The 262,519-nt window shown below is 34.4% G+C and overlaps 10 protein-coding genes across 19 annotated transcripts; 7 read left to right on the top strand and 3 right to left on the bottom strand.

The window, feature by feature from the left end:
* The first annotated feature begins 1,863 nt into the window (after positions 1–1,863).
* Positions 1,864–19,764, top strand: eRF3 (eukaryotic translation release factor 3). 3 transcript variants are annotated; one of them, XM_085949776.1, is made up of 11 exons: positions 1,864–1,943; positions 5,730–5,914; positions 6,532–6,643; positions 7,671–7,817; positions 9,834–9,979; positions 10,788–10,942; positions 12,821–13,142; positions 14,623–14,781; positions 15,346–15,450; positions 17,063–17,231; positions 19,578–19,764. In XM_085949776.1, exons 1-11 carry the CDS (start codon positions 1,937–1,939, stop codon positions 19,619–19,621), a joined length of 1,551 nt encoding a protein of 516 aa, XP_085805902.1. In that variant the 5' UTR covers positions 1,864–1,936; the 3' UTR covers positions 19,622–19,764. The 3 variants fall into 3 exon arrangements, with proteins under 3 accessions (XP_085805902.1, XP_085805903.1, XP_085805901.1); XM_085949777.1 differs by lacking the exon at positions 1,864–1,943 and adding an exon at positions 2,257–2,312; XM_085949775.1 differs by lacking the exon at positions 1,864–1,943 and adding an exon at positions 2,257–2,609.
* A 6,107-nt stretch (positions 19,765–25,871) lies between these two features.
* On the bottom strand, positions 25,872–32,383 carry SCCRO3 (defective in cullin neddylation 1 domain containing SCCRO3). The gene is made up of 3 exons (XM_085949593.1): positions 32,122–32,383; positions 29,321–29,667; positions 25,872–28,432 (listed from the first exon to the last, which is right to left on the bottom strand). Exons 2-3 carry the CDS (start codon positions 29,406–29,408, stop codon positions 27,489–27,491), a joined length of 1,032 nt encoding a protein of 343 aa, XP_085805719.1. The 5' UTR covers positions 29,409–29,667; positions 32,122–32,383; the 3' UTR covers positions 25,872–27,488.
* Positions 32,384–32,999: 616 nt separating this feature from the next.
* On the top strand, positions 33,000–61,880 carry nudE (Nuclear distribution protein nudE). 2 transcript variants are annotated; one of them, XR_015070983.1, is made up of 9 exons: positions 33,000–33,102; positions 33,685–33,791; positions 35,683–35,836; positions 36,980–37,116; positions 37,479–37,615; positions 38,713–38,892; positions 40,286–40,374; positions 44,405–46,475; positions 52,484–52,613. XR_015070983.1 is itself a non-coding variant. In XM_085949860.1 (9 exons), exons 2-9 carry the CDS (start codon positions 33,718–33,720, stop codon positions 60,905–60,907), a joined length of 927 nt encoding a protein of 308 aa, XP_085805986.1. In that variant the 5' UTR covers positions 33,000–33,102; positions 33,685–33,717; the 3' UTR covers positions 60,908–61,880. The 2 variants fall into 2 exon arrangements, 1 of the variants encoding a protein (XP_085805986.1); XM_085949860.1 differs by lacking the exons at positions 44,405–46,475; positions 52,484–52,613 and adding exons at positions 54,267–54,358; positions 60,844–61,880.
* Positions 61,881–71,445: 9,565 nt separating this feature from the next.
* PIG-Q (phosphatidylinositol glycan anchor biosynthesis class Q) lies at positions 71,446–81,286 on the bottom strand. Of its 2 annotated transcripts, XM_085949859.1 has the most exons (7): positions 80,426–81,286; positions 79,391–79,516; positions 75,677–75,812; positions 75,266–75,410; positions 73,523–73,715; positions 73,064–73,178; positions 71,446–71,754 (listed from the first exon to the last, which is right to left on the bottom strand). In XM_085949859.1, exons 1-7 carry the CDS (start codon positions 81,134–81,136, stop codon positions 71,561–71,563), a joined length of 1,620 nt encoding a protein of 539 aa, XP_085805985.1. In that variant the 5' UTR covers positions 81,137–81,286; the 3' UTR covers positions 71,446–71,560. The 2 variants fall into 2 exon arrangements, with proteins under 2 accessions (XP_085805985.1, XP_085805984.1); XM_085949858.1 differs by lacking the exon at positions 79,391–79,516 and having other exon boundaries at positions 80,426–81,276.
* Positions 81,287–81,503: 217 nt separating this feature from the next.
* Positions 81,504–84,364, top strand: RpL29 (ribosomal protein L29). The gene is made up of 4 exons (XM_085949861.1): positions 81,504–81,530; positions 81,865–81,918; positions 83,377–83,441; positions 84,125–84,364. Exons 2-4 carry the CDS (start codon positions 81,882–81,884, stop codon positions 84,242–84,244), a joined length of 222 nt encoding a protein of 73 aa, XP_085805987.1. The 5' UTR covers positions 81,504–81,530; positions 81,865–81,881; the 3' UTR covers positions 84,245–84,364.
* Positions 84,365–90,984: 6,620 nt separating this feature from the next.
* Positions 90,985–93,899, top strand: LOC147070278 (uncharacterized). The gene is made up of 3 exons (XM_085949611.1): positions 90,985–91,451; positions 92,337–92,431; positions 92,872–93,899. Exons 1-3 carry the CDS (start codon positions 91,115–91,117, stop codon positions 93,217–93,219), a joined length of 780 nt encoding a protein of 259 aa, XP_085805737.1. The 5' UTR covers positions 90,985–91,114; the 3' UTR covers positions 93,220–93,899.
* A 12,134-nt stretch (positions 93,900–106,033) lies between these two features.
* LOC147070277 (acylamino-acid-releasing enzyme-like) lies at positions 106,034–131,991 on the bottom strand. Of its 2 annotated transcripts, none has more exons than XM_085949760.1 (15): positions 131,917–131,991; positions 130,301–130,405; positions 128,048–128,259; positions 126,991–127,157; positions 125,766–125,917; positions 124,076–124,213; positions 123,641–123,770; positions 118,039–118,184; positions 117,183–117,360; positions 115,393–115,508; positions 114,339–114,489; positions 113,194–113,331; positions 109,558–109,855; positions 107,529–107,738; positions 106,034–106,291 (listed from the first exon to the last, which is right to left on the bottom strand). In XM_085949760.1, the coding sequence occupies exons 2-15, from the start codon at positions 130,319–130,321 to the stop codon at positions 106,192–106,194; spliced, it is 2,157 nt and encodes a 718-aa protein (XP_085805886.1). In that variant the 5' UTR covers positions 130,322–130,405; positions 131,917–131,991; the 3' UTR covers positions 106,034–106,191. The 2 variants fall into 2 exon arrangements, with proteins under 2 accessions (XP_085805886.1, XP_085805887.1); XM_085949761.1 differs by lacking the exon at positions 109,558–109,855 and adding an exon at positions 112,344–112,635 and having other exon boundaries at positions 106,038–106,291.
* On the top strand, positions 130,660–181,566 carry LOC147070276 (membrane-bound acylglycerophosphatidylinositol O-acyltransferase frj-like). 3 transcript variants are annotated; one of them, XM_085949770.1, is made up of 7 exons: positions 130,660–130,792; positions 170,929–171,224; positions 172,038–172,186; positions 178,243–178,454; positions 178,905–179,090; positions 179,909–180,044; positions 181,213–181,566. In XM_085949770.1, the coding sequence occupies exons 2-7, from the start codon at positions 170,957–170,959 to the stop codon at positions 181,417–181,419; spliced, it is 1,158 nt and encodes a 385-aa protein (XP_085805896.1). In that variant the 5' UTR covers positions 130,660–130,792; positions 170,929–170,956; the 3' UTR covers positions 181,420–181,566. The 3 variants fall into 3 exon arrangements, with proteins under 3 accessions (XP_085805896.1, XP_085805895.1, XP_085805894.1); XM_085949769.1 differs by lacking the exon at positions 130,660–130,792 and adding an exon at positions 154,488–155,160; XM_085949768.1 differs by lacking the exon at positions 130,660–130,792 and adding an exon at positions 167,220–167,585.
* Positions 181,567–193,993: 12,427 nt separating this feature from the next.
* On the top strand, positions 193,994–213,395 carry LOC147070275 (membrane-bound acylglycerophosphatidylinositol O-acyltransferase frj-like). The gene is made up of 9 exons (XM_085949468.1): positions 193,994–194,068; positions 196,118–196,417; positions 199,813–200,102; positions 201,984–202,132; positions 203,038–203,249; positions 205,264–205,449; positions 206,908–207,046; positions 209,173–209,419; positions 212,503–213,395. The coding sequence occupies exons 2-8, from the start codon at positions 196,167–196,169 to the stop codon at positions 209,383–209,385; spliced, it is 1,440 nt and encodes a 479-aa protein (XP_085805594.1). The 5' UTR covers positions 193,994–194,068; positions 196,118–196,166; the 3' UTR covers positions 209,386–209,419; positions 212,503–213,395.
* A 24,222-nt stretch (positions 213,396–237,617) lies between these two features.
* Positions 237,618–260,398, top strand: LOC147070274 (membrane-bound acylglycerophosphatidylinositol O-acyltransferase frj-like). Of its 3 annotated transcripts, none has more exons than XM_085949588.1 (8): positions 237,618–237,685; positions 245,584–245,883; positions 252,728–253,017; positions 254,493–254,641; positions 255,879–256,090; positions 257,121–257,306; positions 258,659–258,797; positions 259,659–260,398. In XM_085949588.1, the coding sequence occupies exons 2-8, from the start codon at positions 245,633–245,635 to the stop codon at positions 259,869–259,871; spliced, it is 1,440 nt and encodes a 479-aa protein (XP_085805714.1). In that variant the 5' UTR covers positions 237,618–237,685; positions 245,584–245,632; the 3' UTR covers positions 259,872–260,398. The 3 variants fall into 3 exon arrangements, with proteins under 3 accessions (XP_085805714.1, XP_085805713.1, XP_085805715.1); XM_085949587.1 differs by having other exon boundaries at positions 237,618–237,782; XM_085949589.1 differs by lacking the exons at positions 237,618–237,685; positions 245,584–245,883 and adding an exon at positions 248,945–249,062.
* The last annotated feature ends 2,121 nt before the right edge of the window (positions 260,399–262,519 follow it).

The following is a 262,519-nucleotide window of genomic DNA, read 5'->3' as shown; positions in this document are numbered from 1 at the left end:
TGTATTTGTTGTACACCCACGATGGCCGAGTGGCTTAAATGCCGGCCTATAGAGTCGAGGGTCCCAGGTTCGAATCCTGGGTCTGGCTAGTACACATATTGTTTTTCAATTTGTGTATGAGTCAGAGTATGGACCCAATAGGTTGAGCAAGTGGCTGACATCCATTTCTCGTAAAAACAAAAATCTGTCAATACAAACCTCCACTCTGTGGAGGCCCATATGATCCTATTAGGATCGGGCATGGTCGAAAGAAGAAGAAGAAGAAGTATTTGTTGTCAGTGTGTATTTACCTTTTGGTGAGTGCGCATATTGCCTGAAGATGCCGAAAGGTGAAACCCGGGTCGTAAAAAAAGTTAAATCCATTAGAATAATAATAACGTGTAATACCTATCGTGTAAATCCCCGTAATAATGTTCCGGGGGCCCCAATACTAGATCTGTATCCCTTAAAACTTAAATCCGGTGCTGAAATGTTGGATTGAGGAAACATTACATTAAATCTCACTGGGCGACTTTACAGGCAGATTGTAAATTCGCCAAAAAACAGCTCGTAAAGAAACTCAATATAATTGAGGCTTAAGCCGCGTTGACACGGTCCAAGTACACTTGGACCGAGTGCCATCCGTATGAGACATCTTCATAGTAATCATTCCTATCCAAGTTACTTGGACCGCGTCCTACTCATCCAAGTTAGCTTGGATAGGAATAATTAGTATGAAGCTGTCACTTGGATGGCACTCGATCCAAGTAGACTTGGATAGGAATAATTTATTAGTATGAAGATGTCTCATCCAAGTGACAGCTTCATACTATTTATTCCTATCCAAGTGAACTCGTATGTGACATCTTCATACTAATTATTCCTATCCAAGCTACTTGGACCGCGTCCTACTCATCCAAGTTAACTTGGATAGGAATAAATAGTATGGAGCTGTCACTTGGATAGGAATAAATAGTATGAAGCTGTCATTGGATGAAACATCTTCATACTAATTATTCCTATCCAAGTCTACTTGGATCGTACTTGGACCGTGTCAACGCGGCTTAAGTTTACTACTGTGTTCTAACGATCTTTCCGTGTGGAAAGTGGAATCCTGAAGGAAAAAATGCTGCAGAAATTGAATCAGGAAAGAACAAGAAATCGTAGGGCTTCCATGTGCACGATATTAGGTAGGTAGTGGTCAAAATTGATTCGATTTCCTATGACTTCCCTGTCGGAAGAAAATGACCGTTTTTGGAAGTAACAACTGTTCTTTTAACTGTGCAATTTAACTACTACCTATTTACAACCCATTTTGATAAAGGGAAGTCATGTAATTTCCATAGCATTATAAAATTATAGTAGGTTCTGCTTAATATCAGTGTATTGTATCTAATAAACTAATAAATTAACTCAACGCATACCTACTTAATAAAATACTAAATGTATCATTTAATGAAGATAAATCAAATAAATATTGACATAGATGAAGTTATTTAGAAAATATATTTAAATAACTAACCGTTATCATAAAAAAAGACTTACCAGCGTTATCTTTTGATTATATCCACTGATTCGATAACTTACTGTGTGCCAAGCAGGTTAAAATAGGCGAATATAAGCCATTCCCATAAATTTTTCTAATTAATATTATGCTCCATAAATTTGCAGCGAACACTCGCAGAATAGTATATTTTATATTTGACAGTTTTCTTAATTCGTTTGTTTCAGCTAAATTACCGGTTCTATTTGAAAAGTGTTCCAATTTTAAACAGCGGAATACGATTGCCGCCGTTATCGCGGTTGTCGTTGTCGAGTGCAATGCAATGTGGCAATTCAAAAATACCGCGTAACAATAATAAAATAAATTCTCCTTATGTTGGCTTTCTCTTTCTGACACAGTCAGTTTCTGAATCGCCACGGAGCTATCCATAGTCAGCGAGAAATTATATCATTCATGTATAGTACGTAATTATTTTCAGTTTATTTCTTTATTTAATCAAACTTCCTTATTCTTTTTATGTTATTTAATTACTTGTACGGAGTTATCGTCGATAATAATGTGATAAATATAAAAATTCTTCAAACTTTATAGATAAATTCATTCCGGATGTACTAGTCATATGGTGAACTACATAAAATACATGAAGAATTTCGCAGAAGACTCCGTGATTTTAATTATCATAAAAATATTTATCATATTTTAATATTCATTTATGATAACTTTTGAATAATCGATGTGTACTTGAGAATTTATTAATTTTTTGCTCATCTGCCATGAACTTCCGGTCTATGGTGAGGACACACGCGGATTCATTAGGGTGCGATTAAAGGTGAATTAATTGTCAGTGCGGTGTTGTGAAGGAAAACTATTAGCGGATTTATTAAAATGTCAAATAACGGCGCTCCCGATTCGTGGGAAACGCAAGCCGACAGCGCGGTCGGGGAAGCGAGTTCGTCGGACCCCAATGACTTATCTGCAAAATTTTCCACGTTGAATGTAAACGCTGTGGAATTTGTGCCTTCTTTCGGTGTACCCTCCACGGATAATGACAATATGGATTCGCCCACGACGTCGCAAAAATCAGAGTCTCAATCCACAAACTCTGCCGAAAGCCCTGTGATGAACGGTTAGTCTGTTTTGTCACTCTACATTTGACAAGGTGGCTGCGATATAAATTTTGTCGCGACGAAGCAGGCGTCGAACTCTACATATGGATCTGTTTTTAACGTCTCACTATTACATTTAACATCAAATTGAATGTTTATTCATAGTCTAAATGTTGTGGTAGACGCATTTTCTAAAATCTTCATCTGTCACATTTCTAAAGTTTCCCACACGAGTTCGAATGAAGTCATCACATTTGACAGAAGTGTGTATCGCTTTCGATTCATCAATATTGCTTTATCTAAATATCACTTCGGATATTATTAATTTTGCACAGACGTAAATACGCTACAAATCATCGTATGCCATGTCAGCATGCATGTCTGTAATTTACTCAATAGTTTTACAAAATATGTTTTATTAGCTTTGAAGCATGTGCTACGTTATGAGTACTGGCCAATTGTTAATAATTTGAGTGGCATTAACTGTTTTTGGGCTATATTTTGATTATTTTTCTTTGTTTTCGTATTTATACACTTCTAATTTTTAGTAATTTGAACATCTGTAAGACTTACATCAAACCCTGAAAGTTTTCTATTACATCGGGCAAATCCATTCACATAGATATACGTACCGCTATGATAAAATAATATAATCAGAATATACGGAGCTATAATATAATAATAAACGTCAATTAATTAATTGGCATCTTCATTTTTACTTCAATCCAACATATCACCTTATCTATATTACGCATATTTAGAGTTATTGAAACAAATCCACCATTCATTTTTACTTAACTGCCGATGTACACATGTCGAATATCCAGTGGTAATTCATGGATATTTAACATAATTTTGGTATAGATCGCGCAACCAAAGTTGAGGCGGCCGAATACTCACACAGACGCATTCAATAAAGGAACAGCCTGTAAAAGAATACTGTATTCTTCAGAAATTCACCAATACACACAATCTTTCATATCTGTGTCGCACCAACTCTGGCTGAGAGACCTATAACTTCGGAAAGTCTCACCTAGATACCATAGTAAATAGGTATTCTTCAAAATCATAGCAAACTAAAATATCTATGTCATTTCAAACCGAGTTCTATTCTTTTTTCAAATAATTTCAACTCTAATTATGTGCAGCTGTCAACTGATTAATAATCTAAGAGAATGGAAAGTTAAATACTCTTGTGGTTGATTAAATATCTGCAGTCACTAGGTTGTGTAGGTAGAGGTCTATCCACTTGTGTTTTGTTTAATTTCTTGTAGTAATTACATAGTGGTTTTCATTGTATAAAAGTTTTTTTAGTAGAGTATCATACTTATACATTATATTTGACTCGCCTTGCATGAGGCTTTTCTTCTATCGACAAGTTATTGTAATGTACGTCCGCATTCTGAAGCTATCTTAACAGACTAGACAAAAATTGGTGGTTAATGAGTCGCTCTATCATTGGGGTCCGTGCCGAAGTTGTATTGGTTGAAAAAACAATATGAATTTGATGCACGCCACGGTATTCAAACAGATTAGGAAACAAACATGTCCACTTCGGGTCTATGGTGGGCATGTTTCTTCCTTAAAGCATTATTACTTTTAGTTACGGAACTAAAAAATTTTCAGTGGTCACAGTTATAATGTTAAGCATATTAAAATAAATCGAAGATTCTTATTTAGAAGTGCGTTAGGTATATTAATGTGATAAGAAGTATTGTATTTGAAATAACAAATTTAAATTACTCTCATATCAAATCGTTATGAGTTCAATGTGAATGATATTTTAGTTAGGACAGTTTTAAATCTCTAACCTGGAAACTAATTACGCAGTTATACAGTTACCATTATATTATGCAAGATGTTATACCTATACGGCGACCTTCGGTTCGATCTCAGTGAGGTCACAATACGTCCTATCAGATTTTCTCAATCCTGGATGTTTCTGTGACTGTTTTACTACTACTACACTACCATAATTAGGCTTCGTAGCCTTTCGTAGTGTTGTAAAAATGAATAAAAAAAACATGACCTTTTCAATGCTTCGCTTCGCACTTTAAACTATGGGTCTAATACCCAACGTGGCAAATGCCATTAATTTGATAGCTTATTGTAGTCACCGGCCTGGCCTTACTTATTGCTTCACAAAAGTAATACGCGTTCAATATTATCTATTTGCATGTTGTGTGTAGTTTTTATGATATCCATTGTATAGCTATATGAGTATTAAAAATAACAGAAACGGAATTAAATAATGAATATGATGACGTTAATGTTTTGTTTATTTATTTGTCCAATTAAAGTGAATTAATCATAGTTGCAGGCTACGAGCTTCTACGTAAATATTATTGTAGATATGTGCTAAAGTAGAATGTTTATTTTTCTTAATCGTTTTTGTATAGTGTGTTTGTAAAGTATTCCTCTATTAAGAAATATGTAATTGAAATTTTGATTCAAGTTTACTGCTCGTAAGAAAAAGTCATTTGATAGAATTTGTAATTTATTTACAGCTATATTTTTTACATCCATGTAGTGATATTATTTAGATTGTAGGTAATATGCATGATACTAAACAGGTACTTGTTTAATATACAGATACAGAAAAGTTACCTTCTGTAACCTGATTGATACAATTGCATTAATACCTCGCTTTACGGCTGAGACACGTTCCTGAAAAGTTGACCGTAAGTGAAATTCGAAAAGACGTATAGGTACCGAATCATTTTCACATATATTAATTTTAGAAAAAAAACTCCGTTATAAAAACAAAATCATTCATCATCACGGATTAATGATATTCATTCCTTATTCGAAATGAGAACGTGCTTCTGTCATATCTTTCGAGGTTCACCGTCTGCCAAGTAATTCTTGTCAAATTTTGTGAAACAGGTGTATACAAGGTGTACACATTCACATACCTCCCTCTGTAAGTATATATTTTTTTCTCAATGATAAACATATATTGAGAAGATTTTTTTAACTTATGTTGAAAAAAAAGTATTAGTCTGTAAATCGAAATTGTTGCCGGATAATTCTATCTAAATGTATTTTAGTCTTGCGATTGTCTGTATATTAAACGATTGCCTTGATTATTCAATTGTTTTGCCGGAGAGTTTAATTAACGACATGTACTGCGAATATAGGTGCAGGTGCTGAAACAGAAGTCATGGCGTGCCCCCGGGTGGAGGAACCGCCCCCTGTCCCTCCGGCCGCGGGCGGAGGGGGAGAAGGGGGAGGCGGGGTGTCTCCGACTGCCGACAGTTGGGAGGCAGAAGCCGATGATTCCCTCCTCACCCCCGACCAAGACCCTGACGATGAAGCCGGAGAGGTATAGTATTTTCATATTACATTGTTTACACCTCAATTGGAAATGTTTATTCCTCCAGGTTGAGAAATTCAATACTACAGTAACCCATTAAAAAGAGAAGCCATAGAACTGCTCTCACTTCAATACCGAATAAATGATCATAATTTTGTTAACCATTACTTACTATTTATATTAGAGCAACTAACGACATCTATAGCTAGTATAAATGTGATGGCCTCTAGTACATTGACATCTGAATTGACATGAATTTGAAAACATCCTCGTCTATGTGTGATAGGAAATATCCACAAGAAGGACATTTCGTTTAATGGATAGCGCATTCACATGGCAAGCTGAAGATGTTTATTCAAAATATGGAATGGTGCTTGGCTGAAAATATTGATTGAACTAACGGATGACTGCTTGCTATGAATTCTAGTCGGTTCAGTTCTGTTTGGATTGGCCCCCACATGAGCTGCATGAGTCAAGTTAAAGTCTTTCATGATGTTATTCATCAAATATTTAATTGATCAACAATTCATGGAAAAAAGGAGTATTTTTTTTCCTTGGTCACGCTTTAAACTGCTTTTTAATACACATGTAATGGTTTTTGTTAAACTTTTCCTCATCATTTCCAGGAAGAAGACGAGGTAGAGGAAATGAGAAAAGTAATAAAGAAAAAACCTCCAAGGATCGAGGACACACGAAGCAAGAAGGAGCATATCAATGTTGTATTTATTGGACACGTCGGTTAGTTACTTACACTTTAATGACGCTTAATCCAAACACAATGTTTATGGTACATTTAAAAATTTGTGTAATAGATACCTATATAGTTATCGATATTTTCATTCTGGGAGTAATATTCATTGGAATAGTTTTTTGTCGAATTCCAACATATACTTTTTAATTGTATTATTACAATTTCAACTAATCTGCTGGTCTACATTTGATGCCTATTCTCCATTAAGTGTCAGCCATTCTAACTATAGAAATAGCTCCAGAATGCAGTAATCATTGATGTAACATCGATACAATTTCGAAGTGAACCAAGAGACAATATAGCTGTATCAATAGTTAAATATTATTTCGATTAGCATGTACATACACAAAGCCAGGACAATTATCGCTTTTATTTTGATATTTCGACGCAAACGTTTGTGATGAGTTATAAAATAACCTCTAAAGATTGGATAAATAAACAAATTTTTATTGAAAAAATATGTTAGTATTCACATTATCAATCAAAGAAAGATATATATTTTGTTTTGTTCATAAGATGTTTTGTTATGGAAACAAGTGTCTCGGAGCTGCAATTTTTAGTGTTTCACTTGTGTATTCTTTTGTAGCTTGATTATAAAATATTGTCATTGAGCCGTTTTAATTTGTGATGCGAGAAAATTGTAATTTTACAGGAGAGACAAAACTGTTTTGTAAGCACAAAAATAAGATAGATTTTTTTGACTCTGAATAAATTCTAAATAATGGGTAGTGAGGAATTCATTGTCATCAAATGTTCGTAATAGCTCCAATGTGATGACAGCCTACATTGTAGGTATTATGGTTTTATTAAAATACGAGACATGTCACATCGGAGGTTTCTACAAATAATTGTATTTTAATTTTGGCATTAAATTAATAGATAATATAAAAAAAACCATTTTGATAAAGTTGTCACATTGGAGATAATATTCAAAACAGTTCAAAATGATTATTTGCTGTTGAAACATAATTCAAATATGCATTTATCAAACCCAATCTTGACTTTCTTTTTCAGATGCTGGAAAATCGACCATCGGTGGTCAGATAATGTCTCTTACAGGAATGGTTGATAAAAGAACACTAGAAAAATATGAAAGGGAAGCAAGAGAGAAATCACGAGAATCTTGGTACCTCTCGTGGGCGTTAGACACAAATCAAGAAGGTTAGTAATATACATTCACAGCTGAAATAAAATCCAAACACATACTATCATCTATATTAGCTATTGTCATTCAATATGACTACAACGCCCCTTTTGTCAAATTGAAGTACAGTAAAAACCTCATTAATACGAATTATGAAATGCCTGGGAAAAATATTTAAAAAAATTTGATTTTCATTAATATCGTTTACGATCATAGATGTGCCTTCCAAATTTCCGGTTCCGTGTGTGTTAATAGGTCATAAAATGTCAGGATTATTTTTATTACCTTCTTAAAATAAGTAATTTATGATGTTTTAAGAAAAGTCTGTTCACAATTGAAATAGTGTACTTATCTTCTAGCTCATGAAATAGTGTACTTTATTAAGATTTATTGAATATTTTTATATGCCAAGACTCTGAAATAATTACGAAATTCGAATTAAAGGTATGGTTTTGTATGAAAATAATGTTCAAGGGACTTTTTTTTCGCGAAAATTTTGAATTACGGCGAATTTCAAATTGTCCGTGTTCTTATTAACGAAGTTTTACTGTACCAATATCAGTAGATTTGATAAAAAATCATATTTTCTTACCAAAATTGGTAGCACTGAACTGAACTAAACAAGCAATAACAAGTCAAAAGTTAAAGATGGGCGAACCGATTTTTAATTTAAAATATGTGGCAGATGTTAAGAAATACTCCTGCCTGCTGTATAATGACAGGCTACCAGAATATTCCCGTAAAGATATTGCGGAAAAAGTTTGGACTGAAGTAGGAAAGACAATGGGTTTGACAGTTTGAGTTTATGAGATTATTTATTAGGTTTCAGTAGCGCCGTATGCGAAGCATCAGTCACTGGCCAGTTTATGAGTTCCATCACCAACCAGTTCGTTAGATTTTAGTTTCTGCGTGAGCGGATGGCATTAGACTCGCCATGTTACACCTGAGTTTTGGTGTCAGTTTAATATAATGCATTTGTGCTAATACTAAGCTGCCATGATAGTGGAATTATCATTGATTGATCCCATTCTGAATGATAATTTTCTTAAGAGTCCTTCACATTCCAGCTAGTCACACTGTCATTGTATACTAGAGCTCTTGTAAGTTGTTGGTCAATGAGGATACTCTTGTATCATTGAGAAATATTTCTTCGCAGATATCGCAAAATTGAATTAAATTCTTTGTCACTGAGTTAAATAAATGGTATTCTTAGCCGGCTCTCATAGATGAACTCGTCTCGTCTGCCGCACAGCCATAAATCAAACCTTCCAAGAACGTCGATCCGGTGTTGCATATGAAGACCGCACCATGCAGATCTATCTAGCGACAGTCATAAGTAACCTTTGAAACGTATAGATGGATGCGTCGATCGGCGAGCCAGTGTAGGAATGACCAATTCGTAGGTGTTTGATGCGTCCTGGCATCTTTGACTCGCATCCTGAGAAGCATGCGACTTGTCAACTGCAGATAATTTTTTCAAACTAAACAGTTGCATTCGATCAATCTGCGGAGTTCCATTTGGCATCGTGATTTTGTGAATAACGTTGACGTCACATCGACATATTCGACACATCAATATCGAGTCAGCTTAAACACAATTTAATATCACACAAACGTATGGCAATTACTCTCCTTTTTTTTGATAAGAATGATTTTATTTAGCAGACAGAGTTCTTTTGGTCCGTCTCTAAGTTCCGATTACAATAAACCTGGATAATCAAAAAAATAATAAAAACATTGGATGTATTTTACTTCAAGAATAACACTTTTTTTTAATTTTTAAATCTTTACCTTTTTTAGCAATTAAGTGTTTTGAATTGTACTTCAAATAATAATCCGGATAATCGAGGTCCAGATAACCAATGTTCTATTGTAATGATAATTATTGTTTTAAGGTACAGTAATAATTATTTCTTTTTCAATGGCACTACAACCCAAATTGAGTATGGGCTCAATTTGGGTTGTAGCTCCTTAGCACACCTCCTCTCATTATCGCAGTAATCACTGATATCTGTAAATGTTTCTCTTTCCAGAACGAGACAAAGGAAAAACTGTAGAAGTAGGACGAGCGTATTTTGAGACTGATAAAAAGCATTTCACAATTTTGGATGCACCCGGACACAAGAGTTTTGTTCCGAACATGATTGGCGGTGCAGCCCAGGCAGATTTAGCTGTTTTGGTGAGTTGGGAGTACCTATTTTTGTTACCGAAATGGGCCAAAGATAAAATCTTTGTCTACGACACCGACACCTCCTACATATAAATCCGTAACTGCAAAATGGTACACCATAACGTTAATTTTTAATGCTGAATTCGTAATTTCTTAGTCGATTGATATATTATATTGATTGAATTTTTTTTTTTTTTTTATTATCATTGTATTATTTTTAAAATTATTTAATAAAAGGCAATCAACTCAAAACACAATCACTGCTGACCTGTTAACTAATTTTTAATTACCACATTTATGCATGTTAATTATATCTAATGGCCAGGTAACGCAAACGCGCCAGTCGCGGTGTCAGCACTAAATGAGTTTTAATCAAATTTATATATTGTTGTTTATGAAATACATAGTTTCATTTATCCGGTCTGAACAAATGTGTAGTCATCAAATAATCAAATAATCATATCACGATAGGTTGTAACCTTTCCCAATTGAATCAGAGATAGTTTATCTGATACACACTCGCTGAATCCAAAGACTGAGTTTTTTATTGATCTTAACAACACAAAATCTATTACGATCACACATCTGTGAAAGTTTCGAAACAATACAATTTACTAGTACTTCTTAATTAAACCAATAGCCATTATAAAATGTTCATTTTTGAATTGATTTTCCAACATTGTAATTTTGACTTAATATCGGAGATTACCCTCTTTTCGAGTTGTTAAATATTACACTTCTCACTATGGAAAATGTGTCGGAAGTATGCAGGTTTTCAGTGCTTTATCTCTAAATATTGGCTTTTGAAATGTTTCAGGTAATATCAGCACGTAAAGGTGAATTTGAAACCGGCTTCGACCGCGGAGGTCAAACAAGAGAACACGCCATGTTGGCAAAAACCGCCGGAGTCAAACACCTCGTTGTATTAGTTAACAAAATGGATGATGCCACTGTTAACTGGGATGAAGCTAGGTTAGTATTCAATCTAAATACACTGATAACTCCATTGGTTAATCTGGATAGAACGTCAATATTATCCTCATTGCCTGGGACAATTGCTAATATATTGCAACCCACCTCAGACCAATGTTGGTAATTCAGTTATGATGGTGACTTGACTTTTTGGTGGTGGAGATAGTTAAGATTCCATGGTGTACATTTAAGGCTCGGGTACACGAAACGCGATATATTGCGGCGGGCAGCGATATGAGACCATCACAATGGCCGTGACATCTTTGTGAGCGATCCAGTATCGTGGTTGCTTCCTAGCGGGTAAATGTGTATAGGAAAGGAGCAACTACTTTCTCTATCCTACAAAGTAATAAGAACGTGACATCAGTACGAAAAGAGAAAGATTTGGGGAGTACCACCGCCCTGCCCTGCCCTGGATTGAGCTTCACTCTCATGAAGATAGATGTTTTCTATATTTTCGTATATCATGTGTAAGTTTCAAGGAACTATGAAAATATATATGAAAAACCAAAGTTTTTTGACAAATAACTCCTGTTTCTTCCGCCATTGCACAGATCGCGTATTCAATTATGTCTAACCATATCACTGCCCGCTGTGATCACGATTGGCTCACTGCGACAGATCGCCCTGTGTGCCAGAGCCTTTAAGAGTGACAAAGACTCAACCCTTAATTTAATTTGCTAAAGAAAAACCATGCAATTATTGTCACGAATGTTATGATTCCATCTGAAAGTAATGAAATTACTACTGTCTGACAAGAAGATCTAGACAATAACCGAAAGTCGCTGAAGTCAAAGTGCGATTAACTAAATAGGAGGGGCTTGTTAGTTCACAGTTTTAACACATGGACAACTCGTCGATAACTGGAAGTCGTTGCAGTCGAAGTGCGGTTAAAAACAGGAGGGGCTTATTATTAGTTGACAGTTTTAACACGTTGACAAAAAGATCTTGTGCGACAGTATGCGGGAAACTAGTGACTCCTTTAAATATTATGAAAATATTGGTCTGTAATAATTGTAACTAATATATTTTGTGTGAAGATAACTACTTTGGAGAGATAGGAAGGATTCTGTTTACAAATTGGTGCATGTCACTATCTAGTGTAGATATATTATGTATCGTCCCAAATGCCATGTCCCATGCCAAAGTCACTAATGTGCAAAATGACACTTCTGCGCATCTATTCTATACACAAGGCGGCTATCAAGGGTAGTTTATCATATTTATGGATTTAGGTATTATAATTGTTACAATAAGTTAACCGTCTGAACCATTTATCAACAATTTTAATTTATATAATATTATTTAATTCGGGTCTTATTGTCTATTATACCTATATTATCTTTGGCACACCGAAAAATAACTCCTTTTTAAACATTTTTTTTACACGAATGTGCCACATTAGTGCCTTTGTCTAATATGTATTCTGTATTTAGGTGCGCAGTTTAGTGAAAAGTAATGTCATTATTTCGCCCATTTCTTGAGCCACTAGCACTTCTGTTCTTTGGCGTATTAAAATTTGGTATATTTCTAGCATATCCATGCACTGAAGTCAAATTAGCCAAAAAGGCAAGTTCGTGCCTTTGGCTCCATTGGGACGGTATGTATTGAATCAAACCACTTCGAATATTGATATATTCCACTTGCGTTGAGGGTAATCCTAGGTGAATGTTGTTTTACAAGTCTTTAAAATAGGGTTTTAGTTCATTCAGTTTACTTCCATAGACTTTTTGTCCATCTTATTGCCCTGTCTTTTATTAATTTAAATATTGTTAGCATTTATTTCCCTTGTGTTTGACATTATGTTTTGAACACTCTGAATTCGTAATTTGTTTATTTATGTTATAAATTTAACATTCTTTGAAATGTAATTTTCAGGTATAATGAATGCAGGGATAAAATTCTTCCTTACTTAAAGAAATTAGGTTTCAATCCCACGAAGGACCTTTCGTTCCTCCCGTGCTCGGGCCAGACGGGGCAGGGTATCCGGGAGCAGGTGGAGGAGGAGGTGTGCCCGTGGTACCGGGGGCCGCCTTTCATCCAGTTCATCGACAACCTGCCTTCACTCAACCGTAAGATGGACGGGCCCTTCATTATGCCTGTAGTGGACAAGTACAAGGATATGGGAACGGTGCTCATGGGCAAAGTGGAGGCCGGCAGTGCAAGGAAGGGACTCCTGCTTTTATTGATGCCCAATAGGGTAAGGGATACTTCCAAGTCTATCATAATATTATCGTTTAATAGGGAGTCGGAGTAGGGATGCATTATGCAATGGGATGATGATGGAATAAACATATTGGAAAAAACCTCTACATGGATAGAATCTAAATATTAAGAGTGTTGCTAAAAAGACTTATTTTTAAACAATTTAGTATTGTCAAGATGAATCCTGAAATGTGTATTGTTTTTTTATTATTATTATTAACCATCCCATTGCTTTTTTGTACGAGGTGGTTTGTTAGTAATTTCAACAATCACAAATACCCAGGCTTTGAGAAAATCACATAAATATATTGTGTATTCGCTGGGATCGAACCCGGAACTCCCGGATGGAAGGCCAGCGCCTTACGCACTGCACCACGAGAGCTGCCAAAATGTGGATTGTTACGAATAGATGTTATTGTTTTATTAATAGGTTCGAATGTTGGATTATTTATAATAACAAACATGTTTGATTTGTTGAAAGAACAGACTATCAATTATTATTATTGTTTGACCAACTATGCCAAACGAATCATTATTTAGATGAACAAACCCAAAAATATTAATCTACATGATACTAAAAATAGATAACATGTTTTAATGCACTGCCAACCTATTGAATGTTAATTTTGCTATGGCTGCAAATTTATTATTATGCCTTCTATAAAACATGGGTTGTGGTTTTGATCTTATCTTTTATGTGTTTGATCAAGTGCAAGGGTTGTGCGAATTCCTCATTCATCACGCTGACTGCTCGGGGCTGATGCGCGGTGCACACGGTCGGCACCGATGCTGATCAGCGCCGAGCAATCCATTTTATTAGGAAACGCTGCATTGTGATAACACAATATATTCGCCGATCAGCGCCGACGGTCAGCGTGACTGGAAAATCAGCCTTAATATTACCTACATTTTTTTGGATCACATAATATACTGCTCCACTTGGAGTGAAAATGGAGATTTATCTCTATTTTTTAACAATTCAACCATTGGAAGCTTCTGTGAAAAAAAGCATCAAGTGTTGTAATGTTAAAAGTTTTTAAGACTACCATATCGTCACTGTTCTGGCAGAAGACACTAATTCGAAAAAATGACATATTGAGTTAGTTATACCAAAATGTTCCTTATTTCAAACTTTACCGTCTGGAAACCTTCTTAATAAATAAACAGTCTTTATTTTAAAGTCAAGTTTTACGATTACTTAATAAACTCACATGATAGACCATTTCAAACATTTTAACAACTTCAAAGTCAAATTACTCAAAACTAGTAATCTCCAGTTAGTGTGTTCTGCCAGAACAGAGACGATATTATCATTGGAAGTCTGTGAGCTGTTTATTGGATGGAGCTTTAACATGTTCCCAGGCAATTATTTTATTTAGTAATTTATCTCACTTTCAAGTAATCATTGCCAACTATACTTTTATCATACCAGTTTTTTTAATGTTTTAATAACATTTCTTTCTGTTTTTTTCCAGACACAAGTGACAGTTGATCAGTTATGGTCTGACGATGAAGAAGTGACGTCGATTGGTCCAGGTGAAAATGTAAAAATTAAATTAAAAGGTATTGAAGAGGAGGATGTCTCGCCTGGATTTGTTCTGTGCGACGCGGCTAATCCAATCAAAACCGGCAGGGTAAGAATATTTTCTACCAATTGATGATTATATTGTGTGGCAATAGACACCGCTATTGGGGGCATCCGTCAATTAGGAATATTGTTTCAATTGTTAAAAGGTTATTTCTCAACCTCTCGTATAAAAAAATTGTCATTATTTTTCACCATTTTGACATTTTTGTAGTGTGTGATTTGACAGGCCACCGCGGTCAATACCTCTGAAATACAAAAATTGTACACGCACTAAATTGCTATGAAGTCTCTGCGTTTTGACAGAATGTTGGCAGCGTGACTATTTGATCTATAGCCTCAAGTAACATACCTACTAAGCTATGTTGGAAGTGCGAACAGCTATTTTTCCAACTGACTATGTGTCAATTCTGTATGTATCACAGCTACATTAAATTACATGTGATGAATCTGGGCTAAATCAAACACAGAAACGTGTTGTGTGAAACCGCTTGCCCTTTGTCATATGATAAACTAGTTCTTGCTTGTTTTCATGGCATACTTTTTTGGAAGTCATGAAAGAAAATTTATATCACAAAACCTCTTTAATATTCTAATGTGTCTTTATTCACAGATATTTGACGCTCAGCTGGTTATATTAGAACACAAATCAATAATCTGTGCAGGATATTCAGCTGTGATGCATATACATTGTGCGGCAGAGGAAGTTACAGTTAAAGTAAGCATGAGTTTTCCGTTTCCTTTTTTTCATTCGGTATATTCAGTACAGCAATTATGCCGTTTTTATGAATCTGGCTGATGTGTAACAAAAAACAAATTGTGTATATGACCTAGTCGAAAAGGTCAGTCTCGAATCAGGAACTTTTTAGTTGACCACTAAAACTGCATCAACACGATCCGAGTACACTCGGACCGAGCGCATTAGGATACTTACTCGTGTCGTGGCAACTGGAAATTCGAGCGCACATGGACAATGGCGTCCGATCTTAGTGAACTCGGACCACGTTCTACTCTTCCGAGCTAGCTCGTATAGGAATAGTTAGTATGCAGCTGTCTCGTATGAGTGCGCTCGGTCCAAGTGTACCCGGATCGTGTCAATGCGTCCTAAGCGCATTATCGAATGAATCATTGAGGCCGTGGTAACTGAAAATTTTTAAGAACATTTTAGTACACATGGTGACTGCTTCAATCTTGAGTTGGCCGGCCAACCGTGTAAATTGCTCGATTAATGGAAATTTCAACAATACAAAAACAAAAATCTGCAGTTTACACTTAAATTTAGTAGATCATGCATTTAAATAAAACGATGATCTTTGTTGGTATTTGAGACCACTAAATCTTTGGGTTGTCACCAGGCTCACTGTAAGGCGTAAAACCCACTTAACGCAGCGAGTGGAACACTCGCGCAAAATTTTACAAGTGGCGCGTAAATCATCGAAAATACAACGTAATCGAATACGCCAGCGCACACTGGATTTGACAACGCATTGTGCCCGCCCGCCCCATGATTCACCGTTGTGTTGCTTCTCAGCGGCACGAATTAAGGAAAATACAACGTAGTCCATTCATTGAACACGGCAAGCAAAATCACGCTTCTGGAAGCGTCGTTAATAGACAGGCGAGAAGGCATTATTTAATAACAGTGAACTCATTGTTTAGTTATTGCGTGTCCGATATTTCGCTGGTAGAATGATATTGTGAATATTAATTACAAGCCCCGAGAAATTTAATAATATTTTTATTGCTTTGTTATGAGAGACGCTGATAATAATAATTATTTTGTGCTTCGTGTGCCCCTTATTACATAGGTGTAGGGTAATGCGCGGGTGGGAGGGGGTCCACTTCTTAGAGAGTGCACCGAGCGCCGTTTTGGTGGGCTTTATGCCTAAGAGAGACTATGCTCGAGACATAATGTATTGAAAGTGTCATGTTTAGTATTAATGGGAATACTACTATGTAATTGAAATGTGTGTTGAAAGTGTTAGGAGTTCGTTAATCGCGAACGTTGCTGAAGTTTAAACTCAAGACATGTTTTGCCAGACCGGATATTTAATATTGTTGAAGTGTCGAAAGCCATGAAGTTTTATACCTATTTAAGACTGTTATGGTTCCCAAGTGTGAAAAGAACCCTTTGTCCAGTGTCTTGTCTTGTTCTTGAAGTCACAGTCACGAAAGACAGGAAATAAAGAAATCAATATGATAACAGCATTGATTTTTTTTATACTGTTATGGAGAAAGATTTATTTATCATCCATACATATGGCTTTTTCATTTTGTCCATTTATTTGTATATTTTCATATTTGTAATGTGTTTTTGTTTGTTTTTTCAGGCCTTAATATGCCTGGTAGACAAGAAGACTGGTGAGAAATCCAAAACTAGGCCACGTTTTGTAAAGCAAGATCAAGTAGCTATTATGAGGATAGAATGTTCTGGCGTTATTTGCTTGGAGCAATTTAAAGTTTTCCCACAGATGGGTAGATTTACATTAAGAGACGAAAGTAAGTATCATTATCAACATTCTTATATATTGGTAACACTGCTTTTTAGTTCCTGACGCTATCTGTTTTGTAATTATCCAAGATCAACTAACTTGTCATAAAATTCCTAATTTTGCAGTATTGAAACTGTTTTAGTGAATATCCTGTGTTTCATTGAACCTTGTAGTAATTAGGCTCGTGATTTATTTTCTCAAATATACTTCTGTATTCATTATCTGTTGCGTCAATGAATTTTTATTTTAAGAGTTTTCATCTTTATATTGGATAATTGTTGGGTTATTGACAAGAGGGTTTTTGTCCTAGAACCATTTGTACGGATATTACAGTATAAAGATATAATGCAGTTGGTTTTATGTATGATAACTTTACTGATGTGCAATGTTTGTACACTAACTCATGAATATACGTATTCCGTCAATTGACCCGATGGCAAATGCATTGTCCCCATTTCGAAATTCCCTCGTAGTCCAATGTGTGAAGTGCTGGCTTCTCATCTGGGAGCTCTTGGTTCGATCCCAGTAAGGTCACAATACATTTATGTAATTGTTGCCAAAGCCTGGATGTTTCGTGATTGTTTCACCGCTGCATCCTACTAAACGATTGTTTCACTACTTTCATTAGGCCTCATGGCCTGTTGTAGTGTTAAAATGATAATAAATCCATATCGAAATATGATAAATCTGAAGTATGCAAATATATCCATGAGCTTTTCTAAGTACAGCCATGTGAGCAGTGGCGGCCGGTGGTTTCCAAAATTGCTTTCATTGGGGTGCACTCAAAATTTTCTTACCTTATTTAAAAAGCATATCAATTCAGCGTTGTTTCTGTTTAGCGAACACCTCAATGTATTTGTATTATATTACAATGTAAGTATTTCTGAAAGACGATTTAATTCTTTTAATGGTTGAAAAACACTTTTCAATTTCCACAGATGTCATCGGACCATCCTTTTTTTATTCTGACTCTTATTATTATTATTGATAAAGTCTACGTTTACCGCCATCATTTTAAAACACATACACTTCACTGATTGAACTATAATTATAAGTATTAAGTATTATAAATCTTTTATTCAAAATTTATCATTTTAATACACATACACTTCCCTGATTAAACAATAAGTGTATATATTGTTATGAATTTATTTTTATGAACAAAACTATCGAAATAACGTGACAAAACACCTAAAAAAGCCGACTATAACGACGACCGCAGAAATCATACTGAATTGTATGTAAGAAATAATATTTGAAGAAAATATTAAAAAAACAAAACTATCGATTGTTTTGAATAGGTAGGTACGTATTTTTCGACTCTCGACAAATCGTCAGTTTCTTCGTCTACAAAAAGCAATAAAACTCCAGCAAAATGCCTGCATTGTTAAAAATATGACATCATGTTATACATATTCACTCACTATGAGAAAGAACATGGTAACTGAGATTTTAATTTTTTATAAATTATATTCAAATATTTGCAAATATAGAAGGAATAAAGGATCGATCCAAAATATTTATGTTGATAATCAATTTTTATTCAATATCAGCCTATTTTCAATGAATTTATATGAGATTTAAATAAAACAATCTATTTTTTTATCAATCCTGCTAAATCTCAGTTACTACATTTTTCCGCGTAACTTTTGAGCTGCGTCCCTAATGGTCATAAAATTTTATGTATTCATGAGTTATTTATCGTTTTCACGTGTCGGCTTGAACTGTTATTACCCAATGTAATATGAACGGCAAACTAAGATCCATATTTGTGCGTTCCGACGAGCGCACGAATTCGGTGACTGTTTACTGAGTATATGCTTTTGGTATAAATTTACATGGATTAAATTGCGATAAACGAGTGATGACTTATGAATAGCATTGTTGCACATTGAGTGATGTTTAGGAAAAAGCAGTGCAGCGCACATGCATGGTGTTAGAGGAGCCGCCTCTGCATGTGAGACACGTTCTGTCCATGGCAGAATGCACTTTGACATTTACGTATTGAAGGTTGCTCATCTTTATTCATTCTAAAAGATAAAAATACTGGTAAATACAATCGTACCAACTTGTCATTTGTTCAAATGCAATCAGCAATACTAATTTCCATTCAGGATTTAAAGTACGAATACTGTCTTGTGTTGCTACCGAGTTGACCCAATAGGTTTTTTTTATGGTTCACTTACAATTAATTGTTACTAGCAACACAACGCATGTTATGAACCAATCAAACCAAGTATCTACATCGTAGAATTTGTAGATGAATTATGGCGTGTAATTGCTATTTAAGTTTGTATAATTTGGCCTTCACTGTACAGTGTGTGTTTAATGTTGTGTTTTTTTTGTGTTTCAGATAAAACAATCGCGATTGGAAAAGTCCTAAAAGTAATTGAATAAATAAAGTCATATTAAGCGTAGACTAGGTAGCTAGGCTAGGTCTTCTTAATACATTTCTACGAGTAATGACATACACATAATATATTATTCAAATAAATATATATACATATTATTATAAGGGATACGGGGTGCGTTGAAGTAATTGTTTTTACTTTAATTGTCTCGATTGCATGTGGAGTGCTGCCCAACACCAATCGCTATTTTTATACAAGAAGGATTACGTTACGTATATCTTGACAAAATATCACCTGTCCATTTAACATTATTTATGTAGTCGAATTTGTCAAAGAGGAAGGCTGAACACGGTGCAGTGTCGCGCTCGAACCGACGACGGAAGACCTTCGGTGCTGCCTTTTTATGCCCTGAATCAATTATGTATATTGTGACTCCAAAAGTTCGGTTTATCGTTGAACCTATCATTCGTAAATTATTTAAAATGAGACACAAGTTTTGAAAATGTAAAATTTAAGCAAGATAAACTAAGCTTTTTTATGAATTATAGATTTACAATTGTTAAGACACTATTTACAGAGTGGAAACCTGTGACTGACAGTGAGAGTTTGTTGCCCAATAAGTGAGCATGTGTTGCCAAAGTGTCATCGGATTTTGTAAATTTCCCCCCCTGCTCTAGTTTTCTAGTTTTACTTCCCGAATCCACAGTATACCCACTTACCATGTCAGCGATGTCAAATAATATTGTTCCCGCATACATAATTTCATTGTAGATATATTATTCTTTATATATAAGAACATAAATTATGCTATGTTCAATATTTTATAACTCGGTCTGTGACATGGATATCGATTTTTTTTCTATATGCGTCATATCTATTGTACATTTTACAGTGGAAAATGTTGTTCAAAAGCGTTGTTGTAAATTGACGTTATTGAACATTTTCAATCTGACGGAAAATATATTATATGTTTGTTTTATGTCTATATTTTGCAAATGTAAAAGAATTTTTTTTTTACTATTTTAAGTACAGATTTTAAATTTAAAACATCAATTATTTTATCTCGTCCCTGATAACAAATAAAGTGATGCTTAAGATAATAGGCAAATTAATATTGCAATATTTATTTCGGTTAATTACGCCTTAATAAACTAAATATATTTGTGACATCAAATAGGGGCCTCGAAAGAAACAATTTTATGAAATATGTACAGTATTGACATGTTGAAAATAAATGGATTTGAAATAATGCAAAGGTTTAAAGGTTATTTTTCTCGAGCTCAGAATTTGAGAATGATCATTACGATTTTTATGATATCATGTCATAATAAATTGTCTTAAAGATTTATCTGAAAATATGACTTACCTCTTTACCTCACCGCGTTTGCACTTAATTGAAGAGTACAATTATTACCGAAACCTTGTTTTTTTTAAATTTTTATCATGAATGTGTATAAATTCTTAGTAGAATTGCTATTTATTATTTTGGAAACATCCGTTAAATAATGCATTTGAAGATAACTGTGCCTTATCAAAATAAAATAAACAATAGTGTTATTAAAAATGCTTTCAAAAATTTGTACAATGGATAATATTTTTTAATGATTGTGTATTATTTATATTAACTGAATCTTGCTAGATGTTTGAACAGGTTTCTTTTCGAGTTGAAAGTTTTAAAAAAAAAATCTAATGTCACCAAATGGCTGTTGATTTTTTAAACCTTTTTTTTATTAAATCAAAACGGAGGCCTATTATTCTCAGTGATGTTAATACTCAACAAATAAATTTGAATTGTTATAACGTCGTGAAGAGTATATACTAAGAAACGCATTTGGCAGTGCTAAGTATTACAAAATATACCTTTTGTTTGAAATATGCCTGTGCAATAAAGTGCATTTTTTCCAATAATATACAGCTTTATAGATTATCATCCTATAATTCCTGATTAGCCTTCTTAGTGCTTAATGGTTTTTCTCTTATCGATATATTTTACTGCCATAATAAAGTGCAGGACACATACATTTTGTACAGATGATTTCATTAAAAAAAAAAACCCTTATTTTCTTTATATTTCATGAACTTGCTTAGAGGCCTTATAAAAAAAAAAACATGTAAAAAGCAACAATGGCACATTAATAAATAATTTACCTGAACAGCGATACAAAATATAATGTGTGTACATTACTGAAAAGGAAACGAAAATATTTACTCGTAAGGAAATCAGTCAAATAAATTCAATGAAAATATCAACAAAGCGTGAGTTATTCTATTTCTTAGAAGTATGCCTTACCGTTCCTATTGAACCTCCATAGTGGTAGTACGATAAAACTTAATGCTTGCATATCATTTTGCACTAAGACGGTTACATGCATCCTCTATTTTAAAAGCATACCGATAACTAAATGGTTTATACTTTCTACACATGCTGTATTTGTGAATTAAATTTAACACTGATGAATATCTTGTCTTTATTATTTTCAATCTACCGTTAACTCTCCCACACTAGGCCTGGACAAAACTGACATGCGAGTTTGACAGAAGTTTTTGGAAACTCTTAGTGACAAAAATATGAGTAAGATAGGATACATACGTAAGTGTGGAGTTTACTGCTGTGAAGCCAGTAAATCCATTGTCATTTTATATGCTATGCCATCGAATGCAAGTGTGTTATGGTGTAAATGCAAAGCCATGGGTAACGGGTTCGAACCCGCAGCTATTTATGTGTATTTGATCAAGTACTAAAAATGGCTTATATACGAGGGTGGGTCAATAATTCCTTAGAAAAAAGCATTAAAACAGTTTTTATTTTTGTATTTTTTTTTTATTTCTCAACATAATCTCCTTGGAGCTCAATACACTTGGTTAGACGTTTCTCAATTTTTTTTAAACCGTCAGAAAAATAAGTTTTCGGAAGGTCCTCAAAATAAGCATTTGTCCGATCGATGACTTCTTCATTTGAAAAAAAACGTTGTCCACTTAGCCATTTTTTTAAGTTTGGGAAAAGGAAAAAGTCACTGGGGGCTAAATCTGGCGAATACGGTGGGTGGTCGACCAATTCGAACTTCAATTCTTCAATTTTAGCCATTGATCGTAAACATGTGTGAACACGGGCATTGTCCTGATGAAAGAGGATTTTTTTCCTGTTTAAATGAGGCCGTTTTTCTTCAATTTTGTTTTTTAGCTGGTCCAATAAAGATGCATAATAATCCCCTGTTATTGTTTTTCCTTTTTCCAAATAGTCAACGAAAATAATTCCACGTGCATCCCAAAATACAGTAGCCATAACCTTACCAGCTGATTTTACGGTTTTCGCCTTCTTTGGACATGGTTCGCCTTTCGCAATCCACTGCTTTGACTGTTCTTTCGTCTCGGGAGTATAGTGGTGTATCCATGTTTCATCTACAGTCACAAAGCGACGAAAAAATTCATCCGGATTGCGTTGCATGAGCGACAACAGGGCTTTAGAGGCCACCACCCTATTGCGTTTATTGTCGACTGTGAGCAAACGCGGCACCCATCTTGCAGAAATTTTTTTCATGCCCAATTTGTCATGTAAAATAGAAATGACGCTACCTTTTGAGATCCCTGTAACCTCAATTATCTCACTCAACTTTAATCTTCGGTCACTTAACACCATATCGTGGATTTTATTGATCATTTCTGGTGTAGTCACCTCTACAGGACGTCCTGAGCGTGGTTCATCCTATGTTGATGTACGACCACGTTTAAATTCATTTAACCAGTTATAAATAGTTGGAAGTGAAGGAGCAGATATGCCGTGAACTAAATCCAACTCATTTTTTATTTCCTTTGCTGTTAACCCTTTTATATTAAAATGTTAATTAACAGCTCTAAACTCAATTTTCTCCATTTTTGTAAACAAGCAAATTTTTTTTTTAAATGTACGAGAAACACACAACAACCCGACCAATCTGATTGAAACTTCGCAGCATACTGAATCGGTAGTGCCGCTGCATGAAAACAAACCGCTTACAGTACTAGTCGCGCCACCTGTCGGCTTTTCTAAGGACTTATTGACCCACCCTCGTACTATTTCTTATAAAAAAGTCTTCCTATATACGCAGTTTAGGATCAAACAGGGTAATTAACTTTTAGAATACGATTAACTGCACTGTGTCGAGTAACTGAATGCAAAAAAAATGAAAACAGTATTACCTGTGATTTAGAATAGACCATTATTTTTTTCATTCTTCATTCATCTCGTGCTCAATGTTTAGTTTTACCGAATTGGCTCCAGGATGACGTGGATCTCGACAGCCGAACAAAGGTTTTCTGAACCATTCCAGTCGTGTCGAATTAGACTCTACATCAACATTATTCCCACGGATAATAAATGCATTGACTGTAATAGTAAGCTAAATTGGTAAGACGGATGAAGTATAAACAAATAACATAATATGGACTGGAAAATGTAACCAGATTTTGGCCCTCTTACAAGAGACTACTCGAATGATTTTAGAAATGGCATAGATAACCAGCAATCACCAATTTTTTTATTGACAAATGGGTAGTCACTCGCTCAACCTACTAAAGGAGCAAGAAAAAAAGCAACGGGAATTTGTCAGACCTAGGATTTAAGCCTGAGACACATTATACGCAGTCTCACCAATCGTCCATTGTAGGACACTCAAAAGTCTGAGCACGATGCAGAATCATAAGTTCAATATCGGCAACTTCTATTGCGTTATCTACAGAGCGTTGGAGCGGAGCATGGGATTTTACCTCGAGCCGGAGCACCGAAAATTTGTAGTACTCCACTGCTCTGGATGTTTTTTTTATTATTAAATTTTCAAATTTCATCCAATGAAAATAGTATATTTTGACACTTTGCAACACTAGAATTATTTGAAATATGGCAACACTGCTGATAAATAACCTCACTTTTTTGACAGAAGAGGCAAATTTGAAAGACGATTTGCTGTCGGTTGTTTAGTTCGGATTGCGTCATTTGCACCCGCGCATCGCCTAGTCACGATCTTTTTAGACCATGCCTCAGCTGAGGTACAGCCTTAAGAGCTGAACACACTATTCCTAAACCAGTATGAGGGAAGAAAATCACAGAATTACCTATTCTTCCTACATGCATGAGGATGAGACAGTTAGGAGTGAATTGTACTTATTATATTTCACCGTGAGCTGCTATACTGGAAAGAGATGGCCGTATAGCACTGAGATCAAAAATTACCCAACGTTCGTCGAGCGAGGCAGATGGTAATGTTTCAATTTTATTAGATTCATTAAGAACATTAATTTAATATTGATTCTTATCAAATACAGTGGAACCTCGATTTACTGTTCTCGCATAAATCGTTTTCCCGCATGGATCGTTCATTTTTGAGTCCCGCCAAACACCCATAAGAACAGTGTAAATAATCCCGCATTACCCGTTCCCCGATTTATCGTTTTCCTCGATCTATCATCTGAATATTATGGTCCCATCAAAAATATTATCCCGATTGACCGTTTTAGTTGAATATTTTTCATTTCGCTTTTGTAGAATTTGTTATGATACATACAGACCTTTCACTCGTGTCGCTTTGTGTCACATTTTTCTAATCGTAAACCTGGAATGTTCGAGTGTTAATAATAATTGCTTGATATGGTGATGGATATGACAATCTGCAGGCGTCTTTTCGGCGCTGAGTATATACACATACATAATATTATTCCTTAAGGATATTGTGATAGAACTTGATATATAACTGCGTATTTTAATGTTTTCACGGAATCTTTATAAATCCAGAGTTCATATTTGTAACTAGCCTATTCATTCCAATACGTCAAAAAACACGGGATAAAGAACTTGTACTATGCAATCGCGAACAATGTTTCATCTAATTGCTTTTGAAACATTTAAAAACTGTGAAAAAAGGTGCCACTACGTTACATTCACAGAACAGATGATAAATAGAATACCGATAGGCTATATTCAATACGCCACATCTTGATGCAGGGTTTTGAATGCGAGTGTCCTACGAAAATGAAGCACGCATTATGCAATAGTGTGTATAATATACCAACATTAAATGAGCGTAAATGCATAAACCGAGAGCAGTTTTCAGTATTCGACGAAAAATGTATTCTTGACAAGTGTGTAAGTTTAACCCGGATTCTTCCTTACTCAAGTCGGTTACCTGCTATCGCTTTACCCGTTATGTATTTCAGTTCCCATTAGTTCCCTGGTTACATCACAAAAAAAGCCCTTCCTATATGTAATAATGTAGGATACATATTATGTAATAAAAAACACATAAATAAGTTTTTTTTTTAATTTTGAATCTGGCACATTAAATGTGTTTTTTGATGTTGCAAATTAACTTTTAAGATTCCATAAACCCTAGATTTTTTGAAAAATACATTCGACTATCCGAGTGTTTTCACATATGTATGTTAAAAATATAGGTGTTTTTAAGGATGGCGCTTAGTAACTGATAAAATTAAGATATACTAAAACTATCATGAGAGGAATTTCTGACTTGTGAAAACCACAAGACTATTTTTCTAGGCAGATCTATGAACAGAATTTATTGTCATGCGAAGGCTATGATTTATTTTTATTTTTATAAAATTACCATTTTTTTCTTGCCAATTAGTTTCTTTTCTCACGCTGTCTGGTATATTTTTGTTGACAGTCGGCAACACTGGGTGTATGACCGACTTCTATATCAAGTCTTCTATGACACATGGTTTTTGAACACTGATTATGCCACATGCTCTTTGCGTGTTGACTTGTCTTAGCAGATACTCCCATCACTATTGAGAGGACATCAGAATTACAGATGCGTAGAATATTGTAGTAGCGGTGAAACTAGATGCGGGGGAGAGTGTTAGTTCCAGAGATGAATGTGGTGACGTAGCAGACCACATATAAAAGTCGCATTATAATACTTACATTCCTAATAGCGCCTCAGCGCCTGTAAACGTGTATGGATTTACTGGCCCCAATAGTGCGTAAATTCAATTATCGCAATAATAGCTGTTTACATGTATAGGTGCTGACTGTCACGCCAATCTCATTCTTCAAGCGTAATCGAGACGCGTTGTTGTCATTTTATGGTGCTATTTGACTGGTTGTGAAAAATTGTAAACATCAAAATGCTTTGCGCGACGTAGTTTGTATTTTTTCCGGCAGCTTCGCCACTATCATTCTACTGCGGAGGCACAGATATCGCGGTCCAATTGTCGCGTGAAAATTCAAAAGCTTCTGAACTTTATTGATTCATGCATACAATCTTGCAATTTGCACAATAATACGTACTGTCAGCAGTAAATCCATGCACGTGTAAACGTGGTATAAAACTAGGTACACAAAAAAATAATTCAATTTCAATCAGACCTCAAGTCTTGACTTTCATGATTTATTCAATCTGCAACATAGCTACAACAATAATATTAAGCCTGTTAAAAAATAATTAATAAAGGAATCTCAGCGCATTAAAGTGCCGAGATTGAACACCAAATAATTACAGAGATATACATAAAAAGATTGGGTAATATAAAAAAAATATTTATACAAAATGTTATTAGAAAATAATTAATTTATCAATCAGACATTTCATTTACACGATTCGATCTACGTCGAGACATTCTTTTTTCATTTGTTAAAATAACTATACAAGAGTATTTTACAAGTTTTAAGGATTTCCATATTCAATAAATCAATAACCTACTTTCGACAGCCTCAATAGACATTATCTAAATTGAACTGTGCATCGCAGTCTGCATTCATAAAATAGCTGTGGCTTTTATAAAATATTTCTCGCAGGCAACTTAATTAATCGTTTATAATATATATACATACGTCCACTCGCAAAGGATCGAAACAATTTGATGAGTTCATCAAGTTTGGCAAAAGGGTAAGTACAGCTTCACGTGTCTGGCGTCAGAGAAGGTCAGTCGGATATTTTGAAAGATTCATTTTTGGAAATGTTTTGATTCATTTGGTCGTTTTCGAATTCTACAAAATCATCAAAGAGACTAGGCCAGGCTTCCGTGTCGTCGTAAGTGCTAAGGTCTTCGCCAACCGTGTCGCAGAAATTGAGAAACATACACCAGGTATCTTTGGGAATGCCTCTGACGTGAGGGTGTATTTCCAAGTAATTCAGCCATCGACTCAAAATCGGCGGCTCCGATATTGTAAAAACTAATCTCCACAGAGCTATGGCGACGTCGGCCGGCAAAATACGCTGGCCTGCGGTTATGTCCAGTCCAAACTTGAAAGTGAACCTGTACAGATCCTTGTGCAGTTCGTTATCTCTCTGAAGTTCCGTGACAATTTCCGGAAGACGGGTCTGTATTCCCTTGACGGAATCGACTTTCATGCTCTTCAACCCTTGCGTGAATTCGGTTTTCGTAAAACGACACATCTGCTCGGCGTTTAATTTCCAAGCGAGCACGAGCACCTTAAATTCGTCAGGTCTAAGCTGCAAGTCGTTGCAGAGTTTTTCGATTCCTTCCGAAAGAATAGCGTCCTCGTTAGGATCTTTGTAGAAGTCAAACAAGGTATTGATTCGCGAATCCGAGGACCGGGAGTCCCCGGCCCCGATGGTCGATACTGATCTCGGTAAAGGTAGTTTGTGATAGAAATTTCTTGAATTTTTTTCCGTCACAATCTGCGGCCGTTGGGAGTTGCTCACCGGTTCTCCGACAGCGGGGGCCGCCCCGCTGTTGGAGTTGAGATGGCCGCAGGTCTGCATGGTGTAATGGTTGTAAGTTTTCTTATTCCCATTCGAATGGGCGTCCAATGCGGGCAGCAGAGGTTGGAGGGTTCCTTGGAGGGGGTACTCGGTCGCCGCTTTCCCCGCCACCTGATACGAGTGCTGAAGGTCTGTCATCTCTGAAAATAATACACGTCATCCTTGAGTATAAAATATTTATTATTATTGTTTTGACCTCCGTTTTCGAGGCGATGAATCACTTTTATTGTTAAATTTTATAATGGCTGCATTCAATTTTGCAATTCAACGACAGAAACAATTTAGCAATGAGATGCTTATGTATTTTTAGCAATATGCCTACTCACTCATGTTTAAATACAGAATTAAGTATACTTACTGAAGTCAATAAATAAATAATAATAATGAAAATAGCATTCTGATATACTTTGGTAGTCAAATGATCCAAGGCTACAAAGTATCATATTATACAAAGTATAAACAAGATACATTGAGATATACAACATACCTGCTTGACAAATTGTTATTAAATATTCTGAACCAAACAGTTGAATGTTTTGAGTACTGCATTCATATCGAACGTTAAACAACTTGTCTTAAACACATTCGACAAACTCTTGGGTCTCCCGCAATGTGGAGTTTATCTTGACACATTGAGTAATGGTTATTAGCCATTCGCACAACATTCATCTATACTTCGGATCAAGTTCAAATAAATATTAATCTAATTGTGATTTTTGCAATTAATCAAGCCATTTTATTGTTTTAGACATTTTTGGTTTCCCCTATACCTTCTGTTCCGCCACATCTATTCGCAGAGATACCAACCGCTGTGCTTAAAAAATACTTTTTATGCATTTGAATTACATTTGGTTTTGTCAAAAAATCAAATAAATATGACTGACAAAGTTCAGTGTGCACTACTTTTGTCAGATCTCCACAGCCTATCTACACTCTTCGCCACAAACTAATACTACTGTAATCAGGCCTCCTGCCTGTTGGAGACTGAACAATAAAACAGAATGAACATGATCGATTAACATACTAACCATTCTTTTGAACGACAGGTGTTTCAAACGGAGGAACTTCAGCGACGGAGGCAGTAGGTGAATTAAAGCAACTGAAACAGTGGCCCATTGGATATTATTCTGTTCTTTTCTCCCACCCTTTGTTTTTCGTCAACGAACGCAACTCCTTGCTGAGCATTCAGGAACTAACTGTGTCTCTCTGTCAGGGTCGACTCCATTTAAATTGTATAAAATATATTTAGGAAAATGCATCAATTTTCCTCTGTCATATTTCCTTGTTAGATGCTTGCTTTGTATGTGACTAGAATCATCTAAAATATCTACAACTTTCGTATGTATTTTCATTAAGTAGTCAGTCTTACGAGCTCCTGTAAAACAAAAAATACATTGATGGGTTAATGCGCATTATAACGTATGAGATGAGTCACACAAATGGTCAAAATCTAACAAAAAATACATATACATATATCGCGAGTATAAAATGTTTTTTTTTTGCAAAACAAAAGTAACGGTGAACATTTAGAACCTTGTAGTATTTAAAATGCGTGAAAATCATACAAATCAATCTAAGTATATAAAGAACCGATTATTTAAAGTGATATAAATAAATGTTGGGAGTATTTAGACGTAGCACGCAGATGACATTGTTGTATTTGCAAAAGACCCAGAAGACCTTCAGAATAGGATGCAGGAGCTTGCAAATGAAAGCTGGAAAGTGGGTTGAAAAATAATTAATTTCTCGAAGTAAACTGCTTTGCTGAACCAAAAGCCACCCTCACTCAAATCGAGGGTGTGAACAACTACATCTATTTTGGACAATAAATGTGAATTGACGGAAGTATGTATGTCAAGATTGCTCGCTAAATCAAACTTTTTTGCAGCAACTTTTTTGATCCATGTATGCAATCTAGCAACTTGCACGATAATACGTGTTTACAAGTGAATTTTCTTGTTATGGCCGCTATAATATGCACTGTCAGCAATAAATCCATGCACGTGTAAACGGGCTATAATGATCTATAACTTCTAGAACCCGCCAAAAGCATAGGTACAAAAAAATGTTCTAAAATTGAAAAAAAAAATACTATCCAATCCAATCTAAAATGTCCAATGTACCAAGTAAATCCAATTTTATTTTGCTTATATTTATTCCAATAAATTAAGGGTCGATCGGCTAATAAAAAATATTGTTCTAATTTGAATATTAAAACCAACCATTTATGTTTACACACACAAAAGTTATTTACCACGAATATTGAATTGAAGACGTAGGTATGTATAGTTTTTGGAAATGGAAGTCTCATATAATAAATAATGTCCATTTCGCCTTAGATTTTCAATTGATTGAAATTTAAATCTTTCAAATAACATTTCGTCAAAACATACAGTATCTATGCACTAACCCACGAGTCATGACTCTTTTGGTAGGTATCATGGGCTGACAGAACATACAGTATCTATGCACTAACCCACGAGTCATGACTCTTTTGGTAGGTATCATGGGCTGACAGAACATACAGTATCTATGCACTAACCCACGAGTCATGACTCTTTTGGTAGGTATCATGGGCTGACAGAACATACAGTATCTATGCACTAACCCACGAGTCATGACTCTTTTGGTAGGTATCATGGGCTGACAGAACATACAGTATCTATGCACTAACCCACGAGTCATGACTCTTTTGGTAGGTATCATGGGCTGACAGAACATACAGTATCTATGCACTAACCCACGAGTCATGACTCTTTTGGTAGGTATCATGGGCTGACAGAACATACAGTATCTATGCACTAACCCACGAGTCATGACTCTTTTGGTAGGTATCATGGGCTGACAGAACATACAGTATCTATGCACTAACCCACGAGTCATGACTCTTTTGGTAGGTATCATGGGCTGACAGAACATACAGTATCTATGCACTAACCCACGAGTCATGACTCTTTTGGTAGGTATCATGGGCTGACAGAACATACAGTATCTATGCACTAACCCACGAGTCATGACTCTTTTGGTAGGTATCATGGGCTGACAGAACATACAGTATCTATGCACTAACCCACGAGTCATGACTCTTTTGGTAGGTATCATGGGCTGACAGAACATACAGTATCTATGCACTAACCCACGAGTCATGACTCTTTTGGTAGGTATCATGGGCTGACAGAACATACAGTATCTATGCACTAACCCACGAGTCATGACTCTTTTGGTAGGTATCATGGGCTGACAGAACATACAGTATCTATGCACTAACCCACGAGTCATGACTCTTTTGGTAGGTATCATGGGCTGACAGAACATACAGTATCTATGCACTAACCCACGAGTCATGACTCTTTTGGTAGGTATCATGGGCTGACAGAACATACAGTATCTATGCACTAACCCACGAGTCATGACTCTTTTGGTAGGTATCATGGGCTGACAGAACATACAGTATCTATGCACTAACCCACGAGTCATGACTCTTTTGGTATCATGGGCTGACAGAACAGTTTTACATGTGAGTACGAAATTTTAATACCTACACTGATTATTAGGTATTTTTTATTGATTACTATGAACAAACTTCGCTACTAGATGACATCAGGAATAACAATGGTGTTGACAATAAATTCTTATTAATAAACTGCAGTGGGATTAGTATGTGCTTGCATTAATAATTTGGAGTGTCCTTAACAATGACAAAAGTATGGACAAATGGTACCGTGCAAAATACGGTCTTCAAAGACTACATACAATAAAGGTGTGATTTAGATTTAAACACTTATTAGAGGTATTTTTGTAATACGTGCGCAAATAAAGCTATACTTACTTTCGATAGCCCGAAAATTACATCTTAAAAAATTGTTTTTAGTGTTGCATAAATTTTCTAAACATATTTGACACTGTGACCAGAGACTGCCCTAGGACATTCAGTTCTTCGTTGCACATAAAATATGAGTATGTGTTTTCAAAATACATAACAGACAGTTTGAACAAACGTAAAACTAACAACTAAAAATTATATTTGTGAAATATTTTCCTCTTTTCCGAAATATGACAGTACACAGAGGCACGGCAGTGCCATAGAATCTAGTGTTCAGAAGAGACATCAAAAATAATGTACAAACAACAGTTTGTTGACATCGCTACGTCATTTTATTGAAATAAAAACCTTCATAAGACGAAATATTTATTTTATCAGCTCTAATCATCAATCATAAATTTATAATAAAAATATTATATTTAAAAAATATTTCTGAATATATTTTTTAAATGACCACTATGTTGTTGTATCAATGAAGCTATTTATTTTCTGATTATTGGTACCTACCTACCTACTAACCTAGGTGTTCGGTATTTTTTTATAATATTATTATGTACCCATACCAACGTTATCCTATTACATGTTTAGAATATACCTAAATTTAATAGATTATTATGGTCAATAATTAATATACATTTTATGATTTTAATAATAAGATTAAAACCATGATTATGCTTTATTTTAAAATGTTGATGTTGTATCCGATTGTAGCGTTTAATAAATAATTGTTACCTACGTAATTTAAGAAATACAATTATTTGAAGGTCTAATTACTCTAATTTATTTATATCTCTTTTCTGATAAAATATTATGTATATTAATTTTTTTTTCTAGTATTGCAATAAAACTATGATGGGGGGTACAAAAAATACCTTGGGAATTTTGGATGTTGGCAATATTGATAAGCTCACACGCCATTTTCTGTCGGGATTGTTTTGTTACTGGTTTTTACGAAGTGCATCGCTTTCAAATTATTTTGTAAACGAGGTGTGTTTCATTATGTTTTTGACAGCAAAGTTTTCCATTTGAATGGAATTGTTTCTTCCTTGCACGGGACTACTGTCACTCGCCCCGCTTTTTTATACAGATACTCATACGATGACGCATATTTCGAAAGTAACATTTCTTTACACATCTGTCAACGTTGTCGCTAAATGATTCTTTTAAAATTATGATTACAGCTTCCAAACGTCTCCACATCTTTTATTATTTACTTGTGGAATTTATATCCCAAAAAGACATTATCTAGTTTCTACGAATTTGACATTGGTATCATCTCGATGAAATCATAACTGAAACGTACCTATCCTTGAAAATGATTATTTCCTTATTAATTATTACGAACATGTGTTTCCCAATGTTAACACTGTATTTATTGTTTAAATAATTACACTGATTATATGGCCATAATAATTTAAAACTAATTAAAACAAGACAAAACCATGACCAAGTTGATACTAACTGCCCATGACAAATACCTAGTTCAATTTGTGCAAATTTGATCTTCACTAGAAACAGAAACGACCGCATTTTCTTTTTATTAATTTTATTTATTTATGTTTTCTACAGTGCCACTTCTTCCAAGATTGATATAAAACAACCATGGAAAGCCCAAAAACGCAGCCAGACGATGAAGCAATGCACTGGCGCAATATTACAGAAGAGTTAAAAAAAAAGTAAAGAATTATTTTTATTCTTTGTATTTTTCTACTATTGTCACATTATGGATAATACAGATTGTTAATCCAGGCCCACATAAATAAAATGACACTAAAGGCCCACCCACATTGAGGTGCATGTCGCGGACTTCATGTGAACTCACAGCGATAAAAATTTCTATGGTTGAACGTGCACCATCTCGTAAATTCACTGAATAATGACACTGATGAAGAGTGCCTACTATAATGTATTAGTAATTAGAATTATTATTAATTGTTCATGCTAATTTCAATTAATTTTAACAGTTTCTACGTGTCCATACGTTAAAATACATGCGGCGTGACATTCATAGATAATAGAACACAGCTTGCAGACCATAGAAAATACATACTGTCAACTGTTAAAAACAAAAAAGAACGTCAGTTTGACGTGATTTTCGAAAAGTGCAGGCATGTGGAATATGAAAAAATTGTTCAAACTAGATTGACACTAGACAGTATATTGATATCCATGACAATATGTCAACAGACACCATCTTAAGAATAAATTATAAAATTTCTATGCCATGTCGATCAAAAAATATACGTAAGTATAATCGCTATTGAAGCTACCATCAAATTATTTGTTGTTTTTAGTGTTGTATGTTAACTAAAAAATATTTTGATAATTATTGAGCATTCGAAATTTTGATCGCGGAAAGCAACGTTGCTTTGTTTATTATTTTCGCAATTTGTCATTCTATTTTGGTACATGCGTGGCACTTTCATCGTTATTTCAATTTAATCTTCCATCAACATTCTACCTATGTTGGTTGAATTCAAAATTTTCAAAATATGAGTTACAATAACTACCTAATGAAAACACAAATACATAAATTGAATTAATTATAATTCTCAGATTGAATTATTAAATGAGTCCACTGATCGAATGACCGTCGAGTGAGTGGATCATATCCATATCCACCACAATTTAGTTGAACAAATGTATTGCATTCTCAATTGGCATCACCAATGACAGGTTAGTTATATATGATAGGAATTTCAATCTGGCCTACCATTTCTCTAAACCGAACAAATCAAACAAACATCAAGGTTTGTCTTTTATTTATTGAATTACTTAATTGATAAAGAATGACATTTCATAGTTGGTATCTGTAGCAGTGTTGCCATCTTTTTATATGCTGATTATAGTACAAAGGCGTAAAAAATATAGTATTTCGGAAAAATATATAGTACATGAACATTTTTCGTATTGAATCCTTTAAAATTATAGTATTTTGGTATATTTGGCTTAAAATGATAGTATTTTACATTTTTCGCGGAATCAAAATTATAGTATTGTACTATAATTATAGTACGGTTGGCATCACTGATCTGTAGTAATAATTTACCTGTCCGTCTACCTGAGAGCCAGTTAATCTGAAAGAACACTTTTGGGAAATCACAATTTAAGATCTTTCAGGTGTTTAATTTTATTTTTATGGTTTTAGGAATTTTGGGTTTATATCTATAAAAATTATGCTTAATCCATTTTCAGCCAAATCAGATATGAAACCCTGTTCATTAATTTTATTCCCACGTGTCAGGTCCTATCTCATGGACTCAACATCACACTTTTTTTGTTTTTTTTAATGTCATTAAGAGCTCATTTACACGGGCCAACCGGTGATAGTCAGCGATCAATCATCGAACATGTTCATGCCGACTGGCGGTCAAAGAAATGCCTTTGTGAGGCGATCGATTACCGGGTTTGGAGATCCAGCAATACAATTTGGATAAATTACCGTTGAATAACACTGCACTAAATTCGTAAACCAAAATAAAAATAAGAAATTACAAATGATTTATAGACACTGACTTCTGGGGTACGAATTAATATTGTAATGATGTATTCGGTATTTCTTTGCAGAGTGAAGAGTTTGCAAGAAGAGCTGGACGAAAACATTGCCGCATCCACCCAAATAGAGAAAGAATTAGAATCCCAATTCGAACAGAGTGAGAAATCTGTCCGTGAACTTCGACAGCAAAATCAAAGAATAGAAAGGGAAAATGAATTTATTAAGGTAATTGCAACAATAATACTGAAGAACCTTGACTATCCAGACTAATTGGGGACGAAGCTAGTCCGGATAACGATAGATTCGGACTATATAAAAATATATGTAATGTTTAATTAGTTCTTACTTCCATAAATCTGCCTCTACAGACCGTTCTTGCATAATTGTCCTCCAGTCGGTCACACTCAGCCTTTCATCTCATCAGCATCACTCTTGTCGTCATCTGCCTATCTCCTCTAAGGTTGGCTCAGCTATGTAACTGGCCGAAATGAGTCTTTGTACCCTCAAGATATTTAAACCTCAGCATTAATATGGTTACGCACCAACCTTGTTTTTCTTGGTCCAAGTATTCCTTTTTCTAATTTTATTTTCGAATACTTTGATTCACACACTTACAGAAACATCGTATTCACGGTCATACTTTTACAATTTTTTGTTTAGAAATTAAATCTTGACTAACATGGTTTCATAATCGCCCGATTCACTCCAGCACCATTATTTATTCAAAATATTTAAATGTCAAATCATGTAAAATTGCAAATAACATTAAGTATGTGATCAATGCTAATTTATCATGAGGCCTCCATTTTCTTTTTTATTTACAGTGTATTCAATACTATACACAAAAGACTATTAATTTTCTGCAGGTCATTACCCACGATTGCTGCGCGGCTTAAGCATCGGTCTATAGTGTCGTGGGTCCCAGGTTCGAATCCTGGGTCTGGTAAGTACACATATTGTTTTTCAATTTGTGTATGAGTCAGAGTATGGACCTAATAGGTTGAGCAAGTGGCTGACATCCATTTCTCGTAAAAAGAAAATCTGTTAATACTGTCCGTCAAGAAGATCTAGGCAATAACCGGAAGTTGCTAGTGTGGTTAAAAGTAAGAGGAGCTTGTTAGTTCACAGTTTTAACACGTGGACAACTCGTCGCTAACCGGAAGGCGCTATAATCGAAGTGTGGTTAAAAATGGGAGGAGCTTGTTAGTTCACAGTTTTAACACGTAGCCAAGAACATCTTGTTGGACAGTACAAACCTCCACTCTGTGGAGGCCCATATGATCTTATTAAAAGCAAACATGTCAGGAGAAAAAATTATAAAAATTATAAACAAACCCAAATGTTTATCATGTTCAATTTTTTTTACAGAAAAAGATGGATCGGACTCAACAAGAAAATACCCAGCTAGAAAATGAAGTCAAAATCCTGAGAACAGAGAAGGAAAACCGACTATCGTATATAAGGGAGCTTGAACAAAAGAATGATGATTTAGAAAGAGCGCAAAGGTATTTTAAAACCATTCTATTGATCCTTAATTTTGGCCGGGAATATCATTGTCTTGAGAAAGGCCATAGGAAGCACCATGGTGACATGTGGCATTCGCAAGGGATTGACGAGGCATTAATCAAAGCATCCAAAAATCAGACACTCCCGTACTACCCATGTCAATATCAAAGTTGTGAAGTGTTTGCCTGACAATATCTCAAAAAGTAGATAGACAGCATATTTTTTTTACATTTCTATACTCAAAAACCGACCATGACGAATCAATTAGCAAAAAATTCAGATCGATAGAACAATAACAAAAAAGATAGGTCAGCGGGTGGTATCTAGAATATAAATGTATATGTGATGTATTTGTTTGTAGGGTTATATCCGAATCCGTAGCTGGAATAGAGACATTACTGAATCAAGCGTACGAACGGAATGCTGTGTTAGAAGGAGAGGTAGATGAGATGGAAGCATTGCGAGTGAAACTGCAGAGGGTTTCGGATGAAGCCAGAGGTGACATTGTTATTTTTTCATTATTGTTAATCTATTCAATTATCATTTAATAATTCAATTAATAAGGATCATAGATATCCATTAGCATTAGATTATAAAAATTTGTTTGGCCATGGGCATCAACCAGATCATCAAATGAATCTAGATATCAATCTGATCATAGACTTCATTTATCATATTATACAACTATATAATATTATGTAGATATAATTAATCCAATAGTGGCCATTGTATTTATTGGTATATCAATATTACTGACTGAGGGTACATTGATGGAATTTGAATTTAAGTCAATTAGAATTGGACTTATTGGTGTTTATGTTGTAGAACTCTACTATAATGGTTTTTTTTTTAACCGATTCTATGCCTTCAAGTTATCTCGCTCTATGGGGCCGTGATCGACAGGCCGCACATACAAATTTCACGAGTTATCTCGCCCGACTTCAAACTCAAATTAGCCACTGTCGATTGATTTGCACAATCTAAAAAATTAAACACACAGTGACATCTGTTTGAATAATTAAAACTACAAATTATCGGTATTACAGCAATTGTAGTAAGAGCTTCGCTCTACATTCAACGTACGTCGTTAAAAATCTCAGATACTGCCATGGTAATATCGTGAGGCATAGAAAAAGTTAATACAAAGTTTTGGTCGATTCTACGGTTTTTAAGATATTTATATTGACAGCTTTCGGGCATGAACCCACGGTCGAAGATAACTAAAGATTAATATTGGATTGGGTAACTTTGCCGGACTTGAGAGCAGTGTTCTTAGAAATTCATTTGTTTCGTTCCTTGGACATGACAGTAGCGTAGTGATGTTTTTTTTTTGTTGATTGATCAATATGATTTAAAACATGTTAATGGGTGGCGGAGGGAATTTGAGGTAATAAAAAGGTTGTTTTTAATACATATCCACCGTAATTGACAGTGAGTTTATAACCGGATATAGTTGTCAACATAAACAACTCACTAATTGAAGAATTAACCAAAGAATGGTTAAAAAAATATCCATTTAACGTTGTGTTGTCAGGGTTATTTTAAAGAAATCAGAAAATAAATCATTGGTTATTAAACTGTATGCTTGCTTTCAGATCTGAAACAAGAGTTACACGTGAGAGAAATTGTTCCGAATGGCAATTCTACCACCAGCACTCCAGCGCCGAAGACACCCGACGACTCGAATAGAAAACTTTTCAATGGACACAGCCTGGACTCAAATCGCCTTCATATTGAGTCAGAAACGCAAACGAATCTTGGTTCCGCATTGAAATGTGAGTCATTACTTACTTGATCATGGTAAAATATTGTCCCAGTCATTTCGAATTGCAGATTTATTTGTTGCAAAAATCACATCTTTGTGCTTTTTTGAAATTTATTTGCCAAAGTTGTACTGAGTTGTACTGTTGTTGCAGTTGTTGCTGCCAAAACTTGGTAAGTCGATAATTTAGGTATTTAGAATTAACAGATTATGTGTCTATATATGAATACATAAATGTATGCTAGAAAAAAAAATCAAGGTCATCCGATGTATAGAACATGCACATAAAACACAAAGAAATTAGCATTATGTCTGATTTTAGAGGCTATGTCAAACTTCAAATTGCAATTATGTATTACTCTATAACATGATTTCGAGATTTACCAACTTTTGGCAGTAACCTCCCCATGCAGTCGGCTCTCATTATTTGTGTTATTCTCTCTTATTATGTCCAATGCGTCGGTGCATTGATTTGGTCGATCGCACCAGAGAACTTGAGCCATGAAAATGTAAAAAGTGTGTACCATCCCTATTTTTATTTCGTTAACCAGTGAAGAGGAATACCGCATGACCTAGTTGTTCACCCGATTCGGCCTGTTGCAAGAGTGAGAGAAGGAGAAGATGTAAATTCCCGCTGAAGTGTATTTTCTTCTTACCGTCGCGCAGTAGGCTCTTTGAACAGTGGGAGAATAGTTTGACAATGAGTACAAAGAGTGTCGAAAACTCATAATTTTCATAACGAATGAGATGAGGAAAGACAGGTGTTGTTTAATTTGTAATGCCTTAGTATCCTGCGGTAGAGAGAGAGAGTGTGGTAGATCACTGCCAGTTTTAATAATGGATAGTAGGCATAAATTAATTTGAACATGAAAAACTATCAGGAATCGCCTTCATACTCTGTGTAATACAAAAAGATCATAGGAATCAGCTTTTGTTTCGATGACATTTTTCTAGCGTTATCTGTTAAAACTGAAATTGCTTATGAATTCACTATGAAAATAATATCGCATCTAGAGTAGGCATGCCGTTTCATACTTCGTAAATGATATAAACAGGGAACTTAGAAATAATGGGAATTCATTGAAATACTTAACGGGTAAGGAGAAGCAGGCAACTGATCTAGAGTAAGGAAGAATACCGGCTAAATTTTAACACGTGTCAAGAGTATTTCATACGTCGAATACTGACAACTGCTCTCGGTTTATGGATTGACGCTCATTTAATATTGGTGTATTACACACACTATTGCATGCCTATAATGCATCGTTCATTTTAGTAGGACACTCACACATTCAAAACCCTGTCAAAATTTACTACATCGGTATCGGTATATAGCCGATCAGAATTCTGTTTGTTATCTGGTGTGTGGATGGATATAAACTACAATGTTTTTGTCTTTTAATTAGGTGATTTATCCATGAATGGAAACACAATGACCCCCTCATCGCGGATATCAGCACTGAACATCGTCGGCGATTTACTTCGGAAAGTTGGGGTAAGTGTGTTGTACCTTTTGGTCTTTCTAACAATTATTATGTACATCATGTAATTGATATATTTTTTTTTACATATCTGTATTAGTACAAGTTCTAAGTGTAACGGAAGTCAATTATCAATTAGGCAACTATTGAATCTTTTTTTATGTTGTTAAATTTAGGTGTATTTAAACATTTCAGTATCCGTATTCTATACATTTGTTTGCAAATGTATCGTATCTAATTTTCTGCCCTCTGTTGCTGTTGGCGGACAAACAGTATCCATACTAGAATATCTAGTTTCAAACACTTGGATTGTACAGTATGTCATACTTCCGAACCACTTCCTATAATCTGCGCATCTATTCTATACACAAGGCGGCTATTGAGGGCAGTTTGTATTGAGGCAGTTAATTGTTACAATAAGTTAGCCCCCTGAACTGTCAGAAAGTGCTATGTTTTAACAGCACCTCTTGATGTTTAAACGGTTAACTTATTGTAACAATTAACTGCCCTCAATACATAAATATGATAAACTACCCTCAATAACCGCCTATAGCCGCCTTGTGTATAGAATATGCACTAGAATGCATTAATGCAGTGTTTCCCAATTGTGGTATTATTAGAAATTATATCTTTTAATACAGCCTCCAATCCACTCTGTGGAAACCCATATGATCTGATTAGGATCAAACATGGTAATTTTCCTTTATCTTGCAAATGTCAAAAAATATATAACAATTGGATATCTACAATTATTTTATGTTATTGTCAGTAGGTAGCTGTAGATACAAAATTCAAAGAGGGGGGGGGGGTTATGAAGGGATTTACTTTTTTTTAAACATTTACATGACAATTGTTTTTTTGTCTCAATTGAGGTAGGTACATCATGTTTCATGTAACACTTCGTTAATGAAACAAGCACATATTACGAATGACAATCGTTGGAAAATATTAAAATTTATTAAACTCTGTGTTCATCTGAGAGAGTTTTAATAGACTTAAGGGGGCAGATACTAAATGGATACTGAAGTGTGTAAATATACCGCTAAGAGGTGACTACTTCTGTTATTTGGGTATGCATGCAGTCACTTTAAAAATGAAAGAATAAATGTAAATAAATATTGTAGCTTATCTGACTGGATTTCCTTGAGGTAAATTACAAACGAAAATTATTATAGTGCCCTTGTATCTAATGCACAACCTTCCTTTGCACACTATTAACAATTCGGTTGAACGAATTTGATAAAAAAAAAATGTAAGGCTAAACGACCAACAGTCCAATGAGTTTAATAATTACAATGAATTAAATTGTACATTTTTTTATATTGCCCTCCACAAATAAATAATCTTAACTCCATATTAGGCAAACAAGAGATAAGTGGCTTTAACGATAAAAATTATTATATTAAGCAGTATTTATTATACTGCAAAATGTAGAAGACACTGTACAACATAAAACTATTCTCTCTTTTCATTTACGTATTTACTGAATGCATCCACCAGTGGCGAAGGGTGAAGGTAGGCTGTTACGATCCGACATAAAAAGTACACATTAAACTTTGTCTGTCAAACCTATTTGTTTTCATTGAATAAGACTACAATATGTAGATAGTGATTGTTAGTTTTTAAAATTCAATTAATTCCTGCCTAATCCTAAGTCATAGTGGATAATAGTCAAATAATATTCGTTTATCTATAAAATATCTAAAATTATGCCATATTTTTTATCAATTGTGGTTTGGTAAGGCATGGCTTAATGAATTTTAAAAATCTAACCAACACCATCTGTAAGAAGTATTATAATTCGACAAAAACAAATAAGTATGCCTGAAAAAGTGTGCACTATTTTTGTCGGATCGCCCATAGCATACCTAAACTATTATGGTTTTGTTTAGGCAGAGTCTCATTGAATTTTAAAAACTAACCATCATTATCTGCAAATTGTATTTTTAGTTCAATGAAAACAAATAAGTATAACTGACAAAGTTTAGTCTGCAGTATTTATGCGGAATCTTAACAGACTACCTCCACCCCTCGCCACTGTCATCCACGATGCTATATCTGAATTCTATTTTATAATTAAAAATCTGCACAGTGTTTTCTCTAAACTAAGCAAATAAACTCTTGCTAAATCAATATAAAATCTTGAATATAACCGATAAAGTTATTTAACATGATCTTAAATGTTTCACCGTGCCACGCTTTCTGCAAGCAAATAAAATTGTAACAAAGTCATCAGCAACACACAAATTTGAATAAAAATGTGGGCTAGGACTATTCATTTTATGAGGGCAGTATACAATCTAAAAGTTTTGTCGTCGCTTAAACTAATTGTACAAAAAGAGTAGTCAAGAAATATTCCATCTCACCAGCTCTATTAATTGATTTAGTGTTCATGTTTTGACTAGTAGATGGTGTTATATTTTACGCTAGAATTGGTAACAATTACACTTTCCTTAAGCCAGTTTATTCACACAATTTAAGGTGTCTCCAATATCTTTATACATATATATGATAATCTTCTTTGCTTCTTCAAAGCTATTTTCTTCCTGTAAAGCCACATTTAGACCAAGCAAGCGAATGTTTGTTTTTCCCCCACTTCAGCGAAATTCTAATGCTCGCTCAACAAAAAGCGTTTAAGTCAAGAGAATTTCGCTGGAGTGGGGGAAGAAGAAACATTCACTCGCTTGGTCTAAATGCGGCTTAATACATGCTATTGTTTATAATGTCTAATAAAAATGACTAATTCAAACACAAAGGTGTGTTTTTTGTGATAACAATTTTTTTAGTAGGAAGTCTATTTCAAAAGTGCCTTATTGAAGATGTTTGAAGTATTTTATTATGGCAACACTTTAAATCAATTTACTGTACCTAAGTAGGCACTTTGTTATTTATTATAATATCATTTTTTGAATTGTTCATAATAAATGCCAATTCAATTTATTGGTCTATTAAAAACAGTATTATTTGGTACCTTAATGAATATTTTTATGATACACAACTGGAGAAATGTAAATAATTTAAACACAATAAAATATTTTATGATTATGTAGTAAAAATATTCATTAGGGCGTTTTATGGTTTTAAATGGTTTGGTTTTATTTGCTGATATGAAAAAATACTGTGGAAAAGTTGGTAATATTTGTACATTCGTCACATACGTTAAAAAATATATTTCACATAGATATGCTACATATTCTGAATACCTATGTAATAAGTCCATTGTATCTTCTGCCATGTATATTCGTTGATTTGTGACAATTTCTCTAATGTCTTGGTGAGGTGTAGTAGCAGTCCGCTAGTAACGTGTCTGAAAATTCATACGTATGCAGTTGGTGGCCGTATCACAGTTTACAGTGAGCTATTGTATTAGAAATAGAAAGCCGTTGAGAGATATTGAGATCAAATTCATCTCTAAATAAAAAAATACCCAATAAAAGTCACATTAGCAGTACAATCATATTGTATATATTTATAGAAATTACTGGTGCTCATAAGTATCGAGTCGTAATTATCTTTGATACTCATCAATATCAAATTAATGTTCTTCAACAATATTATCTGCAATGCTCCACAAATAGTGTCATCTTTTGATCTCAATGTTATACGGTCATCTCTTTCCCGTAAGACAGTTCACGGCGAAATGTAAGACGTGCAAACCACATGTAACCTATGAATGTGACATAATGCTCTACGCCATTTATAACATTGAATGGCCTTGGGCAATATGGACGCCCTGGCATGCTAATAATATTGCTCCAGAAAAAGCGCCATGATATCAATGCCATAACAGAATATGCACTTAAAAGGGTATTTATAGCACATAGGTCAAAAAAATAGGCAGAAAAAATGAATAATGTAGAAACAAAATATGGTGCTGTCTTTGTCACATTACGTTGTGTCTAGTCATACTACGATCATAAATTATTGATCAGAAAAGCATTTCAATTGATTTGTGACGGTCTAAATATTTTCCAACAGTATTTTTTTGTATCGTTTTCCCAGTTTTTTTTGTAGTGTAGCTTGCATGTTTTATGTTGCTTCCAGCTTGAGAGGTTTCTCTGCCCCGAATGCAGTAAAGTTAGATGTATTTGTATAAAGAGTCCCGCGCCGCAGCAAACCATCGAACGTGCGCAGACCCTTAACCAATCGCCAAATGCCAGACTGCCCTCAGCACCCAACGCTCGGTTAAAAGAAACTTCAAACAATCTATCGACATCTTTAGATTCTAAACTAGACGTAAAGCAGGAGATCCCTGCAAACTCGATCAAGTTTTCACAATGGCTTTCGGGTGTTTTCCCAAGCAACAATAGCAATAATTTAAACAGTAGTCAAACGTCAAATACGTGTAACGCGAACGTCTGTATAAATCATACCAACGGAATAGATAATAATGTAGAGTTGAGAAAAAATCCGCCGGTTGCGGGTAACGTGAGAAGATTCTCTCCCCCGGTGCAGAAAGATAGATCTGTTTCGTTGTTTGCGAGGGGGTCTTCATTTAGAAGGTCTTCTGCTCCACCCAGGCCTCCTCCCAGGTCTCCCACTAAAGTGAGGGCTACTCAGATATAATTAACACAATTTTATTTTTAGGTTATCTTACTAAAAAGTCATTAATGTATATTATTTAGTTTTGTAAGGCAACGTAATTTCATAAAAAGTTGTAATATTAGATATAGTATTACTAAGATGGTAATATTGTTAATTTTATTAACTGTTATTCCTTGATGGAAAGACACGATAGTTAGTTAACTATCTACTAAGAGCCCTACGCAACGTCATACTTATGTAAATAAATTAGATTATTTGTTGTTTGAACAATTTTTGGGCACATAACAAATACTGCGTAACGAGTGGTACCTGTAAAATTTGAACAAAAATAACAGCTGTCAAAACAAAACAAATTGTAAACAATAATCTAGTAAATATATCATATTTAACGTCGTTGAATCGGTTTGGTCAAATTTAAAATTGTATCATAGCGATTATCTACACAAACACCAACCGAACAGACGATTGGAATAAGTAATTTGCATACATTTGTAGTGTATACACGTACGATTTGTTAATAATTCACACGAGCGTGTTGCCATTTCAATAATAAATAAAATAAATGCTATTGATACTTATAAAGCAACCAGTAAAATATTTAAAGTTTTCATTAACCCATAGTAAAAGCTATGTTGCCATGCCATTTATTACTTTGCTAAACAGTCACCTATGTGTAGGGTTCATAGTTAGTTAGTCTTACTTAACATTGACATCTCTGCATAGGGACCTAAGTAATAATTCTTATCGATTGACTCTAATAATTTGAAATTCTTTATTAAAATCGTATCACCACTTAATATTATCGAGTACTTCTCTCCTCAAAGACGGTTTGAGATCATTGCGGTTGATTGATTCTGAAACAGGGACTTAAATTCTTCCCTCAAATTACAATAGAATTTAATGTCGTTTTCAGTTTTATTTTCTATTACGTTGGCTATGATTTTGTAAAGGATTCGTTTTGTCCGAAGACTTAGTTTGACATATTTTGTAAACAACCATGACCACTTACTAAAATATGTATTTCATAGTTATTAACTTGACAAATTATGCATAATTTGCAAAATTAACCAAAATTCTCTGCATGGTTTTGTGTGCCGAGTTTCTATCATTAGTGTTGGATTAAGCAGTAATATATATTCTTAGTTTTATCGAGAACTATTGTTATTTTTGTGATATCTAGTTAGTAATTATATTTTCTACTGCCACTGGACTGATATGCTACGTAATGTGTTACAAAAAAATAAACATCCAGGACATTCCTAACCGTTATTTTAAAAGCGACATTAAACCAGTTGCATAATAGTGGATTAACATTGTGATATATTAGGTCGGCTTATGTTTAAATTCTTTGCAATATAGTGCGGCCACCGATGGATTTAGTGTGGTTGACTGCAACTATACAAAAGTTCATATTGAAGTATACACCGTAAATATTTTCTTTCTCACATGTCATCACTGAAAATGACAAAGATAAAATATCATTGGTCTGTCTTTTAAATCTTGTAAATCCCATTTTGATAAAAATTAAATCTTTATTGATTATGCTAATATTAGCGAATAACTAACTAGAGTATATCGTCTCTGTTCTGGCAGAACACACTAACTGGAGAATACTAGTTTTGAGTAATTTGACTTTGAAGTTGTTAAAAAGTTTGAAATAATGGTCTATCATGTGAGTTTATTAAGTAATCGTAATAAGGATGACTTTAAAATAAAGACTGTTTATTTATTAAGAAGGTTTCCAGACGGTAAAGTTTGAAATAATGAATTTGGTACTAAATCAATCAACTCAATATGTCATTTTTTCGAATTAGTGTCTTCTGCCAGAACAGTGACGATATTATGCTTCATAACTTACTTTGCGCATAAAATGATGTAATATATTCTAAAAATATTTTTTTACATATATTATCTATTTATTTATTTGTTACTACATATTATATTAATACAAGAGGCGTGGCGTACCAGTGTAGTAAAAAGTGCAAAGTTATGAAACGTATACTTTACATCTGTCTAAGATTCTTGCATACATAACATGTCTAATCATTCCAAAAACCTCGTAATTCATAGCACAAAAAGATTGCAAACGTTCTAAATACTTACCGACTGCTTTATTCCACGTACCAACCACGAGTTAAATGTATCGACCCGTTCTTCGCGAGTAGTAATCATTTTGGTTAGATACTCCACGCAACTCGAATCCTTACCACGGTAATCTATCGCAAAAAGATCCACCGATTGGGCAACAGGTTACCTGAGTTGGTTGCGCATTTTTATTTACGTCTTTTTGTAATGCTCATGCGCAGTAGATAATTGAAATCTCATTGGGTAATTTCAGTATTGTCATTATGTACCTAACCTAACTATTTGCTTCAAATTATAAAATGACAATGGATTTGCAGATGATTTATAACGGTGATAATATTATATCTACATATTTCTCACCCTAGGATGTCAGCCAGAATGTATATTTGTATAGTTAAAACGACACTTACCGTTACTGTATGAAAATCCGATAACTTGCGTGAACCTTTTGCGTTCGACGTTAAAAAATCATTGTCAATTTTAAAACAAACGAAAAATAACCTAAACTACGCAATTCTAGGCGAAAGTTCTTGAAACGAATTGTTTGGAATCTTAAGTAACTTTTAACACACTGTAACACAATGAAATTAATATGATTTCAATAATTATTATAGTATTTGATGGTAAGTCGTATATAAATTTAATGATTTCGAATGATTGAATTTAATGGAAAAAACAGGCGGCAAGCATCCCGCCTGCGGAATCAATCGGGAGAAACTTCCGCAATTTGAACATGGGTGGAAATGTGTCAAAGATACAATCATTGTTTAGGACCTCGTGGCAGGTATGAATAAAGCTGCAGGAATTTTGTATAGAGAGTTTGTTCTTTTGTTTTAAATTCTATTTAAAACAAAAATTGGACAGTTTTTACTGTGGCCTTAAAAAAATATTTAGATTTACAAGATTTTCAAGATAGACCGACGATACATTGCTGTCTTCCATATTTCTCAAAATTTTTGCCATACTAAATTTATCTTTGGTCGGACAGTATCAATACATGTCCATTGTATTTGACAGTCACATCTTTATATGTCATAGATATTGTTTTTTTTTTTCGTTATTGAATGAAATCTACCAAACCTTCCCTCAAGTGAAAGTTTTTAATTGTTTTTTTATTACCTATGCATAATAATAATGAGTAAGATTCTCTATTAAAAAAATATATATATTTATATTGCGAGAATATTTTCTCTATCTCCCATAATTTTGTACATAATATTATTTATTTTAGGGCAGAAAGTGTTGCAAGGTTTTCTATTATTATATAATATGTAATGAATTTTAATAATTGACCTTAGTCCTCAGCACTATGGAAACAATGTATTAATAGTACATTAGATAGATTAGTTGGATACTCGTTTTAAATTAATCTGACTATCATACAACTAAACAATGTTATTTAGGCATTAAGGTAATCAGATATTTCACACAAGACATTTATTATTTACATACTCAATGATTCCTGTAAATCTGTAAACATTTAGTCTTAATTAAAAATTATGCAATATTTTATGGTCATTGATAGTGAAATAGGTTGTGTCGAAATTGTTACAATAATATCATAATATATGGTGCAGATTATGCTGGCAGACTCATGCTGATCGTCAGGTTTAAATAGAATAATTTTTATTCAAACCCGACGTCACTCGCGGATTGGGGTGACAAATTGGCTTGAAGCCGCACTGTGGCATACACTGTTTATGCTGTCAGTTTGACATTTACTTTTATAAAATGATAAGACGGTAAATATAATCAGCAACTTGTTACATGTTCAAATACAATCTCCGATAGTTTCCAGTAATATTTAAAGTTAGCAAATGTGTCTAGGCAATCAGGCTGACCAGTAAATATGTTTTTGGTTTACTTATAATTTTTAACACTATCAACACAACGTATGTTAAAAACCAATCAAACTGAGTGTCAATACGATCTAGTTTGTAGCCGAATTGTTATTTAAGGTTGGCGATTTCTTACGGCGTCATCGAATCTATGAGTCTTCTTGTATTATTAGAGCTAAGTCGCACATCTAAACTTGTCTCGACTGCAACATGTCGAATATGTCAATGTGATTTTATATTCACAAAACATGTGATTTAATGTTCTAAAAATAGCTAGTGTCACCCTTAACAAATTTCATCTGACATAGGTATAATAACAAAATGTCATACTGCCACTTGTGCAGGAGCTGCTTTTTCACATGACGTCACTGTCCCAGCATTGCCTCACCTATATGCACGGAAGAAAGTTATAGTCTATTATTACAGACTATTTTCAATATGCGATTAGGCTACAAGTAGCCAGAAACCATCTATCCACAACATAATATGTCAGCGAGTAATGTGAACATAATTAAGCAACATTATCAAATACGTAATCCATCAAACTGACTACTCACTGAATACTTTAATTTAACAAGTTCAAACCAATGTTTGTCCACATAAAATAATTTAAAAAATATCTAAATACAATGAAGTGTAGTTTTGGAATGTAAAAGAGCACTAACTAAATACTATTGCAATTTTTATAAGAGAAATTGCAATATGTTTTTTGTTTCTTGGATCCTAGACATTTCTTGACATAATATAATCTATCTCAGTATCAATGACGGTATATTAAAATATGTTTATTCATTTATCCGACATAAAATTTACCTTTCTATGTATGTTGTAAATTTTTAAGTGAGTTTATTTATTCTAATTTTAATAATAAATTGCATAATAACTAAACGTAATGTGCCTTACGAGTGATTCATATTATGCAATAAGATCATCACACCAACCTAGTGTAATAATAAATAATAATATTGTTTATGAATTAACAATGTAATAAATAAGTAATGAAATTTTATTTTCGTAATGAAAGAGATTTAATATAGCTTTAAAATTTAATATTTAATCTTGAGTTTTTTATTGAACAATAAAATAAGATAAATTGTAATAATTGACCGGCTGGGAGCAAAGGTTAGGTTAGGACAAGACTTTTTATATAATTTTGGAAAATGGGCACCATTTGCAATAAGTATTGATTTTATTATATTTTTCGATGGCCAGCCACGGTATTAAATAGTTTGTTTTGTATGGTTAATGTCCCATCTGCAACATTTCAATTCTAAAAAATTAAATCCACACCCACAATTGGACGGTATTATGTAACAAGGAACCAACCCTCAACATGTTAAAATATGAGTTAGTGCTATAATGTGGTTCTAATAACAGTAAATTTGTTAGGAAAAAATTCCAAGCGTTTAAATGAACGTCACTGCCACCTATCGTTGTAAGAACCAACAAACATTCCTCTACGGATGGTTTCAATTTTGCAACAAAGAACCAATCAACATTTTTTGTTAAAAATTAATTATATTAATAATTAATAATAAAAAAAAAACATTAATTTCCTCAGCAAAAGTCAATATAAAAAATAAATAATTACTTTCAATATTTTTGAACTCCCAAAATATTTGTTCATGAATACCACATTGTTTACCAACACAGCAATTAACTGGTCAGCAGTGAAAGTATATGTATCTAATGGCCACACGCTAGGCGTGTCTTTAGCAGTGAACTAAGTTAAATCTCAGAAGTAGATTTTTGTGAATTGGTTCTTTGTTGCATAATACCGTCTAATTGATGTGTCATCGAAATTTGGTTGCTCTCTGACAACTGTGAGTGAAATTATAGGCAATTGAATAAGCTATAACAAATAAATATATATCCAGGAAAGGAAGTAAATTCAAAGTCTACATTTTATTTGAAGATCAACAATAAATCTTATCTTTAAAAGCATTTGGTTTCTAAAAGAAGAAGAACTTTCTGAAAATTTGCCAAATTTTTGTTTACAGCCTGTCAATAATAATATCATTGTCAGTGTAGTGAGATAATATATTAATGTTTTAAAATAGCACCAAACGATGTTGTCAAATGTAGTTCTTTGATGTGCATTGTAATTATTATTATTATTGTTGTAATGATTCAGAAAAACATATTTTTAAGTCCCCAGATGAGTTGAAACAACAGTATATCCAATGCCAACTGTCAATTCTTGGGGGGGGGGAAACATTGTACAAAAATATATTTTTCTCACAGTTTAATAACGGTCATAGGTGATTTAGTTCTCTTCGGTTGGGAGTGTCTTATTGAAGTTGACGAATCTGGTCCCGACCATTGTTAAATTATGTGGAATTGTGTCATATTTTAATGAACACAATCAATATAAGCCATTCTCTCAATTATTTAATTATATTTTTGAAAACGTCCTAGTAAATCTTACCGATCCATGTTTACTGTCTTAATTTTGATTACAAAAACCCACTAAATATTGTTACATTGATGGTGAACTGACCTACCCCATGTACACTAAACTCCCGATTATCCGTGTGCAGATAATCCGGTTTGCGGATTATCCATGCACGATACGGTGTATATAACAATATAATAGCTCTTAGGAAAATTCGAACTAATGTTAAAAAGATTCCTGTAAACAAACCAAAATCTAGATTTTCTTAATAAATAATGAGTATTAAACATGTTAAAAGTAATTGTCTGCTTCAGAAATGTGTAATATGAGACGCCTAGTTTCAAAACCCCCTAAAACGATTTTAGGTAGTTTTGAGAAAATGAGAAAAACTCATATCTATTAAATCTATGAACTGTATGTATTTATTTTTTAATTCGTACATTCTAAAGAGTATTTTGGGTTATTCCTTTTGGGGTATTTGAAAGGCACACCCAACCATTTTAGCGGGTTTTGAAATTTACCATAATTTTTGATTATACGTATTGACTGTTTTTGGCGTTTTTTAAAGTTCAATCTTTGGCCATCATATAGGTAACAAAAATATCCATCTAAATACATAATATCTAGCTCAAAATTGTTCAAAAACTGTTTAGGTGGATTTGAAACTAGAAGCTTCATAATAATATGTAGTATTTTAAAAAGAAATAACCATAATTCGGATTATCCATGTTTTTCGTTTATCCGTACCGCCTCTCCCCTCCATTATCCTGGATAATCGGGAGTCCACTGTATATTTAAATAAAATCATTAAAATAGAAATGGTTTATATGTTTTTTTTTTATATTGAGTCTTTAGTAATGTTTTGATATTTTTGTCGTTAATAGATATGGTTTGTAAAAGTTACAGTGTAAAAACATTGTGTGCTTAGTAAGACATTTTCAAACGCCCAAATGTGGAATAGACCAGTTCAACTTCAACATAGCGATAATTTTAACTTTGAACTGACAAATCGTCACTGTTCTGGCAGAAGACACTAATTCGAAAAAATGACATATTGAGTTAGTTATACCAAAATGTTCCTTATTTCAAACTTTACCGTCTGGAAACCTTCTTAATAAATAAACAGTCTTTATTTTAAAGTCATCCTTTTTACGATAACTTAATAAACTCACATGATAGACCATTTCAAACATTTTAACAACTTCAAAGTCAAATTACTCAAAACTAGTATTCTCCAGTTAGTGTGTTCTGCCAGAACAGAGACGAAATAGAAGTGCTATTATTTAATTTATTAAAACATGATAATTATGTATTGTGATGTATATTGTTCCATTTAAAAAAAATGGCATTAATATAATAATTGATATTTGAAATAAATACCTTTCTAATGATTTATTTTTTATTTATTTCATTCTTATGTATGTTTGCTTTTAATATTCTAGTTTAGATTTGATGTAAATTTTGTAGTTAGACTTGTTTTGTAGATTTTGGATTATTTGGTAAATAGTTCTTTAGAATAAAATGCACGGTATTCACGCTTCTTATTCTCACTGTTGCACTCTTTCAATTTATTATAAATGCTTTTTTATTAGTGAATATAAAAAATTTGTATTTTATTGTGTTATGAAATCAATAGAAACTAAATTTTAAAATGTCAAACTTAACCATGAGGTGTAAAGATCTTGTAAATGGAATTCGTATCCGACTGTGATCTCCACAATGATCCAGTTCATAGAAATTACACTTTGACTTCTTTTGATTACCATGTTATTTTAACTAATTTAATTAATATATTTTTCTGTTACAAAAAATATGGAATTACTCGTTGCTAATTTACTTTCATTCTACGTTATGTATTTGACAATCTTCTAATCGTAATATAATATATCAATTGTTGAATTTTGAAGGTTGCCGTAAATGGTGAAAAGTCTCTTCCGTATAAAAAGCCAATAATTTCTTCCAATTTTTGTATCAATATTGACTATAATGATATTTACTAACTTTTGTATTTTTATGTCAATTCATGATTAAGAAAACGGCATTTTATACAACAGAGAATAATTTGTACACCATTAAAATGGCGATTGTGTTTCATAGAACTTTGGTGTGGGGGAAGTCTTACTAACAAATATATTTAATATTATTTGTCATTATATTATGCCGTAGTATGCAATCAACGGTTTATCTAGATTAATTTTAAATGTTAAAAAAATGCCAATGTGGATGCAACATTTAAGTGTTGGTTAGAATAAACTTTCGTCGGCACTTGCAACAAAGTTGGAATTCATCATATTCATCGAGTGCAGTCGCTTTTGGTCCAAGTGACATCTGCACCAGCCTGACAGATCACGGAGCATATAAATGACAATGTGGCGATCATTGTCATTCAGAAAAATATCCTTCCAACAATAATTGAAACACTGCACTACTTTATTTCTAATTGTCGAATGTACCTAATATTTTCATAAACACAAATGCAAAATCATTTTTTCTCTGTCCGATGCACAACATACAATGATGTGCATTGGTGTTTGCAGTAATGAACCCAACTTTGTTGGTATTTCTGAGTTGGGATTATGGTGTTTTATGTGCAGGGGCCTACAATGGCCGAGCGGTTACACGTCTGGTCTGGCAAAAAAATCGCATGTTTTTCGATGTGTGTTTGTACCCAGAGTATGGATGTAATAGGTTGAGCGGCCACATCAGGAGGTTGTTCGTTAGGCAGCCCAGATCAACATAGCATTGTTGAGCCAATTAAAAAAATTATATGCTGGGTGCCTAATGTTAATTAATATATAAATAGTGTTGTTTGACTTCAGCCCTTGATATGCATTATTCTATGTACTTACTCAAACCTCTTAAAGAATACTAACCATTCTGAATCACTCTGAATTAACTAATATTGATTGTTTGCGTACTACGGTATAATTGGTTACATTGCGTGGTCCATTTAACCCAGTCACAATACTGATGGCAAACACCTTGTACAGATGGGGTTAGATAAGATAATTATTGTCACCGTTTCATTGCTTTTTTGTTTTAGGCTTTGGAATCAAAGTTAGCATCATGTAGAGCCCCGGTTCACAATAGGGACGCGTCACATGCTTCATCTGACTTTAGTAGAGATCATTACAGGTACTAATAATTTTCTTATTACCATATTCATCTATTCGGTATCCGGATACTAACCACACCTTTCAACACCCTATTAGCTGAAAATATTCAAATTCAACAAAAGTACATAATTGAGAAGCTGAGAATTAAAGGGATCCAAATATATAAGTAACCAAATCCAGTAAAGCAACATCAAAGTTAAATATGTCATTATAAGTTCTTCATAACCGTCTTTATCATCCTATAAATGAGGTCTAGAATGCGACAAGTTTAATTTGAGGTTTAGTGACGGCGCTCGTTTTGTTATCGAAGTATTGAGTATTGCAAGGATTGAAAGATATTATTCCCCACTTTCTTGATACAAACAGAAATATAAAATACAATGACTTATGGCATTTCCCTCATTGAGTTATATGGCAACATTAAAATGTCAAATCATTTGTCTTGTCATCGCCGTGATTCTTTCGTCGACATTGTTTATGGTCAAATATGCTCTTTTTGTCGTTTTTCTTCTTCGCAGTACAAATTATAATCTTCATACCATCACCTTTTCGAAACTTTTTGCATTATTAACGCATCTAAATGACTTAGAATACACACTATTAAGAAAAGTTGAATGTTTTCAATGTGAGAGGAAGGAATAGGCAAACGCGAGACGGGATTTTAGTACACCAATCTGCCGTACACCGTAATAAACTTTTCGCATTCTAGTTCCCAAATGATAGACTATTTAACCAACGAAAAAAAATAGGACCTATATCGTTACGTTTGTTAGTGTTTGAATGGGTAAATGTCAGGCCCATTCAAACTAAATATTATGTTGTTATAAAAATAAAACATTTTATGCATAGAAGGTTATGGAACTTTACATCCAAAGCGGGGTTAATGGTTGAATTCATTTTCATGTCCTAAATAAAGTGAGATAAAAATTGCCCCTGACTCAATTTTAACTTTTATAATGTCTTTTGTAACCTTTTCATCCTCAGCCCCTCAATTATTGTGTATCTGTCAATTGGTTATATTCTATTTATACATACTAGATTATATACATTATCCAGCTGAAAATATTAAAAATTTCGTAATTATCATATATTATTAATAAAGTAGTTATTGTAAGCATTACATTTTTTAAGAATATGTTTTAACACTTTACCTACTGCGCAAATTACGCAAACTATGTATGCCAGGTGCCGACAATGAAAAATCATTTAACTTAAAATTATCAGGAAATGTCAATGACATGAATATGGATGAAGCATCTAGAAAATAAAATGACACTCACTTTGTGTCGGGTCTGCCGGATGGCGAAATTCATATTTTAATATCGGTATCCTACGCTCAAATGAACATTCTGCTTGCAAAGCGGTCTGGCGACACCGCTGGGTCTGCCCATACAAAATTTCTGACTGTCAGGTTTCGACTCCATCGTTATTATTGTGTTACAAAACGCCAATGTGCCTACTTAAAAATTGTAAAAAAAATCTACTAAACACTCCAAGAAAGATGGGATATCACTTTTCATGTGTTAGTATTATTTATTATTTATAAAATGCCATTTTAAGATAATGTTTATTCAATGCAATTGAATGACAGAAACCATTGGACAGTCGCCTGTGATGCGCTGGGCTCACTTGCGTCTAATCTCCGAGAAGTCGTAAGTAACCGAGAATCTGTTTCTAACGCAATGAGTCATGACACTAATACGCCATTACAATAAAGGTTATATTACTATAAATTCTCGAAGCTTGTATCGCATAATGGAAATGGATACGTCATATGGTCACGTGACATCTACCTATACATCTGTGAATGACTTTCATGCACAATTTCTCTTTTTTCTGAAAATAATAAGTTATGATTGTTCTAATTTTAAACTTAATATAATTAAACCATAGGAAATGAAAAAATATTAAATAAACACCTAGTGAAACACTATAAAGAAATACATTCCCAAGAATTTAATTAAAAATAAGTGTGAAAAAAGGCTATTTGCTGCGTAAGTCCACTGTATTTTATGAATACGACATTTGAAATTGGTAAGGAAAAAGGATGTTACCATCATTTTTATCGGTTTTTCTCTAATAACTTACGTAATTAATGTCAGATTGGGAAAATAATACACCAAATTATTAATCATTATGCACTTTAAGTCTGTGTATATTTTTTATTTTGATTTTGACAGAAAATCATTGAAAAAACGTTTTTTGCTCCTCCTGTAAAATTTGCTTTGTGTGGATTACGCCCTTTTTCCTTTTTACAGTCGATATTATCATTATCACTAATCTATGACACATTGTTCATTGACTTCTTGGCCCTTACAGTGATATAATGATACAACTTATCGATTCGTTCAAAGAAAAGACCTTTATATTAGTACTTACAACTTACATGTGACATACCGCTTACCATTTGAAATGAATCACGATTCACCTTGAAATTTCGCATATTGGACCGGGCGAGTCAAACAACAATGCACACGCGCACATTTAAATATCAAGTTTATTTTGTATGGTAAAGTTGTATATCGATACCCTAGTTCTATAGGGAACACAAAAATAATGGGAACTGGCTTACCCTACTGGGTGTGGTATAATATGCTTCAGATCTCGTGTTAAATAATATGTTATTTTCAATAGTTATGTCTGAATCGTAATATCCTTTTAGGTTTTTACGTAAACAAAACGCGTACCTATCTAATATTAAATATTGTTTTTTTGAAGACCGACGGAACGCTTTATGTTCTTTGGGTTGGGTCATAAAATAATAAAAAAACCTGTCTTCAGAACCTTGGTCCAGGGCAACTGGCCTTCACATTTCTATTATATTAATCTGTTCTGCGGCAACAAAATTTTAAAGAAGGTTGTAAAGATTGGAAAGGTCTTTTCTTCTTTAAAATTCAATAAAAAATAAGTAAAAAAAATCTTCAACGGTCCATCAAATCGAATAATAATATGTAACCCTCTCTGGGATTAATCATTATTTCCATTATATACGGGAATCTCTGGATTGATTTTATGTTGGACTATTAAATTTCATTGTGCATTGCTAAATTCCTTTGACTTAACAAAATTCAAGGGTTTAAAAAGTTTAAATTGAATTGAGAATATGTGTCAAATGGCTTTTTGAGTTGTTTCACTATTGCACTATGGTATCGATACGTCTTCAGTCAACCACTCTGGCATATGCGATTCGTAACCGTTGCCTACTATTAGGAAGCTATATGGGCTGGGGTGGTAGGTAAAGTGTTAAATATATTATATACAGTCAAACTTGGTTATTACAAGGAAGATGGGACCGACTGAATTTGCTCATTATAAACGTTACTCGTTATATCAGAGAATAGGTATTTTTAAATGAGCGGTCACATAACACAAAAAGTGTTCTGTAACCATAACACAAAAAGTCGCAATTCAAACAAAAATACACAATTAGAATTTTTCCCCGAAACAAGCATGGCATTCAAGAAGTTGTTTATTGTAATGAACGCTGGTAGGCACCTACTGACTTCAGCTTGGATTTTTTACATGAAATTTCAACCATATCGACCCTTAATCGGCAGAACAACGTAAGCGACAATTCATAAATTTTACAGGAGAAATTATTTCCGTAATTAGTTCCAAAAATGAATTCTGTTAATGTGTTTAATAATAATTGGTTACTGCCTATACGGAAATTATAAAACAATTGCATTAGTGCTTTTAGTTTTCGAAATAGTGGCGGTAACGCTGTTTTGCTTATGTCTATGACACGATATTTTTTCCAGGCATGTCGCTTACGCTATTTGGCGTAGTCGTTTTTATTTATAAATTTCATGCTAATTATCATCACAGGGCATTACTAATTAAGTATTAAAATAAATAACATAAGCACCCATTTATTTTACGAAAGGGGACGTTGTTAAATAAATTAAAAATACTTTGACATTTTAAATTAATATTTTTGCTTGTAGATATTAATCACATATAGGTAAAATAAAAATAAATGATTGGTATTTTTAAGGTTTCGCTTATATTATTAATATTATCAGGTATTGTTATTTTTCAAAATGAAATAGGTACGTATCTACTCGTACATAATTAAATATGGGGACCTACTAATTATGATAAAATATAATTGTAATCAACTATTCAGTTTTACAAAAAAATTATTGTCCCACATTTTTTAAGCAGTAATCGCTGTATTATCCTCATTCACATCTTCCTGATCGGATTCCGGTAAAGTATCTTCCACTGATAATCCATGTGGCAGTTTCATAAACTCATCCGTCATCTCTGAGGGATATTACATTTAACACAGAGACTTTTATACTGTTACTCGTTATACTGGATTTCCGATATTGGTGATTTAGCACTATACAGCAAGGGTGGCTGCGCTTAAAGCATCACAGCACTTGATCGGGATCTGATGACATTTTCTAGGTCTAACAGTTTAGTCCTACTGTCACCAGAGTAGGTACAATATTTGGTAAGTTTTTTAAATTATGCCTTTCATAATTCACCAAATTTAATTTTGAACTTTGAAGGAATGCAAGTAGCAGCGAAAGATTTCCAGTCACGGAATTCTGCATATGACATGATGACCTAGCGTTGGAAATGATGGTGGGTCATTTTGATAGTGCCCAAACTACTATATAAATGACTCAATTGCCGCATGAATGGAATCGACCGGCATCGTAGTACGACCAGTGGGTCTATTCTATACTTATCGACCGCTAAAGTGATAGATATTATCAAACTTAGGGTAGGTTTATATAAAAGTGTTAGTACTTATTGCAACAATTATAATCAACGTATTGTAATTGTTACAATAAGTGATAATTCTATAATACAAACCTACCCTAAGTTTGATAATATTTATCACTTTATCACTTTAGCGGTCGATAAATACAGAATAGACCCACTGGTAATAGAAAATGTATTTCTATCAATTCAATGAAAGTTGAATTTTTCATAAAATAAGATAGCATACCCAGTGTTGCCCGGTTCTTATTCTGACCAATCACAGTATAATAATTCCTTGATTTTTTCCCGCTTTGTCAGTCCTGTCCAAAGATTTGTGCATGATTGCTGAGATCTCATTACTGCCACGTTTACCATCAGTTTCACCCCATAAAAAGCAGTATCCATTATTTGTTCCACTTTCGTAGATACTTTCATTATAGTATGCGTATTTCGACTAGGGAGTGTTTAGCACCTTCTCGAGGTCAAAACTTGCGCACAAAATGTCATAGTGATTTTTACTTTTGGCCAGATCATTAAAGAACATCTCCTTGCATTTATCCTTTACGGTAAGGGGACATTTGTAAGTATCCGTTTCAATTAGCCGAAGTCTCTCGTCACCAGACATATTTGTTACTTTCTCGCAAAAAGAACACTATTATCTTTTTTGGTAGATGAAAACCCAAGTTGAACTTACTGTCTATTAAATACGTTTCTGAAAACATTCTGAATCACGACATTAGTGGATTCATTCAAAGAATCCAAATTTTCAGTATAAATTTTATACTTTACATTTTTAACATTTCAAAAATCTATAGGAAGATACTATTCTTCGTAGATTATTCCGACAGTAGTGAGATGTAACGGAGGGTAATTATTGTTTAATAAACTCTATTACCAGGTTTATTTTATCTCAGCCAGTTTTACTGGACGGCGCGAGCTTTGCTCCCAAATCGGTTTTCGCACAACTCACTACCAGACGGACCACCGAATAAACCGTACCGTAGCTTACACTATCAAATAACGTCGGTTACGTTGTTTTGCTCTACTTTATAATGCGATACAAGTTAAAACGCTAAAAGGCACAGACCCTAAAAAAATGTCACGCGATTGAGATCGGGCTCTAATATTTTTGTCACTTATGCGCTAGGTGATATTGAACAGTTCTCCATTTAAAACGCAATTTACCAAAAAGTGTCGCTTACGTTGTTCTGCCGATTAAGGGTCGATATGAGTGGATGGATACTTTTTCAATATTGTCGGCGAAAACACCAATTAGGTATAGGTAAATCGTTTTACAGTGGCACCATGGGTATGGCAAATGCGGCTTGCAGTTGTAGTGGTATTGTTTGCTAGCATTGAAACAGGCATTGTCGCAAGCAATTCAATACACGAGCGAATCTCCTACGGCGCCACTGTAGAATGATTTACCTATACTTATACGCTTAACTAGTGTCACAACGTATTGCTTAGGGTCGAAATGTTTTTAAACGATCGACACATTAACAGTTTAAAGAAAGTTTTTGACAATATTTTTGCTCGGTATATCGGATATATCTCGTTATAAAAATGAATACATGTATGGAGAAAATCATAAACTAAAATGTCAACGAATGTTTCCTCATTACATCCGAGATCTCGCTATGTCCGTGATCGTAATAACCGAGTTCGACTGTATATTAAAAATCGATTGCTTATAATTATCAGTTTATTTATATGCCTCGTGAATACTGTTGATTAATTTAATGATGTCCGTTTTGTGTAATTGTATTTAATGTTTTACTGCAGGATGCGCAGATTGAACAGTCGAGGTCCATCATCGCCCGCTGTCACTCCTAATTATATACATTAAACATATGTATCACCCAGAGGATATTAGGCAACTTTAATCTTAGTGATAATTTCATTGTAACAAAATTTGCATAATAAAGGTCTATTTACACGTCCCCCCCAAGCACTGTAACATCGCAGTATCTATACTGACACGAATTTTATTGTATTGCGATTACAAATTACCGTATTTCCTCGATTATAAGACGCACACTTATTTTTATATACCATTAATAAAAAATAAAAACATTTAAACTTTATTATAACGATCACAATAAAAAGGGTTTAAAAATGGGTGTATTATTTATCTACTATCACCACCAGAGTCTGAACATTACTTCAGATTATGTTTACGATTTTTCTGAAACACTTCGACTTCATTCAGGCGGTGGCTACTGTAACTCGACTACCTGCTCTGCCACGCCGGATCAACTGACCCCCCCACTACTAGTAATCAGTGATAATTCATCACAACCGCTGAATTTTACAGCGATTGTAAGATGCCATCGATTATAAGACGCACCCCGAATTCAGAGACACCAAAATAGGAAAAGACATGCGTTTTACAATCGAGGAAATACGGTATTAATTCAAGATTTTCACCCACGGTGGTCTAGTTAGAAGAGTGGCGGTCTTCGAAAGCTGTGGGTCGCAGGTTCGATGTTCAAAATACATTTTTTCAATTTGTGTTTGATCCACTGCAAGGACTCAACGAGTTGGCCAAACGGCTATGAACTGGTACCGAGACGTGTAAACAGACCATAACACTCCATTCCATTAAAATGCTTGAAACCATGACACCGCAATCATTTTACCGCCTAACAAAATCTCATGGCCTCTGAAATATCTCATTTCGGGGATGTATTTTAAATTAATTATCATCATGGCGTCATTCATCGCTCTGTGTATCATTTACAGTACAATAAATATATGTTTTTTTAAGCTATTCTTCCTTCGAGATGTTCGGTGTGAGATTAAACTCATTCTCATAATATAAAATTACAAAGAAATAGAACCTAGGTTATCTGCCATCGTTATCATCAACCAGCATCGATTCATCCACTGCTGGATATGGGCCTCTCCTACTTCCTGTCACCTACTTTATGAGTTCATCGTTATAGCTGCTTTCAAGTGGTTGTGTGTCTGTTTCGTGCCTCTTGGGTACAATTCTAAGGACTTTCTGTGCATTTGTCCAGAGGCTCTCTACTTGTCAAGCAACGTGCCTGGTCTAATGCCATTTCATCAGTATGGCGACTCATAATAATATTACATATATTATTACGTATTCTTGGCTGTCCTTGTCTGATGGTCTCTTGTGGTCTTTCTGCGTTATACCCAACATGCCTTTTCATGCGGCATTGTGCTACTCTTAGTTTTTTGATTTCTCATTGTGCTTAAAGCATCAAATGTTCATATCGCACCCTCGCAACTAAACTGCCACAATCCAAAAAACGTCAAACAGAGAAAATCAGCTTTGAAGTTTTTACCTTTCGCATTTTTGTACTGTGTTTTCGAAATATGTTTAGATATTGAATGAAGTTTTGACTTGAATTTGATGACTTAGAGATATGAAATTTTCGGTACATATACTATGAACGATAGACAATGAAACGTAGTAATTAACTCAAAACCCGTAAATTTGGACTTGTGGCGGTTTAGTTGCGAGGGTGCGATATATGCAACGGGTGACCTGTATAGAAATAATGCTATATTAGACACACTTGTGTTACAACATTATTATATGTGACAATTGACTAAATTTAAAATGTTGCAATTTCAACTTACAATTTGCTTGTTACAAAATTATGGATGGTAGATCTTGGTCGCCTCCTGGTAACATTTCCACTATTGCCTTAAAGATGCTGTATTTCTTTCTTCATGGTCCAACAATGTTTTTTTTACTTTTTGTGTCACTTCTACACATCAAAAAAATATTTTTTTGAGTTAAATTGCCAAATTGTTATATTACAAATGCAATATTCTCATAAATCGTCCAAAAGTATATTCTCTAAACCGTACCAGAATTTGTCTCTGGTCTATGTCAATTGTCACTTTATGGTGTGATAAAATCATAAACAAAGAGTGGATAATCTTGGTTCTATTATCTAAAAAAAAATGCACTGTCATTTGTTTTTTTTCACACGATTGGCAAATAAGTAATTAATAATGTGTTTAAATCTCACTTAAGCAATATGTACGTTAGTTGGCACATGTTTTGTGTGTGTTTTCTGCATTTTTTTTTATTGTCGATTTTAATGGTATTTTTAAGAATTTTTTATGATTGCAACTTACAACTTAAAAATGAGATTGTTTTAAAAATATGCATGTATATAATAGCAATATGATATGAATGTGTTGTACTATTATGACTTACTCGATAGGATTTTTTAAAAATAGGTATGTTCTAATGATTTCTTTATCGTTAAGACTATTTAGTTTCAGTTTTTACACGTCAACTAATAATTTGCAGAAAAGTGTATGTTACGTTAAATTATTATTAATTATCGATAGATGCTAATTTATACATTTTGTCTGGTGATTTATTATAAGAGAAGGTAGAGTAGTTTAACTAATTTAATTTTGTTCGTATTTTATTATGAAATTTATAAGGTGAAATAAACCATGAATTGAATTTATTTATGCATTTTGTAAGATCTTAATTTTTACGTGAAAATGTGCGTTTTGAGATTACGTTAGGTTTAATTCGATATTGTTTCGATTAGGTTTAGGTTACGTTGATAAAATATTTTGTCAACGTCTATCACAGCTCATTGAAAGTCCTCTAACAGTATTTGTATATTTGTGATAATAAACACGTGCGGTATTGTTCACTTGAAAGTAGATTTCTCACTGAACCAATAAAAATTACTTAAGTAACGTAGAAAATGTAATACACACAAAACTATTAGCCCTTGCATATTTGAGATAGTCGATGAATACATCATTTGATTTTAATAGACATAATATCCAGAAATAATAATAGTAAACGTAGATTAATAGGACACTTTTTAATATTTTTAAGACACGGAAACCACCTACCTATTTCTAAAAAAAATAAATAATCATTTTGCCGTTGAGAAATTTAGTTTTCAATTTTTTAATTACTGCAACATAATCGTATGATTAATTTAGATTTAATTGTAAGTGAATCATCAGTATCGTGGGCTAAGTCAGTGCTTTCCAAACTTTTTCATGCCACAGACTAAAACTAAACCCTAAAAACTGAAAAAAAAATCGTCAACCACCCTCCGAGGAAAAATAAATTATTTTAGTTATCAAAAGCTTTATTTGGCATTAATTATTACTACCTATTCATACATTTTATATATTTATCAAAAATATAATGAGAAAAATTTATTATACATATGTGAAGTCTACAAAAACTATTATATATATATATATATATATAATGAAAGGAATGTAGTTGCATGTTTATACATAACAAATCAATGTAAATCAAATTATCTGATCTGAACGATCAATTCTTCTTGAGCTTAAATGTATGCATATATAATTGAAAAAAATATTTCTAGTTCTACTCTAATATTACGCTGTTCCCCACAGAAGCTCTACGATCCCCCAGGGGGCCACGATCCATGAGTTTGGGAAGCACTGGGCTTAATGAATAATAATAAGTATTCACAAGTAAAAATTCATGTTTTAAATCTTACAAAGAGCATGTTTACATTGCTGATTCTCCCAGATAAATAATCTAAAAATAAGTAATGGAAAATTTATAGCGTGTTATTTCTATAAAATATTTATATTTAAGCCTTCGCCCATGAAAGTACTCAAAGTAAACACGACTAAAATTTAAATAGCTAGTGTGAGACTATTTGTATTTCAAATGAGGTTCACTCATGGTGGAACTAGTTTGCAACGTGTCCTTGATTTATCACTTGAGACCTGGCATGCCAGACGCCAGACTACAGACTACTAAATAGTCTAGCCGTCGTTCAAACATTGAAGTATGAGTGAAAAACTCTGTGACATTAGTGGTGAAATACCCCTGCCATATATTCCAGTTTGATAGTTTCTTCTTCTTCTTTGCCCATATCCGCCCCTTAGCTGGAGCATATGGACACCATGCGGCGCCTCCAAGAATCCCTGTCGCTCGCCAGTCTTCTTGCTTCGTTCCAGGTCAAACCAGCATCCCGTAGCTCCGCCGTATACACTCTGTAGATTGTATTTAGCGGCCTTCCAGGACGCCGGAATCCGGTCGGCTTGAAGAACAGGCAAGCCAGGTTAAAGTTCTCTTCTGGCATCCGCAGCACGTGGCCGAGCCAGGTCCAACGTCGCCTCTTCACTTTCAGTGTGATGAGAGGCTGCTTGGTACGTTCTCTTATCTCCTCGTTGCTCCTAAAGTCATACCACCGCACACCCAGTATTCGTCGCAAACATCTGTTTTCGAAGCTCAGTATACGGTTGCTCTGAGCCTTCGTAAGGTGCCATGATTCGCTACCGTAAAGCAGCACCGTCAGAATGCAAGCGTCGAATAGGCGGCATTTGGTTTTGACCGAGTACAATCGTGAATCCCAGACATTTCGCATCGAGTTGAATGTTGCTCCAGCCATTCCCATTCGGATAGCGAGCTCTTTCTGCAAAATGCCATCTCCCGTGATGTGTACCCCCAGATACTTGAAGCTGTCGACGCTCTCGATGCTTTGTCCATCGCTAATCAGAGGAAAATCTGGATCAGGACAGGTGCTATTGCACAAGACGTTGGTTTTCTTCGCGTTGATTTTCAAACCAACGCGAGAGGAGTTGTTATGCAACCTGTCGATTGTCTCTTGAATGCCCTTGATTGAGTTGTCGAATAGGACAGCATTATCGGCGTATTCCAGGTCGCATAGCTTCACCGTGGGGGTAACAGGTATGCCTCGGTCAGGTGGTATTGACTTCCGTAGTATGAAGTCAAAGAGAATGATAAAGAGAAACGGTGCAAGGACACAACCCTGTCTGACTCCGGTCGTGACCCCGAACCATTCCGTGACAGTGTCTCCAATTCTGACACAGCATTCGCTATTCTCGTGCAGGCTTTTGATTATGGCAATGATCTTGGGAGGGATCCCGTATGCTCCCAGTATCATCCAGAGGGAGGGGCGGTGCGGACTGTCGAAAGCCTTCTCATAATCCATAAAGCAGCAAGCCATCGGACTGTTCAACTCATGGCTCTGCTGGAGAAGACATCGAAGGTTGTGGATTTGGTCTGCACACGCTCGACCAGGTAGAAACCCGGCTTGGTTTTTCCTGAGGACGTGCATTATTGGGTCCCTTATTCTCATCAAAATGATGTTTGCCAAAATCTTTCCCGGAACACTGAGTAGCGTAATGCCTCGGTAATTGTCGCAGCTTAGAGGGTCACCTTTTTTAAGAAGTGTGATGATTTCACCGTTCACCCAGTCCCTTGGGCAGCGCTCTTCTTCCCACACCTTTGTCATCAGATGAAACATAGGGTGCAGGATTGCGCTCAAGCTGTACTTGAGGAATTCAGGATGAATCCTGTCTCCCCCCGGTGCCTTTCCGTTCTTGAGCCTTTTCACAGCCGATTTTATCTCGGTGTGCGTGGGCGGGCAATCGGAAATGTCGGTCGCTCGGGGAATGTCCAAAAGTAAAGCTTCCGCAGATATGTCAAAGGGATTCAAAGGGGGTGGGCGGTGGGAGTTTACGGTGTGGAAAACATCAGCTATTAACTAGTTTGTGACTTCAATGACCAACCAGTCGTGTCTTCTTTGAGTATTGCCATGGATAGAATGCCAAAGTCAGGATATGAAATTAAATTCAATCATTTCATATAGAAATTCACTCAATAAGATTGAGCTACTTGTAGAGTAATTGTTTTACAAAGGAACTAAACAAAATTATTGTCTTTTCCACTTGTCATATTGTAATGGATTAAAATATATATTTAAATTAGGTTAGGGCGTACTTACATAATATATTTGATATCACATCGTGCAGTGCCTTTCGCAATGTAAATAAATATTATATTATAATATATATATATACATAATATTATAAAGTTCATATTTGTTATTATAAATATAATGAGTCTTATTTGATTTGTCGTATTAACATTATAATTATTTTATTGGTAGTAAGAAGTGTATGAAAAAGCATTTGTGAAATAAATGTATATTGTTTGCATAATATTATTGCATCAGATACAAATTTGCATTGTATACATAGCTATATCTTCAGACCATACAAGACACTGCAGTATACATACATAGGCATTTAAATTAGAAATAAACGAGGAAATTTAATTTCAAAATAGCGCATTTAATTTGTAATTTTAAAATTTTCAAATGTAGTCTATATTGTGGAACATAATGTATTAGATTTTGCGACTTTTACCACGTTTTATTTTGTGTGTATACTGCCCTGCATATTGGTCAAACGCAACAGTTGAAATTTAGTTGTTCGAGACTGACTAACTAGTGACATATGTAAGTAATCCAGATGATCACAGTTCAAGACACCTTTTTCATGGGGTGTACATTTTTTATGTATTCTTTAAAATGTCATCAAATACAGTAGAACCTCGATTATCCAGATTTTCGATTTTCTGGCTTTCTAAAACGTACACAGAAAAAAGTTATTTCAAAACGCGGGATTAATGCGTGCGCTGTATGAAAAAAACAATTTTTCGCCATATAATACTAGAATCCAACCTAGCGGGTTTTTTGCAAAGATATTGAATGTTTTGTGGTTTCCCTATAAAAATTAGTGAAGTGAGTTTAAGTTTGATGTAAGTGTGAAATAACATGATGGAGAATGAAATGTCACTTTTTGTTCACTTTCATATTTTTAGGCTCCGTCTCTATACGAGAAGAATTTCTTCAACTACTTTGATTTTCTACTGTTTTTTAGCATTTCACATTTGTTTATATTTGATTAATACATATTTTAGAAGGAAAGATAACTTTTAACTAAATGAAAATTAAATTTAATAATATGAATCATCTATTTCCGAATATCGACATGTCCAGAAATGAACATTTAAAAAAAGTGTAGGTAATTTCAATAGTTTTCAAAATCTGTCAAAAGCACACAAAAAAAAATGATTGACAGAAATCGATAAATTAAAAAGATGTGAACAAATGCCGATATACCTCACTTTATTTTCTTATAGTTTATTGCAATTAATGGGTGATCAGCTAATAAAATTTGACATATTGTTTTAATTTAAAAATACAATATGAATGAAAAAATTAATTAATATCAAAGCCAATCATTTAAGCTTGAAACACAAAAACGTTTATCACAAATATTGAAATGTGACTACAGCAAATATAGGATATTACCGACTTCCGACAACAGTCAAGTGTGACTTTGTAGTCTTTCCTTATAAACACAAACAATGGTAGAATTTTATTTTTCACCTTTATTGAAAAATTCTTGTTTTAACTTCCATTGCCAGGGTTCAGAATTTTATAATATGTACTATTTTGTATTGTTGTTGGTCTCTATGTCACTCGGATAATTAAGTATTCAAACAGGATGAAGTATAAAATTTTAATATGCAAACACAGTGAAGAATATTTGATTGTATATTGGATCAATAGATAGATTTCATTTCAGGAGTATGGTATAAAATAACTGTTTATAATTGGGTTTAGTTGTATGCATTTGTAAATGAGGTGACATGTCCAGTGAAAAAATGACTTATGAATTGAAACCATTCAATTTCATCGCAAAGAATACACGAATGTAAGTATGTTTTGGTGTTAAAGATTGTTTATTAGGGCCCACGATGGCCGAGCGGCTTATGCATCAGCTTACAATGTCATGGGTTCCAGGTTCGAATCCTGGGTCTGGCAAATACACATTGCTTTTAAATTTGTGTTTGGAGTCAGAGTATGGAACTAATAGGTTGAGCAAGTGACTTAACATCCATTTCTCGTAAAAACAAAAGTCTGTTCACACATATTATGATCGGACATGGTCAAAAAAAAAAAAAAAACTAGGGAGAGGTAAATATTGGGTAACCAAAATGATTAATGCACACTTGGACAGCCATACTTATGGGATGTATGTGGATAATAATAGTAATATGACATTAGTGTTGCTGAATTGGTACACACTAATTAATAATAACGATGTGTGGAGACATAAATGAATTTTAAAAAAATATTTATATAATTATTTTAGGAGACAAAATATATAATGCGACTGTGTTTTTGTTTGGAAAATGTCAAATTTACGGTATATTGTTATATAGACCAGTGTTCCGCAATTTTTTTACACCTGCAGACTGGTAAAAATAGGAGAAATATTTCGGAGACCACAAACGCAGAAAAAACTATTATTTATATAGTATTTTGTTTATTAGTTTGTACATCTTATATTATAACAGATGTACATTATGGACATAATATAAAAGTCTGATTGCGAATACAAAAAATATAACATGAAAATTATATTGTTTATTGAAATAATTAGAAATAAATCGTTAATAATAAAACTTATGGAATTTTGAGAATGCTAGTGAAATCTGCTGCTGCATCTTTGCTGGAATAATACTTGATTACCATCAGTGTTGTTTCGGAGAAACAAACCGCTGCATTGTCATCCATTCGGTTTTGTTTTTATTACTGACTGGCCGAAAAGCCTTCTCACACGAACAGGTATTCAAAAATGTAGATGATAATTTAATGGCTTTGTAACTATTTATGTTTATTTTATGTCTGGATACCAAAATGTCAAAGATAACTCGATTGGGCTATCTTATTTTCGGGAAGGTATTAATTGCACATTGATATATTCCATGGAGAGATTAGTTTTTTTGAATGAGGATTTGGTTGAAATTTTTGGCATAATGCATTTTTGGTTCGCAATTGGAAAACAGTTAGGCATTATATACTGTACTAAGGTCCCACCGCCACCCGTCATTGTCATGTATATACAGCCGTGTCTGAAAGAAGTGATTTTAAGTGCTCATTCCGTCCCGAGACGGAGCCGCATGGGACTGATGCTACAACAATGCAGTTAAAGTTAAAAAGTATACTGTACTGTGGAATCGTTACTCACCTTACTGCTTTCATAATGGTTCTACTAGATGGTATCATAGTTTTTCATACATCTCAAGTCAACTACAGGCAATCTGACACAAACGACTTAGCAATGTCTATAATATTGTCAGTTTTTGTGGTGATTTAAAACATACCAATATACTAAATAATTTATTTACTTCAATTGACACACTAAGAAAAGACAAACTTTAAAGTCAAGTCTCAGTTCTCTGAAAATGTCACCTGATCTACAAATGCATCACGCTGTCCAATTGAGCTAGGTAGAAGAGGGGCATGAGCGCTAATTAATTTAATTTTGAATATTTCAGATATAAATATTGCAAGAAGACAAAACATAAAACTTACTATTAAATGGGTACTGCGAAAATGACACGCAAATATGAATTCTAGTCATATAAAATCTATTACATGTAAATTGTACGTACCTATTGCATTTCACCGTAGCAGTTTGCCGTGAGTATTCTCATTAAAAAGAGATGACCTTATACTATAGTAATCTCTATAGCACCGAAAACAATTACGCGTTCGTGGAGCATTGCAGACAATATTGTTCCTTCAAGAATGAAAACCTAACCTAACAAATAATCCAGTATAATATAGGCTATTTTCAAAATTTGTTTGCCCCTGGCTTCCTGTAAACTGACAAAAACCGTGTTTTATTTAGTATTTTATCACAGTAGGTACTATATTACGCAAAGTTGGATGGTCTTTAATACACGACCATATATTTCCGATACAAAATTTCACAGTGAAGTGTGATATGGCGAACTGCATACGTACGAATTTCCGGACACGATAAAATCGGGGTTCTACTTGTATTAGACATATACATGTTGACACATGATTCAGCAGATCCAAATGGTGTTTGGTGACACGGTAAAGAAGAAATCAAAAAAATTAGAAAACACTCAATGCCCCAATTTTATTTGGGGCAATAAGCTATCCAGCTTCTTGAATTGCGACTGTCTTATCTCTGAATGTATGATTCTAATTTGACTACCCAAATCAGTTTAATTTGAATACTGACCAACGATACATTATGCGATATGATATCTCCATTTTTGACTCGCATATTTCTGTGATCTTATCTAACATTGTGTGTGCGTCTTTCTCCCACGACTATTATTTACTGTGCCTCAATAAATTGCTTTTTACTGTGTATCCAATATAAGAAAAAAAAACAGATGTTATTAAAATATATATATATCTAAATTTCTGTACACCTGTTTTTTTTTATTTCCTCAGCCCTTTCAACAAATTCCTGAATCCTAATCTGTATGTATGAGGTCTACAGGATTTAATCGAATTTTATAAACTAACTACATAACCATCTGCAAATTGCATTTATCTTTAGTTCAATGAAAACAAATAAATATGACTGACAAAGTTTAGTGTGCACAATTTATGTTGAATCTTCGCAGAATACCTCCACCCTTCGCCACGGGCATGGTGAATGTGCATCATACTACCAATACCATTGGAATATGCTATGAATTATGGAGGGGTCAAGAAATTATGAATTACATTATAAAAATTCTTCATTTAATAGATAAAATAATTGTTACATAATATACTCTTTCAGATATTCACTTACTGTACACATATTCATTTAACTTTTATCAACACTGATTGTTGGAGATTTAAACAGGGTATAGTAGATTTCCTCTCCATAAGCTAGAAAAGATTTCTTTCCATTTGATTGTTTCTGGTTTTGTAATCGGAGTCGGATCAAATGACTCAACTATTTGGAAAAATGATGTGGTCTTCAGCTCCAATAATAAATACATAGATTTACTTCTGCTATCGGATTCCATCACAGATATCTTAATATCACCTAAAAAAAGGAATATTTTTGTGTAAGATGATTCGATATTCACTGAAAACAAATAAGTATGACTGACAAAGATTAGTGTGCACTATTTATGTCGGATCTCAATAGCCTACTTCCTCCCTTCGCCACTGCTACCTACAACACCACTAACTATTTCAGATCTGAAAAGCCAGCTCCAAATATTGAACAGTTCGACAAATACAATAATATGCTGAGTATCTTTAGTATCGATAGATATACATGATATATAATTATATAGGAATAAGTATTTAAAAATATCAGATGAGCCCATATATAAAAATAAAGCATTTTCCTGAATGATAAATAAACATGACACTTGAGTTCAAAAATTATTTGATACATGTTTTGCATCACCACTAATATTTTGTTCTAGTGGCATCTGTTGTAGAGATTAAACAACAATTTTTGCCTGGTTGTAGACAAATGTATGACACATCATTTAAGCTGATTGAAAACCTGCGTTATCACGATAATGCTCGTTTTCCAGAGAAGGGCTCGAAACATTAGACGTATACAAAAATTACAAGACAAAATAGCTGAATATCTTCATTGTCACATTCACAGCACTGTCTCTTGATTCAATGGATCTGTAACCTTTAAAATTTAAATGATTTCTAAAGAGTGATTGTCGAATCTTTGTAATGATTTTTAATATGAGACCAGCAGAATAAAAGTCTCTTTGAATGTAGGTTACATTAATACATATCTGTCGAACTATTATGAGAGTATCCTGTCATTTGTTTTCTCTCATTGGACAAATTTGTAGCATCCAGTGGTACTAAAATACTAGCAGAAGGCCTTCATCAAACAGTGAATTTGAGAGGGACAGGTTTAGTAATTATATTCAATGTTTTGAAAACTAAAATAGTTATATTTAAAGTTTAGTGTTTGATCCTGCAAATGGAAACCTAAAAATAACATTGATCAATATTTTTGCCTATTTAGGTTTTTAATTTCAGTTGGGATTCATAATTTATTAGTTAGGATGTCACTAAATTTACAAATACATATTATCGTCACTGTTCTGGCAGAAGACACTAATTCGAAAAGATTACATATTGAGTTAGTTATACCAAAATGTTCCGTATTTCAAACTTTACCGTCTGGAAACCTTCTTAATAAATAAAGTGTTTATTCTAAAGTCATCCTTTTTACGATTACTTAATAAACTCATATGATAGACCATTTTAAACATTTTAACAACTTCAAAGTCAAATTACTCAAAACTAGTATTCTCCAGTTAGTGTGTTCTGCCAGAACAGAGACGTTATTATGATCCAAATTAACACACCTGCAATCTTCGGTGAGTTTATGACCCACAAGGTAAACAAATATAGTGGAAATGACTGAACAAAATACTGGATTCTTTTTAATATTCCACTAACGAGTATCAACGTGACTCGAAACTGAAAGAAAATAAGATTCAATTATTAAAAAATATTCATGCCAAAAAACAGGTTACGAAAAATTGATTGCCGCAAACAATATTGAGTGCACATATTTTAATTTTAAGATTTTACCATTTATTTATTTATTATATTATGGTTTCTGCTTTATTCAGAAATGTTTAAAAAGAAAATCCACTGATTTTAATAAATAATAATTTGAATTATTTAAAATTCTGAAGTAGACATCAATCTATACTATTAATATTTATTAAAGCTCAGTGAAGTCAGCTCAGGACTAAATAAGTATGTCTTATTGTCTGCACAATCAATTTTCTAGTAATGAACTTTGAATAGGTACTTACAACAGTGAAAACAATGTAGTACAAGGCTGTCGTGGGTAGCAGAAATAATAAAATTGTAAAGGCCAGAGTTCCAATAAATAGTTGGTGATGACTATATTGGCAAGAGTCCACACCGCCTCTTAAAGGATTGTGTTTTCTTCCTATAAACAGTCTCCACAGCGATATCAGACCACTAACTTGTATGTTGTACAATCTACAATAAAAAACAACATTAAAAGAAATCCAACGGATGTGAGGTTTTAATGTCATGAAACAGTCGGGAGCCGTTTCAGACGGGACACCGGTGTCGTGCTCGTATATAATATAGGAGGCATTTGTATTCAAATAAAGGGGCCTTTGTATTATGTTTATGGACGCCCCAGAGCTAGTGAGTCAACTCATAATTTCGCGTTATAAATTAGAACATGAAACTGGCAGCTTTAATAAAAACAAGTGTATCGGCGGCTTGAGAATGTAGCGGCCGACGGAAAAGTGTACCGGACACGCGTTGACTCATTAGCTCTGGGGCGTTCATAATACAAAGGCCCCTTTATTCAAATACAAAGGCCTCCTTATTATATACGAGCGCGACACCGGTGTCCCCTCTGAAACGGCCCTTACAGGCAGTTTAAAATCCAAAGATGTTGAAAATCTCCTATAAAGATGGAGCCTAAATGTATGAAATTGAAGGAAAAAAACCACTGGTCCACTGATTAAGTTAGCTATAAATGACTTCGCCTTGTAGGTTCATTTGAAAAGAACTTCACACCGTTGCTGTGACATTTATTTGCCAGTTCGCAGAGCATAATAATATAAGATAATCTGTCACAATGAGTAGATAAGCAGCCAGTAAAATTACACATAGGCATTATTATTTAGTTAAAAAATCCTGTAAAATTTGTGTAAAACCCTTTATAACTGCACTTGAGTAAGTGATCACAATGAACATAACAAATGGCCAGCATATTATGTGAATAAGAACATAGTAATGGCAACTGAGTGATATTATTTGATTATTATGATTAATTTGTAAACTGTGCCAAATCAACAGTCCCACGACGGCCGCGCGTGCGCCTTAATAAGCGTCGGCCTATAGCATTGTGGGTCCCAGGTTCGAATCCTGGGTCTGGAAAGTACAAAAATTGTTTTTCAATTTTTGTATGAGTCAGAGTATAGACCTAATAGGTTGAGCAAGTGGCTGACATCCATTTCTCGTAAAAACAAAAAATCTGTTAATACAAACCCCCACTCTGTGGAGGCCCATATGATTAGGGATTGCAATACCAAATGAAAATACTAATACCGGTATTCGTGAAATATATGAAAAAAACAGAAGTACCCACCAATAAATATATAATAGATGTCTATATAAATCTGTTTAAAATATTTTATAGCACATGCCATTGCTGGTCGCCAAGGGCGTTGAAGGGCAATGGAAATAAACCAAACATTGCGTAACCTGACAAAAAACACAGTCATGTTAAACCTATTATGTCATTAATACATTTTGTTTCAACTTTCAATGTCGAATATATCGGTATTGAGTGACTTTTAAAACCGGTATTTCAGTATCGAAAAATACTGGGATACCGGTTTTGAAATACCGATATTGCAATCCCTACATATGATCTTATTAGGATCGGACACGGTCGAAAAAATAAATAATATTTTTAAATTCTAATTGTTCTCATTGTGCTGTCGTTTAATTGTTGTGGAAAATTAAATAATGCTTTGATTCGAGATTTTGTTTAATTTCAGACTCACCTTGCAGCATATGTGTATATGCAATATATGTGGAAGCTCACCAACGATAATAAATCAGACAGAATCGCTGCTTGAAATGATATACCCAACATACCCAGCAATTGGAAAGCCTGCAAGGCTATTTCTAATACGTTCTTTGATATCACTGCAATCCAAAAGACGCAATATTAGAAATGCATTTTGAAGATATTGGTAATATATTTTATTAAAATTTCATCACTTATTTATAAAAGCTGGTCAAAGAATTATCCCGCACGTACATACTAATCCCAGGTAACTTCGTAAACTTTATCTATTTAACATACACAAATCACATGTAACCTAACACACTGACACAAAGTTGACATTACATTGCTGACTGGGAAAAAAACCTATGCTTTCAACTTAATTAGAAAAATATATATATATTACCCAAAAACATCCACCATAAATCGATATGGTACAGGAAGAATTTTCCAAGCATACTGTTAAATGCATGATTCAATTTAAGACCAGCCGGTGAACCCATTAGCCATTTCAGAAGAGTTTTTAGATTTTCCACAATGAGCTGAAAAGAATTAAATATATTGTAAATATGTAGGTATAATGTTTAATTTTCTAAGTGTCTCTTTCGAGTTGCGGTAACATCAATCAGTATGGCGTGATTTAATTGGTGTGCGTTGCAATAGGTCTCAAACTTGGATCATCCTTGTCTCTCATTCCGGTGTCTCCAGTCAATTGCTAAGAATCTAAGTTCTTCACACTACGAGACGATTCTAAAACTAATTCTAAGCCAGCTCTTACATCAGAACTCACCTTGTTAGTAACATGTCGAAAACGTCGATGTGACGTCATCGTTATTCATAAAATAGACGTTGCCAAATGGAGCTCCGCAGATTGGTCACTGTTGCAAATCGACCTTGTCGCATGCGACTTTCCTACTTAACGAGATCGGCTCTACCAATATGAGCTAGCATGTGCGCTTGCGCAAACTGCTCTCATCGGCCATTTTATCTAGATCTCAGAATGCACTGTGCATCGATATATGCCTAATTGACGGATGAATCCAATATTTTCGCCTTCTACTTAAATTTCTGCGGTACCAATACATAATAATCGCTGTTTCCGCGTCTAATGACATATTTGCGTAATGGCGTTTAACTTCTAGCTAGAGCAGCGGTTTCCAACCTGGGAGGCGCGATCTATTGCCAGGGGAGGCGCCAAAATTTTTTAATAAATTAATTTTTATACCATAATATCTACAAATAAATAAAACTTCATATCTTAACGTAACAGTGAAAATTCAGTGCATGAATGATTATTTTAATATATATTACATAATACATAATATATTTAAATCCTATTAAAAAATATTTGGAGCGGAGAAATTTAAAAATGGCGCTTTTGCAAACGCTCTGTTTCGGTAATGCACAAAACGACCGCTGGTTACATGAAAACAATAACCTCAAATTTAAATGTCACTCGTAGCTAAAGTGTCAACTGAAGCGTGTAGGCAGGGTGTGATATTGTTTTTTTAAATTGTTTTTGACGTGATTTCTTTAATATAATATAATAATAAAATATTTTTTAGTGGAATGGATACATTTTTGAGTGGTTGTAAGAGAAAAGATGCTGATACTAGTGCGAATAAAACCGAAATAGAACAAGGAAGTAAAGCTCCCAAGAAAAGACAATACAGTTCATCCTATTTATCATTAGGATTCACTAGTGTTAGTATAGATGGCTTGGAAAAACCAATGTGTTTGTTGTGTTCGAAAGTTTTGGCTTCAGATAGTATGAGACCAGTCAAATTAAAACGGCACCATGAAACTCTACATTCTGAATATGTTGACAAGCCCATGGAATTTTTTCAAAGAAAATTGGATGAGCTTAATAACCAAAAGCAAACGTTCAAAAAAATATTTTCTGTAACACCAAATGCATTATTATTGGCTTCGTACCATGTCTCTTACCGAATCGCAAAATGTAAGAAACCACATACAATAGGAGAAACTCTAATTTTACCAGCAGCTATTGATATGGTTCGAATAATGTTCGGCGAATCATATGCAAAACAGTTGCGACAAATTCCGCTTGCTGATAATACAGTCGGAAGAAGAATCAATGATATATCTGAAGATATTTGCGATCAATTAGTTTCTCGGCTGCGTACTTCGAAATTCGCCATACAAGTAGATGAGGCGACTAATATAGCTGAAGATGCCCATTTAATTGCATATGTTCGATATGTTGGGGGAAATAATATATTAGAAGATATATTATTTTGCAAACCCATTCCTGGAAGGACCACATCCATTGAAATTTTTAATATAATGGACAGTTTTTTTGAAGAAAACGACATAACGTGGAATAATTGCATTGGACTGTGTACTGACGGTGCTCACTCAATGTCTGGACACAAAGCAGGTCTTCAAGCATTAGTTAAAAAGAAAGCACCAAATGCTATCTGGACGCACTGTATGCTTCATAAAGCAGCTCTAGTGTCAAAAAATATGAGCGAGGAACTTAACAATATTTTTACAAAAATTACAAAAATTATAAACTACATTAAGAACAGTCCGTTGAGATCTAGGCTGTTTGCAAAGTTGTGTGTAGATATGGAAGCTAATTATACTTCACTTCTGTATTATTGTGAAGTTCGCTGGCTATCTCGTGCAAAAGTGATTCAAAGGGTATTTGAACTCAAAGAAGAAATAGCAACCTTTCTCGAAGGAAATCACCATGAAGAGGCACATTTGTGGACAAACGATAATTTCCTTGTTAAACTTGCCTATTTGGTTGAAATTTTTGGAAAATTGAGCAGTTTGAATAAATCAATGCAGGGATCACAAATGCATCCACTTGTTCAAAAAGACAAAGTAAAAGCTTTCATTAAAAAGTTGAATTTATGGAAGTCAAATTTACAAAAGAATGAGTTGGACATGTTTTCACTGCTAAAAGATTTCTGGGCCACAGCCAATATTGAAACAAGCAAGAATCTTTTTATTGAACACTTGGATGGTTTAGTGCTGCATTTTTCAAATTACTTTAAAGACCTTGATTTTTCAAAGTTTTTGTGGGTACAGAATCCATTTATCGACAATGAAGATGACGAATTTGAGCTGACAACCATTGAAAAGGAAAAGCTGGTAGAATTATCATGCGATAGCCTACTAAAACAAAAGTTTCAAAATGAAACCTTAATTCAATTTTGGATGAATCTTAGCGGAGAGTATGAATATTTGTATTACAAAGCAATGCAAGTGCTTCTACCGTTTGTAACGTCGTATTTATGCGAAATGGGCTTTTCGGCACTGGCTGCAATGAAAACGAAATATCGAGCTAGGTTAGTAGTCGAAAAAGAGCTACGAGTGGCACTCTCCACATTGCCCCCAAGATTTGATAAGCTTTGTGCCAATAAACAACAACAACCCTCGCATTAAATTTTTATGCGATAGATGTAGGTGGAGTAAATGTTTAAAAATATTTTTTTATAAAAAATTTATCTACACGTATGTGTATGTTATAGTTAAACCTTGTTATTATACTGTTAATTGTAGTTTTCAGTTTTTTTTTATAATAAACTTTTTATTACCATTTAAAACGTTTCTATATTATTTAATCTATTAAAACAATAAAAGGTAAGGGAGGCGCGGAAAAAAAAAATTTTCTTCGGGGAGGCGTAGTAGCATAAAGGTTGGAAACCGCTGAGCTAGAGTATATTTTGATGTTTTGAGAGATTACGTGAGTGTGTCGCTTGGTAGATATGAGAGATTGTGACATGCAACACTGAGTCGCCGGTCTCGGAAGTTTTGTTCAGCACACGAGGCGAGTTCTGATGTGATAGCCGGCTAATATTTATTCTATCTATCATAATATTGATGGTTAATAAAACTAAAACACTGAAAGAATCTCTTGTGCACAACACCCATTAGAGATACTTATAAAACAGTAGAACTTCTGTTAAACAAACAATTATCTGGATTGCCTTCATCCCTAATTATTAGTCCGGATAATCACGGTTATACAGTATTCTTTATTAATATTAAGAGTCAGAAATTATACGTTATCTGGATTAGTAAAATTTTGCCTTTCTGTCAATTAAAAAGTCAGTTCAATTAATAACTAATTCAGTGATTGGTTTACCTCTATTAAGTCAAATAACTCGTTCATTGGAGAAGTTGACAATTGGTTTATCCAAAAAAGTATGATAGCTCCACCGAGAATATCTATGATCAGAGCTGTAATTAAGTTTCCTGTCTTAACGGCAACCTAAAAAATATGGCTTGTAAAGAACAATGGTACAGGAATGGAATCAGTTGACAGTGTTCTTCAAAGTCAAATCGTTGTCGATTATGGGAGATGTCTACAAACCAGTCGCAATTGTGGTCGATACTGGGCAGCAAACTGCGAGACAATTGTATGAAAATGATATACTGCTAACAGCGATTGTATTTTTCTGATGGCATCAACCTCAGTGTCTCTACCCTTAGTCTATCTGGCAAGAGATTTATGTATGCCGTAAGAAAAAGGTAATTTTCAGCATCAAATGCATTTATTTTTACCTCTAAACCCACTCTTAACTGGTTCTATGCCTTCAGTGAGTTTTCTCGCTCTATGAGGCTGTGATCAACAGGCCGCACATACAAATTTCGCGAGTTATCTCGTCTGACTTTAAACTCAAATTACTAGCCACTGTCGATCTTTTTGCATAATCTAAAAAATTAAACACACAGTGACATCTCTTTGAATAATTATGAAACACTAAACCACAAATTATCAGTATTAGTGATTTTAGTAAGAGCTTCGCTTTACATTCAACGTGTGTCAGATACTGCCATAGTAATATCATGAGACTTAGAAAAGGTTAATACAGCTAAACAACTTAAGCAAGGACCTGTGCAGAAGGACACTTACTTTCGTGCGCATATAGAAGGTGTGTAAACGCTGCGTCTGTGTGTGAATAGTCTGTTTTAGACGATACAATAGTATATTTACAGTTGTACAATAAATACCCTATCTCGATCGGGGTATTACAAAAAAACCATTACAAAGAATACCTGCAGCATTATAATCAGTTAATGTGGGTTTAATGATTTATTTCCTTTCAAACTCAATAATTACCTTGTATTAATTAATAATAATTAAGAAACTAACTTGTACAATTTTTAATATGCTTACCCTTTTTTCTTCTTTGATAGATTGTACGACCCAATATATTATTTTTGAGAACTGACATATTTGGATGTATAAATTGGAGTAATTCAGTAATGGCTTCAACATATTGAACAGAACGCCAAAAAATGTCAATAGTCTACTAAAGAAATTTATTGGAAATGTTTCAGTTTGTGAATCCTCTATTGTACAAGAGTGATTTTTATAATTAACAATAGTTTTTAAAACGTCAAATTGATTCAGTTGGGAGGTATATTCTTCGATTTCAGGATGTTCAAAAGCCGGCGAATGGAATAAACATTCTGATATATCTATGGCATCTTTGTTGAAAAATATTACTACAGTATTCCTAAAGTTTAATTTTACATCTAAAATTTTCCCATTGATTTTCAATGTTTTCAATTCAATATTTCTGTTTTCAGTCTCCAAATGAATATAATTCAGATATCTATTAACGTTTTCTTCATTTTTGCAAGAATTTTTCTTGGTTATGAAGCCATATAAAATACTGCGATTGTTCAAATAAGGCCATTTCTTACAACATTTGAAATTGTCGTTATGTGCCTCTTTGTCTGTATCTTCTACAGAACAATAGTCATTTAAATATAGTCCCAAAATATCATCTGAAATGGTAACAACATAGCCCATAAACGTTATTTGGCGAGTTTTTATGCGAGTGAAGTCTGGAATAAATATGTTTATATCACGAGATTCCATTATTTTGCGTTGAAATATAACTCGTCTCCATAAACAGTCATTTACATTATTTAAGCCTCAATTAAACATTGTATTTGTTGGAAATTTAAATCAAAACACAGTGGATCGTGACAGGTTAACAGTTGACAGATTGAGTGGCGTTTGCCAGATAGGAAACTAGATTCAGAGCCAATTTATTTTTTAAATGTCAAAATTATTGGGAATATTTATGTCAAGAGAAAATAATAAAATAGTATTCAAGAAATACTAAAAAACATTGATTTAATTTTAAAATGCTGGTTTATTATTTTTAACTTTTTCATACGTAACCATAGACAATTTTATAAATTAATTTTAGTGTCTATACTTTTTGTATGCTTTTTGTGTTCTTTCCGGCATTGGTTTTTACAGAGAAGTACGTGTTTCATCTTAATATTTTTATATCTGTTTTTGAATATCCCATCTTATCCGATAAATAAATAAATCGCGCACTCTTTGGTTCTTCATTCTTCACATATTATGTCTACAGTAATATTTTTGATGATTCTAGTGCTCAGATGAATGGCAGAAAATATTGTATTGCAACTGTCAAACGATGTGAAATATTGTTAACCGACTTATAATAACAGATATTGTATCTCGCTTCTACTCTGGTTTATGCTGCCAAGTGCACTGGGATTATATGTTCATTTAATCGGTTTATACGAATTATATTCGATCTGTAATAATTTATAACCTATCTTTTTCAGGCCTTCCAGTTTTCACAATGGCAAAGTCTAAAAATCACACAAATCATAATCAAAGTAAGTAAATATGTTCATTATTTTTATTATATGGTTTACAAACGAATGCACATTCCACAATTTCTTATATTAACTGATAACTGCAGAGAAAAATATCGAATCTCTTTTTGCTTTCTATTCTAAATTAGTTATAAATGTCATCAACGAAACATGGGATTCTATTTATTTGAAACCATTCGTGTTTGGTATTGGTTTACACAGCTAATCTTGTGCCATTAAGCATCTACTTCTTAGTAAAAGCGTAGACAACCAAACGTGTACAGCGTAGACTGCGCAAGGGTTTTAATTTAATTAATTTAAATTGTTAACGAGTTTAGGTGGTATATTTTTACTATTCACAATGAATTAAAATAGAAACCCATAATATGGGTTAAATTTTAGTTACTTTACTTCGGTCATCCTTTGTATAGTTTTTAGTATGGATTTTATAGTGAAAATGACTAAAAGGTGACAGTAGACATGATCCTTTATTACAATTCATTGTGAATATAAAAATATTAAAACATTCAATGTCACATAATATATAAATTACGCATTGTCCGCTCTTACCTGTTAAGTTGTCTATGCTCCTGTCAAAAAGTACATTGTATTTATGGTACAGGACTGACATGTACCGCAGGAAAGATGTAAAATGGTGGAAAACTATTATAGCCTGTATTTACTCGCGGCAGTACATACTATCGTGGTCATAACAAAAAAATGCATGTGTTAACAAATCTTATCATGCAGGTAGCAAGATAGCATGCAAGGATCACAACAATTCAGCAGCTTCTATAGATATCTGTGTCTGCACCAGTGCTCGAAATGGAAAAGTTTACGAACCGAGCGCTCGACAGTTTTCTGGAGATATTTAGTTTAGTTTATCAAATTTTATGTATATTTCATAAAAATAAGTGTGTTCGTTTTTCTATTATATGGCCTATCTAGCTCAGATGGCCAAATTATTTTTCCACGAGATGGAGCGATAATTTTACCGATTTCACGAACAGGAACGGCGCTCTGGTCCATTTCGAGCCCTGGTCTGCACGATTAAACGATAGTGGCTAACCTGCCGGAAATATTTAAACTACACCGCACAGAACATTCATTTTGACATTTATCAATTTTCACAACCTGTCGAATAGTACCATACAATGACAACGCGTCTCGCTTATGCTTGAAGAATGAGATTGCCGAGACAGTCAACACTTTTACATGTAAACAGTTATTATCGCGATTGTTTATTTTACACACTATTGGTGCCAGTAAATCCATGCACATATGTACTAGGCGCTATTAGTTTCATTACTATATACCAAAACCTAACACAACTTGCTTATTATTGGGTTATAGTAGTTTTTTGGTTTAACTTTATCAAAAAACCACCACCATAAGCCTCTTAACTTTAAATTTCTGATGACAGATAATTGAAAATAAATTATGATTTTACTAATTGAATTAAATCATCTTTTATTACAGACAGAAAAGCCCACAGAAATGGCATCAAAAGGCCAAAGAAGAACAGGTGCGAATCCACCTTGGGAGTAAGTTTTAAACTTTTTTGTTTACCATTTATTAACCTCATCGGGTTGACAGTTAAGACGGCTAACTTATTGTAACAATTATAATACATAAATATGATAAACTACCGTCGATAGCTGCCGATACCCGCCATGTGTATAGAGTGGACCCACAAGACTAAAAATTAACAATTTGTCCATGCTTATAATATAATTTTTCTTACGAAAAGAAACTACCAATATTCTGGAAACCCAACAAACTTATGAACAGGTTTTTATATTATTGTTTGCTAAAATTATTGGGATTTGATGCCCTCATGTATTTTTTGCCGTTAGTAAATTATTCAAATAAATATTACAATAGATTAGTGCAGCTAATTCGTATAAAGATAACTCAAATCAGTTTGTCTCAAACAAAATAGTGGTTCTGATAAAATTGACAGTCAGTGGCCGAATGCTTCTTACCAATATGCCACAGCTCATCGTACGAGCTCTACAAAGGATTAATATGCTCATTATTGTCTTTTCAAACAGGAGGTTAATGCTGCGCGCTGACACAACCACTAGTAGCCACTTTGTAGTGTGCTGGACTTAGTGTAACCCACTATGGAATCCAAACCTAGCCGTCATTTCGTGAGGACCGCCCATATGTGCATACTTAGTTTGTAACACGCATGGGACTTATTGGAGTTTTCATTTATTTCCAGATGGACGCTAAGTTCTTGAGAAACCAGAGATTTTCAAAGAAGCACAACCTGAAGCCCACCAAGCAGGCTGAGAGGACTGCCCAGAATCTGGTTAAGAGACAAGAACAGAAGAAACCATAGACTACGATTTCTTAATTACCATAAAACAAAAAAAAATGTTTTACGTTTACATGAATATATTATTGTAACACTTGACTGTCAAACTATATCCATGAAAATATAAAATGTGATAAAAATTAATGGTTTCTTTTTTTAATTCAAACACATTCTCACATTTGTTTAATTCAAATCAGAAGAGGAAAGATATTGTGTGATATTTTTTGTTCGACCAGTCTGTCAAAAATATCAAATCGTTGAATTGAAATAATGTCAATATAACATCCACAGTTATTTTACTCGTTCTTTTATACTAGTCAGCGGAGGGGTCGTGGAGCTGCAGTCTTCGACTCTTGGGCTGTCCAGTTTTTTTGTATTCCGAGGAGCTACATTCGTAGACGTTTGGCCCTCGTTCGGAATTATCGTACTTCCCTTTTTTTCTGGCGCTATAGGAGCGTACCTAGCCGGGCGTCGTCTGCCTTCGCGACTAGGGCGAGTTAGTGGTGTGACTACTGGGCCAGGCTCGTCCCGAGCAGTGGATATCTTTCTATGGAAAGTTTCCCACTCGTCTGCTGGTCTCTGTAGCATCACCCCATGGGTAGATACCGTGCTTGCATCCGTGGTCCTACCGCTGTGGGCAAAGCGTGATTTAGCGGTACAACGGCCAGGCTCGTTGACAGCATGGCTTTCCCACCGGTAGTAGGATGGTTCCTAGCCGCAAGTATTCTCTTCCACTTCCTCTTCTTTCTTCTCTTCGCGGATGGCGACACTTCGAGAGTACCTCCCGTTGTTCCACGACATCTTTCAGGCGTCACGTCCCTAGCCTCCTCATGAACCTGCGACGAGAAAGGAGAGTGCGCACTCTCCACACCATCAGGCTCTAGTATCATAAGTTGCCCGATTACGCTGCCTTCAGATTCGCTCACTTCGAGAGGAGACCCCCTTAGTGCTTCCAAATTGTGTCTTCCGCTTCCGTCTCAGCGGGAGGGTAATGTTTACGGATTTGATCCACATGAAATTTATAAGGTCGGCCACGCCGAACTACGTAATACATCACTCTCCCAACTTTCCAGATAATTTTATGAGGTCCTGTCCATCTAGGTTCAAGTCCCGCACTTGCCCCTGGCCTTGTTTTTGGATATTCCTTTGTGTATACCGATTCCCCAACTTGATAAGCCGGTGGTTCAGCCGCACGATCCTGTCTTCGGCGTTGGAAATACCTTTCTTGATTGGCAAGGACAGCCTCATTCATACCTTCACGGTTCTGCTCAACTCCATTACTCTCTCTCGATCTTAACGCGTTGGACCAATATCCAGGCCTACACATTTTCGCTCACCAAAGTACTTCAGCAGGGGTGAATCCCGTGGCTGCATTGCGCCGGCATCGTAAATCACCCAGTACGTCTGCAAGATGGGCATCCCACGTATTTTTGTCTACGCCTGCTAAGCGAATACGCAACCCTTAATCTCCTGGTTACGGCGTTCAGTCGGATTCTGTCTGGGATTGTAGATGGCAGTTGTCCATTGTAAACAATCCCATTCTTCCAAGGCTGCGAGCCATGCCGGGTGACTAAATTGCATTCCGTTGTCCGTTAAAAGCGCCCATGGACTTCCATAACGCAGGATGATCTGTTTTTTAAACGTGTTCTGTAGTATAAGGTCCCATCAGGTCTAATGCCAGGAACTCCCACGGCCGCTTAGCTTCCGTATGAGAAGTTTCAGCTGCCCTAAGCTGCAACGCACCACGCTTCCGGGTGGCACATATGCCACAGGCCCGTACGTAACCTTCCACTTCACGTCTACGCCTGCGCCTGCGCCACACGAATTCATCACGGATAGCGTAGTCGGTCTCCAATGATCCTGGGTGACCATTTTCGTCGTGAAAAATCTTCATAACCTCCTTTTTAAGCGAGGCCGGCACTACGATTTGTTGCGCTTGACTTTCGCTTACTCGTACCAATATACCGTTTTTCACAATCAGGCCGGCGAGTCCTCTACTCGGCCCGGCATTTGAATTTATACGTCGTATTAAGTCTCGTATCGTCGCATCCGTTTGTTGTTTATCAATAATTCTTTGTCGCAGCTCAACCGTTGTGAGCAACATCGCTGTCACTGGTGCGGGTTTCCGCGTGGGTGCTTCCATTCGTTTGTTTATTTCCTCTGCGTCCTCAGCGCTAGCTGCTGGTCCCTGAGGAAATCTTGAAAGGTGATCGGCCAGGTGGTTTTCAACGCCTGGGCAATGTTCCGTATCAAAACGAAACTCGCTCAAGAGCATCGCCCACCGGGCTAATTTACCCTTATGATTTTTCGCCGTATTTAGCCAAGTGAGTGCTCGGTTATCGGTAATCAGCGTGAACTTTCGATCCTCAAGGTATCCCCGATATTTTGTAATACCGTAAACCGCCACCAGGGTTTCAAGTTCATTGCTGTGATACCTACTGTCGACTTCATTCACGCGTCTACTCGCATAGGCTATGACATCGCGTACACCGTCCTGTTTCCATTGGAACAGCACGGCCGCAACCCCACGTCCCGAAGCGTCCGTCTGCAGGCAAAAGGGCCTTTCAAAATCCGGTCTGGCCAGCTTTAGTGGTTGTTTCATGGCCTCTTTTATTTTTTTGAAAACGTCCGTGGCTTCATTAGTCCAGTGAAATTTTACCGTTGTTCTAAGTAATTGGGTTAGAGGGACAGCTATTTCAGCAAATCTAGGTATGTACTCCCGTAACCACCCGCATAATCCTAGAAAGCTACGCACCTCCTTCCTAGTTGTGGGCTGGGTTGCCGCTTCTACTTCTTGCAGGTGATGCAATTGTGGTTCATTTCCGGTGGCTGTAATGTGGTGCCCAAGGTAGTCGACCTCTCTGAGACCAATTTGGCACTTCTTCGGTGCCACTCTTAGTTCGTGGTATTGTAGTCTTTCAAATACCATTCGTAAATGGTTCACGTGGTCCTCCCCCGTGGTATAGTCATACACAATAATGTCGTCCAAATAGACTAAACATATATTGTTTATGAGTCCGACCAGCACCTCTTGGCTCATGAGTCTCTGAAATGCGCCGCAGGCGCCTTGTAAACCAAATGGTAAGTCGTTGAAGTGATAGCAGCTACCATCAGCCGTAGCGAAAGCCGTCAGTGGTCGGGTATCTCTATCAAGTCTTACTTGCCAGTAACCACTACGAAAATATAGGCTGCTAAAAATGGTGGCAGTGCCTAGGTCCTTGAGTGTCTCTTAAATAAGAGGCAGGGTAGTAGCCTCCTCTTTAGTGAGGGCGTTGAGTTTTCGGTAATCCACACAAAACCGGGTGGTACCGTCGCGTTTGGGTACTAAGTGTACAGGAGAGCAGTACGGAGAGTTGCTAGGCTCTAGTACACCGTCCGCAAGCATCTGCTGCACGCTTTCTTGAATTTGTCTTCGCTTATTTTCGGATTGTCTAAAAGGTCCCAACCTGAAGGGTGTAGTATCCTTTAAATGAATCCGAAATTCCGTGGTTCTACTCGGTGGTCCGTGTTCGGCAAACCGGTCGCTAAAGTCCGTCATAACTTTAGTTAAAGCAACGCGCGCCCTTTCAGGGATGTCAGGTGACAGTTCTGCCAAGGTAATTTGTTCGCTAGGCAATGGCGGTCTCGTCGTTTGACAGTGAACAGTTTGTCGTATGTGGTTTCCAAAGTGTACACAGCGACGCTTCATGTCAATGACCGCTTCTTGTTTGTCCAGCCAATCCATGCCGATGAGAAGATCGACATGCAAATTGTTCAAGGCGAGAGCATCGAATTCCACGGGGCTGTTACATCCGCTGAGTAAAACATCCCCGATTGTGCTCAAAGCTTCGCCACTCGCGGTAACGAGCGTTTGAGGAGCGCCCTTAACTTTGTATGGTGGGCATACCAATGCCTTCCGTACGAGAATTCTCGTGGCTCCAGTATCGACGACGGCCTCGTAACGTCCGGTTACTCCGTGGATGCTCAAAGGCAGCTTGAGAAGGGGCGCACCTCCGTTATATGAGCTGACCCCATACCCAGACACACATAACCCAGCAGAGGCTGCGTCGTCTTGTACCCCGTATTTTAAATTATTTACACTACTAAAACTATTTCTACACAGTGTATTTAAATATATTTTATCACTATTGTCATTATCTAATTTAACACTATCATAATTCACACACTTATTACTATTATCATTATGTGATCGAACACTATTACCGTTCACGTTTTTATCTAACACTGAATTTTCGTAATTATATTGCACACTTTTATCAATTAAACATTTATTTAAAACATCTAATTTATTAACGACAACATTATTATTATTCATTAAAGTATCACTAAAACTATTGGCAATAACAATCTTCTTTGGTGGTACGTTTTCGCACGCCGTAATGTAAGTCGACCCGGTACTACCAATTTCATTATTATCCAGACTTTCCTTATAACTAACATTTTTATTATTACTTATTTTACGTTTCTTATTATTTATCTTATTTATTATAGCTAATATATTTATTCCCGCTCGATTAGATGAAGACATTCGTTTATTTAGTTTTTCGCGTGCAGCATTCGACGTTTATGGTGACGCGGGATTGCTAGCTGATCCTGACCTAGGCAATCTGCGGTAGGTCATGGTTTCACTGAACGTTTTCGCGCTCACCACTTTATTTTTAGAACTCCTGTGCGAGTTTTGTATTGATTTATTCTCGATAATATTATTCGCTGCGTTTGAAATATTTATACACATAATATCGTCTTGAGTTAACCTCGTATTCATAATTGCATTTTTATTGTTTGTACCAGATTCGATACGCACACAATCAATGGGATTAATATTGGCATGTTTAAAATTAAGTTTATTATCAGTGTTACTTAAAGTTTTGTCATTTACTTGTAATTCGTTGAGGTTATTTCCATCAATGCTTATGGCTTCAAGTTTACAGTTAGCTAGGTTTTTCCAAGGCAAGTCAATAGGCGGCTTTACTTTAAGAGTTTGTTCAAATCGATCACTGAAATCGCTAGGTACAATTAGGTTTTTACTCACGATTGGTGATTCATCGGTGCTCGCAGCACGGTTTGTTCCGAAGAACTCGTCACTAGGAACTGGTGAATCACACATTCTTCGTTCGTCCGTCATCTTACTTACCTTTTTAATTTTATTACATTTTATGTTTTCGACGAGCAACACCGACTGATTTTCATTCACTCTTTGTGGAGTATCAATGCAATCGGGATTTAAGTTAATTTCTTCGCTACCGTGCGGCACACAACTAGACTTGACGTGATTAAATTTATTTTTAGAGCGAAATATTCTTGTTTTATTCTTGACTGAAGGTTTTACTCTGAGAAGTTGTTCCGAATAAAAATCGGCGTTGCTTGTCGATACATTTTTACAATTGAAGATCTTGGCATAAAAACAGCAAATGTCACAAAACACTTTTTTTTCAGGAGAGGGTAAAAACATAATATCTTGGTTGTGAATTTTTTTTTTATTAATTTGACAATTAGAAATTATAGAGAAATTGTATATGCACTATATGAATGTAAAAAAAATATTAAATTTATTTTGGTTAAATAGATATTTAAAAAAGAATGAGTGTGACATTTGCTGTTTTTACACAATTTTTGGACATTTGTTGTTTTTATTGCAAAATTGAAAAGATCGAAATGTAAATAGTACGACTAAAACTATAATTTTATTAAATAAAATAAAGAATATATATTTCTGTTATTTTTAAATCATAATACAACTTTTAATAAGGTTTGGACATATTATTTATCTATTAACAAACGACTTCAATGTTTCTAAAAAATCAAGAATTAAATATTTGAAAAAATGTTTTAATCATGTGCGGGTTAATACTGATTAGCTTCATATTATTATTATTGATTTAATTTAATAAAACACATTTTTTAGTACCTACTTATTCCACTTTTAATAAATAAATCTGGACCGGCTTTGTCCGCCTCTGTTTTTCTGCCAACTGTTTTCAACAGTTGAAAATGTCTCTCTAAGGCGGGCGAAACCTATCCAGATTTCTTTATGAAAAGTGGAAAAAGTACTAAAAAAATGTGTTTTATTAAATTAAATCATTAAAACAATGGATTTCCACCATATATTGATAGTTAACACGAAAAATGAAAACCGATTAGCCTCGTCTGACACCTTCACTGCAAATTAAACGATACATTTATTGGGTTTTGTAAATATTTAGCTAATTTTAAAATATTTTTTTATTTAGCTCCTTTCAATGGAACTAATCCACCATTATGTTGTTTTAAATGCAATCGTGACTTGCATTTGATTTTTATTCACTACATTGAATCTATCCCACAGCCTAGAGAGAAACTGAAATGTTCGCAAAGCACTTCTCCCTTACTAGCCTGGTCTATTTTGTACATTATTACTAGCCTGAAATGCCAAAGTTTTAACCTATATTTCATATTAAAAAAATCTTTTTCTCCGGTCTCTTTAGATTTTATAATGAAGGGCCCAGAATTTTCCTTATTGCATCCAACTGAACAATAATGAAAGTCACCGTTATTTGGTAAAAACGTTGCATGGTTTTGTTCATTTTTCTCTTTCAAGACGTTTCAGATGTCTATGCTAGTAATATCCATGATAAAATATAAAAACAATCTTGCCGGCGCTCCATTGGCACGTAAGTCAGACGATTTACAGTCTTCGGACTTTTTTTTCGCGTGGAGCACCCCAGGTCTGCGGACTTTTTAATCCGCAGACCAGGCTCGTTGGATTTCAAACATGTTTGATATTTTACTCGCCGAGCCGCTGAAATTCGTACGTTCACCACGCTTTACCGTCACATTATTTATATCTATGCCGACGGACGACAGCGCCATCAACTGTCATTCAAAGTGTTCGGACATCTCACATCGATAACAACAATGGTAGATCTACGAGTGCATTCGAAAAGTTTCTTGGAAGATTTTATTAGTTGTTTTAAAGACAACCCATCGTTGTGGAAGACGACCAGCCCACTATACAAGAATCGTGATGCCAAGTCCTTGGCGTATGCGGAACTTTTGGAGATTTTAATCAAGGTGGAGCCGCAGGCAAGGGTCGACGATGTTAAAAAGAAAATACAGACATTGAGGTCGGGTTACAGAAAGGAGAGAAATAAAGTAAGGACATCATATCGAAGCGGAGCCGGCACAGACGCAGTTTATCTACCCAAACTGTGGTACTATAAAAATTTGGAGTTCTTGAACGACCAAATGGAAGGTACGTAGGAATGCTTTAAAGCTATTTATTATACACGTGCAGATTTTGAAATTGTCGTACCTAGCTCTGAAAGTGACATCGCATTAGATTAGCTACTATTAAGCAATTAAAACATACAGCTATGAATCATTTCTAGTCACAATAAAATTTCTTATTCTTTGCCGAGGTAGGTAATAAATAATAATAATATATAGGTACGAGGGAATGCTTTAAAGCTATTTATTATACACGTGCAGACTATGACATTGTCGTATCTCTGAAAGTGACATCGCATTAGATTAGCTACTATTAAGCAATTAAAACATACAGCTATGAATCATTTCTAGTCACAATAAAATTATTTATTCTTTGCTGAGGTAGGTAAGAAATAATAATATATAGGTATGATCATGGCGGTGGAAGCGCGGCTTATTGAGTCGTGGTCGGGTCCCAGGTTCAAATCCTGGGTCTGACAAGTACACATTGAATTTCAATTTGTGTATGAGTCAGAGTATGGACCTAATATAATGAGCAAGTGGCTGACATCCATTTCTCGTAAAAACAAAATCTGTCAATACAAACCTCCACTCCGTGGAGGTCCATATTATGATCGGACATGGTCGAAAGAAGAAGAAAAGAAATGATCATAAAATCAAAAATCGCTCGAGTTAGGTTCCTTCAGAGACAATCAATAAATCGTCAATCATCAATCAAAATTAATGGTACAGTTTGGTTATGAGGAATACAGAGGAAAACACATTTTGAAAATACCCGATATACTGGATTACACCAATTATACCAATATCAATATTAACCGTATGAAGGAATGGGTACTTAGGGGAGAGATAATAAAAAACAAGTTTGAGTATTATGTTGTATTTTAACAATTTACATTTTGTTTTACAGAATCGAGCTCAATATCCAGCATGGTGGACGATTTGGAAAACATGTCTCCTGATGAGAGTTACTCCAACTCGTTAAACAACGAAGATTGTATTGAGGTAAAACATTTTAACTAAATTGTTACATTGGTTTAATTTATCTATTGCTTATCATACTTTCTTGCCATGTGACAGCCCCGATAGTATTAAAATATTTTTTTGGTGCAGGTATTTTTAATCTGCCTTCGTCTAAACGTTTGAAAAAATCAGATTTTCTCAGTACGCCTCCATCAGAAATACGTCCATTTGTTCCAACATCAACATAAATAAATTCATAATTAGCATTTGCAATCGCCATCAAAACAATGCTGTGGAAATGTTTGTAATTATAAAAGTGGGAGCCGGCGCCTGCAGGTGGCACGATTGCAATGTGTTTCCCATCAACTGCGCCCAGGCAATTTGGAAATTGCCATTTACTATTAAATTCTTCTGCAATCGTCTCCATTTCTTCGTGCGTATCAGGGAACTGCAACAAAAAATAATCAACATTTTATTTACAGATAGAATATTCGCCTTCAACATCCACGTTGTCGACTACTCCAAGGTCGAATCTCAATAGAGCACCAGAACCCCCATCGTTCAAACGAAAAAAATCGAATGATAGCGCCAACAAAGTGTTAGAATTAATCACCGACAAACTAAGCAAGACTGAAGATGAATTTGATGTTTTTGGCAAAATGATGGCCATGAAACTACGATCGATGTCACAGGGACAAAGATTGCTGGCCGAGAAGCTGATGCATGAAGTTGCCTTTATGGGACAAAGTGACAAAATAATGCCAGCAACTACTGTTCATACTCAACCAGTTTATCGTATATTAAGCAAAAATGTACAAAAGCCGGTATAATAAATTAATGTTTTTTGTATGAATAAATATCTTGTAAAAATATTTGTTTTTTTGTTTGTTTTTATGCCTATAAACCTTAGCTTAAGCGATACAACAAATGGTAAGTATTTGAGCTATGTTAGCAAACCTATATTATTATGTGGCCTCATTTAGAAATCAAATTCCATGCTTGCTTTTCGAAGAATATGACTAGTATTACAATACATTCAACAGGAATAATTAAGCAGCTTGCTTACAGCCTATATGGAGAGTCCTGGCTAGGTACAGCATTCTAATGGTCTATTGAATATTTAGCATGTCAACGATGGCCTTATTTGTGACTATATATATACCTATCTCAAATGCATCTTGTCTGCCATTCTTATGATGTTGCCGTCTATGATTTATATAGGTAAAACAATCCACTAAACGTTCACTTTATAAGACCAACCAATGTCTACTTGTTAATGATATATTTGTAAATTTGCCCAACTTTATTAGATGACGTATAATATAATACACACCTTGAAATATTCTCCTTTCAAAACGTCAATGATGACTTGGCAAGTTTCGGGAATTATCTTGCCCAGAGTTTGTCTTCCAATCGCAGTTCTATAATGCAAGTCAGTGAATGTTCCGCCGGCAGCCAAAAATCGCAGGGTTGCACATAATCTATCATGAGGAGAAATAGCTTCCCTCATCATAGTATTTTTTTTTTAATAAATGGGGAGACCAAATTATACAGTTCTGTGTATACATCCTCCGACATTCGCAAATAATTGCGGAAATCGCTCGGTTGCAAACGCAATTCTCGTATTAAATTTGTGTGGGATAATGTCGTTCGTTTCCTTATCCAATGTTTCACCCAGTATTTGTGTACCCTTTGCTTCGTTATTACATTATCTGCCACCCAATAACCCAAAAAACATAAAACGTCGGTATCATTTAACGCCATCACGATTTAACTGTCAGATATACGTATATTATCTATGCTGTCAAAGTCGACTGTTTTACTCGTCAAATTAATTATATACTCGTTTCGTTGAACGTCTGTTGGCCAGTAGCAGAATGTAGAAAAATCTGAAGACTTATTGTCGTCGGACTTTTGGCTCGCCAATGGAGCGCTGGCAAACGTTATAAAAAGCAATAATTAAACGAATCAAGGATAATTTGACAGCTCAGACACTAAATTGTATGGAATGTATACTAACATTACTAACGCCGCCTGGTGATAAAAGTGTAGAACTACTGGACCTTTGCTGTTTTCACACAAAAATGCCTGGACTATTGCTGTTTTTAGAAAAGTGGCATATTTTTGAGAGCAGATTTGAGGGTCTTATGATTTTTTTAAAAAATATATCTTTGCACAGTTGTATGTAATCATACACAGGGAATATAGAAATGCAATAAAACGAAAATGGAAAAAAGTGGACATTTGATGTTTTTATGCCAAGATCTTCAATTATTATTCAACTTAACATTATCAACAATAGGCTTCATAAGAAAGTCACTATCTAACTTATCACTAGGTTTCACGGGCGCCGTAAGGGAGTCCCGAACACAACACTTATCACTATTTTCTTGAATACCATTGTAGGTGGCATCCGCAGGATCACGAGGCCTCCTCGAGAGTCCAAGGCGGCTTCTCGGTTCTGCGGCGCCCCTTCAATGTTCTTGCTCCGTTTCCCGTGATCTCCACTCTTGGTTGCGTTTCCATGCAGGGTAGTTTGGACACGTGTGATTCTGATGATACCCAAACTCGCAGTATTGGCATTTACGCACGCCATTCGCATCGTAGAGTGGTGTGCGATTTGTGCCATGGAAATTACCTCTCCGCTGTTGTCCTCCTCGAGCTAGGAAAGCTCAGTTAGGGGACCTGGTTTGATTGTCGTCAGCCGGTTCTGGCGTTCGGAGATGCGGTTCTGGACGTGTCTCGGCTTTGGGCATTTGATAACGCGGCTCTGCAGCCCGATTTCCTAACTATCGTCTCGTGTGGCACCAGAGGACATGACGTAATTGTGACGTCAGCCAATACACGCTCGAGCGGGCGGCATGTATTGGCTGACGTCACAATTACGTCATGTCGTCTGGTGCCACACGAGACGATAGTTAGGAAATCGGGCCCCTGAGCGCGTACTTGATTGTTCAGAGTACTCTCTTCGCTCTTCTGCAGGGCGTGGTTAAGTACGTACATTAGTCTGTTCCTGCCGCGGTGGTTGGTTGCACCGGCATATTGTATATTATACAGCCGCAGTCCTTTCGGGCTGGTCTCTGGACTAGAGCGGCCGTTGGCAATACGACTTGCTGGCTTATTTGTATTGGCCGGAGGCGCTTCGTCGCCTCTAGCAGTCCTTCGAGGGTCTCCCAGCCGCTCTGCTTGTCGAGTGGGTTTTACAATTCAAAGAAGATTTCCGCCAGATCAGTACTGCTGGCGTTCGGCATTAACACGGCAGCCAATGCCCGCTTATTTAGCAAGAAAGCGAAAGCGTCTTCATCTGCCTTTTGTTCCACATTCTTCAGGTAATTTTCTTGGCCCCTTCGGCGAGCTGGTGACTCAAAGTGCCTTGTGATCCGTTGTCGGAAACTCTCCCAGTCATCATCCGCATTAACAGTTCGAGCCCAAGCTTTGGCCTCTCCGTGTAGTTGGTTCAGAGCTACCCTGGTCCAATTTTCGACGGGGATCTTTGCCGTTGCGTAATACTCCTCACAGCCGTTAAGAAATCTCTCCACTCTCTGTTTCGGGGTTCCAGCGAAAACCACTAGCAGTTCGGGTTTATATGCCCATTCCTTGAACAGGGGACGTGTTGAGCTCATGGTTTCCGACGCGACGCTTGGCGTAGTTACCTCCGTACGTGGGCTATCTTCGAACACTAGAGGTCTGACATTTTCTGGCACGAAACTAGTTTCTGGCGGCGTAGCCACGAACTCTTCGATAGGGTTCGGCATTGTCACTATCTTCCGCTCTTCTTTGGTGGTAGCGATAATCCGAGCCTTAGATCGTGTCAGCATTGACAAGACTGATTTCGCCACATATTTCGTATTCACTATTTTTTTTTTTTTAATTATTGTTATTATTATATATTATTTATATTTTTATCTCGTGGATTCGGAAGAATCAATGCGATTTTTCGAGCTTCCCGTTGCCAGGGCGCCATTTGAGATGTCCGGGGTTCCAGCGGCTAGCTCAGGTGTCCATCGAACCCCGGATTCACAAAAAAAGAAAGGAGATATTTATGTTTGTTAAATTCAATAAAACACTAAGTCTTTCTTGTGCGGGTCTTAGCGTTATGTATTTTAATATTTAGTTGTACAACGTTATTTTTGTAGTCTTTCATATATTTTGTTTTTATCAATAAGTTTCGCAGTGATACACCCCTGTTACAGGCGGGCTTCTCCCGGTGTAAAATAATCATTTAGTAGCTCAAGTCGAAACGTAACCCTGACCTCTAGAAACGGCTTCATAAAACATCTAATCTGATTCCTTGCTCAACCACGTAAGTATTTTTTTATTTATAAGTAAGGGCCTTCGTCCGGTGTGTGAAAATCACATATTGGGCGGAGGTGTAATTAAGATAAATTTAATTTAATTTAAAATGTATAAATGATCATGTATGAAAGAGATAATTTTAAGACTAAATATAAGTATTTAAATATAATAAATTTTGCCGCGCTTGCCGGCAACGTAAAAATCCCTGCGCGCCTGCGCCGAGGTGGTCCTCGTGATTCGTCAAATCAAAATCAGGCGATAAAATTTGGCCAATCACGAGAGTCCTTTTTGTTGGACGGCGTAGGTACGCGAGATTTGAAGAAAGAAAAGAAAAGGCAGTAAGCGTCCCCTTTCCGATAGGTACGGACCTGACGACTACAACTGTAAAAATCCCAAATATAATTTGTAAAACTAAAAATTAAGAAAATATAAGAAGACCACGTTACGAGCACGAAAGACCGAGTTTTATTCACACTCCAACCGTTTGAAAATTTCTTTTTTTTTGTGAATCCGGGGTTCGATGGACACCTGAGCTAGCCGCTGGAACCCCGGGGATCTCAATGGCGCCCAAGCAACATGAGGCGTGAAGAATCGCATTAATTCTTCCGAACCCGCGAACGCTAAATAAAAGTTTGAGATCACATACTGTGTATTAAATGTTAACGAGATCCAGGAGCCGGAACAACCAAGAAATGGCTAACGAAAAAGCGGATTCCGACGTGACCCTCATCGAAGAAGAAGTGCTGTCTCCAACATCAAACCGGGAGAGCCCTCCTCTGGTGTTCGAAATGAGGCCGCACGAGGACGTGAATTTGCCGACTGTAGCGTCATCAACAGCCCTGAAGCCTACGTCAGAAGCAGTGCCGGTCATACCACAATTGTATCAACCTTGGGGCTTGAAGCCGGAGCTTGAAGTCTTCTACACGGGACACCCACTATATCAGGTGTCAGATTTTATCAAAGGGTGTGAGACGTACTTCGCCGCAGCTAAGAGCCCGCCCGAAAGTTGGACAGGACTCGCACTAAATAGATTAAGAGATGAGGCAAAAATATGGGGGAAGACGATATCTTCGAATACCTGCTGGCAGTCATTTATTCACCTGCTGCGCCAGCAATTCGAATCGTCCCTCAAACGTCGCCAACAACGGACGGAACTGCAAAACTTGGTACAACGACCGGATGAAGATGTCTTCGGGTTTCTGTTGAATAAGAAGGATCTGGCGACCATATTGCTACCATATATCCCCGGGAAAGAACTTGGCGAGTTATTTTTCGACCTGCTTAGTGAAAGGGATCAACTGCGAGTGGGCCAAGCAGGCTGGTCCAACCTGGACGAACTACTGGTGGTGGCTCAACGCCTTATACCAACTACGATTAGACCTCCCGTAGCGATAGCCACGCAACGATCGGGACGAAAAGAATGCGGCTGCCTATGCGACTGTAATCAAAATTTAGAACAGTCGAGCGCACGCCCGAAACCACGTCAACAAATATTTAAGGCTGAGACACGCCCTGAACCGCCTCCGCAACCGCGGGAATCGACAAATAATAATCAGGCCAGAACCCCAAACGGAGCCTTTCTGGCTCGAGGAGGCCAACAACGCAGAGGTGCCTTCCATGGCGGAAACCGTACGCCACTTTATGACGCAAACGGCGTTCGCAAGTGTCAGTACTGCGAGTTCGGTTACCACCAGAACCATACATGCCCGAACTACCCTGCATGGAGACGCAACCAAGAATGGAGTCCACTGGAAACGGAGCAGGGACATTGATGGGGCGCCGCAGAACCGAGAAGTCGACTTGGGCTCTCGAGGAGACCTCGTGATCCTGCGGATGCCACCTACAATGGCATACGAAAAAATGAAGAAAATAGTGACAAGTGCTTTAATCGGGACCCTCTTAAAGTGCCCGTTAAATCTAGTGATAAGTTTATAGATAGTGACTTTCTTATAAAGCCTATTGTTGCTAGTGTTAAGTTAGATAATAATTGTAAAAATGTGTCGTCAAGCAACACCGATTTTCATTCAGGACAATTTTTCGAAGTAAACTTTCCGGTTAACCATAAAACGAGAGTATTTCGCTCTAAAAATAAAGTTGATGGCATAGGATTTAATAGTACGCCGTACGATAGCGGAGCAATTAATTTGAATCCTGGCCTTAACGATATTCCGCAAAGAGAGAATGAAAATCAGCTGGTGTTGCTCGTCGAAGATACAAACTGTACTAGGATTAAAAAGGTAAGAAAGATGACGGATGAACAAAGAATGCGTGACGCGCCAACATTAACCGTAAACTCAACATTCGAATCTGTAAATGTTGACAAAAACAACATCGGTAAATTACGAATAAATAATTTGACTTTGAAAAACACTGAAAATATTGATAATAAATTTAATCTTAAATATGCCGCCACTGGCCCTTTTAATTGTATGCGAATCGAATCTGATACATATAAAGATGTATTTGCAAAAACTACGTCGGCTCAAGACGATATTAGGTGTATAAACGTTTCAAACGCAACGAATAATATTATCGGGAATAAATCGATACAAAACTCGCACGGGAGTTCTAAAAATAAAGTAGTGAGCACGAAAACGTTCAGCGAAACCATGACCTACCGCAGATTTCCTAGGTCAGGATCAGCTAGCAAACTCGCGTCGCCGCAAACGTCAGACGATGCTCGCGAGAAACTAAATAAACGAATGTCTTCATCCAATCGAGGGGGAATAAATATTCTAGCTGTAATAAATAAGATAAATAATAAGAAACGTAAAATAAGTAATAATAAAAATGTTAGTTATAAGGAAAGTCTTGATAAGAAATTTAATAATAATGAAATTGGCAGTACCGGGTCAACTTACATTATGGCGTGCGAAAACGTACTACCAAAGAAGATCGCTATTGCCAATAGTTTTAGTGACGCCTTAGTGAATAATAATAATGTTGTAGCTGATAAATTAGATGTTTTAAATAAATGTTTACTGGATAAAAGTGTGAAATATGATTACGAAAATTTAGTGTTAAATAAAAAAGTGAACGGTAATAGTGTTCAATCACATACTGATAATAGTAATAATAGTGTAAATAATCTAAAATACGGGGTACAAGACGACGTAGCCTCTGCTGGGGTATGTGTGTCTGGGTATGGGGTCAGCTCATATAACGGAGGTGCGCCCCTTCTCAAACTGCCTTTGAGCATCCACGGAGTAACCGGACGTTACGAGGCCGTCGTCGATACTGGAGCCACGAGAACTCTCGTACGGAAGGCATTGGTATGCCCGCCATACAAAGTTAAGGGCGCTCCTCAAATGCTCGTTACCGCGAGTGGCGAAGCTTTGAGCACAAGCGGGGACGTTTTACTCAGCGGATATTTACGTGACAGCCCCGTGGAATTCGATGCTCTCGCCTTGAACAATTTGCAGGTAGATCTTCTCATCGGCATGGATTGGCTGGACAAACAAGAAGCGGTCATTGACATGAAGCGTCGCTGTGTACACTTTGGAAACCACATACGACAAACTGTTCACTGTCAAACGACGAGACCGCCATTGCCTAGCGAACAAATTACCTTGGCAGAACTGTCACCTGACATCCCTGAAAGGGCGCGCGTTGCTTTAACTAAAGTTATGACGGACTTTAGCGACCGGTTTGCCGAACACGGACCACCGAGTAGAACCACGGAATTTCGGATTCATTTAAAGGATACTACACCCTTCAGGTTGGGACCTTTTAGACAATCCGAAAATAAGCGAAGACAAATTCAAGAAAGCGTGCAGCAGATGCTTGCGGACGGTGTAATAGAGCCTAGCAACTCTCCGTACTGCTCTCCTGTACACTTAGTACCCAAACGCGATGGTACCACCCGGTTTTGTGTGGATTACCGAAAGCTTAACGCCCTCACTAAGGAGGAGGCTACTACCCTGCCTCTTATTTTAGAGACACTCAAGGACCTAGGCACTGCCACCATTTTTAGCAGCCTAGATTTGCGTAGCGGTTACTGGCAAGTAAAACTTGATAAAAATACTCGACCACTGACGGCTTTCGCTACGGCTGATGGTAGCTGCTATCACTTCAACGTTTTACCATTTGGTTTGCAAGGCGCCTGCGGCGCATTTCAGAGGCTCATGAGCCAAGAGGTGCTGGTCGGACTCATAAACAATATATGCTTAGTCTATTTGGACGACATTATTGTATATAGTCGGTCGTGGGAGGACCACGTGAACCATTTACGAATGGTATTTGAAAGACTACAATACCATGAACTGAGAGTGGCACCAAATAAGTGTCAAATTGGTCTCAGAGAGGTCGACTACCTTGGACACCGCATTACGGCTACTGGAAACGAGCCGCAGTTGCACCATCTGCGAGAGGTAGAAGCGGCCGCTCAACCAACAACCCGGAAAGATGTGCGTAGCTTCTTAGGTTTATGCAATTGGTTACGGGAGTATATACCTAGGTTTGCAGAAATAGCAATACCTCTGACGAAATTACTTCGAACCACTGTAAAATTTCACTGGACCAATGAAGCTACAAATGCTTTCAGACAAATAAAAGAAGCTATGAAACAACCTTTAAAGCTGGCCAGACCGGATTTCGAAAGGCCCTTCTGCTTACAAACCGATGCTTCAGGACATGGAATTGCGGCCGTGCTGTTTCAACGTAAACAAGACGGTGGACGCGATGTCATAGCCTATGCAAGTAGACGCGTGAATGAAGTTGAGAGTAGGTATCACAGTAATGAACTTGAAACCCTGGCGGCAGTCTTCGGTATTACAAAATACCGAGGTTACCTTGAGGATCGAAAGTTCACGCTGATTACCGATAACCGGGCACTCACGTGGCTAAATACAGCGAAAAATCAGAAGGGTAAATTGGCAAGGTGGGCGATGCTCTTGAGCGAGTTTCGTTTTGATACGGAACATTGCCCCGGTATTGAAAACCACCTGGCCGATCACCTTTCAAGGTTCCCTCAAGAACACGCGACCAACGCTAAGGATGCTGAGGAGATAAACAAGCGGATGGAAGCGCCCACGCGAAAACCTGAGCCCCATACCGCTATGTTACTAACAACGGTCACATTACGACAAAAGATTATGGATAAACAACGAACGGATACTACGATACAAGGATTAATACGGCGCATAAATTCGAATGTTGGACCGAGTAGAGAACCCGCCGGCTTGATTGTGAAAAACGGGTTGCTGGTACGGTTGAGTGGAAGTCAGACACCACAAATAGTAGTGCCGGCCTCATTAAGGAAGGAGGTGATGAAAGTTTTTCACGACGAAAATGGTCACCCAGGATCGTTGGAAACGGACTACGCTATCCGCGATGAGTTTGTGTGGCGCAGGCGTAGACGCGAAGTGGAAGCTTACGTACGGGCCTGTGGCATATGTGCCACCCGGAAGCGTGGTGCGTTGCAGCTTAGGGCAGCGGAAACTTCTCATATGGAAGCTAAGCGGCCATGGGAGATCCTGGCATTAGACCTGATGGGACCTTATACTACCACACGCTTAAAAAATAGATTCATTCTGGTAATCACCGACTTGTTTTCACGGTGGGTTGAAGCCTTTCCGTTGCGATCAGCGGTTGTATCACATATCATCCAGTTAGTTCGCGATCAGATCATCCTGCGTTATGGAAGTCCACGGGCGCTTTTAACGGATAACGGAACGCAATTTAGTCACCCGGCATGGCTCGCAGCCTTGGAAGAATGGGATTGTTTACAATGGACAACTGCCATCTACAATCCCAGACAGAATCCGACTGAACGCCGTAACCAGGAGATTAAGAAAGGGTTGCGTATTCGTTTAGCAGGCTTGGACCAAAGTACGTGGGATGCCCATCTCACAGACGTACTGGGTGATTTACGATGCCGGCGCAATGCAGCCACGGGATTCACCCCTGCTGAAGTACTTTGGGGAGCGAAAATGTGTAGGCCTGGATATTGGTCCAACCCGCTAAGGTCGAGAGAGAGTAATGGAGTTGAGCGGAACCGTGAAGGTATGAATGAGGCTGTCTTTGCAAATCAAGAAAGGTATTTCCAACGTCGAAGACAGGATCGTGTGGCTGAACCACCGGCTTACCAAGTTGGGGAATCGGTATACACGAAGGAATATCCCAAAACAAGACCAGGAGCAAGTGCGGGACTTGAACCTAGATGGACAGGACCTCATAAAATTATCTGGAAAGTTGGCAAAGTGACGTATTACGTAGCTCGGCGTGGCCGACCTTATAAATTTCATGTAGATCAAATCCGTAAACATTACCCTCCCGCTGAGACGGAAGCGGAAGACGATATAGGAGATGACGAGGAAGATAATTTGGAAGCACTAAGGGGGTCTCCTCTCGAAGTGAGCGAATCTGAAGGCAGCGTAACCGGGCAACTTATGATACCAGAGCTTGATGGTGTGGAGAGTGCGCACTCTCCTTTCTCGTCGCAGGTTCATGAGGAGGCTAGGGACGTGACGCCTGAAAGAAGTCGTGGCACAACGGGAGGTACTCTCGAAGTGTTGCCATCCAAGAAGAGGAAGTGGAAGAGAATACTTGCGGCTAAAAACCATCCTACTACCGGTGGGAAAGCCATGCCGTCAACGAGCCTGGCCGTTGTACCGCTAAATGACGCTTTGCCCACAGCGGTAGGAATGAATGCAAGCACAGTATCTACCCATGAGGTGATGCTGCAGAGACCAGCAGACGAGTGGGAAACTTTCCATAGAAAGATATCCGCTGCTCGGGACGAGCCTGGCCCAGTAGTCACGCTACTATCTCGCCCTCGTCGCGAAGGCAGACGACGTCCGGCTAGGTACGCTCCTATAGCGCCAGAAAGAAAATAGAAGTGCTTAGCGAAATAATAATTCCGAACGAGGGCTAAACGTCTACAAATGTAGCCTCTCGGAATACAAAAAACTGGACAGCCCAAGAGTCAAAGACTGCAGCTCCACGACCCCTCCGCTGACTAATAAAAACGAATAAAATAACAAGAAAACCTAATTAAAACAAAGTAACACAAAATAAATGTACTACACTGAAATTAAATCAAACTCTGACCTATTCAAAAGTATCGCGAAAGCATTGCTTTGAGCTGAAAATAATAATCCAAAATAAATATAGAAAATAATAAAAATAGAGCTAAAGTATAGAGTTTCATGTTAGAATAGTTAGATTGTAGTTGAATTCTTTTATAAACTGTTTATCATGCTATGTACTTAACGGATGAACAAGGAATTGGATGGGTGGCCGATGAGATCAGGGCGTACCTTTCGACTTTAATCCAGATGGGGCGAATTGATACACCCCTGTTACAGGCGGGCTTCTCCCGGTGTAAAATAATCATTTAGTAGCTCAAGTCGAAACGTAACCCTGACCTCTAGAAACGGCTTCATAAAACATCTAATCTGATTCCTTGCTCAACCACGTAAGTATTTTTTTATTTATAAGTAAGGGCCTTCGTCCGGTGTGTGAAAATCACATATTGGGCGGAGGTGTAATTAAGATAAATTTAATTTAATTTAAAATGTATAAATGATCATGTATGAAAGAGATAATTTTAAGACTAAATATAAGTATTTAAATATAATAAATTTTGCCGCGCTTGCCGGCAACGTAAAAATCCCTGCGCGCCTGCGCCGAGGTGGTCCTCGTGATTCGTCAAATCAAAATCAGGCGATAAAATTTGGCCAATCACGAGAGTCCTTTTTGTTGGACGGCGTAGGTACGCGAGATTTGAAGAAAGAAAAGAAAAGGCAGTAAGCGTCCCCTTTCCGATAGGTACGGACCTGACGACTACAACTGTAAAAATCCCAAATATAATTTGTAAAACTAAAAATTAAGAAAATATAAGAAGACCACGTTACGAGCACGAAAGACCGAGTTTTATTCACACTCCAACCGTTTGAAAATTTCTTTTTTTTTGTGAATCCGGGGTTCGATGGACACCTGAGCTAGCCGCTGGAACCCCGGGGATCTCAGCAGGTCCGTACATAGTTTATAAGGGACGCTTACTGACTTTTTTTATTCTTTTCAAATTCCTCGTACCCACGCCGACCAGTAAAAAGGACTCTCGTGATTGGCCAAATCTAATCGCATGATCCTTTTGATTTGACGAATCATGAAGACCACCTCGGCGCAGGCTCGCAGAGATTTTACCGTTGCGCAATGCGCGGAAAAATTTATTATATTTGAATACTTATATTTAGTCTTAAAATTATCTCTTTCATCCATCATTTATACTTTAAAATCTATCTTAATTACACCTCCGCCCAGTAAGTGATTTTCACGCACCGGACGAAGGCCTCTACTCATAAATAAATTTTAACGTAGTTGAGCAGGGAACCAGATCAGGTGTTTTATTCAATTGTTTATAGAGATCAGGGTTGCGGTTCGGCCCGTCTTTTATTTAATATTTACAGAAACCAACAAAAGCCTGTTGATAACAGGTATGTGTCACTAAGGAAATGCGCATGCGCAGTTGAACTCTTTTTGCCACATTTACGCTCCAAGCGGCCATAATATAATATTGTAACACGTCAGACAATGTGCAAATCATGTGCACATCAGTAAACTATTTGTTTTATTGAAGATGATCCCTACATTGTAGTATTATTATATAATATATTATGCTGTAAAAGTTACAATGTTTACCTTTTTATCAAAAAAGGCAATAAGGTGAAAGAAATTTAATATTATTTTTATTCATTAATAATCCCAACAGACCTGTCCATGACCACATTCTATTACACAATCATAATTGTACACACAAAAGATACTCAACTTTACTTTATTGTGTTCCAAACTGTACTTTGTACAGACTTAGGGCCATTTTGAAAAAAAAGTCAGTTTTTGAATGAATTTTTTTGAAGTTTTACTAGACTTTTTAATGTTATTTATATTTCATGCTTTCGAGTCTTTGGATTTTCTATGAAATGGCCAAACATTATAGTACCGAAAAATTAAGAGGTAAATTGCAAATCACAAAAATATGATTAATCTCAAAATCAGATTTTTAGACTTAGGCCGGTTTGGAATGTCACTCTTCAATTATTCGTTGAATAAAAAAAATCGTTAATTATTTATTTTTGCTCTTACGTTGTGCTCTGTTCATTTTGAAACGTCACTCACTAATGTACTGTGTTCGGACACTTCAGTTACTAAATCATTTAGTGGTAACTAAATTACTCGACTAATCCGAACCGGCCTTTATGCACAACTAATAATTTTGAGAAAATCGGGTTTTTGGCTGCTTAATATCTTTTTACTAGGTTTTTACTCATTTCATAAAAAAATCTAGGTATATTCAGGCAGAATTTCACTTTTCCAAATTACAAAACGCATACACAAATAAAATTAATATAAAAAATTCAAAAATATTTTTATTTCAGTTTTTTTATCTATTAAGTACAAAAGTTCTTTGAGAATTATGTTTTTGTGCTTAGAGGTGTGATAAACATGAAAATATATATGTAATTTACTGGAAGAAGTTAATGAGATTATATAAATCCAAATGTTTATTGAGTATGTTCCAAAAACCAGAGGACGCTGTTAATCATTTGGTCTGCTTCATGAGCTGTGGATGACAAAGAATGATTGTCTTCGTAAATTAAAGCTCTGAAAATAAAAAGTACAAAAAATTAGATAACTCACTTGATTTTATTATGATAACCTTGATTAAAAAAGTAGATACGGAGTTTGTTATGACAAAAAAGAAAAAAATATAATTTCAGAATAAATCTCTTCACAGAATGTAGAAAAAATCCACGTCTTTAAGCTGTTAAAAAAATTCTACTGCTGCATCATGGCAGGCTTCCCCAATCAGCTGATCAAAGATCCTAATACATACCGTATTTCCTTGATTATAAGACACACAATTATTTTTATATACCGAAAATAAGAACATGTAAAATTTATTATAGCAAACAAAGTCGCACAAATTTACGTCCTGCAGCTATGTTTCCGTGCACTTCTGCATACACAATTTCTTTTCAATGCAGCGTCATAATGTAGTCTTCTTGCCAACATTTTAAATGGTAATTAGGGACATTTTTATTCAAACTCAAACGTGTTCAGGCAGTGGGTACTGTAACATGACTACCTTCTCCGCCGCGCTGGACCAACTGACCCCCCCACTACTATTAATCAGTGATGATTCATCACAATCGTGGAATTTTACAGCGATTATAAGAAGCACCCCGAATTCAGAGACACCAAAATAGGAAAAAACATGCATCTTATAATCGAGGAAATACGCTGATTACAATCTGGCCTTCCCAATTGAATTCTTGAGACTGCAAATAACATCGTTCCTGAAGTCAATTCGGACAATTTTTCTTATAGCATACAGAAGAAAGAGCATATTTTAGCTCTCTCCATCTGTATAGATATTAGTTATTATCTAAATTAAGTATGTGTTAATTTTGTCAAATCAAAGGAGAAACCACAGTACAACAATTTTTTTCTTTTCCCGTTCATTCCAAGAACCATGAGGTTTTCGTCAATAGGTAATATAATCACAAGTCTTAAAGATGAAGAGGATTAAAGGCCATCTGGCTTTGGTGCCTCTAACTACATCTACATCTTATAGAAATACAATTACATTTGTCAAAAAAAATATCTCTTGCTGTTTTGTGATAATAATTTATAACCATGACAAAGCTAAAATAGCACCCCACTGATTAAATTGAAAATATTTACATACTAGGTATGTACCGTGTTTGAACCCGGCAAGAGTTTTCAAAAATTATAAAACCTAACTGTAACGCATTTAAAAAATAAGTTTATTTACTCATTCGATGTCAAACTGATAAGCAGATATGGACTAAGAAGAAGAGAAGAAGTAGTATTTTACCTGGCCTTGCATCCATTCGCTTTAATTTTGTGGTAAAATTCCATTCCTTGAAAATAAGGCACTCGTTTGTCCTGTGTACCGAGGCAGAGTAGAGTCGGTGCCTTTACTTTGTGAGCGTTAACCATTGGGGATGCCCGTCGCATGGTGAGCATCAGTTCTTCACTGATAGGACCCACTTCATTGAACTCTACGCCTGCCTCAAACGTACACCTGAAACATTATCGTAAACAATAAAATATCTACCAGCATATGCCTTCACAATGGCCCGAGTCAGGCAAATTTTGGCGCCATTTAATACATGTCGAAACACCGACATTGTGTCGATAGACGGCAAACATTTTCTGACACATCGTCGGTGTTTTGTAAAAAGGGCGAATCAACCATTTTGGCGAAATCGAGATTTTAATGAAAATACAATATGTACCCCACTAGCTTTGTTGTGTAAAAACGGCGAATTTTTATCTCAACAGGAAAGTACTTAAAAACGATAATCGACTAAAATTAAATTAATTAAAATTACGAAATAAAAAGTAAATGTGACATATTAGGCCTTAAAATATTATATAATAATACCTATTATAATGACAGTATTCTTTCTAAGCTTTATTATAAACTTGTTAGATATTTATAATCATCTACAGGTAAAAAACAAATAAATGTCAAAAGTTGAAAATCCTCCTCCTATAAAGTAGCATTTTGGTTAATTCGGCCTTTTTACAAAACACCGACGATATATCGCCCTCTTCGCACGACCACCAAAATTTGAGCCAATGTAAAAGGGGCCATTATAAGTATTTATTTTATCACAGCCATACTCCGTATTCCAGTGGTAGTATTGTCTTATTTCGTGGGAATTTTTGTTAATAACTTCGAATACAACCTATGCAGCTATTCTTAAGGTGACGCATCAGTGAAACGGCAAATAATTTTCAACTGTAGGCGCGACGAAATTTTGGACTCGCTCGCATTCAGTGAGAGAACGTCGAGCTAGAAACACGTCACTTTGCTTCGTGATAGCGACGGGCCAATTAATTCTTAAATCGTGTAAAGATGACTAAAAACGTTACCCATTTACTTTAAAAAGAAAACATGTCAATGAATATGTTATTATTGTTACTAATAGAACAATAAACAGAACATAAAATGGACGTATGTTGGATTTATATGACAAATAATATTTTGTTTGACAGGCGTCATTTGCACCCGCGACCCGCAATCCGCGCATCGCCAAGCAACGATCTTTTTAGACCGTGCCTCAACTGATGTACGGCCTTTACAGTAAAGTTAACAAAGAAGCCATTCCATACACAAGACGGTCAATTTTGATTAAAAGGTCAAACACAACATAACCTAAAATTTTATTAGTCATGTTATTGCAGCATGTAGTAAAACAAATACAATTATGTTATTACTATTCACTCGATATTTGACAGTTAGCGGGGATCTATAAATTAAGGTGGCGGCCGTGACCCGTGACATAGATTGTTTTTCAAAATCTTGCATCTCAATTTGCAATATGTAATTGACGCCTGAATACATACAGTAATAAATTTGATATATTTATGACATTTATCTTTTAAGCGCCGGCTAGACGTTCATGCTTTACCATAAGCTTACCTGCGCAAACCGGTTTGTATCGAGAAGCCCGTGTGTATGGACGGGAAAACTGAAGCTCACGCAAACCGAAAAGAGCTGTAAAAGAACTATACCACGCAGGCAAGTCACTATACCGCGCAGGCAAGCAAGTCGCTGCCGGCGCATAAGTAAAGTTAACTGATATGTTAGAATAGCCTCGCTGGCATACAGTTCGCAGTTTACATTAATTTACGGCCAACTGTATACAGTTGCATTTGAGGTTAGCAATGAAAATTTCCGCAAAATTGACAACACTACCATCGAATTTAATATCAATCGAAAAAATTATTAAAAGAAATCGAAATACTTATGAGGTGGTCAGAATAAATCAAAACTGCCAAATATGTAGATGCATGGTGCGTATTTAAGTACTTCCTATAATAAATAAACTCACGTATCGGGTATATCTGACTCATTGTATTTAGAAACAATTTCTGTGACTGGATTTTTGGCGACGACTGCTCTGAATTCGTTTGGGTATAATCCAGACAGTACCGCAACGAGATATCCTCCGTGCGATTTCCCAAGTAACAAGCAATTATCAACAGACAAACCAAAGAGTTCAACGGTTTCCGACATTGCCAACATACAATCATTGGCGTCGTTCACTCCTAAATTTGTCGAGAGGCTCGTTAAATTGTCCTGACTGAGTCCTGTGGATCCACGATAGTTTACTTGAACAATAGCAAAACCTAAACAGAAATGTTTTAATGAATATTACGATCAAAGATTAGATCTCTAATGGTTATGGGTGTTGTCATATTCTCGAAATAATTATATTCCTTCGCAGATCTTAAATGTTATTTTGATAATTAATCTTTCATTGGCTACGAAACGTTCAAAGTAGAGTTGCCACTTCATAACTTTACACTCTGGCTCTAGGATGAAGACGATGTAATATATTCTAAGCGCCTAGTTTCAAATCCCCCTAAAACAGTTTTTGAACAATTTTGAGTTATATAATATGTATTAAGATAGATATTTTTGTTACCTATATGATACTCTATAAACCGTCGATATGTATGATCACAAATTAGGGTAAATTTCAAAACCCGCTAAAATGGTCGGGTGCGCTTTTCAAATACCCCTGAAATGGATCGCGCTAGGGCGAATCCAGTGGTTACAGGTTCGAGTACCGTCGGACGTATTTTTTTTTCAAAAAAAGGTCTTTTCTGGTAAGTATATATCCGAGGTGTTTTGAAATTATGTATATTCAATAAATTTTATGTTGTAAACATAATTTTTATTGATAATTTTAGTTACATACTTTGACTATTTTTTGAATAAATATAATATTTTTAACTTTTACCAACCACATTTATTTTTTCTCCAATAAAAATAACCACGAAACGCCTTTGGCGATTTCTTCATGCATTGCTATAATACGTGAGTTTCAGAATCCCCCAAAATGATAGGTAAGTTTCAAAGTCCCCTAAAATGAAAATCATTTGATTTTTAATTTCGTCTCTGTTCTGGCAGAACACACTAACTGGAGAATAATAGTTTTGGGTAATTTGACTTTGAAGTTGTTAAAATGTTTGAAATGGTCTATCAAGTGTAATCGTAAAAAGGATGACTTTAAAATAAAGACTGTTTATTTATTAAGAAGGTTTCCAGACGGTAAAGTTTGAAATAAGGAACATTTTGGTATAACTAACTCAATATGTAATTTTTTCGAATTAGTGTCTTCTGCCAGAACAGTGACGATTTATTCTCTTAGTGAAATACATAATGCTAAAAGTGAGTAAAAGTTATTAAACAAAATACTCTTTAGAATGTATGAATCAAATAATAAATACATAAAGTTTACAGATTTAATAGATATGAGTTTTTCTAAGGTTTCTCAAAACTACGTAAACTCGTTTTTGGGGGTTTTGAAACTAGGCGTTACATTATCTATTTATTTATTACTACATATATTAATACAAGTGTATATCGTTTGATCTAATTTTATGCGAGGTAATCAGTCAAAGAGGTGTATCAGTGTAGTAAAAAGTACAAAAATAATTCAAAGTAATAAAGCAAGAAGTGTTGCAACCCATAATAATTTGGAAAAAATAATTATTAACTTCCACCTTAAATTTGTTTTCATAGGGTGAACAGTAGACACGTTATTTTCGATTATTTTCACATTTATTTAATAAATATGGTCACCTATGTTTCAAATGTGTATGTTTATTCTTTGTGTGGTATTAAAAACTTAATGTTCTTAAAAAATGGCTAACCTATGTTTGTTCCTTGTGTGATATTAAAAATTTTATGTTCTTACAAAAAATTGTTCCATGACAGGTTTCTATTATATTATGAATTACTCGTAAATTGAATTGATAAAATGACTAAACTTTCTAAGGATCCACAGGTCTAGCGATTTTTCTATTCCTTGCTTTTCTGTAACTTACTTTTCCTTCCACCTTGTCTCCACACCAATTGTGCGGGTGTATACCGTACCATAATGAACGTTAGTTGCCTTTCAACATTGTGACTTCAAAATGTCCCAGGAGCAACTTTCTAGAGTGTGAGTGATTCCCATTTTGACATAATATATTATAATCAATTCTCAATGAGAAAAGACCTCAAAAATGCCATAAACTTTTTGAAAGCTGAGAAATTAACGCTGATAGATAACAAGTCGTAATGACCATCCGGTTCAACTGATGGACACAGGGACTCGAGAACCTCTTCCATTTCAACCAACGTATAATACAGATGTGATCAGTATCCTGCAATTCGCCAGAAGTTGGAGATTCTATTAGGCTAAACTGATAGAGCTTGGAGGAAAAACCACCGTGTCCGGTTAAGAACTGGGAAATCCAATGATCTGGAGTCATTCTGGCTATCTTGAAGGCCAGGCACGCAATGCAACTTTTGTAACTTTTAGACATTAAAGTAAGATGGTAACTTGAAATTTTTTATACCTGATGATGATGTATCTCACGTCTTTCTTGTTACAACCGAACACAAAATCTTAAAGGGCACACCACGCAACGTAATAAAGTTACGGATGTTTCAGTTTCTTAAAAGGAATAATAGTCTTTAATATTGCTTGTTTGAGAATCTACGTGACTAGTATAACCATATACCCATTCCGAGCAGTTGCCACCTGGCAATACATGACTCCTAAACTTTGGAACTACAAAGTTAAGACTCACTGAACGGAGAATAGTAAAAAAAGTGTCTCACCAATCAGGAATATCAGTCCCATTAAACATAGTTGCAATATCAGTGACGGGGTTTCTGGAAACAACAGCTTTGTAGCGCGGCAAGGAACTTAGATGGGTGACTAAAAAGCCTCCGTGGGAACCTCCGAGCAGCACACATTTCTGCTCATCAACGGGGAAGAGTTCCAGACATTTGTCGGTGGCAAGAATGCAGTCTTTGACGTCCGCATAGCCGGCTCTTCCTGGAAGGTAATCCAGAGAGGTCTGGCCAGCACCGGTGGATCCTCGGAAGTTTACTTGAACCATGGAGAAGCCTGCGTAGAACAACAATTCGGTTTTGTTATTCTCCCAGATGGTGGCATATTATTTTCGTATATCATGCTATAGGAAGCTATTTGCAACAAAATGAAACAATATGTCTAAAAGATAAATTGACATATGGATGGATTTACTTTCTTTTGATGATAATAATTATTGATTCAGCAGTCACTAATTTATTTTTTAATCATAGGTAGATGTGTGAAATGTATGTGTGGGAAGATAATGTGTAATATACTTTATAACATTTTGACTAACTAGTTAAAGACAAAATAAAATACAATTGATTTCTAGAATCGAGCAAAATGAATTTAAACTACTAAGTAGTAGACAGAAACTGATTAAAATTCCTAGTCTACTTTCTGTATAAAATCGTAACTCATAACATAAATCGTAATCGTAACGTCTATGTATTTCATTCGAGGAGTGGACCTAAGTTCACATTTGCATGACGTAATATAACAATGACAAATTAACTGTATTTTATTGCAAAATTGCCATAAAGTAAATACAATATACCTTATTTAATATTAAATAATTTGTTCAACACTTACCAGACATACAAAGAAAGGCGGCTTCTAAACTGTAAGTGTTAGAAAAATTGCTATGGGGACCGCCATGAGGCCAAACTATCAACGGTTGTTTTTTCGGTTCGATTGCATTGCCACCAAAAAATATGGCGGTAAAGTTTGCTGAAATTAAACATAACAAATAAATTACTACTTTCAAGAGGAGTAAAAGGTAAATTATCATTTATAAAGTGCTATTAAAGAACCTTGGCAGAGTTATCTTAACAGTCGTCTTTAGTAGAAATGGTAGTTAGCCAATCGTTTAGCCCATAGGGATCTTGGATGAGGCATATTAATTTTAACCAGACGTATTAATTGAGCCCACAATCCACAGCTTCGAGAGCAGGTATTTTGCCTTTACTGCAATGTCATTAGAAATGAATGTTTTGATGATAGGGTCATGGGCGCGGACCAGCTTTTAAAAACCATCTTTCATTTGGATCAAAAAACGATTGGCCCATCCTAGTGTTTTGAGTTAATTCAATTATAAATACAATAAAACAAAATAAATTATCGCCAAACAAGCTTTTTAGTTATTATATAGGTACGTCATATTTCTCATGCATAAAATGAATATGCTCTTGTAAACAGTCCCACGATGGCCGAACGGCTTAAGTGTCGGCCTATAACGTCGTGGGTCCCATGTTCGAATCCTGGGTCTGGCAAATACACATATTATTATTCAATTTGTGTTTGAGTCTGTATGGATCTAATAGGTTGCGCAAGTGGCTAAAATCCATTTCTCGTAAAAACAAATCTGTTAATACAAACCTCCACTCTGTGGAGGCCAATATGACCTTATTAGATCGGACATGGTCAAAAAAAAAAACTACTCAAAAACAAATAGAAAACGCAGATTTTCTGAATAAATAATACGTAATAAAGACAAATTAATTTTCAAATTATGAAATGGTAATTTGAAATTTAAAATCCAAGTATAACTCAAAAACCAAATATTGTGATTTGGGCCATTTGCCATTTGACCATCTCAGTTGACAATGTGTTTCTAACTAAAAATATTCACCCAATTATGTTTATTTTTTGAGATTCTGATTCAAGGATCTCACCATGCCTTTAATCATCAGGTAAGTAATAATAGTTTGAATAGACAGAATTGCAAATTGACTTACTGACAGAATCCTGCACATCTTTGTGCTCTAGATTTAAATATTCTAATTTGGCCGACACGATGGCATCCGGTAGAGGGGCCGAGTCCTTACTTATGACTTCCCATTTGATATTTTTCTCATCTCCGGATTTCGGAAGTTTAGCAATGATTAACTGAAAAAAAAAAATTGCGTATTAAAGAATCCCTCAAAGATCTAAATAAAAAGGATAGCAAGTTATACACATTTTTATTTTTTATATAAATAAAAATCGTTAAAACTATGAATTAGTTAAAAAAATAATTCTATACATTAGAGAAAACTTAAGAAACTAAATGTTAACAATAAACATGATAATAAGATGATTTTTAAAAAGATCCTTTAACGAATTCACATATTATAATTTTTTTAACCGGTTCTATGCCTTCAGCAAGTATTCACGCTCGATGAAGCCATGATCGATAGGCCCCACATACAAATTTTGTGAGTTATCTTGTCCAACTTTAAACTCAAATTACTAGTCACTGTCGATTGATTTGTATAATCTAAAAAATTTAACACAGTGACATCTGTTTATTAAATAATTATAAAATGCTAAGCCACAAATTATCGGTATTACAGCGATTTTAGTAAGAGTTTCGCTCTACATTCAACGTGTATCGTTAAAAATCTTCGCATGTCAAATACTGCCATAGTAATATCGTGAGGCATAGAAAAGGTTAAAAAATTTAAATAACAAATATTTTTCTTTATATTTTTTTTGGATACATATTTATTAATAATTACATAAAACACAAAATGTTTAAAATTACAAGCTTCATATTTCTACACTAGGTTCCTCTGCTAGGCGGAGATTCGCCTTAAGACATGCCAAAATATAGGTAATATCACAATTTTATCCTCAAAGGGTATATTTCTGTTTCATACAATGAAAAAAATTGCCGAGCAGCGCTCTCTATTTGCTTGGTGTTTTCTCGATTAAAAGTAATTCATAAGGAATAAATTATTATTAATGAAGGAATCAAATGGGAACCCCTGGATTAGATAGATACGGATTATATTAATACATAAAAATTACCTGAGATGGTTGCTTTAAAGAACTCCTTGACGCTAACACTATATCTTCATGGACATCTAGAATAGTTGTACTACATGGGTGTGATTTGTCAGAAATGTCAGTTATTTTCCCACTATCTATAAAGAATTTATGTTTGGTTAGTGTTTAGTTTTTATAACACATAATATATACATTATACATATAGCAGTACAATGCCCTACTGTCGAACAAGATCTTCTTGTCAACTGTGAACTAATAAGCCCCTCCTCTTTTTAACCGCACTTTGACTGCAACGACTTCCGGTTATCGACGAGTTGTCCACGTGTTAAAACTGTGAACTAACAAGCCCCTCCTATTTAGTTAATTGCACTTCGACTACAGCGATTTGTCGGATAGTAAATATGAACAACACAGAGTACAGCTGCGAATTGCGGATATCTGAAATTGAAATTGATTTGTGGATATCTGGAAATGAATTGAAAGGTGCCCTGGCGGTGGGTAAGACAGAAGAGAAGGGCTTGGCAAAATTGTAAAGTTCTTTAACAGAATTGGAGTGAGGATCTGATCGGCAGATCCTCCTCTAGATGAGAAGAGGCGATATAACAGCGAGTGCAGTCAAAGCCTCGGTAAAATCATAAAAAAAAAACACATATCGATGGTGCAGATCACAAACCTCATTAGTCAAAAAATACGATTTTACAGGGGAAGGTTAAAACTGATTTATTTGCAGCATAATATGATGAATATGACATAGGAGTTTTAATTAAAAGATCAATAAACTAGGCTATATTTCTCTTTGACATATGAGGTAAAGTTCAACAGATCCGTTAAATTTTTGTTGATTTTTTGATACCATAAAGTCAAAATCATAAAATTTGACATAGAAGGTTTGTGATCTGCACCATCGATATATAGCAATATATTACGGTGAAACTCCAATTTTACAGTTTTGAAGGGACTGACAAGAACGTAAAAAACGTTTCTATTGATATGACAATGTCTGTCTTTGCTGGGACATTATTTGAACCGGTGTAAAAAAAAAACACAATACTAAACAACAGATAATAACCATGCCTAGTTGGCTAAAATAGAAGACCGCCCATACGATCATGTTGTGTAACCTGGTTGCATGTAAATTGTACGTAAAACATTTCACCGTGAGCTTTATTATTGGAAAGAGATGACCGTATACTATACAGTCTCCAATTTTATTAGATTCAACATGAACAATAATTCAATTTTCATAGCTGATTTTGGCAAAATTCAAGAATGAAAACCTAACCTTACCTAACAAATAATCAAGTATATCGGCTATTTTAAAAATTTGTTTGCTGCTGGCTTCCTGTAAAGTGGAAACCAACAAGAACCATGTTTTATTTAGACATAAATTTTATGTCAGTACTATACGACCCAAAGACGTTGGACGGTCATTAATATACGGCCATATATTTCCGATACAGCATTTCACGGTGAAGTGTGATACGGCGAACTGCATACGTACAAGTTTCCGGACATGATATAACCTTGGCCTTGAATACTGCCGTTGTGTCTATAAATAAAAACACACTTGTGTGTCTGCAATTCATTTCAATGATTTTCCTGTATTTAATTGAATGTATTAAAAACAAGATTTTCATTTTAATTGAATTTTGAATATTTCAGATGTAAATTGCGGGAAATAAATACGTAAAATCAGGAATTAACTGTAGTAAACAGTATGGCAGAAACTACAAGCAAATAGTGAGAAAACATGAATTTCATGCACGTAAAATCAGGGTTCCATTGTAGATGTAGTAATCTTTTAATCAAACCTATGTCAACAACATAGCTGCGGACTTCAGTCTGTTGCGGTGTTGAAAAGAGAAGTCTTCGCCCATCCAAAGCAAAACAACGCTGCGGAAGGCCAGCAGAGTATATTCCGGTGAATTTCTCGCCATTTTCAATTGTCTTTTCCACTCCAACAATGTCTATGACAGTTTTTATGACAGGCTGAAATTAAATAAATACATCTTGTAATGAGAAGCAGAACGAGTGGTCACTTTTGTTTGTTATCATCATTGTATATTTGAATTGTCAAGAATCAAAAACTATTTTGTAGGCATTTTGTAGTCCTGAGTAAATAAAAAAACTGTATATTTTAATATACATAATTTGTAAACACCTCAGATAGCCGCTAGAAGAATTCTTTTTTGAAAAAATACGACGCCCAACGGGACTTGAACCTGTAACCACTGGATTCGTGCCAATGTGCTTTAACCAATTAATCTACGGGCATTCTACTTAATTACAACTAATTTTAACTAGTAGTTCTTACATGAAACGCTTATCAAATTGCGTTAATGTTGACTATCAGTTTTTGTGTTTTAGATTTAGGTATCATTAATTGCCCTAATTACAAAACCGACACCCGGATATCTATAAATTTTTATTTAAACGTACTTGCACTTGCTAATAATTTAATGAACCATATCTTTTATTCTATAATGTAACATACATATAATGTAACATTCTATATGTTGAATAAATATAATTTGAAAACACATCAGATACCTACAAGTTCTGTAAGGCGTCAAATTTTTTTAGAATTTTTCTGGTAGGTATATAACGTCGATAATAAGACAAAAGACAAATGTAGAACTAAAAGATGAAATATCAAATTATAATTACCTTTGGCAGCACTGGGAACTCAGTTTTTACCAACTGATGGCAAGAATGGTGAGGTCCTCCGGCATCCCTTTGGAGCCAGACCAAATATTTCCCATCGCAGCTATACCTTGGCGACCGAACGGCTTTCTTTTCCTCTGATATTTTTGCTGCAAAAAACATAACAGAAATTCATCAAACATGTTCAAGTTATAATCCCAACTGTATTTAAATGTGGCGTTTGTTCGTATCGATATGTATGATTTGTCTCTTTCAGCAGCCTTCCTTGAATTACTTCCAACAGCTCCCTATTACTCCTTTATCTTCTAGCATCACTTTGGGGAGAACCGGTTTAGACCAACACTCGAAATGTCACTTGAAATGTCTTAAAAATATCATAATCTAATGTAAGTCTTGTTCATTTGTAGCTGGCATGATTATTGACAATATGACACCTAACCTTACCAAACGAGCGTGATTTCTGGTGATTTTTCAACTACCTATCATCTAGCATCTTTTCAAGGATTTCCACATTTACTTGATGGAAATTCATGATAATTTATAATATGTATAAAACACACGGTATTCACCACATTATAAAAAGTATTGGAAATACATAAAATATGTGATTATGTGATTGAAAATTTTGATTCTTGTCTGTCAATATTAGAAAACTTCATAACTAGACACCGGATATCTGGAGTCCTTTTTTTTTTGGGACGGACTCGAATATTACAACATTTTTTAATTAAAAAATGCGTTAATAATTTATGGAACCTATGTTTTTCAGAAAAATAAGTTGTACGATGTAGTAGGTACAATGAAATATGAAATAAATGATATTGATAATATGTGCAAGAGACTTTATCGATACTTAATTATATAGAAACGCTGCTATTAGTAGGTAGATATACTATACTATTTAGAGAAATTAATGAAGCGCTTACGTATAGAGTGGAAAAATTAGTTGTTAATAGTAATATCTATAATATTTAATAATATTCCACTTTTTATATACATACCTATTATTGTAATCAAAGTTTAAAATTTCTACTAAACTACTTTTATTTTCACTATCGAATAACAAATCACACTTGCTCCCATAATGAGAAGGACCTGACAGCTAGTGTAATATTAAAATCGTACCAAATCTGAATGATTTCGTATATTATGTTGATACTACGAAAATATATAATATGAAAACATATTATTATATTATATGGATTTATGGATGGGTAAAATGGGGAATATCGGACCTATGTGGTTAATGAAACCCTTTAGAAAAAGTTTCGTACGAAAGATACTTCAAATCGTACTTTTGTGTTTCAAGCAAGTGGTTGGACATATTGAGATATTCAATTTTAATATATAGGTACTGATGTTGTAATGTTTTTTTTGACATTTTATAGGCCATTTTCAAAAACTTTATATTCATCATGCAAAATATGTAAGTACATGCGTTTTCTGTTAATTGCTACTCCCTAATACTATAAATTATATATCATAGTATTATTTCAATGAAATATATAAACCCGATATAATTATTTATTTCGGAAGTTATCAAAATGATACAATCATAATTAGTCGACATTGATACATTGTGTACCTATATATAGTACCTAATACCATTGATAATAAATTATTTTATCAAGAAAATATTAGATATAAATAGGTATAACACAGTTGCAGTGCCTACCATTTGCCTTAACAAGTTGACCTTGGTTCTAATAGTTCATTGATTTATCCAATCTGGGAGTTCACACATGAAACTATAATTTGATGTTATAGTAATATGGTAGAAAAAACAAAAAAAACTTAACCTGCGCGTTTGTTAACTGATCTACGTATTTTCTTAAAATCCGAGATCACTTCAGTTTTAACGATTATGGATTATAGCTTAAAATTGTTTATTTGTTTTTATTTAGTGAGTAGGTATATTTTGTGATATTTCACATTAGCTGGTTCCATTGTTTACGGGAAATGACGATTTAACGGGCTTACCTATTGAATGTATTAATAGTATGTAATATATTCATTACGGGTTTTTCACAAACACTTCAGATAATCAAAATTTGTTTTTTACTTGATCCTTTACTAATAGGTAAGAAGGTTTTAACAATCTTTTATTATGTCAATGTGCATTTACGATCGGTGAGTGCGCATAGTGCACGAAGAAGCCAGAAGGCCATAAGCCAGAAGGCATAAGCCGGGTCGTAAATAATGACTAATAGAATACCTAGTACAAAACATAAATCAATTAGAATTTATTGATTAATATTTTTGCCACTCGTACCCGTTAGATATAGGGACCATTATACCACTTTCCTCTAGAAGGTGTATAAGGTACTTTTAAACACTTTGTACATTTTGCATTTTTGTTTATTGTTATTAAATCTTAGTTGATATTATTCTTTTGACTTATTAACTTAAAAATAACAACAGTGGATGAAATATAATATTCCTAAATATTATAATATGTCACATATATAATATTGTGTAAGTATATAATATATAATTATCAAGCCTCGATAGCGAAGGCTGCGTGACTAGCAAATGCACTTACGACCTATGTAAACCTGCCGCTTTGTAATTTTATTCTTGTAAATCCACGGTATTATAGATGGTTGCACTATTATATCTAAAATGTAAACATAAATTTATATGCAATATTGGTATATACTACAGCTGATGATGATACATACTATCGTATGGAAAATAATTCATTTTTAAGTTGTGGGTTTCTTGTACGTATCATGCGATAAAAGCAATAAAATCGTCTTCAAGTTTTTGTCATTGGTCGGGAACCTTTTTTGATACATACACCTACGGCAGGTGAATTTTAAACACAGCAAATTTTTCACAGTTTTGAAGTTACGCTATTTCTTAATGTATATAAACCAGTCATTTAATAAATAAGGACAAATATCACCAACAAGTTAGTTCAAGTAAACAATCGACTCCCACGTCCTCTATACTTAATTGACTTTTTATGCAATAATATGTACCTACCTATATTTTGTACTGTTATTCAATTGAAAATGTCCATTAGGATAAAATCGGTTGAATATCAACATTATGGAATAAATGTGGAAAAAGTACGAAAGTACATATTATAAAGTGTTTTAATGAAATGTGTATCTAGGTACCAGTCGTTTTATGTGATGAATAGTTCTTTACACTTTATAATATGTAAGTATTTAAATCAAATACATAATATAATCATATATCAGATAATTTCTTTTTAATAACAACATTTAAATATAATGCTAATTATGTCGAATGGCCACCTAATCGGCGCGCCTTTAGCGTACAATGTATTAAATGGGACGGCGGGACTTTTTTTAATGTTACACACCTACAAACTTACCTGTAGAATGGCCAAAAATGGAACTACGAATTACCATAGGACGCCATTTTGAAAATTTCATTCGAATGTCAGATTTTGTCCAGTTACTAGTCTTGATTGGGTAGTTTTCGACAATGGCTCCATTTTTTTTGTAGTACTTATTCCACTTTTAATCAATAAATTAGGACCGGTTTCATCCGCCTCAGAGGGACATTTTCAACTGAATCTTCCCTTGTTCGGTTGAAAATGTCCCTCTGATGCGAACGAAACCGGTCCTAATTTATTGATTAAAAGTGGAATAAGTACTACAAAAAAATGCGTTTTTTTAATTAAACAACAATAAATATTAACGTAATACAATCACTAAGTGAAAATCTGAAGTATTACATGGGACGGCGGGACTTTTTTTTAACGTTACACACCTACAAACTTACCTGTAGAATGGCCAAAAATGGAACTACGAACTACCATAGGACGCCATTTTGAAAATTTCATTCGAATGTCAGATTTTGTCCAGTTACGAGTCTTGATTGGGTAGTTTTCGACAATGGCTCCATTTTTTTTGTAGTACTTATTCCACTTTTAATCTATAAATTAGGACCGGTTTCGTCCGCCTCAGAGGGACATTTTCAACTGAATCTTCCCTTGTTCAGTTGAAAATGTCCCTCTGATGCGAACGAAACTGGTCCTAATTTATTGATTAAAAGTGGAATAAGTACTACAAAAAAATGCGTTTTATTAAATTAAACAACAATAAATATTAACGTAATACAATGACTAAGTGAAAATCTGAAGCAATATTATATTGCAAAACCTTTAGAAGAATGCAATTACGGCTTACGCAATACATAATATTATAATAGTAGGTTCAAACGAATATTTTCAGGGATGTCTCGCATCTTCAGATGTACGCCACTGGTATTTTGAAGATGAAATTTCTTACGATCGATTTGATGAAATTCTTCAATGTCAATAGTTTATAATCAAATAGACCAGTTTGGGCAGAGCATCCTCAAAATACTTAAATATCTAAAGAAATAAACAAGTAGGTATGTGACTTTTTTATCGATATGTAGGTACGGTATTGTTGCTTGTAATACTAATAGGTATCAATATGATACATTTAGAACATAAAACGGGTCAGCGGACAAAATCTTCCAATATTTGTATTTATATTAGTGGTAGGTACGCAAAAGCTATTCGATATTTAATTATGAAAAAACATATTCTACACGCATTTTATAAAAATGGTTTACCATTACTTACCTGCAATAAAACAAACCATCAATTTTGTAATGCGATCTTTTTAATTGCATGCTGCCAGAAAAAACAACTGACAAATTGTAGAAATCCATACTAAGAATCATTTGGGCAAAAGTCTCCTTAGGATATTGGATTCGTCCACCATTTTAATGTGTTTTTTTATGGGTTGACGGTTAAAAACTTGAAAGATCCGGCCTTTATTCATAACACAAGTGGATTTATTGAAAAATATATATAATTGCTAAAAATACACTGAATACCCTATATTTTTAACTGGAAAACCATTTGAAAAACATTTCTGTCGAGCGTCACACTCCTTTTAACTATAGCAGTAGGTAGGGAGGCCGACAAAGATAATGGCCTGGTGGCCCGCTTCAGGATGTGGGGGCCGTGGTCTCTGATAATTATCTTAGGAATCGGGGTCATCTATTGTTGGTTCTCCCAAGGTGTAGAATTAACCTGCCATTTGTAATGCCAATTGGGAGGGCAAAACTATGTTTAATCAAATCGCTTTGAATATTGATATATTCCACTTATGTGAGGTGAATTTAGGTGGACGCTGTTTATAAAATTTTAAGATAGGGTCTATAAACATAGTTCACTCTGTGTCCTTCCATATACTTTTATTTTTCGTATTGAAATATTTACTCATATTACCTACCCTGAATTTTTGTTTTTCTAAAATTGTTAACACTTATACTCAAACAACATCTTCTTGGCTACATGTTAAAACTGTGAACTACAAGCTCCTCCCATTTTTAACCGCAATTCCATTATAAACTAATAAGCTCCTCCCATTCAGTCGACAACAGCGCCGTCCGGCTTTTGCCTAAATCTTCTTGTTGGAGAGTACTTCATGTCATGCCGTGAACGCTTTGAATTTATAATTTGTCATGTTCATTATATTATGTAAAATAAATAAATTTGAATTTAGGGTCATGTTTCGCTCACATGGTAAGCTTTATCAAATATGCCTAGTTATGAATATTTAATTTTCTGGTTGCGGAATGTACTTACTCGTCTTTTTGTCCAAGGTTGAGATAAATATGTAACTCGGCCTGTTGGTGCAGAAGATCAAACCCAATCTTCTCGGTTCTGTCTCCCATGCCACTCCAGTCACGGAAGAGTCATCAGGTGACCAACATACCTACAGAACGAATGCTGATTTAGGTTACACATAACACGAGAGTGGGTATCTTAGATTAAAAACCCATGACTATATTAGTTTTGGCCACAATATGAGTGATACGGAACGTACTAATTTGCAATCACGTTACGTTCATAGACAAACAGAGAATCCACATTAAAAAAAACAGTAAGTAATGTGTATACATATAACTAAAACCAATACATAACATCAAATCAAAAATAATGATATCTTCAATTAAAAAGGTAAGCCTCATTTCAGTGTACTGCCAATGAAAAAAATGCTGGAAATGATGTGCTACAAACCTGTCCAGGACACCATGATTCAGGTAACCAATCGAATATGGAAAAAGTCTCCGTATCAAGCTGACACATGGTGATCACGGAGAGATGTTTCCCAACTAGCTGCTCACCCCATTCAGGTTTGAAATCGTACTCCTTACCCTAACAATTATTATAATAAAACATTTTAATGGAAACATACAAAGTGCATTTTCTGTTAATCTAACTAAGTGGTCGGCAAACCGCGGCTCTTTAGCCCCTTGAGTGCGGCTTGGCCACAAATGACCACGTACGGGCTTAACGCTTTCGCTGCTGAATAGATAATGAGATTTTAATTGCCCCCTTTAAAATGCACGTTAATTACATCGATCGGCCGCCTGGTCATTACGCACCGTGTGCGTCTTCCGCGTCCAAAGTATTAAACAGTGAGAAATAGAACAGTCAAAATGTCTTCGAATATAACCAACCAGCAAGTCAAAGATCTTAAATTCATTTCAGCTTTATCAATAGCAGTTGGCGAGTCTTGTGACATAAAAGATACAGCACAAGGTTCATTTTTGTACGATTTATTTCATCTACAGGTCCTAAAGAAGAACTTTCAGGACTATTGCCACTCAAAGGTCAAATACGAGGAGAGGATATTGCAAATGCTGTAATTAAGTGCATGGAAAAACATCATATTCCACTTGATAAAATTGTGTCAATTTCAACTGACATGGCGAAAAGTATGACCTGCGTAAGAAAAGGGTTTGTTACTATTTTGAATCACTAGATAGGTACTTGCTTACCATTGCATCGTTTGTCAAGAAGCGCTTTGTGCACAGACATTTCCAGAAGAAATTTGCAAAGTTATGGAATTGGTGATTAAGATTATGATATTAGATTTAGACTGAGCTGATATGGACATATTGGAAAAAAAGAAATGTGAAATGTTTCCCTTTTCGGTTCTACATCTTCATGCGAACAATCTTTTTCAAGCATGACCCTTTTCAAGAGTAAATTGAGAATTCGTCTTATTGATGAGAACCTGGAATCGTGCCAAAAATTAAAAACAACATACGAACCTGACTTACCTAAACTTTTCAAGGAGATGCAAGGCCATTGTTCACATTAAGTGTTTGTCAGTCATTGTAATGATTTAATTTTACGGATATCTCACTTACAATTTAATTTTTATCAATAGACAAGATCATTATTATTATGATATCAAGTTTTATTCAGTGTACCCACCTATAATTTAATTAAGACTCAAAACTTCAATTAAAGTTTATAAGGTTAATAAACAGTGTACCTATCTACTGTACGAAAACATCTTCTTGGCTACGCTTTCAGGCGCTGTTGTTTACTAAATGGGAGGAGCTTTAATGGAGATGCGGTAAAAAATGGGCAGAGCATGTTAGTTCACAGTATTAACACGTAGCCAAGAAGAAGTTTTCCTACAGTACCTATTTATTTTAAGTTTAAGAAATTTGGCTCTTAAAAGAAATCTCAATAGTTATACTGTTGATATTTGGCTCTATTGACCAATGAGTTTGCCGACCACTGATCTAACATAAAACATTTTGGATTACGTTACGCTGTGATAGATAAATTAAACAGTATAAAAAATCATACAAGTATGCTTACACTTTTATCAGTGTTCATTTAAAAAGATAAATAAAAGTTTTAAATAAAAAAAATTATATATTAATAATATAATTTCATTTAAAAATACCTTGGACGGTTTTTCATCTCCTGCGGTTTCAGTTTTGTCTTTATCTTTGACAGATTTCCTCTTCATGAATGACTCAGACTTTGGCAATTTCTTTTCAGCTATGTAAATGACTCTATTCTCTGACTGATCCCATTCAAAGCTCCCAAATTCACCTGTATGTTATTTAAAATTAGTTGAGGTATGTATAGTTTAGAATTTAGATTACCTACGTAGGTATTAACATTGTACTTTTGTGAGATGTTGAATTTACTCCTGTACTGAAAATGTACTCATGAATCATGCATCAAGCGTATAATCCATATACAGTGGAACCTCTCATAACGAGCATAATCCGTTCTAGACTCTTACTCGTAATGTAAAACACTCATTAAGTGAAATAATTTTTCCCATATAAACTAATGTAAAATACGATAATGTTTAAGGGCGGACGTGCTCAGCGTGGGTCAAAATGGAGCTTTTATTTTATTTTCAAAGCATGATCCTGGACATTCCTTTAACGTTGTAGATAATCTATTTATATAATTTTAAAGCCTTTTATCCTTTATATTTATTTTAAACATTTGATGACTGCATAAAGTATTTTTATTACATAAAACAGTATTATTTTAAACCTCTCGCTCTAATGTTTTAGAATATAGTCATATTTCAGTACATAAATGTGCAGTGGTGTTAAGATTTTTTACGTTTATTAATTTTTAAACGCATTTACAAAACCATCAGTATAATTTATGTCAACATTATTATAGTGAAATATTTACAATAAAAAATTATATTGATAATCTCTGTGATCCCAAATTTGACAAGAATTAGACATTTTATTATTCAAAAAATGGGCAAGATTAACACATTTGAAGATAATTCTAAAGATACTGATTATAAGCTATGTCTTTGACCATTCAAATGTGATAAACATCCTACAAATAATGATTGCTTTATAATAATTATTGACCTAAGAATAAGGTAGTGTTTTTTTGAAATACGCCATTTCTTTTGGCATTCCCCAGTGGTCAAGCTACAACATACGGCCGTGAAAAAGACAGTGAAAAAAACAGACTGACGCACTGGTGCGGAAAGTCAGTGGCGTGAAGAGGGGACTTCCCCTTTCCGCGTCACTCATTTTGCGAAATGTCGCTCGTTAAGATAGCCATTTTTTTACAATTTGTTTTGGTCGTTATGAGAGGTCCCACTGTATTATGTAGTTATTATTAAAGTACAGAATCCTTACCGTCAGCATATACATCTCCGTGGATGTCGAGTGCCGGCAATTCGATGCATTGCCTTCTGTGACGGTATTTCCAAACTTCCAAATACTGTTTCTTAACATTCTTTGCATCCATCTGTTCCCTCACTATCGCTCTCAAATTTTCTAAAGGTGAAACTGCTGATATGACTCTATAATCAATACCATAGTATTTTAAATATACAAATACAATATGAATAGCAGTGGCGAAGGGTGGAGGTAGGATGTGGAGATTCACCATAAATAGTACACACTAAACTTTGTCAGTCATACTTATTTGTTTTCATTGAACTAATAATACAAATCGTCAGCTGAATGCAGAACTATTCGAACTTAAATTTGAAATATTTGACAAGAGTTCTTTGAAACGACTTATTGAAATTATGTATAAATTCACGCATCATTTTTTAGTAGGATAATCGATGAAATAAAAGTTGCATATATTTGTCTAAATCAGGGGTAGTCAACCTGGTCCCTACCGCCCACTAGTGGGCGTTCCAGCTTTCATGGCGGGCGGTAGAGGTTTTAAAAACATTTTAGTAATTTAATTAATTAAATGTAATATGCAAAATATAAATAAAAAGATAGATTTTACTACTTCCAGTAAGTTGTTTAATAAAGATTTATTCTGCCAAACTTAGCAAAAGTCTGAAGAGTATTTGGTAAGTAATTATTATTATATGGTTTAACTTGCTTTAATTTTATAAAATAAAGTTACTTCCCTACTTTATAAATCACCATTACTGTGGAACCGGTGGGCGGTTAGAAAATTTGATTAGTAACAGAGATACAAAAGTGGGCGGTAGGTATAAAAAGGTTGACTACCACTGGTCTATATAAACAATAAATAACTGAAGTAGGCTGTTTCAAAAACTCTTCTTTGAAATATTTCAAATGTGAGTAAGAATAGTGTTTTGTTCATTAAATAAATTAGATGTTATCTATGATGTTATCAAAACTTTATTGTAATGTATGATGAGAGTTGTACAATTATTTTTTAATTAGTTTAATTCTAATCATTAAAAACTAAAAATTTACTCACTCATTGCTGACATCAACGCCAAACGAAGATTCGGACAGGACATTTAAATTTGCTCCAATCTGCTGATTGAAGGTGATCTTGGATAATTTATTGGTCTCCAGATTTCTTTCAGCCCATACTGAGGTGACTTCTGAACCTTTTTTAAGAAGCTTCGCATTAGTCAAAGCGGGAATTTGAGCAAGAGCCCGATAGGTGGAAACTACTTTATCCATCTGGAATAAATATCAAATTAACTGTGACACTAGAATAAAGTGGTACCTAATAAATTGTGTATCACCAACTATATTTGACTACTTCATCCATTCCTGAATAATACAGCAACCATAAAGTCAAATAAATGGTAAAACGCTCAACTAATTAAAATGTAAATCAGTTTTACGTCTGCATTCAATTACATGCGGCGGTCAGTTCATCACGAACCTGTGTACTCTTCTGCAACATATTCTTGGCTACGCTTCTAGGCGCTGTTGTCTACTAAATAGGAGGAGCTTGTTAGTTCACAATGGAATTGCGGTTAAAAATGTGCGGAGCATGTTAGTTCACAGTTTTAACACGTAGCCAAGAAGATGTTGCTGATGAGTACATTATAATATGTGGTATTAGTTTATTTTAAACTTTTGCGTTTCACAGCGCCCTAAAGAACGTCTAAACAAAATAAAATATCAGGAAACACACTCGGTAGTTGTTTTGAGCTGCCACTTGGATATTTACTACTCGGAATCATATTCAACACATATTTTCAAGCTTTTCCGAGTTACCAATTGAAAGTATTCCGTTTTAACAAGAATTACAAAAATTAAATCAACCGAGATATTTGATGGAATTTGAATTAAAATTTTAGTTGATTTAAATCTTGTTCTATTCCATTCGAGCTTTTTTTTTTTTGCAACCTAGGTTTTGTCTTTCGGCATCTTCATGTACTTTGTATACTCACTAAGCCGGCTCGCACATCTAAACTCGTCTCCTCTGCAACATGTCGTATGTCACATAGCTGTTATTTACAAAACACACATTACCAAATGGAGCTCTGCACATTGGTGGAATGCAAAATTTTAGTTAGAAAAAAACATCTGGTGTCGCAAACAACAAATTGCACGTGACTCACGCTGCAAGTCGCTTGCTGTCAGTGTTGCAGTTACGCCTGTGCAAACCGCTACGAGTTGGCTATTTCAATTCAAATGTAACCGGTCGCCGTATCTCCTACAAAATGACAGACGAGCGAACCAATATTTACTCTGTCCAAGAGATTGAAATATAATTATACGTGCCTATATGATTATACAAGGAGAGACCACTTCAGAAAATTGCTGCGCTCAATACATAATAATCGCTGTTTCGGCGTCTGATGGCATTTTTGTTTGCTGTTTCATTTTTTGACGACTTTCGACGATCGAGAGGTTGCAATCGTCACTGTCGCTAAGTTCCTATGTGCACAGCCGGCTATGCAACATGAATGCGACATTTCCACAATGTTTGATTTATGGCTGTGTCGCAGACGACGCGAGTTTAGATGTATGAGCCGGCTAATAGTAAAAGAACAAAAATTAATACAATAAAAGAATTTGAAACTGGTTCTTGTATGTTTAGTGGAAACCAGCAGCAAACAAATTTTGAAAATAGCCGATAAACTGGATTATTTGTTAGGTTAGGTTATGTTAAGTTAGGTTAGGTAAATATTCTTGAATTCAGGAATTTTTGCGAAATTGGCTATGAAAATTGCCACTGTACCCGCCTGGCTTCCAGTAAACAGACTTATTCCGTGAAATCTTACTACCTACCTGCTAAGTAAAGGAATATAAAAAATAATTTTAAGTGTTTGTAAAAACCTAAATTTATCTGAATTTTGAATATTTCACACCTAAATTGAACGTAGTTATGCAGAATGTAGCCAGTCCAAAATAATGTCAAGCTGACATAATGGCACTTCAGTAACAACATGATTATTAAAAATGTATGTAAAATTGTAAATAGTATTTTATTTCAAGAATATTTTTTTTGCGGCTTGTCTATATCATATTGATCTATATCATAATATCTCATTTTTTTATTTTTTGTGGACTGGATACTTTCTGCATAACTATGTCCAATTTGAGGTAATAAATAAGTAACACAGTAAGTGTAGGTACTAAAACTAACAGCACTGTAGTAACTACACGAAAATACCGAGGAAATCGTGAATTCCAGGCACGAAAAATTGCGATTCCACTGTAAATTTACATACCAAGATATTATTTTTTATTTTAAAAAAATTACCTGTTCAGACATCCTTCTCATCAGTGGTCGAATTACAGTGTGGACTACAGTTTTGTTTTAGATAAATTGAATTATTCACAAGGTGTTGTAGGTACTTGCCGTTATCTGTCAAAAAAGATAAACAATGGCATGATAAGAAAATTTTAAGTAAATATTGCTCATTAAAATGGTGTGGCTGTGAAGTTAATCAGTTAATATTGTGGTTTACCAAAATAACAATATGGTTTGGATTTACAGGAAAATATATTTTTGCTATAGCTTCGTTCAATACTTTTTTTATTAATACTGACGTCTTCACCATCATATTTTCAAAACAATATTGTTTTTCAAAATTCCGACAAAAAGGTATTATGTATACCTAAGGTTTATGTATTAGGTTTCTCTTTGTGTCATTCATACCATCACCAACGATACTAAAGTTGTGTTTGCTCTCTTTTCTCCCTCCTTCTGTATCTCTCTCTATCTGGAATTCCACAGGATGACGGATCAGTGGTAAGGTTTACTTTTCTATATTTGAATTATACCTACCTCGTCTTGGCAGTGCTGAATTAGGCATATTATTATATGAGTCGCCTATTTCCAAAGTTTGTTTTGTTTTGAGATATTCACAAAAAAACGAGTATTGAACCTCTACATAGAAAAAATAACATTTTTTTTTTCTTGGGCCATTGGGCGGGTGCTTTTAATATTATAACTACAGAGCTTTTCTAATCAAGCACTTGAAAGTTTTGCGAAACATGATTACACTCATACTTTACCGTATTGAGCGAAAGTTTCAAAATACTCCGTAACAATGGAAAAGATGATATTTGAAAATTGGATGATGTTTTTCAACTGTTATACTGACTGCAAAAGACCAGTTTTGGAAATGTTTATTGAACATGTGTATGTTTACCACTTTGAATAAGGAATGTAATTACATATTCAGTTCATTTTTGGTCAAAACTAGACAAGATTATTTTTGGAAATGGGTGACTCATATATTATATAGGTACCTACTATATTTTTTGTAAAAAAAAACTCAATAATAAAATTATCTTTAACAGCTTACATATTACATTACATATTATCGAAGAAAACCAGATAACTGCAATATTTAGTTACTTATTAACGTCATTTATAATATCTATAAAATGTGCATGGATTATAATCACATTGCCATTTTTCATCGATTAACTCTATTAAAATGAATCACAATAATGAATAATTTATAATCGTTCTTTTTTCACAGCTAATATTAGCTATCGTATTCTGCTAACATGTCCACTTAGATATTGAAATATTTCCACATACATTACATTATATTGTATTTGGATAAAAATAAATTCTACCTATACTTATTACAATTAGGATACCTACATGATATTGCAAATTTTCTTACATAATATTGTATCGTGACTTTTTATTATCGCGTGCCATTTAATTAGGTAATATTAAGATTTCTATCTAAGACAGTGTCCATTATTAAGTCAATTATTGATAAATATATTTACTTTTATGAAATTTGAAATGTGATTCTCTATTGCTAGCTGACTGAAGTTTTATAATTTATTTTTAAATCTCATTATTCAATTTTATACTAACCAAGAAAAGTTAAGAAATCATTAGATACATACCTATTCTCTTTGTTGGTTATTTTAGTATTGCTTTTGTTCTTTTGATTCTCTAATTTTATTGACAGTGACAGGACTGACAGGAGATTTATTATGGATTATTGCCATAAAAAATAAAATTAGTTTTTTTTAAATGGTAAAGTTTTGTAATTTTGACAATTGATACTCTAACCATTTTTAATATCGATAATCGTTATCATATCGATATTCATGAAATTTTTGGTTATATTAGCGGTAAAACTAACAATATTCTGCTTGTTTTTGTTGTAAGATTATTGTTTGCATAATCGCAGTCACATAAGGAAGGGCGCAGCAGATACACGACACTGCAGTTGGCGGGCGACGACGCAGGTCTTACTTGATTCCAAATAAATCCGATTAGAATCTCCAATTGAATTTTAAAAAAAATGCAGTGCCGAGTGTCTGCACCCCAATACGTACATGTAGGTAACTATGTACGGTGAGTCGGGGTAAGTGTGACATATAATTCAATGAGATGAATTTCAACGTGGTTCATGATACATCGGTGTGTTTTAAACAGTTGAAAACTTTACCGTAGGATCTACAAAAGCATTACAATTAATATGTACAGAAGGTACCCACTATATATCTTATTATAATACGACATTTTAATATTTTTTGATCACTAGTCAGTTTGTTACACTTACCCCAATATTGGGGTAAGTGTAACTAAATTCATCTTTATTCCAAAAGCAGTTTTCCTTATTTATTTATAATTATTTTAAGGGCGGACGTGCTCAGCTCTGCTCAGCTCAACCTAACCTAACCGATTTTTTTTAAACGGTACATGTTCAAACACGCGCGTTAACATCATTTTACTCCCTACTTCAATTATAGTTTGTCAATTTATGGCTACGGCCGTATGTTGTAGCTTAACTACTGGGGAATGCCAAAAGAAATGGCGTATTTCAAAAAAAACACTACCATATTCTTAGGTCAATAATTATTATAAAGCAATCATTATTCGTAGGATGTTTATCACACTTGAATGGTCAAAGACATAGCTTATAATGAGTATCTTTAGAATTATCTTCAAATGTGTTAATCTTACCCATTTTTTGAATAATAAAATGCCCAATTCTTGTCAAATTTGGGATCACAGAGATTATCAATATATTTTTTTATCGTAAATATTTCACTATAATAATGTCAATATAAATTATACTGATGGTTTTATAAATGCGTTTAAAAATTAATAAACTTAAAAAATCTTAACACCACTGCACATGCATGTACTGAAATATGACTATATTCTTAAACATTAGAGCGAGAGGTTTAAAAGAATACTATTTTATGTAATAAAAATACTTTATGCAGTCATCAACTGTTTAAAATAAATATAAAAGATAATAAGGCATCAAAATTATATAAATAGATTATCTACAACGTTTAAGGAATGTCCAGGATCATGCTTTGAAAATATAATAAAATCTCCATTTTGACCCACGCTGAGCACGTCCGCCCTTAATGGGATGCTCGCCTACACTTCGATAGAATATTGTAAAACCTAAACTAAGGCCCGTTTCAGATGGGACACGGTGTCGCGCTCGATATAATATAGACGGCCTTTGTATTTGAATAAAGGTGCCGTTGTATTATGTTTATGAACGCCCAGAGCTAATGAGTCAACGTATAATTTTGCGATATAAATTAGAACATAAAACTGACTGCGGTCATAAAAACATGTGTAACGGCGGCTTGAGAATGTAGCGGCCGACGGAAAAGTGTACCATACACGCTTTGACTCATTAACTCGGGGCGTTCATAAACATAATACAAAGACCCTTTTATTCGAATACAAAGGCCGGCCTCCTTATTAATACGAGCGCGACACCGGTGTCTCGTCTGTATACATTAAATTTGTGTTGTCTGCACCATGCTGTTCAGTCTTTTACGCCGTCTGCGGTTGCGTTTTTTTATGTATTCCTTTCTATAGGTATCTCGCGAAGGCATAACGCGCCTACTAGCTTTTACATTTCCGACGACGGAAGAGTCGACAGGCGAGCATGGGGTTGAACGCAGCGTTCAGTTGTTCATGTTTGCGGATAGCTTAAACATGACGCATGATGATATTTAATAAATAATTTAAAGCAAACATTTTTAATATATTCTACCTATATAGCTATGTTGTGATATTTTCTTCATTCATTGGGGGGAAATCCAGATTCGTGATACCAGTGTAGTCCAACAATGGTGAGACGTACTCGGTACCTAGTTATAGGTATTATCTTCTATGTTGCCGAAACTCGCGAATTTTCTTGTATGCTAGGAATTAGAAATCTATGAATGTATATTTACTAATTTATTTAATCTTAAATTAAAAAGGTCAACGATTCAGTTATGTAGGTACCTCAAAAACCACTTATCTACTAAGTACCAGTACTCGTCTAGGTATTATTTAGTCGTGTTCAAACGTCAAAATAATTTCCATATTTAAAACACATTGGCGCACCTACTTACTACATATGTGTATGTGAACTTAGTCGTCTACATTGGCCAATGATGGCGAACCTAGTATGGCACGCGAATGTTTTATTTTGAAGAGGAAAAAATACCCATAATAATAATAAATGACAGATCGCATTGTATAAATTTAATAATAGCAGGCAAATACTCCTCAAAAATAAGCATTACGTTTTATGTAAATATATAATTGTACCTATTATAGGTCGGTCCATAGGCTTTATGCGTTACATGTAATATTATCGCACTGACCTCATCAGGCGGCGGGGAAGCCGCGCTGCAAATCTTTAATTTTGATCGATTTACAATGCTAATGTAGCGAGAGAATTCCTCACTGATTGGAGCAATTCTTATGTCGATTTGTGTTTAAAGAACCAAAATAAGTAATAGGTACAGTAACAAACAATTTCATTTATACCCGCAAAAATGGCTGCAAATAAGAAACAATTAAAATTAGAGAACCGAAATATATGGCGTACCAGTGGGTCTATTCTATGCTTATCGACCGCTAAAGTGATAAAGTGAAAAATATTATCAAACTTAGGGTAGGTTTGTATCAAAATATTAGCACTTATTGTAACAATTACACGAAGCCGGTTTTTATTGTTGCAATAAGTGCTATATTTTAACAGCACCTATCTTGCTGCTGTTAAAATATCGGACTTATTGCAACAATAAAAACCGGCTTCGTGTAATTGTTACAATAAGTGCTAATATTTTGATACAAACCTACCCTAAGTTTGATACTATTTATCAATTTAGTGTTCGATAAGTATAGAATAGACCCACAGGTACATAATTGAAAAAGTGATAAATCTATATTTATACTATGTTCTGTCAGTGGTATCTAGAATCATTTTTAAATAGAATTCTTAAAAACTACTTTCCTTCACGAGAACTCCTCGGCACGTCAGACAGTCGAAAAATAATATTTGAGAATTTTTGACACGCGGACGTTAAAAGGTTCGCTATCCCTGACATAATACTTTTGTCATTTATGAGGTACTATTTAGTCGAGTCAAACAAATATTTTTCTATACACGCAGTGTTGCCGACTGTTATTCACAAAAAATAGGGTACCTAACAAAATAAGCTAGGTGGCAGAATATTTTTTTTCGAAATTGAAAAAGACTTCTAGAAACTAGCATTTCAAAAAAATGTATCTACCACAATAATTATTATTATAAACATCGTTTTTACAAGAATTTAGTATTTTACAACTAATTAAACTCATAAAATCAAAAATGAATGTAGGTAAGAAATTTAGTCATCAATTTGTATGTAACATTAGGTGTATCTTCTTCTTCCACGGCGCTACATCCCGGGGTGGGATTTGGCCTCCTCCACAACCGCTCTCCACTCACTCCGGTCTCTCGCCACACTTCTCCAGTTACCGGGTCTTCCTATATGAAGCTAGTCCACTTCTACGGCGTCAGCCCATCTCCTTGGACGGCCTCTGGGTCTCTTCCGTTGGGGTAGTCACTTTGTCATGATCTTTGGCGCTCTAACTTCAGGCATTCTCTCCACATGTCCCGCCCATCGTAGTCTTTGGGACTTACAGTATCTTATGATTGTTTGCTGTTCAATCAGCTCTTCCAACTCGCGGTTCATTTTTATTCTGTAGTTCCCATTTTCCAACGTGCGTCCAAAGATTTTGCGCTCGAAGACAGCTAATTTGTTTTCCTCGTTTTGAGTTAAGCACCAAGTCTCACAGCCATAAGTGATCACTGGCCTAATAATTGTTTTATAAATTAGAAGTTTACTTCTTCGGCCTAGAATCTTCGACCCCACCAGTCCCTTGCAGGCATGCCAGCATTTATTCCCGGAGATGAGGCGGATTTTTATCTCCTCTGCTGTCTTATTTTGGGTAGTAACGTGGGTCCAAAGGTTATACATTAGGTGTATTTTTTTTTCGACCATGTCCGATCCTGATAGGATCATATGGGCCTCCACAGAGTGGAGGTTTGTATTGAGAGATTTTGTTTTTTTACGAGAAATGGATGTCAGCCACTTGCTCAAACTATTAGGTCCATACCCTGACATACACAAATTGAAAAACAATATGTGTACTTGCCAGACCCAGGATTCGAACCTGGGACCCACGGCTTTATAGTCCAACGCTTATGCCGCGCGGCCACCGTGGGCCACCGTATTTTTGTCTTGATTTATCTCCTGCAAAGCTGCGCAAGACACATACAGATGCACACACATACTCTATATCTGCTGCGCATTGAACAAACTGAAAGCATTGAGCGCATCAACAAGAATTTTGACGGGTAGCACTACCACCTGGTGTTTTTCCTAGTAATATAGAAAGTACGTAAGACGAGCATGATGATTTCCAAGCAAATCTGGTGTAATATTCTAGCTTGGTTTATTACGAAAAGTTTAAGCTGTGTGCGGTATCGAAAAAAGCTAGATTTATCGCAATACGCCAGATGGAAATTTTACAAGCTAGATGCCTATTCAAAATGCTAGATCAGCACATCTATTTTTATTTTTTTTAAATAATTATTTGCTGAGCAAACATATTATAGCGATGTATTTAATTACACAATTGATTAAATGAATATCAGCGCATCTATTCAATACACAAGATTGTATCGGCGGTTATCAAGGGTAGTTTATCATATTATTATGTTTGTATTTAGGTATTGTAATTATTACAATAAGTCTAAACAGTCAATACGGTCAATCTCGCTGTTAAAACATAGCACCTATTGTAACAATTACTATTGTAAAAAGTATAATACTTCAATACAAAAAAATCGGTGTGTGTACTTATGTACGCGCGTTAGAAGTTATACTTCTTTGGCGTAACAAAACAATAACAAAACTTGTGATAAACTAGATTCTTCGACTAGCTCTTAATTATCTTGTTAAATTACAGACTCAAGAAAGGGACCGGTTATTGGAACGCCGTTGGTTTATTTCTATACACTTTAACTTATATTACTAAATTATATAATTATTATTTATCGTTGTTTTTATTTTTAAGTAGCAACTGCCACTATGACGTTTAATAGTTTGTTTACGTAAGGAATTGCAAATGGCCCATAATAATAAATTCGCTGCCTAGGCAACGGAACAATTCTAAACTATAATATTATACTGTATAATCGTCACGATTTCAGTATCATACTGTGGCGTAAAGGTAGTGCGTTCGGCTGATAACCGAACAATCGGTGGTTCGAATCCAATCGAGTGCGTTTTTTTTCGTGTGAAAAATAAATTATGGGTTACATGTCACACGCCAAAAATACACTGTAGATTAGATATACGAGGGTGGGTCAATAATTCCTTAGAAAAAAGCATTAAAACAGGTTTTATTTTTGTATTTTTATTTTATTTCTCAACATAATTTCCTTGGAGCTCAATACACTTGGTTAGACGTTTCTCATTTTTTTTAAACCGTCAGAAAAATAAGTTTTCGGAAGGTCCTCAAAATAAGCATTTGTCCGATCGATGACTTCTTCATTTGAAAAAAAACGTTGTCCACTTAGCCATTTTTTTAAGTTTGGGAAAAGGAAAAAGTCACTGGGGGCTAAATCTGGCGAATACGGTGGGTGGTCGACCAATTCGAACTTCAATTCTTCAATTTTAGCCATTGATCGTAAACATGTGTGAACACGGGCATTGTCCTGATGAAAGAGGATTTTTTACCTGTTTAAATGAGGCCGTTTTTCTTCAATTTTGTTTTTTAGCTGGTCCAATAAAGATGCATAATAATCCCCTGTTATTGTTTTTCCTTTTTCCAAATAGTCAACGAAAATAATTTCACGTGCATCCCAAAATACAGTAGCCATAACCTTACCAGCTGATTTTACGGTTTTCGCCTTCTTTGGACATGGTTTGCCTTCGCAATCCACTGCTTTGACTGTTCTTTCGTCTCGGGAGTATAGTGGTGTATCCATGTTTCATCTACAGTCACAAAGCGACGAAAAAATTCATCCGGATTGCGTTGCATGAGCGACAACAGGGCTTTAGAGGCCACCACCCTACTGCGTTTATTGTCGACTGTGAGCAAACGCGGCACCCATCTTGCAGAAATATTTTTCATGCCCAATTTGTCATGTAAAATAGAAATGACGCTACCTTTTGAGATCCCTGTAACCTCAATTATCTCACTCAACTTTAATCTTCGGTCACTTAACACCATATCGTGGATTTTATTGATCATTTCTGGTGTAGTCACCTCTACAGGACGTCCTGAGCGTGGTTCATCCTTTGTTGATGTACGACCACGTTTAAATTCATTTAACCAGTTATAAATAGTTGCAAGTGAAGGAGCAGATATGCCGTGAACTAAATCCAACTCATTTTTTATTTCCTTTGCTGTTAACCCTTTTATATTAAAATGTTTAATAACAACTCTAAACTCAATTTTCTCCATTTTCCACAAGCAAATTTTTTTTTTAAATGTACGAGAAACACACAACAACCCGACCAATCTCATTGAAACTTCGCAGCATACTGAATCGGTAGAGCCGCTGCATGAAAACAAACCGCTTGCAGTACTAGTCGCGCCACCTGTCGGCTTTTCTAAGGACTTATTGACCCACCCTCGTATCATATAACTTCAAAAATGAAAAACTACCTTCGAAAGCCGCAGATAGCGGCCGATAGCAGTAAAATTGTGCATAGAATAGATGCGCTGGCTAGAAAAACACTAAGTTGGCAACACTGGATACATGTCATCATCGGTACTTAAGTATTTATTTACTCAAAATAAGAATCACTCATTACAAAATATCATATTTTGTCATCTTACAGTAGGCACTTAGGGTTCCCAATCCTGATTCAAAATTATCCCGGCATTTATAAAGATGATTTTGGGACAATAGTGCTGATATTCCCCGGATATACCCAACTTTATATAATATAAATACCTAATTTTATTTATGGTACCCTTCACTTCGCGATCGTTCCCTCGTGGATTAAGATCGTGATCACCCTGAAATATGTACAGTCATTGTCTGGGCGACTAAGACTATCCACCCTTTGTCGTCCTCTGCTTCAATGCAATGTTCATGTAAGGGCCCAATTACACCAGCAAACTCGCAAACCCAACCAGATTCAACGATTACCGTGAGCAATCGTAGACTTTTTACACGGATCGATTCAGCTACATACTCAATCGTGTTGGTGCCTAATTTACGCTCAGTTGCTAGTGTGCAAAATTACTATAACTACAGCAACAAATAAAATTTAGTCAATTATGTAACGAGTTCATTGTATTTACTGGGATATTATCTTTGTTTTGTATTATTATCGGCTGTTAAAATAACGAATAAAGTCAAACAGCTTCATTTTTTAAACGTCAAATTTGTGTTGTTATGTCAAATGCAAGACATGACACGCTCGCGCGGCCACTCATGGAAGCTCAAGGTATATTCGATTATTTTCGTACGTTCTCGGTAATATTCGCCACTATCGTGGCTAAAAAATAGGACGCAAAGGTGACTTTTCACGATCGGTGGCGATCGTGGCAGACCGCCAGGCCAAGAATATGCCAATGTAATTTTAGCTTTCTACACAATACGGAAAGATTTACAGAAGTCTTCTTTCGGCGACCCACTGTTTGGCAGATACTGATTTAGGCTATTATACATTATACAGTGTTGTTATATATATTTGTATTGGTTGATAATCACGATATACCTAATATGTGTACAATATTTAGTATACCGACCTAATTAATAATTATTAATAAATAATTATTTAAAATAATATTTGGATTATCAAATAAAAAAAACCCAAAATATGATTTGATTTAAATTTGTACATAGGTCTTACCAGTTCAAATAAGAGACCATAAGATGTGATTTTTCTAAAATTTCCAATCCTATTGTACAATTCCGGAAGGATTTTAAAAATCCGCCGCGATTGAAATCCCTACTACATATTAGCAACAGACAATATTAATTTTATTATTAGTGTGTGTACGTGAGTGTTATGTTTAATAGCTCCATAAATTGACAGTAAACTGCTTAAGTAATCACCTTGAAAAAGATTAAGTACCTGCTCAATACCTGCTACTAATTTTATTACTTAGTGATTATCAAGGGTCAGCGGTGGATCTAGTATCTGCCGGCCAAAAAGGTTATTTTTGACCCGATAACTAAATATCCTGTGGACGGTTCACAAGTAGTGATGCCAAAAAAGTTTCGATACTTTTATTCCGATACAATACCGCTATCACAATTCACAACAATAGGCAAAGTGGTCCAATTACAGCATGGTAGTAAAAGAGTGATGTAGTAGTCGCATTGAAAACAATACATTATAGTGTGACAACCGGGAACGCACCCGGAGCCCCTGGATGAGAAGCCAGTGGTTTAATAATTGAACTACAAGTGCTGTCAATTTTATTCGATACGATACGTAGTATATTATCAAGATTCGATATTTTCCTTTCGATAAAACATTCATAACTACAAGTCGATTTAGAGAGGATTCCTTTTAATTGGCTCTACAATCTGATGTGAATCTTGGCCGAATGTGAAAATGTGGAAGAGAGGGCGATACATGGAGAATGTGTATTTATATACTGCGTATACTATACACGTAAAAACGCACATTATAAATTTGAAAAATCGTAGGAATCGTCCATTTTAATCGGGATATGAAAGAAAACAAAATTATACATACTCTCATTATAGTTTCACAGTTGCTTGCGATACGGTAATAGCATATCGATGTGATGAGCGAAGTATCAATAAATTAATGTGTTACCCAAGAGATTTATGGGTAATCCATAGATACCTAATCAATTAATAAATATACATATTAAGGATGTGAAAGAACCATCAGCTGATTGTCGCTGCTTGAGAAATGAGAGAGTTCGGCGATGGCGTGCTCGGTAAAAACTGCAGACTCTATAAATACTCTGCCAAGCTGATGCAGTAGGTCACAGACAAATAATTATAGGTCACAGTTGAGTCTGAAACAGCAAAACAAAATATACAGTAAAACAGAACATACACGTAAACGTATGAGAACGGGGGATACAGGGAGAAGTCGAATGAAAATATTGACAGGTGGTTCATCCACCTGGTAATATTGGTTAGTTAAACAATACTACACAACTTTCGATTATTATTACTCGTACAATAAATGTAAAATGTATGATATATAATAGCATTTATTAAATTTTGTCAGATTGTGATTTTTGTAACAAAAAAGTGGGACAAATATATATATTAAATTTCTTAAATTTGGCACATTTTAATACAAAAAATGACCTCTTCAAGGGTAAATGCGGCCATGCCCACACGCGAAGCAACAGGTTTGGCGATGTAGGTATGAATAGATCAGTGTGTCGGGAAAATGCAGCATATTATAATAAAATAATATACCTAATATTATTTACTCGTATGTAAAAACAGGAAATGGTCTAAACCAGTTCTTCTCAGACTTTCCTAAAATCGTATGAATTAATTCTGTAGTAAGATGGCAAAACACGACATGTCCGTTTTTCTAAATTGTTCAAAAGAGCATTTTTAAACTTCGAAAGACATTCAAATAATGGACACAGCTTATTTCTCCCAACCTATAAGACCTAGACATACCATATTTTGATATCTTGTAGATCTCACTGATACGAGCCTGAAGGTATACATAATAACTCAATTTGCCAAAAAAAAACGGACATATCATGTTTTGCTTTTTGTTTTTTTTTTGTTACTACAGAATTTACAATTTGATTTAGGTATTTATCATTAATAAATAGTATTGTTGTATATAGGTAGGTAGGTATATAATATTATTAAACATAACAGAACTCTTCACATATTAAGTCATAGCAAAAACAGTAAATGACACACAAGATAATAAACCTGACAAAAAATTCTAAAATAATCGAAAACTCGTAGTACCTACAAACCGCATTGCGTCGCAGGCATATATATTATACGTATTCCTTATCAGAATATTTTTTTCAAGATACTGAAATAATTCGCAGCTCCCTGGAAGAAGCTTGATACTGAGTTTGAGAATCAAACATTATTCTAAATACCAAACCATGGATCACAAAATTAATTGTAAATGGCGTACCCTATTGGGTGTGGTATAATTGGCTACGGATCTCGAATGTGGAAAAATATGAACATGAAAATATGAATATAAACTTAAACAAGTGTTAAAGAATACGTTGTTTTCAATAGTTACGTCTGTATCACGTAAATGTAACGAGCATCCAATATTTGAGGGCAGTCGGCACGTTTTGTTTTACTTGTGTTTTATAGCCTGACCGTCATTAAGTACCCTGCTTCAAAACCTTGCTCAATAATGTGAATAAAAGGAGTAGATCAATATAATAGTTAATTAAAGAAATTTACTAGCTTTAAATTATACATATTCAGGGCTTTTTGTCATGTAACGCGGTGGAACGGCGTTCCGGCACCTTTTTTCGCGGTATTTTTAACGTTTCAAAAGCAATTAGATTAGAGGAAACAGTTTTCGCGCTTACATAGTTCAAGTTAATTTTCCTGAATCATCTCGTATGAAAAAACATGTCCTGAAAAACTATTGCGTTTGATATACGCATTGAATTCTATTATCATTTACACACAGTTTCGGCACTTTTGTTCATCAAACTCATCGGACCACCTTTGACACTTTTCAATCCTTCAAAATACGTTGATCGGTGGTTACTCAGTGGAAGAGATTCAGCCATAAACTCTAACACTAAGAAAAGGAATCGAGACGATTTGCCAGACGAAAATTGGACTGAACTTTGGATATCACCATGGCCCCCACAAAGGGCTCTAGCCCGGGGGATCGACCAAATAAGTGAGATAAACGCACATCACGAATTTGCTCTGATCGTAAAAAAATCGCATGTGGCGCTAATTTCCTTCAGGCGTATTATTATTATTATTAAACTGGCGCTAGGGGCTGTTCAGGTCCATGGCCGACTGCACAACGTTTCTCCAGGCATCTCTGTCCAGCGCTCTCTCTTCCCAGTTGACTATCCCCAGCCTTTCCGCATCCCTTTGAATGTTGTCCGTCCATCTCCGTCGAGGGCGGCCAAGATGTCGAGTGCCAGCTGGTGTGCCTTTGTAAATCCTATAGAGAGTTCTAGATCTTTCAGATTGTACAACGTGGCCCGCCCATCTGAGCCTTCTTGACCTCAGAATATTAGTGATTCTAGGTTGGTATCGGTCGAAGAGCTCAGCGTTTGTGCGGATGCGCCACCGGTGGTTCTCATTGACGGGTCCAAGTATTCTCCGGAGGATTCTGTTTTCAAACACTTGGAGCGCCTTTTCTTGTTTTAAACCCCACGTTTCACATCCATATATGACGATCGGTTTCATGACTACGTTATACACCCGGAATTTCGTTTTGATGGACAGCATTTTGGACCTGAACAGACGACTCAGCGCGAAGTACGCTGCATTTCCACTTCTCAGTCGGTCAGCGAGCTCTAGGGACATTTCATTTTTAGAGGTAATTTTGGAGCCCAAGTACTTGAAGAGAGAGGTATTAACATTTTAAAATATATGGTTGTGTAATAAATTGCATTTTTTGGTTGTTTGTTGATACACTGAATACCCTTAGTTTTTCCTCGAAACACCATTTTAAAAATGATTCTATAGAACGTCACGCTGCCTTTAACCTTAGTGATAGGTAGGAGGCCCGCCAAAGATCCTGGACTGGGGGGGGGGCTTCGGGATGTGGGTGCCATGGGAATCACTACATACTTTTATTCAAGTATAATATGATGTTTTTACAATTTTATTTTTTACAGCTTTAGTTGTTTATTTGTATTTGTTTGTTTGTTTAATTTTTATCCACTTCGTGGCATAGGAAATGTTGCTTTAAATGATATTTGAATATAATTTTCTTTAGTATGTAAGAAGTTTGGCAAGAAGTGAGTTCCGTCACCTTTTTTGTTAAAATAAAGCCCTTTACATAAGTATAATATTATACCTACGTGTATAAATATATAAATAATCCCCTGGCCCTTACGATTAAACTATTGTATTATAGAAGCCATATTATTGTGTATTGATAATATTATAGTGATGTGTGTTGTAGGTACGAGCTTTTTACGTCTGAAAATCGACTGACCGATCTCCACGAGTTGGATTGAGCCCAGCTGTTTATTTTTATAGAATGAATAATTGACATTCTTAATTTGTAAACAGTACAGCACGGTGTTCCCGAACCAATATTGTAATACAGTTTATAACTTCGATTTCTTGTATCTACGGAGTATCTGGGCACTATGCTTAGCCAGGCCTCGAAATGTATCGGAGCGCACCGGAACGCGGATCCAGTCCATGGAATTCCCTAAATTATCACTTCATCTAGTGGGAAAAATTATTTGACCGTCTGAGCTAGGTAGGCCATTATCTAACAAAAAATAAATTATACTATATGTATAAAACTAGAAAAACATTTTACTATTTTCGGAAAATTATCGAGCGCTCCGGTTCGTAAAATATTCCATTTCAAACGCTGTAGGCTTATGTATTGGTGTTTTAAAATTACTCGCCGAGAATTCTTGAAATTCTCGAGAAATCATCATTACAACGAAATTACATATTCTTGCGTTTTTTTTAATTTCATATTATATTCCCACTAATTTTTTTATCGTATTTTTTTAAAGAATTCCATTCAGAATGAAAGTCAAAGGCATTTTTTTTTTTACCAATAAATCCAATTTTATTTACAAATTTCATACAGTTTCTTTCAAATTCCGGTTGCGGTGGCAGCTTATCCCAGTGAAAATTTCTCGATTTCCCAAGAATCTCACTGATGATTTCTCGAGAAACGAAAATTCACGAAATTTCGGAAATTAAATTTCTCGAGATTCAAGATTGGGCTTTTCTGATAATTTCTCGAGCATATCTACTCGAGACGACATATTTTCACGATCACGACCCCTAGAGGTACTCCGTGATCGTACATACACATTACAATATAGAGTAAAGGAAATCTGAGAAAAAGAATACACTATATTATGTCACTATTTGATTTTTTTGTGAAAATTACTTATGGACAGACAAGGGCAACAAGTAAAAAATAAATAATACCTGCATAATATCTACATCATGGCCCCCACAAGAGGGGGGCTGACAGGGCTCTGGCCTGGGGGCCTAGGCTCAGGAGGGGCCCAGCTTGGCAAGTCGACCAAATAAGTAGGATAAACACACATCACAAATTTACTCCAATAGTAAAAAAAGTCGCCAGGCGCTATTTTCCTTCAATAATGTTATTATTTAAAATTATGTGGTTGAACAATGCAATTTTTAATTGTGTATCGGTACCCGACAACTCCATAATTCAATCGGATGTATTAAAATATATACAAAAACACTAAATAATACTGCCGTTGTGCTTAACGATATGTAGGGAGCCCTGCCAAAGATCCTAGCCTGGGGGCCCGCTTCAGGAAAGGGGGGCCATGATCTACGTGTTATTATTGTCTTCTTCTCTCGTGTGAGAGTAATATTTGTTACAATGTAAATCTCATGTTGGTAACGTCTTGAATTTTTATTTGTTATGTCCACAATGTTTTGTTTTCTTAAATAAATAAATGTTACAATAGGTACACCGTGTACGTGTCGCGGCAGGTATTTACCGAAATCGGTGTCCTAACTAAGCAACAGAAAAAGTCGATGGCAAAAAATGCACTGTCTCTTATTTTTATAATTCCGTACATGTGATTTGACGTCTCTATACATTACTCTGTTTTTTAATGAACCGATCTGTTGTCTAATATATTTCCAAAAATACTGAGACAAGGTAAGATACAATGTTTTGTTGAACCCGTTTTAACCTTGAAAAAATGTATCGTTTGTTGATAATAATATTTAGTGTCTCTGAAATATGATCTTACTTACACAAGATACAAGTCAAATATCGTGGGTTTTTTGGTTTACAATTTTAGAGAGATAGTAAATAATTGCAGAAGAATAAACTATTAAATTTGTTAAACCACCGCCATCTTTAGATTAATAAAGCCTGATCATAACTTTTTGCACAAGCAACGAGTGGTCCACTTTTCAGCTGTCAAAATCATATCCCAGATTGCTTCACATATTGATTCGCCCTTTCTCGTTTCAAATTTAATTATAAAAAATTCTCACATCAAATATAATTATTAACTATCAGTGTTATTAATAAACAATGTACATTCCTGTTATTCATCAGCTGTCAAAGTCAGGCCAGTCCTTCACACAAAAACCAGTGGTAATATCGATTTCCAAAAAATATGTAGGATTGATCTATGCATTCCATTTATAGAAGGTGTGTTAATGCTAGTATATTATTTATCATGTAACTTATCTGTCCAAATCAAACCATTCCCTGTGTGAACACGACAGATGCGTCAGTATGAGCACTCTATAGAACAATGATAGGTCATCCATCGACAACAACGAGAGGGGCGATAAAAGTAGGACCAGTCGTTGTGAATGTATCGGCTTTCTACTTGTGTCGGCAATGGTTAAACCCAACATTGCTAGGATCTAAAGTGGTTGATCACCATTAAGTCAAATTATGAAGCAAAACCAGCAAAGGTTTGAATGGGTGACCCAATTTATGCGAGGTCGATAACAAATCTGGAGACAGCAATGCCTTCATGCCTTTAAAGTGGAAGATACATCGATGGCCTCAGGAGGCCGAAAAAAACCAAGAAGAACCTGCTGTCAAGCTAAGGCACTCCTCTCAGTACGGCTACCAAATTTAAACACAGCATAGTGTTAACCATGTTTTCTACTAAATTAAATTGAGTCATTCAAACCAATATTTACCGGCGACGTGTACGAAAGATATTTAATTCAGCCGTAGAAATTCTATCTTACTCTAACGCATATTGCCGATAATATAAGTATGCCGAATGCTTTCTCACTCGCACTTATGATTCGTTTTTGTTCAGGAATTTGCTGGGGACTATAATTATTATAGTATGCACATTTTGGTTTTTGCATTTTAAAATATGAATTTCGGGCAGTTTTCCAAGTTTTTTTGCGATATGAAGGGGGTACTGCGTAACAGTGATAGAATAAGTTTGAATGAATGACATTACTAAAATAATAACAGCTGACCTTCGTTTAGCACAGGGGTAGTCAACCTGGTCCAAACCACCTACAAGTGGGCGTTCCAGCTCTCATGGTGGGCGGTAGGGGTTTTAAAAACATTTTCATTACGTTTTCATAAAATTCCCCGATTTGAAGATATTTTGAAATTGAAGGTGTATGACTGGATGAAAAATCCTTTTACCGCAAATATTGAAGAGGCTGATACAACTTGCCAAGAAAAACTGTTAGAACATAGATATGATGAAGAAAGTAAACATAAGAGGGCTCGCACATCAGAACTCGCCGCATGCGTCTTAGCCGGCTCGCACATCACAATTCGCCTTGTGTGCCTAACGGCCATAAATCAAAATTTCGACGAATGTTGCATCGTACATCCTCGCACATCTGCCCAGCGGCAAACGTCAAACACGAAAAAAGAGAAGTCTCTCGTCTGCCATTTTTATTGTGTTGATTGTATGAACAAACGTCAAACGCGGCGGCGTGAGCGAGCAATGACATTGTAGACAGAGACAAAGACAGAAATGACCGATGGCCGCCAGCTGTGCGCTTGCGCGGAGGCGACATTCCCGAGATCGACATGCACGCTTTGGCCATTGCAACTAGACGAATGTCGCAGGGTCGCAGAGTTGCAGTTGCATCGGCCAATCTGCGAAGGTCCATTTGATAGCGTTTGTTTCTTGGTTTACGATGACGTCACATCGACGAATTCGTCGTAAGACGCATGCGGCGAGTTCTGATGTGCGAGCCCTCTTACGACGACTTCGTCGATGTGACGTCATCGTAAACCAAGAAACAAACGTTATCAAATGGAGCTTCGCAGATTGGCCGATGCAACTGCAACGCGAGACGATCCGCAGATGCAACATGTCGCATGTCATACAGCTTGCATGTTGGATCCAAATAAAGTGGACTCCGCGCAAGCGCACAGCTGCACAAACGGCCATTTCTCTCCAGACTGTCGCCGCGTTCGGAGCAGCCACGATGCGGCGAATGTCGATATCGCTAGGCAGATGTGCGAGGTTTTATCAAGGAACACCGCCTGCCCGTTCTCGGAAGCTTTGATTTATGGCGGTTAGGCACACGAGGCGAGTTGTGATGCGCGAGCCGGCTAAATTCAATAGTGGTGGATATGAAAGCCTATGGCAAATTAAAAAAAATGCCTGTCTTATATCCAAATATGTGGATAATGCTATTCAGTTTATTAATACCTTTCCCGACCTCATATCTTGTGGGATCAGGCTTATTGGTGATCATATTATGTACTGATGCCAAATAATATTTATTATATTATCGTAATGCCTAAATTCCCCATCAAAAATCCTCCAATCGACAGAGTTGGGAATATAATGATATTATTGTAACTGTAAATGAGTCATGCACGCACAGCTAAACAAAGAAAAAGAAAGTTACCGTTATCTGTTTCTCGGCGGACGAAGGGTCGAGAGCAGGTACGGTCAGTCGGTTACCACCCTTGAGCCTTGAACGTCGCCTCTAAATACGATTTGCTACCCTTTTCCGCGCCATAACGTGCGTTTACAAAAAAATGTTGTTAATAATTAATTGTTACTTGTCAAGCGAAATATACTTACGTAACTTAATGTCCCTGAATCAGTGTTTTTAATAAGTGAAAAGTATAAATCAACACCCTACGTAAATCCTCACCCGCAGTACTTACTGTTAATCATAATTATGACCAAAAAAAGAAACCGCCTGAATATTTCCGAAAGAGGAGACCTTCGTTTGTTCCTCACAAAAATTGTGCCAGATATCCAGTATTTAGTTTCGCAGCATCAGCCTCAGGGATCTCATTAATAATTTAATTAATTAAATGTAATTTCATCATACTTCATGCTTCTACGTATGCAAAGTACCTATAAAAATAAAAAGATAGATTTACCTACAGTTAGTTGTTTGATAACGACTTATTCTGCCAACTTAGCGAAAGTCTGACATAAAGTATTTGGTAAGTAGTTATTATTATATGCTTTTACTTGCTGTAACTCTGTTTTATAAATGTAATAAAGTAAAGTTACTTCCCTACTTTATAAATTACCATTACTGTGGAACCGGTGGGCGGTTAGAAAATTTTACTGCTAACAGAGATACAAAAGTGGGCGGCAGGTATAGAAAGGTTGACTACCTCTGGTTTAGCAGATGTCGCATAATACGAATACGATAGTAACAGGTTTGAAACTATTTTGGTGAGCGAATTATGTAAGCAACTCAAAACCTGGAGATGTTCCGGAGAAGAATAGGTATATACATAGGAATTTTGATTAAAATAAACTCGTATCCACTTGTATTCTGGATGTGGGTTAGTGACCTCATTAGAAGTGTCACGTAACCTGTTGTATATAAATAGATTTTTGTGAGATATTACACCCGCTAGCTGTAACACTGGAGTTCTACTATTTTCAAAAAACTGTGGTGTAAACTTTCAAAATTCTACAAGGAAAACTATAGATAGTTATATAAAAACGTTGGAAATGGTCTGAATTTTGTAACTTACTATTAATTCTTAGTATAGCTTGTGCCCCACACCGTGAAGCGGCCCCCAGGCTAGAATCTTTGGCACCCCCCCCCCTACCTATCTCTCAGGATAAACGCAATGTTACATTCTACAGTAGCGTTTTCCAAATGGCGTACGTGGTAAAATTAATCTGTATATTATTTAGTGTTTTATTGTATATTTTAATACATCCATTCGAATTATGGAGATGTCGAGTAAAGATAAAATTGAAAATTGACTTTTTTACTATTAAAGCAAATTTGTGATGTGTGTTTATCTCACTTATCTGGTCGACTCGCCTCGCCGCCCTCACCCCCTTGAGCCTGGGCCCCCAGGCTAGAGCTCTGTCAGCCCTCCACCTTGTGGAGTCCCTTGTTGATGTCCCAAGGCAAAGTGCCACCCTTAAGTAGATTTAGCATGCCACCAATTTTCATATTTTGTAGAATTCTTTAGGTATCCACTTACCTATTTTTTTTTATTATTATCTTAATCAGACGAATTAACCAAGATTAATTAATTAAGATACTCTCAAATGGTGTTGGTTTTAGGTACGTGGAGATCTGTGGCGCTGAGGGGTTTCAAGGCTCTCGTTTTATTAATTACAGCATACATTGATCATTTTGAACACGAAATATGACCGACTTGTAAAAAAACCAAAAGATTCATATTATATTAGAAACTTAGTTATAACTATCTACCTCTGACTCAGGGCTTGAAATGGACTGGAGCGCACCGGAGCACCGTTCCGGTCCATAAAATCTGAAAAGTTATCGCACCGTCTCGTGGAAATATTAATTTAACCGTATGAGCTAGATATTTACTTAACACACTTATTTTTATAATATGCACATTCAATTAAGAAGATAATTATGTTACTATTTTCGTAAAATTATCGAGCGCTCCGGTTCGTAAAAAATCCATTTCGAGCGCTGTCTGAGTACACTGACCACGTAAATTGTATATAGATAGGTAGCTAAATTCAGCGAACCATCATTATTTTGAATATTTAGATTAATAATCGCAAAAATCGCGTATGTCATACCTACGTACATTATACCTACATGAGCGAAAGATAATTATGTTTCAATACGTCAATGTTATAATTTATGTGACTACCAATTCCACCACACTTAAATCGTTGTATATAATATCGACTCCTCCAAGCAGTGATGCCAACCGTACTATAATTATAGTACAATACTATAATTTTGATTTCGCAAAAAATGTAAAATACTATAATTTTACGCAAAATATACCAAAATACTATAATTTTAAAGGATTCAAGACGAAAAATGTTCCTGTACTATATATTTTTCAGAAATACTATAATTTTTACGCCTTTGTACCGCATAGCAATCAGCATAGAAAAATATGGCAACACTGCCTCCAAGCCAAAAGGGTGTAAGTAACATTTTGGTGTTTTTGAGTTAAATATGAGGTTTGTTTTACAAAAAAAATATCTACAGACTGTCATAAGGGCGTTTTTCATAGATGATTGCAAACAGAGCTACGATTTTCCAATTCAGGCGTAAGTGATAACCACAGAACAATTATTTCTGAGTTCCCTGGTGATAACCCTACAGAAAGCCAATATGAATTAACGTACCTGCCACTAACCTAACGTACCAAAATTAAAATGATCATAATAAACAAATAAAACATAACAGAAATACAATCAAAAATAATAATGAAAAAAAAAACAATTCGGACAGCCAAAAGGACTTAAGTGATTTAAAAAATCTAATTTCAAATAAATAAATAAATTAACACTACATAATAATATTATATACTCCAAAACAATATTTATATACCATAAATGAAAGAAAAAAACTCCAATATTATGAAAGAAGTTGTAAAGAAACGAAGTTCTCATAAACATGAAATTTTTTCACTCTTTTTGCTCTCCTGAATAGTAGCGATCTGTCAGTAACGCCATTCAGACAGTCGATATAATCAACACATGTTGTAAGTTGTAATACGTGCTAAGATTTCGGAAGCCTCTTTCTCGTTATAGTCTTTAGTATAACCTCGATATAACTGAATTTAAAAAAATATTTATCACCTGATCTGTTAGTAGATGACGTAGTCAATTTCGGTTTCAATTCAAATAATTATGAACATTAAATATTGAACACACTGTACAAACAGACTAGGGTATGCGATTCCGGCATTGCAAACGTTTGAATGCCGGGATTTCAGAATTTATTTTATTTTTATCTTTCACAAAATCTATGAAAACTTTATCTCCTAATAACGTGCCGTATGGGTAGGCGGGTCATGCGTTGCTTATGGACGGCACATTACAAGGGAAGGGACAAATACGAATATTAAAACATTTGAGAGCAGTGGCAGTTTTCCACGAACCAGACGATGCGGTCGTTTCGTTTGAAAGCGCTGACATCTTAGCAAACTGTAGCATACAAAATCCTGGCAACCTGTCCTATTTTTGTATTGTAATACTCAATGGCTGTTTATTTCACAGACATTTTTTTAACAGTGGGGTCTCCAAACCTGTCAGCACCTCAGACCCTTCCCATTGCTATTTGAGAGTATTTTTTATTGTGGAAAAGCTCTAATAGTTAGTAGATGTATTTTTTAAAGGATTTTTGATGCTATTGTCTGTTTAAGAGCATACATAAGTGAAACGGCAAATAATTTTCAACAGTAGGTGGAATGAAATTTCGCAGTCGTCGCCAATCGGAGACTGACAGTCCAGGTGTGAGCACGTCAATTTGTTTTGTGATGGCGTCGGAGGAATATATCCTTAAATCCTCTAAAGATGACTAAAAAACGTTCCGCATGTACTTACATGAAAAAGAAAACATGTCAATGAATATACTATTATTATTACGAATATAATAATAAACATAACATTAAAAGGACGCATGTTGAATTTTTATGACAAATTATATTTCGTTCAGCTCGCGACTTTTGCACAATCCGCGCATCGCCTAGTCACGATCTTTTTAGTCCATGCCTCAGTTGAAGTATATATAGCCTTAATATAACCGAAAATAAATAGCAAAATAGATGAGCAGGTACCTAATAATTTAGCATACAATTTTGAGAAATTTGAAAAATGAAAGAAGGTAGCTCGTTATTTAGGGACGTCACTGTCCTAGTGTTATGTGGTTGGCAAAAATATAGTTAATCATAAACTTATTGCGTACCTAGTAAATCATTGAGAGAATAAATAGGTACCTTGTAAGGGGAAATTGGCTTTTTTTTTAAATTACCATCAGTTTTGGTCTAAAATTATTATGTTTTATCAGTCGGCGTAAGTCTCGGCTAGCAAGAAGACCACCTAGTACAAGGTTGGCGAACCTTTTCATGTACGCGTGCCGAAATTTCCCAAATAATATTTTTTGACTGCCTGACGTGCCGACCAGTTTTTCATGGGGAAAATAGTCAAGAATTTTATTAAAAAAGTATAAAAATTACAATTGAGTTCTTGAAATTATATCTTTCACCATGTTTCTAGCCGAAGACATATCTTTTATTCTTTGAATAAATTTTTGCTTGTTTTCAAAAATTTCAAAGATATCGTGGGACCATTTTAACCGTGCTTCTTTCATAATTTCTCCATCACTGAACTCTCCTATGTTTGAGGCAAAATAAAAAGTAGCTATTATATTTGAATGACTGCCAATACATTTCATTATGTTTGTTGATTGAATATTTTTATATTTAATTTAATTTAGATGCGATACGACCTGTCATAGTGTGCATGAATTTTGTCGTTGCCAATTACGCTTCGATTGGTAAATATTAATGGAAAAAAATAATATCAAAAAACGAAGAAAATACGCACGGTCATGTATTTCGTCATTATTTTTTAATCATCATCAGCCTGAATCTATCCACTGCTGGATGAAGGCCTCGTCAAGCTGCTTCCACTTCTCTCGGTCCTGTGCATTGCGTTGCCACGTACGTCCGCATAACTTTATCATTTCATCGATCCAGCGGCCTCTAGACCTACTTGCGGACGTTTTGTACTTCTTTTGTACTACTTTTTTAATATTACATTACATATTTCTATTTGTATAACTTTTTTGTAAGAAAGAATGTTTTTTTAAATTACTTACATATTTTTATTATCTTTCATTCATTATTTTTCTCTTCAAAATAAAACATTTGCGTATCATGCAAAATCATCTCTTACGTAGTACTTTTTAGGTCGTTGTGCGGCCGATTTTGCCATAATTCAATAGGCCAAACCCAATAATCATCATAAAAAATTTTGTATGGCGAAATGTGCTTTTAGACGTCTTTCCGTCGACGTTCGAGAGTCGGTCGAGTTTCGTGACGGTTTTGTTTTATACCTCAGCAGAATTCACTTGTCCGCAATCACGGTATTGGGAATTCTGTCAGGGATTGAATCCCTAATACAGACATAACTAAATGCAAGAGCGAGGACGCAATAAATTGTACTTTCGTTTTGCCGTGACCGATTGAGACGATAATAATTTTATAGCACATGGCATGCTTTGTGAGTAAATAATATTATACTAACTAACTAGTCACTGCTCACTGCTTCAATATTCAGTATACTTTTAGCACTGGTTGAGATCAAAACTAAACAGGCGCGATTTTAACCAACCAAAATTGTTTATAAACCACAATGATCTTAGATTGCATACATTAAAGATAAGAATAATGAATGATTGTTGTGTAATAAAATAATAATAAAAAAAAATGTAATTAAAACACATATTATCTACGAAATGTTTGATGTTTATTTTATAAATAGTTATGATAACAAAAAGTAATTGATAATATTATTATGTTGTCCGATTATCCATGTGTACGTTTAAAATGTGTTTGTTGTGAGTTCGGACTGGACGTGTTTTACAGCATCTGTAATTATGCAAAAAGTGTTCATTATTATATATTTAAAATGAGTTAATATATTCTTTGGATCGATTTATTAAATAGTTTATTTCGCAGTGTCAAAATGGAAGTTATATCAATTATTTCTGACTTCCTGCGGAATGATGGAGATTCGGCTATTATGTTACTATTATGCGCTTCTGTGGGCTGTGGATTTTTGTGCAAAAGAACGAAAAATGTGGAGTACAAGAAGTGGATTGGCACAATCTTTGGAGTATCATGCTTGTTTGTGTTGAATGGATTTATCCAACTGGGGCACATGCTGGCGATTGGCACGGCATGCGCATTTGTTATTGTTTACAGTGGGAAAAGGTTTGTACTGTCATTATCTTTTTATGACTGTGGCATGAATTAATAGCGTGTACTACTTTGTCACGTAATCAGGGCCGGCCCATGAGTTTTTGACGCCCCGGGAAAACGATGTTTAGCGCCCCTTATCTCCCACGGGCTACTATTTAATATAGAGTTATCAAAATATAAGTGTTAGGCATAAAGCCCACCAAAAAAGCGTTCGGTGCGCTCACTACTGAGTAGGCCCCCTCCCACCCGCGCATTACCCTTCACCTTTGTAATAAGGGGCTCAAGGAGCACAAAATAATTATTATTATCAGCGTCTCTCATAACAAAGCAATAAAAATATTATTAAATTTCTCGGGGCTTGTAATTAATATCGGACACGCAATAACTAAACAAAGAGTTCACTGTTCTTAAATAATGGCTTCTCGCCCGTCTATCGACGACGCTTCGAGGAGCGTGATTTTGCTTGCCGTGTTCAATGAATGGACTACGTTGTATTTTCGTTAAGTCGTATCGCTGAGAAGCCAAAAAACGGTGACTCATGGGGCAGGCGGGCACAATGCGTCGTCTAATCCAGTGTGCGCTGGCGTATTTGATTACGTTGTATTTTTGATGATTCACATAGAAAATGCGCGAGCGCCCCGCAAACCTGCTTTAGTGGACTTTATGCCTTAGGTATATATATTTAATTTAACTCTCAATAAGTTGATTGTACCACGAGTAGTATGGAATGTTGCACCATCTTGTTGGAACCACATATCGTCCAGATCAAAATTATCTAATGCATCCCAGAAAAAAATGTAATCATGGTAGCGTTCTTTGTTGACAGTAACTGCATTGCCATTTTCGTTTTCCGAAAAATACGTTCCGATTACACTCCCAGACAAACCATACCAAACTATTAATTTTTGTAGATATAAAAGTGTTTCAAGATAGCATGTGAAATTTCATTACTACAAATGGAAAATTTATGATTATTTACGAAGACATCCAGAAATGCGTTTCATCGTTGAAGATGATTTTTTCATAAAATAATGGGTCTGTTTCAAGTTCCGGCCCAGTTAAGGCCCAATCAGAAAAAAATCGACGCACCAAAATGGTAATTCCAGAAATGCGCTTCATCGTTGAAGATGATTTTTTCATAAAATAATGGGTCTGTTTCAAGTTCCGGCCAAGTTAAGGCCCAATCAGAAAAAAATCGACGCACCATATGGTAATTCGGTTTAAGTTCTTGTGTTAACTGTATTTTATATGCCTTTAAATGCATATCTTTAAATAAGAAAGAAAAGAATTAAATTAGAAAGAATATTCCACTAAGTGCCATAAGAAAGTCCAAATTCTCGAGAACGACGCGTAATTGATTGTCCTGGATTTTCGTCCACAATTTGATTCACAACATCGATATTGTCAGCAGTACGTTCAGGTTTTTGACGAGTTGGATTCCTAACATTACACATTCATTTGACTCGAATTTCCCAATTAAATTACGAATAGTAAGCTCTGCGGGTCTATTCTATACACAAGGCTGCTTTCGGTCCGCTACGGCAGCTAAATAGGATAGGAAAGCATCGAATTATTAACACTTATTGTAACAATTACAATAATTTAGTTATAATTGTTACAATAAGTACTATTTTTTAACAGCACCTCTCGAGGCTGTGATAAATTTTAGACCGAGACAGTTTTAACATTTCAGACGGTTGACTTATTGTAATTGTTACAATAAGTGTTAATAATTCAATACTTTCCTACCCTATTTAGCTACCGTAGCGAACCGAAAGCAGGCTTGTGTATAGAATAGACCCGCTGTAGGTCGATTATTTTGACCATACATTTTACGTAATTCTCAAATCGTAGCTCAAATAGATTTATTATTGTTGTAATAAATTTTAACAATAAATTTGTATACGCTGTACAACGGTGTATATATGTATTCCATGATGATTTGCCAAACAAAACTGAACACGAATGTCAATTTTGGTGGGTATTTTGACGTGAATATTTTAAAAATATTTTTTTTGCTAATTTTGCTAATTTACGTAATTTATGTTGACGACTGTTTCGCTCTAAAAAGACATTTCAGAACAACACTGTCACCCTGGAGATGGATTCATAGTCCGTAAAACATGTCAATCTAAATAACTCAAATATCATAGAATTAACATAAGAATATGTTTAAAAACATTTATAATTGAGTTATACCAAATATACGCCAATTCAATTAATAAATATAATTGAGTATGGATATTTTAATCATGAATCGCCAATAATCCAGTGGAAAATAAATTGGCATTACAATGTTGTTATGTGTTCTGTCTAGAATCAGTAAAATTGTAATAAGAAAATAAAAATTATTTTTATATGAAGCAGGTACTTATTGCAAATTTGTGCACCTTGCAAATTGGCGAGCCGGCCCTGCACTATGTGTAATAGGTACCTAGATTGAGTTCATTCATCGAGAAATAGAGTCGAATTAATTCATGATATTATAGTACTCTACGTTCCCGCACATATGTGAACTACGCCATACTTAAATTTGTTGATTCAGAAAAGAGGTTATCACTTCACACTTGTAATTACTAGTAAAACAACTTAAAATATAGATAATTTAAGTTGAGTTGAGTTGAGTTTTCATTTACAGTGGCCGAAATGAAAAAAAAATACGAACTGGAGCGCTCGACAATTTTCTGAAGATATTTAGTTATCAAATTTTTTGTGTATTTTATAAAAATAAGTGTGTAAGATTCTCTATTATATGGCATATCTAGCTCGGTCAAAATATGTTTTCCACGAGACCGAGCAATACAAGTCTTTAGGTGGATGCTTTACATTAAAATTGAAGCAGATTTATATTAATTATGTATATCTGTTTACTTGTATAATATTCAGAGCTCGAAACGGAAAATTTTACGAACTGGAGCGCTTGATAAGTTTACGAAAGTATCAACATAGTTAAGTATCCGATTTTAAATGTATTTTTAAAGAATAAGTGTTAGATTGTTTGTTATAATATTTATGGCCTATCTAGGCTCAGGCGGTCAAATTATTTTTTTCCGCGAGACGGAGCGATAATTTTGGGGTTTTTATGAACTGACACGGCGCTCCGATGCGCTCCGGTTCATTTCGAGCCGTGATAATATGTACCTAGCGGGTGACTTGTAGTTCTATACTTAATAAAATCATAATTTTGTTATAGAACTTAATAATTAATATTCCTCGACAACCACGACATGGTGCAATACAGTTGGTTCAAAGTGGATAATGCCACATTGACATGACGCACCGGCTCGCAGTACGTGGGGAACGAATGATAAACAATAGCATTGACCACATAGCAATTTACTTCGTTAAACGACATTTTAAAACATGTTTGCGAACATCTTGTTCGATTTGTTTTTAGTCAATAATAACTTGCTTTGCAACAAACTATTTTAATTAAAAAGATATTAACATTTAATTTTTAAGATATTTTAAAGAAATACGCATCGGCAAATTACTATTCTACTCAGTAACCATAATATCTATGGATAACCGGTATTGGAAGTAGGTACTTAATAAAAATTCACAGCAATAAAAAAATGTTTTAATATAATTACATAAAAGCCATCCATTGATGGTTAGCAGATTTTAAACTTCCTAATTAGACCATTACACATTGACATGTATAGATTTAGTGTCGAGAAATAATTGAACTTTCGCGAAAGTAACGATAGGTTAAAAGGCGGCCAACACGTTTAATCTCTGCAAGTGATGTTAAATACGATATTAATAATTATCAGTGCTCGAAATAAGAATCTTTTCCAACCGGAACGTTCGATAAATTTCCGAAAATATTAAGCCGTGACCGATCTGACATTCGTATTTATCTATATTAGGATAGGTAAACTTTGCCACGGAAATCTAATTTACACGAATTATACTCGAAATCGTTATTATTTTATTATATTCCCTTATCTCCCTGTATGACGTCATTGATTTTTACTGATAAAGTGATAAAATAATGTCTTATATACGATTGTTTAATTAGTTCATTTAGTAATACTAATAAATAACATGTAAATTCACAGAAATGATTCATAGAAATTTTTTTATGATTATAATGAAAAACGAAACCCGAGCCGCTAAAATACATAAAATTGTCATCAATTAGAATTTTAATATTGATTATTAAAACGTAAACAAATTAAGACGCATTCACGAACAAGAAATTCAAAGTTGCATTTAGCAACTAAATTATATATACGTGCGTTACTATGGAGATCAATCTGAAATGTCAAAATGACATTTCTGTATTCTATATTTATTCAGTATTTCTATCAAGTACAAAAAAACTATTTATTAATACATAAAATTGTCAAGTTTATATGATTCAACAGAAAATTTAAAAACGTGGTATATAAAAAGTTATTTTTATCTTGTAATTATTTAGTACAAGTTAACCCTTTTGTAGCTATATCGTAAGCACTTTTTTTTCCATTTTTTCCAAAAAATATCATATTTCTATGTACATATTATAAATAACTGCAAGATGGTGACCGTTTCCAAATACATAAAAGTTATAATCTGTATAAATTGTGACGTAAGCTTTATAACTTAAAGTTTAAATGTACAAAATTGTTCAAAATACAGTCGACTCTCTCATATTTTAAAGATTGTACGAGGCAGTTATAATATTACTAACGTATTTTCTCTGTACTTATATAAAATTTAATTAATCGCGACTTTTCATCGTAATAATATGGGATATACGTATAAATTTAAAAATACAGAAGTAGGTATCTACCTACCTTTAATGCAAGTATGTTTCACTGAGGAAGTCGAAAGGCAATGGAAGTAAACCAGACATCGCATAACCCGACACAAGTTATAGTCCTGTTAAAGTTTTTATATTAATTAATACATTTTGTTTCGGTATTGTCTAATGCAGGGTTTGCCAAACTATGTTCCGCGGAACACCAATGTTCCGCCGAACCTGCGTAGGTGTTCCGCGACAATTTGGAAAGGTTTTATACACTACATCACATTTAAAGATCTTCTACTAGGTAGAAATAAAATAAGTAAAACTAATATAATTAAAGAATCTACTTCATATTGAAAGGCGACTGATGATCAATCTCCACTGATGTTTATGACTAGGTAACTATGTAAAATCAAGACCACTTCAATCCAGATTACATATTTAAAATTTTGTGCGATGAAATGGGTAGTGGACACAAAGCACTTTTATTATAAATCCGTCGTGGTTGATAAAACTTGCATATCTGGTAGATATTTTTACCAAGTACAATGAAGTTAATTTATCATTATATGTAATGTTACTGTATTACAGTTTTCAGTACTTACAAGAGATAAAATTGCATCTTTTGATAAAAAAATACAATTTTGGATTTCATCAGATGAATCTAATAATTTTGATTGTTTTCCTGCGCTACATTAATTTTTGAATGATTTAAATTTTAAAGTAGATGAAGAAGTTTCCAAAGTATTTTTAGAACACCTACATAACTTGAAAACAAGTATTTTGCAATATTTCCGAAAACTAGTAAGGACGATTCTTGGGATCGGAATCTTTTTTCCGTGACAGCTAAACCAGTAGGTTTACGCGCAAGTGACTGAAAATCTAATTGATTATTTTATGTTTTTATTATATTATAAGTAGTTTTATATTTAAAAATCATTACTAAATAACTATTGTGTTTGATAACATTTTTTTAATTTTTACTAGTAGGAATTAGGTACCTACCCAACCTAAAAAAAATAAGTAAGTGTTCCGTTAAAATTCCAGGTTTGCGAAGTGTTCCATTGCAGAACAAGTTTGGGAAACCCTGGTCTAATGTATAATATATCGGTATTGTCTGATTTTTAAAACCGGTATTTCGGTATCGAAAAAGGGATACCGGTATTGTAAATTGTAATCCCTATTTATAATGTATAAAAACTAAATTACTAAATAATTATGTCGTTATATTCTTAAAATGATGTATTTTGATGCTGGTATGCCATCACACTCATCACTCATCACTCATCAAATCTCATCTCATCGTGCACAATAAACAATGAAGAAAAAAACACATCCACAAAGGACAGATGAAAATTAATGGACATGTACCTACAGTGCCATAAATTTATCTGTAGAATTGATGGGGAGCCACAGTCGGAAACTATCAAATCAAGACTCGCAACTGAACAGAATCTGACAGTGAAATGACGTATCCAATATGGCGTCATAGTAATTCCATTTTTGTCCGCTCCACAGATAAGTTTGTGGGAATGTATGTATATTTTAATGATGTAAGTAATGCCAAAAAATATTAATAATGTTTGACGGCTACTTCGATACTTTTTTGTCAATATCGTATCATCGATTTCAGGGTTGACATCATGACTTTTCGTGTATACTATCGTTTCAGACTCACGACTCAAAAAATAAACTACACCCCTCAAATTATAATTATATACTAAACTCCTCTCATCACCTGGTCTAACGTAACTTCTTCACGGAATAACTCTTGCTAGCACTATCTTGGAATGCTATATACTTATAAAATATAATTAGATGACATCCAAAGTTACAGTTTGAATTATGTATCATTCTCCTAAACATTTATAAATGTAACATAGATAGGTACGCTCAAAATATTTGAAAATCTTTGAAAAAATCCGTTGTATATCAGCTGTTCCATAACACACTTTCAGCCGTAAAACTAGACATTTGTAAATAATACTTATATTATATTTATAACACTGACGAATGACTTAGGACAAATCAGATCTCAACTGACATTAATGACTGAATAAATTATGTTAGTCTATGACCGAACTTACAGATAATAAAAATCACGAGATAAATTATTTTTAATTTTTAAAACAATCAATGTGATTGCATCACATAGAAATTATTTCCTATTATTAATTATTTTGAACAAACGTACAGTAATATATAATAATATTATGGGAAAATGTGTTAGGCGTAGTTCTAGAAACATATCGTTTTGTATGGACTGGAACAGACACGCAGAGGTCACTTGACATAAACTCCATACCAAAAAACACTCAGATTCACCAGCAAATAATCCATATAATGTTAGACGCGATGTGGCATATTTTTTGAAACTTTCGATAGAAGGTGCTTAATTTAAAATAAATGCCTACATAATCATACGGTAGATGCCGTTAGCAAATGAAATTGATGATGTTTATATAATATTATAATATGTGATTATATAAATACGTCAGTATGAAATTAAAAAATATTTTTCGTAAGAATGTTGGCTTTAAATAATCGTTTAGTATGAAGTCTTTGCCACTGGTGCCTGGTGAATGCTCTACCTACCAGAGACGCCTAGCGGAAAATACGACTTTCAAGAATATTATGACCATACCGAAAATAAAAACAATAGAAATAAAAAAGATTTCAATTTATACACGTTTTTACTTTTTATAAAAATCGAAAACACGAAAGATACAAAAAAAGCATTTAGCAAAACCTGCAAAACTACTATTTAACGTCAAACAATTTATAGGTCAAAATGAGGATGTGCTGCTACAGTGGGTAAGCTAAGTTTCGTTAACTTAATTCTACATTACGATATATTACGATAATAATATTCCACTTTTATGTAGTATTAAAAACCAACACCGAAACCCCACACATTTTGCTGTTTGCGTTTGCTGCCATATGGAGCAGTACCGTACAGCTAGTCTTTATTATTATATCAATATAGAAAATGATTATATATCAAATTTAAGTAATTTTTCTTATATTTCTTTCGAGAAAAAATAGAAATATTAATTCTAGATTTTTAAGAAACTAACATGTCGATTCTGTGCTTCATATAAAACCGCCACTGCTCACAAAGTTGTAATATTTGTAATGATTCCTTCATTCGCCGCCCTTTATAATGTGCCGCACCTATACAACGCATATCCTGCCTACCCCTACGCGACGTCACCGCTTTTTATCATTCCTATTTTGATTTATAGCCAATTAGCTTATGATTAAGTAGTAAAATTGGATACCAATAATATTACTAATTTATGATAGAGTTTAGAGAACTTATTCAATGCGGAAGTAAGTATACAGCCATATTTTTTGAAGATACTAAATTAGAGTGCAAGGTTAATTGAATTGTTTTACATTTAAATGACACCGCACTAAACGAGAATTGTCCACGACTGATGCATTCACGAAATAATATTAATTCATCGCCATTTGACCAGAGCTGTTTGAGCACTCGATACTTTTGGTTCGATTCAGTTTCAGTAGAAGAATCGAATGGGGTCGGTACTCGGTTCCATCTACAGAACAGTGATTAATAAATATAATTCAGATAGATTATACCTACCCTAAAGATAGGTTATACACTACATTATGAAGCAGGAAAACACACATTATAGACGTGCAATAGTGTCTGTTGCTACCTTCAAACACACCAAAATTTAATGAGCATCAGTGCATCAACTGGGAGCCATTGTCAGACTGGAGGACAAGCTTAGAATGACGTAGTCTTGACACGTGTTTAAGTTTATCCAATATTCTTCCACACTAGAGATCGGTTGCCTGTTACTCCACGCCCATTACGTATTACAGTTCCCATTAATTCTGTGTTCCCTGGTTCCATAAAAATAAAGATTAAATCTCCGATTGTAGTATTCGTTTCGGTTATTTAAAATAATGTTTCTCAATCTTTTTTGACCTGTTGCCCCCGTCGAGTCTTAATATTTTTCTGTGTAATCTGCCATAATAGTAGCTTGGGGAGGGGGGAATAAAAGTAAGCATTGAAAATTACATCGTTTATTTTTAAATTAAAAATAATGGCGTTTTTTATTGAATGCGATGCTGATTGATGACAAACGAGCATTGCCTCTTTTCCGACATCTAACCGTTTTGAGAGCAGATTAATAACCCGACTAAATCCAGATTCAACAAGATAAAATGTGGGAATGGCAGCAAAACGCATTTACTATCTATAACCTATGTGCTGCGCGGTGTATTTTGTATATTTAGTGTTGCCTCTACCGTAAAACAGCGCATGCGCTCATGCGTATATGTCGCGCAAGATGCAACTATAGCATAAACATTCTAATCCAGCTAAATTTTTCTGATCAATGCATGCAGTCTTGTAACAGTGCTTTCATTTGCATTGCATTTTACAAATCGCGACATACGTACAGCCAACAGTAAATTCACGTATTTGTAAAGGGGCCACAAGATTCTGAATCAAGAGTTGCGGTCCCAGTTGTGGTTCCAAAATAATTAAAGAATTATCAGGGTTTGGTTCCGGTTCTATTTCCAGCTATGCTTTTAACTCGTTTTTAAGTATCAGCTGAAGATAGATTAAAACTGTTTATTTCGGTTTTTCAGAAATACTTATTACGTAGGTATGTATCTAGTTTGTTTGCCAAAAATCGCTTACAGTGGGTACCTGCGCAAAAGCTATCTAATGTTCCAGATTTTAAATGATATTAAAAACAGGTTGGTTTATTAAGCGATGACCATTTAGGTTGTTACAGCATCAAGATAAATGAGATCATACATAATTCGGAATCACCTCAGTGGGTCTATTCTATACACAGGCGGCTATCATCGGTAGTTTATCATATGTATGTATTGAGGTGGTTAATTGTTACAATAAATTAACCATCTAAACCTCGAAACAGTTAAAACATTACATAATATTGATTTTTAACCAAATCGCACCCCTAGTATGACAAGGTCCATCCAACAAAAATGGCATTTTGAGAAAATCAAACTGTGGTAGACGAATCTGAAGGTGAAATAGATAGACATTTTAAAGAAAAGATTATTGGGCACATCCATTCGTGTGATAAAACAACATGGCGGATATAATATTGTTTTTCTATATTTTCGTCGACGTTTTAAGTAAAAAAAAACATGGCCTCTTGCAGTGCAATAGGATGCAAAGCCAGGAGAAATGCCGGCGTATCTTTCCACATGTATTTATAATAATAATATTACATTTTTCTTTACGTTTATTGACAAAAAGGTGTTGTATTACTATACGTTATTATTCGGTAAAAAAAATGTTTATTAATGGAAGAATACAAATGAATAACAGCATTTCGGAACAATATGCATACTATTAATTATTTATACATTGATAGTTTTTCCTAAAAGATCTTTTACAATAACAATTCACAACTTTTACATCAAACGTCAAATGGTTGTTTATTGCGAAAAATCCAGGGCCGTATGCATAATATTATTTTGAACCCAAAATATACGATGTGTTTTTCAAAGTAAAAACTGTTAGTGCTAGTTAATGACATTCATTATTTACATAGATTTTATATTTCATTTCAGAGTTAAATATATTTTTAAGAATACCAAACAAAAAATTGTATTTATATGAAGTATGTAATGGAGTATATGTTGCAATTTTATAATGTTATATAAATTAAATTATTTCAGATTTCCGGAAAATGAAGTTCTTCGGAAATTGTGGATTGATGCAGTCGGGCGGGAGAGCTGGGTGCCATCTAAATATTCATTACTGTGTGGGAAGCATTTCTCGGAAAGTGAAGTTAAATGAGTGTTAAAGTTAAATGAGAGTTAAAAAAGTGAGTTAAATAGATAAAATATTGTAATTAACTATATAATTAAATTTTCAACATACCTACCTGTATTTTGTGTCTAATAGGTTTGTATAAACAAGTAATTTTAGACACATTATGTCAAAAACGAACCCATGTTATATTTTTATTTCATAAAATATTTTCAAAATACACATGTGTAAATAGGTATGTAATATAATAAATTTTTTTTTGTTTGTAATTAACTGTAATTATTTGTGTTTTTTATTTAACAGTTTTATCTCAACAATAATGGTATGTTATTTTATATAGAACAATATGTAAAAACAAGACCATATTTCTTATTCCAATATTTAACCATTTGCTATTAACTGATTTGTGTATAATTTTTCATAATATTATTGTGTTTTTTGTGTTATTAAAAATAAAATACTTACATCCATTTGCATTATTTTTTCTTACCCTGAATCCTAATAAAGTTTTTATTGCGGGAACTTTTTATAATGAAAATACGTTTATCATAAATTGGTTGTAAGCTTGTGTTGATAAAAAAAATACTCAGTGGGGCGTTTTTATGTCCAAGTATGGCCCATTTGCAGCAAAGTGTACCTAATTTCAGAGAAATAGAACTTTCTCTCACAAAACGAGTACACACTGACATTTGTGTGCTACCTCTGGGGAGGAGTCCAATCTCTTTGGGCACATCGAATCCCTTGAAAACGAGCTCCAGAGTTACTTCCCCGAGCTGACAGACAAGATAAATTCTTGGACCTCCTCGAAAACGATTCCTCGGAACGTAACTTATTTCATGAAAAATTTTAAATCAATTATGATGCACTGCATTCATTTGAAATCCAAAACAAAAAAAAACAGATTAAATGTTTATAATGACATGACGTTGGCATTTACGAAAACTCAACAGCGAATTTTGAACCTGGTTATCGAGTAACAATTTCAACCATCGCCACCATTATACTGGAAAACTATTTTCGATTCGTTTTCTTTACCATATTGATAAGGCTTTATACAATTTAATGGGAATTCTTTTTTCTGTGTACCTACACGCATAGTGAATCTTTTTAACACATGAATAATTATAGTAAATAATGGTAGATAACAATAAAAAACACTGTAAAACACAGTAATATGTGTATTAGAAAAGTACCCCACGAAAAAAATCGCATCAATTCGGCACCTCTCGCCCTATATACATATACCTAGCACCTATATTATTCTTTATTAGATAAAACCGTATTTGAATTGTTTCATAATTTTTGCTGACCATAATTCAGCATAATTAACAAAAAATTATATATTAAATCACATACACGAGTCATCGGTTTATTTATTGGCTTGCATTTATGTATGTACGTAATCAAAAAAAATGCTGAGTTGATAATAGTTTACACTGATTGTCTTCTATTTTACTCAGTACAAATTGAACAGCAGTTGAAGTGTTCTGCTAGGTTTAGAAGATGCGAAAATAATACACATTGAGTATACATAGAGGAATTAATTAAAACACTAGGCAACCCTAAAATAAGAATAAAGTTTAGATCGAAATGCAAGTGTTTTGTTTCCGGTTATTTTGACAGATTTATTGTGAAAGAATTATTATTCTAAATTCAAATAAGAATGGAGTTCGTATCGTTTGTCTATGACAGTTTATCGTGCAACAAGAATGATTCGGCTTTCTTTCTGTTGATTGGAGTTTCGGTGGTCTTCGGATTAATTCTCAAGACAGTGGAAAATGTGGAAAAGAAAAAGTGGCTTTGCAGCAGTTTCGGAATATTGAATTTGTTTTTGTTGGACGGATTTACACTGGTGTGGCACATGTTGATGATTGGGATACTATGTGCTTTTGTTATTGTTTATAGCGAGAAAAGGTTTGTTCCTCGACAAAATTATTATTTTACCAGTACTAGTTATAAATTTACCACATTGAAATTAATGTTCTATGGTTTGGTTGGTAATAGAAAAGAGCAGCGCCTTTATTTCATTCACTGAATCTACAGCATGACCCCCACAAGGGAGGGCTGACAGGGCTCTAGCCTGAGGGCCCGGGCTTAGGGGGAACCCGGCGTGGCCAGTTAAGTGAGATATACATACACCACAAATTTGCTTTAATAGTTAAAAAAAGTCGCCTGTGATGCTATTATAATATATAAAGAATATTTTTATATAATGTGTAATGCAATTTGATGTGATATAGTAAATTAAATGATGCTAAGTGTCGACAACTCAATATACCAACTGTATTTAGGTATTTAAAAATACACGAAACGCCCTTAATTTGACCTCAAAAAACCCTGGGATTCCGCGGAATACAATTTGGGGGACACTAATTTAAAAAAAACACACTTCCCTTCATTTAATTGTGATTGATAAAAAATCAATCCCGAAAGATTCGGGATTGTGTTTACTGATCCCGATTGAAAATTGTCCGGGATTGGATCCCCTAGAACTGATTAACACACTAAACATGAGTTAATAGACGTAGTTTTATGTACATAATAACAAGAAAAGTAACAGTAATGCTTCAATGACATTGAGCTACTTTACAAGCTGTTTCAGCTACTGCGATTGTGATGATGACACACAAAACTTTCCATTCGCTGAGAAGCCAACAAGTTAGCGACTATTTTGACAGAATGTAGTTCGTTTTTTTACCGAGAGGTCGCTACTACGCTCTACTGCGCAGACGCAATATGCCCACACGCCGGCGTGTAGCGTGTAAAGTTGACCGGCTTTTAACTTTTCTCGGTAGATTGTTTACAATCTGCTTGTTAGCTTGTTCGATGATGACACTGGGCGACTTTACAGGCAGATTGTAAATTCGCCAACAAGCAGCTCGTAAAGTAGCTCAATGTCATTGACACTTTAACAATATGTTGGTTTGAGAGAACTTTTATTCCCTGGTTGGCCTGCACTAACTACCTACCTACATCTGAGTTACCAACGAGATTTTCCCTGTTCATTTCGCTTATAAGGCATTATTCAAATCGATCAATTCATACATTTCTTTGTGCATAATATTGAACAATTTATTATTACAATATCATATTTCTTTAGAAATTTATGTAGGAATGCGACATTGTTAAGAATCAACAATTTATTTTGTATAATGCTTTTCAAGCGAAATATAATAGGTATTAAGTATTGAAATATTCGAAATCCACATATTATTATTATATTATAACAATGTATTGGGTATAAAAAAAACTGTTATAATTGTATACAATATCATCCATCAGCAATTATTCACCATGTTATCAAAATATTATGTATGATAAAACCACAGAACAGATAAGATAGAAATGCAAAATCCAGCATACTAAAGTAATACTTACATATAAAAACAAAGTTACCAGTTATTCAATATTTTATTATATTGTCACTGTACAGGCCAATAATTGCCAATAATGCATTTTGATGGTAATGGACTTATTGTATACTGCATACTATTACACGAACTGGCCAAGTATCATAAATCCCAAAAAATTATTTCATTTGAAAATAGTTCAAAATTATTTTTCAAGCCATTTGTAACTTGACAAAAAAAAATCTAGCCAAATGTATGCCACATGGTTGGTACAGAGTACGTCACTAAATTTGTAATAAAATAATATACATATATAAAATAATAAATTAATATATATTAATAGTATGGTCCCTATATCATTCATCCGATTGCGATGAAACCTTCGTCAGTTGTTGTGGTAACATCGGCAAAGGTTTCTGAATTAGTACAAATATCTCCTTCTTCTTCTTCTATTCTATATTCTTCTATTCGTATAAATTCCTATTCCGTTCATCCGATTGCAATAAAATTTTCGTCAGTAATTGTGCCAACACCCGCGAAGGTTTCTAAATTAGTACAACCATCTTCTTCTTCTATTCTATCTTCTTCTATTCGTATGCGTTCCCATACCATTCATCCGATTGCAATGAAACTTTGGTGAGTTGTCGTACGCACGCCCGCGAAGGTTTCTGAACTAGTACAACCATCTTCTTCTATTCGTATGCGTTCCTATATCCGATTGCGATGAAACTTTTGTCAGTTGTTGTGCGCACACCTGCGAAGGTTTCTAAATTAGTATTATATAACATACAAAGTTTGTTGTTTGTTTGTTTCAACCAATTATGATTTTTTTTTACTACATATTAATAATATTAATAACGTTTTCATATTTTGGAGTCGATTTTAATTTAGCGTTCTTTTGTTTGAACTTTACTCCTATTAGAATCATTTGCATATTGCCATATTGTATTAAACAGATATTATAATATTAAAAAAATAATTACCTCTTATTATTTTTAAAATATCTAAGATAAATATAACCACAAAGCGACCCTGTGCGAAGCCGGGTACTTCAGCTAGTATTATATAAAATAATAAGTAAACCCAATGCAAACAGTTTTTTTCACTTCCTGGACAATTTGATATTTGAGGAATGGCCCCCACATCCTGAAACAGGCGCCCAGGCCAGGATCTTTGACGAGCCCCCCTACCCATCTCTAGGCTTAAAGGCAGTGGGACGTTCTACATGAGCGTTCTCTTAATGGTGTTTTAGGTAGTTTAGTCGTTTAGTGCCAGTGGGACGACTGTGTAAGACATCGGTTATTCACTCGCCGAGTGACATGCCCTGCTCTTCGCCATTTCATTAAATCAGCAATCTCTACCACATCATATAGGTACTCTTGTCTGGCTCCTTAGCCATTGGTTTCGTTTATGATCTTCCCTTTATCCTCAACACGCACCTTTCCATACTACATTGCGTGACTCATAATTTTTATATTTCCCTTACATTGCGGATCCGTGTTTCACATGTTGGTTGAACACTTTATTCTTTAGGCACAATGAGAGGTCTCCTTTGAAGATAGTATTCATATGCCTGAATCCATTACATGCTAGTCTATTTTTGTGAGTAATCATGACATACATAACATAGATACAGGGAACTCAGAAATAATCATAGATATTTTGTCAGTAGACATATTGTGTAGTCTGCGATAGACGTAATTTTTTACCTGCTCGATTTGAATACCCATTGATGAGGATCGCTGTTGGGTCACCATATAAGCTTTATCATTATATGGCTAACAATTCAACCACACTAAAAAAGTCATAGTGTAGTATTTTAAAAAGTTCATTAGACTCTTAGTTATAGCTCGAATGATTTTTTGTCTATATTTGTCTCTAATGTATTTTATCTTCCTTTTTTTCAGAAAATGTCACATAGCAGCCTTCGTCTTGATGTTTTCGTATCTCGGAATTTTTCGAACACTTTCAATACTATACCCAAATAACAAAAGCATGAATATGTCGCTGTATGTCTCCCTGGCACAAATGATGCTCACGTGCAAATTTGTAGGTATAGCATTTGAAATTAGAAACTCCTTCATAGACAACGAAGAAAGAATAAAAAATGGAAAACCGTCTTTGGCAGACGACGAAGGAGTTATTGATCCAAGTATACCTGATATTTTGCACTATGGATTTTCTTTTTTCGGATCACATTCAGGTATGTATTAACCTAATTACCTATATAATATTGTAGTGGTAATTTTTTTTTAATTTAATGGTATACATATCGCACCCAGGAAATAATAGTGGCACAACTCGAAAAACTTGTTTTTGCAGGAGAGCAGTTTTAATATTTTATTTTGGTGTGTTAAATCAGTTTTTTTTTTAAATTTTCTTAACATTCATTTTGAATGTTATTCCCAATAACTATGGCACAATGATCATTGTGCCACTATTTCTGCTTGAATTCAAGTAAAATGTTATACTATGATAATGACAAAAATGCTTTTAAGGCCACCATTATATTTTTAAGAATTATGCCGCTATTTGTGCGGATAGAAATGATATCTTGGAACATTTTTGTATACTTAACTCAAAAATTACAAATTTGAGCTTGTGCCAATATTATTCCCCGGGTGCGATATATGTAGTTACATATTGTGTATGTAGTCGTCACTCAGCCTTCGTGGTACAATTCGTTAGTTCGCTGGTGAAAGTCTCTTACCTAACTATTTAGAAAATTTGTATTGTCATCCTGGCTTTCTTTATTTGACACTCCTAAGGCAGGCATTAGACGTTTGATTTGGATCGCAATTGAGTCAGTTTAATCCATGATCGCGATCGAAAATCAACGTGTGATGCCTGTCTAAGCAGTGCATGAACAACCGACCCCACGAAACGTACCCATTTTGTAAAACTAAACATGCGCAATCAGTTGGTTAGTATAGGTTAGGTGTTCTCTTCCAGTTATATAAAATAATAAAAGATAAGTGTCACCGAAAATTAACATATTTTTTTTTATTAATTTTAGGTCCTTACATAAGATACCGAACATTTGACGACTATCTACATTTACCTTTTTCAAGAGTTGTCGGTATAACGGGGGCTATAAAAAAAGTTGCAGAATCTTTGATTATGGGTCTTATTTTTGTATTAATCCATGAATATTGGCCGTTAGAAGTAAGTCATGTTTATTATTACATGTTTATATATAAAGGATGTTTTTTTTAGAGGTATAGAACTTTAAGCTGGCAGCACTTTTTTAATTGGCAGCCATTTTGTCAGCTGTTAAGTGATTTATGTTTAGTTTGGTTTGGCATTTCAACATGAATAGACTGACGCCTGAACAATGCTTCTAAATTGTGAAAATTTATTTTAAAACAAGATTGCCGTTGATCCCGATTTTCATAAGCGAATTTTGTTTAGCGATGAAGCTCACTTTTGGTTTAATGGATACGTCAATAAACAAAACTGCCGTATTTGGAGTGATGATAATCCTCAAGTATATGTTGAGACACCGTTACATCCAGAAAAATTGACTGTTTGGTGTGCTTTATGGGCTGGTGGAATAATTGGTCCGTACTTCTTTAAAAACGATGCTGGCCAGAAAGTTACAGTCAATGGTGACCGCTATAGAGCCATGATTACTGACTTTTTCGTTCATCAATTGAACAACCATGATGTGCAGGAGCTGTGGTTTCAACAAGACGGCGCAACATGTCACACAGCTCGTGCCACAATTGATTTATTGAAGGAAACGTTTGGTAACCGCATAGTTTCACGTTTCGGACCCGTGAATTGGCCTCCAAGATCGTGCGATTTAACGCCGCTTGACTATTTTCTGTGGGGATATGTGAAGTCGCTAGTCTACGCCGATAAGCCCGAAACGATTGACCACTTGGAGGACAACATTCGCCGCGTTATTGCCGATATACGGCCACAAATGTTGGAAAAAGTCATCGAAAATTGGACCTCCAGATTAGACTACGTCCGAGCCAGCCGTGGTGGTCATATGCCAGAAGTCATATTTAAATTATAATGCCAGAAGAGCATCTTTCGAATAAAGTAAATTTCATGTCAATATAAAAAGTCATCTTTATTTTATTCCATTTCAAAGTTCTATACCTCTAAAAAAAACACCCTATATATACATATTATCGAGGGTATACTGACAGAACGCATTATTTCAGTTTTTGCTGTTTTTCTGTTTTAAATGCCAAAATGTATACAATTTTACGCTCTACGTCCTGGTAAAATGCACAAAGGCATAGGATCAATGACATTAATATGGACAAATCATCTGGAAAAAAATGACACTCACTTTATTGTCGGGTCTGCCGAATGGCATAATCTGTTCTAACGCCATTACAATAAAGGTGATATTGCTATAAATTCCTGAAGCTTTTTGTTGGATCTGCCGAATGGTTCGGTTCGAACGGGTTCGCTCAAATGAACATTGACATTAGAAACACTGCTCTAACGCCATTGCAATAAAGGTCATATTGCTATAAATTCCCGATGCGTGATATCGCATAATGGATATTGCGTGACGTCTACCTATACATGCGAATGCGCGAATTTACTTGCTAGCTACTGTATTGAGTGCGTCGTCCATTAATAATGTCATTGCATAGGATATAATGGTGAGAAAATAGAAACATTATTAAATCATATTGGTATTTTTTTATTCTGATAGAAAGCATGATAATGACCTAATGCGTTCTGCGTATACAAAATACAGGACTTGTAACATGTCGTATATTGTGTTTTCCATAAAGGTTAGTCTTTATAATGTAGAAAAAATGTTTTTAAATCATAAAAAAATCTTCGTAGGAGAACGCTGTGAAAAAAAATTAAAGTCCTTTTTGCGATTATCTCAGAACTTGTTTTAATGAGTTAATGCTCTCTGTCAGTATACCCTCGTTATGTAGGTCTTAGATTATAGAAAAATATGTAGGTATTTACTTATGGCATCGTCCCTATAGAGCAATGGCGAAGGGTGGAGGTAGGCTGTTAAGATCTGCCATAAACAGTGCACATTAAACTTTTTCAGACATAAATATTTGTTTTCATTGAAATAAGACTACAATTTACAGATAGTGTTGGTTAGTTTTTAAAATTCAATTAAACCCTGAGAAACCAAGCCATAATAGATAATAGTCAAAAAATACATGTCTATCTATAAAATATCGTAAATTATGCAATTAAATCATACATAACTTTGAATATTTTATAAATAGAACTATATTTTTTATTTATTATAGTTTGGTTTAGGCAGGGCTAAATGAATTTAGAAAAATTAACCAACAATATGTGTAATATGTATTTTTAATCCAACAAAAACAAATAACTATGAATGAAAAAGTGTGTACAATTTTGTCGTATTGCCAAAATTAGACCAAAACTATTATGGTTTCGTTTAGGCATGGTTTAATTGATTTTTAAAAACCAACTAACACCATCTGTAAATTGTAGTCTTAGTTCAATAAAAACAAATACATATGACTAAAAAAGTTTAGTGTGCACTATTTATAGCGAATCTTAACAGCCTACCTCCACCCTTCGCCACTGCATAGAGTCAGGTCGGAATAAACCGTCAAACTTTCCTAATAATACAATTTTAATATTATACTAACAATACTGTACTTTTTTACATAATGGCGAAGGGTGGAGGTAGGATGTTAAGCATGCTCCCCACATCCTAAAGCGGGCCCCCCGGCCAGGATCTTTGGCGGGCCCCCTACCTATCGCTAAGTTTAATAGCGTGTGTGATAACACAGCATAAGCGTTTTCAAAATTGTGTTAGAGGTAAAAGTAAGGGCTTTCAGTTTATTTTTAGCGATTTAGTGGAGTTTTAATACATCTCCTTGAATTATGGAGTTACGTTAGAGTGCCCACCACCACCCGTCATATATGCACAGCCGTGGATATGCACAGCTGCTTTCTATGACGCTTTAAACGTGTCTGAAAAAAGTGATTTTAAGTGCTCATTCCGACCCGAGACGGAGCCGCACGATGCTGCAAAGTGGTGTACAAAATAATCAACAATTGCATTTTACAACCTCATTTTTTAAATGTTAACAACCCCTTCGTGTTAAAGCGCCGCAGACGACTTTTTTATTATTAGAGTGTGATGATAACATTTGTGAAGTGTGTTTATCTCACACATCTGATTGACCCGCCACGCCGGACCCCCTCTGAGCCAAGGCCCCTAGGCTAGAGCCCTGTCAGAACCCCCTTGTGGGGGCCATGATGTTAAGATCCGCCATAAATAATGCAAACTAAGCTTTGTCAGTCATACGTATTTGTTTTCATTGAAATAAGACCACAATTTACAGATGGTGTCGGTTAGTTAAATCCTGCGAAGACCAAGCCATAATAGATAATAGTCAAAAAATACTCGTCTATCTATAAAATATCTAAAATTATGCAATAAAATCACACATAACATTGAATATTTAATATAGAAATAAAAATAGAATAGTATTTATTATCTATTATAATTTTGGGTTAGGCATGGTTTAATGAATTTAAAAAAGTGAACCAACAATATGTGTAATATGGATCAAGATGGAAACGAAAACAAATACCTAAGTATGAATGAAAAAGTTTGCACAATTTTGTCGTATCGCCCAAAATATACCAAAATTATTATGGTTTTGTTTAGGCAGGGTTTAATTAAATTTTAAAAACTAACTAATGCCATCTGTAAATTATTGTAGTCTTAGTTCAATAAAAACAAATAAGTATGACTATCAAAGTTTAATGTGTACAATTTATGGCGGATCTTAACACCCTACCTCCACCCTTTACTCCTGTATATTACCCTTGTCCATGTAATTTTACGAGAACACTTTGTTCGAACGAGAACTGGCCGAAACCATGACGCCGAATCACGAAAGGCAAAGGAGTATTAAAACCATTTTGCTCCAACAGCAAAAAAATCAAGAATATTAACATTTTAAAATAATTGGTTGTGCAATACAATTTTATTTGATGTGCTATTACGATGAGTGATATGTAAATGATAATTCTTTCTTCTTTCCTTTCGACCATGTCGGATCCTAATAGGATCATATGGGCCCCCACAGAGTAGAGGTTTGTATTAACAGATTTTGTTTTTTACGAGAAATGGATGTCAGCCACTTGCTCAACCTATTAGGTCCTTAACCAGACAGACACAAATTGAAAAACAACATCTTTACTTGCCAGACCCAGGATTCGAACCTGGGACCCGCTGCGTTATAGTCCAACGCGTGTAGAATTTTGTTTTATAATTATTTTTAGTGAATTCCCGAGTCTAATAAAAATGGATATATAGATAATAATATTATCTAATACTATCGACTGAAGGTTTGAATTTGAATTTAAATTCCAATTGATTTAAGATTTATACTATTTCCCGGGTCGCAAAAAACGACACAAATGGAATAGTGCAAATTTTTAATCCATTAGAAGATAATAATATGGTGAGAGGTCGCACATTACTTGGCTACCACACTTGGCTCCGTAAAATACCATTTGGGAAACGCTGCTTTAGAGCATCGAACTGCCCTTAACCTTAACGGTTGGTAGGGATGGGCGTCAAACATCATGGCCTGGGGGCCCGCTTTAGTATGTGGGAGCTATGATTAAAACCGAATGTAATTTTTCACTATTTTTCATAGATCAACTCTTGCCGACGCGATAATTCGTATACTTAATTTTAAATGACATTTATGTTTTATTGTGTTCTTTTTCTTTATGTTAGTAATTAAAATTCTAATAAGTATTATTAATAAAAAAAGTAATGAGAGCATTCAGAATGACAAGGTGCATAAGAAAGTAACCATCGTAATTATTTTCCAATATTCGTTAGAATTAATGTCAAATCTCACTGATAGTACATATTTTATAAGTTGTATAAATTACCATGTCGGCAAATACTTGATCGATGTAATCGGCGAGGCATATTGTGGTTTCATGCGATTTTCCTTTATATAAGTGGTTTCAGTAGGGATTGCAATACCGAATGAAAATATCAATACCGGTATTTCGGTATTTCCTATTGAATACCGGTATTCTTAAATAAATTGGAAAAAACAGAAGTATCTATCAATAAATATAATATATTATTATGTAAAAATTTCTTTAAATATTAATATATTTTATTAATTCTAATTCAAATTTATTTATTTTATATATAATTAATATGACAAATTTAAAGCAAGTATCATTGCTGGTCACCAAGAATTATGAAGTTCCATAGAAGTAAATCAGACATCGCGTAATCCGATAAAAAGATATAGTCCTGTTAAGCCTTTTATGCTAATTATTGCATTTTATTTCCACTGTCAATACCGAATATGTCGGTATTGTCTGATTTTTAAAACCGGTATTTCGGTATCGAAAAATACTGGGATACCGGTTTTGAAATGCCGGTATTGCAATCCCTCGTTTCAGACAGTCAATGGCGATCGCTTGGATTTATAGGGATGATATTAATTTCGTAATGTGTGCACAACGAGTCAATGGAAATCAATTGACAGGAAACTTTGATTGATGACTTACATACTTAAATATTGAAAACACACAAAAATGACAATAATAGCGCCTGTATACATGCATGGATTTACCGGCACCAATAGTGTGTAAATTATTAAGCAATCGCGTAACTGTTTATACGCAAAAGTGCTGACACTCTCACCAATCTCATTCTGCAAACGTAAGCGAGACGCGTTGTTGTCATTGTATGATGCTATTTGATAGGTTGTGAAAAATGGTAAACGTTAAAATGCTCTGCGTGGTGTAGTTCATTTTTGCCCAGGCAGGTTCGCCACTATCGTTCTAACCATTCCAACCGTCGCGTGAAAATTCAGAAGCTGCTGAACTTTTTGGTGCATGCATGCAATCTTACAACTTGCCCGATAATACGTGTTTACACGTGAAATTTCTTGTTGCAGCCGTATTGTCAGCAGTAAATCCATGCACGTGTAAACGGGGTATTATAATAATTGAAAATTTCCATTTATGGCGAATATCGGTTTACATTCTAAGTTTGAAATGAAATTTCCCGCAAAAATATACGGGACTACAATCATTATGTTAATATTAATCACCACAGTCACAGCGATGTTTGTTTTAACCAAATTAGACTAATGTATTAACCATTTAACTGTAGGTATCTAATATTACATTAATTGTTTGTTTAGAAGTAAAATACTAGTGCCTATACTACCTACTGTCTTGTTTTTTAGTATACCCTGACAAATGAATTCAGAGATTGTAGTATGGCATACAAGGCTCTGTTTACCATCATCCAATTCCAAAGATTCTTCTTTTGGTTGACCTCCGGCTTGAGGATGTCGGAAGCTGCCTGTGCTGCGGCAGGACTCGGTGCATACCCCGTGCAAGGAGTTAATAAAACTTCACATGGTCCAACAGAGCAATACGCACAAATACTTAAAATGTCAGTATGAAAAATGTTTATTTCTTCACGATTTTCTATCTACATATTTATTATATTATCATGGTTTTAAAACGAAGGTTTATTGTTGATAATTGGACGTATTTCTGCAAACAAGATCCAATCCTCACGTGTAACATGTTGAGAAAATTCAATATTTGAGGGATGATTGGTTTAAAAAATATGATTTGTGATTATTTAATTTAAGCATCTGATGGGATACTTTAATAAAATCAAATAATCACATATCATTGTATATCAATCTTAACTCAAATATTGAATTTTCTCAACATGTTACACGCGAGGGTTGGATCTTGTTTGCAGAAATACGTCCAATTCTACTTTATTTATGTTATTTACGTTGGCAGCTATTTCGGGCTATAAACATAACATCTAGCATCCCATTTAAATATTACCACTTGTAATGATAGATCAATTATTTTTATCTTTCAGATCGTACAGCGAGGCCAAAAAGTTGGAATATGACTTTAATACTCTGAATAGTATGGACGTTAAAGAGGTCCAAACGTCTCCCTGGATGTCAGTTCAAACTCGAAGCTGGAATAAGTCCTTCCAGTACTTTATGGGGACGTATATTTTCAACTCGATTCCTGATATTTCTGGACTGAAAAACTTGAGGTAACTTATCAAAACTATAAATAAGATCATTAAAATTTTTGTTAGTGTTTATTAAAAGACTGTCACACGTGCAGTATAGTACTGGGTTTAGTTGTTAGCGAGTCGATGTGATATATGCATTGGGTGAAGACAATCTTTTTTATTGAAAAACATGTGAATTGAACGAATTACGGGATTCAAATCCATGAAGACGACTATTATAGCCTTTACGGAGGAAGTCGGCTCTTTTTCCATAATTTTTTGTGCTCTATTATTATAATATATGATATACGTTCGCAAGTATTTCGTAATAATAGATGGGCAGCGGCGATTTTCTTTGACGCAATCGATCCGTCAGAAAATTTGAAAAGGGGCAGGTATTAAAAAGGCCAATAGCTAAAATCTGTCGCAATTAAGCATTGCAGTCGTAGCATAGTGGTAATGCACAGGGCGCGATACCCAAGAGACGCAGGTTCGATTCCTGCCGGGTGTCTTACTTTTTTCAAAAATGATTTTTTCTATTGGCTATATTTTCTCATGATTGTTTTCAAAATTATGTATGAAAACAAATACGTTTGACTGACAAAGTTTAGTATGCGTTATTTATGTTGGATCTTAGCAGCCTACCTCCATCCTTCGCCAATGGCTCTCATGCTTCGCTTATGGGTGAACATGGTAATTTACTATCCAGTCAACCTCTTCAGACATGATTAATTTTTCGTTATTATAAAGAGTATTGACGTGGTGTGGTTATGACTCGATGTTTCTCTGTCATCGGAGAGTCATCAAGACGAAAAGAATAAATTTTACTATGATGCATTTAAACATTTCTTTTTCAGAATATTTATTACAATCTTTGTATCTGCCTTTTGGCACGGATTGGAACCTGGATATTACATCGGTATGCTTACAATGCCTTCGTACATGGTGACAGAACGACTATATAGAAATTTATATAAATCATTAACCGGCTGGGTAAGTAAAAACGATATATATAAAAAACTATTAACTAAATTAAATGTTTTCTTGATGGGGGACATGCTCGTCGTATGTCAAAATTGAGTTTTTTATTGTATTTTCAAACCATGATCCTGGACACTCCTTAAACGTTAAAGATAATCTATTTATATAATTTTGAAGCCTTATTATCCGTTATATTTATTTTAAACATTTGATGACTGCATAAAGTATTTTTGTTACATAAAATAGTATTCTTTTAAACCTCTCGCTCTAATGTTTTAGAATATAGTCATATTTCGGTACTCTTACGTTTTACGGCAGTTTCATATTTGGCTGACTAATTAGATTTATGAAGCGGAAAGGCCATACACCACGATTTGCTGTACTATTTTAAATCTCGCTAACCCATTCATTAAATCTTTACTATCAGAAACATCAATCTCATATTAAATTCACATTATTATTTATATTACAATATTATTTACCCCATTGAACTTATGTATTTTCAATATTGAACGTACATAATATTAACAATACAACTATCTTATATAGTATATATTATACTAGATTTATTTTTGACCGATTTTATCAATGTTATTTGTAAATATAAAAAAAATATATTAACTACGGAAAAAATTCCAATCCCGGAATCCTGGGATTGTCAAATTGTAATCCCGAAATCCCGGGATCAGAATTTTGGCTCGGGATTGGATTCCCTATTCACGACGAGAAATCACTTTGGAAAGGTTTTAGTGTCATTACGATCAATAAATGAGTCGCTTACACTGCCAGAAGAATCTGATTTTCTGTGTGTGAATCTGTATCCATTACGCTGGCGCACTTGACCAGCGCATCTATTCTATACACAAGGCTGCTATCGGCGCCTATCGAGGGTAGTTTATTATATTGATGCATTGAAGTATTATAATATTGTTACTATAATTTAGCCGTCTAAACTGTCAAAACTGTTTATCTTGCTCTAAAAGTTAACACAGGCAAGAGAGATGCTGTTAAAACATACCACTTATTGTAAGAATTATATTAGGTACATCAATACATACATATGATAAACTTGTATGCCGTGTGTATAGAATAAAATTGTGTTCTTTCCATGATATTTAAATGAAAGTTTGGACCAAACCATTAATTTTTAATCATATTACATACAGTGTTTTTTTTTCAGAGAGCAAACCTTCTACTGTGTTGCATGTTCGTTGCAAAATTCTTCATACTGAGCTATGGGACGATAGCATTTAAAATGTTGGATTTAGACAAAATTTTAATATACTTATCGTCGATGCAATACCTGCCATATGTCTTTCATTTCTGCATGCACGTGCTTGGCCTAGCGGTGGTTGCGTCAATAAAGAAAAGCAAAATGATCGACTGATGAAAAACACCAAATACCTACTTTTTTGGGTACAACATAATAATAATAAAATATCATATTATTGTCCATTGATTTTTTCTGACTTTATTTGTACAAAATATTTCGATTCTATAGGGCTAGACCATTTCAAGCGACACCTTTCTTTAAAACTACTTTAATCGTATAATTTAAATAGAAAACGCCCCACGATGGAGTGGTAGCTGCGAGTTCGAATCTCGTATCATATCTAAAATACGTTTTATCCGGAGCAAAGACCCAATAATTTGTTAAATATTTATATTATTTATATGTTATATAATTATATAATAACCTTTGATTATAAATAATAAATACATATCTAATAAAATAATATATGCCCCAATTAAGAGGCGGTTATACCCAAAGAAGAATAAGAATAAAATAAAAAGATTTTTTTCAAATGAGAAATAATTTGGAAAAGGATATTTTATAAAATGTGCATTTGAAAGTAGATTTTTATTAGTATCTACATCGTTTTTTGAATAAATATTTTTATGAAGAAAAGGTAGTTTGAAAAGTTCTTTAAAAGGTAACACAACGATTTTTCAAAACTTGATAATAATTGTTTTGCTAATTTTAAAATCTTCGATTTTTCTAGAAGATATAAATGTATATAACTTGAATTCGTTTTTATTAATATCGATTCGAACTTTAGTTGTGTGGCTGCATTAATATTCTATTTGATATAAATAAAAATAAATGAAGTCAAACATATTTTTAATTTTTTAATAAAAATCGATGTTTTTTTTCAATTAAAAAGGATCCGTTGATACTTTGAAATTTTCAAAAAACATTTTGTCATCTTTTAAAGAAGTTGTCAAACTATATTTAACTGAAAAAATATTTATACAAAACGATGTGTAATAAAAATGGGACTAAAAACGTTCATTTTTAAAATACGTATTTCAAAATAAAAATTTGGATAATTTTTTTTTTTAAATATAATGTTAGATGCATGTTGATTATTTAAAATGAAAGTTATCAGTAAACTGTATTAAATTGCAGGTTTCGCTAAAATCGTTACACTCTATCTTTATTACGATAATAATAGAGTTGATGAAATACTCGAAGTTGAATTTAAAAGTTATTTTTATTCTAAAATCTGAAATATAAATAGCCCTTTTCCAACACACATAATAATATACATAATATTATTATGTAACTTTTATTTTGTATATTAAATATTATAATCGGTGACACTTTCCTGATTTCTATGGTTTACAAAATTGAAAAGCTTTTCGGTTTCGTCCGTGGTTAGTTTTAACGTTGAAATGATATTCTACAATATATTATTATTATGATATAAATTTTTAAATATTGCTATTTTCGAATAAACATTAAGGTTTTATTTATTGATTTTATTGCAAAAAATGGCGCTTAAGATAGTCTTGCACTATTGTGTGGGTATTTTGTGAGTATTACTTGGGAACATAATTATAACAAAAATACGTAGGAACATTAAAAAAACATGTGAATCTAAATTAACCACTTCGCGATGAATCTTCGTCTAATACAATTTTGAAATGAATAATATCCAAAGATGTTGAAGAAAATATTCATCAGCGAGGGTGGAGCTTAAACACTCAAGTGATGCAAAAAAGTACCCACAATCTACTAATTTCTATACAAACTGTGAACAATTACACATTGGTTATTTTATATTATATTATGATAAAATGAAATTTGCATCAGAGATATTGATAGGGAAACTATGGAAAGCTGGAAGAAGAATAGTGTTTCTTCGATGATATCCTATTATTGATTTGATTTCGTTGTAATTTTCAATGTGGTGCACAGGGACGTGCTAAGCGGGGATGTTAGGGGGTGCGATACACCCAGTCAGCAAGATACATGGGGCGGAAACGTCTGACAAAACATTTTGAATGATGATATTAAAAAACATATGTTATTCAATTACCTGTATAAAAATAAAACTATGATTCGCAGTTAATTCCCTTCCATGTAATTGAATATTCATGTATAAATACTCTATCCTGCATATGCCATATATACATATAGTATATCGATTTAAGACACTTGATATAATAAATAATTCCTTATATGTATTATATGATTCAATAGGTAAAATATGTCAATATTTTGAAGTAAAAAAAAAATATTGTTTTAAATTTTCTTTGACTTTTCCAAAAAAAAAATATTTTGGGGGCGTCAATTTTCACCTGGCACCCGGACAGTAGCTACTCTTTGTGCATCCTTGATAATAGTGTATGTAGTGGGTTTGATTCTGAGACGTGTTTTTTTAATATTGAAAGTGAGAGTGAATTAATATAATTTAAATAAAATGCAAATGTGGTTTATATTAAATTGTGTTGCCAAATTATTTAATACTCTCTTTACATAGTAAATTGAATTGATATCTATGTACCAAAACAATTTAACAAACATTGAAAATAATGTTAACTGTGTACTAATTAATATAATGATGTAAAGTACTAAATACTAGTAGGTATAAAAATAAGTACTTATAAATAATATTTTTTTACTTTTTTCGTAATAATAACATCCCTATGTCTTGAATTTGATGTAGGTACATTTTTTATTGAAATAAATTTGTTTTATTTTATTAAGTATTTTATTCTTTTAAATAATTAATTGCTTACATATACCGATGTATTTAATCATACTATTAATTGTTGATTAAAAAAATATCAGGTGTGATAAATGTACTTCAAATTTCATATTGTATTCTGACATAATTATAAATGGTGTATTTCTTAACGTTTGGTCGTTCTCTTCTTATATCTATATTACATACACTGATAGGTATGGGTTTACGGAGGGTGTTGATTTACACTTTTCCACTTATTAAAAACACCGATTCAGGGACATTAAGTATATTTCGCTTGGCAAGTAACAATTAATTACTAACAACATTTGTAAACGCGCGCTTTGGCGCGAAAAAGGTAGCGAATCGTATTTAGAGGCGACGTAAGGGCTCAACAAGGGTAGGTAGCCGACTGACTGTATCTACTGTCAACCCTCCATCCGCCCAGAAACAGATAACGGTAACTTTGTTTTTCTTTGTTTCGCTGTGCATCATGGTCCAGCATTGACTCATTTACAATTACAATAATATCATTATATTCCCAACTCTGTCGATTGGAGGATTTTTGATGGGGGATTTAGGCATCATGATAATATAATACTTAAATATTATTTGGTATCAACACATAGTTGGAAAATTATATTATAAAACATTTTCGTATAATATATTATTTGGACGAATTTAATTTTCACGACATCTACCAAAATTATTTTCAATCGTTATCAGATAGTTTTTAGAGTTTTAAGATAGTTTCTGAAATACAATGACAAAATCAATTTAATTCAACCGATAGAAGAAAGTTTTTTGTATGTATAGTTACTTAGTTGTAATACAGAGATGGCAGCTTATTAAAATAATGGACGTTCGAAATAAATTATTTCCACATGAAAAACAACGATTTTATAAAACTGTATTGCAATAACTCTAACTAAAAAATAATAAATATATTTTAAAATTCTAAAAAATAAATACATTTTCTTCTGTCTAATTAAAATTTAATACGGAATTTCTGAATCTTATTCACCATCTTTAAATCAATTAATATGGGCATTTTTATTTTGATTTTAAATTAATCTTGTATTATAATTAGGTCATGCATCCGCCCACACGAGAAACGATAGACACTCCCCCAGCTTAATAGCCCCATTTCAGAATCTTCCAGGGAACTCAGAAACTGCTTCTTCCTGTACGCGGGGTGGAATACACTATACCTATTGACAAAGGGTGTTTATTTCATCAGCCGTCATCATCAATAGCTTGATAGCCCAGTGCGGGTCCTAGCCTCATCTAAACATCTATAAGAGATGTCTATAGGTAAGTACCTACATTATTTTAAGCTCATGGATGTTCACAAAGGTAGGTTGTACCAAAAGTAGTACCTAGCATTTTTGTCGCTTCCAGAATCTCAAATTTGTATTTTTAATATACCCACATACATACTGTTATTTGTATTTTTCAACCGTCTTTCCCGCAAAGTCAGGGCAAGATTGATCGTAGTTTATCGTAATTTATTTTATTTTATTAATTATAGTTTTCAATAAGGCATATTTCTCAGCCGGCGCAATTTTGATTTGACTAGCATCAAGTAGAGTAGTTTGCATGATGCGAGGTATCCATAAAGGCATCTAGGAAGAAAAAAAAGATATGGTACAAAAGGGTGACACTCACACGATATATTTAAAGACATGCATATAAATCATATAATAATAATCACCGACAGTGTTTAGGAAAAAGGGCGTAACCCTCACAGAAATTTTTTTACAGGAGAGGCAAAAAACGTTTTTTGGGTGATTTTTTAAGAAATATGCATAGACATTGGGTGCATGATAATTGATGATTTGGCGTAATATATTTTCGATCTAATAATAATTAAAGAAGTTATTACAGAAAAAACATTAAAATTGAGGATAAATGCTTTTTTACATAAATTAAAAATCAATTAATTTCAATTAAAACCTGAATTTAGATAATAATTCGGCATTTGCGGCTTACTTCCTTTTTATAGAATGTGTATTTGGTTGTATACATTGCTAATATCTAATAAAAGCACTTTTCGAAAAATTGATGGTTACGCCCTTTTTCCTAAACACAGTTGAATATGTATGATTTCAAGATCTCCAATCTATTACTAATGACATACATCACAGATATATAAAAATATACTGAAAAGTATTCTTTCGAAGTCTTCGTCGAATGGTCTTACCATAATAATAATAAAATATTTCGGAAACGTATAAGTACTTAATTGTAGATATCCAGAATATTACTATTACCAAACCATAAAGTTACAATATGTGAGGGGCTTTATTAAACTATAATGGATATTAAAAAAAAACAGTTTTAATTCATGTTATTGGACGCTGTAGTAAAAACGATAACATAATTAATATTTGTCATATTATGAATATTTCTCTCTTGTGAGGGTAATATTTGTTATAATATAAATCTCATATTGTGAACGTCTTGAATTTAGATTTATTATTATATCCACAATGTAAATAAATAATAAAATAATGATTTCTACTGTTTTCATTTCTTATATTTCCATTATAAATATATTTTTACATCTAGGAAAAGAGTGTGTCAATTTTGGGTTGGCACTCGGGCGGCAACCATCCTTGGTGCAGCCCTGAATAGACAGATAGACAATAACTATTAAAGAAACTAGGTATATTTTGTGGTCAGGTATAAAGAAAAAATTTACGAAATAAAAAAAGTCAAAAGGCAAATATTATTTCAAAATCACAAACCGAGATTTTTATGACATCTTAAATATTAATGTTGATCGGTTTCCCACAGTTTGAAAAAATAATCCAATGCAAGACCGCAGCCTTGCCAAAGAGGGTGTTTGGAGTGGCAGTCGGCCTTGAAGTTCGGTGAAGGTGTTCGCATCATCAGACATTTGCAACAGATGCGTGTTTTTGTGGAACACACCAATGCATCACAATTATTATTGCTGTATTTTTAATACCTACCTACTCAGTGGGCAGTAGCGGGTTTCCGTGAAGTAGACGAGGCGGTCGTTTCGCCAGAAATAATATGAACATTTAAAAACGAGCGCATTTTTACAATATTTATAGTAAAATATACAATAATAAAAAATTTAATATATCAATATTGTCGTTGTTTATCGCACAGGTAAATATTTCAAAGGGGTCAACGCGTCAGCTGCAAAGTATTTGATACCCCCACTATCAGGGTTGGCTTATCTCACAGGTTAACTTTCGCATGGGTCCTTCCAAACATGTAAAAAAATAAGAACAACAGAATAAATAATATTAAATTCTATGTTTAAAAAAAAAAGGTTTTGTCGATAGCTATTTCGGTTGTAGCACCATTATCAAGACTAGTCAACTAGTCGACTAATCAAAACAAGATAGTCTTGATAATGGTGTTACAACCGAAATAGCTATCGACAAAACCTGTAGAATATAATATTATTTATATTTTCATTTCTTGTAAAATGGAATTCTACCAAGTAAAGTGCTAACTCAATTAATAAATTGAAATCTATTTCAAAACACCATTTTATTGCAACCGTAAGTGCTTACCTACATTTATTATGTTGACGTTTATAAATATAGATAGATCGTTTAGAACTGGTAATTTTTATAAATACTAGTACAGTCACAGGGAAATCTCTCCGAAATTCAACGTTTGTTGGATGTACTAATTTGATGAACATTGGATCAATTAATAGTTATAGAATAATTGAAAATATTTTCCACGAATGTTTTCTTTTTCGAGATATGTTAAGGGGGTACATGCCAGCGTAGGTCTAAATGGAGCTTTTATTCTATTTTCAAAGCATGATCCTGGACATACCTTAAACGTTGTAGATAATCTATTTACATAATTTTGAAGCCTTATTATCCTTTATATTTATTTTAAACATTTGATGACTGCATAAAGTATTTTTATTACATAAAATAGTATTCTTTTAAACCTCCCGCTCTAATGTTTTAGAATATAGTCATATTTCAGTACATAAATATGCAGTGGTGTTAAGATTTTTTATATTTATTAATTTTTAAAAGCATTTATAAAACCATCAGTATAATTTATATCGACATTATTATAGTGAAATATTTACGATAAAAAATTATATTGATAATCTCTGTCATCCCTAATTTGACAAGAATTGGGCATTTTATTATTCAAAAAATGGGCAAGATTAACACATTTGAAGATAATTCTAAAGATACTGATTATAAGCTATGTCTTTGACCATTCAAGTGTGATAAACATCTTACGAATAATGATTTACGTTTCAATTTTACGAATCACTGTTTACGACAAGGAGGCGAACGTAGTGAATATTAGCGGAGTAATATTATCGCATCAGAGATTAAGACGATGCATCAGTGAAACGGCAAATAATTTTCAACTGTAGGCGCGACGAAATTTTGGACTCGCTGGCATTCGGAGAGAGAACGTCGAACTGGGAACACGTCAATTTGTTTCGTGATGGCGACGGAGGTATTAATTCTTAAATCGTGTAAAGATGACTAAAAACGTTACCAATTTACTTGAAAAAGAAAACATGTCAATGAATATATTAGTATTGTTACTAATAGAACAATAGACGGAACATTAAATGGACGCATGTTGGATTTATATGACAAATTATATTTCGTTTGGCATATTGCGTCATTTGCACCCGCGACCCGCAATCCGCGCATCGCCTAGCCACGATCTTTTTAGACCATGCCTCAACTGAAGTATTTAAGCACAAAACATACTATTTTTTACCTAACCGAGAAGTAAAGTCACTTATGGCCCGAACACATTACCGTCATGTCACGCGATGGTAATATGTTTCGCCCATTAGCCTCTCCTTAATCTATTTCACAAAAGAGGCTGTTTGTTTTCGTCCGCCATTCGTTTATAATGTTTATATGGCGATAAATAATATTCGTATCACGTGATTGCTACACCATAAAATAAGCAGTGCGTAAGGCGCTGGACTATCACCCGGGGGCTCCGGGCTTGATTCCTGTTGAGGTCACAATATATTTAATATGTGATTTGAGTGTTCGTGATTGTTTTATTTATATTAGGTACCTACTAAATACACTACCGTTTCACTACACCACTGTCATTGGGCCTCACAGTCTGGAAGTTGTAGTATTGAAAAAGAAACAAAGAAGATAGTAATTATTTAATTGTCTGCAAGTCATTTCGAATTGAAGGTTCATTTGTAGCAAAAATTATAGTTGTACCTATATTGAGATTTATTTTCAAGAGTTGCACTGAGATAAAAGTGCAATTAATTAGTCTTACATGTCTAAAATAACTAATGTATTTAGAACCAATATTTATCCCACGATGGCCTAAGCGTCGGCCTATAACGTCATGGGTCCCAGGTTCGAATCCTGGGTCTGGCAAGTACACATTTTTTTTTTTAAATTTGTATATGAGTCAGAGTATGGGCGTAATAGGTTGAGCATGTGGCTAAATCCATTTTTCGTAAAAACAATATCTGTTAATACAAACCTCCACTCTGTGGAGGCCCACATTAGCCTATTAGCATCGGACATGGTCGAAAGAAGAAAAAATATTTATATTTAGTTGAATAATTACGTATAATCGCAAAAAAGAGTACACAAGTATCAAAGTAAAGCCATTTGTTTTTATTTACAAGAATTACATTAAATTTTTCCAACGCAGAGAATATTATTTTTTCTATAATTACCAATTCAATCATATTAAAAAAACTACTGGGTGTGTTTGGACCAGTGTATGGACTTAATAATATGTTGATAAGTGGCTAAAATCCACTTCTCCTAAAAATAAAAATATGTTAATACAACCTCCACTCTATGAAGACTCATATGATCTTCTTAAAATCGGACATAGTAAAAAAAACTATATGGAATCGTCATTAAAAAAAAGTTTGCATTTCTCCGTTTTTTGCCGATAATAAAATACTTGATAAAATACTCCGCCGCTTCGCTTCACTGTATACGTTCTCTAATATGGACCATATTGTAATTCTGATGACACACTTATTAAACAAACCTGTTTCCCCATTAGCCAGTCGGTGAGATAAAAAAAGAGGCTAGAAACATTTAATTTGAGGTAGGTTTCTATAGAGCGAGTTCGGGATACTTTTTAGATAATATTATACTTACCCCGAAATACAAGCGCGCACTCAAGAGGAGGGAGGTTTTCGGGTTCGGACCCCCCCCCTCCCAGAAACGAAAAAAATACAAATTATTTAAATTATATGTATTTTATATGAGAGGATTTAAATTCAAAATAGTTTTGATAATCTATTTGTATAGATCAGAGAACGTCAACTTCAATATCAACTTTCGTAATATAAACTGAGGCGTTATTATTATTTAGATTATGTTCGCAATATATAAGCTCGATTTGATATAAATAAAAAGGATTTCAAGTAATGCACATTTTTATATTTTTATAAAAATCGATGTTTTTTTTTTAAATAAATGTAAAAAATATGTTATGTGCCATTCAAATTTGTAACTGTTAGTGAGTCAGCCAGTGGATTCGACCGGCTGAAACAATGATTTTATTATTATTTTTACATGTTAAATCTTGTTCATTTCTTATGTTTGTTGCATCATCTTTATTGTTCCCTTTTTAGTAGTATTCCAGTATATAAAACACTCTTCAGTCGGACTTCTAACAAGAAACACATATTGTACCTAGTAATATTCAACCTTATATTAGTATAAATACCAGTAATAATATGTTATGTGATTTTGTGTTTTAAAGTGGAAATAAAGGACAACATTAAAAATATAATTAATAATATATTTTAATAATTCCAACCCATAACAAATATTAAAACTACGAAGTAGTCAAAAATCTGTAGTACGAGAAAAAATAGAAAACTTAATAAACTAAATTTTAATGATAAATATGACCACAAAATATAATGTAATAATAAGATGTGGTCCTGTGACAAATTCACATTTATAACATTTTTTTACAATAATAATTGTAAGTTTATCTTTGACTGAGAGAAGCAATCTGAATCAAATGATACGGTGAAGTTACGTGGGCTTTCTCATGGTTAATTTGAAAACACCTTTCATATAACTTCGTTATAGACATAATGGAATGGTTAATGCTTATCAAATTGTTATATTACAATTACTGACCGTGCCAAAATCAAATACCTGAGAATAAACATCGCGGGAGATGGCATTTTACAAATAGAGTTTGCTATCCGAATGGAAATGACTGAAGCAATATTCAACTCGATGCGGAGTGTTTGAGACTCACGACTGTGGTTAAAACCAAATGCCACCTATTCGACGCTTGCGTTCTGACGGTAGCGAGTAATCACACCTCACTAAGGTTCAGAGCAACCGAATACTGAGCTTCAGAACAGATGTTTGCGTCGGATATTGGGTGTGTGATAGAATGACTTAGTAGTAACGAGGAGATAAAAGAACGAACCAAGCAGCCTCGAGAGAAAACAGGCGACGTAGGACCTGGCTTGGCCACATGCTGCAGACGCCTAAAGAGAATTTTAACCAGCTGGCTTGCCTATTCCTCAAGCCAACTGAATTCATTAATTTAACACTAGCTCTGGAGCGTTCATAAACATAATTACATTGGATTAAATTCCGTACCCGTGACAGACGAGTGGTGGAGTGTTCGTTTCTGATATTAATTCCGCGTCTGACAAATTCAGATGTTGTTTTTTTAATGCGTGGTTGGATCCAGAGCATGTACCTGATAATTTGATCAAGTAGCTAACAGCCATTTGTCATAAAAATATCTGTCAATAAAACCTCTTCATGAGGCAGTCAAGATCCACATCGGATTGTAGAAATAATGAAGAAAATACCGGTTGCTCTTCATTCAATTTTATTTTTCTTTAACGATATATCCATATTGAGTTATATTTATGTTTGAATAATATTATCGATGATGTTGATGTACTTAATGGCCATGAGTCATGACGCGCACGTATTGCATTCGTTCAATGGCGACCATATACAAATGCATAGACTAATATACTTTTAATTTTGTCTCAGTTCAACATAAGTATCGGGTTGTTATCGTTGAAATCAGTAGAAAATAATGAAGTGATAAAATATTACATTTATCTAAAAATATTTTTGTAATCGAAATGTTTTTTTCGACCTGGTACCGGACCCACCAAATGGGAAATGCTGATATAGACTATGAAATGACGAAAACTATAATGCGTATCAATTGGTGTTGTCATACGAAATACGAAATACTAAAACCTATTTCAAGGGAAATTAGGTATGTCATCAACGGTGAGAAGGCAGACAGCTATATATATTCATGATTAAGAAGTAGATGGGGGCTGTTTAGTCTAAGTGCATAGTCATCCCGGTCCAGGGCTGATTCCATGACGGACATGGAAAGGATGAAGTGAATAAAGAACAATGTATTATATAATATAAAAAGTAGGTTAATATTGTACATTCCGAGGTAAAATGTGCAACAGAATAAAATTAGTCAGTGATGCAACAAAATCGTCAATGAATAATTTATTCACAAGAGAAATCACAAAAAAGAGAAATATATTACGGCAAAGACCGGTTCATATTAATTTTGAATACTAAAACATAAGCTAGTTTTTGGGGACATCAAATGTAAAGGTGGACATTGATGCTATCGAGTATACTTATAATTTATTATATCGATTGAAAATGAGAAAAATTTATAATGCTATTTGCACTGACTGTCAGAGTTGTAAGATGTCAGTATCCGTTATAGAAAAGAAAATAATTTGTATATTATAGAACCAGGCGTGTACGCAAAAAATGGTCCATTTCAAAGAAATATGCATTATTTTTTATTGATAATTAAGGTGGCAGGGAAAAGTCACTGACTTCCACATTTACCCCGCCCACTACTAATTTATAGATGAAGGCTCTGGAAACAAAAACGGCAGTCTCAAATTTCACAATATGTTGTCTACTACTGTTACTAAAAAAAAGTATTATTAGTACAAAAACAACATTTCAAAATACTTTTTTTCAGAAATTATACGTACTGCATATTATCCGTACCTAGACACTCCGCACTTTGAGTCTAACGATAAAGACGTAGACTGCAGGTATAACGAATGATGCTCACAACAAGTTATTGCGACCTGTCGCATCCACAACTCACGTCCACAATCCACAAGTCGTTATCGAATGCACCTGACGGTCATAATTGTCATAATTGGATCATTAGTGTCCGTTTATGTCGTCCACGCTGTATTGTCCTTTAGACATGCTGCAATAGAATATCAAAGCAAACATTGGATGCCCTAGATGAGTGCACCAATTCAAAGTGGCGACAGGCTTTGCGTGTCGTAGAATGCCGAAAACAGTGAGAGCAATACACTGAGAAGGCTATTCGACAACATTAATATTATAATATTGAATGTACCTACCTGAAAAATATGGTTACATGTAAATTGTACATAAAATATTTCACAATGGCACAGTTCGCCGTGAGCTTTCTTATCGGAAAGAGATGACTGTATACTATACGGTCTCCAATTTAATTAGATTCAATATGAACAATAATTCAATTTTTATGGCTGATTTTGGCCAAATTCATGAATTCAAGAATGAAAACTTAACCTAACAATATAAATAGTCCAGTAATCGGCTATTTTCAAAATTTGTTTGCTACTGGCTTCCTGAAAAGTGTAAACCAACATGAACCGTGTTTTATTTAGACATGAATTTTATGTGAGTACTATACGACCCAAAGATATTGGACGGTCTTTAATATACGGCCATATATTTCCGATATAACATTTCACGGTGAAGTGTGATACGGCGAACTGCATACGTACAAGTTTCCGGACACGAAAAAGTGTAGAGTCCGTGGTGTAAGTGACGATAACCTATCATCGACCTAAACCATTTTTCTGTAGCGTGATTGTATGCATTGACTGTTTTTCATTTCGACGCCTCACAATATTTTTTTATACTTTTTCAAAATTTCTCACAGTATAATAAATATATATTTACTAGAAATCAGTTGAAATCGTCTTCTAAAGCCAAGCCAACGCTTTCTTGTGTCTAGTGACAGCTCTAAAATATAACTGTAAATTAAAATAAATTCTTAAAAATTGCTACAACAATAGTGTCATATTGTTTTTCATGTAGTTAAAATCGTCGCGTGTTTATATTATTATATTTGAGTAATTCCAGATTTTCTGAATAACTTTCTCTGCTACTAGTCTAACTTTGACCAATATTGTTTTATACGATAATAATAATTGTATTGTAAATAGGTATACCTAATAGGCAGGTGACTTATATATTCGCGAATATCTCAGACATTTTGAATTTGTTGTCTGCGAAATTCCTACCCTCAATCGTTTCTGGAGAAGGTGCAGGAGCTTTTGTCGTAAAATAGGTTCGAAGCTAGAAAAGTTAGAAACTAGTAATAATAAATCAATCCTTATTGATAGTATTCAAATCGAGCTAGTCAACAAACTACGTCTATCTCGTAGAAAATTGTCTATACCTACTGTCAATGTGTGTTGAACCTTAACGGGTTTTCTCGCAGAATCAAAATATCATGGAGTGCATTCTGTTGTCTGAATATTATTTTCAACATCTCACTGTATCTAAAGCGTAAGCATAATAGCGCCTGTACACGTGTATGGATTTACTGACAGCAATAGCGTATAAATTAAACTATCGCGACAATAACAGAATTTACTGTTTAAACTTTAAAATGTTCTCATTTTTCAAGTGTCAGCGAAACGCGTTATTTTGCGTGAATATTTTGTGTGTTACGCGGTGCAGTTCGTGTAGTTTGCTACCGTATCCGGAAATTTTCGTAAACAGTTCACCGCAGGACACTTATTCGTGCGCCGTAGTACGTGAAACATGCGTTCGTGTAACATTTAATCAAATTACGAGTTCTTCGTTGAACATTTCAAAAAAAAGCTCTTGCCTTCGAAGCTGGAGTTTTTATACAGAATTCAATAAACCAATCAAGAATTATCGAAAATCAAATATTTTTTAATATAGAATTCTCGAATCTAATTGGGGTCCACAGTTACACACAATCTTGACGTACAAACACCGTAGGCGTAGGAGATAGAGTGTAGTGTAGACAGACAGACAGTTTCAACGTTAAAATACTGTGGTTGCGCATGAAAACACTATATTATTTTTCCCAATCAAATGTGTATTATTTAACATCACCCATAATGTCAATATCAAGAACAAGATATGCACATATGTGCAAATAAATATTCTATAAAAACTGTTTACGAACATTTGTATTATAACATTGAAAATGTTTTGATACAAATATTAACGTTCATGTGCAAAAATAACACGCAGCTGTGGCCATTTTGGAAGAAACAATAATCTTGAAGTAGCCACATATCGTGAAATGTTGTTTTCACTAAAGCGTGAAAAAATGTATGACGCAAACTGTCCAAACTATATTTATTTTGATTTGCACTGTCAGTGGCGAATTGTGGATGTAGATCCGACGTAAATAATGCACACTGTCACTAGTACGTATTTGTTTTTATTGAAGTAATACAACAAATTGCAGACATTGTTGGTTAGGTTTTTTAAATCAAGAATTAAACCCTGCCTAACCAAACCATAATCGTTTCGGTATGCTACGGATGATCCAATAAAAATAGTGGACACTTTTCAATCATAATTATTTATTTTCGTTGAATTAAGAATACATAATATTACACGTCATGTTGATGGTTTGTTTTTTTTAATTTATTAAGCCCTATCTCATCAAACCATAATAGATAATAAAAAAATCTTCTATCTATAAAATATCCAAAATTATGTATGATTTAAAGGCATACTTTTAGATATTATTTTATAGAATATAGATACACGAATATTTTTTGACTATTATCTATTATGGCTTGGTTCACGCAGGGTTTAATTGAATTTTAAAAACTAACCAGCACAATTTATTTCGGATCTTAACTGTCCACTGTCGTGCGTTATTTCAATGTTTTCAAACAGTGCACTGTGCACGGATATTCATAATCGATGATGTTTACAATACACTTGAATAATTTGTCCAAGCACATAATTATGTATCTTGACTTTTCAACTGTGAATAATTATTACGTTGTGTTTATTATTTTTGTCTTAGTTCAAAGTGAATAAGAAATCTATGTAAGTCGATTGTTATCGTAGTAAAAATGGAAGCAATTTTAAATTATTGGGACTATCTGATAAATGATTTCGAAAATATCCAAGCGATTTTGTTGACGTTTCCGTGCACAATTATTGGAATTATTAGCAGAAATTTTGAGGATGGTACTACGAAGAAATGGCTGGCAACTTTTGGCGGAGTTTTGACGATTCTTTTGGGCGCTGGATTTATGCATTTCGGGCATATCGCGGTGTCAGTTACAGCGGCAGCTCTTATAATTGCTTATGGTGATAAAAGGTATGTGAAAATTATACTATAGGTAATTAATTTTAATTATATGTACTAAAGCAAAAAGGAACTATATTTAAAATCACTACTTTTCAAAAAAGCCAAAAGAATATTACATTTTTGAATCTTTTATATGACAACTTTTAAATTTCTTTGTAAAATTGACTGATTCTACAGTGTCAACTCGTTCCTTCTTTTATCCCTTTACTTAGTATGTTATTATAATTAATTTGACATATTATTGATCTTAGTTTTCAAGTTTTCAGACTTTTGTCTTTCGTACACAGAATTATATTTCCATACTTTTAGATATATACTAACCTTATATATTCAATCACTTAATTGGTGTTAGCTGTTAATTCTTGGTGAAAAAACAGCGGGTTTAGCGACCCGGGTTTTGCTTAACCGATTATCAGTATATTATAATATATTATCGATTAACTTCAGGATCTGTAAATATTATATTGTATAATTGCCATCATCTGCCGGGGTTAATCTACTGCTGGATGAAGACCTCCCCATAGCTCTATCCTATTACCGTAGGTATAGCATTAAAACCACCGTAATACAATGGAAAAACATAAGAAAATAAGTAAATTAGAAACTCAATCATATCGTATATTATACTCATCAGCCGGGGTTGATCGCCTGCTGAATGAAGGCCTCCCTTAGCTCTCTTTCTACTCTTATCGGTCCCTAGTTATTTGCTGCCATGTACATCCACCGAACTTTATTAGCTCGTGTATCCAGTGGGAGGGATTTATGGCGTCTCTGTGGGCGTTTAATGCTCCTTGGGGATTTGTCCAACGGTTGTCCATTTTATAGTTATACAAAATTTACTATTTGAACGATTGTAAAAAAGACATTATTAATTATACAGCAAAATTACGTCCTGGGATCTTGGCGTTGGCAGATAATATACTGCTTAGGTGCAGCAAATAACGAAATAAAGGATAATAACACAACTTTTGAGAGAAATTTGATGTTATTTAAAGATAGAAAATAGTCTGCCTCTCATAAATTTTCAGTAAATATGCATGTCCGAAGTTGAAAAGCTTTTATTGCGTTTGTCCAACTTGGCCTAATATTTGATTATTTTGTTCTATATTCAAAAAATTAGCACATATTAATAGTGTTCCGATTTGGAAAATGTTCATTCCCGACCGCTGATCATACCTACCCAGAATGGCGATAGCTGATATCAGCAAACAAATACATAGCTAGATTGTTCATATGAATATTTAAGCTGTGACACAGTGTATTATAAATGTTATACCTGATAAACAGTTTAAATCAATTTAGCATGATTAAAGTGTTGACATTGTATTACCACCATGTGAAAGGTACCCCAATTTTAAAGTAACGGTTACATGCATTACTGTACGTATGCGAAATGCCGTGTCATAGTTTACCGTGAGTTGTGGTACCGGAAACAGATGATCATATAGCGTTTAGATCAAATGACAAGTTTTTCTTGTGCAATTGCCAAAATAAGATATTTGAGACGTATGCATATTAGCTATTTCGTCATTATTAAGTGGGACGCAGGTGAATCAGTGCTATAAATTATTACATTGACGAGAATCCGATGGTCTAATTCAATTCCATCACGTCGTATTTTTTTCAAAAAGTGTTTTCAATTTTTTTTTTCGCTTTACATAATTTTCGCAAAGGGGGGCCCAAACCTATTACTGAATGGAGCCGCCACGTACCCCACACTGCCAATCTTGTCCTGTAATGTGTACGTATGCAGTTCGCCGTATCACACTTCACCGTGAAATGTTGTATAGGAAATATAGTCGTACATTAGACTGGCCAACTTCTTTGTATCGTATATTACTGAGATAGATGAGATGAGAAATACGGTTCTTGTCGGTTTCCACTTTACAGGAAGCCAGCAACAAACTTTGAAAATAGCCGATATACTGGATTATTTGTTAGGTTAGGTTTTCATTCTTAAATTTTGCTAAAATTAGCTATGAAAATTGAATTAATGTTCATATGAATCTAATAATATTGGAGACGGTATAATATACGGTCATCTCTTTCCGTTCGAAAGCTCACGGCGAACTGTGCCACAGTGAAAGTTTTACGTACAATTTACATGTACCCACGGCCACTATATATTAATTATTACATAAATATGTATATCTACTGTTAAAATATTATTTGATAATGAAACAAAAAGCATGCCTGTCCATTCTGATTTGTGACACAATTTCTGATGACCGATATTGGAAATTTTGGTAATTGGGTATTTTATAATATTTAATATTCGACTTAACCTTTTTGTAGTACTTATGTAGAAATTTTCAGAAGTAATGCAAAAAACACGCAATGTATTTGAATATAATATGTAAAACATCATGTTCCCATTCGGTTGGTATTTATATTATTATATTGTTTATATTTTATTGAATATTCTTCAATATAAAAACGTAATTTTGAAAAATTTTGAAATAATAACGAATGTGGAAAGGAAAACGGATGTAATCCACACATATCAAATTTTACAAAAACGTTTTTGTTATGGTTTTCGGTCAAAACTTAAATACAAAATAGACATAACCTTGAATTGTATGATAATTAATAATTTGGTTTTTCTATTCTTAATCTGATATTAATTATTGAGTTAATTAAAAAGACACCAACAAAAATGATGGTTAAGTCGTTTTTCCTACGTCACTTCCTTCTTTTTTTATTTATTTTTTAATTGCTAGTTAAATATAGATAATTAATTGGCATTTGGAGCTTACATCATTTGGACACAACGTGTATTTAGTCGTGTACAACGTTATTATGCAATGAAACTCATTTTGAAAAAAGTGAGGGTTACGCCCTTTTTTCTTTCTATAGTCGAATTACCTAAGTACCTACATATTTTTTTTAAATCCTAGAAAAAAGTTGAATTTAGTTTGAATGGGTTAGTTTTAATTTTATTATGCTATCGATCGAAATTATTTCTAATAACTACATAATTGAGTAACTTGATATCAAAGTAGGCCAAACGCCATTTACAAATTTTTACGTGAGACTCACAAACATGTGTGAAAAGTATCCGTTTTTCATATAACATACCAACTTTAAACTCAAAAATCTCTATGAAAACTACCGTTTTTGATACTTTTGGTTGATTTTTTGAAAAGAGCATCACTTGCAGTACAATAATCAATTAAAACATACATTTCGTTAAAAATGGTGTTTGGCCTACTTTGATATCAAGCTACTCAATATTATCTTATGTACCTACTTCATATTCCTGCCAATCGATGGCGATCCATTTTGTACTCAATTAAGATAAAGACATTAATTCGGACCCCAATCAACCGCACAACGATTGATGAACGTCTCACTCCTGTAGCTCGTGTTCGTTCTAAATACTATTTTTTTGTTTTATTTTTTAGGACATGTCACAAGATTGTATTCATTCTCATGTTTACGTACACTACTGCATATAGACTGTTCCTATATGGCATTCATAATTCGGCATATGTCAACACTGCCGTAAACATGACACAGATGTTGATGATCTGTAAAATGGTCGGAGTGGCGTTTGAAGTTAACAAGACGCTGGAGACCAAAGAAGCGATTGCCGCCGGAAAGTCGACGAAGTCAGATGACGAAGAAGAAATCGTGGAGCCGAACTTGTCCGACATATTGCATTATGCATTTTCTTGCTATGGAATAATGTTGGGTAAGATTTTTTTTAAGGCGTGTCGTATATTATAATAGTCGGTGTTGGTGATGTCCAATTTTCACGACCAGTTTCAATCGCTACCACGACGATTGGAATCATAATAATACTACTTGTCAACCGGTTGTTCAAATTCATTCCTTTTTCTAAGTATACATATTGTGGGTGGCTGCCAAGAGTCTATGGGGATAAACAACTCAATCCGTGTCAGCATATTGATCGGCGATATGAAATAACTGACAGCAATTATATCCATTTCCCGTAGTGTCCAATATTGGCAAACTCAGTAAATAGCATAAGTACTGCAATTATAATTTTTCCACATATTCAGCTATATCCAATGGCGTAAACTCCATATAGAGTAGCTGACTCAATTATAATAACTATTTCCCAAATATTCTTTTCAAGATATTATTTTGATTGTGAGTACGTCAATAAATAGCGGATTGTAATTAATTCATTGTACAAGTTACTCAAATATAAGTTCCCGGTCTGTTAGTATCTCAGTCTTTGTACTAGTATCGCTCCGCATAACATCTCATTCTACCGAAACTTGGACCTTGGAACAGTATCATTAGTATTGTAACATACTCTTGTACCGACTGTTCACGCTGCGAATAAAACTTGCTCCTCCATCCATCAGAGCAACCACCATATCTCGACTTCTTCATCCACAACACCATGACTTCCAAAGTCGATAATATAGATATTGAGAGTCAACAACGGATTATGTGTCTATATGCTAGAAAAATTCAAGGTCATTCGATATATAACATGATACACGTCAAGCGCAAAGAAATAAGCATTATGCCTAATTTTAGAGGGCATGTCAAATTTCAAAGTGCATTTACTCCATAACATGATTACGAGACTTTTGGCAGTACTTTGACGTTCTTCACAAATAATAAATTCAAGACGTTCATATTTGAAATGGGAGGGGGACCAAAGAAGAAAATATTAATAATATTTTCACAAAAAATATAATACACAGAAACATCGTAAAAGGTACATGAAAGTACACGGAATAAACTAAGTAGAACATATTTAAAAATAAATATATAAAACAAGGGCCACCTAAACTCACCTCACGCAAGTGGAATAATCTGTCAATTTTCAATTGGTTGAACACAGTGATTTCCCTCCCAATTGAAACTACCAATGGCACGATTGTATAATATTACGATATATTGTGCTATATTACATAAATTGTGCTATATTACAAATATGATAAAATAATATTGTATTGATAACAAACCCCCCCCCCCCGTCTACCTGTCGATGCATACATTAATATATACAAAGATATAATTCATATATTTTCAATTAGTAGGCATATAAAAAACAAATAATTTGTGTTATATTAAAAAAAATGATTTTTTTTGTGTTGGCATTTAAAAATATATTTCTATATTTGGGGGTGGGTCGGCAATCATTGGTTGATACCCTTGTCGCAACCCTGCGTTATATTGTTCTAAAATCAAATTGAAATTATATAATCAATTAAAAGTGTATTGTACATGTACCTACTTCAGCGCTCGAGATGGAAAATTTTACGAACCGGAGCGCTCGATAATTTTATGAAAATATTAACGTTGTTATCTAATTGTATATGTATTTTATAAAAATAAGCCTGTTAGATTTTTTATTATATGACATATTTAGCTCAGACGGTCAAATTAATATTTCCACGAGACGGAGCGATAATTTTGGAGATTTAATGAACCGGAACGGCGCTCCGGTGTGTTCCGGTCCATTTCGAGCCCTGATCTACTTAGAAAGAACTTACCCCCTGTATTTTTATTAAGTAAACAATTTATAAAACAAACACAACGTGCAAAATAACCTATCCAAATACACTTATAAAACCTTGTTCCATTTCAGGGTCGTATGTGACATATCGCACATACAACGACTATTTAACAAAACCATTTTCAAGAGTTGTAAATAAAAGTTATGCAGTGAAAAAGATAGTGATGACGATAATATTCTCCACCATTTTCCTTACGATTGACAACTACTCTCCATTAGAAGTAAGTACCTATACAGTAATTTAATTATTTCTATTGGATACCTCTTAATTAATTATTGAGTAAAACGCATCTGAATTTCACTAGCCATTATATTTATTTCCCACGTGTAAATCACTAACCGATTTGCACAAGTTTTTGTGCGCTTGCGTGAATCAAAAAAGCTTTCTGATATTTTTGTGACGTTACTGACTCGGGCAGTCGGACAGTCCGCTGCGGGCCTTGGCACTGCCAATACGTACACTTAGGAGTCATATAAAGTTGTCCCACGTTGTAACGCATGCGTTTATACGTTAATAATCGAACATACATAAATAATTCTGAAAAATACGTCTGAGAAAATATATTATAACCAATAGAAAAAATCATTTTTGAAAAAAGTAAGACACCCCGCAGGAAACCCGAGAGGTGCAGGTTCGATTCCTGGTTATAATATATTGTCTATGTGTTGTGTTTTCAGAATAACCTAGTAGAAGCATTTTTATCATGCAAACTTTAATTTCGTCTAACAAACCAATTAATTTTCTCTAAAAGTCATTTTTCAAGTTATAAAAATTACAGAGGTATGTATGTTCAATAATTAGAATGTTACATTCTTAATGAATTATTCGTTGAATAAAAAAATAGTTAATTAAAAGTTGATAATCAACCCAAAGAAAAAGAAATTAAGTGTCAACACGTTTCACTGCTGACCTATCAAACCAATTCCACAATGGTGACCCCGACATGATATTAAGTTTTATTATTTATTTTAGATTTTTACGATTTTGTTATTTAATCACGTCGCGTGACCAATCTCATAGTGGTGACATTGCCATGCGATGTACCGCAACATATATTGGTTGTTGTGTGCGACGAGCGTAAAACCAACTTACATTAGGTACATATTTTATTTTGATTGATTTCAGTATAGTATCTCAACTGAATTCGCCGAGAGCAGTTTCGCCTACCAAACCCGCTACATCTTCGCCCAGTTTCATCACTTTGTGTTTTGGCTGACTTGTGGTTTGATGTGGGGTGAAATCGGATGCACCGCCGCTGGTTTGGGAGCCTATCCATCTCATTGTGCTAACAAAGCGTCGCATGGACCAACTGAAAGATATGCACTGATAAAACACCAGTAATTCTTATTTTCTTTTCCTCACCACCAATCAATAGCACAAGCAATTCATTTACACAGTGGCGCACCCAGGGGGGGCCAAGGGGCCTTGCCCCCCCCAAAAACATTGAAATTGAAAGCCAATAGATTATACAAATAAAAACACGGCAAAAAAATGATTTGAAATTCTCCAGCACCCTCTTTAGAAAAATTTCTTAGATTTTAATTTCTAACACAAAAATTTCGAAACACTAATGTCGGGTTTTTTTAGAAACTCAATCTCTAATGGAAATGTCAAAAAATTCTCGGTGTCCACCCAAATTCCGGAGTGGTGTACACCAGTGGCGCACCCAGGGGGGGGGGGAGAAAGGGGCCCTGGCACCCCCCAAACATGAAAATTATTATCAGAATGATTTTAAACATTGACATTGAAAGCCAATAAACTATACCTTTGGGCTTAGACAAATAAAAGCACGGCAAAAAAATGATTTGTAATAATTCTCCAGCACCCTTTTTAGAAAAATTTCTTAGATTTTAATTTCTAACACAAAAATTTCGAAACACTTATGACAGGTTTTTTTAGAAACCCAATACCTAAGGGGACTGTTAAAGTCCACCCGAATTCCGGAGTGGTGTAGGTCATGGCTGGGGAGGGCTGACAGGGCTCTAGCCTGGGGGCCCGGGCTGTGGAGGGCCCGGCGTGTCGAGTTGTCCAGATAAGTGAGATAAACACACATCATAAATTAGCTTTAATAGTTATATAATTGTGCAATATATTTTTTGATTATTATGTGTCGATACTCGATAGCTCCATTATTAAAGTAGGTGTATTGAAAATCACCAATAATTCACTGCATAAGTACCCTTAATTTGAACTAAAACACAATTTGAAAAACGTTAACGTAGTGTTTCACACTGCATTTAATCTTAGCGGTAGGTAGGGGGCCCGCCAAATATCCTAGCCTGAGGGCCCGTTTCAGGATGTGGGGACCATGTTATAGGTACACCGAGTGCAATAGACAAAAGACCGATAAACGAGAAATTAAGCTGTGAAGAAGAAAAAGAGCCTGTGGGACTAATTTACATTCTCCTCCTTGCCCCCCGCCCAATATTAAATCCTGGGTGCGCCTCTGCATTTACATCATCCTGCCATGCATCAGCCTTAGAGCAAAGATCAAGCGTATGGTTCCGTGATTTCACTCTGCACGCAACGTTATGTGTCTCTTCACAAATTATAAACCCTGTGGCGAATAGATCTCTCTTACAGTATTGCTGCAGGGTGACAAAGACACATATATATAATAATATATATGTATAGATATTGTATTCCGCATGATTGTGTTGTAGAGCGCAGAGTATCAACCACCAGTGACGTCCAGTAGGGATAAGCAGGTCATGTGTTGCATAGACGCGGCTCACTATAAAGGGCGGCGAATGAAGGAACGAATACAAATATTCCAGCTTTTATTTAGAGAAATGGCGGTTTTTCTATGGAGCAGGCGATGCGTTCATAAGGACATGTTAGTTTAAAAAATAGTACCTACGAAATACTTATAAAAAACCCGATAACATAATAATTATTGTTGTATTGTAATACTCAATACAATACATATTTTGATGGCGGTTTAAAGTACAGGCAAACTTGTCACAAGAATGCAAAACTGTGAACTAACAATCCGATCCAGTGCAGCTATTCGCACTTCCGTTTTCAAATAAGGAACGCCCCCAAATTTATCAATTAATTTTAAGCTCCCGTTGTGTATGGATCTATCAATATACGTAATTTGAAGTTTTTTACGATGAAAATCTGTCTAAAACGATCAGGAGAGATGTTAGAATTATTAATAGTAAACTTTTGAAAAGGAGTAGCATATAAAAGGAGAGTCGATACATTATTTAAACACGCCTCTAGCACGCGTTGCCGCCATGATATGTTCGTCACTAGAAGTCTTTTACGTGCGACTACAGCGATTTCCTGTTATCGCCGAATTTTCTTGTTGTCGAACGATATGTACCTAAGTATATCTAATTTTAGGAATACTGAAGATGCTGAAAAGATGGAATACGACTTCAAAACGATCACTAACATGGATATCCTGTCTCTTGAAATCACGCCATGGATGTCAGTTCAAGCCAGAAATTGGAACAAACTCATACAGTATTTCTTATGGAGATGCGTTTATAATCCATTGCCGAGCACTGGCCCATTGAAAGACTATAGGCGAGTATTTATTTTATGTATTACGTCAAAAGAATTAAATAAAAACTAACTGAAAAGCGGTAAGGAAACTGCAAACTCTGCTCCCTATTTTTGTTATGTAATTTATAAAAAAAAATGTAAAAAAGAAACTTAGACACCTACCTAAAACCACAGCCTTGCTGACCTCTCATCTTAGTTAATTACTTATCTCAGTTCAGCGCTCGAAATGGACAGGAACGCACCGGAGCGCCGTTGTGGTTCGTGGAATTCCAAAATATACCGTTCCGGCTCGTGGATTCATTTAAAATTGCGTTGCGGTTCGTTAGATTGAGATATTTATGTGTGAATGTATCTTTTAAAGTTTTTATCAAAATTAAAAATTAACAAAGTTATGTCATGCCGGGCGTGCAAGGGTTAAAAATAAAATTTATGACATCTCTAAATTTCATTCAATTTTCTTTTTTGTGTCGATACATCCGTGTCTAAATCCATTGTCTAAACACTCCAAATAATTGCATACTTACATAAAAAAAGTAACTACAGCTGCAAGCTACAAAAGAATTGTGCCTTTGCTGACATTGTTTGAAAACCTTTTGTACTTAAATAACTTAAATTCCCGAAATAAATAACCGAAGCTGTGTGGATGCCATCCATGGCTTTATCCGATTGATTTATCTTAAGAACGCTTACACACTGTGTTCAACCAAATCGCTTCGGATATTGGTATATTCCTCCTGCGTGAGAACGAGTTTATGTGAACGATTTATAAATTCTTTGTTTTATAACTTCTTAAATAATTAAATGGCGTAGTTAGCTCTATCGGTGTACAGATATGTACTGTATAAATTTTGTATTTACTCGTCTCTGTATAGGTACTTACTATTTTTTCCAATAGTTGCTGCATCTATTTCTTTATTTTTAAACACTATTTTAATACTATTTCTTTGATTTTTTTTTAAATATTCTGTGCTCGTCTTGAATCTATAATCTGTAAAATTTGTTATATGTAAATTAATTTTTAATTTGAATCTTTATGGTAGGTATGTGGATATGTTGTTTTTTAAGTTTAATTAGTTAACAAACTGAACTATCCCAAATGAGACAGTAATAAAAGTTATAATCAGTGACGAGTGGTGGTAGAAGTAACATGCCTGCTGATTATGGGTGGTAGATAAAGTAAGAGTAAAGAATAATACAATTCTTGACGGTATACTTTGTTGAGACGAGGTTCTTTCGCCTGCGGCGCTGACAATCCTTGCCCACTTGCTCAATATACATCCACGTAAGAAGTTCAAAGTTTATTGTTGCATTTATACATCCAACGTACGTACGTATGTAAAGAAAAAAATTAAGCATACCATTTTTTCGGAAAATTATAGAGCGTTCCTGTTCGTGAAATTTTCCATTTCGAGTACTGTCTCAGTTATTTTCATTTTCAAAAATTATATCGTTTAATCAAAGGTTTTTAAATTTTTTCAGGATTTTAATCACTGTCTTCATTTCTGCACTTTGGCATGGAATTGAAATTGGATTCTTTATCGGTTTACTTGTCGTGCCTACTGGAGTTTTGACCGAAAGAGTATACAAAGCTATTATAAAAGACCACGTTTCGGGATGGGTAAGTGAATCTTTAAAGTTTACACATATAATATAGGTAGCATTTAATTATATTTCATAAAATATATAAAGAAAAACAATCACACTTTGGAACAGATGAATCGATCGGTATCAGTAGCGTAGGCTATTAAGATCCGATATAAATAGTGCACACTAAACTTTGTCAGTCAAAGTATTTATGTTTTTAATGAACTAAGACTACAAAGTGTAGATAGTGTTTGTAGTTTTTAAAATTCAATTAAACCTTGCCTAATCCAAGCCATAATAAATGATAGTCAAAAAATATTCGTTTACCTATAAAATATCTAAAATGATGCAATCAAACCGTACATATATTTAGATATTTTATTGATAGAAAAAAAAAGGTTCGGTTTAGGCAGGGCTTAATGAATTTAAAAAAACTATCCAACACCATCTGTAATATTTTGTATTATTAATTCAACGAAAACAAATAAGTATGACTGCAAAAATGTACACTATTTTTGTCGGATCTCCCATAGTATATCTTAACTATTATGGTTTGGTTTAGGCAGGGTTTAATTGAATTTTAAAAATTACTAACCAGCACCATCTGCAAATTATATTCATAGTTCAATGAAAATAAATAAGAATGACTGACAAAGTTTAGTGTGCACTATTTAAGCCGAATTAGTCTTTTATGATGATTATTTCATTAGTCATCGCACTTGCATCAGAAAATCAGCGCAAACAATAAAATTAATCGTGAGGACAATAATAGCATGCAAGGACAAGTACCGTGTAATCACTTCAGACTAAAAATCGAGTGCACAGACTTTGATCGTAGAAAAACACACATTAAAAAAAACTTTAAATCTAATTTAGGGCTCAGACACACTACACTGCAGTTAGCGTGCGTCGACGCAGTCTTATTTGATTCTAATCGGATGCATTTGGAGCAATATTTTGAGGCATTGGAAGTAATATGAAAAATCGTTTGACGTATGCGTCGCATCTTTTTCGTTATGTTGTACAAAATATAAGCCCGGTCGTATTTGTCGATGTTGTTATAATATTGCCATTCACAAAACACGGGCAACTTAATAATATGCTGCCGCACGTAAAGACAGGGAGAATTTTTTTTACATTAAAAAAACATCTACCTGTCAAATGTCATTGGTCGCATGTAACAAATTTCACTCGACGTGTGCAGACGTTTTTGTCATTCGTTCCGGCAGAGTTGCAACTAGGGATTTTTATGAATGTTTATGGAAAATAAAATAAAAACGAAAATATATCAGATAAAATACTTTTAATAACAAATAACTACATTATAAATAAACTGAGTTTGAATGAAGTTTGAATTGCCATGTGTAAGTTGCCGATTAATTTTATTATTTCACATTAATTAATAAAAATGAGAAAGATTGGAAAAGAACAATGCTTCGCACTTTAATTAATTTTTAAGAAGTAATTCCACCATGATCTCATATGTGTTACGGCAGTTTCATATTTGGCTGACTAATTAGATTAATGAAGCCGGAAGCGGAAAGGCCATAAGTACACCAAAATTATTTGCTTTACTATTTTAAATCTCGCTAATCTATTCATTAAGTCTTTACTATCAGAAACAGCAATCTCATATTCAATTCACATTATTATTTATATTAATATTTATATTATATGTAATATTATTTACTCCATTAAACTTATGTATTTCCAAGATTGAACGTAGATATACAATATTAACAATAATTGTCTTAAATAGTATAAATTATACTAGATTTATTTTTGACCGATTTTATCAATGTTATTTGTAATTTTTTATATTAACATTGGAAAAAATGCCAATCCCGGGATTGTCAAATTGTAATCCCGAAATCCCGGGATCGGAATTTTAGCTCGGGATTGGATTCCCTAGCTGCAACATTGCCGGGGTTTTTGATTTACACATCTGTCACATCTAAGACGATTTTCTATATGCGACCGGACTAACGCTTGATACAATAGAAAGTTTTTGGAAAGTTTAATTGATATAATATGAAAATTTAACTGTCGTATAAATTTTCCATTGACCACCCAATTATGAAAACTTTATGTGTGTTTTATTACGTCTACCTAAATACATATAATTAATTTTAATATATTGTGTTATTTCTTATTTTTCAGAAGGCAAATGTGATTCTGATTTACATGTATATGTTACGAATCTACATAAGTGGATGCGCGACGATAGTTTTCCATTTGGCAGATTACAGAAGAGTGTTTATATTTTTGAAGTCTGCCTACTTCTTACCGTATTTCGTCCACATATGTGTACATCTGATGGGCATCGCTTTACTTCGATTTCTGAGTTTACGAAAGAAGAAACACGTGCGATAAGAATACACAATACTTTAACAATTCCTAACAACAGGTGGGTCACAAACATTGCCCATCGACCAGAGAAAACAAAATGAATGGCAACTGACTTAACCTACTGGGTGTCAGTGGCGAAGGGTGGAGGTAGGCTGTTAAGATCCGGCATAAATAGTGCACATGAAATTTTGTCATTCATAAGTATTTGTTTTTATTGAACTAAGACTACAATTTACATGTGGTGTTTAAACAATCAAACCAAACATAGTTTTGGTACGATTTGGACGATAAGACAAAATTGTGCACACTTTCATATTCATACTTATTTGTTTTCGTTGAATTAAGAATACATACACATGTTGTTGGTTAGTTTTTTTTTTTAAATTTGCCTAAACCAAATCATAATAGATAAAAAATATTATTATATCTATAAAATATCGAAAATTATATATGATTTAATGGCATAATTTTAGATATTTTATATACAGACGAGTAATTTTTGCCTATTATTTTTTATGGCTTGGTTTCGCAGGGCTTAATCGAATTTTAAAAACAAACCATCACCATCTGTAAATTTGTAGACTAAGTTTATTGAAAACAGATACGTATGACCAATAAAGTTTAATGTCCACTATTTATGTCGGATCTTAACAGCCACGGAGCATTTTGATGAGAAGCCAATACCCTTACACATTGGACGATGAGGAACCTGTTTCTTATAATATTATCGTCTTATTTTACTAACACGGCTGGATGTGACTTTAAAAAATGTGTGACATACCTAGGGGTGGATTTTGGGATGCGGCGGCCCAAAACTGACTGAAACCAACTGCCATCGTACCCAGTAAAAATATCAATTTATCTTTTTCCTAGAATTATTATCTATTGAAGATGACAATTAGGATAGGTACCTACATAATAATATTAGTATTTTTTTATGTAAATGTACATAGACTCTTTTGAAGTGAAGAATATTCTACTAAGTGCCATAAGAAAGTCCAAGCTCTCGAGAACGACGCGTAATTGTTTGTCCTAGATTTTCGTCCACACTTTGATTCACAACATCGATATTGTCAGCAGTACGTTTAGGTTTTTGACGGGTTGGATTAATAACATTACACATTCATTTGACTCGAATTTTCCAATTAAATTACGACTAGTAAGCTCTGCGGGTCTATTCTATAGACAAGGCTGCTTTCGGTCCGCTACGGCAGCTAAATAGGGTAGGAAAGCATCGAATTATTAAAATTTATTGTAACAATTACAATAAATTAGTTATAATTGTTACAATAAGTACTATTTTTTAACAGCACCTCTCGTGGCTGTGATAAATTTTAGACCGAGATAGACAGTTTTGACAGTTCAGACGGTTGACTTATTGTAATTGTTACAATAAGTGTTAATAATTCAATACTTTCCTACTCTATTTAGCTGCCGTAGCGAACCCAAAGCAGGCTTGTGTATAAGATAGACCCGCTGTAGGTCGATTACTTTGACCATTCATTTTACGTAATTCTCAAAACGTAGCTCAAATAGATTTATTATTGTTGTAATGAATTTTAACAATAAATTTGCATACGCTGTACAACTGTGTATATATGTATTCCATGATGATTTGCCAAACAATACTAAACACAAATGTCAATTTTGGTGGGTATTTTAACGTGAGTATAATTCTATGATATTTACGTTATTTATGTTGACGACTGTTTCGGTCTAAAAAGACATTTTAGAACAACACTGTCGCCCTGAAGATGTATTCATAGCTCGTAAAACATGTCAATCTAAATAATTCAAATATCATAGAATTAACATAAGAATATGACGTTCAAAAACCTTTATAATTGAGTTACACCAAATATACGCCAATTCAATTAATAAATAAATTTGAGTAAGTATATAAATCAGTAATTTAATAAATAAGTACAAATATCACCAACAAGTTAGTATTAATTCAAGTAAACAATCGAAACCGACGTTCTCTATATTTTTTTTATTCAATAATATGTACCTATATTTTTTACAGTTATCCAATTGAAAATTTACGCTAGGATAAAAGCGCTTGTAGGTATAAATAAAATGTGGAAAAGGTAGAAAAAATAGAAACCTTTAAAGTGTTTTTTGAATGAAATATGTAGCTAGATACCTGCCGTTGCATGTCATGAATCATGTGTCTTTCCACTTTATATTTATTTAAATCAAATAACAATACCTCAATAGGGAAGGGTGGGGGTAGTAACACACCCTTAATAGCACGACACAAGTCCGGCTAGCTCACTTCTTAGTGCACGTACCATAGGGTGGTTATAAATGTTTATATTTTTTTGAAAATTTATACAATGTAAATTAAACTCTTGAAGAAAATATTAAAATTTGTTTATTTATCTATTTTGTTATAATCACGGTTTTTTATCATTTCAAACATTACAGTGTTTATACATTTAATTTTTAACTATATACAAAACGGTGGATTATTTATTTAGGAATTTATTTTTGATATACAATTGATAATTTTACTTATTTGGTTTCTATCTTGCACGCCATAAAGGAGCGTGGATTTTATACTATCTTATTAGAGGAGCGGAATCGAACTGATCGCACTACTTATTTCGGGAGAGGGACTTTTTTTTAAAGCCTCCCTCCCCCTCCTCAGAGGCACCACCTGATCGGTAGCGCGCGTTCGCTCGCATTATTACTCAACATTTAATTTATTATAAAATCTTATTTCAATCTATAAACAACTAGGTAAAATTATTTAAATCATAATTACGGAAGAAAGCTACGCGGGAAGCTAAGTATTTAAGAAGTTATTACAATTTACAAATTACATAATAGACTAGCTGAAGTACCCGGCTTCGCACAGGGTCGCTTCGTGGTTATATTTATCTTAGATATTTGAAAAATAATAAGAGGTAATTATTTTTTTAATATTAAAATATCTGTGTAATGCAATATGGCAATATGAAAATAATTCTAATATGAGTAAAGGTCAAACATAAGAACACTAAATTAAAATCGAATCCAAAATATGAGAACGTTATTAATGTTATTAATATGTAGTAAAAAAAAATCAAAATTGGATGGAACAAACAAACAACAAAATTTGTATTTTATATAATAATAATTTAGAAACCTTTGCAGGTGTGCGCACAACAACTGACAAAAGTTTCATCGTAATCGGATGAATGGTATAGGAACGCATACGAATAGTAGAAGAAGATGATTTTCTAACTCAGAAATCTTCGTGGCCATGCGCACGACAACTCACCAAAGTTTCATTGCAATCGGATTAATGGTATAGGAACGCATACGAATAGAAGAAGAAGAAGATGGTTGTAATAATATTCAAAAACCTTCGCAGGCGTGCGCACGACAACTCACCAAAGTTTCATTGCAATCTGATGAATGGTATAGGAACGCATACGAATAGAAGAAGAAGAAGATGGTTGTACTAATTCAGAAACCTTTGCGGGCTTGCACACAACAACTGGTCAAAATTTCATCGCAATTGGATGAATGGTATAAGAACGCATACGATTAGAAGAAAAAGAAAATAGTTGTATCAATTCAGAAACCTTTGCGGCGTGAGCACAACACTTGATCAAAACTTCATTGCAATCGGATTAATGGTATAGGAACGCATACGAATAAAAGAAGATAGAATGAAGAAGGAGAAGAAGAAGAAGAAGATGGTTGTACTAATTCAGAAACCTTCGTGGGTGTTGGCACAATTACTGACAAAAATTTTATTGCAATCGGATGAATGGAATAGGAACGCATACGAATAGAAAAATATAGAATAGAAGAACAAGAAGATGGTTGTACTAATTCAAAAACCATTGCGAGTGTTACCACAACAACTGACGAAGGTTTCATTGCAATCGGATGAATGGTATAGAGACCATACGAATAAAAGAAGATAGAATGAAGAGAAGAAGAAGATGGTTGTACTATTTCAGAAACCTTTGCGGGTGTTAACACAACAACTGACGAAGGTTTCATCGCAATCGGATGAATGGTATAGGAACCATACGAATAAAAGAAGATAGAATGAAGAAGAAGAAGAAGATGATGATTTTTCTAATTCAGAAACCTTCATGGGTGTGCATAAAACCACTTACCAAATATTCATTGCAATCGGATGAATGGTATAGGAACCATACGAATAAAAGAAGATAGAATGAAGAAGTAGAAGAAGATGATAATTTTTCTAATTCAGAAACCTTTATGGGTGTGCATACAACCACTTACCAAAATTTCATCGCAATCGGATGAATGGTATAGGAACGCATACGGGACAGACACACAGACAGACAGATATACAGACAGACAGACATTCATTTTTATATATTAGTATAGCCTATACTTTTCGCGCAAGTGCAAGCAATACGTTTACAAAGTTTTATCGCAATCGGATGAACGGTATGGCTGCGCATTCAATACGAACAAACAAACACACAAACAAATATTATTTTTTTATATATTAGATAGGGATTTTCCCGCCGATTCGCTCAAGTCGTATCGGTATGAACAGTGCACACATACTATCAAAATAATCACCCGACTCACGCATATGCATTATACAGTGATTTATAGGATAGGGCAGTGCAGTACGTGTATTATTTTAAATTTACAGATTTTATTTAAACACGTTATTTATTTTAAATTATAAAATGCAGCCACTGAATTCAATTATACAAAACAAAACTACTGAGTTTAATAGTAACCCTCTTCGGTAATTTTGCTACACATGTTATTATATTTTAATGAATGCTTACATTTATTTATCTCAATTCTCATTTTCTCCGGCATTCATCTCCTTTATAGTATAACAATTTTACATCTTCCTCACATACCAGTATACATAATTATTATTTAGATATTTCTTTATTTAAAACTTACATGCTAGGTACATACCATATTATTCGGAAACATAATTAAACAATTTAAATATTTACTTAATCTATTGACTCCATTTGTCACCTCGCATACTTGTTTCTTTTACCAATTTCTTCCCACCTAGTGTACACCAGTGCATACACAGAGCGAGGACTTAAACTGAAATAGAAAGATAGTTTGACGATTTTCCAAGGGATTTTAGTTACGAGTTTTATAAAGCCGCCGGGGTAAAGATTAGGTGACAATGTTTGGGCCATCAAATATATATATATATATATATATTATCATAGATATTTAAGCGGTATTTTATGTTGGTGTTAGTAGGCTGTTAATATCCGCTATATATAGTGCACACTAAACTTTATCAGGTATTAGTATTTTTTTCATTGAAATAACACCACAATTTACAGATGCTGTTGGTTCGTTTTTTAAATTCAATTAAACCCTGCGAAAACCAGGCCATAATAGATAATAGTCAAAAAATACTCGTCTATCTATAAAATATCTAAAATTATGCAATTAAACCATACATAACTTTGAATATTATATAGATAGAATAATATTTTTTTATCTATTAGACAGGGCTTAATGAATTTAAAAAAAACAACCAACAATAATATGTGTAATGATATTTATTCTTAATCCAACGAAAACAAATAAGTATGAATGAAAAGGTGTGCACAATTTTGTCGTATCGCCCAAAATATACCAAAAATTTATGGTTTGGTTTAGGCAGGGTTTAATTGATTTTAAAAAACTAACCAATAATATCTGTAAATTGTTCAATAAAAACAAATACGTATGACTAAAAAAGTTTAATGTGCACTATTTATGGCGGATCTTAACAGCCTACTTTCACCCTTCGCTTCTGTAATACCTAAATACATGATTGAATAGAACGGGCGTGTGTTCTTTTAGAAATTAACGTTAGCCTGCATTTTATCTACTTAAGGTCTTATAACTAATTTAATCACGGTAAGTGGTATAGTGTGGCATTTCGGATTAGTAGCTATAAAATATTCTAAATCTAAATAAATTAACGTTTAGTATATTTTAGTTAGTTATATTATTACTTAAGGTATATATTAGTTGGTATTCGTATGTATCTATATTAGTAACTAATATATAACTGTTATAGGTACCTGCGCAAAAGCTATTAGATATAATATAATTATTAAACAACGTATTCTATACGCATTGTATAAAATAAATGGTTTGTTATTGCTGCATTGACCAAAGAACATTTTTATTGCCGCTAGTAATTTCTTTGAGATTCACCATCATTGACATGTCATTGACATGTCATTGACACCGCATAATAAGAATAATAATATTGTATTCGTCGACCAACATGTGTTTTTTAATTAAAATGTTCGTTATGAAATCCGCACCATTTCAACTAAACCACCCTAACGCAAAATTGGTTTAACCTTTCACATTTTTGTACTGTGTTTTCGAACTATATTTAGAAATTGAACGATATTTTGACTTATTTTGATAACTTATAGATATGAAATTTTCGGTACATGTAGGGGAAGGGTGTATAATAATTAATACAAAGGCCGCTTTGATGCGACATGTATGCTATTTTTTATTTGTAAAATTGAATTTATCATTGACACATAATTAATATTAATAGGCACGTTTTTTAGCTAAATATGAATTTCATCAAATTAAAATGCATAAATGAAAACAGTTTTTTTGCACTGACCAAGATTCTGAAAAAAAATAATATTATTCTGTTTTCAATAAAAAAGACTACAATTTACAGATGGTGTTGGTGAGAATATTTCTTACGATCAATTTGATGAAATTCATTATTGACGATAGTTTATAATCAAATAGATCAGTTTGGCCGAGCATCTTCAAAATACCTACTTAAGTAGGTATGTAAAGAAATAAATACTAACAAGTTTTTCTCTCAATGTATTTGCCATACTTTGTCGTGTAATTATTTTTATTGCCGAAGCGAGGTTTAATTACCTATTGTCTATTCATTGAACTCCTCGGCGCTACTGGAAGGAGTGCTATTATTTATTTTGTAAATTTTAATTTATCATTGACTTATAATTAATATTAATAGGCATGTTTTTTAGCTAAATATGAATTCATCAAAATAAAATGCATTAATGAAAATATTTTTTTCTACTGATCAACATTCTGAAAAAAAAATTAATATTTTTCTGTTTTCAATAAAAATACTACAATTTACAGATGGTGTGGTAGTTTTTAAAATTCAATGAAACCCTGCGAAACCAAGCCATAATAACTTATAGTCAAAAAATACTCGTCCATCTAAAAATATCTAAAATTATGTGATTAAATTATAGGTAGGTACATGACTTTGGATATTTTATAGATATAATAATATTTTTTATTATTTGATTAGGCAGAGCATAATGATTATAATGAATAAAAAAGTGCGAGTTTTTATCTACCCATTGTCCTATGTTCAGTACATAATATAAATGCACCTTTGTTAGAATACATTGAAATTTTGTCATTGATAGGGAACCTTTTTTTAATACCTACGGTGTGGTGAAGTTACGCTATTTCATAATGTATATAAATCAGTAATTTAATAAATAAGTAAAAATATCACCAAGTTAGTATTAATTCAAGTAAACAATCGAAACCCATGTTCTCTATAATTGTTTTTTTATTCAATAATATGTACCTATATTTTTTACTGTTATCCAATTGAAAATTTACGCTAGGATATTATTATGAAATAAAATGTGGAAAAAGTAGAAAAAATATAAACCTTTAAAGTGTTTTTTGAATGAAATATGTAGCTTACCGTTGCATGTCAAAAAAAGCAGTTACAGCTGGGATCCCGACCTAGACCCCACACCGAATCTCTATGTAGATTTCGGTATGCAAAGCAACGGCGCGAGTCAGTAAAAAAGAGGCCTTCATTGTGGAATCCACGCCCTGTGGTAGTAAGAAATTTACATAATAAATAAGCCGCCGGCTGGTACTTACGATACTTCCGTGGGCATATCGCGAACAGCTGATCGAAATATCTCGGGGTGATTTCATTTTTTAAGTGCATGGCGGCAACATACCGCGACAGTAAACGTTCGCCATCTTTAAACTCTTCTGTCTTACGCGACGTTTAGAAGACAACATTAATAATAAAAGATTTACACGATTTACGAATAAATTATACTAACATTTTTCTTAAAAAAAAATTGTACTTATGAATTGTGCATTTTAATAAATAACTTGAAGATATTAACATCTTTCAAAATAAATTGTACTTATAAATTGTATACTATAAGTAACCAACTTGGAGATAGCAATATTTTGGAACAAATTGTGCTTATAAATTGTGCGTTATGAATAACCAACTATAAGATATTAGTATTCTTTAAAAACCTATTGTGTCTATTAAAACCAATTATAAAATGATAAACATTTGACAATTTTACGAATAAATTTGTACTTTATATGTAATAACCGAGTATATGAATAGCTCGAATAAAGTGGGACAGTAAAACTTCGATATTTGTGTTTCGTTAATCTGTGGTATCTCCTTCTCCGAACACTTGGTACAAAGTAAACAATAAAAGAAACTTATTATGATATCAAGGTTCGAATTGACATCGTCTGAGCTAGACCGGAGCCCTGGATTTATCAGCTGTTAAGATCCGCTATATATAGTGCATACTAAACTTTATCAGGTATTAGTATTTTTTTCATTGAAATAACACCACAATTTACAGATGCTGTTGGTTCGTTTTTTAAATTCAATTAAACCCTGCGAAAACCAGGCCATAATAGATAATAGTCAAAAATACTCGTCAATCTATAAAATATCTAAAATTATGCAATTAAACCATACATAACTTTGAATATTTTATAGATAGAATAACATTTTTTTTATCTTTTATAGTTTGGTTTAGACAGGGCTTAATGAATTTAAAAAATCAACCATTAATATGTGTAATGATATTTATTCTTAATCCAACGAAAACAAATAAGTATGAATGAATAGGTGTGCACAATTTTGTCGTATCGCCCAAAATATACCAAAATTATTATGGTTTGGTACAGGCAGGGTTTATTTGATTTTAAAAAACTAACCAATAATATCTGTAATTTGTTCAATAAAAACAAATACGTATGCTAAAAAAGTTTAATGTGCACTATTTATGGCGGATCTTAACAGCCTACCTTCTCTCTTCGCTCCTGTAATACATAAATACATGATTGAATGGAACGGGCGTGTGTTCTTTTAGAAATGAACGTTGGCCTGCATTTTATCTACTTAAGGGGGGACATGCTCGTCGAAGGTCAAAATTGAGTTTTTATTGTATTTTCAAACCATGATCCTGGACACTCCTTAAACGTTGTAGATAATCTATTTATATAACTTTGAAGCCTTATTATCCTTTATAGTTATTTTAAACATTTGATGACTGCATGAAGTATTTTTGTTACATAAAATAGTATTCTTTTAAACCTCTCGCTCTAATGTTTTAGAATATAGTCATATTTCGGTACAGAACTGTGCAGTGGTGTTAAGATTTTTTACATTTATTAATTTTTAAACGCATTTATAAAACTATTAGTATAATTTATTACGAGATAATTTTTGTAAAATATTCACGATAAAAAATTATATTGATAATCTCTGTGATCCCAAATTTGACAAGAATTAGGCATTTTATTATTCAAAAAATCGGCAAGATTAACACATTTCAAGATAATTCTAAAGATATTTATTATAAGCTATGTCTTTGACCATTTAAGTGTGATAAACATCTTATGAATAATGATTGCTTTATAATAATTATTGACCTAAGAATAAGGTAGTGTTTTTTTGAAATACGCCATTTCTTTTGTCATTCCCCAGTGGTTAAGCTACAACATACGGCCGTAGCCATAAATTGACAAACTATAATTGAAGTAAAGAGTAAAATGATATTGACGCGCGTGTTTGAACATGTACCGTTTAAAAAAAAATAAAAAAAAATTCGGTTAGGTACATGTTCAAACACGCGCGTTAACATAATTTTACTCCCTACTTTAATTATAGTTTGTCATTTTATGGCTACGGCCGTATGTTGTAGCTTAACCACTTGGGAATGACAAAAGAAATGGCGTATTTCAAAAAAACACTACCTTATTCTTAGGTCAATAATTATTATAAAGTAATCATTATTCATAAGATGTTTATCACACTTGAATGGTCAAAGACAAAGCTTATAATAAATATCTTTAGAATCATCTTGAAATGTGTTAATCTTGCCGATTTTTTGAATAATAAAATGCCTAATTCTTGTCAAATTTGGGATCACAGAGATTATCAATTTAATTTTTTATCGTGAATATTTTACAAAAAATATCTCGTAATAAATTATGGTAATGGTTTTATAAATGCGTTTAAAAATTAATAAATGTAAAAAATCTTAACACCACTGCACAGTTATGTACCGAAATATGACTATATTCTAAAACATTAGAGCGAGAGGTTTAAAAGAATACTATTTTATGTAACAAAAATACTTCATGCAGTCATCAAATGTTTAAAATAACTATAAAGGATAATAACGCTTCAAAAATATATAAATAGATCACCTACAACGTTTAAGGAGTGTCCAGGATCATGGTTTGAATATACAATAAAAACTCAATTTTGACCTTCGACGAGCATGTCCCCCCTTAAGGTTATTTTGTATATTAAATATTATAATCGGTGACACTTTCCTGATTCCTATGGTTTACAAAATGAAAAGCTTTTCGGTTTGGTCCGTGGTTAGTTTTACCGTTGAAATGATATTCTACAATATATTATTATTATGATATACATTTTTAAATATTGTTATTTTCGAATAAACATTGAGGTTTTATTTATTGATTTTATTACAAAAATGGCGCTTAAGATAGTCTTGCACTTGCTCTTGTGGGTATTTCGTGAGTTTTACTTGGGAACATATAACAAAAATACCTAGGAACATTAAAAAAATATGTGAATCTAAATTAACCACTTCGCGATGAATCTTCGTCTAATACAATTTTGAAATGAATAATATCCAAAGATGTTGAAGAAAATATTCATTAGCGAGAATGGAGCCTAAACGTATTCAAGTGATGCAAAAAAGTACCCACAATCTACTAATTTCTATACAAACTGTGAACAATTACACGTTGGTATACATATTATGATAAAATGAAATTTGCTTCGGAGAAATTGATAGGGAAACTGTGGAAAGCTCAACCTGGAAGAAGAATAGTGTTTATTCGATGATATCCTATTATTGATTTGATTTCGTTGTAGTTTTCAATGTGGTGCACAGGGACGTGCCAAGCGGGGATGTTAGCGGGTGCGAAACACCCAGTCAGCAAGATTCATGGGGCGGAAAAGTCCGACAAAACATTTCGAATGATGATATTAAAAAAACATATGTTATTCAATTACCTGTATAAAAATAAATCTATGATTCGCAATTCCCTTCCATGTCATTGAATATTCGTGTATAAATACTCTATGCTTCATATATACAAATATTATATCGATTTAAGACACTTGATATTATAAATAATTCCTAATATGTATTATATGATTCAATAGGTAATATATTTCAATGTTTTGAAGTCAAAAAAAATTATTTTGGGGGCGTCAATTTTCACCTGGCACCCGGGCAGTAGCTACCCTTGATGCATCCCTGATAATCATTAATCAAATTAAATGATGCTGAATTGATATGACCATTTTAGTGTATGTAGTGGGTTTAATTCTGAGACGTGTTGTTTTTCATTTTGAAAGTGAGAGTGAATTAATATAATTTAAATAAAATGCAAATGTGGTTTATATTAAATTGTGTTGCCAAATTATTTATTACTCTCTTTACTACTTAGTAAATTGAATTGATATTTAAGTACCAAAACAATTTAACATACATTGAAAATAATGTTAACTGTGTACTAATATAATGATGTAAAGTACTAAATACTAGTAGGTATAAAAATAAGTATAAATAATATTTTTTTACATAATAATAACATCCCTTGAATTCGATGTAGGTACATTTTTTTATTGAAATAAATTTGTTTTAATTTATTGAGTATTTTATTCTTTTAAATAATTAATTGCTTACATATACCGATGTATTTAATCATACTATTAATTGTTGATTAAAAAAATATCAGGTGTGATAAATGTACTTCAAATTTCATATTGTATTCTGACATAATTATAAATGGTGTATTTCTTAACGTTTGGTCGTTCTCTTCTTATACCTATATTACATATACTTAGTTGGAAAATTATATTATAAAACATTTTCGTATAATATATTATTTGGACGAATTTAATTTTCACGACATCTACCAAAATTATTTCCAATCGTTATCATAAGATAGTTTGTGAAATACAGTGACAAAATAAATTTAATTCAACTGATAGAAGAAAGTTTTTTTGTATGTATACATATTTAGTTGTAATACAGAGATGGCAGCTTATTAAAATAATGGACGTTTATTAATTAGTATAAAATCCTTCGAAATAAATTGTTTCCACATGAAAAATGTAGATTTTATAAAACTGTATTGCAATAACTCTTAAAAAATTATAAATTTATTTTAAAATTCTAAAAAATAAATATATTTTCTTCTGTCTAATTCAAATTTAATACGGAATTTCTGAATCTTATTCACCATCTTTAAATCAATTAATATGGGCATTTTTATTTTGATTTTAAATTTATCTTGTATTAGAATTAAGTCATGCATCCGCCTACACGAGAAACGATAGACACTCCTCGAGCTTAATAGCCCCATTTCAGAATCTTCCAGGGAACTCAGAAACTGCTTCTTCCTGTACGCGGGGTGGAATACAATATACCTATTGACAAAGGGTGTTTATTTCATCAGCCGTCATCATCAATAGCTTGATAGCCCAGTGCGGGTCCTAGCCTCATCTAAACATCTATAAGAGATGTCTATAGGTAAGTACCTACATTATTTTAAGCTCATGGGTGTACCAAAAGTAGTAGCACCTTATTATATAATGTTTGAGGCTTTCATGGTTGTTTTTTTTATCGTAGTAGATTTTTGGGTTTCCACCGTGTGTCCTTCTTCCATCGACGTTTCGGGCTCGTTGCAGAGGCCATTATCAAGAGATGATATGTTTTATGATGAAAATGTAGTGTAGGCATATGAATGTAAACGTTGCTCTAAGAATGTCAAAAGGAATCAGATTAGCTAAGAGCAAACGTTGCTCAGAGTAATCTGTCAATCGTTACGACCAGAGATACCGGCTCGAATATTGGATTTTGCTGATAGTGCCGGAAGCCATGACGTTTTTAACCGTAATCCATCATCCCTATTATTATTTTCAGGGTTTCTATGGATTTCAATGGCCTCCTTTACCAATCGTGCGAAATATCCTTTATTTCGACCCAATATCTTGGTTTCAAAGTCAAATTTGTATCCTGTATCCATCGAGTGCTCGGCAATTGCTGACATCGTGTAATGTTTAAGTCGGTATGCCCTCTCGTGTTCACTCACACGCTTCTTTACTGTTTTAGAAGTTTGGCCTATATACTTTTTTGGGCATCCGCGACAGCTTCTAGTATACACCTGCCGAGTCCAAAGGTTGCGAGTCCTTTACTGGTCTTAACATATTTCGGACCTTTGTCGATGTTGAGAATATTGTTTCGATTTCATGTTTCCGAAGTATCCTGGAAATGGTATTGGTGGTGTTTTTGATATAGGTTAGATAGCCCCGGCCTGCCATGGTCTTGCCATAATAAGGATAAAATAGTTCGGCATCATATACCTAAAATTATTGTACATATATCCAGAATATTACCTTTACCAAACCATTGAGTTATGTGTGATAGACTCTAAGAGATTGAGGGCTTAATTAAACTATAATGGATATCAAAAAGAAAATGTGCCAAAGTATGTGGATAGATTTTCACCATAGGGCATCATTAGAAAAGGGGAAATGGAGTAAGTCTATTCTACTATCACCACGAGAGGTGCCCTGGTTTGTAGAGTCTTCTTTGACGAGGAATGAGCTTAAGTTAATACTGAGGCTAAGAACAGGGCACACCATGGGCAAAAGATTTGATGTCCTCATGGGAAGAAGCGAATCGCAGCTCTGCGATGAATGTCATGTTTTAGAGGACATTGTACATATAGCACTACAATGCCCTAAATATGAACTTCACAGAGTACAGCTGCGAATTGCGGATATCTATGAGAATGTTGACGAATTGAAGGGTGTCCTGGCGGTGGGTAAGACAGAAGAGCTAGGCAAAATTGTAATATTATTTAACAGAATAGGAGTGAGGACCTGATCGACGGATCCCCTTCTAGAAGAGAAGAGGCGATATGACAGCGAGTCGCAGTCAAAGCCTCGGTAAAATCACAAAAAAAAATGGATATCAAAAAAATCTTTTTTTATTCATGTTATTGGACACTAGTAAAAATGATAACATAAATATTGTCATATTATGAATATTTCTCTCTTGTGAGGGTAATATGTGTTATGTAAATCTCGTGTTGTGAACGTCTTGAATTTAATTTTTTCTTAAATAAATAAATAATAAAATAATGATTTCTACTGTTTTGATTTCTTTTAAGTATATTTTTATATTTAGGGAAAGGGTGTGTCAATTTTGGGTTAGCACTCGGGCGGCAACCTCACTTGGTGCAGCCCATAATAGACAGGTAGACAATAACTATCAAAGAAACTATATTTGTGTTCAGGTATCAAGGAATTATAGTCGAAATAAAAAAGTCAAAAGGCAAATATTTCAAAATCCCAAACCGAAATTTCATTTTTTTTTATTATTTATTTAGATACTTAGATTATTTTTATGACTTCTTAAATATTAATGTTGATCGGTTTCCCACAGTTTGAAAAAATAATCCAATGCAAGACCGCAGCCTTGCCAAAGAGGGTGTTTGGTGTGGCAGTCGGCCTTGAAGATCGGTGAAGGTGTTCGCATCATCAGACATTTGCAACAGATGCATGTTCTTGTGCAACACACCAATGCATCACAATTATTGCTATATTTTTAATACCTACCTACTCAGTGGGCAGTGGCGGGTTTCCGTAAAGTACACGAGGCGGTCGTTTCGCCAGAAATAATATGAACATTTAAAAACAAGCGCATTTTTACAATATTTATAGTAAAATATACAATAATAAAAATTTTAATATATCAATATTGTCGTTGTTTATTTGTTGGCACAGGTAAATATTTCGCAAGGGGGTGTTTCAAAGCGGTCAACGCGTCAAGCCGCCAAATGTTTAATACTCCCACTATCAGTGGTGATTTATCGCAATGGGTGCTTCCAAACCTGTAAAAAAACAGATACTATGCAGGTCGATATACATATTTGCGCAAATAAAAATAATGCAATAAAACTATCTTTACTTTATTTATTGTATCAGAAGCCATGCCCCTTAGCATACTACTGCCCTTATGCAGGCTTAGGGTGCCGCCCCCTTTCATTTATGGTTACATGTAAATTGTACGTAAAACATTTCACCGTGGCATAGTTTGCCGTGAGCTTTCATATCGGAAAGATATGACCGTATACTATACGGTCTCCAATTTTATTAGTTTCAATATGAACATCAATATGAAATTCAACAATGAAAACCTAACCTAACAAATAATCCAGTATATTGGCTATTTTCAAAATTGCCTTGCTACTGGCTTCCTGTAAACCGACAAGAACCGTGTTTTATTTAGACACGAATTTTATGTCAGTTCTATACAACCGAAAGAGATTAAACAGTCTTTAATACACGATCATATATTTCCAATACAACATTTCACGGTGAAATGTGATACGGCGAACTGCATAGTACAAATTTCCGGACACGGCCTAAGCTCAGTAATGCCAAGCTTCTATCTATGGTATCGAGGCATTCTTCCATCCAGAATATCCTCAAAAACTGTCACCAGTACCATGAATAATATTATATCAGATAGTATCTGTGGAGAGGGTTCAGAAGAAATTCTTGAGACTCCATTACTTGAGGTTGTATTGATACTATCCGTGTCATTATCCAACTGACTTTCTCTTAGGCATGCTTACATACTGCAGTCTGCAATTTAGAAGAAATCTTTATTTAGCTACGTATTTTTTTCGACTTATACAAGGTATAAATAATGAGAACTCTGCCATTCTGGGCAGTGTTGACCTGTGTGTCCCTGATAACTCTCTTAGAAATAGAGAACATCAGTTGTTTATTCTCCCAAGGTGCAGGACCAACCTGCCACTGGTAATGCCAATTGGGAGGGCGATAACTATGTTCAACGAAATTGCTTCGGGTGTTGATATATTTCACCTACGTGAGGATGAGTATAGGTGGACGTTGTTTTATAAATTCTTAAAATAGGGTCTGCTTAACTCATCCGGTGTACTTCCTTGTACCTATCTAATTTATATTTTTTGTATGTACACATTTCTACTGTTTAATAACTTACTATCTATCTCTATACTGATCTATCTCTTTTTTTTATGTAATAAATACTGTTTTATATTTAATTGTTTCTAAATGTCATGTTGTGAACGTCTTAAACCTATAATTTGTAAAGTCCACAATATGTTAAAAATAAATTAATTGAAAAATTGAAAATCATTCGCGAGGTGATTATTTTTTCTTAAATTATCAAAAACACATAATATATTTTGGGCACGTCAATGAAAACATAATATGTAAATAAATTAACATTGGCGAAAATTGGTTTGCAAATAAGAAGATAATCCAGAAATGTCAATTTATGTCTCGTTAATTAATAGTTAAAATTTAACGACTGGAAAATTTGAAATATTTTGTAGTACAAAAAACAATATTGCATAGTTATGACATGGCATATAAAATGTGTGTCACTGTTTACGACAGGAGGCGAACGTAGTGAATATCAGCGGAGTGACATAATCGCATTAGAGATAAGCGCAAATATAGTATTACGTATTTACCGTAATTCTTCATGCACACCCTGTGTCAATGCTACCAAAGAACACCAACACAACTGCAAATCGTTTTTAGCGTACAACAGTGTCCCTGTAGAACGCCAGGGCTATACATACATACCTGAGAGGTAAAATCACGTATGGCCCGAACACATTACCATCACGTCACGTCACGTGATGGTAATATATTCAGCCAATTAGTTTCTCCTTAATCTATTTTACAAAGGAGTCTGTTTGTTTTCGTCCGCCATTCGTTTATTTAGCGATAAACTATATTAGTCCAACGTTACTTGTTACAAAGTGCTGGACTTTCACCTGGGGGCTCCAGGTTTGATTCCCGCTGAGGTCACAATAATATATTTGATATGTGATTTGATTGTGTGTGATTGTTTTATGTATATTAACTAAATACACTACCGTTTCACTGCACCCTGTCATTGGACCTCACGGCTTGTTATAGTGTTTATAAAAGAAAAATAAAGAAAAAAGTAATTATTTAATTATCTGCAAGTCATTTCGCATTGAAGGTTCATTTGTAGCAAAAAAAAAAAAAAAAATATACTTGTATATTGAGATTTATTTTCCAGAATCGCACTGAGATAAACGTGAAAATAATTAATGTCCATATCTAAAATAACTGTAATGTATTTAGAACCAATATTTATATTTAGTTGAAGAATTACGTATAATCGCAAAAAAGAGTACACAAGTAAGTGATCAAAGTAAATCCGTTAGTTTTTATTTACGGGAATTACATAAAAATTTTCCAACCCAGAGAATATTATTGTTTCTATAATTACCGTTTTAATAAATTATACTAAAAAACTATGGATGTATTTGGACCAGAGTATGGACCTAATATGTTGAGAAGTGACTAACATCCATTTCTTGTAAAAATAAGAATATGTTAATACAACCTCCACTCTGTGAAGGCCCATATGATCTTCTTAAAATCAGACATAGTAAAAAAAACTATATGGAATCGTCATCAACTATTTTTGCATTTCTCGTTATTAACGTGTGCATTTCTCCTTTTTTTGCCGATAATAAAATACTTGATCATAAAAGACAACGCGACAAAACTTGTTCCTCCACCGCTTCGCTTCACTGCGTACGTTCCCTAATATGGACCGTATTGTAATTCTGATGACACACTTATTAAATAAACCTGTTTCCACCATTCGCCATCCGGCGGGACGAAAAAGAGGCTAGAAACATTAAATTTGAGGTAGGTACCTATAGAGCGAGTTCGGGATACTTTTTAGATATTATACCCCGTAATATGTACAGGCACGCACTCAAGGGTTTTTCGGGCCCGGACTCCCCAAGAAACGGAAAAAATACATATTATTTAAATAATATGTATTTATATTCATTCATTTAACTAACTAGATGCCACTGACATTCTGGCACGCGAACGGCGTCTAACTGCCAGTGCCACGGATAGAGTTGGGTATTTCCTGAGAAAATCTCAATCTCGAGATTCGGGATTTCCCGAAATGATGAAATTTTGAATTCTCGAGATTCGGAATTTCCAGAAAAGAATTCTCGAGAAATCGGGAAATGTAAAAAAACTGTAAAAATACTAAAATCAGTGTAAAAATAGACCAATTCCAAAAAATATGTTTTTTTTAATGTATGTAAGAAGACAAACAAAATAGACGTAGGAAAACAAAAATAATTCAAAACATTACTTATTAAAATAGAATTTCTAACTGTCAATCGCTGCGTCTGACAATCGAGTACGCTTTTAAGACACAAAATTCCCTGATGTTGCAAAAATTGCGCTCATTTTGAGTCGACGTTGGCTTAATTGCGTTAAATGCCCCGATCAGTCCTTGAACGTTTTGTGGTTTCTGTCCACTATTTTCATATAGGAAATCGTTTTTTCAATTAATATTTGATAATAAAGAAATCCCGAATCCCGAGAAAAGATTCTCGAGATCCGGGATTTCCCGAAATGTTAAAAATTTCAATTCTCGAGATTCGGGATGGAAAATCTCGAAAATTTCTCAAGAATTCCCGAAACCCAACTCTAGCCACGGACGTGCAGGCAGGCACTTGTTTCTACGTCGAATTTTATGTATGTTATCTTTTCAAATAAAAAACAACTGTTTTACTTTCTCATTATTATCTATATCACAATATTGTTTAGTCCATTAAACCCATGTATTACCAAGATCGAACGTACACAATATTAAGTAACATTAAAAATAATGTCCTGAATAGTAGGTATAAATAAAATTATACTATTATACATTTTTGACCGATTTTATCAATGCCATTTGTTTGAATAAAAAACAATATTAACTATCGAAAAAATCGCCAATTCCGGGACCAGTTCCGGGGTCCCGGGATCGTCAAATTGTAATCAAAATCCCGGAATGAAAATCTTGGCTCGGGATTGGATTCCCTACTCGTGACGGATGAGTGGTGGAGTGTTCGCTTCTGATATAAATTCCGCGTCTGACAAATTCAGATGTTGTTTTTTTAATGCGTCGTTGGATCCAGAGCATTTATCTGATAATTTGAAGTAGCTAACAGCCATTTGTCATAAAGATATCTGTCAATAAAACCCCTTCGTGAGGCAGTCAAGATCCACATCGGATTGTAGAAATAATGAAGAAAAAAACCGGTTGCTCTTCATTCGATTCATATATTGAGTTATATTTATGTTTGAATAATATTATCGATGATGTTGATGCACTTAATGGCCATGAGTCATGACGCGCACGTATTGCATTCGTTTAATGGCGACCATATACAAAATGCATTATACAGCGACACAATAAGGATTGTCAAACTAATCGTTGTCTTACAGGGTATCCATGGAATTAAGCAAAACCGAATGGTTTATGACAGTCTCACCTTACGCCGGAACCGTTTATTGCCGCAATAAAACTTGTCGAGTGTTCACCCACTTGTCTGCGACTTTGTATATTCGGGTGCCGCGGTGTTCTATAATGCTCCATTCAAATAACGGTGTTTGTACATGCACGTCTATGTAAAACAAGTATTCCTTATATTAAAACAGAAACATATTTTTTCTCTATGGTCAGTTTTTGATGTCTATGTGCACTTAACTGTCAAATAAACGATATTTTTCACATTTTGCCGCTAGGTAGCCCTAGTAGTCCACATATTTTCAACTCGCTATTCAATGACATTAATATGTCATTGTCGCTATCAGTAGCGCACCCAGGGGGGGGGGCCAGGGGGCCTTGGCCCCCCCCAAAATATGCAAATCATCAGAATGATTTTACACATTGAAATCGAAAGTCAATAAACTATACCTTGGGCTTAGACAAACAACACGGCAAAAAATAATTTGTAATTCTCCAGCACCCTTTTTAGTAAAATTTCTTAGATTTTAATTTCTAACACAAAAATTTCGAAACACTGATGTCAGGTTTTTTTAGAAACCCGTTCCCTAATGAAATTCTCGGTGTCCACCCGAATTCTGGAGAAGTATAGGTGATTGTTTGGGAGGGTTGACAGGGCTCTAGCCTGGGGGCCCGGGCTGTGGGGGGGCGGCGTGTCGGGTTGACCAGATAAGTGAGATAAACACACACCATAAATTATCTTTAATAGTAAAAAAAGTCGCCTGCGGCGCTATTACACTTCATGTCCATGAACATTTTAAATTATATAATTGTCCAATATATTTTCAGATTATTATGTGTCGATACTCGACAGCTCCATTATTAAAGTAGATGTAATGAAAATCGCCAATAATTCACTGTATAAGTACCCTCAATTTGAACTAAAACACAATTTGAAAAACGTTAATGTAGTGTTTCACACTGTCTTTAATCTAAGCGGTGGATAGGGGGCCCGTAAAATACCCTAGCCCAGTGGTCGGCAAACTCATTAGTCAATAGAGCCAAATATCAACAGTACAACGATTGAGATTTCTTTTGAGAGCCAAATTTCTTAAACTGAAATTATATGCGTAGATAGTAAGTAGGTACACTGCTAATTTACTTAATGAACTTTAGTTAAAGTTTTAAGTCCTAATTAAATTATAGGTAGGTACACCGAATAAAACTGAATAACATACGTAATAATGATCTTATTTATTAATAAAAATTAAATTGTAAGTCAGGTATCCATAAAATTGAACCATGACAATGACTGACAAACTCAATGTGAATAATGGCCTTGCATCTCCTTGTAAAGTTTGGGTAAGTCAGGTTCGTATGTTGTTGATTTAATTTTAAGCACGAGTCCAGGTTCTCATCAGTAAATCGATTACTCAATTTACTCTTGATTTCCTCTCTTGGAAATCTTTTTACTAACCACAAAACTTGCAATATTAACATTGTTGAAAGATTTTATTCAGTACCTAATTAAATTCAGAACTTTATTTTTCTTGACTCTTCTTCTCAGCTGCTTTCTTCCTTGCATCATCGACAGAATATTTAGCGCAAAATTACAAGTTTTTAGTTGTAGTATCTCTCTAAATTTGAATGCGCTAATTTTTCCCGACACATAAATAAAGGTCGGTAAGCCATTTACGTTTTGAATAAACGCGAAGTCTCGGTCTATTCAACATTACATTTACGGTTATCCTCTTCCATTTTCTTTGCTTCTTCTTTTTAGCCATGTCAAATATGGCAGAGAGCATCTGTGGCAGAGCCGCACTCAAGGGACCAAAGAGCCGCAGTTTGCTGACCATTGCCCTAGCCTGAGGGCCCGTTTCAGGATGTGGGGGCCATGGTGTAGGTACACCGAGTGCAATAGACAAAAGACAGATAAACGAGATATTAGGCTGTGTTGTATTGAGTAGGTTGTGTATAATTTAAAAGCAATAATACCTTTTTTGTCCATTTTCAATTAATATTTTGAAACCTCAATATTAAAAAACCAAAAATCTGCGATAAACATTCGGCGAAAAGAACGACTACACCCACTACGGTGGTGATGTAAATAAAAAGAACATTTTTTTCGGTGGAATTCGGCATAAATATTGTAGCTCTCTAGACCAGTGTTCCCCAAACTTTCGACATCTGTGTACCCCTTCTATAATTTTCGTAACACTGAGTACTCCTCATCAAAGAAAAATGCATATAAGTACTTTAATAACAATCAAAATATATTCCTTTTGTAGTACATCAACAAAATAATAATAAACGAAAAATAAAATTCATTCATAATAAAATCTGTACCTCAGAGGCAGACGGATGCAACTCCGTTTTTGGGGAAAATGAGTTTTTTTAAGAATCGTCAGCATAAAGGCTTTATTTATTAGAGGCAGAGAGATGAAAGTCCTAGTTGCTATAATAAAAAAAGATATAAAGAATAGCATAAAGATGCAAATGCCATACCTACCTTAGAAGCAGAAAAATGCAAATCCAATAATCTGCAATATGTACTAAACGAGAACCAGCCGGGAGAAGAAGCCGGCTTTAGAAGACGACACAGAACTATGGACCATATCCAAGTCATCAGAGAAATCAGAGCGGTAACAGGAATACAAGCTGCGCTATCCATGGGTTTTATAGACTATGAGAAAGTGTTCGATTCTATAAAGAAATTTTCAATACTCGATGCACTCATAAATCAAAGAGTCCCCGGGTGATAAATAAATATTTTCTCCATAAACCATCAGCAAAGGAGTCCGACAAGGTGATACGATCTCACCTAAACTATTTACAGCTACCCTTGAAGACTTTTAAGGCAACTTGACTGGAATGGCAAGGGTCCCCATAAATGGAGAATACGTGAGTCATCTGCGCTTTGCCGATGACAATACATAGTAGTTTGCAAGACTCAGAAAACCTCCAAAGCAGAATGCAGGAACTCGCTGAAGTAAGCAACAAAGTAGGCTTGAAAATAAATGTATCAAAGAAGAAAGTCATGTTCAACTGCTTTGCGGGCCAAAAAGAGATCCTCATCAATGCCATTCAGCTCTAACAGGTGAAAAACTACATCAATCTGGGACAAGTGTCTATAGATGGATGTATATTTGATGAAATTGTTCGCAGAGTAAAGCTAGGCTGGAGTGTTTTTGGGCGCCTGAATAATGTCTTCAAAAGTGACCTTCCACTGTGCCTAAAGCGCAAAGTTTTCAACCAGTGTGTGCTTCCCGTGATCACAGAAAACGAGATCAAAGAGAGATCCAAAAACATACGAGTAGCACAACGTGGTATGGAGAGGTGCATCCTGGGCATAACGCAAACGGACAAAAAGAAGAATGAGTGGATAAGGGAACAGACAAGGATTAATGATGTGATAGAGTTTATTAAAAGCTTTAAATGGAGATGGGCTAGACACATAACTCGAAGAAGAGACAATCGTTGGACAAATCTAGTCATCCAGTGGTATTCAAGAAGTACAAAACTTCCGCAAGGTAGACCCAGAGGCCGCTGGATTGATGAAATGATAAAGTTCTGCGGAAGTACATGGCAACGCAATGCACACGACCGAGAGAAGTAGAATCAGCTTGGAGAGTAGCGAGGCCTTCATCCAGCAGTGAATAGATTCAGGCTGATGATGATGACATAATAAAATTTAAAAAAAAATGTGTTTTGCTTTGTTATATTTATACCTATAAGTTTTTCTAACTTACAAATTGTTTTATTTTGGCTAGATAAATAAGACACAAGTCCACATTAACAAAATATCTTTAGAGGCAGAAGGATGCAAATCCATACTACGTTTTTTATTTTATTTTTTAGATATAAAATTGTATTATATTTCTTCTTTTCTTACATATTCCAGAAGTACTTTAATTGAATTAGAATTCAAAAAATAATGATCAATCTATATTTTCTTGGGAGTTATGAGTATTCGTTTAAAATAAAATTGTTTTTGTTTGTTTTCTGGCTTTCCTGAACAATTGGGTATTTGGCACTTGCATCCGTCTGCCTCTGAGGTACAGAAATATAAATAAAAGTTATATTATAAAAAATAACATTCATTATAAACCATGAGAAGGATGAAATTATTTTTGTTGAAATGACAGATCATCATAATTTGGTTCCCTGGTTATTAATTTTAATCTGAGATGCGGTTCCACACCCAAAGGCTGTTCCTTTTTTTGACTTAATGTCTACAAATGCTGAAAAAGCAACTTCACATAGATATGAAGTTGAAAAATGCAATGTATTTCAGGAATTTCTCTGTTAAAACTGGATACACATGTTGCATTTGCAACCTTAATGATGTTTAAGTACACTCCTTATATTTATTTTGCAAGAATCCGTCTGAAACTAATAATTCCAACAATTGCTCTTCTTCCGCATGCGATAAACCTTCTAGCAACATCCATGTATTAATGCTTGTTGCACCAGGCGTAGCCATAACCCGGTGCAGCGCGTACCTCCACCAAACTCTTCCCGTACCCCAGGGGGTATGCGTACCACAGTTTGGGAAACACTGCTCTAGACCAAGCGGGTAGCACAGCCGATATTATTTAAGTAATGTTTAAGCATACTAGGTACACATGTCCAGCATGGTCGCTGTTCACTTCCAATCCGCCAGTCGCTGATGACACGCTCAACGGTTACCGCCACTATGCCTCCAATTTAATAAAAACTAGGAGAAACTGTACAAATATATCGCCGTGTATTGTGAAATTATGTAAAAATATTTATAAGAAGAAGAAAAAGAGCCTATGGGACTAACGTCCATTCTCCTCCTTCGGCCCCCCCCCCCAATAATAAATCCTGGGTGCGCCACTGGTCGCTATTACATACTTTCATATTATTTCTTTTATTTTTCGATTAATACTATGTACATTATGGCCGGATAATCCGAATGCCGAATAAACGTTATTGAATAAATATAATCATTACAATATAAACAAATGAAAGGAAATGGTTATCGTGATAGTATGCCTACCTACCATATAATTATTATGCATAAATCGATTCCAGCATAATCATGTGAATTGAGTTGTTAAAAATATTATATTATATTTATTTGATTTTCATAAATCTGCGTTTGATGTGTATTTACTAACGAGACTCTTAAATTCGAAAGCTTCGCCGCTTTTACGAAATCTGCAGCATTGTAGATTAGCTTCATCTACGAAAGCAAAGTTTAGTACCCATAAATAAAGCATTCATGATTGAATAAAATGAAGCACCAATTATAGGATCAATTGTAAAATAGATAATACCATTAGACAATAATCAAAATAATTCACTGAATCATAAAGAAATACGGAAGAAAACAAGTACCTAGGTATGACAATTATCAACAAACGCGGGCTGTCAGTTGATCTGTCAAACATCGACTCTGACAAATTTAGCAATCGGTTCGCTAAACTTATGGTAGAGGGGCATTCGGTGTACGGATTCGGCGAGATGCTTATATACAAAATTTGGATGAACGCAATTATACGGGCGTATTATATATCTGGCGTAAAATCGCATTCGAAAATATTGGATGAAAGGGGCCTTAGTTCATCACAAGTATACGGTTGTTACTGTCGTCATAATGAATTGCTAAAATATTACATTTATCTAAAAATATTTTTTCAAACGAGATGTTTTTTGCGACCCGGTACTGGACCCACCAAATGAGAAACGCTGATATAGAGTATAGCCAGGGGTAGTCAACCTGGTCCCTACCGCCCGCCAGTGGGCGTTCCAGCTTTCATGGTGGGTGGTAGGGGTTTTAAAAACTGTTTCATGATGTTTTTTAGATATGATGAAGAAAGTAAACATAATTTCGATAGTGGTGGATATCAAAACCTATGGCAAAATAAAAAAAATGCCTGTCTTATATCCAAATATGTGGAAAACGATATTCAGTTTATTGATACCCTTCCATGTTAAATGTTAATCATATTGTGACCAAAGAAAAAACCGCCTGAATATTTCCAAAAGAGGAGAACTTCGTTTGTTCCTCACAAAAATTGAGCCAGATATCCAGTATTTAGTTTCGCAGCATCAGCCTCAGGGATCTCATTAATAATTTAATTAAATACATGTAATTTCATCAGACTGCATTCTTCTATGTACGTAAAGTATAAATAAAAAGATAGATTTAGCTCAGGGCACGAAATGGAGCGGAGTGCACCGGAGCGTCGTTCCGGTTCATTAAATCCCCAAAATTATCGCCCCGTCTCGAGGAAAAAATTATTTGAGCATCTCACCTAGATATGCCGTATAACAAAAAAATATCACGCTCATTTTTATAAAATATACACAAAATTAGATAACTATGTTAATATATTATCTGAAAATTATCAGCGCTCCGGTTCGTAAAATTTTTCATTTCGAGCGCTGTTTAACTACAGCAAGTTGTTTTATAAAGATTTATTCTGCCAAACTTAGCGAAAGCCTGACATAAAGTATTTGGCAAGTAATTATTATTATATGCTTTAACTTGCTGTAGTCAGTTACTTCCCTACTTTATAAATCACCATTACTGTGGAACCGGTGGGCGTTTAGAAAATTTTACTACTAACAGAGGTAAAAAAGTGGGCGGTAGGTATAAAAAGGTTGACTACCCCTGGTATAGACTATGCAATGACGAAAACTATAATGTATGTTAATTTGGTGTTGTCATATGAAATACTAAAACCTATTTAAAGGGAAATTAGGTATGTCACAAACGGTGAGAAGGTTGACAGCTATCTGTATTCATGATTTAGAAGTAAACGGGGGTCGTTTAGTCTAAGTGCATAGTCCTCGGTCCAGGGCTGATTCCATGACGAAGATAGAACATCTGCTAAAGGATGAAGTGAATAAAGAACAATGTATTATATAATATAAAAGTAGGTTAATATTGTACATTCCGAGGTAAATTGTGCAACAGAATAAAATTAGTCAGTGATGCAACAAAATCGTCAATGAATAATTCACAAAATGAGAAATCGCAAAAAAGAGAAATATATTATGGCAAAGACCAGTTCACATTAATTTTGCATACAAAAACATAAGTTAGTTTTTGGGGATATCAAATGTAAAGGTGGACATTGATGCTATCAAGTATACTTATAATTTATTATATCGATTGAAAATGAGAAAAATTTATAATGCTATTTGCACTGACTGTCAGAGTTGTAAGATGTCAGTATCCGTTATAGAAAAGAAAATAATTTGTAAATAGAACCAGGCGTGTACGCAAAAAATGGTCCATTTCAAAGAAATATGCATTATTTTTTATTGATAAGGCAGCGGGAGGGGGCAGGGAAAACAAAATCTAACAAGTGCCACTGACTTCCACATTTACCCCGCCCACTACGAATTTATAGATGAAGGCTCTGGAAACAAAAACGGCAGTCTCCAATTTCACAATATGTTGTCTACTACTGTTACTAAAAAAAAGTATTATTAGTACAAAAACAACATTTCAAAATACTTTTTTCAGAAATTATACCTATAAGAAAGATGTAAGACATTTTTAATGACTCGCCAACATATTGCAAAAATAGAAACTACCATTTTTGTTTCCAGAGCTCTCAAATTTTCGTCGCTTCTATCACAGACACCGCACTTTTCCGGGTATATTCTCTATACCTAGACACTCCGCACTTTGAGTCTAACAATAAAGACGTAGACTGCAGGTACCTATAACGAATGATGCTCACAACAAGTTATTGCGAGGTGTCGCATCCACAACTCACAAGTCGTTATCGAATGCACCCGACGGTCATAATTGTCATAATTGGATCGTTAGTGTCCGTTTGTGTCGTCCACGCTGTATTGTCTTTTAGACATGCTGCAATAGAATATCCAAGCAAACATTGGATGCCCTAGATGAGTGCACCCATTCAAAATGGCTACAGGCTTTGCGTGCAGTGGGAGCAATACACTGAGAAGGCTATTCGACAACATTAATATTATAATCTGCAATGTACCTAAAAAATGTGGCTACATGTAAATTGTACGTAAAATATTTCACCGTGGCACAGTTCGCCGTGAGCTTTCTTATTGGAAAGAGATGACCGTAAACTATACGGTCTCCAATATAATTAGATTCAATATGAACATTAATTCAATTTTCATGGCTGATTTTGGCCAAATTCAAAAATGAAAACCTAAGCTAACAATATAAATAGTCCAGTAATCGGCTATTTTCAAAATTTGTTTGCTACTGGCTTCCTGAAAAGTGTAAACCGACATGAACCGTGTTTTATTTAGACATGAATTTTATGTGAGTACTATACGACCCAAAGATATTGGACGGTCTTTAATATACGGCCATATATTTCCGATACAACATTTCACGGTGAAGTGTGATACGGCAAACTGCATGCGTACAAATATCCGGACGCGGAAACGTGTGGAGTCCGTGGTGTAAGTGACGATAACCTATCATTGACCTAAACCATTTTTCTGTAGCGTGATTGTATGCATTGACTGTTTTTCATTTCGACGCCTCACAATATTTTTTTATACTTTTTCAAAATTTCTCACAGTATAATAAATATATTTTTACTAGAAATCAGTTGAAATCGTCTTCTAAAGCCAAGCCAACGCTTTTTTGTGTCTAGTGACAGCTCTAAAATATAGCTGTAAATTAAAATAAATTCTTAAAAATTGCTACAACAATAGTGTCATATTGTTTTTCATGTAGTTAAAATCGTCGCGTGTTTATATTATTATATTTGAGTAATTCCAGATTTTCTGAATAACTTTCTCTGCTACTAGTCTAACTTTGACCAATATTGTTTTATACGATAATAATAATTGTATTGTAAATAGGTATACCTAATAGGCAGGTGACTTATATATTCGCGAATATCTCAGACATTTTGAATTTGTTGTCTGCGAAATTCCTACCCTCAATCGTTTCTGGACAAGGTGCAGGAGCTTTTAAATGAAAGTCGTAAAATAGGTTCTAACATAAATGCCCGGAAACTAGTAATAATAAATCAATCCTTATTGATGGTATTCAAATCGAGCGAGTCAACAAACTACGTCTATCTCGTAGAAAATTGTCTATACCTACTGTCGATGTGTGATGAACCTTAACGTGTTTTCTTGCAGAATCAAAATAGCATGGAGTGCATTCTGTTGTCTGAATATTCTTTTCAACATCTCACTGTGTCTAAAGCGAAAGCATAATAGCGCCTGTACACGTGTATGGATTTACTGCCAGCAATAGCGTATAAATTAAACTATCGCGACAATAACAGAATTTACTGTTTAAACTTAAAAATGTTCTCATTTTTCAAGTGTCAGCGAAACGCGTTATTTTGCGTGAATATTTTGTGTGTTACGCGGTGCAGTTCGTGTAGTTTGCTACCGTATCCGGAAATTTGTACGTAATCAGTTCACCGCAGGACACCTATTCGTGCGCCGCAGTACGTGAAACATGCGTTCGTGTAACATTTAATCAAATGACGAGTTCTTCGTTGAACATTTCACCGTTGAGTATATTTGTACGTATGCTACAACATGTGGCGAATTTTATGAGATGTCTTTACTAGGTTAGGTTAGGTTAGGGTTAATCTAATTGGAACAGTACTATTTGCAAACAATCGCCGCATTTTGTAAGATACGTACAAATGTAGTCCACGGTGAAATGTTCAACGAAGAACTCGTCATTTGATAACATGTTATACGAACTCATGTTTCACTTACTGCGGCGCACGAATAAGTGTCCCACGATTAATTGCATACGTACAACTTATATGTAACCGTTTGCTACCATGGTCACCACGATCAGCAATTTGCAACTATCACGTGAAGATTCCGAAAACGCTAAACTTTTTCGATCCACGACAATACATACTGCCAGCATTAGTAAATCCACGCATGTATAAATGGGCTACAAAGTGTTATAGTGTTATAGTGTTAAGTGTTAATGATATTGCATGCATTAGAATCATGGACCCTTATTGTTAGAGAAATTCAAAAATGAAGAGCAGAACAATGGGCTTGGAAAAGTGGAAAGACCGCAATCACAACTTGGAGTGACCACAAAATATACCAATAATTGATACGAAGGCATACGAGAGTCCGTGACGCGTGATAAAAGTCGCAAAGCTGATGGAATGGCTGTGGGCAGTGACGTCCCTAGACAAAATACCGCCCCTAGGCAGTGCCAAAATTCCACCTCATTTTTTATCATCCTTCCATGACTCCAACGTCTAAGAAATGTGCTGCACGGATACATTACTAACAACATATCACTAAATCTAATTTAACTGCCATCTCTACTTCAATAGACAATGTTGCGAGTCCACGGTTTTCAGATACATTTTAATATACACCTGACAACTTTCAAAACTCGCGAGTGACTGGCAAAAATATTTGGATAAATTAATTAGGTTTGTACCTACATATAATTCTCAAATCTGCACGTGCCATAGCTGGTCATCAAGGATGTGACATCCAAGGACAACGGAAGTAAACTAGACATCGCAAACCCGACAAAAATACAGTCCTGTTAAACATTATCTGTTAATTAATACATTTTGTTTCCAACCAGTGAGCTGAATTTTTTAATTGAGAGATATTTCCGTAATTATTAAGTTAAGGTGCCTATTTCTATATATACCTAATGATTCTTCTCGATTTTCCGCCCTTCGAGTAACTGCCGCCCCCATGCAACGCTCAATCTGCTACCCCCACGGGACGTCACTGCCTGTGGGCCAGATTGTCGCTCGGTCAGTGAATAATCCCTGTGGGTCTATTCTATACTTATCAAACGCTAAAGTGATAAATATTATCAAACTTAGGGTAGGTTTGTATCAAAATATTAGCACTTATTGTAACAATTACACGAAGTTGGTTTTTATTTTTGCAATTAGTGACTTATTTTAACAGCAGTAAGATAAGTGCTGTTAAAATATAGCACTTATTGCAACAATAAAAACCAACTTCGTGTAATTGTTACAATAAGTGCTAATATTTTGATACAAACCTACCCTAAGTTTGATAATATTTATCACTTTATCACTTTAGCGGTCGATAGGTATAGAATAGACCAAGTGATCAAATAATGTAGTCGTACAAGGCACAAAACGCCCTGAAACCTGTTTTGTAACACAGAATTTCAAACGCAGCGACCAGACTTTCATTATACACGCAGCTCGGATCGATACGTACATATCAGCCGGAAAACGTGGGAAATTGACGGGTGAGAAAGACCCTGAAACCAATATCGGAACCTGTGAGAAAAAAAACTACCCGGACAAAAGACGAAATATGCAGAAAACAATGCAAAAACTATCAAAATTTCACGGAATTGAAAAAATATTTGGGATGAAAAGCTTACGTTTCATGACCAATTTTGTGGGAGCTAGCTAAAAAGCTAAAAATGTTTAGACTTGGAAGAAGCTTTAAAAAATATGCTCTTGACGTGAAATTTGAACGATTTTTTTTTGGAATAACAGCTAATAAAATAGGTTTCAACTTGGTATCTAGACGGAAAATTATTTTAGTGAGAAACCGCTATCAAAAAAAGTTCTTGCCTTCGAAGCTGGAGTTTTTATACAGAATTCAATAAACCAGTCAAGAATTTTCGAAAATCAAATATTTCACAACGTTTTTATTAGGTACAAATTTTGCAATCGATTTTTAACTAACTTCCCGACTCGCTAGACATTTGAAACTTTTAGAATATATCAGAACACGATGCCAATGCATTTTTTTAATACTTTTAGCCATCTTTAAGTAGAATTGAATTCATTTTCAGTTAATTCTGTTTTGTATGAAAAGTTATTTCGGAAGAAATCCGCAATCCAATGTCATAATGACATTTCAGTATTATTTCTATCAAGTACATTTTTTTTGATCGTTTAAGCTAGTCAAGTCTTGTTTATATGATTCAACAGAAAATTTAAAAACGTTTTATGTAAAAAGTTATTTTTATCTTGTAATTATTTAAATTTAGAATTCTCGAATCTAATTAATCTTGACGTACAAACACCGTAAGCGTAGGGCATAGAGTATAGTTTAGACAGACAATTTCAACGTTAAAATTCTGTGGTTGCGCATGAAAACACCATATTATTTTGTACTGGGTCCAATGCATTGCCCAATCAAATGTGTATTATTTGATATCACCCATAATGTCTAGTCAAGAACAAGATATGCACATATGTGCAAATAAATATTCTATAAAAACTGTTTACGAACATTTGTATTATAACATTGAAAATGTTTTGATACAAATATTAACGTTCATGTGCAAAAATAACACGCAGCTGTGGCCATTTTGGAAGAAACAATAATCTTGAAGTAGCCACATATCGTGAAATGTTGTTTTCACTAAAGCGTGAAAAAATGTATGGCGCAAACTGTCCAAACTATATTTATTTTGATTTGCACTGTCAGTGGCGAATTGTGGATGTAGATCCGACGTAAATAATGCGCACTGTCACTCGTACGTATTTGTTTTTATTGAAGTAATATTACAAATTGCAGACATTGTTGGTTAGGTTTTTTAAATCAAAAATTAAACCCTGCCTAACCAAACCATAATCGTTTTGGTATGCTACGGATGATCCAATAAAAATAGTGGACACTTTTCAATCATAATTATTTGTTTTCGTTGAATTAAGAATACATAATATTACACGTCATGTTGATGGTTAGTTTTTTTTAATTTATTAAGCCCTATCTCATCAAACCATAATACAAGGGTTCCCAACCATTTTTTACTCTAGAGCACATTCTAAAATATCGGTAGGGTGGCGGGCACCACCTATTTTTAATCGACAAACTCCTTCCATAACTTTTCATTTTCCCATAATTTATTTTCTTATATTCATAATTTATTAATAAATAATAAACAAAAATGTTTCAAAATAATAAAACTATTATTCAAATTGCATACGCACAGAGACATGTATTTACAAAACGTAAACAAAGTAAACAAAAAACACAAATACAAAGAAAACATTTTATAAAAAAAAATAGAATATCAATATGTCAATGTGATCTTTGGCATTGCATATCATTGGCCAGTGCCTCATAATTAGGAGAGTATGACGATAATCATGTTAGCAAACAATCATAAAGATGCTCATCGGTGAGTCGAGATCTATATCTTGTTTTTATTAAGTTCATGTTTGAAAACAATGATTCGCATAAATATGTCCAACCGAAAAATGATTCAATTTTATATGCCGCTTTTTTCAAAAATGGGAACTTTTCTCTGTCCACTTTATTCCAAAAGACCTCTGATATTAAGGATTTAGAAATTGCATGTATTCTTCTTGTGACGGTGTTATTTGATAACTGTAAGTCTTGTATTGCTGAGACAATCTCACGTTTGTTAGAAAATCCACCAAACAAACAATTGGCACCATCAATGAAAGGTTTCTTCATTTTTGCGAGCATGTGAGAAATTTTGAAAAAAGCAATGGTGGCCTTTTTAGAATTTTCCACATGTCTAGTGAAAACAGTCTGTTGTGCGGTTAGACTTGATTTTAGTTGACATATTTTTTCTTTCTTACTTCAGATTTAAGTGGATAATTCACATCAAAAGTGGCATGAATTGTCTGAAAGTGGCGTTCAACAATATGTTTCTTCGGCACTGCAATACTACTACCACACAATAAACAGACGCATTTATTTTTCACATTAAAGAAACAATATGATTCCTCCCAGTCAGTGTTAAAATTATAGGTTCGTTGTCTTTTACTCGTTCCACTCAATTTAGAACTATATAGAAAGAATATCAAAACTCCTAATTCGTGTTTCGTCAGACGAAGATATCTCCTAGCTAACTGTCGCGACCCGAACGGAGCAGCAATCGCAATCACAATGACAACAACGCGGTTCCAGGCGGGGAATGCTATTTGCACATCACTCCTTGTACACGCCGAAAACTCGAACTGAGCCGATGATCGCCGAAACAATCGGGACGGTACGAGCACGTGACTACTGTCACGTGCTTCGGCGTTCATCGGCTCAGTTCGTGGCGTTCGTTCACTTCGGGTTTTCTGCGTGTGTCTTGCGTGAAAATTCTGTCTCTGTCGAACAGTGGCGCACCCAGGAATTATTTTTGGGGGGGCCCAAGGAGGAGAATGTAAATTAGTCCCATAAGCTCTTTTTCTTATTCATATAAATATTTTTACATATTTTCACAATACATGGCGATATACATAGGGACATTTTCAACTAGTTGAAAATGTCCCTCTGAGGTGGACGAAACCGGTCCTAATCTATTTAATAAAAGTGGAATAAGTACTAAAAAAAATGCGTTTTATTAAATTAAAACAACAATACAATATTTATTCCGAATTCCACCGAAAAAAATGGTCTTTTGATTTACACCACCACCGTAGTGGGTGTAGTCGTTCTTTTCGCAGAATGTTTATCGCAGATTTTTGGTTTTTTAATATTGAGGTTCCAACATATTAATTGAAAATGGACAAAAAAAAGTATTATTGCATTTAAATTATACACAACCTACTCAATTCAACACAGCCTTATATCTCGTTTATCGGTATTTTGTCTATTGCACTCGGTGTACCTACACCATGGCCCCCACATCCTGAAACGGGCCTTCAGGCTAGGGCAGTGGTCGGAAAATTTGCGGCTCTTTGGCTCCTTGAGTGCGGCTCTGCCACAGATGCTCTCTGTCATATTTGACATGGCTACAAAGAAGAAGCAAAGAAAATGGAAGAGGATAACCGTAAATGTAATGTTGAATAGACCGAGACTTCGCGTTTATTCAAAACTTAAATGGCTTCCCGACCTGTATTTATGTGTCGGGAAAAATTGGCGCATTCAAATTTAGAGAGATGCTACAACTAAAAACTCGTAATTTTGCGCTAAATATTCTGTCGATGATACAAGGAAGAAAGCAGCTGAGGAGAAGAGTCAAGAAAAATAAAGTTCTGTATTTAATTAGGTACTGAATAAAATCTTTCAACAATGTTAATATTGCAAGTTTCGTGGTTAGTAAAAAAATTTCCAAGAGAGGAAATCAAGAGTAAATTGAGAAATCGATTAATTGATGAGAACCTGGAATCGTGCTTAAATTCAAATCAACAATATACGAACCTGACTTACCCAAACTTTACAAGGAGATACAAGGCCATTATTCACATTGAGTTTGTCAGTCATTATCATGATTCAATTTTATGGATACCTTACTTACAATTTAATTTTTATTAATAAATAAGATCATTATTACGTATAATATTCAGTTCTATTCAGTGTACCTACCTATAATTTAATTAGGACTTCTAAAGTTTATTAAGTAAATTAGCAGTGTACCTACTTACTACCTACGTATATAATTTAAGTTTAAGAAATTTGGCTCTCAAAAGAAATCTCAACCGTTGTACTGTTGATATTTGGCTCTATTGATTAATGAGTTTGCCAACCACTGGTCTAGGGTATTTGACGGGCCCCCTATCCACCGCTTAGATTAAAGGCAGTGTGAAACACTACATTAACGTTTTTCAGATTGTGTTTTAGTTCAAATTAAGGGTACTTATACAGTGAATTATTGGTGATTTTCAATACACCTACTTTAATAATGGAGCTATCGAGTATCGACACATAATAATCAAAAAATATATTGCACAATTATATAAGTAATTGAAAATGTTCATGGACATGAAGTGTAATAGCGCCGCAGGCGACTTTTTTACTATTAAAGCTAATTTATGATGTGTGTTTATCTCACTTATCTGGTCAACCCGACACGCCGGGCCCCCCACAGCCCGGGCCCCCAGGCTAGGGCCCTGTCAACCCTGCCCAGCCATGACCTATATCACTCCGGAATTCGGATGGACACCGAGAATTTCATTAGGGAACGGGTTTCTAAAAAAACCTGACATTAGTGTTACGAAATTTTTGTATTAGAAATTAAAATCTAAAAAATATTACTAAAAAAGGTGCTGGAGAATTACAAATTATTTTTTGCCGTGTTGTTTGTCTAAACCCAAGGTATAGTTTATTGGCTTTCGATTTCAATATGTAAAATCATTCTGATGATTTTCATATTTTGGGGGGGGGGCAAGGCCCCCTGCCCCCCCCCCCCTCTGGGTGCGCCACTGCTGTCGAATAGTGGCGGGCACATACGAATCGTTCCGCGGGCGCCATGGTGCCCGCGGGCACGGGGTTGGGAACCCCTGCCATAATAGATAAAAAAATTCTTCTATCTATAAAATATCCAAAATTATGTATGATTTAATGGCATAATTTTAGATATTATTTTATAGAATATAGATACACGAATATTTTTTGACTATTATCTATTGTGGCTTGGTTCACGCAGGGTTTAATTGAATTTTAAAAACTAACCAGCACAATTATTTATGTCAGATCTTAACAGCCACTATCGTGCGTTATTTCAATGTTTTCAAACAGTGCACTGTGCACGGATATTCATAATCGATGATGTTTACAATACACTTGAATAATTTGTTCAAGCACATAATTATGTATCTTCTATCAACTGTGAATAATTATTACGTTGTGTTTATTATTTTTGTCTTAGTTCAAAGTGAATAAGAAATCTATGTAAGACGATTGTTATCGTTGTAAAAATGGAAGCAATTTTAAATTATTGGGACTATCTGATAAATGATTTCGAAAATATCCAAGTGATTTTGTTGACGTTTCCGTGCACAATTATTGGAATTATTAGCAGACATTTTGAGGATGGGACGACGAAGAAATGGCTGGCAACTTTTGGCGGAGTTTTGACGATTCTTTTGGGCGCTGGATTTATGCATTTCGGGCATATCGTGGTGTCAGTAACAGCGGCAGCTCTTATAATTGCTTATGGCGATAAAAGGTATGTGAAAATTATGCTATAGGTAATTAATTTTAATTATATTAACTAAATGAGAAAAAATATAAGTTTAAAATCACTACTTTTCAAAAGAGCCTAAAGAATATTCTATTTTTGAATCTTTTTTGTGGGAACTTTTAATTCGATTCGTTCTTTTCCCCCTTTCCACATTATGTTATTATGAATAATTTGGCATACCTATTAAACTCAGTTTACAAGTTTTCAGACTTATCTCCATTTTTCTTTCGTACACAGAATTATGTGTCCATATTTTTAGATACTAACCTTATATACAATCACTTACAATTAAGTGACTGTTAATTCTTGGTGAAAAACAGCGGGTTTAGCGACCAGGGTTCGCTTACCGATAACTTCGGAGCATGTCAATATTTTGTATCATCATCATCTGGACGAAGGCCTCCTTTAGCTCTATCCTATGATTAATGAAAAAAGCACCGAGAAAGCAGAAGAAAATAAGTAAATTATCAATCATATCCAATGACATTATTAATGGACAACGCACCCAATACATTAGTTAGCAAGTAAATTCGCGCATAGCGACATTCGCACATGTATAGGTAGACGTCACGCAATTTCCATTATGCGATATCACGCATCGGGAATTTATAGATATTCACCTTTATTGTAATGACGTTAGAACAGATTATGCCATTCGGCAGACCCGACAAAAAAGTGAGTGTCATTTTTTTTCCATATGCTTCGTCCATATTAATGTCATCGATTATATCGTATATAATCATCAGCCGGGGTTGATCCCCTGCTGATTGAAAGCCTCCCTTAACTCTATATCTACTCTTATCGGTCCCTAGTTATTTGCTGCCACGTACATCCACCGAACTTTATTAGCTCGTGTATCCAGTGGGAGGTATTTATGGCGTCTCTGTGGGCGTTTAATGCTCCTTGGGTATTTGTCCAACGGTTGTCCATTTTATAGTTATACTAAATTTGCTATTTGAACGATTGTAAATAAGACGTTATTAATTATACAGCAAAATTACGTCCTGGGATCTTGGCGTTGGCAGATCATATACTGCTTAGGTGCAGCAAATAACGGAATAAAAGATAATGACGCAACTTTTGAGAGAAATTTGATTTTACCTAATAAGAAAAAAGTGTTGCTTGATTTCAAAATCACCCAAGTCCATAATAGATGAATAGGAGTAAAACAGCTTTTTGTTTTCTCAAATACACAGTCACAAGGGTGAAAGTTTATATTATTTCGAGTATAGAATATTTAAAATTAATAAATTCCACATGTTGATAATGCAGAAATGTTAGAAAGCAATAGTTCTTCAGCAATTTACAAAAAAGTCAAAATACCTAAAGGCGGACTTGGCTGATTTTGAAATGTAGCGACACAAAAGACTTTATCTGTCCTTAATGTTCAGTAAATATGCTTGTCCGAAGTGTAAATGCTGTTATTGCATCTGCCCGACTTGGCCTAATATTCGATTATATTGTTCTATATTCAAAAAAATTAACACATATTAATAGTGTTCCGATTTGGAAAATGTTCAATCCCGACCGCTGATCATACGAGGGTGGGTCAATAATTCCTTAGAAAAAAGCATTAAAACAGTTTTTATTTTTGTATTTTTTTTTTATTTCTCAACATAATCTCCTTGGAGCTCAATACACTTGGTTAGACGTTTCTCAATTTTTTTTAAGCCGTCAGAAAAATAAGTTTTCGGAAGGTCCTCAAAATAAGCATTTGTCCGATCGATGACTTCTTCATTTGAAAAAAAACGTTGTCCACTTAGCCATTTTTTTAAGTTTGGGAAAAGGAAAAAGTCACTGGGGGCTAAATCTGGCGAATACGGTGGGTGGTCGACCAATTCGAACTTCAATTCTTCAATTTTAGCCATTGATCGTAAACATGTGTGAACACGGGCATTGTCCTGATGAAAGAGGATTTTTTTCCTGTTTAAATGAGGCCGTTTTTCTTCAATTTCGTTTTTTAGCTGGTCCAATAAAGATGCATAATAATTCCCTGTTATTGTTTTTCCTTTTTCCAAATAGTCAACGAAAATAATTCCACGTGCATCCCAAAATACAGTAGCCATAACCTTAACAGCTGATTTTACGGTTTTCGCCTTCTTTGTACATGGTTCGCCTTTCGCAATCCACTGCTTTGACTGTTCTTTCGTCTCGGGAGTATAGTGGTGTATCCATGTTTCATCTACAGTCACAAAGCGACGAAAAAATTCATCCGGATTGCGTTGCATGAGCGACAACAGGGCTTTAGAGGCCACCACCCTATTGCGTTTATTGTCGACTGTGAGCAAACGCGGCACCCATCTTGCAGAAACTTTTTTCATGCCCAATTTGTCATGTAAAATAGAAATGACGCTACCTTTTGAGATCCCTGTAACCTCAATTATCTCACTCAACTTTGATTTTCGGTCACTTAACACCATATCGTGGATTTTATTGATCATTTCTGGTGTAGTCACCTCTACAGGACGTCCTGAGCGTGGTTCATCCTTTGTTGATGTACGACCACGTTTAAATTCATTTAACCAGTTATAAATAGTTGCAAGTGAAGGAGCAGATATGCCGTGAACTAAACCCAACTCATTTTTTATTTCCTTTGCTGTTAACCCTTTTATATTAAAATGTTTAATAACAGCTCTAAACTCAATTTTCTCCATTTTTGTAAACAAGCAAATTTTTTTTTTAAATGTACGAAAATAAAAAACAACAACCCGACCAATCTGATTGAAACTTCGCAGCATACTGAATCGGTAGTGCCGCTGCATGAAAACAAACCGCTTACAGTACTAGTCGCGCCACCTGTCGGCTTTTCTAAGGACTTATTGACCCACCCTCGTACCTACCCAAAATGGCGATAGCCGATATCACTAAAAATACATATCTAGATTGTTCATATGAATATTTAAGCTGTGACACAGTGTATTATACATTTTATACCTGATAAACAGTGTAAATCAATTTAGCATGATTAAAGTATTGAAATTGTATTACCGCCATGTGAAAGGTACTCAAATTTTAAAGTAACGGTTACATGCATTACTGTACGTATGCGAAATGCCGTGTCATAGTTTACCGTGAGTTGTGGTACCGGAAACAGATGATCATATAGCGTTTAGATCAAATGACGCGTTGTTCTTGTGCAATTGCCAAAATAAGACATTTGAGAGGTATGCATATTAACTAATTTCGTCATTATTAAGTGGGACGTAGGTGAATCAGTAATATCAATTACATTGACGCGAATCCGATGGTCGAATTCAATTCCAACACGTCGTATTTTTTTCAAAAAGTGTTTTCAAATTATTTTTTCGCTTTTCGTATATACATGATTATTTCGCCAAGGGCCCCCAAATCTATTACTGCATCGGGTCGCCACGTACCCCACACTGCCAATCGTTTTCAGAAATGTGTACGTGTGCAGTTCACCGTGTCACACTTCACCGTTAAATGTTGTATCGGAAATATAGTCGTATATTAAAGACTTCCCAACCTCTTTGGATCGTATATTACTGAGATAAAATTCATGTATAAATAAAACACGGTTCTTGTCGGCTTGCAGGAAGCCAGCGACAAACGAATTTTGAAAATAGCCGATATACTGGATTATTTGTTAGGTTAGGTTAGGTTAAGTTTTCATTCTTGAATTTGTGAATTTTTCCAAAATCAGCCATGAAAATTGAATTAATTTTCATATTTAATCTAATAAAATTGGAGACGGTATAGTATACGGTCATCTTATTCCGAAAGAAAGCTCACGGCGTGCCACAGTGAAATGTTTTACGTACAATTGACATGTAACCCACGGCCAATATATATTAATTATTACATAAATATGTATAACGCCCACGGTGGCTGCGCGGCTTAAGCATTGCACTATAACGCCGTGGGTCCCAGGTTCGAATCCTGGGTCTGGCAAGTACACATATTGTTTTTCAATTTGTGTGTGTCAGGGTGTGGACCTAATAAGTTGAGCAAGTGGGTGACATCCATTTCTCGTAAAAAACAAAATCTGTTAATACAAACCTCTACTCTGTGGAGGCCCATATGATCCTATTAGGATCGGACATGGTCGAAAGAAAGAAAGAGATATGTATATTGTTAAGATATTATTTCATTATGAAACAGAAAGCATGCCTGTCCATTTTGATTTGTGACACAATTTCTGATGACTGATATTGGAAATGTGGTAATTTATAATATTTAATATTCGACTTAACCTTGTTGTAGTATTTAGAAATTTTAGCAAGTTATGCAAAAAACATGCAATGTATTTGAATATAATATGTAATACATCATGTTCCCATTCGGTTGGTATTTATATTGTTATATTGTTTATATTATATCAAATATTCTTCAATATATAAAAAAACATAATTTTGGAAAATTTAGGAATCATAATGACTGTGGAAAGGAAAAAAGATGTAATCTACACAAATTAAATTTTACAAAAACGTTTTTGTTATGGTTTTCGGTCAAAACTTAAATACAAAATAGACATAACCTTGAATTGTATAATAATTAATAATTTGGTTTTTATATTCCTAATCTGATATTAATTATTGAGTTAATTAAAAATAAACCAACAAAATGATGGTTAAGTCGTTTTTCCCACGTCACTTCCTTCTTTTCATTTTTTTTAATTACTAGCTAAATTTAGATAATTAATCGGCGCTTGTAGCTTATATCCTTTTGGACACAACGTGTATTTAGTCGTGTACAACGTTATTATGCAATAAAACCCTCTTTGAAAAAAGTGAGCGTTACGCCCTTTTTCTTTTCTATAGTCGAATTACCTAAGTACCTAGATATTTTTTTTAAATCCTAGAAAAAAGTTTAATTTAGTTGGAATGGGTTAGTTTTAATTATAATATGCTATCGATCGAAATTGTTTCTAATAACTACATAATTGAGTAGCTTGATATCAAAGTAGGCCAAACGCCATTTGCAAAATTTTACAGGAGACAAACATGTGTGAAAAGTGTCCGTTTTTCATTTAACATACCAATTTTAAACTCAAAAAGCTCCATGAAAACTATCGTTATTTGATACTTTTGGTTGATTTTTTGAAAATAGCATCACTTGCACTATCTACCATCGTAAGTTGGCAGCCGGTCGAATTTGAAACTAAAATTGTCTATCGAGGATAAATTTGTCACAAACGCCATTTAATTTTACAACATGTTTCTCAAATTATGGATTGCGCTTACGTTTATTTAGCTCTCATGGCGTCAAAATATCAAAAACACATTATATTTAGTGTTGATAAATAAAATATACCTACCTATTAAAAAAAGAGATCAACAAGTAAAAAAAGCTTTTTTCTTTTAAATAAGTAATGTACCTAATACATAATTTTATATTTGATATAGTATTATATAATCAAATGAGTGTTTGTTGCTAATTTAGGTAGGTACGCTGTTTTTCTTGTTCGCAATATTTTTATTGTTTGTACATTTGAAAACATAAAGAACATTTTAGATTATTATTAAACGAATGTGACCTTTTAATATTTGACATTATTCGATAGCTACTTAGCACCAATTATTTGGTAAGTATTTAAAGTAAGCTATATTTTAATATAATCAACAATGAATTATGTTTCCACGAAGAAATGAATGCAGACGAAGCGCAAACCGAAAATAACTTCGCAGTAAGTAGTATTTACTGATTGGGCGTTATGACAAATTTATTCCAAACTGAGTCAAATGTTTACATTTTGAAACGTCAGCGTGCAGAATTTGGGATATATATTGTTTTATTGAAAATACAGAAGAAATAACTATAGTGCATAATGGCAAGTAGTTCTAAAACAGTTCGTGGGAATGCCAAAGACATCATTTTAAAAGTATGGTAATTCTGCGATCATTAAAAAGGACAAAAAGAATTGATTATTTATATCGATAATGGAATACAACGGCCAGCCGCCATGACAGTTGAAGATTTATTTTCAGTGTTACCAAGTTGCATTTATATCACAATGCAAGTAATTTCTTGTTTTTTTTAGTTTTGTTCAAAGGATAAAAATTAATGTCGGATAGCAATATAAATGAATACTTACTTATTATTTGTGTATGTATACGGATTTATAAAGAAATTTAGTATATTAATTAAACTGACATTTACAAGTTTGAATTCCATAATATGACCTCGACTGGTTTTATTTTTACCGTAAATGGTCCTGAGAGTGACACAGAATTGCATGATAGTCTATCTGGAATTGAACCATTATAGTAGTTATATAGTTTCTACATTGTGTAATTTATAGTTATCGTATTTCATTTAAAATTCCATTTATGTTGATACTATTTTACTGTCTTTAGAGTTTAATTTATTTTCGCTTTTTTATTATATTTTTTTCCATGACTAAAATATACACAATACTACTTTATATTTTCCAATTTATGATTTTTCCAACTATGCATTTCTTCTTCGTGGTTATAAAAAAAGTAACACGTTTTTATTTTGATTGTGTTAATTTTTTATTTTAATAATATTTGTACAGAAATCTACTACCAATAAAAAATTATAAATTACCATTTTTTTGTTAGTTATGGCAACATTCTCAATTTATGATGGTAGATCTATACAATAATCAATTAATTAAAACATACATTTCGTTAAAAATGGCGTTTGGCCTACTTTGATATCAAGCTACTCAATATTGTCTTATTTACCTACTTCATATTCCTCCCAATCGATGGCGATCCGTTTTGTACTCAATTAAGATAAAGACATTAATCCGAACCTCAATCAACCGCACAACGATTGATGAACGTCTCACTCCTGTCGCTCGTGTTCGTTCTAAATACTATTTTTTTGTTTTATTTTTTAGGACATGTCACAAGACTGTATTAATTCTCATGTTTACGTACACTACTGCATATAGACTGTTCCTATATGGCATTCATAATTCGGCATATGTCAACACTGCCGTAAACTTGACACAGATGATGATGATCTGTAAAATGGTCGGAGTGGCGTTTGAAGTCAACAAAACGCTGGAGACCAAAGAAGCGATCTCCGCCGGAAAGTCGACGAAGTCAGATGACGAAGAAGAAATCGTGGAGCCGAACTTATCCGACATATTGCATTACGCATTTTCTTGCTATGGAGTAATGTTGGGTAAGATTTTTTTAAGGCGTGTCGTATATTATAATAGAGCCGTATAGTATCAAAAGTAGAACTGTCGCAAATATATCGAAATTTAACTAAGAATGCCAAATTATTCTTCTGACCATAATGCAATATAATATTCGAATCAAAATCATATCTGTGTGGTAAAAAATTGTGATGGAAAATAGGGCTTGGTATCAGAATTAGAACTGTTCAATACTTTGGAAACAAAAGTAGAACTGTTGAATTTGAATTGAATTTCTAATTTCCAAATGTAGAAATATATTTCATGTTAATATAACACTAAAATACCCAGCAAAACGTTTTTCGTCATTTTCTCGAAATGAATACTTGTCAACCAGTTGTTCAAATTCATTCCTTTTTCTATATTTTATACATATTGTGAGTTGCTGCTAAAAGTCTATAGGGATAAGCAATGATTACGAGACTTTTGGAAATAAATTGACCTTTACAAATAATAAATTCAAGACGTTCACATTTGAGATGGGTAGGGGGAACAAAGAAACGTCAGAAAATATTAACAATATTTGTACAAAAAAATAATAAATATAAACATCGTAAAAGGGTACATGAAAGTACACCGAATAAGCTAAGTAGAACATATTTAAAAATTAATTATTTATAACAAGGGCCACCTAAACTCACCTCACGCAAGTGGAATAATCTGTCAATTTTCAATTGGTTGAACACAATGTTATTGCCCTCCCAATTGGCATTACTAATTAAGTATTGTATTACTTAATTATTTTTGTTTAATTACTAAATTATTGTACTATATTACAAATGTGATAAAATAATATTATTAATTCTTTGGTAGAAACCCCCCTCCACCTATCGATGCATACAATAACATTAATATGGACGAAGCATCTGGAAAGAAAAATGACACTAGAAACACTGTTCTAACGCCATTACAATAAAGGTGATATTGCTATAAATTCCCGATGCGTGATATCGCATAATGGAAATAGCAAAATTTTGTCACGTGACGTCTACCTACACATGTGCGAATGTCGCTATGCGCGAATTTACTTGCTAGCTACTGTACTAGAGTGCGATGTCATTGGATGCATACATTAAAATATACAAAGTTACAATTCAGGATTTTATATTTACAATTAGTAGGCATATAAAAACGGATAATTTGTGTAAAGTATATGAAAAAATAACGAAATTATTTTTTTTCGCTTGTGTTGGCATTTAAAAATATATTTATATATTTGGGGGCTGGGTCGGCAATCTTTGGTTGGTACCCTTGTCGCAACCCTGCGTTATATTGGTCTGAAATCAAATTGAAATTCTATAATGAAATTGAAGTATCTAACATTGTAAACGTGTATTATTATAAGTCATTCAGAAAGGTAATACCTACTATACTTTTATTTAGCAAACGTTTTTTTTAACACAGAACGTGCAAAATAACCCATCCAAATATACTTAATAAAGACCTTGTTCCATTTTAGGGTCTTATGTGACATATCGCACATACAACGACTATTTAACAAAACCATTTTCAAGAGTTGTAAATAAAAGTTATGCATTGAAAAAGATAGTGATGACGATAATATTCTCCACCATTTTCCTTACGATTGACAATTACTCTCCAGTAGAAGTAAGTACATATACAGTAATTTAATTATTTCCATTGCATACCTTTTAAGTAGGTATTTATTTAGTAAAAAGCATCTGATTCCACTAGCCATTATATTTATTTCCCACGTGCAAATTACTAACCGATTTGCACATTTTTTTGCGCATGCGTGAATCAAAAAACTTTATGATATTTTTGTGACGTTACTGACTCGGACAGTCTGCTGCGGGCCTTGGCACTGTCAATACATACACTAAAGGAGTCATATAAAGTTGTCCTACGTTGTCACTCACGCGTTGATATGCTAATAATCGAACATACATAATTCTGAAAACACGTCTGAGAAAATATATTATAACCAATAGAAAAAATCTTTTTTGAAAAAAGTAAGACACCTGCAGGAAACCCGAGAGGTGCAGGTTCGATTCCTGGTTATAATATATTTTCTCAGAAGTGTTTTCAGAATAACCTAGTAGAAGCATTTTTATCATGGGTTTTTAATTTCATCTAACAAACCAATTAATTTTTCTAAAAGTAATTTTTAAGTCGCGTAATTTTAACCCTTAAGGTTATAAAAATTACAGAGGTATGTATGTTCAATAATTAGAATGTTACATTCCTAATAATTATTCGTTGAATAAAAAAGTACATTAAAAGTTGATAATCAACCCAAATAAAAAGATATCAAGTGTCAACACGTTTCGCTGCTGACCTATCAAACCAATTCCACAATGGTGGCCCCGACATGGTATTAAGTTTTATCATTTATTTTGGGTTTTCACGATTTGGTTATTTAATCTCACAGTGGTGACATTGCCATGCAAAGTCATCATCATCATCATCATCAGCCTGAATCTAGCCACTGCTGGATGAAGGCCTCTTCAAGCTGCTTCCACTTCTCTTGGTCCTGTGCATTGCGTTGCCACTTACTTCCGCAGAACTTTGTCATTTCATCGATCCAGCGGCCTCTAGGTCTACCTTGCGGACGTTTTGTAATTCTTGGATACAACTGGATGACTAGATTTGTCCAACGATTGTCTCTTCTTCGAGCTATGTGTTCGACCAACTCCATTTAAGGCTTTTAATAAACTCTATTACATCGCAAACCCTTGTCTGCTTCCTTATCCACTCATTCCTATTTTTTTCCTTTCGCGTTATGCCCAGCATGCACCTCTCCATACTGCAACGTATATTGGTTGTTGTGTGCGACGAGCCTAAAACCAACTTACATTACATATTTTATTTTGATTGATTTCAGTATAGTATCTCAACTGAATTCGCCGAGAGCAGTTTCGCCTACCAAACCCGCTACATCTTCGCTCAGTTCCATCGCTTTGTATTTTGGCTGACATGTGGTTTGATGTGGGGTGAGATCGGATGCACTGCCGCTGGCCTGGGAGCCTATCCGTCTCATTGTGCCAACAAAGCCTCGCATGGACCAACTGAAAGATATGCACTGATAAAACACCAGTAATACTTATTTTCTTTTCCTCGTCATCAATCAATATCATAAGCAACTTAAGTTATGATCAAATTGAGGTGCATGTCGCCTACATGTCGCCTACTGTCACGCTATTGCGGCGAAAAATTTAGTCTATGGTTTCGTCATTTTGAAAAATATTTTGAACGATCACCATCTCTGTAAATTCACTGAAGAATGACACTGATGAAGAGTGCCAACTATAATGTATTAGTAATTTGAATTATTATTAATTATTCATGTTAATTTCAATTAATTTTTAACAATTTCTACGTGTGCGTACGATAAAATTATTTGCGATATGACATCCATAGATAATATTTTGAACAGAACCCAACCTGCAGACCATAGATAATAGACAACATTCTAATAAAATACATAGTGCCAACCGCTAAAAACAAAAAAAAAACGTGATTTTGACATGATTCGAAAAAGTGTAGGCATGTGGAATATGATAAAAATATCAAAACGTCACGCAGGTGTCAATGCAGTGCGGTTCAACGTAAGGTGACCTCTTAGTTTAATAAATAATCGAAACACCTATAAAAAGCCCGATAACATAACTAGTATTGTATTGTAATACTCAATACAATACATATTTTAATGACGGTTTCACGTACAGGCAAACTTTTTACAAGGGTGCAAAACTGTAAACTAACAATCCCCATCCAGTGCAGCTAATCGCACTTCCGTTTTCAAATGAGGAACGCCCCCAAACTTATCATTTAATTTTATGCTCCCGTGGTGTACGGATATGTCAATATACGTAATTTGAAGCTTTTTATAATAAAAATATGGCTAAAACGATCAGTAGAGATGTTAGAATTATTTATAATAATCTTTTGAAAGGGAGTAGCATCTAAAAAGAGAGTCGATACATTGTTTAAACACGCCTCTAGCACGCGTTGCCTCCATGATAGGTGCGTCACTAGAAGTCTTATACGTGCGACTACAGCGACTTCCTATTATCGCCGATTTCTTGTTGTCGAACAATATGTACCTAAGCATATCTAATTTTAGGAATACTGAAGATGCTGAAAAGATGGAATACGACTACAAAACGATCACTAACATGGATATCCTGTCTCTCGAAATCACGCCATGGATGTCAGTTCAAGCCAGAAATTGGAATAAACTCATACAGTATTTCTTATGGAGATGCATATATAATCCATTGCCGAGCACTGGTCCATTAAAAGACTATAGGCGAGTATTTTTTTATGTGTAGCTACATACGTCAAAAGACTTAACTAACTAAACTAACTGACAAGCGGTAGGGAAACTGCAAACTGTGCTCCCTATTTTATCACGTTTTTACCACGTTTTTATTAGTTCGTATTCTTGTTTGTCTGGTACAGATTTTTTCTTGTGTGTCCAGTACAAATTTTTTCTTGTTTGTCCAAGATTTGTATTGGACGATTGAAGATTTTTAACTAACTTCCCGACTAGCTAGACATTTGAAACTTTTAGAATATATCTGAACACGACGACAATGCATTCTCTAAGGGGGGACATGCTCGTCGTAGGTCAAAATTGAGTTTTTATTGTATTTTCAAACCATGATCCTGGACACTCCTTAAACGTTGTAGATAACCTATTTATATAATTTTGAAGCCTTATTATCCTTTATATTTATTTTAAACATTTGATGACTGCATAAAGTATTTTTGTTACATAAAATAGTATTCTTTTAAACCTCACGCTCTAATGTTTTTTTTGTCAAATTTGGGATCACAGAGATTATCAATATAATTTTTTATCGTAAATATTTTACTAAAATTATCTCGTCATAAATTATACTAATGGTTTTATAAATTCGATTAAAAATTAATAAATGTAAAAAATCTTAACACCACTGCACATTCATGTACCGAAATATGACTATATTCTAAAACATTAGAGCGAGAGGTTTAAAATAATACTATTTTATGTAACAAAAATACTTTATGCAGTTATCAAATGTTTAAAATAAATATAAAGGATGATAAGGCTTCAAAATTATATAAATAGATTATCTACAACGTTTAAGGAGTGTCCAGGATCATGGTTTGAAAACACAATAAAAACTCAATTTTGACCTACGACGAGCATGTGGGCCGTTAAGCAGAATTGAATTCATTTTCAGTTCATTCTGTTTTGTATGTTTCGGAAAAAAATCGTTAAAAGCAATATTTACTACTCACTATTATTGGTTGCTAAAGGGTCCTAGCAAGTAAATTATTAATATATACGTGCGTTACTATGGAAATCAATATGAAATGTCAAAATGATATTTCAGTATTCTATAATATTTATTCACTATTTCTATCAAGTACAAATAAAAGTATTTATTAAAACATAGAATTGTCAAGTTTATATGATTCAACAGAAAATTTAAAAACGTGGTAAATAAAAAGTTTTTTTTTATCTTGTAATTATTTGTAATGTAATTTATAAAAAAAGCTATATAAGAACAGTGTAAAAAACACGTTGCTGACCTCTTATCTAAGTTAATTATCTCAGTTATTTTTTTTTGTCAAAAATTATGGCGTTTAATCAAGGGTTTTGAATATTTTCAGGATTTTCATCACTGTGTTCATTTCTGCACTTTGGCATGGAATTGAAATTGGATTCTTTATCGGTTTACTTGTCGTGCCTACTGGAGTTTTGACCGAAAGAGTATACAAATCTATTATAAAAGACCACATTTCGGGATGGGTAAGTGAATCTTTAAAGTTTACACATATAATATAGGTAGCATTTAATTATATTTCATAAAATATATAAAGAAAAACAATCACACTTTGGAACAGATGAATCGATCGGTATCAGTAGCGTAGGCTATTAAGATCCGATATAAATAGTGCACACTAAACTTTGTCAGTCAAAGTATTTATGTTTTTAATGAACTAAGACTACAAAGTGTAGATAGTGTTTGTAGTTTTTAAAATTCAATTAAACCTTGCCTAATCCAAGCCATAATAAATGATAGTCAAAAAAATATTCGTTTACCTATAAAATATCTAAAATTATGCATTCAAAACGTCCATAATTTTAGACGTTTTATAGATAGAACAATATTGTTTATCGATTATGGTTTGGTTTAGGCAGGGGTTAATGAATTTTAAAAAAATCTATCTTCGATTACTATCGATTTTATTGTCATACACAAAACACGTACCACAACTTAATAGTACCTATACTGCCGTACTTAGCGTCGGTGCGACATTTTTTTACATTAAAAAAACATCAACTTAACACATGTAACAAATTTCAATCGATGTGCGCAGACGTTGTTTTCGTCTTTCGTTTCGGCAGAGTTGCAACATTGCCGGGGTTTTTGATTTACACATCTATCACATCTGAGACGATTTTCTATATGCGACCGGACTAACGCTTGATACGAGTATATTTGGAATTTTTTTGAAAGTTTAATAATTGATATACTTATGAAAATTTAACTGTCAAATAACTTTTCCATTGACCCACCCAATTATGAAAACTTTATGTGTTTTTTATTACGTCTACCTAAATACATATAATTAATTTTAATATATTGTGTTATTTCTTACTTTTCAGAAGGCAAATGTGATTCTGATTTACATGTATTTGTTACGAATCTACATAAGTGGATGCGCGACGACAGTTTTCCATTTGGCAGATTACAGAAGAGTGTTTATATTTTTGAAGTCTGCCTACTTCTTACCGTATTTCGTCCACATATGTGTACATCTGATGGGCATCGCTTTACTTCGATTTCTGAGTTTACGAAAGAAGAAACACGTGCGATAAGAATACACAATACTTTAACAATTCCTAACAACAGGTGGGTCACAAACGTTGCCCATCGACCAGAGAAAACAAAATTAATGGCAACTGACTTAACCTACTGGGTGTCAGTGGCGAAGGGTGGAGGTAGGCTGTTAAGATCCGGCATAAATAGTGCACATTAAATTTTGTCATTCATAAGTATTTGTTTTTATTGAACTAAGACTACAATTTACATGTGGTGTTTAAACAACCAAACCAAAATAGTTTTGGTACGATTTGGGCGATCAGACAAAATTGTGCACACTTTCATATACATACTCAGGGGCGGCTCTACCTTAAGGGTTCGTAGGGACTATCCCCACATCATTATCATGTCAAAAATACACGCCCGATATTTTTATCATTGTCATAATATACCTACTTAATTATATGTTTAAATCAACTATTTAATTTATTTTATCCAACTAAACCCGTCCCAATTTTATAGAGATATTTACTATTATTATTATACAAAAAATAAAGCAAACATACAGCAACATACATACAGCAAAAATATTAAAAAAACAAATAAATAACATAATGATGATTGCGCGGTATCGAACTAATTAATTTAATTAAATACCTATGCCCTAATTCACTGTGACACATATGCAAATTAAGAAATCTATGACGTCTGTTTTACGCAGACCGGGGTCACTTAGCCGCGGTACCTACAAATCTTGTTCTACAAAGTATGTGAATGCATTAGCGTTAATATACGCATTCTGGGGAGTGAATAAAATAACCCTTAGGTGAGTAAAAACGCTTACTATATGTCGTTGTTCAAAACTGGTAATGGTTATTTTATAATAATTATTATTTCCTCATTTATAAAATCATATTATTATGAGTAGGTAGGTGTGTATATTTAATAATTAATGGCTAAGCCCCACCACATAGAAAGTAGAACAGCCGCCACTGTACATACTTATTTGTTTTCATTGAATTAAGAATACATAATATTTTTTTTTGTGATTTTACCAAGGCTTTGACTGCGACTCGCTGTCATATCGCCTCTTCTCTTCTAGAAGGGGATCCGTCGATCAGGTCCTCACTCCTATTCTGTTAAATAACTTTACAATTTTGCCTAGCTCTTCTGTCTACCGCTAGGACACCCTTCAATTCGTCGACATTATTTCATAGATATCCGCAATTTGCAGCTGTACTCTGTGAATTTCATATTTGGGGCATTGCAGTGCTATATGTACAATGTCCTCTAAAACATGACATTCATCGCAAAGCTGCGATTCGCTTCTTCCCATGAGGACATCAAATCTTTTGCCCATGGTGTGCCCTGTTCTTAGCCTCAGTATTCAATACATAATATTACACATGTTGTTTGTTAGTTTTTTTTTTTTTAATTTGTCTAAACCAAATCATAATAGATAAAAAATATTATTATATCTATAAAATATCGAAAATTATATATGATTTAATGGCATAATTTTAGATATTTTATATACAGACGAGTAATTTTTGCCTATTATTTTTTATGGCTTGGTTTCGCAGGGTTTAATCGAATTTTAAAAACAAACCATCACCATCTGTAAATTTGTAGACTAAGTTTATTGAAAACAGATACGTATGACCAATAAAGTTTAGTGTCCACTATTTATGTCGGATCTTAACAGCCACGGAGCATTTTGATGAGAAGCCAATACCCTTACACATTGGACGATGAGGAACCTGTTTCTTAGAATATTATCGTCTTATTTTACTAACACGGCTGGATGAGAAAATGAAAATGTGCGACATACCTAGGGGTGGATTTTGGGATGCGTCGGCCCAAAACTGACTGAAACCAACTGCCATCGTACCCAGTAAAAATATCAATGTATCTCTTTCCTAGAATTATTATCTATTGAAGATGACAATTACAATAGGTACCTACATAATAATATTAGTGTTTTTTTTATGTAAATGTACATAGACTCTTTTGATGTTAGTTTCGGGAATTTTGTTATGCTTTGGGTAATATTATAACGCCCGCAATGGTCGAGCGGCTTAGGCGTCGTTTTATAATTTCGTGGATCCCAGGCAGTGTTTATTTACTTTATTACTATAATTTTGAATTCGCGGAAAATGTAAAATACTATGATTTTACGCAAATATGCCAAAAAATACTATAATTTTGAAGGATTCGAGACGTAAATTGTCCCTGTACTATAGTTTTTTTCAGAAATACTATAATTGTTATCATTTTGTACTATAATCAACATAGTAAAAGATGGCAACACTGATCCCAGGTTCGAATCTTGGATATGGAAAATACACATATTGTTTTTCAATTTGTGTTTGGAGTCAGAATATCAACCTAATAGGTTGAGCAAGTGGCTAACATTAATTTCTCGTAAAAACAAAAATCTGTTGATACAAATCTCCACTCTGTGAAGGCCCATTTATAATCATCTTCTTCTTCTTCTTCGATGGCGCTACAGCTCAAGTCGAGCCCTGGCCTCCTCCACCGCTGTCCTCCAGCCGGAACGGTCCTCCGCACGTCTTTTCCAGTTCCTGATTTTTAGTATCTGGTTGGCATCTTTTGTAACATTATCACCCCATCGTGTGCGTGGCTTTCCCACTGGCCTTTTCCCTCCTGGGTTTCCTTCGAGGATCTTCTTCGGTATCCGTGA

Source organism: Rhyacophila brunnea, unplaced genomic scaffold (genome assembly GCF_057557595.1).
Source record: "Rhyacophila brunnea isolate RB1 unplaced genomic scaffold, BYU_Rbru_1.0 scaffold_22, whole genome shotgun sequence".
Taxonomy (NCBI): domain Eukaryota; kingdom Metazoa; phylum Arthropoda; class Insecta; order Trichoptera; family Rhyacophilidae; genus Rhyacophila; species Rhyacophila brunnea.
Note: the sequence above shows the minus strand (reverse complement) of the source record. Positions and strands in the feature narration are given on the sequence as shown.

Coding starts and splice junctions, on each gene's coding strand:
- eRF3 (XM_085949775.1), top strand. CDS start 2,369: ATGTCAAATAACGGCGCTCCCGATTCGTGGGAAACGCAAGCCGACAGC. Junction 5,915..6,531: donor CTGACGATGAAGCCGGAGAG/GTATAGTATTTT, acceptor CATCATTTCCAG/GAAGAAGACGAGGTAGAGGA. Junction 6,644..7,670: donor TGTATTTATTGGACACGTCG/GTTAGTTACTTA, acceptor TTTCTTTTTCAG/ATGCTGGAAAATCGACCATC.
- SCCRO3 (XM_085949593.1), bottom strand. CDS start 29,408: ATGGGCCACTGTTTCAGTTGCTTTAATTCACCTACTGCCTCCGTCGCT. Junction 28,433..29,320: donor ACCTGTCGTTCAAAAGAATG/GTTAGTATGTTA, acceptor TATTATTTTCAG/AGATGACAGACCTTCAGCAC.
- nudE (XM_085949860.1), top strand. CDS start 33,718: ATGGAAAGCCCAAAAACGCAGCCAGACGATGAAGCAATGCACTGGCGC. Junction 35,837..36,979: donor GGGAAAATGAATTTATTAAG/GTAATTGCAACA, acceptor TTTTTTTTACAG/AAAAAGATGGATCGGACTCA. Junction 54,359..60,843: donor TTTAGTAGAGATCATTACAG/GTACTAATAATT, acceptor GTTTTACTGCAG/GATGCGCAGATTGAACAGTC.
- PIG-Q (XM_085949859.1), bottom strand. CDS start 81,136: ATGGAATCTCGTGATATAAACATATTTATTCCAGACTTCACTCGCATA. Junction 79,517..80,425: donor CTATCAAAGAAGAAAAAAGG/GTAAGCATATTA, acceptor CATATTTTTTAG/GTTGCCGTTAAGACAGGAAA. Junction 71,755..73,063: donor AAACTCACCGAAGATTGCAG/GTGTGTTAATTT, acceptor TCCTTTTTTTAG/GTGATATTAAGATATCTGTG.
- RpL29 (XM_085949861.1), top strand. CDS start 81,882: ATGGCAAAGTCTAAAAATCACACAAATCATAATCAAA. Junction 81,919..83,376: donor TCACACAAATCATAATCAAA/GTAAGTAAATAT, acceptor CTTTTATTACAG/ACAGAAAAGCCCACAGAAAT. Junction 83,442..84,124: donor GGTGCGAATCCACCTTGGGA/GTAAGTTTTAAA, acceptor ATTTATTTCCAG/ATGGACGCTAAGTTCTTGAG.
- LOC147070278 (XM_085949611.1), top strand. CDS start 91,115: ATGGTAGATCTACGAGTGCATTCGAAAAGTTTCTTGGAAGATTTTATT. Junction 91,452..92,336: donor CTTGAACGACCAAATGGAAG/GTACGTAGGAAT, acceptor TTTGTTTTACAG/AATCGAGCTCAATATCCAGC. Junction 92,432..92,871: donor ACAACGAAGATTGTATTGAG/GTAAAACATTTT, acceptor TTTTATTTACAG/ATAGAATATTCGCCTTCAAC.
- LOC147070277 (XM_085949760.1), bottom strand. CDS start 130,321: ATGAGAAGGATGTCTGAACAG. Junction 128,260..130,300: donor TGAGAAGGATGTCTGAACAG/GTAATTTTTTTA, acceptor TATTTATTCCAG/ATGGATAAAGTAGTTTCCAC. Junction 123,771..124,075: donor AATCATGGTGTCCTGGACAG/GTTTGTAGCACA, acceptor TTCGTTCTGTAG/GTATGTTGGTCACCTGATGA.
- LOC147070276 (XM_085949768.1), top strand. CDS start 167,335: ATGGAGTTCGTATCGTTTGTCTATGACAGTTTATCGTGCAACAAGAAT. Junction 167,586..170,928: donor ATTGTTTATAGCGAGAAAAG/GTTTGTTCCTCG, acceptor CCTTTTTTTCAG/AAAATGTCACATAGCAGCCT. Junction 178,455..178,904: donor TACGCACAAATACTTAAAAT/GTCAGTATGAAA, acceptor TTTATCTTTCAG/ATCGTACAGCGAGGCCAAAA.
- LOC147070275 (XM_085949468.1), top strand. CDS start 196,167: ATGGAAGCAATTTTAAATTATTGGGACTATCTGATAAATGATTTCGAA. Junction 203,250..205,263: donor TATGCACTGATAAAACACCA/GTAATTCTTATT, acceptor ATCTAATTTTAG/GAATACTGAAGATGCTGAAA. Junction 207,047..209,172: donor AAGACCACGTTTCGGGATGG/GTAAGTGAATCT, acceptor CTTATTTTTCAG/AAGGCAAATGTGATTCTGAT.
- LOC147070274 (XM_085949588.1), top strand. CDS start 245,633: ATGGAAGCAATTTTAAATTATTGGGACTATCTGATAAATGATTTCGAA. Junction 256,091..257,120: donor TATGCACTGATAAAACACCA/GTAATACTTATT, acceptor ATCTAATTTTAG/GAATACTGAAGATGCTGAAA. Junction 257,307..258,658: donor GGTCCATTAAAAGACTATAG/GCGAGTATTTTT, acceptor GAATATTTTCAG/GATTTTCATCACTGTGTTCA.